The sequence below is a fragment of the Cygnus atratus genome, chromosome Z (assembly GCF_013377495.2).
Source record: "Cygnus atratus isolate AKBS03 ecotype Queensland, Australia chromosome Z, CAtr_DNAZoo_HiC_assembly, whole genome shotgun sequence".
Taxonomy (NCBI): Eukaryota; Metazoa; Chordata; class Aves; order Anseriformes; family Anatidae; genus Cygnus; species Cygnus atratus.
Genome location: NC_066396.1, coordinates 55,151,263 through 55,439,620, shown reverse-complemented (window position 1 = coordinate 55,439,620; position 288,358 = coordinate 55,151,263). Strand labels below are relative to the sequence as shown.

The window sequence follows — 288,358 nt, the reverse complement described above, 5'->3', positions numbered from 1 at the left end:
TAAATCCACCTGTTGTAGTTGTTAATACTATTATTGTTATTGCACCTTATGAATTTAAAGCCTTTTTCACCATTTGTGGTAGTACAAGACACATTGTTTCCTAAAAGCTTGGGTTTGGCCATATTGCAAAATGTATCTTTGGATTAGTCTTCTAACATTAATCTGAGGTTTGTACAGTTGCTTTTGGACACTGTGCCTAAAAATCTTGTATGATCAGGTGTTCCCAGAACTTCCAAAATTCATCATGTCTGAAATTCTACAAACAAATAATCTTAGCTTTTATCTTCCATATTCTTTGAGAGAAAGAGGTGATTTATATTGCTTAAAGATGGAAAATACCCCTTAAGCCTTTGATTATTTCCTATTCCCATCAAAGAGCTGTTCCTTCTTGTTCATATTCTCCTAGAATATTTATACCAGTTAAATGTCTTGTAATTAGAATTGGGGAAAAAAAAATGGAAAGCTTTTTGCAGTTCACAGAAAAGTATTCAGCTTAGAGTTTTCTCTCTTTTGAGATGAGCCAAGTTTTACCCAACCCTAATAATTAGTTTTTAAAATTGGGAAGGTACTATGAATAGAAAATATACATCTGAAAGTGCTAAGTAGGAGGAAAAAGAGGAGCAGCTTAAGGAAGGGTTGTTAAAAATTCTCCCGAATTGGCAGAGATCTTTGTAAACTTAAAAAGGATCCAGCATAACACTAGTTTTAAAAAAACAACCTCTAGAATATACCTGAAAACCTACAGTACAATTAGTGGGTCAGAAAACTATTAAAGATGCAAACAGGGAAAATGTGCAAAGACAGGATTTAATAAAAAATAAACCACATGGCTTCCTCAAAGGAGGTAGCGTAATGATGCGATAAAGAGATTCCATACAAACAATGAAGCTCCTAGGTTTTGTGAATGCTTCTCAAGATTAGGTGCTTGGAGGGAAATGTCAGAGTTGGAAAGCTACAGGACAAGGTTCAAAAAAGTTTGACTGTAAAAATGACATTAAAGGGGAAGACATGCAGCATAGCCAAAGGTAAGTCTTTCCAAGTTGTGCTGAGTTTTTCCTCATGGCAGCATGACCAGTACTCTACTTTGGAGGGAGTCCCAACCAATCAATTCCACCCTGAGAAAGGTACTGCCAAGGAACTTTTGGTGGCATCTTCCTTGTGAGTACGTGCATTCAGACATGAAAGAAACTCTGAAACTCTCTCATGAAAGAGAACCAAGAGATGTAAAATAATGATACAGTGAGAAAAGGTGAAGAGACACATCTAATAATGAAAGCACTGCTATGTTTTGGGCAAAGACAATTTCACCTGTTATGCTGTTAAAAATAAAGCAAGAAAAGAGGATGACAGGTTAAATATCTCGGAGCATGAATGTGGTATGAATCAGAGCAGCGGAGGTATTGCAGCAGTCTATAGAACTGTAAATACTTTCTCCTGGGAGCTCAGTTCTGCCCATTTTCATGGGTGTACAAGTCAGGAGATCTCATAAAATCAGCTGCTTCCCACACATGGGCATAGCTTGTTAAATTTACTCAGCATAGTTCCATCAAATCTCACAAATCTCACACAGATAGGCAGATGCTGGCAGAGCAGCTGAAGAAGCCAAAAAAAGTCCTCTAGCTGTTGACTTCAGCTATCCTTGCAGGCCTTTATGTGAGGAAGAAAGGATAAATGGATATGCCTACTTACTCTGCATGCTTTGGCAGGGGAAGCCCACTTCATCTGGGCTTTTCTGCAAGTGCCATGAATATTACCTAGCTGTTTTTGCCAGAAATCAGCTGCCCACACATAATTATCTTTTCAGAAATGAAGCACTTTCTCAATGTAGGGAACACTGCACAGTTTTTGATTATTTCTGTAATAAAAGCTACCGCTGATAGGAAAGTGCTCTCTTGCCACCATCAGCCAGGAGTAGTATTTCCTAAGTGCATCCATGTCCACAGCACAGTGCTATGTCTACATTCCTGGGGGCATTTTCATGTCAATAAATTCTAGTTATGTAAGCTTCTTGTATGTTTACTAAACTGTGGATTTTATCCAAGCTGTGCAGGACAGACACCATCTTCTGGACTGAACCAGACCAGCTGAAGACATTCTTGCTATAACTGGCTCATTAGAAAAGATTTCACAAGAGCTCGCTAATCAACTATGTGTTAAGCCATCTATTCAGCTCAAACCACCTCTTCCACCCAGAAGAGGTGTCCTGCAGGGTACAGAGAGCAGGGGACACACCAGTACAACCACAGGCATTCTTCTGGGAGAGCCATGGGAGGGGGGACAGTCTTCAAGGGTACAGGGACAGTGCAACCAGACTTGGGACAAAATCATGATCAGCTGATATTTCTGGGCAAACATCTGACCACAGACTCATTCCTGTTTTCCTTCCAATCAAAACAAATGAGTAAGAACAGTTTCAGCACTGCTCCCACATCTGTGCAAGGGACAGATGGTCTCTGATGGTCTCATCCACAAATCTCCTGCATGCCCACAGAAATGGCCAGTGTCCATGGCACAGGTCACACACACAAAATCTGTGACAGAGCCAAAAAATAAAACTGAGCCTTCTGCTTGCTGGGATACCCTCTGCTTCACCTAAAATGAAGGAGTAACAACAGTAATGGACCAAGCCTTTGCTTGGCTGGAAGCAATTGTCATGGAAACATTGAGAACCCTTAGGAATATGAACCAGAAAATTTCAGTTCCATTAGAGAATGAAGGGGAAAAAAAGCAGTTGGATGTGAAGCCCCAGAGGCAGCACACCATGTGAACAATAGGCCCAGTTCAGAAGCTGCAGCATGAGTGGGGAGGGGGACTGGTCCTGCCCCACATATCAGAGCAAACATCCCAGGGGAGAGTGCCACAGTCCTTGGCCATTGGGGAACCCATTCCCAGTCTAGGAGTATGGCCCAGGTAAGCTGCCCAGGGAGTGCCGAGGTGGTGGCATTTGGATAGAGGTACCTAAATGTTGTGGTTTGTAGGCAGAGCTGCTTCAATCACACATAAACAACTACACTAATATCACTAGGAACTAGATCCCATATAGAAGTTATCATAAGTTTTGTTTTTCTGCAGTCAGATTAAGCATATCCCACTTTGGTGTAAATTTTCTTGCATCTGATGATCTCAGAGGAGTTTTCCAGATTACCCCAGCAGCTCTAGGCTAGCAGTGAAAAGTGGTTCTGTTATTAGGCCAGATATCACCTTTACTCATTCAAGATTCTTTTCCTTCAACTGCACACAATACTCCTCCCCTTTATTTGTTGCTGGAATGCTGACCTTTTCTTTCTCCAACACGAGTTTCAGATTTCAGTGAGAATACAGCTGCAAGGGGCATAAAAGAAAACCCTCACCCAAGAACTTTAGAAATAAATTAAAGTATTTAATTAGAATATTGCCTTCAGCTGCCTGTGTACTAGACCTTAAATTTTTACAAGGATCTGTGTCCTGGAGGTATTAGTGCAAGGTAAAATTTATCTCCAAAAGGCCCGGAGGTCAGCTCCAGCTCATTAGTCTGTGGGTTGACTGACATTGGCACTGAAACCATATTCTTAGTAAGAGTGGGTCAGAAAAGGATCATGCAATTTTTAATGAATACAACAGGAGAAACCCTCTCAACAATTTCATCAGGAATTTGTGCCTCTCTTCTGTTATTTGTCTACTTTTTACCTTAGCAATAGCAAAATACAAAGAACAAGGAATGATGTATCATCAGAAAAAAATGAACCTCTTGGTAACTACTACAAAAGTAACACAAAACATGCAGCTTGCCCTCACAGCTCTGCAAAGGATGATAAAACTCAATAACCTTATCTAGCATTCAGGTGTCCCTACAAATAGAAACATATTCAGCTGTGTGAGAAAGTACCTGGATGTAGACGTGATCTAGTACTTTGCTACATCCACAACTGTGTTCGTTCACACAGTGGATTCCAATTCACTGCTTACCTTCTCCCAAGGCACTGTGCTATTGCTATAAACATTTTTCAATGAGTCATCAGTACTTGTCTCAACTGGGAATAGGGTATGCAGTAGTCATTTCGACTTGCATTAAGAATGGATAGACAGCCATACTTTTTTTTGTTTGTTTTTAATGACATAAAATTGCAATGAGATAAAGCCATAGATAGGGCAGTGAAAGCATGCAGCCACTTTTTCATTTCAGGACCATAGCTGAATCTAGCCCACTATGTCTTTCCAGTGAAAAGTAAGTGAGGCTCATGCTGAGTTTCAACATGAGATCTTTGTTTCAGATGATCTCATCTTCATTTGCTTTCTTATGTCATAATTACGCAGCCAGTCTAAGTGGCTGTAAAACAGGCCAGTGTAGGCACAAATACATACATGCACACTGTACCTTTACTAAGGAAAGAAAAGAAAAGATATGTCTTCATCTGGAAAAGATTCAGAACAATATTATGACATTGATAATAACATGTTTCCAAACCCACTGGAGATGAAATGTTAATGTTCTATAAAATGTATGAAAGCTAAGAAAGAAATGAACTTCCGGGTAAAATTCGACATATTATATATAGTTGACTCAATACTTCTGTCAAGTCTTTTCATTTACATGTTCCTCTGCTCCCAGGGAGACCAGCTATGACAAAAGGTGGCTTCAAAAAGTACAAGGTTGATTATTTGTATTAACAACATTCTCTCAAGTCTTCTAGCAATAGCAAGTGAATGCCTTGGCCACTCTTTTTTTTTTTTTTTTCCAAAAGATCAATCCTCTGATCTTCACAGGCCATGAACCACATGCAGCATTGTTAAGACCGTAACAAAGGTGGTCAGAACAAAGGGTGAAAATAGGTACACCACCACTGACTCAGCAGCTACTTCCACCCAGAACAGCTTCAGCATAGCTTTTGATCTGTGTCTCCCAGCACGGTTCAGAATTCAACCAGTACATTGACTGAAAGGGACCTATATGAACTTCAAAGTCCTCTGGACAGTTTTGATTGGTCATTTTAAATTATCTGTCATATTTCTTAACTAGGAATGCATGCTTTTAATCCAGAAATGACTCAGTGGATGCATTTATGTGTCGTTTTCTGAGTTTCCTGTTGAAATTGTTACATTCCTGGTTTATTTGCTTTCTTCAGATATTCATATTTCCTGTTTATTTCTAAGTACTTTTACAAGTCGGATTGCTCACTGGATTATTTTTTTTCAAAAGTTAATTCAGGAGGGCTGAGTATGCAGTTAAGTTATTTCAGCATATCTTGAATATTTCAGAAAATACTGTTTCTCAAATATCTATCTAGCTCTACTGAAAATGTTCATAGGATTTCCCCTCCAGCCTGGCCCTATGACATTTTGTCTTGCATCCCACTTAGAGTCAAGTGAACCTCATTCCCTGCATGTTTCTGGCTCAGTTTGCCTATTGAGGTTCACTGATTGACCAAGACTACATCTGCAGCATATACGTGACCTTTCTGTGGTGAAACAATTTCAGCGAGCCAGATGCAGGACTGGTGCAAACCAGGCATGTTGCCTTGTTCTTTAGAGGGAAGACCCATTGTTATAGCAAGGATGTTATTATAAGATAGTTGAAAACACATCTTTCATTGCAAGACCATTTTTTTACTCTGATTAATGAACCCGGGAGTGCATGCAGCTGCCCTGTTTTGTGAATCTCCAGATTCTTTTTCTTTAAATCTTTTTCTTTTTTTTAATATATAAGTTATCGTTTATTTATGGGAAATTCCTTGAGTATCTGCATGTTAATCTGCACAGCAGTGTGCAAATTCTATTATAGGTAAGTATTAGAGAATCATTTGCTGCTGTCACTCAGGAAAGTACAGCTTCATCCTGGCATAAAATACTCTCCTCAGTACTGTACCTCCTCATAGAGCTTCTGCTGCAATAACCAGAACATTGGTGTGCTTGAAGAACATTGAATTTCAGCCATTAGAGAGCTTGTCTAAAAATCAAGGAGATATTTTGTACCTTTGTTTTCCCCTCTTGATAAAGGAAATAACAATGTCACACCACTTGAAGACTAAGAATGCTTGGTACTTAGGACAATAATAAACTCCCCAGTTCGCTGAACCTCACTTTAGTGCAGAAATTTTAACATAGCATAGGAAAGTGGTATGCTATCTAAGCCATATGAGGCACGCTTTGTGTTATACATCAGCTGCCACTGCATTTTCACAGAGCATATTACAAGGTCTTGTGCATTTATTTTTAACAAAAACTTTGTTCACACACACACAAAGAAGCTGCCATTATGGCTGTCTGAAGCTAATTATTTTTTATGTCAAGACAAACAGAACACCTTAAAACAAAGACCTCAGCCCTAGAGTTTGCCCTCCACTATGAAACTTTTCAAGATGTGAAGGCCAAATTTGGGAATAGATCAGGTCTTCAGTGAGCTTTGAATTAAAAAATCAAAATATCCCTTCTGTTTACTCTCAATTTGTTTTCCGTAGATCACAGGATGCTGCTGGTCTTTCAGCTTGAAGGCCAGGTGAAAGACAACATTATTCGAGAGGACTGTCTGATCTAAAAGAAAGCCTTAGACATTCTGAGCAGAATGAAGGCATAGGAGTCCTCATGGTGTTATTCACACTTAAATGACAGATATCAAAATCTATGTTGTAACTAACGAAACCAACGCAGACCTTTGCTACCTGTGTATCTGTGTTCTTTCCTCTCTACAGCTTTCAATGTTATTTGCTGTGTTTACTTCTAAAATCTATTTGTGCAAATAGGAGTCTAGAGACTGTCAATTCACTTGTGGGTCTGTGTTGGTTTCACCCAGAAGAGTATAACGTGAAGCCCCATCACGAGTGAAGAAACATGTCCAGCTGGCAAAGTGACATATAATGAGTGCATTTGCTCCAAGATCTCTGCAATGAACGTGTTTGGGCAAGCCAAGACCTTTATCTTCCAGGGAAATGTGTGTATGATCAGTGGCCAAACTGCTCAACAGAAAATTAAAAGAGAAAGCTTGACTCCTGGGCCAAGAAGTTTGTAAAATACAATTTCCTTGAACATCTTTTCTATTATCCAAACAAGAAGGCACACAAACTGGTCACCTGTGATGGACGTTATCCTAAGCAAATTTTTCTCTAAGTAGTGTTTCCCCTACAGCTTGTCATCACTGAGGCAGATGACACAGTCCTTTTAACAGATATGCTGTAGTGATCCTGGTGATCCACACCAGGGTTAGCCTGACTGTGCCCAGGCTTGGCCTGTGCTGTGCTGCACAGACCCCTTGGCCTGGTGTGAGTCTCAACCCCCTCCTTGTAGTGGAGGAGCCTGCAGGCAGCCCACAGCTGGTATTGGTAATTACACCACCTGTGTGGGATTGTCTTCAACTAACCATGAAATATGAAGGTCTCAAGAGAATGTTGTTTCTGTTTTGACTGCAAAAATGGTACAACCATTTCCTTCTAAGAACATCCTCTAAGAGTTGAATGACCAAATGGAGAATCTCTATTATGGACCGTGTCTGCATGGTGTGCGTGGGTCAGACGTTGCATCCTGTTCAATGCAATGCCATGCAGGATTCCTGGTATCTAAAGGGATACAAGGGATACGTGCTATTCTCTTCTTACACGGTTAGCTCTAATAAACAGCACTTTAAATGAATCATTACAGAGTCTGAGTGCTTTTCTTGCAGGGGTCATAATGAACCAGCACCTGCCAGTGCAGAGCATATGCCTAGCCCTGCTTGTAATAAGGGTGCATTACAGAGTATGGATATATTTTAACCCCAAACAGCTTCCCATTACACAAATGAAACAAGAAAATTTCCAAACATGATCGGTGTATTGGAAAAGTCTCCCACCAATGCCACAGCTGTGGATTAGAAGGAACAATGGCCTAGAAGTCTCAGAAGTTGTACTGGACTCTCCAGTGGTACTGGAGATGGCCATCACATGCTCTGGTTACTAGTCTCCAGTTTCATCAGGACTCAGTGATTATCCCATACATACAGCCATAACTTAAGACTGCCCAGTCATAAGAGCAGACAATTTGCAAACTGAACAGTCACTAAACTGAAAATTTTAAACTAAATCTAAACTGCTAAACTATGTGACCAATGGTAAGGAATAATGATTAAGCTACTTGAAAATCAGAAGAATTTAGGTTTTATTGGAACAAAGATATCCATGAGTTTTGGAGCTCAGTGAAGACTATTTTACCATCTGGAATCCCCAGGCATGGACTTGTGCTCTGATACTCATTTTCATGCCTACAATTTGTTTTCACATCCACTTAGAAACTAGATATTTTGCTCATAGGCTTTTTCTTGGCCTAAGATGATCTAAGCATTTAATGATTGAAACATCAAGAGCACAAGAAGCTTCACTGACCTCCTCGGCCAGCCAAGAAATGTCATGGCCAGCATGGAACCTGAACAGTTCCAGAGAGGAAAGGAAAAGAAGTGAAAACTGGATTTTCTACCCACTGGCCATCAGACACAATTGAGTTCCTGAATTATTCTGTGCTTGTGATTGGAGTCAAGTTTTCAATAGATCACATCCTCTGTTTTCTGTACCTTAATTAAAAAAAACAGATTTTGAAAAAGACCTTAGCACTTGGGTTGTTGTAGACCTGGCCTCTCTCATAATTCTGGGGAAGAAAAGAACAAGGTAGAGAGCTAGTCTACAGTGATTAACACAAGGCAAAGTTCTGGTGGATTTTTTTATCCAAGTTAGCAAGAGAACTTCGTGAGTTGGGCTCTATCTTCACTTCATTCAGCCATGATCAGTGAAGATGTAACAGATGCAGAGGCCTGGGATAATAAGACAAATTGCTTCAGGAAAACCTTGAATAAGGAAACCATAACTAAGAACAACCTGATCTTTTCCATTTGAAGGCAAGAATTCACGTCTTAAAAGCAAATTGTGATGTTTTAATATTTCAGGCAAATTAGTTGCTTTGGGAAGGTCGACAGCCCACTGATGTTTTCCTGGGGGTCCTGGTGGACAACAGGTTGACCATGAGCCAGGAGTGTGCCCTGGTGGCCAAGAGGGCCAATGGGATCCTGGCGTGCATTAAAAGGAGCGTGGCCAGCAGATCAAGGGAGGTGATCCTCCCCCTCTACTCCGCCCTGGTCAGGCCTCACCTGGAGCACTGTGTCCAGTTCTGGGCTCCCCAGTACAAAAAAGACAGGGATCTCCTGGAAAGAGTCCAGCGGAGAGCCACAAAGATGATACGGGGCCTGGAGCATCTTTCCTATGAGGAAAGGCTGAGAGACCTGGCTCTGTTCAGCCTGGAGAAAAGAAGACTGAGAGGGGATCTTATCAATGTTTATAAATACCTGAAGTGTGGGAGACAGAGGAATTTGGCCAACCTCTTTTCAGTGGTTTGTGGGGACAGGACAAGGGGCAATGGCCACGAGATAGAGCACAGGAAGTTCTGCACCAACATGTGAAAGAACTTCTTCACGGTGAGGGTGACGGAGCACTGGAACAGGCTGCCCAGGGAGGTTGTGGAGTCTCCTTCTCTGGAGATATTCAAGGCCCGTCTGGACGCCTACCTGGGCAGCCTGCTGTAGGGAAGCTGTTCTGGCAGGGGGGTTGGACCTGATGATCTCTCGAGGTCCCTTCCAACCCCTACAATTCTGTGATTCTGTGATTCTGTAATGTTTTCCATAGACTGTAGACATACTAGGGAGAAAATATATTTAAGAGGCTCTTGTCATCTAAAAGGTTCATTGCCGTTGAGAAGCTGAATGAAGAAGGTGCTTAAACAGTCCCAGAGTGATTCCTTAACACCCCCACAGTCCTCTCATTGCTGGTGGATGAGTTTAATTTCTAATATGGCCAGATGAGGGAAGACTGCTTCAATCCTTTCTACTTGTATTAATAATGTTAATATACTGATTATAGAGCAGAGTGCACAGTGAATATATATATATATATAATTTTTTGTTTTTTCTGAAAGGGAGAATAGCTGATCACTTGTGGATTCTTTGGAAAACCAGGGCCATACAATCCAGGGTGGGAATGGAGTTTCCCTGTGTCTCTCTGTGCAAGTGTGCAAGAAGAGAGAGAGAGAGAGAGAGAGATCCCTGTGCTGACTTACCCAACTTGCACCATTATGCAGTGAGAGTGACCTTCATGCCTCCTTTCTCCTGAGAAGCTGCCTAAGGTCCCTGACATCATGACAACAGCAGCTGGCAATGTGCACACGAAGCAAGTGGTTATTGGACAGAGACAAGGTATCTGATTTTGAGCGCATAAAGACAGCATATAACTGAAATCATGGCTTATTTTATCTTGTTTTGCCATTGTCACACATTTAAACACAGTGTCCTTGTAACATTTTTGTAAAATACCTGCCAGGGATAAAAGTGACAAAAAATCAGTTGCAGATTGTATTTAAGAGTAGGTCACATTTCTTCTGTGCTGTTTGTGGTTCTCTGATGCATGAGAAAAGACACCACTGCTTAAACTTTCCAAGTCAGATGATGTACTTGAAGATATCAATCTAAGGAAACAAGTGGGGAAGAAAGAATAAAGCAAGTGTTTTCTGTCACCTTGGCAAAATAATAAAGCTTTTAAATAACAAGAAAAAAGCAACATTTTTCAGATGTTCTGAGGAAGAGATCTGTGCACATGAGCCTCTCCTGGGATTTCTCATGCTGTAACAACTGAAAAATTTAGTTATTTATGTACTGGTGTTCTGTCTTAAAGGTTCTGATTTAATCAGTTCTGAACAGAGCATAAACTCAACAAGTTGGGAGAGCACAGTTTTGAGAACAAACCTCTGCTATTACATTGGCCACATCAGTCTCTCCTGGCTTACTCATACTTCCATGTTCTGTGCACAGATTTAATAATAGACTTCTCTTGACACTTTGCCAAAATTCTGACACCTTTCAAAATACGTACGTATCCACATACATCTGTTAATTGTATTTGGAGTAGTTCTGCAAAGGGGAACACAAAGTAACTCAAGAAAAAGGCCAAATTACCAAAATGTTCAACACTTGATTCTAATTTTCTATTAACCTCATGTAAAAGTAGGATGGTCTGAATGGTATCCTGGCAATTATCTGTCTGGTTTAAATCTGATATATATATTATATGTATATACAGATGTATATATACAAATATCGCAAATATGCTACATTGAATGGACTGGCAGTAGATTTTTGATAACCAAATTTAGATGTATTTTTTTTAGTGTTGACCACTAAAAAATAATAACATTTTCTGTTTAAGATGATGTTTAAACGTCTCATCTCGTGTCTTTCTTGATCCTGGTGAGAATGAAATCAGAATCAGATCTCTCTAACTATGTGTACTCATGTTTTGATGTTACTTCAAAAACTGTAGGAAATTGATCTCCCTTAAGAATCTCAATCAGAAACTATTATTCAGAGTTATGTCTAGAGGCCTGGCAAAGAACAAAGTCAGAGAGTTGGCATTATACAGAGAATTGTCTGCGGGGAAAAAAAAAAAATCTATAAAAACGATGAATTGCCATCTCTTAAAGTATTTTTGATCTGAATAGTTATTATTTAAAATAAACATTTGAACATTTGAACAAAACCATTTTTCAGTATGTTTTGTTTTCTGCAGAAGAGGTGCTCTCTTTTCTGTTGTTTATATTTCACTTTCTCTGATTTATTTATGTTTGTTTATTCATTTGTTTTTGCATATAGCCACTGGAAAATGTAGGGGTAAAAGGAGGAAAAGAACAGGAGAGAGAAAAAGAAGAGAGAGAAAAGGAAGGAAAATTTCAGTGATTGTAAAGTTTCACATAAAAAGCATTAGACAAAGTATCTTGAAAGAAGGCATGAAGAGCACACGTCTTGGATGTTCCCACAGCATGTCCTGGCTGTGCCTTGCCACGCTCTGCAAGCAAGGGCCATGTGCACACTCTGTCTCCACCCAAGCCAGACAAAGACAGGCTTTGAAACTGATCTGGGTTCTGGACCTGACCATCAGGTTCTGGAGCAACCTAACATTCACAACGGCTAAAGCCAGTAGATGTCATCCTTCCGGGTTTGGGGAGCTCCGTTTTTACAGAGACCACAGCCAAACATTGCACCACCAATAAAAAGTTGCTGTGGAATGGAACAAAGCAAGGCCGTAGATTCAAGAGGTTAAACAGGACCCAGGGGGCACAGACTGACCAGAGGGAAAACAAAGCTTGACAATGGAATACCCACTGGGCAAAAGAGAAATAAGGAAAACTTAGGGAAGCGATAAATATAAATTACTCATTCGGTATATATTTAAACAATAAGTGCTAGGTTTTCACTCATTTTCTTACTGATACTTGTTGTAATATTCTCTCTCCTATTATGTTATGTTTTCATAATAGCACTTTTAAGTTGCCACCAACAAAAGATGCTGCAAAATCAAAATGTGTCTGAAAAGGCACATCATCACAGTGCAAGAACATATCTACCTGTGTAACAGACCCAGCCGATTTGGATTAGATTACATCCTTAAAAGATTATTTTATTTCAGTAAACTTATTTTTTTTAGACTTGAATCTATATTATTTTTCAAGTGCAAAGTCTGTATCCACATACAGCCTTTGTTTCTAGTTTGAATTGTCGTAGGCTACAGAATGGATTAGTGTTTAATTACTGTCAAAGGTAAACTAGGCAATATCTTTTATTTTTACACTTTAGGGATGAATTGTAAAGTGCATTTCTCCCAATGTCTGTGCATATGTGTACCAGAATAGTCATTCAGATACTCCTGTATCTGGAAAACATCCTGGAGTTTATATACAAGTTTATATGGAGAATGTATGCTCCACAGCTCACTCATTGACTCTCAGGTAGCTCTCAATAAAGTTCTTTTTTCTGATCTGCCAAGTGGAGATGACATTTTCTCATTAGCTAAAGCAAAATTTTTCTCTCATATACAACATCCAGAAGAACCTTGTGCTCCAGATTCTGCTCTCTCTTATGTGATCCAGAGTAACTATCACATTAGATGCTAGCAATGTGCATTGTTTTGTTTTGTTTTGTTGCTCTGGCAATCTCCAGCTTTTCATCCCATATTTATAAGTCTGTGCTGTTCTGTCTAGAGAGATTTAAGATGGGATCCCAGGAGTATGAGCCAGGTAAGGCAGGTGATACTCTTCTGAGTTTTCTGGAAAGGGGCTGTTCTCACTCAACACCAAAGTCTGTCTGCTCAGATCTGGCAGGGCCAAAGAGGAGTAAACAGCTGTTTTTGGAAGGAGAGGATTCCTTGATCAGACACTTTTAGTGACTCATATTTCTTCTGTCTGCAGGTTCTTGTACTTGACAGGACGAGGGAAATCATTGTGCCTTAAGGTAAGTGTGCCTAACTAGTGAGACCATCTGTTGACTGGGAAGCTGACATGGTGGAGATGCTTACCCCTTGCAGAACTTAAAGCTGAGTGACAGTAACTCCATCCCCAGTGCTTGTGCAGTCTGCACAGGGGGGAACATGACCAATACCCCACACTTACAAGAACAAATGGGTACTGTCGGGATCTCAATGTCAATGTCATTTATTGAAAGGATGCTGTCATATTATCCTGGAGTGCTCATCTGTTGATTTATATTCTCAGTACTGAAAAACTTGTTAACATTGGTTCATTGCCAGCATTCTGCCTGGCACAACTTTGACTGACATTGACTGCTGCACTGTTGGCAGTGCCTTCATAATCACATATCCACTGTATCCTTCATAGTGTAGGTGCAAATGAATATGTCAGGCCATTACATCCCAGGCAACTGAACGCTAGGAAAGAAGATACATAAACAGGCAGAGGGAGCAGATTCCCTTGAGAGACCAAATGCTGATTACTTGTGCCTTTTGGTCTTCTTCTCTCCCCTGCCCCCATGTTTTTTCTTTCTTTCTCCTTTTTCTTTAAGCTATGAAAAAGTGAACGATGCTAGCAAAAATTCAAGGTAGAGAAATGTCCTGACACAGGACAAGCAGACACTTCAAGCAGAAAGCTAGGATGAACTGAAACTTCTCAATGGCCTAGGACCATGTCTAGTACATGGGAACCCTCTCCACCCTCACAGAGAGGATCTCCACTGCAGGGCTGCCCTGTGGGACCCTCTCTTGGAAAGATCTCCACTGTCAAGTACCCACAGTTTCTCTGTTAGGTCTCACTAAACATCCCTTCTTCCCCATCCATCTGTACATTTTTTCTGAGCAGACTCAGTCACAGGATACAACACTTTCACTCCTCAGGGTGCATGCCAGTTATTTTAAATGGTAGTGGATTTTTTTTTTTCTAATTTTTAAGCTTTGTGGGGTTTTGTTTGTTTTTGGTGTGTGTGTGTGTGTAATGTTATAAATAACAGATGGGTCTGAGCTGCACAGTCTCTGTGTGGGAATCAGGAGGCTACTGTGAGTCCACGGTCAAATTCAGTGTTTGAAACATTTCTTGCTTCTGTGTCTTCTGCTGTCCAAAAAGACAGCAAGCAATTTCAGCTGGCATAAGCAAGTCTCCTCCCACTGAAGTTATCTGGTATGTATGGGCTAAGGTTTTATTCCGGCATGATCTCTTCTCCAAACTGTGGCAGGCAAGGTCCTCCTCAGAGAGGCCCTCTGTATCTTATGGTCTTCATTTCATTTTTTGCTGCCATCTGTTTTTCTCTGGCATAAGAACAATGCTTCTTGGAAAAAGAAAAAAAAGAAAAAAAGAAAAAAGAAACTTGGGAAGAAAAAATACAAAGGGGAAATCATACCAAGAGTCATCATATGAAAAGTGGAGCAGGTCAGTCTAACCTTGTTTTCTAGGACAACACCAGAAGAGCTTGTGGTTTTTACTTTTTATTATTTTGTTTTTGTAGTTGTTTTAATTTGAAAACCAGATGTTTAATGTTAACCTCTATATCTTCAAGCCATAGGAAAGGGAAGGAAGACATGGGGATATGGGACCACTTCCAAATTTAACATTGCAATGCCAGGCACTTTACTGAAGGAGTTATTTACAAGTTTACTTAAGGAGAAACAGTTTTTAAGAAAAGTGCATTCTCTTTCCTGAAAAAAAAAAAAAAAGAAAAAAAAAACTGTCATGGACACAGACTGACAGTCCTTGCTACAATAAACTTGTCTCAAATTGAATAGGGTTGGATAAAATTGTCTCCAACACAAAGATCTCAGTGTACAATCTCTATATGTAAGTCATATTGGCCTCTAATGTGAAGTCCCCGAGAGCTGTGGAAGAAATGTAATAGATAAGAGCAAGTCCTTTGCTATCTTCTCCTCATTTCCTAAACCTGTAGGACAAAACCCATTGATATCTGAAATTGCAAGGGACAGAATGTCCGCCATATTACTGACTGAATTGTGCATGTTTTGTCCACATTTAGGGATGTGCACCTTACACCTTCTCTGAACTAGTTATGCCATAATGTCTCCCCAAGCTCATGCATGGTCAATCCAAATGAGCAGCAATAAAATTTCCTAAGGCACTTTGAAAATATTGAACTAAAGTTTTAAACCACTTGAAATGGCAGCCCTGGTGCCTTTTCAGGCTAAAGGAAATGCTGTCACTTTACAGAGATGACAAATGGGCATTGGAGATGTCAAGGGGGTAACACAGAAGATGTCCTGGTGGAATGACAATTCAGTTGGAAAACCCACCCTTGCATAGAATCACCTCTGCAGCAGTCCAAATAGTTTTTTAAGACCCTTTTAAAAGACATATCAGATCAAAGGGAAATTTTGCGCTGAATTGCAGTTCTTCCAATTCCACACCCAAGAATATTTGTAAGTATGTTACTAGCAACAGTGTCACTAATTAAAATACTTGGCACAGAATGAAAAAATGATTGTTGTCTAACAGTTTTAGAAAAATGTAGTTGAGAAATAAGCAGCTTGTATTGCAAGCCTATAAAGATGCCTTTGAAAATTGGTATGATTGGCAACGTATGAGTTAAATCTGATTTACTGTTAGTAGGATCACCCTTGAAAGGTAAGATGTCAATCCAATTAAAAGGGAAGTGTCTAGATGATCCATCTAGATATTCCGTCTCCTAACCTGTGCAACATATTTCTCTGAAGTTAAACCAGCCTCCTGGAGAACAGCCATATGCTCTTAAATTAGGGACATATTATATATGAATGGCATTAAGATTAACTCCAGCAATAACACAGAACAGAAAACCAAGGACGAAAACCTGTCATATATGATATGAAGTATTCTGCCATTGGCACTAGTTGCAAGTTCAGCACTTCTAGCTATTCTGTGGAATGTTTTCACTGGTGTCTTAATAGCTAATTTTTTTTAAATATGGGGCTGTAGGGAAAACAGGATTCACAAAATGTCAGGGTTTTTTATTTGTTTGCTTGTTTTCTGGTAAATATCCTCTGAGAGAGTACTATGTCCTTTTTCTTCTGATCCTGTGTTCTGGCACGAACCTTCTGCAGAGAGCAGTTAATACTGATTTTGCTTTCAAACATACCTGCTTGTATTATATGCTAGTCTCCATACCTTGTCCTGCGGATGTGTGTGTTTGGTGTGTTTGTGAACATCAGTGTACACATACATATATAAATTTAAAAAAACACAGTTAAAGACATGGGAAGATGTTACAATAGGTGGGATGGTGAGAAGTCTCCACTGAAATGTAAAAACAAAATTGAACTAAAAGACTACATCTTGAAGAAAAAGTTTTGAATCTGGAAAAATCATACTTCATGGTTGAGGAAGCATCTCTCAAACATACGACCAGTCTCTCAGTTTCAGCAACCTTTCTGTCCCTCTTTATGCATTTTAGCCCTACTTCTCTCCATTGTTCGATTCTTCACTTGTCAAAGAGTTGTTGGCTAGGTATTGCTGGTTTATACGTGTCGCAGAACTTTCCAAGCTTTTGAGTGAGGTCATGAAGAAATACAAAAATCTGTTCATTTTCCATGGAGAGTTGTGTGTTAGTAAAGTACAAAGATACTTTTACAGGAGCAATGTGATGGCTGCTGTTGTAGAAAGGCATTATACTGTAATAAGGTCGTATAAATGTGTGCACAGCTTCTGTGTTTACCTTTTCAGCTCTGTAAACCATACTGTGCAGGAACTATCACAAGTGGAGTTTTTTTGTACTAAGTTATGCTATATATGTAACTTCAACAGTATGCTGGAAACAGATTGTTTCATTTGGGAACAGGGCTTTTTAATCCCTTAATAATATGTCGTTTTACACTTAGCAATTTTGGGATCAAGGCTTTGTTTGACAGAAGCCCTGCAAGAAGTTTCTCAAATTCCTCACAGAAATTGATTGCTTACTGGTTGTGAAATTAAATACCCATAGTCAATAAAATAGAAGGCCAGATTTGGCATCTACTGATGTGAGTGGAAATGTTCTCTGTTAATTCAGTGGCCTGTGAATTGGCCCCCAGGTCAACAAAGTGACTTAACATTAATAACCTAATTGGACTAATTAAGATAAATCCTGTTTCTATTCACTCTTTTAAAGGTGTGGACACTCACCTACAAATAATGGATATGACTAATTTGGTACAGGAAAATCAAGCTAGTTCTCATAACGAATTAAAAAAGAATCAAATCTTGACTACCATTTTAAGAAAGTGCATTAAGCTGTAAAAGATCTTACAGCTGTGGAGGTCCACAGAAATTACCCTACAATCTGTCAGAACATATGTATTTGCGTTTGATTTGATTCATCCTCGAGTATTTAAAGTAAAATATTGTGTATGTACTATAGAATTAATTTTATTCTAATAAAAGCTATGGGCATTCTGTATTCTGTACTTTTTCCTATGAAATTTTGTGGGAGTTTTCTGTGTGAGCAAAGCTGGAAACAGTGGAATTAGAAAATTATATTCTTAAGAAAATCTGCACACCAAATTCTCTTTGTTTATTTTAACTTTAACTCCCTTTAATTTGGATGGCAGCCATACACAGTCATGCAAGGACACACTTTGGTCTGTTATAACCTCAGAACAAATTTAACTTGCCCAGACACATTTAAGATGGAATAAGAAAACATAAATCCTACAAAATAAACTGATTATGTAAATTAGCAATATTTGGCTATTTTATGTACTCACTGTGTGGAAGCCAATGAACTGTACTGCAGAATTATATCGCTTCATATCTATCATCTTTGGTAACCAGATTGTGACTTCTTTCTCTTTCTCTTATGTTTTGGAGAGGCTTGCAAATAAATTCAGAAATGCGTGATGGCTTTGTGATTCACAATTGCTTCCAGTAACTGACCCTGTAAGGACAGTCTTAGAACTGCTGTAAAAAAGTAGAGACTCATGGAGAACATATGTCTACACACATTACAGATTGTCAGAATGGTTTACTTTGGGAAGGAACTCTGGAGGTCACCTGGTCCAAACACCTGCCCAGGCAGGTCCATCTACTGCAGGTTGCCCAGGACCATGTCCAGATGGCTTGTGAAAATCTCCAAGGACAGAAAACCCAGAACCTCTCTGGGCAACCCTGGGAAACCCTGGTTCCATCCTCTTTGCATCTCCTGTCACATATTTGTACACACTGGGGAGATTCCCCTTGAGCCTCCTCTTCTCCAGGCTGAGCAGTCCCAGCTCTCTCAGCCTTTCCTCACAGGAGTGGTTCTCCAGTCCCTTCACTATCTTTTTGACTTTTCACCAGGTTCTGTCCACTATCTCTCTCTCTTATGCAGCCCAGCACCGCACACAGTGCTCCAGGTGTGGCCCCACCAGGGATCATCTCCCCTCACCTGCTGGCAACACTCATCCCGATGCAGCCCAGGGCACCGTCTGCTGCCTTTGTGACAAGGGCACTTTGTGGGCTCAGCTAGGTGTCCACCGATCCTTTTGTGCAGAGCTGCTTTCCTGCAGGACAGCATTCAGCTTGTGCTGGTGCGTGGGGCTGTTTCTTGTGCCGGTGCAGGACGTTGCACTTCTCCTTGTTAAATGGCGTGAGGTTCCTGTCAGCTTCAGCCTGGCCAGGTCCCTCTTGATGGCAGCACAACCCGCTGACGTACCAGTCACTCCTCCCAGGTTTGTGTCATCTGCAGCCTCGTTGAGGGTACACTCTGTCCTGTCATCCAGATCATTAATAAAGGTGCTGGACAGGACTGGGTCCAGTATTGACCCTTGGGGTACAGCACCAGTGACTGTCCTCCTAGCAGACTTGGTGCCACTCACCACCGTCCTCTGGTCTGCCTGTCCAGGCAGTTTTCAATCCACCTCACTGTCTGCTCATCCAGCCTGTACTTGTCAGCTTCTCCATGAGGATATTATGGGAGGTGGTGTCCAACCAGTCATTTAATCACGGAAGCTTATCAAGATGGTCAAGCATGACTTCCCTTTGGTGAATCCATACTGATAACTCCTGGTGTCTTTCTATTGCTTCCTGTGCCTGGAAATGTTTTCTGGTTTCTACTTGCTCTCCCACCTTCCCAGAGATGAAGGTGAGGCTGACTGGCCTGTGGTTCCCTGTGTCCTCCCCTCTTGCCCTAAAGGAAGACAGGAGTAATATTTGCCTTCCTCCAGTCTTCAGGCACTTCTCCCAATCACCATAATTAATCAGAAATGATTACAAGTGGCCTCACAGTGACATTTGCCAGCTCTCATCTGCCTTGGCACTTGTGGGTGCATCTCATGAGTGTCCATTTACTTAAGCATATCCAACTTGCTTAAGTATTTCCTTATCACATTCCACCAAGGGTACGTCTTGCTCCAGCCTTTCACACCGGTCCCTGGGATTCCTGAGATTCCCAAAGGCCAGTCTTGCTAGTAAAGCCTGAGATGAAGAACGCATTCAATAGCTCAGTCTTCTCCATGTTCTGCGTCACCAGGTCACCTATCCTGTTCAGCAGCAGGCTGAAAATGAGTTGGCCTCTTCCCCAGTCTTCCTTTTGTCACCAATGAACTTATGGAAGCCCTTGTTTATGCCTTTGAAATACATTGCTGTATTCAATGTGGGTGATCTTTGGCTTTCATAGAATCATAGAATGGTTTGGATGGAAAGGGACCATAAATATAACCCAATTACACCCCCCCCTGCCACGGGCAGGAACACCTCCCACCAGACCAGGTTGCTCAAAGCCCCATCCAGCCTGGCCTTCAACACTTGCAGGGATGGGGCATCCAAAGCTTCACTGGGCAACCTCGTCCAGAGCCTCACCACCCTCACAGTAAGGAATTTCTTCTTAATATCTAATCTAAATCTTTCCTTTTTTAGTTTAAAATCATTACTCCTTTTCCTATCACTACATCTCCTGGCAAAGAGTCCCTCCCCAGCTTTCCCATAGGTCCCCTTTTGGCACTGGAAGGCTGCTGTAAGGTCTCCCCAGAGCCTTCTCTTCTCCAGGCAGAACAACCCCAACTCCCTCAGCCTGTCTTCATAGGAGATTGCCTGCTCATTGGGATGGTTCACATTGGGATAGAGCTTAAAGGAGGTGATTCTTGAATATTAACTGCTTTCCTTGGTTCTCTTCCCTGCAGTGCTTTATCCAATAGCACATCAGAAGAAATACCAGTATTTGTGTGAGCCTGCCTCTAAATTAACACCTGTCATTCATATTTGACCACAGGTCCATACCACATTTCTGTTTTGTAGCAGGAGATGCTGGTTCATGATAACCAAAGTAAGAAAGGCACTCAGAACATTTAAAGTGTCAGTTATAACGTTCCTTGTTAGAGCCAACCTTAAAAGAATGAGAGGGTAGTATAAATACTCTATCATCCCTTCAGAGGCTGGGAGCCCTAAGTTGTGCAGCATCGATGGGCCTTCAGCCAGCATGTAGCAAACCATGCTGATCCTGTCCATAGAAGGGTTATCCCATTTTCATCAACTGAGCTTCTTATAGTATTTTCTCAAAAGAAAATAACTTCTACATCCTTTCTACTGCCAGTCAAGATGATGTTTACATGAGAACTTCTACCTGACATTTAGATACAGATAAAAGCGTGCAGGTGGTGTAATTGCTGGTATCAAGTGGAAGCTGGTTACAGGCTCCTCCACTATAATCAATCAGATAAGTTTATCCTGCATCCAAGGAATATGTACAGAAGAAGACAGGCCTGAAGGTCAAGCCATACACTCTGCATACTATAGCGTGGCACAGCACAAGCTAGGGCCTACCCAGGACAGTTGTTTTGTGGGTCATTAACTCCTCGATGTACAATGATCTTCTGCTCAGGGTCACTACAGTGGTCTGTGTCATAACACTAAAATTGCCTTGACTCTGCATAAGCACATAATTGTAGAACAGGATCTATGTAATCAGGAATGCGAATATAACAAATGAGACAACAATAATGTTATCAAAGGCAGATATTTTAAATAAGAAGATTTTCCACTTTTTTTTTTTTAAACAAAATTTCCACCTGTTGGTGGAAATATCAATGCAAGGTAAGACTCCAGGATGATGTGGTACTTCATAAAAGGCATAAAGTTTTAAACCTATAGTATAATTTGGCAGGTTTTTAAACCTTTGCATTATTACATAATGGTCTGATAGTCTACATGTGGATAACAGAATGGGAAACCTATCTACTGAAGAAGAAAATATAGAAGGTGAAAGGTGGTATAGCAACAAAACTTTGTGAATATTTGACAGAAAGCCAAAGTAGCTACTGGTCTTCCTGAAACAATGCCAAAACAGGAAACAAGTCATATTATTTGACTCAATTTTGTTGCATTACAAGTGTTTACTCTTTATTTGCTGTATTACTCCCAAAGCTGCACTGTACTGTACTCCAACAATAAATTGAAGTATCTGATCTGCACCCACACAGAAAGGAGAGTGAGTTTCCCTGACAACAAAAACCATGGGAAAATTCTTAGTTCAGCTCCTGCATTCCCACTCTCAAGTTTCCATTCATTTCAGGTTTTTTTTTATGTGTGTGCTGGCTTGCCTGGGAAAGCCAGAAACCTGCCACAGCATTATCAGAAGCACTGGAGACAGTCAGCAGTTGTGTGAGCTTCTTACTGGCTGTGTGCCATGGAAAAGCATGAGAGCAGACTGGGCAGCCTGTGGTAGTGCTGGTCACATTCCCCCGGTATTGACCATTGCCTTTCCTGCAGACGTGAATTTTACCTATGACAATCAGAAGCTTGAATAGGAGCTGTTACAGAAAAGCACAAGTGGACGTCCACTCCAAGACAGTATCAAAAGAACACTTTTCTTCCCCAAGATTACTTTTCTGTAGAGAAGCTTTCTTTTCACTGCTTGTTTCTTTAGTATGGGCATGTATGTCCTCCCCTTCCTTCAGATGTGTGCCCAGTTGTTTGTATTGACACATGAGGAAATGAATTTGGGAACTTGTGTAGCTCAATGAAAGAAACAATGCATAAGAACAGCTTTTTTAAAATACCAGATTGGTCCAGTGGGGCAAAGGCAAAGCTAGTTGTACCAGCGCAGCCTAGGATAGGAGCACAGAGATCCCTGTGTGGCACAGGGGTAGGAGTGGGCAGCCAGAAAGGGAATGACAGTACCTCCATCCTGTATTCACTGCCCAGCCTCAGTCTGCATAAGGAACCTGGGCATTTTAACCCTTCTCAAGTTAAGATGTTGTTGCTTGCACAGTTATGCACTAGAGATCACTACTGCTTTGCTCAAGCATTTCCAAAGATGTGAGAAAGGCCTTAGTTGTTACAGCTCCAGAGCATGTCATCACACAGAGGTGATTAAGTCTGGGTGCTGAGAGGTATGGGCAAGCCTGCAGTCATTATAGGAGTAAGCCTGTCTGTGGTAGCTGCCCTGTTTTGCAAGGGAGAGGCTTTCTGTAAGAAATACAGTATGAGATGGAAAGAATCAGGGCAGACAAACCCCTGCAGGAAGAGCGTCAAGAGAGTCAGTGAGTGGCCTAACTCAGCTCCAGGCAATGGCCCTGCACACTGGCAAACGCATTGATCTAGGTTTAATAAGGTAAAATGTGTCTTCTTTCTCTCCTTCTGCTTCTTTTAATATGGTAAATGAACTCTTCTATTTGTACTTTACCTTAAGAAGGTTAAGTTAGTAGTGATTTGCAGGTAACAGGAAAACACCTATTTTTTTTATTTCTTTTTTTATTTTTCAGAACAGGGTGTGGTGAATCTAAATATCAAGATATTTTGACACATTCACCTGCACCCAGCCTCCCAAGGGTTTAGGGCTGATATGTGAAGGGTTACACAGACCGGGCTGGTTTTGCTGTTGGAGGAGAGGAAAAGTGTCTTCTATGGGTCAGATATAAGGAGGAACATCCTGGCTTACAACAATGTAGTAGAAACACAACAGAGCACCAAGGTCCTGGAAAAGACTGTGACACAAGACCACACAAACAGTCCTGCTGGTAGCACTAATGTGGCTGGGTATCTGTTAACATGGAAGCTGGCCTGGGGATTGTTTCTTCTGCTCTCCAAGCTAGGTAACTTGGGGAAAAGGGGGAAGTGGAGCAGGTAGGGAAACCAGGAGAGTAGGATATTTGTATTTATTCTCTCAGAAAGCAAAAAAAATAAAAATAGAAGTATAAATAAAAATAAAAATAAAAAATAAAAATAAAAAAAAATAATAATAATAAAAATAAATGTGCAGAGAGATTTTCTTAGATAGCCCCAAAAGCAGGAGCAAAATAACAGATCTCTGACAGACGAGCTGTGCAACACTTGCTACTATGGACCCAGACAATGCAGAGACTCAATACCTGCTCTGATAGCAAGCCACTCCAGCTATTCTGCAGAGGAAGCAAGCAACACAGCAATACCAACAAAAAGGGAGACAGGGAATCACAGAGTGAAATTAAAAACAGGAAAACAGCAGCTGCCTCAATGAAAGCAAACATGACAAAGGAGAAAGAACTGAAGGAAAACATGGACTGAGGGAAAGAAAGAATCTAAATACAAAAAAAAAAAAAATTGGGGGTAACTATAAATGGAGGTAGTTGAAATTAGGAAAATATCAGTGCAAGCAGACAGGTTATGTGAAAAGGAAAAAGTAAAATGTCACCCAGAGAGGATATGTGTGTGGGCATCGTGGCACAGCTTGATGAGGTCTTGCGAGTGAGAATGGGAGATGGGAGAAGTGGACAGGTTTCTCTGGGGTGCCCTCCACTGCAGCAGGCTGTTCACAGATTCTCACTGGAACCTTAGATTCAGCAGTGTGACTCCTGGGGAGTGGTACCATGAAGGCAGCCTACTTACCCATGAGAAGTCTTCTTTCCACTGTGTGACAGCAGTGTATTGCACTTAAAAATGATGTCTCTGTAAAGGCACTATCTTAAATAACCTAACCTGTCCTTGGACATGCCCTCTTGATGACTTTGAGACTGTTCTTTACTTGACAGCAGAAATAACATTAATTGTTTTATGTCTTTGTGTAACATCCATACCATGCTGTGAAATTTTGCCTGTATTCTTGCCTACAGACATGATTAGACCCACACATACGTTCATATGTCATTCCCTATCCCCTGGAGGGTACCTTGCTTGTATAGAGAGATCCAGTGTGTTCACAGGCACCTGAGATCTTTTTAGGAAGTGATGAGTCTCAGTCCATCAGGATCAGCCAAAAATAATCCTGTGAAATCAGGAAGACCACGAAGAGTCAGAAGAGAGTAGGGACAACAAATGTTTGGAGAAAGTCAGAAAGTGCAGGTCTGAAAAGTAGTGGGGAAATTCAGCTGCCCTAAATGTGTTTCTGGTTGCTTGGATTTGTTTTGTGTGTTGAAAAAGTGATTTACCTTTTTTTCTATCATTCGTGAAGAAGAAAAGAATGAATCACTCCAAATGGAAGTCTATTTTGTGCTCCAGAATAGTTTTCAAATATGTTGGATTTGTTTGGTTTTGTTTTTTTGTTTTGTTTTGTTTTCTCCTCTTCCTTCCCATTTCCTACTCACTATTACACAGGGAAAGGAGTGGGAAATAGGAGGTAAGTAGAGATCAGGCAGTCTGAGCAGACAGTACAAATATGCCAAGGTTCTGACTGGATATAAGGAAACACTTTTTCTCTGTGAGAACAATCAAGCACTGAAGCAGGTTGCCCAGAGAGGCTGTGTAGTAGGGAGTGAATACATAGCTCAGCCCAACATAGAGTATAGAAATTAAACAAGTAACAAAACAATTTCAAAGAGAAGTGTTGGGCTGGCTTCAGCCCACGTATTCCTTCCTGGTAATTGGGAACGACCAGTGTAATGATGGTGAACATGTTATAGGGACGAGGAGTGGGAATTGCACTGGTATTGTGATTGAACTTTGTATTGTAGTTGGTATCTTCTGTTAAGTGTAACTTACAATTGTATTGTTTTCAGTATATTTTGTATCACTCTGCTAGATCAGAAATCTGGTGTAACATCAACTATTTTGAAATAACTAAGTTTAATATTAGACCCCACATACCTGTAATATCTAAAAGAACCTGATGAGAGTGCATTGTACTCTGACAAGCTGATTCTTCTCGGGGCACAAGGCTGGGCTAGTGACCCGAGGTCCTTCACAGCCTCAGCTGTTATTTGAAAGAAGCAGTACTCTATGTAACCAATGAAAGCCATTATTGAGTAGATAGCTCCAAACTCTTGAATCGGGGTGTCATTTTGAGAAAGAGGATAGACAGCCGGGGGCTGCCAGTACAGTAAGGAAGGGAGAGCTGAAGGCCTGAAAATTTTGCATGGTGGTAGAAGGTGAAGTCAACCTGAGTGAGAGTGAGGTAGGGAAGAACAACCTGTCTTGTCAGGCAGGGATGGGCTATAAAGCAAGACTTAGATATGGGAGAGGACAGTTGTATCTCATTTCGAAATGATAAATATTCCTTTGGCATATTACTGCCTGGACCCAGTGTTCTGACAGATTTAAAATTAGTAATTGTCTCTTATAAAAGTAACAAAGAGACCTAGGATTCCTATCTGCATAATGGCTGACTTCAGCTTCAGCTCCAACACACAAGGTGACACCATAGACTGCACATTAATCCTCACTGTCAGACACACCCACTTCACAAAAGCAGATTTAATCATGAATATATCTCTGGACAAAAATTAAAAAAAAAAAGTAAATAACCCTACAGTTACAGTGAAACTTTGGGAATGCCATATTCAGGAAATTTCAGTTAGCATGTAAGGGGTATTTATAAACCTGTGCCTTCTAATCCATTTTCAGTACCAAAACCTAACCAAAATTTTTACAGTCATTATTAAAAATATAGGTAATTTAGGTAATTATTTGTTTTAGATTAATGTGGCTTTTTTTTGGTAAAATCCACCTTCAGAATGAAAGTGATTAGAAGTATCAGGTAACACTCTGTCCTTTTTTTTTCTTTGTTTTGGTGAAAGAGACGTCAAAGACATGGAATAATGCAGTAATAAATATGAAATGCAAAATGACTTATCCAGGCATGTATCATACCAGACCAGCTTCCCATGTTAATGTAACTGACTTTCTAGACAAAGATCATTAATGATCTCTAGATCATGATCTGGAAGATCTTTGGCAATGAAATGATATCTTACCCAGCTAGGTATCTGGACAGTAGTGAAACTTGTGATTCTGTATGGGAAATAGTCAATCACACTATGAAATCCAAAAATGCAGAACTGGAGAGAATGCAGAACTAATTGAAAAGGACATATCACCACATTGCATTGGAATCAACATTATCATGTTAAACAGGAGACGTTAGTGAGTTATAAAAGATCCAGTCATTGTATTCATGTCTGATAATTACATTAATGACCTTATTCCCAAGAGAAGTATACTTATGAAAATTGCTGATGAAAAATGTTAGAAGTTATTATCTGTATGTAGGTACACTGCACACATTAACAGGAGTACGATTCAACACAAGAAGATATTAGGACATTTTTTTGGGGGGGACAAATAAGTTTACAGGAGCTTCCAAGACTTGAACGACCTGAGGAAGAGAAGGAAATGAGTATACTTATCATTTTCAGGATTGTTATGATCCACCAAGCAGGTGCAGTTATAGAAAGGACAAAAGTATGCCTAGAATGTGTATGTTTAGGTATTTGGGAAAAGGGTTAATTGTGATTAAAGCCTCATCTTGCTTCCAGAACTGCATCAAGTTCTGTTCCTCTCACGCTAATGGAAGATGAATTCTTACTAGACCTGATGCAGACAAAGGCTGTGATGTTAACTGGGGAATGAGGAGCCTGTCTTATGAATGAAGGTCAAGAAACAAACTGACTCTAAGGAGTTATGGAGAGAGAAAATATCTTCATGCTGCTGTAAAAATGTTCCTTTAGAACACTTTGTATTCCAGTCTCTCCACCTCAGAAGGAATAACTTACCTCCATGAACAGGAGCAGACATCAGGGACAAAGGATGGATGGAGTCTGTACACAAGACCATCCTGCGGGAACGGAGAGCCTTCAGCCTAGAAGCAATGTGAGTAGTGTGACAGAAAGCTGTACAGGTGTGATCATCATGGTTACAAGGAAAGGGGAAAGTGTAAAATATGTCAGTGTATTTTTGAATGCTAATTCAGTGTATTTTCACATGCTAAAACTGAGGCCACTGAAAGCAACTAGCTTATTGCAAGTTGTAGTGATTTAACTGATCCTTCATAGCACATACATGTGGACTTTCCCCCAGAATATCATGGATGCTAAAGTATGGATTGAGACAAACTCAAGGAAGTAAAAAGCACTTAGATCTTTTGTATAAAAGGATAACATGAGTCTCAGGAAACTTCAGCTCACAGACTACTGGAAGCTGATTTGGTATTAAACAATTCCTAATGCATGTTGTGCTACCTAGTGCCAGAGTCAGGGCTCTGGGCTGAAAGGCAGCTCTCCAGAATGAAGACCAAAAGCCTGGTTGATTTTCTCAGTTAAAGGGAGGGTTGGAGGTATTTGATCACTCTGTAAATACATCAGAAAAGTAAATGCCACAGTGGGAGAGAAACATTTTGAGCTAAGACACAATGTTGGCATAAGATCAAATGAGTAGTCTTGCCATGAATAGGCTAGAAATTAGGGGAAGACATCTAACCACAGGAGCAAGGAGGTTCTAGCAGAGCCTGACCACAAGAGACACAGAGGCAGGGTGCTGGCCTGGCTTGGCATGGAGCATAGCTGAATTTTGCAGAGGGGAGTCATAGAGCCTAAAGTAAAAGGAAGTAGGACTCTGAAATCCAAAGCTCCTGCCAGGCTAGGGATCCTTACTTCAAAGCTTATAATCAAAGTCATTGCTTGTCTCAGAAATATTTGCCTGACCATTCAATATGTTGTAATTATAGACTCCTGTACTCAGAATACTTTAGTGGTGGTGGAGGGGAGGCACAATTTTCTTACTACAGTTTGATCCCTTGAAATAACATGTTCCCTTTCCAGGAGCTACTAACTGGAAATGATACATAAAAGAGATTTTCACAGTTTGTCCCAGGTCATGTTGTTGATAGCAGCCTGAAATGCAAACCTCAGGCCTCTTGTACTGCCAGATTTCAGCAGTCTGTCCAATCGCTGTGGTCAGTCAAGAGGCAATGCTGGCAGCTGCCACCTCCAGATCTTAAGCAATGAATGTGTTTCCTGCCACAGATTTTGTGAATCTGCTGTCACAGAAACTGTGGAGTTCACACTACCAAGCTGTAAGGCACAGCAAAGGGAAGAAATGTGACAGGGTTGCTCTGTCTGATATGAGTCTCTGTGAGCCACATCACTTGCAACCCCACTGCTTAAAATAACTACGTTTCTTTCAGTATTGTCTTATAACGTTTGTAATGCCCATAAGTCATAGATAGATTTTTCAGTATTAAGAAGAGAATGTGGTGCTTACCTTTTGCATGGCACATAACCTACCTCTCTTCTTTGTAACAACATGGGTCCAACAGGGTATAGCTCATCTCATACCTCCTTTAAAGATGAAAAAGATTCTGATCATGAGCTGAATGAAGTTTTCCACTTAATTCTTGCCTTTAAAATCTTTTCTTCGTAGTTTCTTTTTCCTCATGTTTCCCTTTTTTACAGTCACCAGGGACTTCAGATCACCTCCTTGTCCTGCATGTGCCTTGACATTGTTTCGAGGAGGATCTGTTCCATGATCTTCCCAGGCACAGAGGTGAGGCTCACCGGTCTGTAGTTCCCCAGGTCCTCCTTTCTACCCTTTCTAAAAATGGGAGTGGTGTTTCCCTTTTTCCAGTCACCAGGGACTTCACCTGACTGCCAGGACTTTTTTTCAGATATGGTGGAGGGAGGCTTGGCAGCTCCACCAGCCAGTTCCCTCAGGACCCTGGGATGCATGGCACCGGGCCCACAGACCTGTACCTGTCCAGTTTCATCAGGGGGTCTCCAACCTGCTCTTCACTTACAGTGGGAGGGACTTTGCTCTCCCAGCCCTCGCCTAGAGGGTCAGGGACTGGAGAGATGTGGGAACTGACTGTCAGTGAAGGCTGAGGCAAAGAAGTTGCAGAGTACATCAGCCTTCCTCCATGTCTGTTGTTACGAGTTCTCCCTCCTTATCCATCACAGGGGGCACACTCTCCTTGGCCTTTCTTTTCTGGCCAATGTACCCATGGAATCCCTCCTTGTTATTCTTTGCATCCCCTGCCTGGCTCAATTCCATCTGTGCTTTGGCTTTCCTGAATCCATCCCTGCACATCTGAACAGCACCCCTGTCCTCTTCCCAGGCCACATGTCCCTGCTGCCACTGCCTGTGTATTTCCTTCTTGTGCCTCAGTTTGACCAGCAGGTCCTTGCTCAGCCATCTTGGTTTCCTGCCCTCCTTGCTTGCTTTCTTACACAGGGGGAATGAAGAGCTCTTGTGCTCTAAGAAAAGCATCCTTAAAGAGCTGACACCTCTGTTCAGCTCCTTTCTCCCCAAGGACAGTGTTCCAGAGGATCTCATCCACTACGTCTTTAAACAGCTGGGAAAAAAAAAAAAAAAAAAAAACACTGGCATTTTAGTATTTTCATTCAGAAGATGAAATACAGAAACTCCGGCTTCTTGCTGTTGTGTGTTGTCTATAGAAGTGGTATTTGATTGATCATGAGGATCATAAAAATGGTTTTTGCAAAAGTAATGGCAAATAATGTATTGTAATAATAAAGAAAAAAATAGCTAAACTGAAATGTATATTAGATTTTATAGTCACTGCACTAGAAAGAGAAACAAAGAAGATTTGATTTGATTTTTTGAAGAGAATCTTCTTTCTGTTTTTCCAGAAGGAATGTGTTAAAAGACAGTATGTAAAGTGGCAGTCATTTGAGGAAAGCTGGAATATAGTTGTGTGATCCAGAGTGTTGTCACTACTGGATGTCAAAACATAGATGTTTTACACTTTGCATGGTTGTGTCAAAACATAGCAATATTGCAAAATTGGCTTATTCTTTTCAGTGCTAAAATAGGAGCTGCACTGCATGTTTTGTGCCAGAGTAGTGGTGTCTTAAACAATATGACTAGTGAGGGATTATAAATATGTCTCACTCCTAAGTCATTCATAGTATTTCCTGTTTGCTGTGAAAGACTGTACTGCTTGTAGGTCTGTCCTCAGTAACAATATGAACTATCATATTGTGGATATTGTGCCACATCCTATCCAGCTTTTTTCTTGTAACAAGGGAGAAACTCTATAAATATTTTTTCAGTGTAGGAACACGAACGTCTGAGCACAAGAGGAAATCTGTTACCACAATCAGGCAAACAACTACCAAAGCTCATTCATATTTTACATCCATTCTTTACTTCCTCTTCTGTCCATGTTCATTGCCAGAAGATGGTATCTGTATGCAAGCAGATTTTTCTAATCAGATTCACTCAGTCTGGTTTACCACTTGCAATCTAGAGTCTGTAACATCACACTCATTTCCATTCAAGTGCAACTAGCAAAATATGAATAACGAGTAAAGTCTTCCTGCCCTTGGCCCAGCAACAAGTAGTTAGTGCCATCAGCTGAGACATGCTGGATCACGAGCCCACGCTGCCAGTCTCAAAGCTGCACAACCTGGTGTTCGAGCTCTCTCTGAGGGAGGCCTCCCTCCACTGCCTTGCCCTAACAGAAAGGCTCAGCAATTACACAAAACTTCTAGCATGATCATCACAGTGAACTAGCTGTACTACAGGATGGAGAGTTTCTCTGCCATGGACAGGAGGTGTTCTTCTGTCCACCGTCAGTTGTGAAACGGCTACTTGAAGACGCAGCAAATCCCAGCACATGTTCGGTGTCATGTGTTGTTCTGGTTATGCTTCGTCCTTTTCTAGCAGAACAGCTACACATCGATCCAAATGTTTGGGAGTGAGACATCTTGTAAGACTCATTGTGGGAAGAACTTCCTCTTGACTTAAAGAGGTTAAAATGAAAATCAGGACTAATGTTTTTCATTTTGATTTTTGTCTGGGATGCTTGGTTTTTTGGTTGTGGGTTTTTTTCCTTTTTTATTTTTTTGTTTATTTGTTGGTTGGTTGGTTGGTTGGTTTTTTTTAGGGGCGTAGATAAAAAAGGCTTTTCATGTGAACTATACAAATTGTTCACGCAATAGGAGCTAGAGTATGGTTACCCATCAGTAGTACATCTGCTTCTCATAGTTGTTCCTTCTGTCTCAGATTAGAAATCTCCTCCCATTCTTCCATGTGGCCTTGTGATAAATCGGCACCTTACAAAGGGTGTGCTAGTTGTTCATGTCTTGACATCTGATGCTCTTGGTTTTTCTTGCACTAACCTTTTCCCAATCTGTAACTTGGAACACTGCAAGGCAACTAATCCATATTTAAGATTCATTTAAAGGTCAAGCCTTCAGTAAGTCTCCTGTAGAGAATTTAAGGACTATACATTATTAGCACACGGGAGAATATGGTATTTGGAAAAGTACCTTGACCTCTTTATTTCTTCTTTCGCTGATACCAGAGTCTAACAGTACGCCACAAAATAGGAATCCAGTTTATCCTGTCTGTACTGGAACTTGAGTAAAGTCCTTATCCAGGTCTTGTCCCACTGCTTTGACTTTCCACATGGGAAACATTGTTCAGAGACAGAGATTTCAGACCTCTCTAACCCAGTAAGGATCAGCTCTCATATACATCATAGAATATCTTTTCTCTCTGCCACTTGGGAAAGGCCAAAGGTGCACCACAGACCTCTTATCTCTGCCAGGAAACACATCTGAATATCCAGCACTTCAAAGCTGACAGCAGCCTTGTGATATCTTAGCGTCGTGAAGAAATCATCAGCAGAGTATTGCCATAAAGGCTTATGCATACTGGCAGAGCAAACCTGGGCTGGTGAAGTTAATGTGTATTAAGGAATGAGAGTTGTGTTCAGGACTCATGGTTACAGGAATCACTGAAATGCAAAGCAACACAAAGTGGATGTTAATTTAAAATCCATTGTTTCTATTGTATGGAAGCTACGTATGAAATATCACCCAGGAGAGAGAAAGAACAGATAATTCTGGAAACCACATCCAAACACATGAAAGAAAAGGTGGCTGCATGGAGTCATCATGGCTTCACAAAGAGAAAGTCATGCCTGACTAACTTGATAGCCCACAATGGAATGAATGTCTCAGCAGATGAAGGGTAGAGCAGTGGATATTGTCCTCCCTAACTTCAGTAAGGGACACTGTCTACCATGGAGAAGCTGACAAGTACAGTCTGGATGAGCAGACAGTGAGGTGGATTGAAAACTGCCTGGACAGGCAGACCAGAGGACGGTGGTGAGTGGCACCAAGTCTGCTAGGAGGACAGTCACTGGTGCTGTACCCCAAGGGTCAATACTGGACCCAGTCCTGTCCAGCACCTTTATTAATGATCTGGATGACAGGACAGAGTGTACCCTCAACGAGGCTGCAGATGACACAAACCTGGGAGGAGTGACTGGTACGTCAGCGGGTTGTGCTGCCATCGAGAGGGACCTGGCCAGGCTGAAGCTGACAGGAACCTCACGCCATTTAACAAGGAGAAGTGCAACATCCTGCACCGGCACAAGAAACAGCCCCACGCACCAGCACAAGCTGAATGCTGTCCTGCAGGAAAGCAGCTCTGCACAAAAGGATCGGTGGACACCTAGCTGAGCCCACAAAGTGCCCTTGTCACAAAGGCAGCAGGCGGTGCCCTGGGCTGCATCGGGATGAGTGTTGCCAGCAGGTGAGGGGAGATGATCCCTGGTGGGGCCACACCTGGAGCACTGTGTGCGGTGCTGGGCTGCATAAGAGAGAGAGATAGTGGACAGAACCTGGTGAAAAGTCAAAAAGATAGTGAAGGGACTGGAGAACCACTCCTGTGAGGAAAGGCTGAGAGAGCTGGGACTGCTCAGCCTGGAGAAGAGGAGGCTCAAGGGGAATCTCCCCAGTGTGTACAAATATGTGACAGGAGATGAAAAGAGGATGGAACCAGACTCTTGTGAGTGGTGCCCAGTGACAGAACGAGGGGCAGTGGGCACAGACCAAAGCACAGGAGTCTCCCTCTGAACACCAGGAAGCACTTCTTTGCTGTGTGGGTGACTGGGCACTGGCATGGTTTGCCCAGAGAGGTTCTGGGTTTTCTGTCCTTGGAGATTTTCACAAGCCATCCAGACATGGTCCTGAGCAACCTGCAGTAGATGGACCTGCCTGGGCAGGTGTTTGGACCAGGTGACCTCCAGACCTTTCTAACCTTATCTATTTCTATTCTGTGATTGCATGAGAGCCTTCACCCAAGGTTTGTGCTGAAATTTATACTCCACTGTTGCTGTCATTCATCTTTGTCTGGCAAGTCTTTCCTTCTCTGAAATGTGTTGCACAGCCAAAAACAATTTCAGCCGCCACTTTCCTCTGAATTTTTCCTTCACCACTAAGTGTAATTAGTTCAGCCTCAGATCATTATTCTTTTACACTAGAAACAGGGTCCATATTTCTCATATTGCATGCAGTTCAATAGAGTTCTCAGAAACAATAACTTCTCTTGTCATAAAGCCAACAAGTGATTGTCAGTTAATCCAAAAATGGTTAATACCTTTTAAATTCCATACTTAAATCCACATTACTTTGTTACTGTGCTCTTCCAACTACCTGTCTTGTTGTCTATCATCCTCTCTGACTTACAATTCTTTGAAGCCTTGTAACTTCATTTTTAGTATGAGGAGAAATTAACAGGTGGAACAGGTGTGTCCATTGCAGTTCTGCTGATTATGGACAATGAGAACAAAAGCACACTATCAATATGATGCCTTAGGGAGTTTTCTTGCTCAAGACTTTTGAGTCATTCACCGTCAACGAGTGTTATGCCTGAAAATCCACAGTGTCTTTGCTCAGCACTGTTTCTGTACCTGTTTCCTCTCTTCTTCCTTTCTCATCCATGCAGTTTACCAGGCAAGAAATTCACCGATCACTGCGTTAGAAATCAGGGAAACTCCTTGCTGTGCTACTATGTGTTCGAGCAAGCCTCACCAGGGACCCATTGTCTTTGATGTTGGTCTCTGCTGTCTTTGATTATCTCCTCAGGTAAAAAGTTTTATGTCTCCTATGTTGAAAGGCTCAGCTTTAAACATATCTGCATTTGTTGGCAATTTTGCCGATGAGTACTACACTGTCCCACCTGCAAGCTCTTTGAAGCATTCTCTCTACGTTTGTGCAGTACCTAACAGTAGATCTGTCAGTGGAGTCTATAGACACTACTGTAATAATAAAGTGAATCATTCAAATACATGATGAACACACAGCTTTTAACAAAAGCAGGGTTTTTCTCCCAGGGAGCCTGTCAGTGAATCTGATGAACAATACATGATACAACGGCATGGGACGGGATGGTGGGAAGAATTATCTGGAGAGGAAATCAGTATGGGGAAATAAAGTGTGAGTCAAGGATAGAGTGGGTTGGTTAAAGACAATATTATCCAAGATAAACAAGTAGTTCCCTTTAATAAGATAATACAGATGACATGAAGAGGAGAGATGGATCATTATGACAATTTCATATGTCCAAAATCCTGAGTCCTGGCCTTCTTCCACAAAGTCGCAAGGTTTTTAAAGCCAGTAGAAATGATGGATCTCTTACCATCCAGATGTTTTATATTGAACACCCAGCATATTTTTGAGTTCTTTCTTACATGAAAACATACATATTTCCTTCTGTTAACTCTGTGATTCATTGAAAATTGAGCTCTTAGGAAAAATCAACTGTTATAAAAGCCTAGGAATTCATGGATTTTAGAAGGTCTGTCAGAACTTAGCATTGTTATCTCATGAACTTGTCTTTTTTTTTTTTCTATGTATGTAGAGACATGACATTACCACACACACCTCTCTATATGTGGGGTGTGTCCTTGGCCATACAGGAAGATGGGGCCTAGGTCAGAGGTCTGCAGTTCAGAGGGCGTACACATAATGTGAAGTCAGGATTTAGTTCACCTCCTGTAGAGAGTTGAAAGGAAGGGTTGTTGGCCCAAGGTTTGTCTCCAAGAGTGAAAGCTGGGTGCTCTCCCCTGCATCTTCACCTAGCATGCTGTGCTGGGCAGTGGGACAACACCACTATACAGTCTTGTACAGGCCTTGAGAGGATGAGTGGTTGGAAGATGCACAGGTAGTGAAGGTCTGACTTAAAACTCCTGTTTCCAGAGCACTACATAGCTCCCAAATGAAGCCAATAGTATTTTAAGAGCTCCATTTTCAGATGCTCCTGATAATGTGACCTCGGGAATTTTATGAAGCACATAAATCCACCTCTGCTGGGCAGTCTCAATTCCATATTTTATACTGTTTCCACAGTAATCTGCAATGTCTAAATGCCCTACAATATGGAAAAAATACATAAAGACATGTCTGAAGAGGAACATGATTCAGCAAAAGGTATATGAATGTATTTGCAGCACAAGGAGTTACTGCTGCAGTTAGGGACAACAGCGAAAGATTTCATTACCACGTCTCCAGCTTTCAGCATGCTTCCCTTTCAGGGGGCAGTATGCAACCCTCAAGAGCTGCCATCTTCTTCATCATCATCAACAGCTGCAGCAGCTTCCTGATGGAAAGGAAAAAGATTCTTCACAGCCCTCTAGCTCATGTAGTCACTCAGCTCAATGCAAAGCAAAGACCAGCTCTACATGACATTGTACCCTGTCGTGTGGGGATTAGGGTGGCACCTTTTGTCTACAGTGAAGGCCAAGCATATGCTAAGTCAAAGATGTAGTCCTACCACTGGTGTGACACACTGGCAGTCCCATGAGAGCAGGTTAGATGTCACAACATTGCTAATATGCCACAGTAAGCAATTTGGGTTTAACCGTATACTGAATGAGAAGTTTTAGGAATGTGTAAATCACCACCCTCTCACAAGGATAGGATGTGTCCCAAGGAGAAGCTGAGTTATCATGAAGGCTGCTCTGCTCTGCTAGCAAATTGTATTTGCTGTTATAAACGGAAGGCCGATAAAGAGAGTTGCAACCATTCACATCTGATCAGACCAGGGTGCTAGAAGAGTTCCTGTTCAAAGTTGTGACTAGGTCTGCTGGTAGGATAGGCTTTACTTTGATGTCTCCTGTCGTGTGATACCATGGTTCCTCAGATTTTGAAGAGCAAGCATGGAGGGAAGCTGCTGCTAATTAAGAATGAAACTCTTTTTTATTTTCTAAATTGTAGGAACAAGAAGACTGGTTTAATGACCAACACTGGATGACTGTTCCCTCCCCAGTGAAGACATGTTATTCATATTTTCCTCAGTCAGAGGTGCAAAAGGGAGGACAAGCATAATACTGCTCATTTATGTGTACAAGGACAGAGTTACTCTGTAATCCAGGGCAGGAAAGATCTACATCAATTTGAACTGTTCATGCAGATTAAACACAAGCCATTTTGATCCCCATGTACGTTGTTGAAATTCCATTGCAGATCCATGCTGAGCCCACTGTGATGGTCATGGACTAGTCAGAGGAAAGCCATCACAACTTCCCTTGATATCAGAGTCCCATTCAACCACCAGCATGCACTTCTCCACAATGCAGTAACCAAGCTGAAGCCAGCTCAGCTCGGAACTGCTGAAAATCAAAGACCCACCTCTTCTTCCCAGCTGAACACATAATACTAACAGAACAATACCATCACCATCACCAGGTGAAGTACCTGGGATATTTTTACTGCTTAGATACCGGTGCTTCTGTGGTCTTTGCTTTGCCCAGCTTTTCTCCAACTACCTGGAGTCTCCTAAATTTCCAGCTTGAGATTTTTCATGGAATAGCAAATTAATTTGTTGTGGTTGTGCCTCCATTCCTTTTTGAAAGCATCCATGAGTGGGTGAGCATGCACCGCCTGCCATAGGATCTGAGTGTTTTTACCCAGTTTCTCAGATGGTCTGTTACAGTTCACAGAATCATAAAACCATAGAATCATTCAGGCTGAAAAAGACCCCTAAGGTCATGTACTCCAACCTTTAACCTAGTACTGACAAGTTCACTGCTAAATCATGTTACTAAGTTCTACATCTATACATGTCTGGAAGACGTCCAGGGATGGTGACTCAACCACTTCCCTGGGCAGCCTATCCCAATGCCTAACAACCCTTTCAGTAAAGAAATTTCTCCTAATATCCAACCTACACCTCCCCTGGTGCAACTTGATGCCATTTCCCTAATTTGGAAGCAAAACCACCAAAATATTACTAAGTCAAAGCAAGCACCAGTCATGGGAGAATGATGAAACTTCTACCCTCTAAGTTACTACAGATGGCAGATGTCTTAACCAAGCATGAACTGTCGGTGTGGAGACTTGTAGTACTCATACCGTTTTAAAAAGGGACCGGATTGTCAGCCATACCTGGCGAGTGCTGTGTGCACAGCAAGTGTTAAACAATGCAACGACAGTGGGAATACAACAGCACTGGAAATCGTTTCATAAAAGTAACTACCAATTTTCATTTCATTTTGCACCAATATGCTCAGAAGACAGAAAATTGTACTCTGCTTGACCTGTATTTGAAATGAGTTGGATGTTTTGCTGTATACCTAATTTGTGCATGCATTTGCCACAATTGTTCTCAAATGCTGAGACATTTTCTGTGAAAATACTGTCATACATCTATTGCCAGAGAAATACTTCACTATACTATGTGGGTCCCTTCCCACTTGGGATATTTTATGGTTCTAGAGTTTAAAATCTGAGCCACAATATTTCATTTCTTCAATAAAAGCTGTTAGAATAAATACAACTAGTAATGAAACATTCCAGGATGTTGTCTTGTGGCTGATGTTAGGCTGAGGTTGAATACTGCTCCAACCAGCAAGCTCCCTTCCTCTCTTTGCAGCCTGGCATGACATTCTGGCATACTGCACTTGCTGACATACTATACTTGTTAGCACCTCCAACATACAAACCAGTTTGGGTAACACATTTTCTAAAAACTGATCTCTTGTATAACACTAGCAAGCCAAAACTATCCGTGGCTTGAGGCAAACCTTCAGCTCACCAAACACACCTTATAGACAAGTTGGTGGTTTATCCCAGCCTTTGATTTGCTGATTGGTTACATTTATCACAAACCGCAAATGGTTGTGAGCTGCCATGAGCTGCTGATATTAATTTCTATTTCCATAGCACACAAACAAATATCAGTTTGGCTTCAAAAGTCTCCTGCAGGGCTCAATTCACAGGCTAAGTTATTTCTATTCTATGAATGAAGAAAATGTGGTCATAAAGTGTTAATGGATTTAGGCAAATCTGACCACAGTAGAGGAAAGCATAGCACTGCTTTACATACTCCAGTCTATAGGTATGTCCTACCATGTAGTTTGTGCTTGGTAATATTCTGATTCAGCTTCCCATTTAGCAACATTTCATTAACTGAGCTCTAGACTCCCATGCAAGTAGATGCACAGCTCCACCGAAGGCATACACAAGATTTTTTTACATGTTGTGGGGAGGGGGAAAGGAGCCAGCAAAACTTCCTTCCTTAATCACTACCAGGCGCACAAATCATGGCAGAAGCCAGGAGCAGAAATAAATAGGAAATGGGATGTACTCAGTGCCAAGGGGAATTCCATCAGCAGAATCAAAGCTTAGTAAGGAGTGTGCAGGTGATGGAGAGGTCATGAGGAATGCTTTGCACATCTTCCTGAGGCCACTGAGTACCTCCATAACAATTTACCATGCTTCTCTGCAACAGTGATGTCCTGTGTTTATGTAACAGTTATCATTGCTGATTTAGAAAATGCAAGTATTCATGTATTAACAGGAGAAGTGAGCTTTTATGGAACTGTGACCAAAACTGGCAATCGCCCTCCAAGTTAAGGCTTTTCCTTATTAAAATAAAAACAGAAATAGTTCATAGGAGTGGGAGAACCATTGCTCACACCCAGAGTAGGTCCATCCTGTAAGATCACTAAGGTAAATTGCCTATGGAGAAAAAAATATGCAGTGTAGCAAAATGAGAGGTGGTGCCACAACATACTTCTGTGGAGAGCCAAAGCAAAGGTCCAGCAGTGAACAGACAGCATTTCATGGCAAAGTCTGAGCCTTGGGCAGCAAAGGTTGCTGCCCAAATTTTAGCAGAGTTCATTTCACAGGTTTTTTGTTGTTAGTAATTTAATTATGCCTTGAATTTTCAATCTGTTTATAGACAGTATGTTAATTAAAATTATTAATGTCATTTGTTAGACCTCATTAAAGCGTGATTAGTAGGGAAGGTAAACTTTTAACTGACTTTTTGTTGAAATGGGTGTTCTATGAAAATCAAAAATACTGAAAACTAATATACAACCATGGAAAAGGGGAGTGGATGATTACATGTTAGTTTGACACTCCAATTTTCGAAAGTACTTTGGGATCCCCAAAGGCCAGAATTTTAATGCTGTGCTAAGTGCTTAAACATCTTTTGAAATCTTATCCAGTGTGCCTAACTCCTGCTCAGATCTGTGAGAATTTGGCATACCCGTATCTTTGAAGACCTTGGCCTTAATATTTCTAGAACAGGGCTGTAAGTCCCATGTCGAGCAGGCATCTAAACATTTCCCACTAAGTCTTTTAGGCAATGAATCCAAATGCCCTTCTTGGTCAGCCTTGGGCAGGCAGTCCCATTAGCTGTGCAGGGCTACCTGGGGAGTTATTTCTTTAACACTTACACTGAGTCTCAGAGTACCTTGCACTGGTGAAGGAGGAGGGCTAAATGAGAAATGGGTGAAGAAAATGTGGGCAGAGTGTCCACCAGGCAAAACACGAGAAGGTGCTGCTTAACTACAGCTCTGGTGTCCAGCCCTGTGTTTTTATCCCTCATAAAACACCTCTTAGGTTTGCTTGAAGGAGATCCAGGTATTGGTGTTTTGCTAGACTGTCACTGCAGCTCCACGTCTGGCTGCAGACACCAGTCACAGCATCAGCTCAGAAATCACGGGGCTCCCTTAAAATTAAAATTAGCAATATCTAAAATAAAGCATATATCAATGTCTCACGGCTTTTAACTGCTGTTGCACTTGAAAGCTCCCCTCCTCAGCGCAATGGCCAGGGTTTAGGTACGGTTTGCGGGGTGTTGTGGTTTAACCCCGGCAGGCAGCTGAGCCCCGCGCAGCTGCTCGCTCACTGCCCCCAAGTGGGATGGGGAGAGAACTGGATGGTAAAAGCTAGAAGACTCATGGGATGGGAAAAAGACAGTTTAAGAGGTAAAGCAAAAACTGCACATGCAAGTAAAGCAAAGCAAGAAATCCGTTCACTGCTTCCCACTGGCAGACAGATGTTTATCCACTTTCCTGGAAAACAAGAATCCATCACACATAAGAGTTACATGGGAAGACAAACACCATGCCCATGAATGTCCCCTCTTCCTCCTTCTCTTCCCACCTCCCCATTTTTTTTGCTGGGTATGATGTCATATTGTATGGGACATCCCTTGGGTCAGCAGGGGTCTGCTGTCCTGGCTGTGTCCCTTCCCCTCCTGTCCCATGTTGGTGGGGCAGCAGGAGAAACAGAGAAGATCGTTGTGGTGTGTAACCACTGCTCAGCAGCGGCTAAGACACTGGTGTGTTATCAGCACTGCTACCAAAACTCTCCTTCCTGCCAGCATATGAGTAAAGCACAATCTGCTGCAGGATTCATGCATTCATGCTTGTTGACCCAGGGGTCAATGCTCCACAGTGCTGAACATCCTTGCCTCGAAGTCAGGAGGCATTCAGCTTCTTCTGAGACCAAGAACCTGCAAAGGAAATCCAGCTAACAAGGTGTAGTTTCTACCAGCAAAGCATTTGGCATGTTGGATCTGTACCTGAATCTGCATTTCCCAGGTCACAGATGCCCAAGCTGGTGAGTTCATCCTAGCTGATTAGAGAAATAATGATAAGCTATAAAGTTTTGAATCAGAACAGATACTGATCCCTAAAATTGAGATCCCATGAAAACTTTCTTCCTCGTATACAAGGCAACTGTAGGTATGTATTCTGTGCTGCTGCGTACCTCAGACCTGGCATTACCCTTCTGGAGTCCGAGAATAGCTGGAAGAAAAGGATTAGATACCAGGAAACTCATGCAAATATTGAGAATCAGTGGCATCTGGCACCCCTCACTCTACCTGGTCCACTTGTACAGCATGGTCTTCCCCATCAAACCTTCTGTCTCAGCTTCAGTTTAGAGACTGGTCTTTCCTCTGCTTCCTGGACTTGATTGGCATCATCTCACAGACATGTCCTTCAGAAGCTGATTTATTCATGTTTTCACCCTTCTGTGCGAGATAACTTCTGTTTGTTTTGTCTTTGCCCCAAAGCAAACAGGTTATCATTGGATCATAGAATGGTTTGTGTTGGAAGGGACCTTAAAGATCACCTAATTCCACACCCTGCCATGAGTACAGACACCTCCCTCTAGGTCAGGTTGCTCAAAGCCCCGTCCAACCTGGTTTTGAACACTTCCAAGCATGGGGCATCCATAACTTCTCTGGGCAGCCTGGTCCAGTGCCTCACCACCAACACAGTAAAGAATTTCTTCCTAATATCTAGTCTAAATCTATCCTTTTGTTATTTAGAACCATTGCCCCTTGTCCTATCACTACACGCCCTGACAAAGAGTCCCTCCCCAGCTTTCCTGTAGACCCCCTTTAGGTACTGGAAGGCTGCTGTAAGGTCTGCCTGGAGCCTTCTCTTCTCCAGGCTGAACAACCCCAGCTCCCTCAGCCTGTCTTCATAGGACAGGTGCTCCAGCCCTCTGTTCATTTTCATGGCCCTCCTCTGGTCTCATCCTAATACATCCATGTCCTTCTTGTGCTGGGGGCCCCAGAGCAGAACGCAGTGCTCCAGGTGGGGTCTCACGAGAGCAGAGCAGAAGGGGACAGTCACCTCCCCAGCCCTGCTGGCCACGCTGCTTTTGATGCAGCCCAGAAATTTTCTGAGCTGCAAGTGCACGTTGCCAGCTCATGTTGAGGTTCTTGTCAATTAACACACCCGGGTCCTTCTCATCAGGGCTGCTTTCAATCTGAGAAAGATATCTGAAAAAGATAAAGTAACCCAAATCCAAGCCAGTCGTTGCTCCTTGAAGCTAAGTTTAGAGTTTGTGCAATGAAAAATCCAGATCTAACACTCAGAATACATGGTTTCTTCTTCCTTAGTTACTGTAATTTCTCATGTCTCATTTGTCTCACATCTTAATATCTTCCAGTTAAGTACTGATTTTACCTACATTACCAGAAGGCACAGACCCATTCCATGGCAGAGAAATCTGCTTTCTGTGCCGGGGAAGGGAGGGAGAGAGGGCCCTCTTGATGAACTTCAGCTAATGTTAGCTTTCCAGGGGTATAACTCAAACAGCTGTTCAACCGACATCAGCATGCAGCCATGAAAACAGAGCAGCTGTATGACATATCCTCATACTGCTTCCTGCACATGCAGCGGGGTTACCAGGTCTGTGTTTCTGACTATGGGGTTGATGGTATAATTAGAATAATTTTTTCTGCCCTTGTTGCCTAAGTGAGTTGGGAAATGTAGGTAAGAAATTTTCTTGTATTATTTCACTCTCGTGTTCTTTCTTGAAGTCATTCTGGTCTTGAGGAGACTGATTCCCCAGAATAATTTAAACTGACCAAACTGTAGCAGCTATACAAAAGTTATTCAGCTGTCAAATATCAAAATACTGTAGAGGCCTAACACTGAAAGCCATTAAGAAAATGATCTGGCTTGGCTGATCATTCTGTCTGTTTAACACCAGACAGAAATTAGAGCAACTAAATAAAAGGTATTACATCATTAATCTGGTCTCATCAAAAAATTAACATTGCAGTTTTGTGCTCTTCTCACGATGCCCAATCTGGATCAAAATGATTCAAATGTGAAGGTAAGGTCATAGCACTAGTTTTCCCTCCTACTCTACTTATCCTTTTTTTTTTTTTTTTGGACTGCAGTATATTTTCCCCATTACTTATTTTAAAATACTTGAGAAATCTGGTCTCCAGTCTGTGCTGGTTATGTGCCCTGAGACCCCAGCATGAGCCAGAAGGGTTCCAGCAGCAGGGCCAGAGGGATAGGGGTTGTCACCAGATAAAGTGTGTCCACAGAGTACCTTCCAGTCAGGCAAGGGCAGCTTGTTGGTGATTTAGGATTCATACCATCCTACTAACAACTGCAAAGCATACAAAGGGCTGAAAATCTACTTGACTAGTGCACTCACACTCAAATCATGAGAACATTCATAATGAGGTACATTCTGATGCTCATGTCCATGCTGGAGAGCATCTTATTCTGCCCTCCCCCAGAGGTCCTCCCAGGGTACATGCTGTGAGCAAGCACATCAGACTTGGGCTCATCAGTATTGACAGGAAACAGCAAGGTCCTTGCATAAAGCTCATTGCACTCTCCCTGACAGCATCTGAATTTACCTCATGTCTGTTTCTCTGCAGCATGATTTATTTTCTTCTTCATTGATTCTGGCGATGCAGGAAAGAACTAGCATGCAGCAGCCTTTTGGCCAGCTTCATTTTACTCATGCACTTCATTTTCTGTTGATGACTTCTACTTACTTGTAACTTGTATTCCTTTCAAAGTTGTTTGCTGCCAAATTTGAAGGTAAGCTGTGTTTAGATGATTATTCCATTGCAGGACAAATTTCAGCCAACCTGTTGACTTGTAATATTTTATCAAAATCTGATTTGTGTTCTTAGATGTAATTTAAGTCAAACTTATGCCCTAAAGAGCATACAAAATATTGACCTTGTTATTTGTATGTCAGTTATAACTGCTGCTTCTTCAGTTCTATAACATTTCTGTTTATCCATACTAAATTTTGCAGCATTTTCCTGGAATTAGTAAAAAATTTGATTACTGTCTGTCCTGTGGTGTGTAACTTTAGCTGTAACTATGATGTCTTTATAAATGACATGGCTGTTTGCTGAGTAGGGCTCAGGTCTTTTTGGACCTTTCTAGCAAGGAACAATTCAAAACAGAATAAACCATTTAGGGTCATTTTATGCTGTTTTAAATACATATCTACTATTTATTTTCTTCCTTTCATTTAGTTATTTGAGAAAGAAATTAAAATTCTTACGTTTTATATATAGCCCGTTAAGTATCCTTGGCTTTAATTTAACTTCTAGAAGGTGAGCGCTTCATACTTTATCCCTGAACCAAGATTCCACCCTAATATAAGATAGTCTGACTGTGCAATTTCTACCCCTCCATAAAAGGCAATAACCTTTCACATCCAATCCACAGCAAAATAATCTGAACTAGGTCCCATCAGTGTAAATCTTTGTGATACTGCTGGTGTCATTTCTATTGTTTGTTGCTGTGAGAATGTAATAAAGATTAATTCAACAGCAAGGATATACAGTGCACAATCCAATGCACAGAAACTCACAGAAATACTTTAAGAGATTAAATTATGGTAATTTAAAGGACTAATAATTTACTTGCTCTGGATCATGTTCTAAATACTGTCCCACTACTTTCTTGTGATTATTTGTGATTCTCAATTTTAATTCTAAATGTGCACACTCTTCTTTGTGGTCACAGACATGAGGTCCTTCTGATGTCAGTTAGGCCAGGAGAGGTTAGGATTTTAATCTTTTCTAGTCATGCTATCAGTATGTTTTATAAAACAAGCATTATGTATGCCAGATTTATTACAAGCTTTCTGCTAGGCTTTATGTGGTGATGATTTACCATTAAAAAAAAATAAATATATAATTACCTAATCTAAGCACAGAGCAATATATTTTTATTCTAAGTGGTATTTTTTCAACTATATTTTGTGAACTATGATCATCACAAATGGACGAAACTTCTTTACTTCCTTAATGTTCTGATGACTGAACTGCACTCTTGCTTTTGTCACTTGGAAGGCTCAGTAACGGGTCATATGAGGACAGTTGTTCGGTGACTTTAGATTTCTCATTAGTAAATCAGAATCAGATGTTACTCATCCCAAACAGAGAAAAAGAGAAGGAGGATGCATGTATCTCAGAATAAGCAACCTTCACTGCATAAATCAGCCCACGTCTCCAAAATGAAACCTGAAACAGCAGTCACTCACATGATTAGCATTCTTCTGTGTGCAGAATGGATGAGAAAAATATGGTCCTTATAATTAAGATAGCCAACAGCGCAGGTTTCAAATTTGCATTTTGCAGGGAGCGACAGCAGCTTGCTCAGGCCATCCTTAAGGAGAAGATGGGAAGGATAAACTAGGAGCAGCAGCAGGCAGAGTGGGATTTGTGTCCCAGTTAGCAGGGAACATGACTGCTCATAGGCAAAATCTGTTTTTTGGGGAGAAAAAAAAAAAAAAAAGACCGTTACCCTCTTTAGAGTTCTCAGAGTTTATGAAGCTTCTGCATATCCAGAATTTGTTTTGTCCAAACATACCTTCGTGTGTGTGTTTGTGAGTGGTGGTGAATGGAGTGAAATCCAGCTGGTCATCGGTCATCAGTGGTGTTCCACAGGGGTCAGTGTTGGGGCCCATCCTCTTTAATATCTTTATTGATGACTTGGATGAGGGAATTGAGTGCACCCTCAGTAAGTTTGCAAATGACACCAAGTTGAGGGGAAACATCAACCTGCCGGAGAATAGCAAGGCCCTGCAGAGGGACCTGGACAGGTTGGGTCAACGGGCAGAGGCCAACGGGATGAGGTTCAACATGGCTAAGTGCCAGGTCCTGCACTTTGACCACAACAACCCCATGCAGCGCTACAGGCTTGGGGCAGAGTGGCTGGAAAGATATGTGGAGGAAAAATGTCTGGGGGAGCTGACGAATGCTCACCTGAACATGAGCCAGCAGTGTGCCCAGGTGGCCAAGAAGGCCATCGGCATCCTGGCTTGTATATATACATAATATACATAATAGCATAGCCAGCAGGACTAGGGTGATCATCCCCCTGTACTCTGCTCTGGTGAGGCTGCACCTCGAGTACTGTGTTCAGCTTTGGGCACCTTGCTACAAGGAGGACATCGAGGTCCTGGAACATGTCCAGAGAAGGCCTACGAAGCTGGTGAAGGGCCTGGAGCACAAGTCCTGTGAGGAGCGGCTGAGGGCACTGGGGTTGTTTAGTCTGGAGAAGAGGAGGCTCAGGGGAGACCTCATTGCTCTCTACAGCTACCTGAAAGGAAGCTGTGGGGAGCTGGGGGTCAGCCTCTTCTCACAGATAACCAGTAATAGGACTAGAGAGAATGGCCTCAAGTTGTGCCAGGGGAGATTCAGGTTGGAAATTAGGAGACATTTCTTCTCAGAAAGAGCAGTCAGGCACTGGGACGGGTTGCCCAAGGAGCTGGTGGAGTGACTGTCCCTGGGGGTGTTCAAGGACAGGCTGGACGTGGTGCTTAGGGACATAGTTTAGTGGGTGACATTGGTGGTAGGTGGATGGTTGGACCACATGATCTTGGAGGGCTTTTCCAACTTTAATGATTCTACAATTCTATGATTCTCTATGTATATATACTTGGGTACACATGTATGTCTATAACAAGAGTGTATCCTATTACTGCTAGACTTGCAATGCAGTTCTTCCAGGAAAGGACCAGGACTGTATACGGTCATATATGTAACTCCAGGAAGTTTTGTAGGTTTGCTCAGACTTCAGTGAGGTCTTATTTCAAAAGCGGGTCCACCTTCAGGAATCTTTTGGCTATGCTGCAGAAATAAATAAAATCACCAGAATGGACATGTGGATGACCACATCACATCTCTCACATCACACCACTGCACACTGAGATGACCTGTCTCTCCCTCCTGCCTCTTGGCCCTGGTCATGTAGACAGCTGCTGTACTTTGGTCTCAAAGTGGGGTGATTCGTACAGATCCTTTGCAATGACTGGGACAGGCAGATGCTTCACAGGATGAGCACTTTTCTGAAGGAATTTTGACTGATCCAAGCTCTAACCCTTTCCCAGCCCAGCTAATTTAGGACCATGTCCCTTGCCTTTTCTTTTCTCTCTCCCATCCCCCATGCTGGGAGAGGCAATCCCTGTAGCAAGACAGTGTGAGTGAGTTTAACATCTTTCCTGGCATGACAAAAATGACACACCAACTGAGTTCTCCTCCCCAATCCCCACAGGTAACTATTAATTTCTCTTTGATTTCATCAAGGTTTTTCTCTTTTTGTGAAAAATCTTCTGACCTTTTCAGTACGTTCTGGACTCTCCTTTGACATCTTACACATCAATGGAACAGAAAATCTGCCCTCAGAGTACCTGAAGATGTGGGTCCTTATTGGTCTTCGGAGAAGGCTATTGCTTGGGAGAATTTTTTTCTTGCCATCTGGATGTAGCATGTGTTCAGCCAGAAAAACCCTCTCACAAACATACCTCCACACCATTCCCCATTCTGCTACTTGCTGACCTGTAGTCATAAAGCCATAACAGCCTGCCCTGCACTAGGCTGGTGCAAATCAAGACTTATAAGAATATCTGAGGGGTGGGGAAATGGACTGTTTAATCTCCTTCCCACCTGCCACTATCAAATTATGCTGCTCACAAGAAGTGGCAATAAAGTCAAAAATGACATTTTGGTTTAGTTCCTGACTGAGGAGTTGGAATCCTCCAATGCATCTCATTCATCAGAGCTAAGCTGAACAGTTTGGAAAAGGCTCAGTGGAAAAGCAGACCAATAACTTGATCAGCAAGTTGACAGTGATTCTGACTGCCTCAGGCAAAGAGTCATTGGCTTGACCTAATCCAGCCACAAAATCTACTATTCTGAGAAAAATTTGGCAGGGCAGTACTGGCCAGGAAGTAAGGCACCTCAGACAAACAGAAATTACAATATAAATAATACCTGCAGCACTGCAGCCAGTAAGGGAGTTTCTTTTTAGAGTCCAGTTCAGCCTTATTTTACTCAAGCTGTAAGAAGCATCTTGCTCTGGAAATGATTTTACAAAGGAGGTAGGGCTGGTCACAGAGGGAACTCTCAGAAAATCCACTAAGGCACAGTACAGCAATGCTAATTTGTGACCAAGGGAGGCTCTGGCACTGAGGGCAAGAAGGTCTGGCTGCAGGATGGGTTAAGCTGATGGGAAACAGAAACTCCAGGGACAGAACAACTCCACGTAGCGAGTGAAGTTCCCCTTGCTGATGAGATAAGAAATGCTGCAGTTTTCTCCCACAGTGATCGTGTGGTGCAGGTGCTGGAGGCCACCTTTGGGGATTGGAGGTAAGTGCTGGGGGACAAACCCAACATCAGGCAAAGGTGTCCTGTGCCAACACTCATGATTGATGCTGGGGCTAGTAACGTAAGGAATCGGCTCATGACACAGCTTGCAGACTCCTTGTAGAACTGCTTATTGTGCTAGGACTGTTCAATGCACTGTTCATTAAATCTCTTTATACTTAAGCATAAAGACATGTTTAATTTACCTCAAGGGATACAATAAAAATTCCCCAACAGTCATTGCCTGTTTACTCATGAGCAGTATAAATTCCTACTTGCCTGAACACAAAACAAGAATCAAGTATCAGTTACTTTGCAGTTACTTTTACCAAAAACCTTCTCTTAGCATCTTCCTCTGCATCCCTTGTCAAGCATGCTCTGGAATTGTCTGCAGTTTCTCTGAACATTCTCTTTTATCTTCTGTATCCACAGAGAGATTTTCATTCTTACACTCCTGTGTGGAAACTGGTTACACAACCTGCACACATGGACATGCACATGCACACACATGCATATACGCCATTATAGTCATTCACCAGCAGAAATCCAAACCTAATCAGCCCACTGAAATACCTTCCATTTGCTTGGAGGATCCCCCCATCAGTTCCGGAAGGAGGTGTGAGATCATCTTAGCTCCTCTGTCACGTCAAGATTTCAAAGGTTTCTTACAAATACAAATGCCTCTGACTCTGCCTCAGTCCTCATTCAGCTCCATGGTAAATGCATATATGTGCATCACATGACACTTGAATTCGGTCCACTTTTTCTAAGTGGCTATTTTTCAGTTTATACCTAACAAAGCCTTCAAAATCTAGTAAGTAAAACAAGCAAGGGGAGCACATCCTTAGCCACCTCATCCTAGGCTTTCTTCTCATATCAGGGCCTAACTCTGTTTAAGAAGAAAGATCACTGCTAGGTTTCTCCATTACCAGAGCAGGCTGCTCTCACCCTGTTTGGCAGAACTCTTTCTCAATGACTGTCTTCACCAAAGTAGCACAGCATGTGGAGGGAAGAAATGCACCTGCATCAATGAGATATTTAGATCAGTCAATCAAGGAGATAAATGTCACACTAATCAGTGCCACGCTCTGTACGAGTGTCTTCTGATTTTAGTGGATGAATGGGTAATTTCTTTACTACTTATTAGATATGCTTAATAGTGAAACTCAGCCTCCAGAGGCACTGAGTCAGTGCTTGTCAATCCTGAATGTTCTCACTTTGTAGACACCTCGTAAATTCTCTCTATTCCTCAGACCCACACAGTTAGCAATGATGGTTTCTGTCATTCCAAACTATATTTAAAATTCCTGAGTGTGATTGCTGTTATTTATGAAACAGCAATACCACTGTGTCAAAAAAAATAAAAATAAAAACATTAAATTTTGTCAAAAACATTAAATTAGCAACACTTGGCTTTAATTTTAATTTTGAAAAGTTAGGTTTTTAGGGATTTAATTTTAATCTGGACACATTCTATTTAATTCTACTCAGTTTAATACTGAAATATATACTTATATACATGATATATGCCTACCAGTCTGAAATGTGTCCTCCATGGAAAAACAATTGCTTCTTTATCAAAAGACAGACACAAACTTATCCGGTGAAAATATGTTTCTTTATTTACTTGTTTTATTTTGGTTTCATATATTTGTGAAAATATACAAATATTATATTAGTTTTCGTCAAGACTGTAATTTGGGCAGGAATCCAGTTTCCAACAAAGAGGGTGTGAGTGGGAGTGTTTTTGCTTTAGAAGAACAAGTTTGCCCAAAATTTCAGTTTAGGTGTTCTTAACGTATACAGCCCTTTGCCCACTAGGGTCATGAGACATTCCTAAGATGCCTACAAGAGAACACAAGAAAATATTTTTCCCTGTTTTGAAGAGCACTTCTTCTGATTTGGTTTAAAGTAAGATGCCCTGCAAATGTTTCACAAGAGCCTTGTGTTATCTTGTATTTCTTTGCTACTGTGCCTTGTCCGAGCACCTGGCATACACTAAAGTACAAAAACAGATGGAAAAAAAAAATCAATGGGTGCATATATTTCAAAAACTGATTGAAACAGGGTGACTCAACAAGGTTCTTCCAGCACAGGAAGCTGGGCTCTTCTCCCACCTACTGACTCTTCTTCAGCAACAAAGCTACAGATGAGCACGCAGGCTGAAGCTCTCATCTCCCTCTACAATGGAAAGAACTGCTGTGGTCCAGTCTGTTTCTGTCACTGGGAAGGGGGTGATGGTTTCTTCAGCACTCCTACATGTGTGTAGTGAGCTGGCTGGTCTGAGGTGGTGTTTCTCACTGGCTGTTGGAACAAAACTCGGAGTGTACTGGACACTTTCAAACAAACCGTAATACCTATCACTCCACTACCTTGCAGACACAATTGCTATCTTTGCTGTAAAGTAAATCAATTCTTGCAGCCAGAGTTAATTTTCACAGGCTATAGGTAGCGTTTCCTGTAATTAAATCAGTACTTTATAAACCCTTCCTTAACAAGCATTCATTAAAACATTTTGTGGAGAGAACTGCATCTTTCAGGAGAAGCTTTATACAGTGTCTGATTGCTAATGGTTTTGTGAGCTGTCCCAACAATTTCTGCTTCATCCTTGGACTCAGGAATGGCCACTGATGCGCTCCATGTGTCTTCTGGATCCAAGGTTGTTTTTTGAAAATAACGTTGAGTACGAGCACATGAAGACCTCAACAGTGCCCATCTTTCAAAAAAATGCCTAGGTGCTCTCCTTGAAAGTCAGACCTTTGAAATTATCTTGTTATATTATTATATTATATTTTATCTTGTTATTTTTATATTATTATCTTGATATTATTATGTTATTATCTTGTTATCTTTTTATACTGTTATTAAGAAGCAAATATTTTTAATGTTCCTCTTCTTATACAGGGTTGTTCTGCATCATCTGAAAAACTGTGATGCAGTGAATCCCTGATCAATATGTCTTCTATGTCCCACCTAGACAATGTTGCTCTTCAAAAATTCCCCTTATGTGCTTTGAGCTTCCAGTAATGCCGAGCCTTGCTTCTCTATAACTATCATATCCACATTTTCTCTTTTCTTCAGATAATTATTATTATTACATAGCATTCATAAAAGACAGCAGTAGCCTGGGGCTCCTGTCAGGATCAACACTTGCTGTGCTGGCAGTATAAAACAGACAAGTTTCTCTAGCCCAGCATTTTATTGGGCTGACAGTATAATACTTAATTATGTTGCTTTTCATGTCCATTTTTCTCTTCTTGAGACCTCCTCTACTTCCCTCTTTCCAATGTTATACTAAGATGAAATATTCCTTTGCAATTTCTGAATAGTGTATACACCTGGTCTCTTTGCAGTTTCTAAATAAAACATCACCCTGGTCTCTGGATTTCTTCTGTCACATCAACAGATATTCCTACCTTGTTCAGTCCCTAGAAGTGTCCTCTCAGAAGCTGTGGCATTTCCCTTCCACTCTACTACAGTATTTGTATGTGAGGTGTGGGGTTGCTTCACACTTGGGTGTGAACAATTTTTTGGATTATATCAGCTGTTTTTTTCCTCTCCCCATTCACAACCCCACAGGTGGGGTGGGGACTGGGGGCGTTTTCTCCAAAGGTTGAATATAATCTTACTGCATGAGATGAAGGGGTAACCTGCAAAAGGCAGGAAAATCTGGTCTCAAGTGAATTTATTTTCTGCAGTGTTTATACAGAATGACATATAGCTGGTTAAAAGAGGTGATTCTGCCACTATATTTAGCACTGAAGTGGCCTCACATTGAATGCTGCGTGCAGTTCTGAGCTCCACAGTGTGAAAAGGATGTTAATGTCCTTGAAAGCATCCAGAGCAGTGCAACAAAGCTCTTAAAAGGACTGGCAGACATGTCCTGTGAGGAGATGCTGAGGACACTCGGGCTGTCCAGTCCAGAGAAGAGGAGGCCAAGGGGCAACCTCATGGCTCTCTGCAACTCCATGAGGAGGAGACGCTCAGAGGGAGGTGCCGGTCTCTGCTCCCTGGTCACCCATGTCAGGATGTGCAGGACTGGCACAAAGCTGCACCGGGGAGGTTTAGATTGGCTGATGCCACTCATTAGGTTTGGCTGATGGTTGGACTTAGTGATCTCACAGGTCTTTTCCAGACCGGATGGTTCTGAGATTCTATCTGTGAAGTCACCACACACAGAAATGTGGCATTACTTTTTGACTGGAAATAGTTGCTTTATTTCCACACCCAAGAAAGTGGCTTAGCTGTCTTTTTTTTTTTTTTTCTTTTAGTGTTCAACATTGCAATGCCCTTCTGTATTGAAAAAATGTCTTGTTATAGCCTTCTCTCCCAGCCCTCAAACTGTACAAAGTATTTTGGATCCATTTGTGGAAGTGATACCTGATGTAATTCTCTCTTAAAGTCGAAGGGAATTTAATGGCAAAGCATTCAGCCTTTACAGATACACTGAAGAAGCCTCAATGCTTTTAGGATGCACTGAAATTGCAGAGCCAGATATAAAGTCTGCCTTCAGAAATGCCAGTGGTCTGAACCATTCATAAGTGCAGGTCTCCAAAGAAAAACTTGCCAGTGAGCCACTGAACTGCTAGGTCAAAAGCTGTGTCCATTACTGAGAATTTCCCGTATTATCACCATGGGAGGGACCAGTACTTGGCAGAGAGATCTGTAGAATAACAATGTGGAGAAGGAATTCTTGTGACATTCCTCCTGATATGTGAAACAGCTGCTAAGCCCCACTTTCTGGAAATAGTCCACCAGAAGATGGTGAAACTATATCACACCTTCCCTGTTAGTCGCCCATATGTCTCTGAGAACTTCTACAGTCTTAAAAGCAGCAGCTGAGTCACCTGGATGTGGACATCCTGCCTCATGCTTCAGCAAGATTATGTGGAGATAGTGGTTGGGCATTCCAAACGCTGTGCTGGTCAGAAGCCAGATGGGGCAGGGAGTGGGAAAGTATTCAGTGCAGTCCTAAGGAGCCAATTTACAATGAATTACAGAGAAACAGACACTGCTGCAAGTGTTACGCTCATCTTGCCTACCCCTTTTCCATTTGCATGTTCCTCCTTTTCATGCATGTTCATATTCTGAGAGTAATGGAAACAGCATTATAGGCTATTCGCATTTTGTTTTTAGTGTACCTACGGCCAGGAAAGTATCTGTTAACTTTGGTCCGTAAAACAGTTAATCATTATCTACAAAGAAAAACTCTTTCCCTGAACTACTGTGTCCTTCGTGTTTCACCTAAAAGAAAATTTACTCAAGAAAGCAGTGTGGTAAGCATGCAACAACAAATTCAATCCAGGACTGTTCTGCCTCTCTAGTGAGGGAGTTTGCAGCTTGCCATTAGTGGGTATAAGACTTTAAAAAGCAGTAATTTAGATTAAAAAAATAAATGTCAGGTTGCATCACCGTAGACACCTTCTGCTCTTCTCTGTTTTGCAGGGCTGGCTCCCATGCTCAATCCCCACCTCAAAAAAAAAAAATCAAAAAAAGATCCTATGTTTGCAAGCTCCAAACAGGGTACTTGTTGATACAAATAAATGTACCCACTTAAATCAGTGCTTCAGATAAAACAAGGAGGCTTTTCAGGAAAGTAGTTTTGTTCCAGCAAACCCTTATTCCAAATTTCCAAGGCCTCTGTGTAACTGAAGAAAGGCTGTTCAGGAAAAGCACAATACGTATGCTGATGACAAACAACCACTGGGTGGCAGCTGCAGCAGGGACGTACCACCTGTGGAGAAGTACAAGTGCCGTGCTTCTCCCCGTATGCACAGCTAAACGTACGTTCAGTTTCCTCGGTAGTGTAAGGAGTCATTGCTAGCAAGCCTCTACACCAGGGGCCTTCTTTAGCAGTTACTTGCCTATACTTACAAACATAAGTAGTACATTGCTAAAGTTAGTTATGAGTAAAAGCAGATCTCTAAAAAATTACAGGGAGCAAGTGGAAGGAGACTCAGCAAAAATTACAGTCAGAAAAAAGAAAAGTAGCAAGAGTCATAACAAAAAAGTAGGATTCGATTTTGGCCATTGTAATTTAAGGAAGATATTCAATCTTCACCCTACAGTATGGTTCTGCTGAATGGAGCACGGGATCTCTGCATTTAATCCAAATAAAGTGAACACTCACATTCGTTTGTCTTGAGAAGAGCAAACTAAAATGTGGCATCTCTTGCAGATTTCACTATTTGATAACTGCTATAACGTGGTAATTGCCCTGTATGAGCATGGGGGTAGAAGAGCAGGAAGGCCAAAAAGCATAATTAAAGGCAACGTGTTTGCCTTCACAGTGAGGAGCAGAAACACCCTGGAACTTGCTGTTTGGGTCAACCTTTGCAACTGCACAAGCTCCCTGGAAGGGTCTCAGGTCCCAAGGTGTGTGGTACTGCCTTCGGAAGATTTCTCCTCCCTATGCTACCCAAGCAGATTACCTCTCCTCCCATTGTCTTCACTCCATACTTCACACCCATTGTCCTCATATGTGTGCTTGGCATGTTGGGTTTCTCTTTCACTCTGTGACACTAACAGATTTCTTTTAAAAGAGGGTCTGCATGCCTGACTATTGGCATGGAACCGCATAAGAGTGGATCATGGGGTGGTTTGTCTCATATCTTTTTTACTGTACAAGGTCACAACGGGAGTTCAGGCATCTTGCCTCTTACAGACAAAGGGAAACACTTTCTTTCTGGGGAATTAAAAAGCAGTATTTTTTTTCCATGGCTTGCTGATGGACAGTTGATAAAGAACAGGGACAATGCATAGAGAAATCATTTAGTGCTTCAGCACAGTGATTGGGATAATCCACAGTTGGGACATGGCAGGATAATATAAGCAATGAAGATAAGAAAATGACAGATATGGGTCTGAAGTGATTTCTCTGCCCCCAAAACCTGTCCAGAGATTGAGGGCACCATAAGACACTGTATGATGATGGAGGGGAAAAATAGAGCCAAAGGGTGTCCCTGTCTAATCTCTTTGCACTGAATGCTCTGCAAACACTGCTGGGGAGGCATGCAAAACCCAGAATGAAAAATAACCTGACTGTTTTCATCAAATACGTCAAACACAGGGTGTGTCAGTCTGGCAGCTATGGTGCCTTCTGTGGATATATTACAACATGACATGTGCATCACTCCTGTTTCTGATAGTGTTGGGAGTAAAATTTCTCTGTAGAATTAAACTCTTGAGGTCTCCCCAGCCAAGCTTTAACCTAGCAAAGGGACTGGCTTGTGTTAGAAGTTGCCAATCCATATCCTTGAAGGTAAGTATTAGTTTCTTCTTAATGTAGATGCATCTCATGCTCCCAAGCTCTCATTACCTATCTTATTTTCTGCCAAGACAGAGATACATGCTGTTCAGAGCACGTGACCTCTACAGCCTCTGGTAGAGACAATACCTGTGTTCTTTCTTGGGTTCGTTTTGCACTTTTGATTTTTCCTAATCCAAAATAAAACTCACTCAGGCTGGACATACTCAAAATTTTGTCATTATTTCCTTAAATCTGTGTTGTTCTCTAGATAAAGGAATCTTACCAAGACCAAGAGGTGTTGCCAGACTTAAAAAATATGAAGTAAGTAATATGATCAGTTAGCCATAGATCAAACACCTTGCCAGCTGCTCAGGATGTAAGTGAACCCAAACCTCATCAAAGCAGGTTTAGCTGTGTTCAGCTCCCCTATGCTGAACCCTTTAACTCACCGTCTGCCTCACTCCAGAGTGCTGGGCTGTGTTCAGCTTTCCAGAATACTTTGCATCTAAGAAAGACAAGTTTCAGAGATTAGAAAGGTTCTTTTATTGTGCATTGAGAGGCAGAGCACACTTAAACAATGGAGCTGTTTCTAAATGTAAATTGAAAACTTATTTTGAAATGCTTCAGGCTACCTGTTTTGCACTTCTTTCAATGTAGCTGGTTAATATCTTACTTTGAAATTTATATATACATATACGTATACATATATATACACATATACATATACATATACATATATATTCTGGGGGGGAGGGTTAGTTTCCATAATAAAGCATTTTATTGACAACCTCTTGAAGGAAGAATTACAGAACCACAGAATGGTTTGGGCTGGAAAGAACCTTAAAGACCTGGTTCCATCCCCCCTGCCATGGGCAGGGACACCTCCCACCAGACCAGGTTGCCCAAAGCCCCATCCAGCCTGGCCTTGAACACCTCCAGGGATGGGGCATCCACAGCTTCTCTGGGCAGCCTGTGCCAGTGCCTCACCACCCTCTGAGTAAAGAATTTCTTCCATATATCTAATCTAAATCTACCCTCTTTTAGGCTAAAACCACTACTTCTTGTGTCTTATCTCAACAACCCCTGACAAAGAGTCCCTCCTCAGCTTTCCCGTAGGCCCCCTTTAGGTACTGGGAGGCCGCTGTAAGGTCTGCCTGGAGCCTTCTCTTCTCCAGGCTGAACAACCCCAGCTCCCTCAGCCTGTCTTCATAGGACAGGTGCTCCAGGCCTCTCTGATCATTTTTTCATGGCCCTCCTCTGGACTCATTCTAATACGTCCATGTCATGCTTGTGCTGGGGGCCCCGGAGCAGAACGCAGAGCTCCAGGTGGGGTCTCACAAGAGCAGAGCAGAGGGGGACAATCACCTCCCCAGCCCTGCTGGCCACGCTGCTTTTGATGCAGCCAGGGTACGGTTGGCTTTCTGGGCTGTAAGCGCACAGCGCTGGCTCATGTAGAGCTTCTCGTCAACCAACACCCCTAGGTCTTTCTCAAGAACAATATATTCTTGTTTCAGTTCCTTTCAAGTTAAATATTTGTTTGCTTTAAATCTATTAAATATGCTTTTATTCCAAAGTTGGAAATTTTTGAAATTCTGATGGTTTTCATCTTACTTTTTCTTTGGTTTCAAAAAGAACCCATGGAAAGGAAAAATTAAGATTAAGACTGAAAACTGTTCAAATTTTTTGCCATTGAAAACTGTTTACATTTTTTGTAATTAGAGGCTACAAAACTGCTTAAACTTTAGAAACTTGATGGGGGAAGAGAAGAAATTCAGTGCTTTAACTTGCCCTCTTTAAAACCTGCCCAGTGCTATTCCTACTACATCAAGTGACAGAAAAATAGAAAGGTAGGAAAATGCAGGACAAAGAACTAATAATTGAAAATGTAAAGAATATTTCAAAGTGTACTGAAAGGTTTGCACATGTGCCTTTATGTTCTGAAAACCAAACTAAAAAAAAAAAATCCAAAATAAAAATTAAAATTCATCCTATTACCGTTTGCCAGTGAAAGATTTTAAACAAAACCACCAACCAACCAACAAAACAAAACAAAAAGCTAAACAGAATGTATTGGGATTTTGTTTGTTTGTTTGTTTGTTTGTATTTAATCTGGTACATAGAGGCATGACAACATGAGAGGACATTCATTATCATCACTGTAGTCCTGCCTATAGCAAAATGGTCATGTAGTTTGCCTGCTCCTCATGTGGGATCTCTAAACGTTGTAGAGTCTGGCTTAGGTACTGAAATATTTCATGCATATTTCCTTTTCTAGTATTTCCTAATCAAACCACAGTGACATTTCACATAAGATCGTTCATGTAACCTACATCTGTTCTAATGTTGAGCTGGTCTGACACTCTATTCTACAGTTGGAAGCAAAACATGAATTTGTTGTACAACGCAGATGTTTGGCATTAAATATAGGTGGGCATTTGGTCTTGAGTTGGAGACACATGTGGCAGGTGAATCATGCCAAGCACCAACGCTGCAGAGAAGCCTAGTGTGCCAGCTCTGCCATTTTGCTGCCTTACTCTGCTCTGACTGAAGTAGTGCAAAAGTTGGTTTACATACCAGCAGTTTAGCTTGGGTTCTGCATCAGCTACAGGGGTACTTTACACAGCAATAAATACAGTATAGCTATACTAGGGCTATTTACGTATACAAAGTGAATCATAATTCTACTTATTTTAAGGAACCTTAACATTGTCAGACAATTTGCTAATGTCTCTGGCACAGGGTCCACCTTTCCTAGGAACCCTTCTCTGACTATAGCCAAAACCAGACGCTTCAGAAGAAGTTACAAAAGCCCGATGCTGGCAGCTGTAGTCTCATCTGTTCTTTGAACAGGATTTATCTTTAACCTTTTGGAGACTGGCTTAGGGCTGAAGTATGAGGTTTCCTACTTCCTCTAAAATTCACTTCATTTTTCAATATCAGCCATCAGCACAGACTTGCACCTGCTTGACTGGGCTAGTTTTCATTCATCTAGTGTAAACTTTGTGATGATGTGTGGAGGTTCCTCTTACCATCCAGGCTGCAGACATTAAAGCAGGGGACGAAGGCTTTTTTTTTTTTTTTCTTTTTTCTTTTCCCATTAGTGAGAGACCATAGCTTTAATTTTACAGATGCAATGAAAAAGGTACAAAGCCAGCTTAGCAACCAGTCCTTTCATTGTTTTTCCTTCAAAGCATACTGCAACCCAAGATTGCCCAGAAGCAGCTGCACTTAGGGGTCTGGAGCACAGCAGCCAGCAAACATGATGTGCAGCTACACAAGCAAAGGGTGAGAATGTTTTACATCCAGAATAAGTGTGCCACTGTCATCTACACAAAAAGAGCAGTGAGGATGCAACAGCTGTTCTTCAGCATGCACTAGTAAGCAGATCAATGCCCCACCAAGGGGTACAACCTTCCTGTTGGAAGTGTGTGCTAAAACCCATACTGTTGGGCTGTTCCAGGTGCTGCTCTGGGACTAGGTTAAGCCAGCACACTGGTAGCAGCACCTGACAATCCTGTCTAGCTGAGCCTTGTGTCTGGTCACCACAGCTTTGGTCATTTGAGAGGATGATACATCAACATACCTCTGCTAGAAAGGCAAAGTGCGGTTCACGCAGGGCGGGCAGCTTTGAGAAGGCAGGGAGAAGAGCGAGAGGGAAGTGCTGCTGTGACAGCATGCAGGATGTTGGTTTGCCTGTGTGCTGGTTTGACATATTTGAGGGATGAGACATACTTTGGGAAGGGTTCCCAAGAATGCCGGGACAGTTCTAGTTTGGTTGCCTTCCCAGCCTCCCTATTCTTTGGTTCTGCCTCCCAAACGCCGTGCTCCCCTTGTACTTGTGCATGAGCCTAAGGGTCAAGATGGCTTGTGTTTGACAGCCTCTACACTTGTTTGTTGATGTATAAAACACTGCTAACTGTTCTCTGTGGCCACTGACACAAAGAGCCTTGAACCCTGATGCCAGCATGGTCTTTCCACTGGTTTAAGTTGCCCTGTAGACAACTGACTCCTGTGCTCACCCCTGTAGGTCAATAAAGAGCAGCAGCCTCTCCTCTGCACCTGACACTGTGTGGATGTCTCTGCTACCCCAAGGAAGTGAACCCATGTCAACCCTCACCTTAGGTCACACTGCCCACCGCATTTATTCTTCTTATCAGCATAGATCCTCCAGGAAGGTGAACTCTTTAACAGAGAGGATGGCTCACCAGTCTGAAACCCTTTTATCTGAAGCAGAGACAGTGATGAATAAGACCTGTAAGATTTTCTCTAAAGGGTTTCGACTTTGAACACACATCAGGGAGTAGTGACAGCCACCTTAGCCATTTTGCATTTAGGAATGGTGATCACTTCATGCTTGTGGATGAAGGGTTACCAGTTCAGTGTGCCTGCTGGCCCAAGGCACTTCCAGGAAGGGCACCATCCCAAGCTCATTCTCCACCCTGAGGTGAAGCATAGCCAGAGGCAGATGGTGTGCTTTCAGGCAGTATCAAACCTGAGACATTGGATGTGAGTTCTGTCTGCCACTGAGATGCCCTGTTTCTAGAGGCAAATCAGTGCGCTTGTCCGTGCCTTAACTTCCCTTCTTCCCCGTTCTTCTGAACAGATTGCAAGCTCCTCAGGACTATGAACATGTTTGTACAGCACCTCACACAGCGGGGTGCTGCCGTTGGCTGAGCTCTCTCTAGCACGTCCCAACACAAATATAAAAGAAAGAGAACTTGCTACATTAGGCACTCCTTTATCTCCAAGGTCTACCACTTGGGATATTCCCCCTATTGCACCATTGCATCTACACTGTTGAAGTCGTTCAGAATGCTAGACTGTTTTTTTTCTGTGTCCATTCAGCATTCAGGTGGACATATTGGTAAAGTCCATTATGAGTGACACACTGGTAGTGAGAAGATAGGAAGTAACAAGTATGTCCTGGAAGAACTACAGACAGTACAGACAGTTCTTGTCATGCACAGGCAAAGCCCTTCTCTTTTCGCTTACATTCCTTGTTCCTGTCTGTGTACTGATAAGCAAGTAATTGTGCATGCTCTTCAGCTATCATGTATGCTCAGCTACATGATTTCTCGTCTCCTCACTAAGGTTTGCCTAGGGTGAGGTTTTTGCAACTCGGCTGGAACCTACAGCAGAGTTTAGAAATGACTGCGAATGGGGAGTCCAATAAAAGAGCAGCTTCAAAGCGAGTGAATGCTGGGATGGAACATGAGGAAGGAAATCAGAGGGCCCATCTGAAAGCTCCACACTGTCTGTGTGACTGCCTACTACAAAAATGTTATCTTGTTGGAGGAGTAGAAGACCTGAATATATTTCCATGTGTTACTAATGCTAAAATTTGTTTCCTGAGAGATGTGTTACATCTTCTGCCTTTTGCATACCTCACTTTTCACTGAGGTTAGCAATGTCTCAGTGACAACTTCAGTGAGTGACCTATTCTGTCCCCAGCAGGGCCAGCCCCACTGCCTGCTCTGCGTCCCCTGCTCTGTGTCCCATTTGCTCCCCAACAAAGAGGTGACCGAGTGCAAGAGTGCAACCCCCAGTGTCTCTTAGCCCCTGGCAGGACTGCAGCTGCCCCTGCAGTAAGCAAGGGATGGCTGCACATGTTGAACATGCAGTAGACACAGAGCTAGCACCACTGGAAATACCTCGCAGGGGAGACAACACCTGTATTGTTGCAGTCAACTATCAGAGCTGTTGTTTTAAGTCTTGTTGATTTCAATGTCTTTCTGAACTACTTAGAAGATAGCTTAATGTCAGCAGGAAGCTGGACATGGATTGTCTCTACAAGGAGTTTCCGAATGAACACGTTTATTTGCCCATGAAGAAAAGAAAACACTTTTAAAACATGCATATCAGCTTTCTGCTGAAAATGTTGTTTGTTTTTTAAATCTGACACAACTCTCTGATGTTTTCTGTTTGTTCTTTTTTTCAATTAACTGCCATTTTTGGCACACAAGCCATTGTGCCAGTCTTAGTTGGACTAAGACTTTTTTTCTATGTGTCCCCCTCATAATCAGGCACTTCAGCATCACTGAGAGAGACAAAACAAAGTGTTCAGGGTAAATATCATCCCATTGCAAAGCGTGGCTGACACAAAGCCTTAAACACCACTTCAACTGCTATCAGTCTTTAAGAGATGCCTTTGGCTACAGTGGAGGCTTAACTGGGTCAATTTTTAATGAAACAATTCAACTAATGTCACCTTTTTCAAGACTGCTTGGAACCCTGAGAACTGTATCGTATGCCTGATTCTGGCAGACCATTTGGCAGAAATCCACACTCAAATTTTGTGGGGTTTTGTTGTTGTTGTTTTAGACAGAGTTAGCTATGAGGTTGGAAGAAACAAGCACTCCTGATCTGCAAGGCGGCTTGCAGCAGCATGAGACGTTGTTGTACTGATTGCTCTGAGTCAAACCAGCGAACTCTTGAATTCACCTAAGTCTACAATACTGAGTGTGGTAGCTATTTGGTCATTGCAGTATTTCAAGTTTGTAAACTTTAAAACAAAATGAAAGCTGTAACATAAAAAAAAAAATAAAAAAATCATTCACCTTAACTTTTGCCTGGATCTGCTTGATGAGTTTAACCCACCAGTGAGTTTACCTCTAGACTTCTGTCAGTTTGTTTCTAATTAGAGAAATGAGATACTAGCTGTTTCAACAGTACAGAGAGAAAACTTTAAGTATCTGGAGACCTTAAACAGACCTGAAGAAGGCTCCTGTCAAAAGCTTGTCAGTTTTCCGAATACGTTAATCAGCCTAATAAGCTATTGGGCTAAAGGGATCACCATTTCTGTCCCCCCTGAGCTAAAAGACACTTGGAAAAAGGCTGGATCTGGCTCTTGTAATGATATGGTCTACATTTTACTTCAGAACCAGCATGACAGGAGGACAGGACAGCCCAGCCCCAGCAGCAAAGGCAGTGCCAGGCACCAGAACCCTCCAGCTACACATCCATGGGTCCACCGACCCATGTTCCTCGGAAGCAGCCTCCCTGACCTTCCAGAGAGCCCGTGGCCTGGGGTGCACATTAGATCAGTGGTTGAAGTGGACTCATCACGTGGAGACATCCTGCCTTTGCTTGTTTCTGGGAGACAAACCAGGCGCATCCAAGTTGGACTTGAACGACTGATGCTATTTTCAGGCCTTTTCCTGCAGCAGTTACCCTCTAGCATTTGACTCTACCCTGTTTCAGAGGGCTCATGAGGAAGGAAGTCTGTGCCACAGCGCTGCGTTGTGTAACAGCCTCAGCTCACGAGCCGTTCAACAGCAGCTTCCCCTCAGGAAGCCGGCGAGAAATGAATCACCAAGGAGCAGCGGTGGCTTCTGTGACCGTCACCACACAGCCCGGGGCTCCATGCAGGCAGTGCACATCTGCCCCATGGCCACCTGAAAGGGGCACGGGCACCTCACACGGGTGAAGCCGGTGACAGGACAGGGATCACCACGCTGTGGGCGAGCTCTGTGGAGCTCAGAACACAAACCTTGAGCAGCTTTGAGCGGCCCAACACGACTGCTGGCAAAGTGAGCCGTGTGGGCACCAGGCTGCAGGCCGCAGAGGTGCCAGCCCTCTGGGAGCGACGGGTCCCACCGTGTGAAGGGGTGAGGCAAAAGGCCACGGGGGGGATGCTGACCACCACCACTGCTGCGGAAACCTTCGCCACTCGCTGCACCGCATGGAAGGTGGCACTGCTGCGGCGCGTAAGCGCAACGAGTCCTGCCCGCACGCTCGCACAGTTGTTCTCCAGCTGGCGACATCACGTGTGTCCCTGCCAGCAGTAAATATTGCTAAGCAGCGGTTTTCCATTGGCCATGGGCGCATCCACGCTCCCATTCCTCCCCTTGCCCTGAAACCCAGCACCCGCCCGGGGCGGCGTGCCAAACGCAGGCACTTATTCCCCATCCGTGCGGTATATCGGCTCCCGTGCTTTTCCACGAACTCCTGACGCCGCCGCGTTGCCCTGTGCCAGCCGACAGCCGCCGTCCCGGGGACAGGGGCACGGTCAGGGGCACCCCGGCCCCACGCGTGTCCCTGCCCGTGTCCGGGCGCAGCCCCGCGGGCGTGGAGCCGCAGGCGCGGATGGGGCCGGGCCCGGCGCGACTGCGCGGGGCGGGCGGAGGCTCCCGGGCCCCGGGGGGCCGGGTCCGGCCGGGCCCCGCTCGCCTCCACCCCCGGCCGGGCGGAGCGGAGCCGAGGGGCGGCCGCCGGCAGCCAGCCCGCGGCACCGGGACCGGCGGGCGGCCAGCGGGGATCGGCCCCGGGAAGGCGCCGGGCCGGCGGAGCGCGCTGGGGACGGGGCGGAGGGAGGAAGCAGGCGGGGAGACTTCTTCTTCCTCCTCCTCCTCCTCCTCCTCCTCCTCCTCCTCGGCGCAGCGCCGGGCGGCGGCTCCCCAGCACCCCCGTCCTGTCCCGGGGCGATGCCGGTGCCCCGCCGGCCGCAGCCCGACTCCGGCCCCCGTCTCCCCGCCCGCCGCCGGGAGCGCGGCGCGGCTCCGCCTGGCTCGGATCGCGGCTGCTGGGCGGCCCCTGCCACCGCCCCCTTCCTGCCTCCCCCCGCCCCCGCGCCCGCCTCCTCCTCCTCCTCCTCCTCCTGCCCGTCCTCCCCCTCCCCCGCCGCCCAGGCCGCCGCCGCCACCTCCCCCCCGGCTCCCTGCCTCCTGCCGGCGCCCCCCCGGCCCCGCGCTCGCCCCCGCCCCGGCCGCCCCGCACCCGCCATGAGCGGCGGCGCCGCTCGCTTCCCCCCGCCGCCGCCGCCGCCGCCGCCGCCGCCCCCCGCCCGCTGCCCCCCTCCGCCGCCGCCGCCTCTCCACGGGCCGAGCCTGCCGGAGCCGGGAGCGCGCAGCCAGGGCCGGGGCAGCCCCGCCGCGCCCCGCAGCGCCCCGGGAGCCAGGGGCCCGCCGCCAGGTGAGCGGGGCGGGCACGGCCCCGAGCTGCCGCCCCCGGGCTGGGGGGCGCGGCGGGACGGGGCGGGGCGGGGCGGGGCGGAGCTGCCGGCGGGGACCGGGGGTGCGGGGACCCCCCCCCCCCCGCGCTGTGTCCGCCGGAGGGTCCCGGGGTGGGGCGGCCGGGGGCTGTCCGTGCGCCGAGCGGGGCTGTCCGAGGGCACGGCGGCCTGCTGCGGGCTGCCAGCCGGCTGTCCGCCCGGCCCGGCCCCGCTCGTGTGCCCGCGGGGGTCCTGCTGCACGGTGGGGCGGCTGCGGGAGGCAGTTCGCCCCGAAATTGGTGTTGGGCAGGGGTTGTCGTGCAGCCGCGAGAGGCAGGGCTGGAGTTTGTGGCGTTTTGGATTGCGCTCGGGTGCTTAAAAAAAATCGCGTCTCCGACGTGCCGAGGCCACACGGCATGTGCTGGAAGCTGGCCCCTCGCCGCCGGCTGCGTGGGCCTTGTGCGTGGGGTGTCCTGGAGGAAACGAGTCTGCAGGTACAGCTCATCTGCAGAAGGGTCTTCGCCTGCCTGAAACCGTATTTCAGCTTTTTGTTTCAAAACTGCCCCGACGGTGTTGGGGTATACGTCCCGCTGCCAGCCGTCCCGTGCACGAAGCGTCCTGGTGCGGGAGATACCCCTGTGTGCTGCGGGAACCCGTGGTGGAGGAAGGAAACGTAGCCCTCACCGTGCGGTGGGTGAGCTCAGCGCAGCCCTGGTGCACCCAGAGCTTGCTGTGGGATCAGGGAGCACCTTCCCTTTTCTTTCCCAAAAACGAAGGGGGTCCCGGGGGCTTGTCCCAAAGTTTGGGTGTTCGCCAGCAGAGCTCCCGTGCTCGAAGGCGGCTGGAAGAGTCAGAACCTCTGCTCAGAATAATTCCTGCCGGTCTCAGGGTGAAATGGTGGAGTTTTACAGTGCGCTTCGGTCACCGCTAGCGGATCAATGTTCGCTGTTAGTTGTGATCTCAAAAATATATAAAATGTTTTTATGTGGTGTGATCTCTGATTCATCTTCTGTTTTCGAGATAATTTCATAATTCACAGGCCGATCCAAGAGATTTCTAGCTTGCGGATGAGAAGTGTATATTTTTCTCCTCCGAAGGGAAAAGCTGTTGTACAGAATTTGTGGCAGACCCCCTGTCCCATTCAGATATTTGCCACCAGAGGAAAAAGCGATGTGTCAAACTGTGGCGTCAGGGCCAGGCTTGGATTGTTTTGCTAAGCATCCTCCTGGTCTTGCTGTTGAAAGCAGTAGTCTCCCATTGGTGGTCCCTGTATTTTAACTTTAGGGGAAAATAAAACAAACAAACAAAGCCTGTATTTTTACGATCCAGCCTTCAAGTACGAGAGGCTAGCAAACTTAGCATAATTTATGAGCAGGATTGAGAGAACGTGCTATTTCTTTAATTTCTTTTCCCCCAGCAGAAGTAGTTTTGGTGTTGTCTGGTTCTTTTTTTTGGCTGCTGTTGTTTCTTTGTGTGTGTCTGTTCTCCCCCTGTGTGTCAGCAGAAGGGAAAGTCTCTATTCATGACTGTCAAATTAGTGAAAGGATATTGGACCAGAAAACACTGCACAGAAGAGCTGATTCCTTGTTTCATTCAGGAAATTGATCCTGATCTTAAGAGGCACTTCACCTTCAGTAAAGTACTTTGCTTCCACTGGGGTACGTGCATCTTCTCAGGGCAAGAGAGAAAATGACCTAGAGGCGTGGTTGTCGGCTGGGAGGAGGAAAGTGTGGCTGCAGTGGAAATTTTTAGATTCACTTTTTTGTAAGGGGTCTATATTACTGTTCTGAGGTTTTGCAGCATTCGAAAGGCGACTTTGAAACTTGCAATGTACTTAGCACCAAAGGTATAAATGCTGCTGAAAGCAGCTGCCCTCTTAAATATCTTTGCTACGCAGGTCAGCCCTTTGGATGTCACCTGGTGAATTTTGCTAATATTAGTTAACATCCTCCTTATGTCGCAAAGTCTTGAGCTAGAATCATGTTAAAACTAAAAACAACATTTAAGATGCGCATGAGGCCAAGTCCTATCAGGAAACATTGTTAAAAGGAGTAACGGGTGATGCGTACTTAGGCAGATAACCCAGCATTTGCAAAGTCTTTCTGTTTGGAGAAGCTGGCAGTACCGATGGAAGGATGGGTGCCAGTTTTCCAGCATAACCCACCCTGCAGAGCCCCGGGGCGGCCCACTAAGTGCAGTAGGAGGCTGTCTGGGCTCGCGGTGCTTTTGCCGAATGCAGCACGTGCTGAGCACCAAGTGCCAGCACCCTGTGTCTTGGGATGGGCCCACGTGAGCTTGTGTGCCTCGAGCGATTACCTGCATGTGGTGTGTCTCGTTCAGTGCTCCAGCTGTGGGGCAGTTCCTCTGGCTGCGTGGTGGAGCCAGGGGAGGTTTAGGTTGGACATCAGGGCTAATTTCTTCGTGGAAGGGGTGGTTGGGCATTGGAATGGGCTGCCAGAGGAGGTGGTGGAGTCCCCGTCCCCGGGGGTGTTTAAGAGATGTGTGGATGTGGCACCAAGGGATGTGGTTTGGCGGTGGACTTGCAGAGTTAAGTGGTTGGTTGGACCTGATGATCTGGAGATGGGCACGGGTCTTCAGGTTTGTGTTACAGTGATGCCTGCACAGCTTTATAAATGTGTGAAATAGGGCAAGATGCAAATGCAGCTCCTTCCTAAGCAAAGTGCATCCAGTATGTGGATGGTTTACAAGTATCTTGGTTGATTTGGGTAGACTAAAACCAAAAACAACAACAAACTAAAACTTCACAGCACCTGTATTTGAACTTGTTTAAAGTGCAGTGTTCAGGATTACGTGGCTTGGTGTTACTTCTCTGTTAGGATTACCACACTATTGTAAACCCGCAGTGTCTTACTGTGCATATTTGATGGATAGAAATAGTTTATCTCAGACGCTAAATTGTAATTGCACTTATTATCTCAGAATTATTTATTATAATGCTGGTGCATTGTTTTTGCTAGTTTTGAATTAAAATTGAAGATAGAAGGCTTTGGTTTTTACATAAAGTAGTTGTATTCTGACCAGGTCCTTGTAATCGTGGAATTAAAGTTAGCAGACATATGTTGAGCACTTATTTCAAGACTTTAGTAGAAATAAGTTGCATATTTATGGGACCACTTTGGGAAATAAATGCAGATGTACTTTTTTGTAATTTGTTTTCAGGTTATGTGCACTTTCCTTTTAAGTCATTCTCTGTGTCCATCTTCTCTACCAGTTTCATTTCTTTTTGATTTGTTTTAGTAAGTTAATAAATATGCAGTGCTTATGTAAACCGGAAATTATAATTTTATGACATAAAATTGTTCTATGCTATAAATGTACTGTATAAAGTTGTTTTAGAAGTAGGCTTTTTAGGTGCTGTTAGCACCAATCAGTTCAAGCAAATGCTAGCAAGTATTTATTTATTTTTTCTATTTTCCCAGGCTTACGTATTTAAAGATAGTGTCAGACTAGGATGACTACATTTTCAAGAGAAAAAATCAAATAAAATGAATATGTGGGTCTTTAAATTGTAGTCCTTGCAGCACAAACTACTTTATCCTTGTTTATACTGGCATTTTTCAAATGTAGGATAGGCAGGAGCACAGGAATGAAAAATTCTGAACTGACTCTACAGTACAAAGATCTGTATAATATTAGGAAGAAGACCAAAGATAAATGTTTAATTTTGAAATGCGTGCTCTGCTTTGCAATGTCTGCTTATGAAATAACCTAAATTACCTTCTTGGTCTAATCCGTCAGGATACCAGTTTCTGTCAGTGTCTGTTGATTTGAACTGGATGGTCTCCTGGAATGGATCCTTCAGCTGTCAGAAGGATGAGAGTTCGGGGGCCCACACAGAAAAACTTGCTGCAGAGCTGTGGTGTGGCTGTCAATTGAGCTGGTTTGCAAACTCATCTGTCTTTTTTCAGCTAAAAGTTGTGAAGTGCCTCAAAAGCGGGCAAGTAATTATCTGCATCTCCTGCTATACTTCCTTAGGTTTTCCAGCTCCAAATTAAAGATAAATTCAGGTGCTTCCATCAAAACAAAAAAGTGTTAGACACGAGTGTGCATATATAACTGGAGACAAACACTTTTTCTCTCAGTTGCTTTTTCTGCTGGTGTCACGCCACAGGTATTAGTGAAGATGCCACGGATATGTACCTAAAAAGCAATTCAGGTCTGATATCTTGTACAGTTTGTATTGATTTGTCTCATTTTGCAACTGATACATCCATCTCAGTTCCTGATTTAGTAACAAATAGTTGATAATTCAATGTGCAGTACAGTCTCAGTTCAGAGAAATGAAATGTCACCCAAAATTACAAGTACACGTATATATGCGTGTGTACTATCCTGGTTCATGTCCTGTCAGTTCCCTCTTATGTCTGCATGATTCTTCTCTATTTTAATGACAAAACTACAACACTTGCCTTTTCATGTCCACTTGAAGTCAACATCCCAGGCACGCTGCGTGTACCATTTGATCCTTAAGCTACTTCTTTACAAAATGAAATATCTACAGGAAAAAGTAAGGCACCAAGGCAGATGTTGTACTCTTGCTGCATCACACAGGGATTATGCTTAAAGGCGGGTGTAGGGACTGGAGTTCTGTGACAGAAATTTCACAGGCGTAGTGTAGAGAAGAATGTTTGCCTTGTCACAGAAAAAGGTTAAAATGAGAAGTTGCTTAATAAGCATACTACTAAACGTAAGCGTGAACATTGCAAATCCTTGGAAAAACTGTGCTCAATTTAAAAAACAAAAACAAAACCCAGCAAAACAATTTCTTGCCTTTTCATACTCACTTTTGCTGCTCATCCAACCCTTTTTTTCCACCCGCAACATTAATTGGCAAAATTAAATCCACACATACACACAATCTTTTTGAGCCAGGGTTGTCAGTTTTGTGGGCTTTTTGTTTTGTTTTGTTTTTGTTTGTTTGTTTCTGAGAAAGACTTTAAATCCTTTTCTGCCAATAGTACTGCAGCTATTTTTGTCTTAGTTTTTTCACCCTGGGTATTTTAGATGGTCTCTCATGCCATCTGATTCATATCAGAAGTTCAGGTGAAGCTGTGTCATCTAAATGTAAGATTTGTCAGTGTGAATTTGAGGCAAGGTATGGGTGGGATGATGAGAAAGCAGACAGACTACCTGAGAGCATAGTAAAAATTTTGCGGTGAGAAACTGCATGAATATTCTGATATGAGGGTGCTGCTTTCTTCCATATTTGTTTTCCTGGATTGGTTTGTTTGTTTTTATTGTTGTTGTTGTGGTTTTTTTTTTTAACACCTTCTGATTTCGCTCATTTATGTTTGCTCTAAAATATTATTTTCTTCTTTGTGTATATGGAGAACCATAAGTACCCACTTGGATGTTACAGTTCCCTGAATGTGGAAAACATTTTCCATTCTTGAGGGGAAAAATATTGTTGTCCTTATGTTCTGATGACTAAAGATCAAGTTTTCTTTCAGAAGTCATTTGATGTGTAATGCACGGCAAAGAATGAATACTTCGCTCTATTTAAGGAAAGAAGCAGGAAGTGGTTGTAAGTCATACGTATTTTAAGTGTTATGAGCAAGCACAGTGTACAGCATTTCTGTTTCCCAGGCTTCTCAGAGACATGCATGCGCTCCAAATGTTAATTCTTAAAACTCCCTTTCTTAGATCCTGCCCCGTGGAGAGCCTGATATCCCAGCTCTGACCTCCCAGTGCCATGGCCACCGCATTTTGGCTGAGCCTCCACCTCCCTTCTCTCGCACAAGCTCTCAGCAGACAGGATGCGTGCAGAGGTGCCACCTGGGGTCGGTCTGTCAGTGGTCCAGCACACCAAGGCGTTTCTGGGATTTGTCTTGCCATGATACAGGTGTTTGTGGCTGTGTTGTCCAGCAGCTGGTGAGGTTTTCTTGGGGATCATCTCTATAGAGGGGATGCGAACATGCTATCATAGCCAGCCTTCAGTGTAACACCCCAGTATTTCTGAGCTCGTACATCTGAGCATTTGGGCTTGGTCACCAGCTGCTGGGAAATTGGGAAGCGATGAGCTTGAAAGAGGACATGCTCCATCTCCTTAATTGCATAAAAATCAAGAAGTTCACTTAAACCATTGAGTTTTTATTCTTTTATATAATGTGCACAACTGTAGCACAAGAGGCTTCTGCCATATACAGTCGTACTGTAAAGAACACTACTTACACTGTTAAAGGCGTACTTAAGATTGTTTGGCATTTCTCCTTATGAATAAGGAATTGCACTTTTCTCTTGTGCTGCTAATGTGTGCTCCAGGGCACCTTTTATCAAAAGGAGGGCAGGAGAAAGGTTGTCATTTATGTTAAATAATAAGCTTTCTGTCAATCTGTGTGTTGAGGAATAGAGCTAAATATGTATTCTGTGATTTTTTTTTTTTTTTTTTAAATACCTCCTAATCTGAGTACTTGGAAAATTACCCGTTACAAACACTTAAATAGCCTAAAAATTGCTAAAAGTCATGGAGAACATCTGTTTGCATGACTTTTGTTAGTAGGAGAGCCTGGGAAGGGATTTCTGACCCGCCGAGTACGGCCAGGAACATTAACCATGCAAGTGAAGCAGCCAGAGCTGCTGGGGGACGCGTGGAGCGACAGCGAGTGCCGGCTGGCTGGACCCACACCAAGGAGCTGCAGCACATGGGCTGGGAACATTTGCTGCCTGTTTGCACTGTAGCTGAAAACCATCCCCTCTCATCCTTTTTTGCAGCTGGGGTACGTTCTGATTCCATGGTGAAAATGCTAGAGGCTTATGTTTATAGTCTGCTTGGGTTTGTGCTCCACCAAGATTTGTCTCTTGGGCATGCGGATGCTTCTGCATTCATTAAGAGCACGTGCAACTCATTGCAGGATCTGAATTGTGGTTTTTTGTCCCTACGGCTCAGTATTTCTATGTGCTTTTTATGGCCCCTCTCATAACCTGTTTGCCTATTTTTGGTGCGTGCAGGCTTTCTATAGATCTTCTGAGTGGCATCGCTTTTTTCCTGTTTGTGAGCTGGTATGGCAGCAAGCCACACAAGAGTAAGAGGTATCTTGTGGAAGGAGTTTTGGTGCGGATTTACTAGTGGTAGCTCATTGAGCCTTCTGGCGCTGAAGCGCCTGGAGTCCATGATCCTTGTGGTTTGTGTGTGGTTTTGAGCAAGGTTACATAGAGTGGATATGATATGATATGATATGATATGATATGATATGATATGATATGAAAACTGCTTTTGCAGATTATTTTAGTTTGGATACAGGTTACACTTCTGAGCAGTTCCAGAAATTCCTGTTGATTTTTGGAGATACAGGAGTGGATGCTTCTAGTCATTGGTATGAAAAGCATGCTGAAAGTAAGAATTCTGTGACGGTGCTTATGAAGTAGCAAAGCAGCAAACCGTGGCACATGCTGCAGCAGCGTATTTCCAGAAAATTGTGAGTGAGGATACTCTTGATGTTGTTCTTGGTAGGTGCCTGCTGGAGTTGGACTGAAAAAGTGAAGGAGACACACCCAGAAAAATACTCCCTTCTTCATTAGAATGTAATTTTATTTTTAAAACAAGGGCAGTCTTTTGTGCCCGTAGGGTCTTTTGTTGTATAATATTTTGGGTGGTCATCCATGATGCTAAGCCATAGATGTGTATATACAAATCCTTGTTTAAACCAATAATCTGCAACGGTTCTGGATTAAGGAGATGTTAAATGGACCTTTTTTTTTTTTTTCTTTTTTTCTTCTGTTCTAATTTTAAATTAAGTCAAGCAGTGAGAGAAATTCAGCCATCCTGAATGACCCTGAATCTGACCGCTGAGTTGTTTACTTCTGAAACCTGCACGGGAGTTCTCAGGAGATGTTTAGCCAGCCTGTAAATTCATGGTATGCTGTTTATTTGCTGGTTTGGAAAAATGGATGTCCTTTTTGTTTGTATGGTGGGTTTTTTTTGACATAAATTTAATTGATAATGTTTTTATACAGTGTGATGCCAGAAGTAGTAATAACTAGGAATTTCAGCATTAAGGAAAAATTAATTAAAGGACTTGCTGCATTTTGGCTGTTTTTGTTTAAAAGGGGATAGTGAATATGAAAAAACAGGGAAAACCTGTGAGAATGGCGAATATGGTGAAAATGGTGTAACAACAGTGGCTAGGGTGGAGTCACCTTACAGACTTACGTAAAGTCTTCCATTACTCAGCAGCATGTCTCTGGCGGAGCAGTGGTCCTCCAGCTGGTTCACGGATGACACCAAGCTGTGGTGACCAGCCAGTATGCTGGATGGCAGCTGTGCTCTTTCGAGGGCAGCTGGAGGGGAAATGGCTCGAGGGTCGATCCCAGTGGTGTCTGCTCCCCCTCATGGGAAGACACAGAAAAGAGGGAGACAGATATTTGCATGCTGGTAGGACAGGAGGCTGCAGATAGGACTGAAGCTGGAATGCTTGAATTTCTGACTAGGTGTTAGGAACAAATACTTTTTTCTCTGGGGGTGTTCAGGCACTGGAGCAGAGACCTGGAGACACTGTGGGATTTCCGTCTTTGCGGATACTAAGAACTCAGCTCGGCATGGCGCTGAGCAGCTTGGTCTGAATGGTAGGGGGACTGGACTAAGCGAGCCTCAGCAGTCGGTCTCTTGCCACCTGAGCAGCTCTCTGACTGCACATGGAGAAGTAATGGTAATTCAGGACTGCTCTAGTTGCAGGTGGTCGGAAGCAATGGCGAAAACTCAGCTTTCTTGGACATACAAGTGCCGCCTCTGTCGTGTTAGGTGGTGTGGTTTTTTCTGAAGTTTGAATATTTCTCTGTGATCATCATAACACACTTCTTTCCCACACACCCAGGAAAACCTTTTGAGATGCATAATTTGTATATAAATGCTTCTGATTAAAACATAATTAGCTGTTTATATTTAAATGAGCACTGAAAGCAGAGCCGCATTCTTTCAGCACCTCTTCCTAACTTCTGTGCTTGCTAGTTTACCTACAAGCATGTTTTCTTCTCATAGACAAAAGCATGCACCTCAATTTTTATTTCTTTTCATTACAGGTGTAGGGGATGTTGAGTCTGGTCTTTGCTGTCATACTGGGTGCGCTGTCTCAGAAGGTGCCAGCTAAATGCATCAAGGGGTGTGTTGTTTGGTAATGGAAGGTGTTTTTATGAAGTTTGTAAGGCATGTGAGTAAAATAAGTAAAAAATAATCAAAATATGTAAAAGTTATGCAATGACAGTTTCATCTTTGTCTGTTAGCCTTTACTTTATCAGTATTTGTGGTGTGGTGAATCTACTGGAGCAGAAATCATCTGTAGCGGTACAAAGAGGAATTCTGTCAGTAGCACAGAATATGGGCATAGCAAAGAGCAAAAAACTCTGGTATGTGACCTCCTCGGGCTGCTTTCTCATGTAAATGTAAGGCCAGCATTCAATGTAAAGCTGCCTGCTTGCTCTTTTAGTCCTGTTTCTGTGTAAATAACTTCAGAGTTGTTCCGGGGAGGCTAGGAAATGCTCAGCTTGGGAGAAGTCAGCCATCGAGTGGCGTGCCCCCACAGCGTGACAGGCTCTGATGGCGCCCGGCCGGGCTGGCAGCCGCAGGCCTGCCAGGCCTCCAGGCAGGAGGAGTGGAGGGCGGCAGGGGCATGGGAGGCCCAGGGAATGGCAGGGGGTCGTGAGGACTCGGGGGACAGTGGGGTTATTGCAGGGGCGGGGCATGGAAGTACAGAGTGAAGGCCCATGGAAGCCGGGCTTCACCGACTGCTGCTCTTGTGACTACTGATTTGGTTTGAAGAATGCTCCTAAAACAACCATGTTATGAAAGAAAGTTTTAAAAGTTGACGAGTTGCCCGTATCATTGTGGATTGTTTAATGTGGGTCAACTGCAGTGTCACCTGCACCTCTTTTTCGCCAGCTGCACAGAGGCTGTGTGGCACAGGGGGAAGTGAGGCCAGAAGAGGAAAACAGGATTTGCCAGAATTCCCGAATCTACACCTAGGTTGGGTCAAAAGTGACCTTAAAGTACTTTAAAACAAAGACTTTTATATATTTTTCTTTTGTATAATTTTTTCATGTTAGGTCAAGTATTTGTTTCCTGTCTTTTTTTGTTGTTGCTGTTGTTTTGGTGCACATTTTGGATGTTGTGTTTCTGTCTGTGTTTCTGTCAGATAGATGTTTCTGGTATCTTAGTTCTTACTTAGGTTAGTGTTTCTCCCTCTTCTACTGTTTTACCCTTTTGTTTTTTTTCTCTCCAGTTTTGCAGTGACAAACAGAGCAGTGGTGGAGAAGTCTGATGGTCTGCATCAGCAGGCAGGACGTAGGAAATCAATCTATCGTTGTACAAAGCTGTAGGAGAGCTTCACTCTCAAGGCAGAATATCTACTTTTAAAGGCCTTTTATGTCTGAAGGGATACACAAATTCAGGTGAATTGTTCAGCAAAGAGATATCAAAATCATTTTCTATTTAGAGCCGGAATTTACAGTTTGGAGAAGAGATGCTGGCCCAGGACAACCAGTAAAGATTTTATGTACTCCACAGACAGCAGTAGGTGCAAATCCGTAAATGCTGTCTGCATTTACTACAGTGAGGATGACATTGTTGACTGTCAGTGTACTGAGAAGCTTTGACATTGTCCAGCGTTACTGTGTAGGTTTTGTCAGTGCTGGAAAGTTACACATTAATTTAATCAGTGTAACTAAAGTGACAACAGTGCTCTTCTCAAAGATGAAAATGGCTTTGAATTGCTGATTCTTGGAGAGTTTGTCCTGTTCTGAAAAACAGGATAAGCCATTGATAACATTTTGATCTGTTAACACAGAGTTACAGACACAGTGTACCTGGAACTTCACTGCTCACCAATATACTTGCCTGTTCTCGTGTGTAGAACAGCAGCTTAGAAGTCCTTGAAATCTGAAGTTGCTTAGTTACATTTTGTATTGAAAAGAAATTTCCAGCCTTGCTGGGAGCATGTGGTACCTTTTGGCTTAAGCCTCCTTTTCCCCATGTGATGAACTTATGAGATGGTTTCCTCCAAAACATTTGTTGTTTGTTTGTTTCCTTTTATCTTGCTTTGCCTAACTTCTTCTTTGCCTAAATTCTGCTGTTTTGGTTTTGTTGACCTTTGTGTTCAAAAATTTTGTGCTCTTCTCAACTCATTTGGCAAGTCATGCTGGAGCTACATGGATTGATACCCAGACTTCCCAGGCTTTTTCCTGGTTTTTGCTCCCTCCCAATTCAATTAAGCTTGTCATTTTCAAGGCAATTGCTAAAGGAACAAATTTCGAAGTGTAATAAAAATGCTTTGGTGGGCTGAGTCACATCTATTGCAGATTGCTGTGTCCATCATTCTTTGTGGTTAGTGGAGCTGTTCGTTATATCATAGGAGAAGCGGTGTTGATGTGGGAGACCTACCATGTAGGAGTGGGGACACCCATGCCTGTGGATATCTGTGTTCTCCAGGGCTGTACTGAGGTCTGCTTGGAAAGTATGGTTAGCAGGCTGAGGCTTAAAAAACATCTCTGCAAAACACATTTCTGGAATGTGAAAGTGATTCTGAGCTCTGGTAAACAAAAAGCTGTCTTGCTCCAAGTGCCTGGAGTCCCTCTGAGCATTTCATACTAAAACTCTGGCGAAACTAGGCTTAAAAGTTTGTATTTATGGTGTTAATAAGGAAGGTTTTTCTATGTGAAGAAAACTGCTATTGTTACAAATTATGACTTGCAAAAAGAAGAGGAAGTGGGTCTTGTTTGGTGTATGTACAAGAAAGAAATGTAGCAATTTGATCTCTGGATGTGTCTGAGCTCCTGGAGTTTTGCTCTGGAAGTAGCATATTTTGCGTTGCAAAAGCTTGGGTAGTGAGAACTTAAATTCTTAGTTCACTCACTCACCCTTGCAGTGCAGATATCACTTTCCAGACACCATTGTGAAACAGAGCAGATGCAGGCAGGTTTTTGGGATCAGATTTGGTCTGCTGTCCCCAGAAGTGTAGGCATAATTCTCCTTGTAACCAAGAACACTCATGCTTCAACTTTGCAAATCAAATGTCATGAAAACAATATTGATCTGTGATCTGTCAGTCTGTGTTGATTTCACTGTTTATGCCTATGTTAAAGGAGTCACATGTGCTCATGTACTGTGAGGGACTGTATTTGGAGAGGGGAAGGCAGGAGAGATTATTTCTGTAGACTTCCAGAATTCCAGTGGCTGAGCTTCATTACTGTGGAGAGGCAACTGGAAGGCCTCTTTTGGCTTTTGGAGATGACCCACAGGCAGTTGATGTAGAAAATATCCTGAATAAGTGGTAGTGTGCTGAAAGAAAGATGGATATCTTACAAGTCATTATCTGTTCAAAGTCTCCTTTAAATGGACATTTCTGTTTAAATATTCTGTTTTTTCTTGCTTGTTATTATTACTGTTATTAACATACTGTTGCTCTTAAAGAGGGGTTGAGAGTTCAAAACATGCGCAGCATCTTAGGTTTGAACTCTGTTTTGCCTTGCATCTTTTCAGTTGTTTGTTTGCTGCTCGAGACCCCGTGCATGGGGAATGCTCACAGGCACGCACATGGACTTACACATTGCTATATCTAAAACAGTCGCCTCTTAAACATCAGAGGGTTTAACAGTTGTGACTTCCTTGACTCCCAATTGCATCGGTGCATTATTTAGGATGTGAAAAGAGATACTGCTGGGGAGGAAACTGGCTCTCTAACATCCTAGATTTATGCGTGCTGAGTGCATTGTAAACGTTGCAGGGCTCTTTTGTGAAACTGTCTGCAATATCTATCTCTGCTGTGTGATGAGTTGCTGCTGGGGCTGGCTGACCTGGCTGCTGAGGTACTTCTCTTCAGTTCTGCACACTACTTCACAAGATCTTTGCTTCGTCTCACATGTATTTAAAACTGAACTAGAACGCGATATATATGTCTTAAAATCTGTGTATATGCATTGTGCCTGAGTCTGTGAGCCCTTTGTTCTGGATTGGATACAGCTATGCCCTCATTAAAAGCAAAAGAGGTAATGTGTTCAGTCATACGAACGTAATAGCGGTCCCATCAGAAGGAATTAGTCACTTAAAATGACCAAAATGTCGAGTAGCTATAATTGCTTGCCCTCATGATCAAATTTGGATTTCCTGTGTCTACGACACTGTGAACTACAATATGTATTTTTGTTGTTACGCTGCTAGATGAACAGTTGAAAACTACTGAGCTGTGTGGACCTGTCACAGGTACTGGCTGACGTGCATCTGTGTTGCTGCTTTTGCTTTCAGATGTTACCATCAGTATCAGTTGGAGCACAAGGAGCTATGGTAATGGGAGTGTTTGGGAGAGCTGGGTCTTGTATACTTGAGAAAGGTAAGAGTGTGATGGGGCTTGGGGACACCTGATGGAATAGAGTGAGAGTGGGTGATAACTAGCAAGGCTAGACCATGAGAAAATGAGAGACGTAGCTAAGGTCAGAGGTGAACATAGCAGCAGCTGAGAATCAGAAACTACAGAGAAAGAAATAGTAAGAAATTCACTAGAAAGAAAAGTGAGCTGAGTACTTCTGTAGCCCCATACTCAATCAAGAGACACGAAGAGTGCAGTTCTTTTATGCCGAACTTAAAAAATTAAAAACTGTGGAAACTAATGTGGAAATCTATGAAGAAAAAGGGTTATTGTGTGCAAGGCCTTATTGTGGCATGGAATAAAGAGACCTGGAATTAGTATGATAACTAATGCAGACAAACCTTGCCTGTCTGTGTGTGCTTATCTCTTCATTAACTGTGCAGGGAATTTAAGCTCATAATTTTAACACAACTCGAAGACAGGTGCTAGAAGAAGGAAATGCAGCTAATATCCATAGGGTGTCCTGGGGCAAGAGGAGGTGTAGGAAGAGCTGTGTTAAAAAAGCTAATGTAAGGCAGCAGAATGAACTCAGCACCCTGTATTGCTTTGTGTGTGATTATTGTATTATGATTTATGCCATTTGCTGCCTAGAGAAGCTCTACAGCTGAAAAGGGTAATGTAGTTGACCCCAAAGGCAGGTGTTTCTGGCCTCCTCATCCTATAGCCTGCATCTAAAATTGAAAGTGAGTTGCACAGCAGCCATAATTTTGAATAAAGTAATTTGTATATGCAGAAGATTGTAGAAAAGGGCTGTGAATCTTGCTAAGGCTCCGTAGATTACCCACTAGCCAGAAATCTTAGGATTTCTACATATAGTTTTGAGTTTGAGATTGGGGGGGAGGAGGGGTAAATCTGCTATTGTAAAGAAAAGAAAATAACCAAATTCAAAATGAAGTGCTGAACCAAAACCATTTGATGTTTTACAGATCCTTAAAGGCTGAATTATCATGACGTTTGCTTAGCATTTGGGGGGTGTTGAGATTTCTAACTTTCCCCAGGCTTCCAGAAATCTTTTTGTTGTTGTTTTGTTTGTCGCACAGCAGACGGAAGTCTCCTGCAAGACTAACAAAGATGCAGAAATAATCCAGCCATGTAAATGGAATGGAAACAGGAGTGTTCAGACTGATGTGTGATTTGCAACAAAATCTACTTAAGAGTGACCAGGTGCTCTGTCATTTGACAGAATTGCTGCACTTTGTGTATTCTTTTGTAAATGCTGTACTGAGATTTCTGCATGCGTTTTTGTGAGAACCTTTTAAGTGGATTACACGTGGCTAGCACCTATCTTGTGGTCAAATGCTGAGGGTTGTGATGTTCAGAGTAAATTTCAGACAGCAGTTGTGCCCATCGCAAGGACAGAAGGAGCTTTGTTACAGATTTTCATGTCAGGAAAGACGTCATCCAAGTTGTTGGCAATAATTGAGAGTAACAATCTTTCCTAATCATCCAGACCATGTCTCTAGAAGGGTGCATGGCATTTTTGAATGAGGAGGAGGGGGAAATGGCTTCTATCCTTGTGTTTGTAAGGAAGTGCTACTTTCCAAGGAGCATTTGGTTTGCTTACCAAGAAGGAATGGTTAAGGGCTTTTGTTTTTGTAAGGATCAGTTTGTGTTGCTTTAGGCGACCCCTCTGGTATTGTGTGCTATGGTAAAAAGCTACCTATTTCAAGCCATCTGAAGTAATGCAGGTGCTGTGGCTTATCCAAGATATTAGTATTGTTCAAAGAAAATTTTATGAAATACATTTGAAGGGATCAATTTTTCACTGGATTGAGTGGGTGTGAGGCCTTTTCATAAACTCTAAAGCAAGCGGTTCCTCCAGGAGGCTTTTACTGTGATGACAGACAGTCTTTGGGGTAAAGAACACTGTCTGCATCTTTGCTAGGAGTGTTTCAATATTAGGCAGTAGCTGTCTTCACATTGAGCGTGAGGCTATGTGGCCTTCACAGCAAAATGGGAGGCAGGTGAAATTAGGGCATGCTGCAAGACTTTTTTTTTTTTTTTCATAAACCCTTGGAGTGTTTGACTGAAATCAGTTGCATAAAAGGCAGACAAGACCAGCTTTGGTCTCTTCAGAGTTCAGAAAGCATTTGCCTTATCTCTCTCGTGTGTGTTTTCTCTAGTTGATGTCATGAAGCTCTGAATCAGGCATTCGCGCCTTTATTAACCATCTAGAAACAGTATAAGGATTGTCATGAAAATTAACCGTGTTTCTAAGGTCATAATGTCATGTACACTTAAGTTGCAGATGGAGGAGCGGAAAAGGCAGCCTGTTATCTATCACCCTGGCTTCTGACCGCCTCCATCCTAAGCTGGATGAATGCTGACATAAAGTGTTAAATGAGGTAAATCCCTTGTCTGGGTTCACAGGGCATCTGTGTGGATGATCCCATGATCCTTACCCATGCTATATGGGAGGGGTGGAAGTGTTTCCCCCAGTGATAGTGCTGCCCTAGAGTGTAATCAAGAAACAAAGCAAAAACCTTGCAATTACTTTTCAATCTGCCTGGTGACTTCTGAGTGATGCTTGTTTCTGTCTCTCTTCATCCATGGTACCTTCTAGTAAATTGCTAGGGGCACTGAGTAACAGGGAAGGGCTGATAGCTACTACATTGTTGAATATAGAGAATTTTTCTTTTTAATAAACTGAAATATAGTTTGCCATAACTGGTAATGTCTGTGGAGTCCTTAGAGGGCTTTTAGCATATACAGATTAAATTTCAAACAGACTCACACAGTAAATGGGTGTTTTGCAAAAGTAAACAAATATTGATGACATTTATGTTTTTGGCTGTTAATAAAATATGCATTTATTCCCCCTGTAGAGATTAGTAGTGATAGAGACAGCATCAATGCTGAAGGGACATATATTTGGTAGGGGGAGGGAGAGTGTTTTGGTACATCAGAAGTAAAGGTTTTGTTTTCTGTTGCTTGCAGCTCTACGGTAATGCAAAGTGACTGAAAAACAGTGTTTAAAATGACTGCGTAGATGGAATGTCCTCAGTGTGCAGATAACATTTCTCTGAACTGCACCTTCATTCATGTGATTCAGTTTCTGCATGAATCAGATAGAACAGCTTGGTTTCCACTCACTGTGTTGAGTAATCCTCGCTGTTCAGGAGTCTGAGGCTAGAGCCCTGCCATTGTGCGGGTAGTGATCGATCCTGCCTAGCCCCCTGCAGCTCAGCAAGCCACAGGCTTAGAGGCTGGTAGGCAGCAGCCTCGGCAGCTGAGTCGAATTTTTACAGGGCTTCATGTGGTTTGCTCGGATAGCCCCAGTGCCTTCCTCTTGTGCTTTCAGCAGGCATATTTTTGGGTGCTTTTTGCCTCATGTTTTGGTACGCACAGGTGTGAATATGATGTAAGCTGTGCTTAAGGCACAGACTGAAAAATTGTTGGCTTTTCTTTCTTAACAAGGAAAATGCAGAAGACCTGTCTTTAAACCCAAGTGCATGCTGTCTTTTCACAAAACTGTATTAAGCCTGTCCTATAAAACTAAATGAGTGACTTTTTTTTTTTCTCCTGGCAGAGCTGTTCATTAACATCATTCTGATATCGGTTATTTTCATCTTAGAGTACACCCTCTTAAACTTTGTAGTATGGTTGCCAGTATTGGAGGGAAACAATTTTGTGTTAAAGTTGGGAGTTTCCCACTGTAAGAGCTGCTTTTGTTATGAAAATAACACATAAAACATTGGCAATTAGACAAGTGAGGATTTGTGTCTAGAAATCCAGAGTATAAAGCTTTGTCATTTTACTTTAGGAGAACTAATGTTCAGTTGCTTATTAAAGCCAGCTACTGATAGTACTTGAGTTGTGAAAGGTGGAATTGTGGTTTACTCTCTCAAATTAGCTCTTGAAAGAAGAAGGTCTTGATGTAGGACTATTAGGAGAAGTAAGCAGGGTCTTCTAGTGCTTCTGAGAGACTTTGTGCATTTGGAAATACTTACTTTAGTTGCTGTCCCATGTTGGGTTCCCATTAACAGACACTTTGAACGTGTTGTAACATCCCACTGTTGGCAGAAAGGGGAATCTTTTCATCTTTTAATATGGGAGAGTCCTTGGGCTGAGCTTGTCTCTGGGAGGTGGTCTGGAACCCAGTAGTTCCTTTTTCACTCATGCATAGTCTTGGCCACACATAGCTGAGGCTATTTCCTTGGTACTGAAACCCTCTCTCCGAATAGTATTACTGTTCATTCCAACTTCTCTTACCATCCATCTCCTCTGGGTGATTTGGGGACAAAGGGAAACAGAGATACCATTTTCAGAAGGTCTTTCTCTCTCTTAATTTCTCCAGCCTCAACTTTATCTACCATTCTTTTAGTTTCATTTTCCAGGTACCTGATCAAAAAAGCGTCTGTCACGTACTAAGTGTTAGGCAATCAAAACAAACTTCAGGTTTTTCCTCAGTCTGTGTATCCTGCCAGAAACCAACACCTGGCACTTGGTCGCATTCCAGGAAAATCATGGGCTTGGTACCTGGCTCCTGAACCAGGAAATAATGTGTCATACTTTATTGCTTCCTGGGTCAGATTTTTTTTACTTAAACTGCTGTCATGCTTAGAGAAGCTTTATTTTGCAAAACGCAGCAAATGCACACAGCAGGGAGAAAAACTGGTAATCAAGCAGACCACTCTCCAACTGGGGAGAAAATGCCATATAGATTTTGTCTGATCTCATGCCAGGAGGTTTCTGCTGCCCTGTTAAGGCACCTGTCAGTCTGTGATAGGACTCCTCCAACAGGGGAAAACTGCTTATGCCCAGTAAGCCACAAAATGTCTGTAAATGAGTTTTCTACATTGAGAGGAGCTGCTGTTGGTTGCTCTGGTGGTGCTTGTTCCGTTCTGCTGTTTTACTGAGTCCGCACACAAGTACTGAAGTGCTTTGCAAAACCTGGAACTTACCTGTAATTGGACTTGAGTGTCTATAGGGATGTTTGTGGAAGGCGAGCAGTATTTTTGGAACAAATTGTTCTCATGTTGTCAGATACAGGTTAGTCCTAGATCAGTCTAGATTGTACCTTTTTGCTGCTGCTGGTCTACAGTAGGTGCTTGAGAACCTACTCAACCTATTGTGAGTGAAGCACAGACCAAATAATCCTTCTCATTGTATCACCCCAGCTTCAGGAAGTCCTGGTTGGGAACTTCTGAGCTGGAAGTTGTATTGAATCACAGAATCATTAAGGTTGGAAAAGACCTCCAAGATCATCTGGTCCAACCAACCCATTGCTACCAAAGTCACCCACTAAACCATTGGGCACATTGTATTCAGTAACTAGACCTTATTTTTGAGGCACAGTGAATAACTTGTCTACTTTCTCCGTGGTCTCATGAACTGGTGATCAGCCTTCTGTCTTCAAAGCTGAAAGGTCCAGGTCTATATGTTGTCTTCTTTCCCCTCTTGTTTATTTTACCACTGTTTTGTGATTTGAGTTATAGGCTCTCAAGAATGCAATTTTCAAGGTACTAGCTAACCTTGATTGTATGGCATCTTCAGTCTTGTTCCACGGCCCTTTCCTGCTGATTCTGAATGTTTGTCTGTTAATTCTACCAGAAGCAAAGTCTTTTTCATTTTAAGGAGAGGCAGGAGAAGAAAGATTTTGGTCCACAAGTGTAACTGGGTTTATTTTCCTCCTTGTTTGGGTTCCTTTGTATTTATTGGTACTGAATTTCATCTGTCACTTTATTTGCCCAATGTGTTAAATCCTTTCATAACTCTCTGTTGTCTGTCTTCTGTGTTGACCATAGGTTGTGTCTGACCTTAGTAGACTAGAAAGCAAGGATTGCATTGAAGCTTTTAAATCCTTGCCTAGTTTTGCAGAACCATGCTAGAAAGATGAGCATGAACACTCCTTAGAGGAACAGTTCTGCCCACTTCATCCAGCATGCTTGCATGTCTGCATGGGGCTGGCTCAATCACACTTGCCCCATTTCCATTACTGGCAACATGCTGCTCTGCCTGCTCCTGAGGATCTTTGGGAAATGTGGAGGCAGTGCCTGACATGGGTGACAGAGGTCTGTGGCAGAGGTGGCTCCCTCTCTTTTCATTCATGGTACTGTCTTGTTGCTCCCCTTTCCACCTCCTTGAAGATATTTGCTGTCCCTCTTCCCACTTTCACTTATTAAATGACTTAAACCACTTTTCCTTGTTTAAATGGTATGTAACCAGTTTTCTGGTCAACAGCATTTATTTTAATTGCTCTGAATAATTACAAAGCTTTTATATTACCCCCCTCACTTCTTCTTCATGGTGAGCTGTGAATCTACTGATCCCTCTTTCACCTGCTCTCTGGGAATGTGTCCCTTGCAGATCCAACTGCTGGCATCACCTCTTTTCCATAGAGAGATCCTACTGGGTGATCTTGCTGTCAAGCCACAGTGCTCAAAACTGTAGCTTCGCTGAATTCAGATGGAGACTGGAAGATCTTAAAATGTCTGCTCGAGTCCAGCGGGTTGCTGTGAGAGCTGCTTCAAGTTCTATGCTATATTTCCGCTTCAGATTGCGTTTTTCCACCTTGCTTAGGGAGTTTGGCTTCTGTCCCCTAGTTGTAACATCTTGTGGCTTCCTTGAAATTAGCAAGACCAAAAAGTATGTCTGCAGTCTGCTTTGTTTCTCTTTTCAAGAGAGAACAAAAGAATCATTCCAGTGCAGTAATTATCCTGAGAGCTGTAAGTTTCTTAAATAAGGTTTAAATAATGCTATTGTGGAAAAGTCTCCTGACTGTATGTGGTAGTGGCGCACTGTGCGCGGTCTTCTTGTTCTGAAAGCTTTGGTTTTCAGAGGCAAAGTAAACGCTGTACTGACAATGTGCTTGTGAATATATTGACTTCTATTTGGGGCAGCGTCACGAAAGAGGGATGAGCTGAGCCCTTAAGGGCTTCTGCAGTGATAGAAATACTGGAGGCAGAGTTCGTATCTTGCATCTGCAGTTGAGGCTGTGGAAGAGAAAAGGCAAAAGGATTCACTCCAGGTAGCTGCTGCAAATCATAAATGTTGCAACCACGTCCTTCTTGTTTCCCCAGTAAGCCTCTCCTGGAGTTCTGAGCTTCCTGATGCATGACACCTGCTTGCTGTCCTGCTTAAGAAATGAGTGAGTATTTGAGTCATTTGTCGGATGGGGAAGCCACAGTGTCCGTTATGGATAGCATTAATACCTTCTATTAAAAAGAAGCCTTCAGTGAAATGTAGGTTATCGTTAATGTGCTTGTCGACCTAGGTTACTGGCTAGATGTTTACCTTCATGTTGTTAATTTTGTATTATTTGACAGTGTGCCTCAGGTTATCATTAATGTCTGTGCTGAAAGAAGGACGAGCAAAATAAGTGAAAAAGTGCTACAGTGAGAGAAATGGGCATCTTGGTACTGGTGTTGGATGTGACAGCATACCTAGTCATAGTATCAAATAGCTCTGGCACATTTGGGATTAAGAAAGAAAGAAAATTGAACAGTTAAAGCAGTAAGTGTGGTACTGAACTACTGCTTAGTGCTTGTAGGTGAACTTCTCTGCTGTGGTTCAGCCTTTGCTATAGCGTACAAACAGGACAGGTGTCCTGTTTGTCAGCTCAGGGTAAGTTTTCCTCTGAAGAGCATCCCTTACTGACTTACCACAGCATGTCAGAGTGATGGAGCAAGCGAGATGCCAGCTGAAATGATTTACCAAGCTGGTGTAGGTTGAGCAAAACTGACTTTAGGGAATAAAAGACTGTTTAGTGAACACGGTTCAGCTTCTCAAGGGCTAGGCAGTTACTTCACCTTTTCATTTTGCTCCTCTGTTTCTTCTGTGAAATAGCATCATCAGCTTCTGGTCCCTGTAAATCTTATTTTTTTTTGAAGTATCTTATGTAACTTAAGGTTAGATCTTGTGATGTGTGATTGTCTCATAAATTGTTACAATTATTATCTCATGCTGGATGTACTTTCTGCTTTTACCTATTCCTACTTCCTGAAAGCTCTTTCTGGGTGATTTGGAACTTTTGCAAAATTGCCCCCCTTAATCTTCAGATGTGCCCCTGCTTCTTCTACTGATGTGTCCTTCCTGTAATTTTCAAAGACACCCTTCCCTGTCTAATCACTGACTTCCATACAGTTATCTGATATTATTACTTTGTGTGACATGTATGTTTCTATGCCTTTAATAGAGCTAAGCCCTGTGCCCCGACTGCTGAGTTTTTGTTTTTTGTCTCTGAAACTTGTCTTTGTTCCTCCTGTCCATAGACACAGAGGATGCCGTGTATGTTACAAATAAAGTCAGCGTTCTTAGTGTTTGCATACAGACTGCAAAGCCTTCTGTCCAGTGAGATTACAGATATATTATTACCCTTATGCAGAAACCTGGGAGGTGCTGGACGACAAACCTGCCCTCTCACAGGAGAAAAGCTGTCCTTCTGGTGCCTGTCAGAGGGCAGGCTGTGGCTGGCCGGCCACCGCCGCCATCCCGGGGCCTACTCAAGCGGGTGGTGGGGATGGTGGCGTGTGCTCCTCGCCTGTGGCGCTAAGCGATGTGGTACCACCGTGCTGCCGTCCTCAGTACGCAGACTGCATGTGCCCTTTTCTTTCAGCCTGTGTGACTGGGGTGCAGTTTTACGGATTTGGCCGCCTTTAAAGTGGGCAGCTTCAGTGACGGCGCTGAAAACACGTCCCCAGGAAGGCAGCGCTACTGCAGCCGGACTGCTGTGGTGGTGGTTTTGTGCCCCTTGCTTTGTTTTTTGTGGGACTGCAAGGATCTCCAGGCAATGGAGTTTCAGGCAAATGGCTCCGGAAGTGTTGTGTGTTGAAACGTGTTGTTCACGTCTTGGTAGCAGGGCCAGAAGTTGCCTTACAACGAGAGGCAGCTTTGCAGGGGGTGCAGTGGTGATAGAAGCGTTTGTCCTTGTTGGTGGCTACCGCTGCCGAAGACGCTGCCAGGAGTTCAGGAGCAGCGCTTTGGTGGGCTGTTCAGAAAGAGACTGCCAGAACAGGAGCAAGGAGCTTCTCAGACAACAAGCTGAAAGAGGAGTGGTGAAAGGGAAGGTGGTCTGTTTGAAATTCTCCCTTTCCAAACATGTTTCTCACCTCCCAGTTGATGCATCGTTAGTTTATTTCAGGGGTGTAGTTAAACTCCTGTCATAGATTTGTTGAAAATGTACTGGAGAAATCTGTTCTTCTTTCCCTAGCTTTCCTGGTGTAGCTGTATTTTGTTAGTTGTGCTTTTTCTATTATCCTTTTTTTTTTAAACTGTGCGTGCTAATGTGTCTTTCTTATACGCCTGTTTTTTCTGTCCTCTGTGAATGCTGCTTCAGAATGTTTCTAACTTTTAACAATTTAATTTATTATTAATTATAATCTATTTAACTTTTCAATTGGGTTACTGTCACCACTGAGTAAAAATGACATCAACTGTAACAGACTGTCTGGGTAGTCAGCATTTCTAGCACAGAATGCCTTGGACAGCTGTTCCTGTAACTTTTTCCCTTGAAGTCATAAAACAGTTGTCAAAGCACAGACTATAACGCATAATGATGCTTAATTACCTTTAAAGTGCTTTAAGACTTAAAGATGCAGAATGTCTGGGTTCTTCACATATTTAACATTGTAGTCATGTGCTTCATAGTGGATCTTCTGCATATAGTCTGTAGTTGCTGAGCGGAGACAAATCTTTTTTTATGATTCACAGAAGTTATACTTTATTTCTTTCAAGGCTTATGTCAAGTTTGATGGTGTTATTGCAGTTTTTTATTCCTTGCTTTCTCATTTTGTTGTATGTGCAGTTTTAGCCCAGAGAGGTTTTTTTTTTTTTTTTTTTTTGATTTGCCTTTGGCCAATTTCCTGCTTTGATTTGTATTTTTTTTTTTTTAAGCTAATATTTTCTGTGGACACCTTGGTGTTGTCAGCTGCTTGAGTAACCAGTTTGGTGGAGCTTGTGAAAAAATTCCAAGTACAAAGAAAGAATAATTCTAAAAACAAACAAAAAAATTTTAAACTAAAACACAAGATGTCTCTGATCATTTATACGGAAAATAAACCCATTTATTGCTGTGCAGTGTGCTTGTTCTCTCTTCTAATTTTATTAAAAAAAACAAACAAACAAACACCAAAAACATGATGAATGTCATCATAATTACAGGAGGTGTTAGGTAACAGCATCTTATGTGACTCAGCTCTTCGGGGTAATAAGACTCTGCAAGAACTGGGAGAATATTACTTTTTTGTTCTATTTTTCATGCTTTCTCTGCCTGAAACTGAATTGTTTTACAGGCTTGTCTGTGTCTGAGTGGAAGAGGATTAAGAAAAACATCCCACATTTCCTTTCCTTCCCCCTGTGCTGCATCTGTTCTTGCAACGATTTCATTAAGAAGCTGTGGCATCTCAGCTGTGGAAACCAGCAGTGGGTGGGAGTGCTGATGTGGGATGTTTTGCCCCCCATGTGAAAGAAAGCATGGTGAGGCTGCAAGTGTACCAACGTGTGCCTGGGTGGACTCCTGTCTGTCGGGTGGCTACAGGGCACACAGCCCTTACAGCTCCTGAGTTTGGCTGCATGAGAAGCAGTGGAACAGGGTGAAATTTGTAATTTCCTGGCTTAAAGGAGCTCTTTGTGTCATGCAATGTGGTTTACAGAAGGTTATGGTTAGAAAGATGCAGAGGTTTTGGCAGAAGGGCAAGACCTTCCTGTAGCAGTTGGGTGAATCTCTCTTTCCAGAGTCGGATTAGGGATCACAGTGAGCTGCATAGCAGGGACCCGTGGAGGTGGAAGTCTCTTCATCCTTCCAGTCTGTTAGCTGGTCCTTGCAGATTCCAGCTGGGTCTGGATGCTCACTTGCTGTGTCAATAGGAAACTCGGGAGGCTGAAATCCCCATTGCTTTGCTGAGGTTTCCTGTGTGGAGCAGAGTTTGTGTGTTGTCCTCATTCTGCAGAATTAAATTTCTGGTGAGCTCTTGTCTAAAATAGGAAGAAAATAAAGGTATTTTTAAAGTGCAGTATTTGGAGTTAATCTGGGATATTTTGAATTACTTGCTTTGTAACCTTTGAGTTGCATGGACAGCCTTAAGGTAACTTTCTGAGATGTATTTATGATGTTGCCTTACATAAGACTTTTTTTTTTTTTTTAATTGCACTTCAGCTTTGTGTCCAGAGCAGGCAGCGGATCCTGCTGCAGAACGAGTCGGGGTGCATCACGAGAGCATCTGGCCTGTAACATCCCCTCGTCGTGTCACGTGTGAAAATGAGCAGTGTCTGGGACAGAGCCTTCCAGCCCAGAAAGGCCGTGGTGGCTATGACTGTGGGAACTGCCATGGCAAACTGAGTTCTGTTCCTGCCTCCAATACCTCGTGTCAGGCAAATAAACTGTGCAGCCCATGCTTTTTGCAGGAGCTCTTTGTTTTTCCCTTCCTATAAACCCATTGTCTGGTTTTGCAGAGCTCTGGGCATGTGTAACTGCAGCTGAGATCAATGAAAGCAGTCCTGTCAAGGTTAGGAAACGAGCCTGTCATCAGCATGCACCGCGCGCCGGAGGATCAGACAGAAAAGGAGGCGAACATTTGCCAAGTCAACTCTTTGTAAAATGGCAGCAGGGGGTTGTTGTCTTGTAGACATGGTGGACTTGTTAATGACATCCAAAGTATGACCACAGGGGAATCGCGGGTATGATTTGTGCAGGTTCAGTGTGTGGTGGTGAACTTTGAAAGGTGAGGCGAAAGGGAAGCGGTGGATGACCCTTCTCTGTGCTGAGTATCCGGTCACTGAGGGAGGGGTGCAGGGGGAAACATGGTGTTTTCCCACTGTCACAATATCCAGAGAGGTTAAAATTAGCATTGTGCAAGTTATATTAATTCAGCCATTTCCTGAAGATCACTTCTCATTTGTAATGTGATTTTACTTTAAGGCCATTTGAAAAGTTCAGCTGGAATTTCAAAACAGGTACAGGGTTTTGAAAAATTTCTGTTTTCTTTCAGCTGTGATACCTTTTTCTCTGTAAAAGATGAAACCAAGGAGCTAATACAGAATTGTGTATTGCTTTGTGAGAATGTTAGTAACAAGTTGAATTGAATCCTTTCAGTTTTGTTTTACCAGTTTGCTGTCCCCCCTCACTGGCAGGCCTCTTGAGCTACTGTGTATTTGTGAGGATGATCTATGAATAGAGTTAAGCACTAGGTACTTTCGGTTGTGTTTCAAGAAGTCATGTATGTCATATTGCATCCTCTTGGGAACAGACAAACCAGAAAATCTGTTAGTAGCCTAGACAGAAAGTTGTTGTGTTAGTCTCCTGTGTACATCTGTATGCTTGTACATGTATGCAGTCACCTCTCTTTATTTTTTACTGCAGTATGGAGGAGTAAGTGGGTCACAGGTCTGTCATTCAGACTCGGCCTCCCTGGTGGGTGATCAGCTTTTAAACTAGCAGGTGTGAAAAACTGTGTATGTAGAAAACACAGAATTTCCCATGTGCCTTAAGAGTGCCTACTGAATGTGCAGAATGTAGAGGAATATGGCTGTCCAGTTGCAAATAATTCCTCAGAGCTACAAAGCAGAAATAACTATGCAAGCACCATACCTCACAGTCTGCTCTAATAACTGGAGTCCAGATCACCAAGCTTTGCCACTCATAGGAACATCTTTGGAATAGTTAAAAGAAGAAGAAATTCTTTGTTTCTTTGTGCTTCCAAAACAAGGCACTCTGAACACTTCAGACTATTACTTTAAGCTGATTTAATGGCTATGTATCTGAATACTTCTATAGCAAAATAGCAGGAACAGATAAATTGATTTCACTTGTTAGTCTTCATGCCGGCAAACAAAGGCAAATAAAAATGGAATATTACCGTGTGAATGGTGCAGGAGTCCAGCAATAACAGAGGTGTTCTGGGGTTCACTCTCTGTTCAGTTAACATATGGAGTAAACCAGATGCACCAGTGGTTGGAGGAAAATACAGTCTGCAATCCCTTCCTTCCTCTTACAGAAGTCGAGGACTTAAGCACAAAGAGACTTAATATGGTTTTCCACTGAAAGGCTGTCTCCAGGCCACAAAATGCGTCTCTTCTAACCTGATGTCCAGGTCTTTCCCCATGCTGTTTGAAAGTTATTTTACAGTCTTTTATGGTAGCCATAAAAGATAATGAAAAGAGAAATCCCCTTGAAGTGTCTGAGTGAGATGGTTAGGCAAGGGACTTTCTGCAGGCTTTTCTTACAAATAAAAAAGCTCTGTGTACATTCTCACTTTTTCTTAGTTTGATAAATAGGATGAAGGCTGTCTTGTTTGTCTGTGGCATTTAGCATCGAAGTATTAGAATGAGTCCAGAGGAGGACCACAAGGCTGATCAGAGGTCTGTAGTACCTCTGAGGGAGTTGGGGTTTTTCAGCCTGGAGAAGGCTCCGGGCAGACCTTATAAGCAGCCATCCAGTGCCTAAAGGGGGCCTAGGGTAAAGCTGGGGTCTTTGTTAGGGGGTGTAGTGATAGGGCAAGGGGCAGTGGTTTTAAACAAAAAAGGGTAGATCTAGACTAGATATTAGAAGAAACTCTTTACTGTGAGAGTGGTAAGGCACTGGAACAGGTTGCCCGGAGAAGCTGTGGATGCCCCATCCCTGGCAGTGTTCAAGGCCAGGTTGGATGGGGCTTTGGGCAACCTGGTTTGGTGGGAGGTGTTGGAACTGGGTGATCTTTAAGGTCCCTTCCAACCCAAACCATTCTGTGATTTGTAACTCCATCTCCTCTGCTAAAATAGTCATTTGTAATAGCAACGGATTTAGCGGATTGCAGAGTGGTTCAACTAACCTGCGACAACAGTTCGCAGTTCTTGTTCCTTCTTTCCTGGTAAGAAAGCTTGGCCTTCATGGATGTTCAAGTGACAAGTGCGCTGTAGACTCCTGTGGGTATTGTAAGCAGAAGCAGATCAGCCTGGCTATAGATGTCATGCCTTCGCTCAAGAGTGCTGAAGTTGCCAAACCATTTTAAGAGTATAAGTAGTTTGACCTCAGGATTGGCTTTGACTGAGTGGTGATTAGAGTAGAATTTGGGAAATCGTTGCTTTTGTTGTGGCATGTGTTGTCTGTGGCTGTAAAAGAGTGAGATTTTTATCTGTTATCTCTATTTGTTTAGGGGAAGAAAAGTCTGTCTGTCCTTGGGCCATGTCCCTCTTACTTAGTCTTTCATTTTGATGAGTAGCAACTAGTGGGTGCTTCGGGAGAATCTTAGGATCAAAAGCAGTGAGGGATCCTTTCGTGGTCTGTACTTCCAGTTTATTTGGCAGTTAGTAGTGGATGTTGATCTCATTGTCTATAATCACTTCTGATCCACAGCTGTCTGTGGCACCCTGAAGCAAAAGGTTCCAGAGCTGAGACAGGGACTGTGCAGAAAAACTGTCAGTTAACCATGCAACTTCACAATGCTGACAGGTGTCCTGAGAGAAGTAGTGAGTAATTGTTGTCTGCTTATTCATATCACGTGAACATTTTACTCTTCAGTGCAGTGTCCCTTAGTTATATCTTCTCTGAGCTGAAGATTGCTGGTAGTCTTGTGCTTTCTCCATGTCTTGATCATTCTTGCTGCATGTCTCTGCGCTGTCTTCCAGATGTGAGGTATAACATCACTTATGCCGTTGACTCCTGGTGCTCTGCATCTGCCTCCTTGACAAATTAAGCTTTCCTGTAATCTTCACACTATGTTGTTCCCTGAAGCCTGGCAAAGGAGAGAAGTATATCCATGTGTAACTGCAGTGTGTCTTGAATGGGTTCCTGCTACCAGCTTACCCTCTCCTGAACTTTGAAGCCTTGCTCTGGCATCTTCTTTATAGATGAGCTGTTAGAGCTGCCTATCAAATCCCCAGCTAGCCTAACCTCAGCTAGCAGATCATGGGAATGGTGTGCTGACAACCAGCGAAAGAGCCTGTCACATGTACAGGTCCTTATCCCTATGCCTTGATAATTTGCTTCATTAATTGCACGCTTTTTTTGTGATGCAGGGAGTGATTCAGAAAGCATACTAATTCTGGAAAGGTTGCACAACGGGGTTCTGTGTGTGTGTTCATTTCCTTATCAAATGGAGTCATTTGGGGTAGAAAAGATCTGTTTGACTGCAAGCAAAATTTTCCTGCAAATCAAAATGTCTAATAATAATAAAAAATAATATAATACTAAACAATGAGGGCCAGGTTAAGTTCTCTGTCACCCATGCATGATTTCACAAAAAAAGTTTTGTTGGTCTGAACTAAGGAACAATATCGACTCTTTTCTGAGTAGTGTTGGTACTTTGTCTTTTTACTCCTCTTAGAGCTTGCTATCTTCAGGTTTCCTGGTTGAAATTACCAGGACTTTTAAGTTCATGAGAAACAGAATCCTGGTGGAGAAAACCACTAGGACATATAATTATTTTTTTGAAAAGGACCATTTTAAAACCAGGAAATGTGAGGAGTCACTGCTTGTTTTTTTTCCAGTAGTTCTTAGCCTTTTTGTTGGATCACTGCATTGAATTTTACCTTTTGCAGATGACAACATAGCAGTGTTGTAATGAATCTCCTTAGCATGAATATGTTCTACCACAGATTTCATAACTCTGAAGGAAGAGCGTTTGTATATGTGAATTCTCTGTTTACATTGATTACATATTTGGCATTATACCTCAGTTTGTTTTGTAGTCACTTATATAGGGTATACTCTTCCTGGTAACTGTGGTGTTCTTACTTAGATGTCCATAGAAATCAGCAAAATGAACAACAGGGAGCATGTTGTGGAAGGCCTTCATGAGGCTTCCAAGTTCTAATGAACAATGGTTGTTCCAGCTCGTAGCCCCTCCTAGCGCTGTCTGCATACCGGCCAAAAATAATAGATTCTGCATGCTTAAAATTGTGGATTGAGAACTCTTACCACAACCCAGCTAGGTCAGCAAGTTTCTCCCAAATCATGCTTGCTTTTTTTTTTTTTGCCTTTTTTTTTTTTTTAAGAAAGAGAAAAAAACACTAAAGCATAGTTATTACTAGTTCTTGCATTGAACTTTGCTAAGGTTAAATTGAGCAGAAATTAGAAACATATTTTTCTGATTTCAGTAAAGCTTTTGATACTGTTTCTCACAGTATCCTTCTGGACAAAATGTCCAGCATACAGCTAGACAAATGCATAATGTGATGGGTGAAAACTGGCTGATGGATCAGGCTCAAAGGGTTATAGAGAATGGGGATACATCAGGCTGGCAGCCAGGCACTAGTGAGATCCCCAGGGCTCCGTTCTTGGGACAGTTCTCTTCAGTGTTTTCATAAATGACTTGGATGCAGGAGTTGAAGGTATACTTCAAATGATTTTGTGGATGGCTCTAAACTGGGAGGAGCTGTTGACTCCCTCGAGGGTGGCGAAGCCTTCCGGAAAGATCTTGACAAATCAGAGAGCTGGGCAGTCACCAACAATAAGAAGTTTAACAAGAGCAAGTGCTGGATGCTGCACCTGGAATGGGGCAACCGTGGTTGTACGTACAGGGTGGGGGACAAAAGGCTGGAGAACAGCCTCACAGAAAAGGATCTGGGACATCTGGTCGACAACAAGTCAAACACAAGTCAGCAGCATGCCTTGGTGGTCAGGAGGGCCGACTGTACCCAGCGGTGCATCAGGCACAGCACTGCTAGGCGGTTGAAGGAAGGGATTGTCCCACTCTGCTCTGCACTGGTGTGGCCTCACCTTCAGTACTGTGCAATTTTGGGTGCCACAACATAAGAAGGACATAAAACTATCAGAGAGGCTATCCAAAGGAGGGCTGCAAAGTTGGTGAAGGTTTTAGAGGGCAAGACGTATGAGGAGTGGTGTAATTCAATGACCCTAAATTCACTGCTTTTCATTGTCTAAATGTACGTAATTGGGAAACTGTTCTTTGATTATATGTTTTTGTTCTCTGATATACTTATCTTCCTCTGATACACTTAACCTCCTACTGAAAATGAAAATACTTTTTGTATTTTGGTGTGACTATACAAGACACACTGCAAATACACCTTGAGAGAAAGAACTGCTGGATTTTCTTCCTTATTCTCCAAACAGGCAAACAGTACTGTGATTTTAGAATATTGTCTGCTGCCTCAGTATATTCCCACCCTTAAACAAGTGGACAGAATAGTATGTTCTTGCATCCTCATTTTTTGGGCTATCTTGAGAAGTGGACAAAACATCGAAAATGTAATTGAAGCAAAATGTATTGCCATCAGTTGAGGTGATTCTGGTTGTAGAATTGAGAGCAAAAGGCAACGGGCACATACTGAAACACAGGAGATTCCCTCTGAACATCAGGAAGCACATCATTACTGGGTGACTGAGCACTGGCAAAGGTTGCTCAAAGAAATTGTGGAGCTTCCCTCCTTGAAATCTTAAAGAGCCACCTGGGTGGCTGGGTAACTTACTCTGGGTGACCCTGCTTGAGCAGAGCAGGGTGGACAGGAATTTCTTCAGCTGTTGTCCAATTGCAGCTGAAGACTATAGGTGATGATCAGTTTAAGTAGATCATCCAGACTTCTGCTTTGTAGTTGGAAGTCCTCTTGCAGGAGAGTATCTTTTGCAGCCTCTGCCCACAAGCCTGATTATAATACTAAAGATGGAAAGCAGCTTCCCATAATAAGCTCTTTAAAGGAGAGAGAAAACTGAAGCAAATACACATTTCTGTTAAAGAATTTGCACCTGGTAATATGTTTGGTTACAAGTTCAAAACATTTTGGTTTTCTTGGGAGGGGGCAGGAGGAAGAGAGATAAGGGATGGGGGTGGGAGAGAATATCAACTGCTGTTCTGATTTGGAATTGAAATAAAAATCGTCGTCAGCTTTTCGCAGACCAGAAATTCTGCTTACTGATAGTCTCTAGCAACATGCAAGCTGGAATTTTGTAACGGAAGGTGAGAGGTATGTTTTCATTTGAATGGCTGGGTTTGCCATCCTGTTTCTGTTGTTGAAAAGCCTAATTTCTGTAAAGCTTTGTCAGCTGGCAAGCATACTCTCATTTTTAACCTTCTGGAAAAACTTCTGCTCCATGGAGAGAAAGTGATGGATGAAAGATCTGTGACAATCAGAGAATGAGAACTACTCCTTTGGGGACAACGGAAACCTACTAAGCCTTTATTTAGCTGGCTCAAAAAGCAGCTGGCTTTATTGCAGAAGGGTCTTGTTTTCTTATGAAAGTCTCTTTGAAGGTAAGGTGATACATGTTCTTTCCTGTTCTGGGTTGTCACGAATTAGCTGGCACCTGGGTCTGATGTTTTTGCCAGGTTGAGATTACGAGCTTTTAAAGCTCTTCAGTTTTATGGGAAGAAAAAATACCTTTTAGGAAAGAATAAAAAAAAAAAAAAAGGAAAAAGTTATTTGAAAAATGAGCTATTTCTTACAAGTCTGTGAAGAGAACATGCATATTCTGCCTCTGGAGTGGCAAATAGATGAGGTGGTCTAACTAAGGCACGTATTCGGATGTGTCAGCAGTGTAAATTGCTGATCATTGAGGAAAATCTGCTCATTTGTTCTTTAATTCAGTGCTGAGATAGCACTTTACCTTGCAAAAACGTTCTCCCTTCAGTATGAAAGAAGAGCTGCTAGGAAAAGAAACCCATGCCATTGCAGAGGAATGTACAAGGCAAAAAGATCTGTTGGTCCCATTTTTAATGACTATCATTTCTCTGAGCATCTGTTGGGAAAGATCATACGTGAGATTTTTAGGTGTTTTAGCAGCAAAAGTGGTTCAAAAGAAAAGTGGTCTGCTCATTGGAGATGGCATGAGCTGCCTGTTCACCAGAGCTTTCACAAGGAAATGAAATCTGAATGTCTTTGCAGAGCTAGCCTGGGATGCTGGTAGAAGAGAGTACTTGCACAAGAGCAGAGCTCTTTAGAAAAATTAACCATATCAGACCCTGCACCAGCTACAACTTCTTCAGTCCCAGAGACTGATGAATTCACCTTGGTTAGTGAAGATGATGTTACTGAATGAACACCTTTCATGTGCCCCAAAAATCCACTGGTGACTTCAGGCCTGTGTGCTTTGTGTATTGCAGCTAACAGTAACATCTGATGGAGATCCTGTGTTTTTATAAATGGCTACTACAGCCCCTCTGGATCTGGGAGTTATACAGAAGACATCAGAAAAACACATTTTTTTGGGTGTGTCTGGTTGCTGGACTTTACTTTCTTTTATGATATACCTCTACCTTCTTGATACTGTTAAGTTTATGTAATCAGATGCTGGGAAAGTTGATGAGGGTGGAGTTTGTTTTAGAGGTAATCTAAAGTAGTTTCTTCTTTTAGAAACCAAATATTCATGTTTTGCAACAGCTTTGATGGCTCACATCAAACTGCACACGTCCTACATCAGGCTCTGTGCTCTGATTTTGAAATGAAGTGAAAAGGAATGGTTTGTAATTATGTTGCACCAGTATTTTCCTTGAGCTCTCCCTTTGACAACGTGCTACCAAAATTCTGCACCAACAAACAATTCAGCGGTATTTATTGCCTGTTGTGTAAGTCAGAGCTCCAGCTGACCAGGAGAGACAGGAGGCTTGGCTGAGCAAAAAGGCTGCTTCCCGAGGTGTGCCTTCCCACACCAGTATGTGTCGCGTACATGGTTATTTTATTTGCTGGTATCAGGTATCATTTCCAGTGGCCAGTACACCCCTTTGCATCCCAGATCTGGGGACAGGTTCATCAAGCCATGGAGTTCTCAGTAGCCTACTGCAGCTGCCGTGCAGCAGTTGGTTGATGCCCTAGTACAGCAGCTTTAAAAAGACACAGCACTGCAGGTGGAGTGCTCTGTGTGCGTCCTACTACACTTAAAAGGATCTAGGATTTTATTCATCATTACTGCTCCTTACCAGTACAGCCTCCACTTCTCATGGCGTAGGCTGTCTTGTGTTGGAAAATGTTTCTCTCCTGTCTGAAATGCTCAGAAAGCACATTTTAAAGGATGCAGTAAAGTAACTGGGCCATGTTACTTAAGCAAAGGTGTTTCTGATGCTGGTTTGTGTCAGGGAAGAGCCTTTGCTAATGCTCCAAACCTTTGCTGGAGTGGAAGGGTTCCTATTCAAGCAACCTTGGAGCTGCAGGTCTAGCTTTAGGGTAAGAGTGCAGAAGTTCTTAGTGCTTACCTTGAAGGTAAAATGTACTTCTGCTGTCAGAATGTTTTTGTAAATGTTGTTCTTTACACGGGGTATTTTCTTTTCTTAATGTGGAAGAGCAGCCAAGGGTGGGAATTTAAAGTGCATTACCCTCAGTGCCAGAGTTCCCCCTCACTTTAAAAAAAAATGACCTGTCTTTCTCCAAAATTATCTAGAAACTTTTCTTCTCCTTCAGCCTGCCCTCCTGTCCTCAGCCATCCTCCCACTCTAGTTAGTTGGATAGTGTTCCTGGCAGATCTCTCGTCAGTTTCTCTCTTTTACTTTATTACCTCTTTGGAATTTTATGCATGTGCTGGTTTTATTTGTTCGTTTGTTTTCTTCTTATCGCTTATTTTTGTTCTTAGTTCTGAGGCATGCGGAAGCAATGATGACAATGGGAGCATACACAGATGGTAGTTACTGTGTCCATTATGTGCCTAATTAGGGCTCTGGATGAGCAAGTTGGTGAAGTGTTGTATAGAGGGTTTGATTACTGCAGAGAGAGTGAATGGGTGGGAGCCTTAGGGCAGTCTTGCAGGTGGTCCCAGAGACCCAGCTGGGGTTCATGCTTTTTGAAGAACCTGTCAGGCAGCCTACCAAAGAGCAGGGGATTTCTGTGGTGGGAGACCAAAAGCATTCACCGGAGCACTGTCAAAAACAAAAGATTTTGATTGATTGGCAGATTCCAATTTAAATAATGCTGAGAGAGAATTTCTCCTAATCTGCTCTACTTCTGACCCTAAAATCATGTTTAGTATTTCATTGCTTTTAATGTACATCTGCTTTCTGTTGGCCCAAGTGGCTGTACTACAGTAACTGACTTGCAGTGTCCCTCTGCTCAGATAATGTGAGGACTTCTGTAGGATGTCAACTGCAGTGTTTTGCAGCTTAGTGTCTTCTATCTAGCAGAAAGCAGAAAAAAGACTTCTAGCTGCCTCTCAAATGTTAGACAATGGGTCTCTTCTGAGGCTGGTAACAATCCCATGTGTTAATACATTATTTTGAGTGTTAGGGTGGCTCAGGGTTGTCTGTTGTTCTTATTATCTAGAATCATAGAATGGCTTGGGTTGGAAGGGACCTTAAAGATGACCCAGTTCCTAACCCCCATCATGAGCAGGGACACCTCCCACCAGACCAGGTTGCCCCGTCCCACCTGGCCTTCAACACCTCCAGGGATGGGGCATCCACAATTTCTTTGGTCAACCTGTTCCAGTTTATCACCACCCTCAGAGTGAAGAATTTCCTCTTAACATCTAATCTAAATCTCCCCTCTTTTAGTTTAAAACCATTCCCCCTTGTCCTATCACTACATTCCCTACCAAAGAGTCTCTCAACATCTTTCCAGTTGGCCCCATTTAAGTACTGGAAGGCAGCAATGAGGTCTCCCTGGAGCCTTCTCTTCTCCAGGTTGAACATCCCCAGGTTTCTCATACAAGAGGTGCTCCAGTCCTCTCATCATCCTTGTGGTCCTCCTATGGACCTTCTCTAACAGGTCTGTGTCCTTCTTGTGCTGGGGGCCCCAGACCTGGACGCAACACTTCAGGTGAGGCCTCACAAGGGCAGAGCAGAGGGGGACAATCACCTCCCTCCACCTGCTGGCCACCCCTCTGTTGGTGCAGCTGAGGACGCAGTTGGCCTTCTGGGCTGCAAGCACACACTGCTGGCTCTTGTCGAGCTTCTCATCCACTGGAACCCCCAAGTCCTTCTCCTCAGGGCTGCTCTCAGTTGTCTTCTCCCAGTCTGTCCTCACAACTGGGATTACCCCAGCCCAGGTGCAGCACCCTGCACTTAGCCTTGTTGAACCTCCTGATGTTCACGTGGGCCCACTTCTCAAGCTTGTCCAGGTCCCTTTGGATGGCATCCCTTCCTTCTGCTGTATCAACTGCACCACTCAGCTGGGTGTCATCTGAAAACTTGCTGAGGGTGCACTCAATCCCACTGTTTCTGTCATTGATAAAGACATTAAACAGTACTGGTCCCATGACAGACCCCAGAGGGACACCACTCATCACCGGCCTCCAGGTGGACATAGAGCCATTGACCACCACTCTCTGGATACAGTCTTCCAACCAGTTCTTTATTCATTGAAGAGTCCACCGTTCAAATCCATATCTGTCCAATTTAGAGATCGGGATATTGTGTGGGACTGTGTCAAAGGCCTTACAGAAGTCCACGTAGATGACATTGGTCTGTCTTCGCTTGTTGACCGATGCAGTCACTCCATTAGAAGGCCACCAGACTGGTCAGGCACAATTTGCCTTTGGTGAAGCCATGCTGGCTGTCTTGGATCACCTCCATGCCCTGCATGGTCCTTAACATGGCTTCCAGGAGGATCTGTCCCATGATCTTCTCAGGCACAGAGGTGAGACCCACCAGTCTGCAGTTACCCAGGTCCTCCACCCTACCCGTTTTAAAAAAGGCAGTGATGATTACCTTTTTCCAGTCACCAGGGACTTCACCTGAATTCACCTGCCATGAATTTTAAATATATGGTGGAAAGATGCTTGGAAACTCCACCAGCCAGTTCCCTCAGGACCCTGGGATGCATGGCACCGGCCCCACAGACCTGCACCTGTCCAGTTTCATCAGGGGGTCTCCAACCTGCTCTTCACTTACAGTGGGAGGGACTCTGCTCGGCCAGCCCTCGCCTAGAGGGTCAGGGACTGGAGACGTGGGAAGCCTGACTATCAGTGAAGGCTGAGGCAGAGTGGTTGCTGAGTACCCCAGCCTTCCTCCATGTCTGTCACTACCAGTTCTCCCTTCTCATCCATCAGCGGGGGCACACTTTCCTTGGCCTTTCTTTTCTGACTGATGTACCTGTGAATCCCTCCTTGTTATTCCTTGCATCCCTTGTCAAGCTCAGTTCCATCTGTGCCTTGCCTTTCCTGATCCCATCCCTGCACATCCGAACAGCATCCCTGTCCTCTTCCCAGGCCACATGTCCCTGCTGCCACTGCCTGTGCATTTCCTTCTTGTGCCTCAGTTTGCCCATCAGGTCCTTGCTCAGCCATCTTGGTTTCCTGCCCTCCCTGCTCGTTTTCTTGCGCATGGGAATGAAGAGCTCTTGTGCTTTAAGAAAAGCAACCTTAGCATGTTGCTCTACAGTGAAAAACACGGTTCTATACCGGAGAAAATCCGTGGAGATTTGAATCTGCTGAGCTGCATCACACTTCTTTTTCAAAATTGTCAAAAAGTTCAATATGCTTGACAGTAATAGTTATGTAGTTCAAAATACTGTTGATTTTGATTGCTGTGTGAACTAAAAACTAGGATGTTTGTTGTAGCAGTCATTGCTCGTGCTGGGAGTTCTTGCTCATTGCAGAGCAGTTAAATGAGCAATCTGCCCCAGGGCTGCAACAGGGCGAGTTGTAGAGTTATAGCAGTAACCTGTGATACTTTTTTTATTGGAAGGTGTTAAATACTCCCAGAGTGTCAGTAAAGCAACTTGTTACTGTGGGCATATACCCCAGGTGTGTGCAGTGCAGATGACTGACTAGCTGCCCCCTGTTGTCCAGCGTTAGTGAAAGCTGTGAGTGACAGAAGCTAACAAAATGCAGGCGTTCAGTCCTTTAAATGCAGATTGCAAACTAATGCACAGCAAGGTCATGCTGAAGCTCTGCATAGTACATCAAGAAACGATGTAAGCCTTACAATGCCAACAAATGCAAGCTCTGTGAAACTGTAGGAGACTGACTTAGGAGATAGAATGCTGTGTTGGGGAGTTGCCTTAGCATCACTATTATTTTTTTAAAAAATCATTTATGCACGCCTTCTGTTATCATGTAACTCTCATAAAACATTTATAGCACCCCCCCCCAGCTTGGTGGAGAATTAATATCTTCTCTCCATGTGAGCTGGATCTTTAATGAGCTGTGAAAAGAAACAGAACAGCCCAGCATTCCTCATTTTTGAGAGAATTAGACAGCATTGGTCTGAGTGGAATAAATCCTCTTGGAAACCATTTCTTATGCATGAAGGAAGAGAGGAATAACTCAAGCTTTATGAACCTGAATTCTCTTCTGCGGTGAAACAACTAGATCTGTGGAAGATGGGAGAGCAGAGGCTGACATCACCCTTGATTTATAGTAAGGCTATTGATATGGGCTCCCATCGCATCCTTGCATCCAAGTCGGGATGATACGGTGGGCACAGGTGAAAAACTGTATGAGTGGAAATACTGGCTAGGTATTTGGGCTCAGAGAGTAGTGGTTTGTAGAAGCTAAGGGAATGAGTCCTGTTTGGCCTGGCGAAGAGACAGGAGCTGTGTTAGGTAGTAGTGCTCTGCCACTACCTGTGAAGAAGCTGGGCAAAGGACAAAGCCAGGCTCTTTACTCAGATGTAGAACGGGAGAATGAGAGACAGTGATCACAAATTGAATCAGATCATAAACTGAGTAGTTTAAACTATTCAGTTCAATAGCTTTTGTCTAGAATGTCTTTTCATATGGGCTTGTCTATAGAGGGATAAGGCAAGCTTTAAATTACCCCATGATATTTGTGTGGGATCATGTAAGTCATTATGGAGGAGGTGGCTTCTCCAATGAGAATCACAGAATGGTTTGGGTTGGAAGGGACCTTAAATATCACCTAATTTCAACCCCCTGCCATGGGCAGGGACACTTTCCAGTAGACTAGTTTGCCCAAAGCCCCATCCAGCCTGGCCTTGAACACTTCTAAGGATGCGGCATACACAGCTTCTGTGGGCAACCTGTGCCAGTGCCTCACCACCCACAGAGTGAAGACTTTCTTCCTAATATCTACTCTAATTCTACTCCTAATTAGCCCAGAGTAATCTCTGTCAGCAAGATGGAAAGCACCTGTTGAGATCTCCTAGTCTAACCTGACTGCTTGAGCAGGGTCATGCAGGCAGGCTGCCCAACACTGTCTAGTTGGTTTTGAATATCTCCCGATCCTGAAACCAGCTTCAGGGTACCTACTGCTGTGACTTTTGCTATGTAGGCAAGGCCCCTCTGTCACAGCATGGCTGTTGTGGAAAAGGGCTGAATTATGTGTTAGAGAGCCAAATAGAATAGGTCTTTCACAAACTAGGTTGGACCAATTTTGATTCTTCATTTGTGTTGATCTCTCAGTAACTAACAACTTGTTTTGCCCCAGCCTGTAATTCTGTCATGTTGTGTGCATTTGAGTGACACTAAGTTCTGTGGAGGCAGAAAGGGGAATTAATAGTTCTTTCTTCCCTCCATGTGAACAAAATGCATTTTCTGCAGAATGTTCCCTCTTGATCCTTGTGGAGGGATGTGGAGGAAGGGGTTTGCACTATCAGGCAGTCTTTCTCTTACTGAACTATTCTGTATTGATCAGGGAATTTTTTCTTAGCGTTCTTTTTCCTCCCAAGAGATGAAACACATGATCCCTAGCAGTTAAGTGTTGCCAATTTTCCATATTAAAAAAAAGCTGTGGAGTGCGCTGTGCATTCTAAATTCAGGTACTTTGAGAAAGATCCGTATTACTGTACACAGTAATTTTGAGGTGATTAGAGCTCTTTCTTGTAAGTCAGAATTAAGAAATAAGATGACAATGTTGGTATGTTATAGCACTAGAATTACTTAAGAGTCTAGTAGTCCAAAAGATGTCATTTGGGTCATTGTTATTCAAAATAAATGAAAATAAACAAACAAGAACATACAGCATATAACTTCTTCATAAAAAGAGCCTGAGAGGATAATTTTCCCCTCAAATCCTTATCCATTGTACTAACTGATAAGACTTTGTGGGCATAATGCATGTATGTGTTTCTTCTGTGACCTTTAAAATCACAGAATCATAGAATAGCTCGGGTTGGAAAGGACCCTAAATATCATCTAACTTCAACCCCCCTGCCATGGGCAGGGATGCCAAGCCACTAGATCAGATTGCATTTCTTCGCATAAAAGTTGCATTTCTTTGTGCTATACATGAACTGTTACGTGTAGCATTTGACATTATCAAGATCAGAAAACACTGGTGAGTTTGGAGCATTCTTCCTAATTGATTTACTTTTAGTATCTGATAGCAATTGATGTACAGGGTCCTAGTTTTCACCACTCCATCACCCTCAGCAGATGTTTCCTGCTGACTACCGTGTGTCTTTCTTTCATGTATCAGTAGAGTAAGGAGAAATGATGTTGTCTTGCTTGAATGAACAGTCATAGACCCTGCTCCACAGGTAATGGATGTGGAGGTGCCTGCGTAGTACCTAATACTGTTTTTTGGTCATTATTTTATAACTACTTAGGTAGAAAATTGGGTGTCATTTCTTAAAATTACTTGGTTTGTCTGAAGGTGTCATCAGTGAGTCAGGATAGCTGAAATGCGTTTAACTGCTGAAAACACAAGGAGTAAAAGCTTTCTTGCTGTTCCTTATTTACAGAGGTAATGAAATGGGCCGCCTTTGTGCTTAACTCAAGTAAGAGTCTGACCTTAGTGTACAGATCTGATTTACTGACATTTTATAGGCTTGAAACAGGAATTAAAACTAACTACAGGGAGCTTGCTGCCCGGGTCTTCTGTCATGTATGGGTGTGTGACTGCAGGACCATTTTACTGATTTTGTCAATGGGTTCAAGGTGCCTACTAACACAGAGACTGCTGCTCATCTGCACCACGTAGAGCAAGCGTTGTGACATTCGTGAGCTCTGAGCCCCTTCAGCTGCAAGTGCAAGAGGATTGTGCCCCCCCCCAAAGAAGATTAAGTAATGATGTGGTATAAAATTCTGAACAGAGGCTGTGTGCACACTTACTTAAGGCTGCTGGGCTGAACAGAGAGAGAGATCAGGTTGATTTAGGTTTGCTCCAAGGTAACATGAGAGAAGGAGACATGACTGTTGTGTTCTGGTTGCAGACAGCGGGTGGAATTGGGGTGCGATCTAGGAGGGATGCTGTATTCATTCGCTTTGTGCTATCTGTCTCATGTCTTGATATGGAAAGAATTTCCAGTTCTTCATCCTCTAGAGGATATTTTAGGAGTGAGATTTGATAATGAACTTATTGTTACGTAGAAACAGGTGTTCCTTCTGTCTCTTGTCAGGTACCAGATCCTTTTCAGACTAAGTCTTGGGAGACAGAAATCAGCTTCAGCATGCAGGCATAGCTTTTTCATTGGGATTCTGCATCGTGGCATGACCTCTTTGGCTGGCTTTTCTTTGTGTCTTTTCAGTTCTGTTTCTGTCCTTGTTTTGTATCTATGTCCCCGTGCATCCTGCTCTACCTGGCAGCTGGGCTGCATCTTGTGTATCCATTTCACTTTTCATTTTTGCTGTCCTCTTCCCCCTGACAGGGAAAAGGACTCATCAGCTGTACAGTGAATATGTATCAGCATGGCTTTGCATTGCTTTTGATTAAACAAATCTTTGGAGAAGTGAAACCCCTGAAAAACAAGCCTGCTTGTGGCATTGAGATTGTGAAATTTCTGGCTAAAGCTTTATACACTGAACAACCAAGGACAGTACCAGGTGTTATTTCTGAATGTTGAAGGTGTTGGTTTCAGTTATCATGTCAGCTGGTCCTCCTGAGTGATTCTCTGCCTTCCTAAATAAATCAATTTATTTTAGAAATGCAGTTGGGCTTCCTTCTAGGCTGGCTTTTTTATTAGCCTAAAGTTGGGTTAATTTGTACCCGTCCCTTCTTTATGAAGCCCAGCAAAATGCCCTGCAGCTCTCAGTTTGTGTTTCTATGGCTGTGCATCACACATTAGAATTAGAAATTAAATTGCTTGAGGGAGAGCATGTCCTGCATGTAGTAAATGGCTAAATTATCATTCTCCTCTTTTTTAGTGATTTATTTGACAAATTGTTACTCACTGAAGACATGATTTGTACACTGTAGTAGGTAGGGCTTAAGGTCTGTAACATTGCCTTTCTATTTTTACCTATATATAGTCCTTTCATTCCCTTTTCTGTTTGTTACAGCATTTGGGGTGTGTGGGAGTAGTGCAATCTCAATGTTTGAATGTTGACTATTTTCCTTCAGGTTTTCTGATTAATCTGGGAAGGTCAGAATGGTTCCCAGCACCTGGCCTACTGCAGCTGGAATACCAGAGATTTTATTTCATGTTTTGACATCCTGTTTCTGTTGCTTTTATTAGTACACCTGTGCCTGGCTCAACTGTGCTTCTAGGCTTTTTCTTAAGGGCTATGCATGATAACACAAAGGAGACATCTCCCAGCTCACACCTCCTTTCTTCCCTGTATCACGATGAAAGAATTATTTGCATAAGGTCAGAAAAGTTTTCTGGTCAAAGAGGATGAGATATAAAAACTTAACTAAATAAATCGGCCTGACTAAGATACCAACTTTGTATAATTTTGCTCTGAATAACAAGGGTTTCTTGCTGAAGATCTGAGTACATCAGTTCTGTTTACATGTGACAGGTACTAGGAAAAGCATCTCCATGAGCCTCACAGTCCCGGGTAGATGGAGAGAGATAGAATGCCAAGCTTTGTTTTTACTGCATGTCCTCTTCCTCACTTTTTCTGACTTTTCTTTCCCCACATTTACATTAAAAAAAAAAAAAGAAAGAAAGAAGCAAGCATGTATACACATGAATATTTCTGAGATGGCTGTTGTCCTTCATTCTCCATCTTTTACTTTCTCAAAGTCAAACCTCAAGAGGGGAGGCAGTCCAGCACCAGCTGACCTATATGCAGATGAGTCTCAAACTCTTTTTTTGCAGTTTTACTGTTTGGCAGGGGTTTTTGGGTGGGTGGGTTCCTTTTCCCCACCCCTCCTGCTGGTAGCGAAATGTTGAAAGTGCAATCCTTGGCTTTGCTTTTCCGTTCTCTTGCTCTGCCAGATCACGTGCTGCTTTTTATCAGATTTGCTTTCATGCTGTCCTTGCACACAGCAACCCTTTCCTCTCCATGGAAAGATAAGAGGGAGAAAGAAGAAGAGAAAAAAAAAAAAAGGATGGCATAGCACAGACAGTAAGTTCTGCTTCCACTCTGCCTGTTAGGTGAGTGTGCTTTGGTAGTGACACTGCCCCATGTAACAGCAACTTAACCTTGTGAGTTGGAACATGCCTCTGTGACCCAATGGACTCCTGAAGTTGTCAAGTTCTTCTGGCATGTAATATATGAAAGTCTTGTGCTCTGTTGTGCACCCTCTTACCACAGTCATGTTCAGATTCCTTCTTTTCTGTGAGTGGGGTAGTCTCAGCTGCTGATGACTTGGGGTGTTACGTAGGGCTCTGGCTGCTTGTGAATCTTCTGCACGTCTGTTTTAGCAGCTGAACTCTGATGTGGACGTTTTCTCTGGCTTATTCATGTGGGTGGCAGACAGTGGGACCCAGGAAGATACCCTGCACTCCGCACTGCTTTTCCTGGCGTGGTACTGGCGTCAGCCTTTGTCCCGTTCGTGTGTGCATCTACGGAGTCGTCTGGCACCGCGTCTCACTCCCTCAGAGTGCATGGCAGGTGTGACTGCTGTGCTGTGCTGAAATGGCAAAGTGCTGCTGGGATGAGCACGACAGTGACAACAAAGCTCATCTGTGTAAAAAAGTCAGACACCGGTCACAGTTTTGCTGTGTTGCTGCATGTGCTCTTTCTGTTGTTTTGGGCACAGTTGCTGCAGGTGAGGATCGTCACTCCTTCAAACTGATACATGTAGCCGTGCTGGTGAAAAGACACCACACAGACCTGATCTCCAGGCTCGGTTTTAACCCAGGCAGGATGCTTTCCAGTACACGTTGGCTGTAGCATCAGCTCTTCAGGCCTCTCAGACCTCTGTGGCTGGAAGCACATGCGTGAGATTCATGCAGTATGCTCACTGCTCTCCATGACAGAAAAACCTGATGGTGGATGCAAGCTGACTCATGCTTTGTGGCTGCTAACGTAGCTTCTCTTGCTGTCTGTTGTGAAACACATACACAGGTACAGTTTGTGGACCTCTCTATGGCAGCGCACTGAGAACATGAGGTGTTCAAAGCCTCGCTCAGAGATGCTTGAGTCATGCCAGGCCTCCAACAGCTCCACAGTGTATGCCAAGACAGCAGCCATCACTGGCTGAGCCTTGAGTACAGCAGTATTCAGAGGCTAAGGTAAGCTTTTACAGACAGGCAAATGTGTGCGTCACCCCTGGAACTGGTCTCCTGAAACTGCAGTAAAAGAGTGCTTCATGGCAGTGCTCCACTGGCAAATGTTGCTTTGCATCCAGGGAGGTACCTGGATATAACAGACCTAAGCAGAGGGGAGAAAGGGGGAGACTTCAGATGGGGTTCAGATTTCTGCACCACAGGTTCTCAGTGATCTGAGCATGGGTTTTCAGTGAGTGGTTTTAAACCAGTGTGATGCAACAAGTAGGGTAGAGATGGACCGAGAGAGGGCCTCTCTCATCGCAGAAGTTGCAGATTGCTCAGAAGCTTTCAGTGAATGTTTCTGGACAGTAATACTGTAACGAGGGAGAAGCTGACATTCAGAGTAAATCCCAGGAGAGTGCAAGCCTCTTCTCCCTGGGGACTGTCTGTGTCAGCACCCAAGGAGTGCTCTCGTATCATGCTCTGAGACTGGGGAGGATGCTGGTGCCAAGGGCCCTGGGTTCCAGCTGAGCTCTTCTGAGCTGCCTGCAGCTGCCAGGGGGCTTCCAGCAGGGATTTTTGGGAGCATCTGCAGAGATGTCCCCTGTTTAAAAAGGACAGCCTATTCTCTTTGTTTAGAAGATGTGTTTCAGTTCCAATGCTTGTCGTTGGTGAATTTCAGATATGGGGAGAGGGCAGATGGGAGCTGCAAAAAAAATTTTTTTTTTTTTTTGCAGATTAAGCTGGGCTGTCGACTAGAATACTGTTGTTTCAGGATTTGTCTTTGCAAGTCTGTCAGTGTGCATCTCACCTCACATTTGCAAACAGGAAGAGTGCAAAAAGTCGGAGTATTTTATTATATTCTTTTTGTTTGACTTTAATGACTGAGAGAGCTTTGGGGGAAGCATGATTGGGAGTCGAAGTTGTCTTGAAAAGTTAAATATATTTAAGCATAAACTAAGTTCAGTGATCTAGTCATAACGTGTACAAAGAGGCACACCTGCAAAGTTGTGAAGGGAAACTATGCAGTGACAAAAACAGCAGGTGCCAGAATCATGTGTGTAACAAGAGAAAATTTATAAAGAATATTGGAAATACAGTGAGCAGACGTTTTATTATTCCTGGTGCTTACAAAATAAATGTAAATTGATAAAGAGTTCCTGTACACGTCTTCTTTCTCTCAGACTTATTCTGTAGACTGGGAACTAAGCCAGAATTTGTGATGAACCACTGCTGCTTAAAGACATTTCCTGAAGGGAGACTTCTTCAGGCACGAGGGTTCTCCCCACATTACTTTAGATGCTTAATACTATGTTAGCTTACTTCCAGACTGCAACCAGGTATTATGTCTTGAAGGAGCTTGGCAGTAAAGGTCTGAGTTTTACACACCTGTTGGCACAAGGAGCAAGTGGCAGATTCTTAACTTTCAATACAGAAAAAAAAATACTGACCTTGGATGTTTGGGTACAAATATTTTCACATGAGAAATTCCCTCCCTCCACATCGAGTCACTAACCAGCAGAACTGATGGCAGAGAAAAAGGTCATTGTCTCACAGTGTTTGATCAGCCTTCATTTTTCATAATTAAAAGAACATTTTCTTTTCTAAAGAGTTCTGAGAGGCAGGTCTGGGCTTCCCTTGCAGATTTTTCTGTTATTCTTGCTTTAAACCTAAATGTGATGAGACTCTCTCTAAAAACTCTCATTCTTAGATATTTATCCCATTTATTTCATTGCTCTTTTATAGGTTTTCTTACACACACACACACAAACTCAAGGGGTTGCAAGTTTTAGGATTGGTTTGTGTTTGTTTTTCCTTAGCTAGCTGTTATGTAAGAGGTTTCCAGTTGGAGATGTGGAGATGTGTACTTTTGTATCCCATTCCTCCTCCTCCTCTCCCATCCCTCCATATGTTAGTTCATTGATTTCTTCCAAGCACAGGTATGGATATGCATGAGGTCCCATATTAGCCTGTTGCCTAGTGACTATCAACAGAGTGAGGATTCTTCAGGAGCAAATGCTGTTCGTCATCATCCTTCCCTTCATGTATCCAGAAATGTACTCAAGGATGACTCACTCCATGATTTTTCACCAAGGACCAGCATGAGGCTGACTGTCCTGCAGCTCCCCATGTTGTCTTTTTGCCCTTGTTTGAAGATGGGGGCAACATTTGCTGTTTTCTAGTCATCAGATATCTCCTCTGATCTCCATGATGTTCAGGTGTAAGAGAGAGCATCGTTACTGGCACTGCCTAGAACCCATGGATGCAACAGGTCTGATCCAATGGACATGTATGCATCAAGTCCTTTTCAGCAATCCCTGACTCAGTCCTCAGTCACTGATGGTCATTCTTCCCTCCTTGAACCCCATTTCTAGGTACAGTACACTGTAGGATCTTTCTGGTAAAGAAGGCATTGAGTACCTCTGCCTAATCTACATCTGTTGTCACTAAATCACATATTCAGTTCAGTAACTGTCCCACATTTTTCTTGTTCAGCCTCTTACTGTTAATGTGGCAGTGTAGCAGCAGAAGCTCTTAGAATCATAGAGTCATAGAGTGATTTGCGTTGAACAGGACCTTGAAAGATCATCTAGTCCAACCCCACTGCCATGGTCAGGGACATCTTTCCCTATATTGGGTTGTCCAAAGCCCTGTCAGCCTTGTCCTTATAGTACTTGCAGTTCTTACCTGCCTTCCTGATATCATTCTTGCATGCTCAGACAGTGTTTAATTCCTCTTTTGTAGCCTTACCTTGCTTTCACATCCTGTAGGCTGCCTTTTTGCTGTGGAGTTCCACCATTAGTTCCTTCCTTGGCTGTCTTGGGCTCATGATATGTCTGCTTGATTTCCTGAGTACTGGCATGGGGCTGTTCTTGTGCTTGGAAAATGTCCATAAAGACCTGCCAGCTTTCTTCTGATCCTTTACCCTTCACAGGTGCTTCCAGTGGGGTCACACTTACCAAAGCCTGCTCTCCTGAAGTCCATGGTTTGTAGCCTACAACTGTCCTCCCTCACTGCCGTCAGGACCATGAGTTCCCCTGCGTCGTAGTCACCACCACCAAGGCTGCCAGTGATTTTTATGTCCTTAATCAGTATTTCCCTGCTAGTGAATAGGGTGTCAGTTGTACACCACCTCTGGTTAGACTATATTCAGACACCACTTGCCGAGGCGACCGGCTCCGGGGCAGACGCGTGCTGCAGCGGAGCGCGGGATCGGGACAGGCAGGGCTATTTTTCGGGCATCGAGCCTACGTGAGGGAGCCGCCAGGCACCGGCAGCCCTCGTGAGGGAGGCTGACGAGGCGTAGGCGGAGCCAGCAGCGTCAGCGACAGCTCCTCCCCCCGGCCGTTCAAAGGCAGCCCTTAGGGAGCGCGAGCGACCAGGAGCGCGGCGAACAGGGCCGGCAAACAGGGAGTGACGCGGTGGGGGTGACGCGGCAGTTAGCGAGGCAGTTAGCGCGGGCAGGAAGGGCGGAGCGCTCACACCCGCCCATAGGGACACCTCCTCTAACGGCACTCTCCCGTCAGCTGGGCTGCAATGGTCTCCACCAGGCACGGTGCTTTCTCTAGGAAGTCAGTACACACCCAGACCGACTGCCCGTCCAAACATGCGGCGGTTCAGGTCTCCGGGTGCGGGGAGTGTCTGAGCCTCTTGCTGCCATCGGCGGGAGGCAGAGGGACTGCTTGCGTGAGGTGCGAGCAGGTGGACGACCTGGTCCGCATGGTGGCGGAACTCAAGGAGGAGGTGCAGAGGTTGAGGGATATCAGGGAGTGCGAGCGGGAGATAGACTGGTGGAGTGACTCCCTGCAGGACCGGAGGGAGAGGGACCGGGGTGAGACGCCCCAAAGGGGGGTGGACCCCCTGCCCTGTTGCCATCGGGCAGAGGGAGGGGACCTGCGAGTTGAGGAGGAATGGAGACGGGTCCCCTCTCGACCTCGCAGGAGATGCCCTCCCCTTCCGGCGCTGCCTTCCCAGGTGCCCTTGAACAATAGGTTTGAGGCCCTGGAGCTTGAGAGACCGGTGGGTGAGGACGAGGTAGGAAGCCTACCCAGGAGGATGCCTGAGGTGAGGAAGTTGACTCCATGCCTCAGGACTGCCTCCACCAAGAAAGAAAGAAGGGTGATTGTTGTGGGCGACTCCCTACTCAGGGGAACGGAGGGCCCTATTTGTCGGCCTGACCCCACGCATAGGGAAGTCTGCTGCCTCCCTGGGGCCAGGGTCAGAGACATTACCAGGAAGCTTCCAAACCTGGTTCGCCCCTCTGACTACTACCCTCTTTTGATAGTCCAGGCTGGCAGTGATGATCTTGAAAAGAGAAGCCTCAAGGCTATCAAACAGGACTATAGGGGGCTGGGACGATTGGTGGAGGGAGCGGGAGTGCAGGTGGTGTTTTCGTCTATCCCTACGGGGGGAGGGAGAGGCACGGAGAGGACATGGAAAGCTCACGTGGTTAATAGGTGGCTCAGAGACTGGTGCCGGCACAGAAATTTTGGGTTTTTTCACCATGGGGAGCTTTACTCGGCACCCGGCCTGATGGCCTCAGATGGGTCCCTATCTCCAAGAGGAAAACGGATCCTAGGCCAGGAGCTGGCGGGGCTCATAGAGAGAGCTTTAAACTAGGCGAGAAGGGGGACGGGGCTCAAACAAGGCTTGTTGGAGCCGTGCCGGGGGAAACAATGGCTAGGCTGGGGAAGAAGGCGATGGCCCAGCTGAAGTGCATCTACACTAATGCACGCAGCATGGGTAACAAACAGGAGGAGCTGGAAGCCATCGTGCAGCAGGAAGGCTACGACTTGGTTGCCATCACGGAGACGTGGTGGGACCGCTCCCATGACTGGAGTGCTGCAATGCCTGGCTATCGGCTCTTCAGGAGGGACAGGCAGCACAGAGGGGGTGGTGGCGTGGCTCTCTACATTAGAGAATCTTTTGATGTTGTGGAACTCCAGGCTGGGAATGATAAGGTTGAATCCCTGTGGGTTAGGATCCGTGGGAAGGCCGGCAAGGCTAGCGTCCTGGTCGGGGTCTGTTATAGACCGCCGAACCAGGATGAGGAGACGGATGAGGAGTTTTATAGGCAACTGACAGAAGTTGCAAAATCGTCGGCGCTTGTCCTCGTGGGGGACTTCAACTTCCCGGATATATCCTGGAAACACAACACGGCACGGAGAAAGCAGTCTAGGAGGTTTCTGGAGAGCGTGGGAGATAGCTTCCTGACGCAGCTGGTCAGTGAACCCACCAGGGGTGGTGCCCCGCTAGACCTTCTCTTCACAAACAGAGAAGGACTGGTGGGAGATGTGGTGGTCGGAAACTGTCTTGGACAGAGTGACCATGAAATGGTAAAGTTCTCTATTCTTGGCGAGGCCAGGAAGGGGACCAGTAAAACTGCTGTATTGGACTTCCGGAGGGCTGACTTTGAGCTGCTCAGGACGCTGGTTGGCCGAGTCCCTTGGGAGGCGGTTCTGAAGGGCAGAGGAGTCCAGGAAGGCTGGGCGCTCCTCAAGAAAGAAATCTTAACGGCACAGGAGCGGTCTGTCCCCACGTGCCCAAAGACGAGCCGGCGTGGAAGAAGACCGGCCTGGCTCAACAGAGAGTTGCGGCTTGTGCTTAGCAGAAAAAAGAGGGTTTATAATCTTTGGAAAAAAGGGCGGGCCGCTGAGGAGGACTACAAGGATGTAGCGAGGCTGTGCAGGGAGAAAATTAGAAAGGCCAAAGCTCATCTGGAGCTCAACCTGGCTACTGCCGTTAAAGACAACAAAAAATCCTTTTACAAATATATCAATGCGAAACGGAGGACTAAGGAGAATCTCCATCCTTTACTGGATGCGAGGGGAAACCTAGTTACTAAGGATGAAGAAAAGGCTGAGGTGCTTAATGCCGCCTTTGCCTCAGTCTTTAGCGGCAATACCAGTTGTTCTCTGGATACCCAGTGCCCTGAGCTGGCGGAAGGGGATGGGGAGCAGGATGTGGCCTTTGCTATTCATGAGGAAATGGTTGGCGACCTGCTAAGGAGCTTGGATGTGCGCAAGTCGATGGGGCCGGATGGGATGCACCCGAGGGTACTGAAAGAACTGGCGGAGGAGCTGGCCGAGCCGCTTTCCATCATTTATCGGCAGTCCTGGCTATCGGGGGAGGTCCCAGTTGACTGGCGGCTAGCCAATGTGACGCCCATCTATAAGAAGGGCCGGAGGGCAGACCCGGGTAACTATAGGCCTGTCAGTTTGACCTCAGTGCCAGGAAAGCTCATGGAGCAGATTATCTTGAGGGTCATCACGCGGCACTTGCAGGGCGAGCAGGCGATCAGGCCCAGTCAGCATGGGTTTATGAAAGGCAGGTCCTGCTTGACGAACCTGATCTCCTTCTATGACAAAGTGACGCGCTTGGTGGATGAGGGAAGGGCTGTGGATGTGGTTTACCTTGACCTCAGTAAGGCTTTTGACACCGTTCCCCACAACATTCTCCTCAAGAAACTGGCTGCTCGGGGCTTGGACTGGCGTACGCTTCGCTGGGTTAGAAACTGGCTGGATAGCCGGGCCCAGAGAGTTGTGGTGAATGGAGTCAAATCTGGTTGGAGGCTGGTCACAAGTGGTGTCCCCCAGGGCTCGGTACTGGGGCCGGTCCTCTTTAATATCTTTATCGATGATCTGGATGAGGGCGTCCAGTGCACCCTCAGTAAGTTTGCAGATGACACCAAGCTAAGTGCGTGTGTCGATCTGCTCGAGGGCAGGAAGGCTCTGCAGGAGGATCTGGATAGGCTGGAGCGATGGGCTGAGGTCAACTGTATGAAGTTCAACAAGGCCAAGTGCCGGGTCCTGCACCTGGGGCGCAACAACCCCAAGCAGCGCTACAGGCTGGGAGATGAGTGGCTGGAAAGCTGCCTGGCCGAGAAGGACCTGGGAGTATTGGTTGATAGTCGGCTGAATATGAGCCAGCAGGGTGCTCAGGTGGCCAAGAAGGCCAACAGCATCCTGGCCTGTATAAGAAGCAGTGTGGCCAGCAGGTCTGGGGAGGTGATTGTCCCCCTGTACTCGGCTCTGGTGAGGCCACACCTCGAGTACTGTGTTCAGTTTTGGGCCCCTCGCTACAGGAAGGACATGGACGTGCTCGAGCGAGTCCAGAGAAGGGCGACCAAGCTGGTGAGGGGTCTGGAGAACAAGTCTTACGAGGAGCGGCTGAGGGAGCTGGGCTTGTTCAGCCTGGAAAAGAGGAGGCTCAGGGGCGACCTTATCGCTCTCTACAGTTACCTTAAAGGAGGCTGTAGTGAGGTGGGGGTTGGTCTGTTCTCCCACGTGCCTGGTGACAGGACGAGGGGGAATGGGCGAAAGTTGCGACAGGGGAGTTTTAGGTTGGATGTTAGGAAGTACTTCTTTACCGAAAGGGTTATTAAGCATTGGAACGGGCTGCCCAGGGAGGTGGTGGAGTCGCCATCCCTGGAGGTCTTTAAAAGACGTTTAGATGTACAGCTTAGTGATATGGTTTAGTGGAGTACTTAGTGTTAGGTCGGAGGTTGGACTCGATGATCTTGAGGTCTCTTCCAACCTAGAAACCTGTGTCTGTGTCTGTGTCTATATAGTACCTGTATCGAGAAGGTATTCAGTTTAGAAATCTGCTTGCCAGTGCATGTCCCCCTTGCTCTGTTGTCTTCCCAGCAGATGTCAAAGAGATAAAAAATACTTTGTAAGAACCAGGGCCATGATCAAGAGCAGTTATCAAGCTGTTTGAGGAGAACTTCATTTATGTGGGAGATCTGTAAGATAGACATTCCTGCTACAATGCTGTGTTTATTGGCCTCTTCTCTGATCCAGACCTACAAGCTCCCACCCAGCTGTTGTCTCCTGGAAGAGCTCCCTATATCCAACTGCATTTTTGCATGAAGGAAGGCATCCCTTCCTCTTCATCTTCCCTGCCCGCATCTCCTGAAGAGCACCTGTCTGCCCATGATGACACTCACTGTCATTCAAGAGGTCTCAGTTACTCCGATCATTGTGTTGTGATCGGCTGCGGGGCTCTTGTTCCTCCTGACTGTTCCCAGCTGCAAGTGTTTGTGCAGACATATTTGAGGCAAGCATCCCTCAGCTTGTAGTGGTGCTCCCAAGGTGCCTTTTGTTCCTCTCATTCCAAGTCCTTCACTTGCTGCTGCTGCTGCTCCCCAGTTTTCTTAATTTTAGGTCAAGGTCAAAATCTCCTTTTACTGTGGAGATGCTGCAAGCTACAGAGTAATTAACTGGAAAAAAAAATGCATTGCATTCACTGTTGTTGCTGTGCAAAGAAATAAGTACAAAGCGTAATGTCCTGGGACCATTCACGCTGGCTACCTTCTGCCCATTGTATCTGATTCCTCCCTTGCCCAAATCTTCATGCTGCTGACCTACTTATTGCCTAAACTTAACACTGTCTTCAGTTTTCTGTAACTGTTAGCTGAATGTGATGCCATTAACTGTGTGTTCATGACATTTTTGTGTTCCTTTGGACAGCTGGTGATGCTCCTCGTGCATACCGAATGGCACCAGGTTAGTACAGCTTGCCGTAGCTGAAGAGCCCTTGGCTTCTGTTACGCTTCCACCAGCGACTTCGCTTCGCAGCGCTAAGAGTCCCTGGAGAGTTTCAGGTGGCTGGGCTCCCTCGGGGGATTTGCTCTCAGAGTTTGCTTGAGTTTTGCGACCAGTTCATGTAGCTCTGCTTCAGCCATAACTTTTTCATCCATGTCTGTTACTAATACTGTTAAGATGCTTTCTGCCACCTGTGCCTAAAGGTAGCACTCGGAGTGCCCTTGGTACGTCTGATGTGGTACCTCAATCATGGTGTTAGTGAGGTATCGTAGGGAGCACCAGCTTGCCCTAGGACGGGATCTTTGTGCAGTGCTGTATTGGTGTGGTTACGTATGCAATTTTGTTCTCTGTGTAAGGGAATTGTGCAGCAATCAAAGAATGATCAGAATGGTGTGGTGCTTATTTAATGGAAACAAAGGTTTTTCAAAATAAAGGATCCTCTTCAGCTTTTTGTACCAGCAAAAATTTTGATCTAAAAACTCTACAAGGCAGAAGGGCAACAACCAGGTCAGTCAGGAAAAAAAAAAAAAAAGGGAACCAAACTCCTGAGTAATGTTTTGATTCTCTTTAAAAGCTGCTGGAGAGCCTTCTTCTGACAGAGGACTTTGTGATGGTTCTTGCTGTCCTGCTGCTGTTGATGTTGCATTCCCAAAGCATGAAACAACTTATTTTCAGAGTACTGCCTGGAAGTTGGCAGAATCTTGTGTGGAAGAAGGCATCTTCTTGGAGGGGGAGAAGGGTGCCTGTGATGGTGTGTTTTTGTTTTGTTTTGTTTTGTTTTGTTGCTGGTTTGTTTGGTTTCTTATGTGTGTGGTTTTTTTTTCCTTTGAAAACTGTTCAAGAAAGGGAGGAGAGGGAAAATATTTGGTTATTAAACTCAAATCTTAAACGAAATTAATGGTTTCATGAAACCTGTTAAAAGCTGTTCTCATTACTAGTATGCAGTTAAAATAATTGCCGCACTCTTCCACTATAACCTCATCCATGGCAGCACTTACTACTTTGTGGTAAAAACCTACTGCAGGCAATGAAACTTGGCATTCCTGGCCAGAGCCCAAGGAAATGCTGCTGCTATTTGTTTTTTTCTTTTGTTTTCATTTGGGTTTTTATTTTAATTTAAAACCATCATTTTATTTTGATTTGTAAAAGCCCAAGTAGTAGAGGTTTAATGGTTTTGGCCGGTGTTTGTAGTTCCTACAGCTGTTTCGGTTATATAGTGATTGCTGGGTCATTAATTCAGTAATGTGATCTAATTTGTTTCCATTATATGTACGCAGTCTTAAACTTTTACTTGACTGTTTACCGTTAGTTACCTCTGTCGAGAGGGCATTTGCAGGATTTACTTTATACCCAACCGAATACGTTCTGATGCTCCCCTGTGCTCACACAACCGCACAGAGGCGTGCAGGTGCACGCAGTTCATTGAGGCTGGTGAGAAAGGAGCTGTGGCTTCGGCAGCTCGTGTTGTTGGCCTGTGCTTGTGAGCGAGTGATTTCGGTGAGGCTGATAACACAGCTCAGCACAGCTGTCCTGGGCTGGGCCCCCTGCCACGCGAGTGTGTGCACGTTTGTGGTCGTCCTTGTTCAGCTCTTGCTGCAGGCGTCTTGCAGCGATCTCAGTGATTCAGGCAGGTGATTAAAAGGAAATCTCCATTTGTGAATTACTTTCTAAGAGGATGTTTTGGAGAGGAGCCTCTTCAGCAGATATGTGCTATCCAGCTGTAGGTAGCTCTGCATCCAGTTCTGATTTGCTTACTAGCTTACACAGTTTTGTTATACTGCAGGTGTAACACTTGAACTCTAAGTGGGGTTTAGAGCTACGGTTATGGAAGAATAACAGGATTAGGACTATCGACAAAATTTTGATTTGTTGTGAGTTGCATGGGTGTCATGTGGTAGGGTTAGCTAGTTTCAGTTTAGTATGGTATAACTGAAGCCAAGTCCCCAGCACTGAGATAGTTTATGTTAGCAAAAACACATTTTACCAATGAAACCTGCTTCAGGCTTGTATCTAAGAACTCTCTTTAACCTAATTTTCCTTTTGAAACATATCATGTATGTGTTTTAAAATGTATGCATATGTTTGTGTGTATTGCCTTGTCCTTTTAACGTTGACGATAAAGTAATAATCTTAAAATTGTAATTAGTTTTATGCTATACATGGTGTTCAGATTGCTCCCCAAGTATTAAAAACTGTCAAGCAGGCAGGAGAGCAGTAGGCTGGTATAGTTATACAGGAGAAAAAATAAAAATAAAAGTTGAGCTCCCTGTGGTCCATTTAGGATTTTAGTTCACTTCTTTGGCAATTGAAGGTGCTTCACCTTCTGCCTAGCATCTGATAAATCCGTCCCACGTAAACCATAGTTTTAATCTGCATTTTGTTTTTGTTGTAGTGGAGCAGCACTAGGAAGTGTTTACAGGCAGACCTTGTGCTGTGGGTGTTTTTCAATGAAGAATTTCAGCTTTGCAGCTGCTTGATTGTGTTTTACTTTGTTTTCCAAGAAAACATGGTAATGCAGTGACAAAACTATATTAATTACATGAAGGGAAATCTCTGTTAGTAAATTAGTCTGGGTTATGAACTTGAAGTGGATGTAATTCTTAGGGCAGAGATCAAAATCTTCCCTATATCAAACATGCTTTTGATGCTTAAAGCATATATAATAGTTTGTTATTCTTATCATGATATAGCATAGTAAGTTAGGAAAGAGTTCAAAAAATAAAAAAGTTCTTTTGCCTGTACCAGAGAGTTGAACTGCAGCTGTAGTTTGGTCAATGTTGTACATGAGACACTCATTTACAGCCGAGGTTGGTGATGTTAGGCCAGCTTTTCAGGCAACATCCCTTTACGCTGGCTGGGGACTGCTGAGCCTAGAGGGGAGATGATGGGAGAGGGACATTTGTGCTGCAGCCTGGGGAGTCACCAGGCAGAGGCCGATGGAGGAAGGTAGTGGCAAGGTCCTAGGACTTCGTGTGCAAGCTGGTGGTCACGCATGGCTCTGGGCATTGCTCGCATCCCAGGCTGCTTGCACTGATGGCTGCAGGAGGAGGTGGGAGGCAGCAGAGCAAGGCCCAGCACGCGTACGGTGCCTGGGCTCGTGCAGCTGCGTAGGCATGGGCCTGTCTGTGAGGGAGGCTGGGAGCAGGAGCACTGCTTGGTGTCAGGCACCTCCAAACTCAACGTCTGAGCCACTGAATCATTTACATATATTCAGTTTTGGGCCCCTCACTACAAGAGGGACGCTGAGGCCCTGGAGCGTGCCCAGAGCAGGGCTACGAAGCTGGTGAAGGGCCTGGAGCACAAGTCCTGTGAGGAGCGGCTGAGGGAACTGGGGTTGTTTAGTCTGGAGAAGAGGAGGCTCAGGGGAGACCTCATTGCTCTCTACAACTACCTAAAAGGAAGGTGTGGGGAGCTGGGGGTCAGCCTCTTCTCACTAATGATAGGACTAGAGGGAACGGCCTCAAGTTGCGCCAGAGGAGGTTCAGGTTGGAAATTAGGAGACATTTCTTCTCAGAAAGAGCAGCCAGGCATTGGGACGGGTTGCCCAGGGAGGTGGTGGAGTCACCGTCCCTGGGGGTGTTTAGGGAAAGGTTGGACGTGGTGCTTAGGGACAGGGTTTAGTGGGTGACATTGGTGGTAGGGGGATGGTTGGACCAGATGGTGTTGGAGGGCTTTTCCAACCTGAGTGATTCTAACAGCTGTCTGGGTGCTTCCAATACCGATCTTACAGCCCCTCCCAGTGAAATTCCTCTTGTCCCCCTTGTGCCTGTGGGTCAGGATGGTCTCAAGTTGTGGGTAGCTCTCATTTTCAGATACGCCAGAGCATGCCTTGCAGGTATCTGGCACCCCAGGCGACAGCCTCTGGATGCCGCCCACGGGATGGCAGCCCTGGCAGCAATGAGGATTACTGGTGTCAGTGCTGAACAGAGCATGGACTGACAGGTCAGGATGCACCCGATAACGGAGAAGCATGTTGGCGTTGATTGGTAATGGAAGCTCGCAGGGTCAGGAATGAAATCAGAGGCTCCGTCTGTGTTCTGGCAGCTCAAAGGCAAGAGGCACTGTTGTGTGTGCTTTCTTTCCCCCCTTTCAAGAGAACAAAGCCTCAAACAAAGCCTTCAGCCCACCGCACAAAAAAGCAACCCTTCACCCAATAGCTAAGCTGCGTTGGTTTTAATTAATTTAGGATGCCTCTGTTTGAATGATGCTTTTTCAGTTTAATATTTTGGAGGTTTCTGTTGAATAAGATTTTATTATTATTTGTTAATAGCTGTGACACTTCCAACTGAACATAGCTTTTGGGTTTTTTTTGCTAAATTTTGCGAATAAATTTTATGAAAGCTTGCAGGCATACTTGAGCAATTCATGTAGCAATTTATTGTTTTCTTGTGTTCCATGGTTTATTCTGTTGGAAAATTGTGAAGTGTGTCCCCCCTTCCCCCTTGCTAGGATTAGTTTTTATTTCATAATTGATGCTGGACTGCTGTTGAATAATAATGTAATATAATTAATTTTAGTCAAAAAGCTTCTTAAAGCACTCTTAGAAGTAAGGCGTATGTTGATAAGTCAGTGTGCTGAGAATAAAACAGCTTAGCAAACTCAGGAAAATGAAAACAAAAATATTTGAGGAACTTGCAAATTTAAGGTTATTCTCAATACGTGGTATTTGTAGCTTTCATGATTTAGAATTCACTTGTTCTTTGCCTTCTTTTTCTAATCTATAAAAATTATCCTGTTTTCTCCTACAATTTGTAATACATTTCCTCACTTTGAACAAGTAAGCCATTATCCTGAAATGGAAAATGACTCTCTTTTCACCAGAAGGAGGAGAAAAGGCTACAGCTTTTGAAAGCATACCCTAAACAATTCTGACTTCATTTGCACAGCCAAGAATTTCCTCCAGAGGCTTGACTGATGCTAAAAGTTCAGGATTAATACATACCATTTCAGACTTTAAACTTAAAAAAACAAAACAACAACAACAAAAAACTAGGCTTTAATATAAATTCTTGCAATTTCAAGTACACTTAAAGTAGCATTTATTATGTTTAAAGTCAGTGTCTTTATTTAAATGTTTGCCTTTTTACCTCCTATCTTGTGATGTTCAAATAATCTTCCTTAGATCAGGGATTGGAATCAAGGTTGTACATACAGTCATTGTTCTGCTCTGTCTTGATTTTTCTTGAACAATGTATTATTATGGAATTCCATTGTTCTGCATTGTTTTTTCTTAATTATGAAAGGGTTTGGAATGGAGTTGCTTTCTTCAGAACTGAGTAATCTCATGCTTTAAAATATTGGAAAGTTGAATGTCTGGTCCAGACAGTGGTGCTGTGAGGCTGTTTCTGGGTCTCAGGAGTCCTCCAGGTGGGAGGAGTCTTTCTGCGTGCTGTGAATTAATGAGAACCTGCCTGTGTGCTGAATGTTTTTCAGAACCGAAAGGGACCTTACCTTTAGCCTTGTTATTATCTACCTCGTTGATTTTGATCATGGCAGTGCTCTATAATTTAAATGAATGGGTGCAGCACAGCCTGCCTGTGCTTTGCAGGAAGGTAAATGAAATTTCTGATGGATATTAACTCTGGTGATTCTGAAGAACTATAAAGTGAATAAATACTGAGACAGCTTCTTTGTAACACTGGTCTTTTATCACAGGTCAGGGTTTGAGTTCTGCATGACTTGAGCTGCTTACATAGAGAGCAAAGTTTATGATTGTAGAAAGGTATGTTGTAAGTTAGAACTTTTTTTTTTAATATAATCTTTTGGAAAAGATGTTCTTCTCTGCTGAGAACCTTAGGAACTCTTGTTAAGAACCTTAGGTGATTTTTGGAAGATGCAGAGATTATAAAAAAGGAAGATTTTAATCAAGTTCAAATTGGCTACAGTGGCCCAAAAAATGGTTGGACAAATTCATGAGGGATGGATCCATGATTGCTTATTAGACACCATTATTCACATGAAACTTGCAGCTAAGGGATCCGTGGACTATCAATTTTTGATAGGCTATGGGAGAAAAAAAAAAAAAATAAAGGAAGAGGAAAATTGCGCTGCTCTTCTGTGCTCACTCCTGACAGACCTGTTGTTGACCAGCAGTGAAACAAGACACGTGCTTAAACAAGCCATCCATCTGAGCTTGAGTATGTGTTCTTAGGTAACAGGTTTCTAGAGTGCCCTTACCAGAATTACCGATGTCTAACAATAGCAAAATAAATGGAGACAATATTTTTTTGTTTATTTTTTCTATGTGCTTCAGTGCATGAAACTAACCCACTCCTTGGCTGACAGGTTTCTAATGTTGAATATGTATAAAAAGGGTGCCTATGTTAGCATTTAATAAGCCTGCTAAGACTTGGTAACCTACAGAAGCAGGAAAGATAGGCCAAAGAATTTCTGTATTTTAAAATAGAAAAGGCAACAGCGTGCAAAAATAGTGAATGACTTAAGCATGCTAAAAAGTTGCCTTATTTGATAGGGTGATGCAGTGTGTTTTGCGATACTGAAAAAGAAACCTACTTAAACCCTGGAAGCTTTTCACCTCTCTCCTAGCCCATATGCGTGTTGTTATAGCACGTATTCAGAGGTTCTTTTTTGTCTGTTACTATTGCTGTAGTACATAAAATTATCTGCTTGCAAAACAAAGAAAGAAATGGCATGATGAGATGAATGGTCTGGAGGGGCAGGACGTGGTGTTCGGTGGCATGTGCATTAAATGTTGGCCAGCTGCTTTTTCAAACAGATACAGTGAGGTAGAATGGAAAAACAGCATAATCTGATTTTTGAATTTTGAAATTGAATTAGAAGTTGAAGCCCTCAGAATTAAGAGAGTTGCGTTACTTAAAAAAGGAGTTTTGCGTGTAGATAAAGTATGTGTATGAATCCCTGATAACAGGGCTGGTAAGAGTCAGTAGTTCCTGTAGCATTCAGTTATTCAGAGCTTTTTTCCAAATGGTGACATGATAGATGGAATTTTTCCAGCACAACATCTGAGAAGACCTCAGAAGGAATTTTCTGCTATCCTCAAGGTCCAGGACAGAAATGCATTTTGCCAGGTTAGGTAGGTTTCTCGGAGCATTCATTTATGAGAAATTTTTTAGTTGTGTACTCCTAGGATTTGAAACTCAGGAGAGGCTTGGGCTCTTGTGTCAGTGTTGTACCATCCCCGTGGAAATTCATTTCAGTTAGAGAAAAGAAGAGCATTTAACCATCAAAATGATTAAAAAACAAATCAGATTTCAGAAATGCTGGAAATTGAGACTCGTGAACATGGTACTTTCTGCTTATCTGTTTACTGGCTGATTTACTTGTTTTAACTACAGGTTATGACAATGTGTACTGTGTTTGCACCAGAACTGAAACTGTTTGTATACCCGTTTCTGTCCTTTCTTCTCGGACTAAACAGTGTGAGAGAAAAGTTTTTGCAGAAGAGTGTACTCTGGACAAGAGCAAGTGGGGGGGGGTATAGGTGGTGACAGGAGCTGGGAGCTGTAGAGATGCTTTGGGTAAAGGCATTAGGGGGAGCAGCTAGGAAAGGAGCACTGAGATGGGTTGAAGTATGTGGTAATGCACCTTGGTTTTAAAAAAAACAGAGCATGAAAAAAGTCAGAAGGAATTGCAGCATTCCTCCAAGAGAGGTGCAACAAATTAACACAGAATTGCTGTGCTGTAAAGCTTGATGTAATTTGCTTATTGAATGGTACTCCAAAAAAGCAGAAGCTGGTTTTCCAGAGAAACGTTCATCTGTGCTGATAACACATTGGCTTGTTATTTTCTCAGGATCTGTGCCTAGTTGTTTGCAATAATAGGCCCGCTTGTGATTTAGCAAACTGAGATTCCTTAGGAAAGTTTCTCTCCCTGGGGAAACCTAGTCATATTGAGACGTGGTGTATCCAGAATGGGGGGATAGTGTGATATATGTGATTTTTGTAATTTTTTGTAATCTTTGCCTCAGTCTTTAGTGGCAAAACCAGTACCCTGAGCTGGTGGAAGGGGACAGGGAGCAGAATGTGGCACTCACTATCCACGAGGAAATGGTTGGCGACCTGCTACAGCACTTGGATGTACGTGAGGCGATGGGGCCGGATGGGATCCACCCGAGGGTGCTGAGAGAACTGGCGGAGGAGCTGGCCAAGCCGCCTTCCGTCATTTATCAGCAGCCCTGGCTACAGGGGAGGTCCCAGTCGACTGGCAGCTAGCAAATGTGACGCCCATCTACAAGAAGGGCCGGAGGGTAGACCCGAGGAACTACAGGCCTGTTAGTTTGACCTCAGTGCCAGGGAAGCTCATGGAGCAGATTATCTTGAGGGTCATCACGCGGCACTTGCAGGGCAACCAGGCGATCAGGCCCAGTCAGCATGGGTTTATGAAAGGCAGGTCCTGCTTGACGAACCTGATCTCCTTCTATGACAAAGTGACACGCTTAGCGGATGAGGGAAGGGCTGTGGATGTGGTCTACCTTGACTTCAGTAAGGCTTTTGACACCGTTTCCCACAACATTCTCCTCAAGAAACTGGCTGCTCATGGCTTGGGCTGGCGTACGCTTCGTTGGGTTAGAAACTGGCTGGGTAGCTGGGCCCAAAGAGTTGTGGTGAATGGAGTCAAATCCAGTTGGAGGCAGGTCACTAGTGGAGTCCCCCAGGGCTCAGTACTAGGGCCAGTTCTCTGTAATATCTTTATCGATGATCTGGATGAGGGGGTTGATTGCAACCTCAGTAAGTTTGCAGACGACACCAAGTTAGGTGCGTGTGTCGATCTGCTTGAGAGTAGGAAGGCTCTGCAGGAGGATCTGGATAGGCTGGAGCGATGGGCTGAGGCCAACTGTGTGAAGTTCAGCAAGGCCACGTGCTGGGTCCTGCAGCTGGGGCGCAACAACCCCAAGCAGCGCTACAGGCTAGGAGATGAGTGGTTGGAAAGTTGCCTGGCCGAGAAGGACCTGGGAGTACTGGTTGATAGTCGGCTGAATATGAGCCAGCAGTGTGCTCAGGTGGCCAAGAAGGCCAACAACATCCTGGCTTGCATAAGAAACAGTGTGGCCAGCAGGGCTAGGGAAGTGATTGTCCCCCTGTACTCGGCTCTGGTGAGGCCGCACCTCGAGTACCGTGTTCAGTTTTGGGCCCCTCGCTACAAGAAGGACATGGAGGTGCTCGAGCGAGTCCAGAGAAGGGGAACGAAGCTGGTGAGGGGTCTGGAGAACAAGTCTTACGAGGAGCGGCTGAGGGAGCTGGGCTTGTTCAGCCTGGAGAAGAGGAGGCTCAGGGGCGACATTATCACACTCTACAGGTACCTTAAAGGAGGCTGTAGCGAGGTGGGGGTTGGTCTATTCTCCCACGTGCCTGGTGACAGGACGAGGGGGAATGGGCTAAAGTTGCGCCAGGGGAGGTTTAGGTTGGATATTAGGAGGAACTTCTTTACTGAAATGGTTGTTAGGCATTGGAATGGGCTGCCCAGGGAGGTGGTTGAGTCACCATCCCTGGAGGTCTTCAAAAGGCATTTAGATGTAGCCCTTAGTGATATGGTTTAGTGGAGGACTTGTTAGTGTTAGGTCAGAGGTAGGACTAGGTGATCTTGGAGGTCTCTTCCAACCTAGACGATTCTGTGATTCTGCGATTCTGTAATTGATGTCTCTGTTGCCATGTGTGGGACTGAGATAAAATAGGTGTGCTGCCAATCTTTTCTTCTTTTTCTTCTGAGTAACCCGTGTATTATCATTAGAACCTGACTTGCTCAGACAAAAAGATAACTAAACAGTACTAAATATTTTATTTATTTTTAGAAAGAATGGCATGGTATCTGTGACTGCTAATGTCCTTACTCTTCAGGTATAATAAGAAAAAGACAAGTAAAATTCTTAGTGTTCCTCCTTGGAAACAAGGCTGGGACAAACGCTCGCAAATTGAAGTGAGACAAAGAACGACAGGACGAGAGAAAGTTATTTCATGGCCCATCAAATATAAATTAATTTAATTTATAATCATTTTGTCCTGGCAAGTCGATCCTACTGATTAGTTGCACTAAGTAACTGGTAAGTTGCAATAGTAAGCACTTCATCAGCTGCCAGGAGATCAGGGTTGTAGAAAGCTCATACAGGGTAACGAAGTGCTACTTAATTCTGGCTTCTCTGAACTGAGACCAATTTAAATTATATTCAGGTTTTCCTGGTTTTGGAGATAATCTGTTGTGAGAGAGAATTTGGGCTTTCCCTTGAAATACTTTCCTAGAGATGGCTTGATCACACAGCTTCAAGTAAACAAGCTTTCAGCTTGGCACTGTTTCAAGCAGGTGTTTCCAAGGTCAATTCCTAAGTAGGCAGTGCCTCACTGGTAATCTTTGCTTTAAGGCTAGATTGAACAGGTAGTGAAAATACAAAACAAAATAAAAATGAGATATGTTTGAATTTTTTGTCCCAAGGTTTTACTGACATTTTTTTCTGTATAAAAGTAGGAAACTGGAAAACGTTGATCACAAACGCGTGCTCTAGATTACTGTTTCCTATCTGCGCTAAAGCCTGTACGAGTCAGACAGCACTAGGAACATTTTTACTGCTAAAGCTTTCTGTTCTCCAGAATAGGCTGGATTTTTGTGCAAATTAGCAATGGGTTTGCTGCTTTGTTGGGTGATGCCACAAAGAAATAGAAGGAAGGCAACAAGCCTCTGAAGTTTAGAGCTTAACGTTTAAACTTACGCCTCTTTGCTTTTGTTGTAGTTATTATAATGATGGATATGTGACAATAAGTTTAAACCAAAGAAAGGACTCTTAGTTGCTGCGTCCAAAAATATGTTTCTAGACAGTTTGCATAAGCAGTCTTTGATTCGTCAGAGTCTTAATGAGATTCTCAAGAGAAAGTGAATTTCAAGAAAATCAGTTTAATGGTCTGGTTACAAATAGAGAAAAACAAATGGCTTGAAATTTCAAGTACCTTTTGCTTCATAAAAATAACTTATATTCAGGTGTCTCAGGAACTCAGCTGAATCTTCAAAACCATTAGTATCAGTCCTGTAGGATGGGTAAGGATGTCCGTGTGCTCGTCTGCTCATCCCCAGCTTTTAACAGGGTGTTTTCTCCTGTTGCTTCATCTCCCAAACAGTTGATGATGAAAACTGAATTCCATGACAAGATTAAATGATTTTTCTTTTTACAAATGCTGTGTGGCTTGCCAGTCGTACTTCTTGCTCTGGTGTCTCAGCAAAGTCAGCCCTGAGTTATTGAAATACTTGTTTTCTTTACATTTTGTATCTATTTGCACATGCTTTTAAATAATTTTGTTTTCTTTTTGTCTTTTGGTGCTGCTGTTAGCCTCCTTTTGTAAGATGACAAGAACAGGAAGAATATTACCTTTGTTTTAGTAGATACTGAATTCCCTGGAGGGAGAGGCTTTATCTGAAAAGGCAGTACTAAACTTTGGTTCCTAGGAAGTGTTTTCTGTGGTGGGTTTCTCCCCACTATGTATCTGCATAAATGAATGCTATGCTTCACTCTGGAAGTGCATCAAAAGCACGTTTCCACATCCAGCTCTTGCAGGATGAGACGATCCAGAGCTTAATGGTCCTCAGCTAAAGTGTTACTTGTGCAGGATCACACCTGATGAAATAGCCACCCCCTTAGCAGCCAGGGGCTGGTGTAACTAGCCTCCAAAATAAGGTGTCACAGGGGCCAGATAGCGTATTCAGAGTGTGTTGACAGTAGTGTCAGCCTCTCACAGAGTTTTAATGAAGAAAATTAGGTTTATTTTAGTTTGTTAGCGATTAAAAAGTTCCTTCTGGTAAGTATCAGAGATAATTCCAGTGTAGGAGTTGTGGATCCTACTGTGCAGCAAAGGAGAGGAAGATAGAAAAATACAAGAGTACTTCTCTTTCAACTGTTTCTCATCCCTCCAAGCATCAATTTCTGTGTAGGTAAATCTTGTGTGATTCCTGTAATAACAGCAGCTAGGAGGAAGTATGTTTTCACGTTATAGTAGCAGTGTGTTTCAAGCTGCAGTTTACATTGATGTCAATTCTTTAGAAAGTATTCTCAGAACAGTTTTGTTGTGAGAGAAGATCTTGGCAGAATGATTACTCATACAGGAGGAGGTGGTCATTGTGTTGCTGGCTTAGTTCAAGTATCTGACTGCCAAGGCCAGCAGGGATAACCTCTTCTGAATCTGGAGGCATTGTCTCCAGCAGCATGTTAATAATCTCCAAAGGGGTATTCCAAAATGTATAGGTAGACTGCACCTTAACAAACATGAACTGGTTGTGGGAGTAAGCAGCTTTTTGGAAAATTGTCCAATTTCCCACACAAAGGTTGGTATGTGTGTTAGGTGGTGTTTCTGTATGTTCAGGGAGCAGTTGAGTTGGATCTGTCTTTTTTTCAGTAATCACACAGGCACATTTATTTGCTGGCATTCTTTTGTAAATGAGCTCGTGCCCTGTTGATTGATTATGTGCCCCACTGTGATTTTTCCCTTGGCACTACTTGGGCAGTCATCTGAGGTGGATCTTGCTGCTGAACATTTTTAAACGGTCTCCTAACCCCCATTTACAGGTAGTGTTTCACGTTTGAGGCTTGAATGAGATAGCACAGAAACCAGGTGATTTTAGTGAATCGAGTTCGTCAGAGACAGGAAGATACAAAAGTGACACAGCCAATTAATTTAAAATCCTGGTACAGTAAAGGGTGAATGGTCTAACTCTGTTCTATTCTGTAAAAAAAAAATAAAAAAAAACTTTGAACAGCTTGTATTTATAAACAGTGGATGTTAAATACATATCCTTGCAATACTTGATGGCAGTTCTACTCGAATGGCACAGCAAGTGGGAGTAAAGTTATGAACAATGTCATGTTATGTAAGAAAATCAAGAAGTGGCTTTTAAATTTCTATTTAAAAATGGATCTCGAATGAAATCTAAATTGCTGTTTGAGGAGAGTAGTATATACTGTTAAGACAAGCAAAATGAGGTGTTTTTTTAGAGTTTTTTTTTGTTTTTTTTTTTTTAAGAATATCCTTGCGATTACATCCCATATAAAGTTCTAATCTGGGACTTTAGCAACATCAGTTTTTAGTCTCAGATTGTAGAGGTTGTCCTCAGAACAGAAGGTGACTTCCTCTTTTTGGCCCTAAGATTAATTAGCTTATTTGACACAAGTAGTCCTTTGACCTTACTGCTTTAAGTATTTTTTTCTGAGGGTGCCTAACTGTTATAAGCCAGACTGACAATGTGCTAACAGATTTTGTTGACGCTTTGCTGTGTAATCTCATCAATTGCACTTCATCTCCTGAAATTCTAAGTACTGAGATTACCAGCAAAAGAGTGGTGGCACTGTGCTTATGGGTGTAAAAGTATTTCTGCATTAACCTAATTTCCTGAAGGTTTATGGCCGCTGTAAATTTTTTGCCCCAAATGACTTCTTCCTGAACTGCTCCTTGAACAAGCAGGAAAAGCTGATCCTCAGAGCAAAGCAACCACCTGTGAGTAACCTTAAGGAAAATGCTGCTGGCTTTTATATGTGCACTATATAGATAGGGAAATATTAAGTTTAAAACACTAATTTAGCACTTGCATGAAATTCTAAATAGAATTTTGAGTAATGTTTGAAATGACATCGGAGTAAGTTCCTAAAAGCCAGGGCACCTCCCTTAGATTCATTCCTCTGCTTTTCCCCTGGTGTATCTGAGAGGTGGCACTCAGAAGTGTGACTGGAAGGTACATTTAATGAGTGTGAAGTAGCATGGGCCCAGACTTCGCTGTGAGCTTGCAGTTGTCTCATTTTCATCAACTTTCTTGATCCTTATGAGGCAGACAGTCTGTTTCCCTGACAGCTACCAAGAGGGAGCTTTTCTTGGAGATTTCGCCATGCTTCCTGATGCCCACAGTGTATAAGCTTTCAGTGAGTATGGGGAATTGAGGGCAGTGTCCCCCACCTGGGTCTTACGGTGGGGAGAAGGGGCTGGCAGGCCTTGTGGTGGGGCTAGCTGGGGCCAGGGCGTTGAAGAGGAGACCTGAAGGCAGAAAACAGTTGGGCAGGAGCATGGATTTCTTGGCAGGTAGAGGAATGGGAGGAAGAGGTTTGGGAGGCATTTTACATATTTTGTTTTTCTGTAGTGGCTTCAGGCAGCTTCCTGAAGAAGAGTGTCACACAGAGTTTTATAACAGCCTCCTAAATATGTATACTCCGTGCTCAGGAGTTGCTTAAGTTACCAAGGACGTGCTACACCACCCAGCTCTTCCCAGCATGTAACGGCTTTCTTTCCACTGGCCTAATCAGCTACAGAAGTCAGAGTGGATGCAGATCTGTGGGATACCTGTGGGGCCTGTTTGCTGGAGTGTACAAAAAAGAAGAGCAGAGAAAAAGAGGGAACAGTCCTAAGATGTGTTATGTACAGCTAGGATAGCTACAACCTCCAGGCAAGATGTAGCATGTTTCTTCATCGTGGTGAGACTTCTATTCCTGGGGAGGAGAGAAGTTCTGTAGCACAGCTGATTTACAGACATCTCTTCCTTGCCCCAGCTAAGTAGAGGTTGTGATTGGCACTGCATCATTTCTCGAATTCATCTCTAACTTCTTTTCTTTGTTAATAGTGAAATATTCCGCTTGCCTTTTAAATAGCGTCTTCATTGTGGTTTGAAAGATTCTTGAATTAGCAGGAACATCTAAAACATAAACAGTGTGTTGCAAACAGGAATATTGTTGACTAGCAGATAATAGACATCTGCAGGAGTGTTTTGTAGGTTGTTTTTTGGTTTTGTGTGTGGTTTTTTGTGTGTTTTTCGTTTTGTGTTTGGAAGATAAAATTTTTGTATCACAGCAAACTTCTTGTTTTCTCTTCCTTGTACCTTCAGAGGTGGACGGGCCATCTGTGGCTGTATCTCATGAGAATACATCCTCCTCTCAACTCACAGGTTTTATCAAAGAAACTATTGATTAAGAGCCTAAACTTGTTCCAATCCAAACTTTGTTTCCATGCCTTTGCTACTTTGTGGACTCTAGCCTTCAAATCTGGTAACAGTCACCCTAGGACTCTTCTGACTTAGGCAAGTCCGTGGAGCTCAACAGCATTATCCTACCTAAAGTTTGGTGCAGTACTTTAGGTGACATATACAAATGGTTTCCTGTTCAGGCTGGTGCTCAGAAGGGGATGATTGTATCCATCGGTGTCATTCATTTAAGCAACGAGATGCTTACAGTAGCTCTGAAATGAGTGCATTTAAAGGATTGAACTCCTACCTCTTCCCCTTGCATTAGCATTTCATGAGCTTGAACACATATCAATAGGCATGAGGCAAGCCATTCAAAACTGATATTGATTCCCTTTTTATTACAATCCACGACTTAGGTAGAAACCATGAAATTCAGAAGATTCTCTCTGCTGTTCAGTTTAATGTGTGGGTTTAGAAGGAAAACAATCCCCTTCCTGTGGTAGGTGGGGAGCACAGCACTCTTTCTTGCTTATTACAATATAGCTGATGTTTTTTCCTGAATTCAGGACATATCAGACAGTGTATCTCACTTTGATTTGAAAAAGGGACTTAAAAAAGAATTTAACTGCGTTTGAAGAGGGAAAACGCAAGTTTGTCTTTAAATGTCTTTGAGGCTTTGCGTGCGTGTATTACATCTAGATATATGTACACACATACATATACAAGCGAAAGTTGTGTGTGCATCACTTGAAGGGCATTACTCTGTATCCTCTCGATACTGGTGATGCAGAAGGGGTGGCTGCTGTGATGTTTCACGGATGGCTGTTGTTTCTTGGAGGCCTCTCAACGTAACTTGAGGCTACAGTTTTGTCATTGAGGTATTAGAAGCTGTGAGTTTGAGCAAACTTGCTGACTGTCACAAACCACCCTGTTACTCACACAACAGAGAGACTGCTGTGGATTGTGGGGGAGGGAGTGCAGCCCAGGATGTTTCATAGGGAAAAGGTAGGCATTAGATCTCACAGTTGCATCTCCTGAACACTGCAGCAAGGAAATGCATTTGGCAAGGTGGTGGGGACAGTATCTTGCATGCCTTGCCCTGTCACCTACACAGGAGCCTTACTGGCGATTTTCCCCACTTTCAGTCTGTGCATCGGGCTTATGTGGCAGGGGAAGGAGAAGGGCTGCGGGGTGGCCTGTGTGAGCAGAGCCCAGCAGCTGCCCCATGTCAGAGCAGAGCCAGCTCCAGACAGCTCCAAAGGGACCTGCTGCTGGCCAGAGCTGAGCCAGGGAGTGACACTGGGTGGGTCTCTGGGAGAGCAGATTGAAGGAAGGGGGTAAAATACTGCTGCTCAACAGCAGCTGGGAGAGGGGCGGTGAGAAGCAGCCCTGCAGGCCCCCAGGTGAGTGCAGCAGGAGGGCAGGAGGTGCTCCAGGCAGGCAGCAGCAGTTCCCCTGCGGCCTGTGCAGGGAGAGGCCCCTGGTGGAGCAGGCTGTCCCCCTGCAGCCCCCGGGTCCCACACGGAGCAGATCTCCACGCTGCAGCCCCCCCGTGGAGGAGCCCCCGCTGGAGCAGGTGGATGTGGCCTGGAGGAGGCTGCGGCCCATGGAGAGGAGCCCATGCTGGAGCTCTGGCATTGTTTCCCAGTTGAACCACAGTTGAAAAGTGGTGATGCAGAGTAGAAAGCTGCTGAGGTTATCTTTGGGATTTGGGCTCAGCTGACCTTTCTTACAGAGGCATGAAATGCTGTTCACCTTTCTTCAGGGTTGCCTCAGTGCAAGGAGAAGCTATCTGTTTCTCAGAAGGAAGATACTTTAAAAGCATGATAACCCAATTACTAAACCTGTTTAAAACTAAAAACGTGTTTAAAAAAAAAAAAAAAAGAACCACAACTCCTACAACGTTATAGATTGCGTTGCTGTGAAGCACAGCCTCTAGCTGGTGGTAATCCTGTCCCAGCTCACTGGCTCTGCTGCCAGTGCTGGCCCTGTCTGGGGGACCACATTACTGGCGCAGTCTTTGAAGGAATCCCTTCTGCAAGGCTGCCTTTGGGGAGACTCTAGTTGAGCTCAGCCAGCTAATTAGTTCAAAGCAGTCAGGACATCTGTAAAGTCCTGACAGTTATGGGATCATGTTTTGTACCTTGCTCTTGTGCTTTAGTATACTTAATAAGCAGTTGACCAAAAATGAAACAAATATGATATGAAGACCATGGAAAACCTTGTTCAAAAAAAACAGGAAAGAAGGCATTTCTGTATCTGTGGCTGACTGCACTTGGTGGTAAGTGGTTCAGCTTATGGAGCAGTTGAGTATGAGTGAAGCACGTAGATTTATCCCAAGCTAGCTTTTTTTCTTAGTAATGTGGGCATTGTTAGAATTGTGGCTCTGGTAACCTGAAATGTAGCGGGCTGCCCAGATGCTTTATAGGTTTATATTTACTAAGTGAAAGCTGTTCAGCTGCGACTGTATTGCTGCTGCTGGTATCCATTACAGCTAGAGCGAAGCCAGCTTCTGATTGTCATTGTGTATGTGATCACTGTTCTTGAAAACCGCAACTGTAAATGAACAGCATGTGCTACTGCCTTTCTTTGTGTGATGCAAAGTCCATGTATGTGAATTTAATGTTAGAGAACAAGTTTTAGGTGATGTTGAGTCTAGACGTAAGCTACGGATGTCATAAATGCACCAGCTGTGGAAACATCCTTTGTTATCCAAATGCACAGATGCCCAAAACATGCTTATAAGTATTTGTCATGATTTGGCAGAACTGAACTTGCTCTACAGTTTTATCTTAGGCTAATTCAAGAGGTCATATTTTACTTTAATTCTGCATCTGAAGTAATGGACAGAAAGCTGTCAAGCCTTATTTTTAACACCATTTTCATGATTTTTTAGTTTGCCTTTGAGCTTGAATTGATTCCAGATTTCAGCAAAGCATGTGGAGTGTTTCTAGTGAAAATACATGTGTTTTGCACAGGTCTAAATCAAATGGGAATGAGCTTAGCATGTTTTGCAGTATAAAACTGGTCTTTTTCTAACTTCACACCCTGAAACTTCAACTTAATAATGATTTCTTCTTTGTTCTCACTTCCTACAGAAATACACAGGAAGTCTTCTGGAACTCTTATGACCTGTGTAAGCCAATGTCAGTGAATCCTATGGCAAAGTTACTTCTTTCCAAAGTGATGAGTCAGAAGTTATTTTTATGAAACTAATATTTGGAGGAAAATAATATGTTTTTCAAAAGGATGGCCTTCCAAAAAGCAGCTTTCCTTTTCTTTTTTTTTGGAAACTGTCAGCTCTGTCTGAAGAGGTCAGCCAGCCAGCTAACTCACTAGGAACTCACTACTTTAACGTATCTTCATCAGTCTTTGCATCTGCATTGTCAAAACTTTTATCAAGAAACCTAACTGGCAATCCTTGTGTACTTTGACAACAAAAGTCTTGATTGTATCTTGGACTATAGAGTGATAAGCTTGCAGAGTGCAATTACTGTTTTGTCCAAAATTATCAGTTTGAGGCTGATTTTTTTTCCTGCCCTGTGAAAAGAACTAAATGAATTTTCATGTTTGCCTTAATGTATCTTGCATTCAGTTGATCAGCATTACCATCAGAAAAGGCCCTCTGGGTGAATACTGTTGATTTTTCCTCTCCAGGGTTCAGTCTATTGCTTCTTTCTCTCCTCAGTGCATTTCCTAAACTTTCTTGGTGTCTTTCGGGTAACTGGATTTCCAGAAAGCGCGTTCTTGGTCTTGCCGCATTGTGATTTCCAGCAAAAACAAAAGGCATAATGGGTAACGAGTAGGTTTAACGGTGCTGCAGATGTCAGGTGTGGTCATTTGCGGTTTTACTAGACCAAGCTACTAGAGGAGTGAATGGAGGCGTGTGTTGCCGCCTTAACCTCTGCAGGACAGTACGTGGAGGAGTTCAGACTGTTCTATTACACCGCCTTTTTCTTTCCAAGTGCCTTTCTGGTATGTGTTTCCTGAACAACAGTGGTAAGTGAATGCAGGAGTTGAATGTGTCCTCAGCAAGTTCACTGATGACACTGAACAGGGAGGTGCTGCTGACTCGCTGGAGGGACGAGGGGCCTTCAGAGGGGTCTGGTTGGACTGGAGCATTGGGTGGCCAGCAAGGGCATGAAGCGCAACAAAGAAACAGATGGGAAGCTGCCTCTGGGACAGGGCAGTGCCAGGCACAGGCACAGACTGGGACGTGAGTGCCTGGAGAGCAGCTCAGCAGAAAGGGACCCGGGGGCGCTGGTGACAGCAGGCTCAGCGTGAGCCAGCAGACCGCCCTGTGGCAGACAAGAGGGCAAACTGCATTTCGGGGTGTGTTAAACACAGCATTGCCAGCCAGTGTCTGAAGAGGTGATGCTCCCACTGCATTTAGCGTTGGTGTGGCCTCAGCTTGAATATTGTCTACAGTATAAAAAGGGTGCTAAGGTCCTTGAATGTGTCCAGAGGAGGGCAACAAAGCTGGTAAAAGGGCTGGAAGACATGTCCTTCTGGGAGAGGCCAAGGACACCTGGGCTGTTCAGTCTGGACGAGAGGCCATGAGGCGACCCCATGGCTCTGCGACTCCATCAGGATGGGAAGGAAGCACAGAGGCAGGTGCGGGTCTCTGCTCCCTGGTCACCGACGGCAGAATGTGCAGGAATGGCACAAAGCTGTGCCAAAGAGGTTCAGATTGGGCAGTGGGAAGAAAATCTGTACTGTGAGGGTGGTCAAACACTGCAGCAGGCTTCCTGTTGAGGTGGTTGGTGCCCCATGCCTGTCGGTGTTCAAGAGTCAGTTGGGTAGTGCCCTCAATAGCATGTTTAAATTTTGGTTAGCCCTGAAGCGGCCAGGTTTGTTGGACAACATGACTTTTGGAAGCCCCTTCCAACTGAATTGTTCTAATTCTAAATCTAAATATGTTTGTTGTTGGTTTTTTTTTTTTTTAACCTTACAATGTTGTCCAGAGAAGCTGTGGATGCCCCATCCCTGGAGGTGTTCAAGGCCAGGCTGGATGGGGCTTTGGGCAGCCTGGTGTGGTGGGAGGTGTCCCTGCCCATGGCAGGGGGGTTGGAGGTAGGTGGTCTTTAAGGTCCCTTCCAGCCCAAACCATTCTGTGTTTCTATGATTATATAAACTCTGAATAAAAGATAAGTTTCGATCTCAGGGATATTGATAATCTCTGTCAACTTACAAATTCTGGAATGATTTGTAGAAATAGGGTAAACAAGGCACTTAAAGCTTGTGTTTTATTATTAAAGCAAAAGCTGGGTGTATCAGCTATAATTCTAGATAAAATATTTATGTAAAATTTTAATCTAGAATCCTACCTCTTTAGCAGTGTTGCTGAGCCTTCTTTTACAAACACTGCTTATTCGTGTTGCTAATTACTTATGCTTACCTAGTTAAATAATTTCAATCTCGTTGTAATTTATCTGTACTTACTGTCTTTTCCTTTTGCTATTTCCCTCCACTAGAGATTTTTCTTAACTTTCATATTTTAACACGGGCTATATTTTGTTTGGAGACTCTGTTCTGTCAAAGAACATGACGTATCTCTGCTGTTCTGTAAGAAATAAATAATGGAGCTTTGGAGACTGTTTTGCCCACAAATCACATTTTCTGTAGTTCGGGATTCTTGTGTAATTATGGACACTTACTTGAAAACAGACTCCTCAGTTTTTTTGTCTGTTCTGGCTGTCTGATCCTTACTGGAGTCGTTAATTACCCTCCTAGCAACTGGTTGCAGTGTTAAAACTGAAAGATGGATTGTAGAAATCCGTAATAAACAACATAATATATGTGTATATGTGTATGTAAAATATTTATACATATATGCATGTGTATGCACTCATGTATATGTATGAATGTACATACATATAAGCCTGTATGTGTGCATATATAGAATGTAGTTGACTGTGCATAGATAAATACAGAACATAGTGGTAAACAGTAGGTGCAGGTGAATTCCTGACACAAGATTTTACTTTGTTATAAACATTGCTGACTGTCCTTGGAAGTTTCTGATTAAAAGAAGAGAAAAAAAGAAAGACAGAAAGAACTCCACCACCACCACCTTCCACGAGGCATTAACATCTATTTAATTTCAGTAACACAGTATGTTTTGATGGATCCATTTGCTAGCAAATACACATCTGTAAACAAAACGGCAAAGACTCTTGCAGAGCAAGCAGGAAAAAAGAGATTTAGTTTTCCTTCTACCGAATTTTAAACTTTTTTCAGCAGGCAGAATTGTCAGTGCTAAATGTCAGGTTTCCCTTCGAGAACATGGAGTAACAGACTCTGAAAGCCAGTCTTGCTAAGGGAGGAGGGGGGTAGAAATCAATGGTAGTGACAGGCTGGCTGTGGGAACATCTCTGCACTGTCACTGCTAACGATGTTAGGGACCCAGAGGAATGTGCTGCTGCTGCTGCTGTCCGGAGTTTCCTGTCTGCTGTGCAGCAGTTTTTAGTACAGTGATGCAGAAACTTATGCAGGTGCCCTTTCCTCTGCGGCAACACCCATTCTCAAAACACGTATGTGAGAAAAAGGAAGTTTGTTGTAATTTTCCACAATTCGATGCACAGGCACACTGCATAATTTAGTTCTGCTGTAAAGACCTTCAGTCCTGTTTCAGTTCTAGTCTTTATCTTTGCTTGTAAAATGGCATTATTTAGAATTTCGTTAGAATTTATCTTTATTATTATTTAGATTTTCTCTATTATATATATATATTATTTTATATAATGTATTATATAATATTTATTATTTAGAATTTATCTTTGCTTGTAAAATGGCATTATCTCTATTATTTCTGAGTGGCATTAAGGCAAGGATCAGAACAGTTATGCTTAGTATTGAGGTGCACCACTGCAAAAAAAGGTACAGAGTATTGGTCCTAATGTTGAGAAAAGTAAATACAGGGAACTTTATACAAGTTTGCTGAGTTTTCACAAACTAGAGATAAATTTGTACAACATGGATCAAGCGAAGTAAGACCTTCCTACTCCTGAGTGCCCATTTTCAGTTTATGTGCCAAGCCTTTATTCCATACTTCTAGAAGTGTTGTATTCTAATGCCTGAGTTTAGGAGCTGCTTTTTCATATCCCGCTATCCTTTAAGCCCAGCATGCTTTGAATATTCTGACAGCATGAGTGAACGATTCGAAATAATGAATGTTTATAAATACTGGAAAGATTTATGGAAATAATAGAATTATAAACTATATTTTGCACATATGCCTATATAAACACTTGCATGTGTGTACATATACAGATATATGTGTACATGTACACACCTATGTACATATGTGTACATGCACACATATATATTTACTTTTGATTTCCACAATCTGTTCTTCATCTACCATACTTTACTAGAGATTTCTAAAACCTTTTTTTTTTTTAATACCTTTGCATTGAATTGATGTTACTGCAGTTCTTGATACGAGCAGATCAAAAAATTTGCAAGATGAAGTTGGGCACACAAAAAACCAGGATTTTCCCTTGAAAGGGGAGCTTAAGTAAATGTGCAAGTTTGTGTGTGTGTGTAAAATCTTTTTTTTTTTTCCCCCCTCTGGTGTGTTTCTCCCACAAAATTAACACATTCAATTTCTTTACGCTTTTCAAGTATATTGTCTGTAAATTTAAAACAGGAAGGTTCAGAGTTGTTTACAACATTAGTGCAGAAGAGAGATGTTTAAGGGAAACCCCAAATCTCATGAAATCTAACACAATACTCATGAGCTCGCAGTTCCAGGCTAATGTGAACTGGCACCTCGAGGTGCTGCAGAGCTACAGGTGCTTGCAGAGGAAGGAGCACATGGGGCTGCGTGGTGTTGGCGCCTGCTGTTCCCTGTCTGCATTACTGTCAGGAAGCGAGTTCACCCTTTTGACTGGAGACTTGAGTCATAATTGGTGCAAAGCAATTAAGAAGTTTATTAATTAGTTATGGGGAAACTGGTACAGCAGCAAAATCATCACTGGTAGGCCATCAAAGAAGTTTGCAATTATATTCCAATGCATATGATTATGCCCTTCTAGGTAGCTGCTAATTATAGGTTTGCAGTCTAATGACCACTGGATCGCAGCTGTGGGAGCACGGCGATGTGTCTCGCCACCACTAGCATGCCCCACAGCACGTCTTAGAGGAGCAGACCTGACCGAGAGCCGCACCTCACCGCTGGCTGGAGGTGTCAGTGCTCCTCCTCTTTCTTCTCCAGATGACTTTATTACTTATTCTCTGTTTTCCGGAGTTTGGGGCCAGCCATGTGCTTCCCAGACATCTCCTTCATTCCACCCACTCTCCAAATTCATTCCTGTGGTGTTAGTCCTGTGACCGCTTGCACCACCAGCCACATTCCCCAACACCAAAAGAGAGTCAGGCTTTTCAGCGTGAGGATTCCCAGCCCATTCATACACGTGGAAGTCACGCTGCTAAAGAGGATTTTCTGCTGCATGGCCACTCCAGAACAGGGCTGCAGGAATTTTGACGCTTTTATGTTTATTATTTAGTACATGCACATATTTACATGAAGTCCTCTTTCAACTTTTGTAAGTTCACATGGGACTGGCTTCTGGAAGCAAGCATGTGTGTATGCCACATTCAGAACAGCAAGGAATAACTGTGTTTGTGCAACCTATAAAATTAAGCTGTATCTAATATAATCCAGGTTTGACAAGGTGGGTGTCGACATGCACATTTTTCACCTGAATTTCAGGCAATACACTTTTCTGTGTGTGTTTAAACTTTTTGTGCATGCTGCAGCCATGTGAGAGCAGCATCTAAAAATTCTGATTGTGTAGATAGGCACCAGGGTGCTGTGTTTGTGATAACACTTAAGTTTTCAGCATTTGAAAGCACATTCATAGGAAAAAAAAAATCAATAATAGATTTTCGTAAATAGTTTTCTTGTCTTTTTCATCCTAACCTGCTAGACCAAAATAGCTATGAAAAGTGCAACTCTAGATTCAGTTCAAAGTCTGCTTGTGAGCCCAAATGCCTAGCAGTCTGCAGTAAGCTGTGACAGCTGAGTCAAGTATTTTAGTTTGGGTACTAGGAACAGATGCCAAAAAGAAAACTGTATGACATCTGAAGCTGTTTTTGTTATCTCAAGCCAAATAAATGTGTGGCCTTTTTATCTATATTTAATGATCTTTTATTATATTGATGCATTATTTATATAAACTGTAACTAATTAGTAATTTCTGTGGAAAATTTAGGTTTTAGTTTGTTTATTTGTTTGGGATTTTTTTCCAAAAGGATATGTAGATTCTGGCAGTGTGTTCTGGTTCCTTTTTTTTTATTTTTATTTTTATTTCCTGAGAGTGGAACCATGGGATTATTAAGAATTTAACTGACATCTGCTTTCTTAAAGAGTTATTCCATCCTGGAAATGCCAGGGGAACTTGGGGGCAGGGGGAGAGTCCCGTCCCATCCCGTCAATAACGTACAGTTCTGGTAACTTGTGAGAAGTTGAATGTGTAAGTCTTGAGGGGGAGGGAGGGGAATAACCAAACAACATGTTTAAAAGTGCTCTTTTCTTTAAAAGTTGCAGTGTTTAAAGGAATGTGGCTTTTTAGCTGACTTCAGAGGTAACATGTTTCTGCAAAACTACCGCACGGCAAAGCATTTATCGAGGAACCGAAGCTTCTATTTCTGATCTGTGAGGGTGTGAGGAAGCTCTAATCCTACCCAGCACACGAGCGTGGATTCCTGTGCTTTGCTATAAAAACGAAACCAAGTAAAATACCTTCTGCGTGTGAGAGCCAAACAGAGCTGTAGGTGGTGTAGCCTACAGTATCCTCTGCTACCACATTTTTTTGAGATTTGCTTCGTTTATGTATTAAAATATGCTAATGGTGAGCATTTGTAAAATACCATTGTGCATTCTTACACATTAAGAGCTTCTAAGAATTGTCAGCTCTAAAACAAACTCTGATTTGGAACAGAAGGAAATCGTACACATATCACGTGATGGGATGAAGTTTTTAGCAGTACCTGACAGGAAAAAGGAAGTCAAGTGCTTTATTCTTTTTAAGAAAGTCAGGGTATGTTGGAGTTTTCTTGTGGATTAAATTTGATGCTTTGATGGAGACTTTTTTTTCTTGGGAAAAGTAATGTTTAAGTGGATGAGTAAACTTACATTAAAGTTTTTCTGATTTAATCTTGTTCAGCTAGTATGTGCAACTTCAAACCTTTGGACAGAAAAACTGGAGGCTGTTAGATATTTTATGAAACTTGGAAACTTCAGGATAGTATCTACATGCAGCCGTGACATGAATTGTTTCCCAGTAGCTGTGGTAAAGCTGGCTAGTCTGCAAGCGTGTGATTCAAGACTAAAACGATGTGAATTGGCTGAAGATCACGATGAGTAACATCCAGAGGCTAAGTGCTGGATAGGGCTCAGTGTGCTGTCACAGGCTGTGCCTGTGGTGTCTGTGCTGCAGGGTTCAGCAGTGGCTCCTTCAAGAATGTCTACTCTGGCTACAGCACGCCTACAACTCAGTGGAGGGGAAGGAAACTCGTTTTCCCTCTCTCCCGTTCTTTACTTTCTATTTCAGAAGTCAGTGGGCAAATGCAATTTTAATGCTAAATACGTTGAGTCTTATCTGAGGCAGTGATGGCAATAAGGAGGGACAAACATTCCCTCACCCAGTTACAGGGCTTTAAGGGGCTTACATTAACTGACCGTCATTTCTGCCTATGGCAGAATAAAAACCTTTTTTTTTTTTTCTGCTTTTGGCAGTATAAAACCAACAATAGCTGTTACCCCACTCCTGTAGTTTCTAAGCAAGGAAAAAACACGTGAAATAAATCTCTACAATGTAGGGGTTCTGTAAGTCTATTTTGTAAATCTAAAAAGTTTGAGAATCTGTGTGGATACGATCAAACTTCAGTTCGGTTCTCTCCTTAGACAGGAGTCCCACGACTGGGTGAGTCTTTGCAGAGGTGTGCTGTACCCCATAAGAGAACGTGGCATAAAGAAACCTGTTGAAAAACCTTAAGGCAGAAACTCCGCTATAGACAAGACTGATAACAACAAAGCAAAGCTTTTCTGCTTTGACCTTGGATCTTTCCACTCACTCTTATTCCTAATATACCATTGGAGAGAGACTTGTTTTGTGGCTAACCAGGGTGCTGAAAATTTTCTGTAGTAAAAGATACGGGGCAGGACTGCACTACCTTAACGTGGAGTGTGTAGCTTCTCTCTGTGTCTGTGCATATGTACTTTGCTGCATATGTTTGCCTTGGATTGATGAAGTAGTTAGTTCTAATTTTGTTCTGTTTAAATATTTGGAAAAAATCCGTGTGGAGATATTGCTGGCACATTGTGCAAAATGCATCTCTGATGCTTGTTCCAGCATCAGATTTAAATGTATGACTTGTCAGACGTAACTCTTTGGCAACTAAATCTCTCTTCTGTGTGTGGAAAAAAAAATCTGGCTGGTACATTTGTCTTTACTTTTAGCATTCGCAGGAATTGGGTTATCACTTTAACAATTTTTCCCCAACTTCTTTTGTAGGTAGCATTGGTACTTCCTTTCAATGCCAGTCAATCCATCAAGATCACATTTGCAGCGATGACAGTGATAAGGTGAGGCATACATAAATTTTTCCTTCAAAAGATGCATATATATATATATATATATATTTATGTATTGCTTTTAGTATATAAAAACTGTTTGTTATGCAGGCGTAGCAGTCAATTTTAAAAATTAGTCTTTGAACTCTTTGGCATGTTAAGAAATATATTTTATTCAGGACAATCTCTTAGTCAATGAAGGAGAAATTTATGTTGTACAATATTTTTCTTTTTCCTTGCATTCCCTTGGTAAACACTGGTGGTTTGCCATTTTGATGCTCTCAGTTAATAAAGCAATGTTGCTGCTAATGGTTAGGTAAGGTAGGATGTCTTACTACTGTTGCTTCAGAAATTGTAGCCTAGCTAAGTGTTCAAGGTGTTCAAGTTTTTTTTGCTGGTGCTTTTTTTTTTTGGGGGGGGGTTGGTTCTTTTTTTTTCTTGTGTGTTTTGTTTGGTTTTGCAATGGCTGTATCTTCCTGTTCTGCTATTGGGAACTTCAGGTTTTACAGGTAGGAAACTGTCACTCAGTAGTGCAGTCTTAAAACACCAACCTGTCCAGTAACATATAAGTGTTTTCCTAGTCATTTTTGACAAGAAATCACATTCTCAGATTGGCTTGCAGTTGGTAGCACACTGGTTGTTAAATGTTCACTGTTATTTGGATCAGTAGTGTAAGTCTGGCATACAGAAGGGAAAGGTTTTCACACTGAAGTGCTTGTGAGACTTTCCTTCAAGTTACTGGTCTTGTTGATGGGTTTACCCTAGACTTCAACTGTCCTTAAGTAATTAAGAGATTTTAACTTCAACTGTCCCTAATTGATTTTAGAGTACGTAAGGTTTTAGAGTAATTAAGCAAATTGATAAACATTCATTCAACATATAACAGGTACTACATTGTTTGCAACTATGACACTTCATAGTAAGCTTACTTTTTGGCTTGACGTGGCTGGAAAAGGACATGTATTAGTCAAATTTTAAAGATCATTCTTAGAAATGAGATCTGCATCTTAGTGCCTTGATAAACACAAAACCCCTTGTATTTTAAAATCCTGGAACAGGTCAGTTTTATAGTTATTCCAGCTCATCCCAGCACTGGATTTGTTCTCACTGCAAGTTTCTTTTACTGCTACACTGCTTTTTTTTTTTTTTTTTTTTTCCCCTCTCCCTCTTTTTAAAAATGTTTGTTTTCAGGGAGCATGCTATATTTGGGGCTTGGTTTAACGTATAGATACTGGACAAACATGCTATCCACAATATGGGAAAATTACTTGGTTTCCTGTTGATTAGCTGGTCATGAATTGTGAAACTCTAACAAAGATATTTTCTCTACTTTGTTTCCAATGTCTGAAAATATTCTCTGTAGATTAAAAAAACAACCAAACAAAAACAGCTAAACTCCCTTTTTTATTATTGTTTTTTATTTCTTGTGGTGTTGGAGCTGTTTTTGAAGATGCTTAAAGACAGAGTTCCAACATCACTTTCTGCTGTGCTTGCTCACAGCAAGTAAAAGTCTTTGCTGTCCTTCCACTTTGGAGAGATAAAGCTGAAGGTCACTTTTACATGATAGATCAGAAGTGGGAAAAACGTGGAAGAGGAAGAAAATAGTATGAAGGGCAGAAGATTTTGTTTAATGTTTACTTGCGCAGTTAGCAGTTGTCCACACCTGGTGGTGCTACCTGGGGAAAATAGCACAAGAAAGCATTAGTTGCTTTTACCTGCATTGTATTTTCTTTTGGTGCTAGTGCTCTCCGTTCCTGGAATATTCTTGGGTGAGAAGCAGGTGGTGGAAATTTCCTTTCAGAGCAATCCTAGTGCACCAACTTCAGACTGGCACTCCCTTTTAGCATTCTTCCTTTTCTGTCATCATGCGGAGGAACACCTCTAGATGTTGGACTGGAAGAAAACTGAGGGAAGACAGTCATATCGGGGTAATTCGAGCTGTTTTAAGGCTTGTTGGAAATTCTGTTAGGTGCTTCACAGGTTTAGGGGGTGGGAATGGAAGGGGTGGCGGCTTACCTGGCTTGAAATTCAGAAGAGCGCACGTATGATCTTTTGAGTCGATTGGCATAGCATCTGCCTCCGTATTGATAGAGGAATTGGGGCAGATCATCTTTTTTTTATTATTAATATTACAACTTTAAGGATGGTGGGTGAAAAGCATGTTTCACATTGGTATTGATTCTACACCAGAAGAGAATTCCACGCTGTAAAGGCCCACTGAGGTGGAACAAGTATAAAAGCAGAAAGAATGAGTTTGGGGTGAATTCCAGGGAAATGTGTTCTCCCTCTGATGCCAGGTCTCTGTGGTAGGAGCTTTGGATTTTCTGTGAGAGTACACGAAGCTGTTTGTCTCGCATTTTATGGGAAGTTCTAGTTGATACCTTGATTACGATGGCCACGTGTTTGGAAAAACGGTGAAAAAAATCCTGAGCAGACACCTGTGCTTTTTATTCCTGTGACGTGCCAGTGAATGCTGTGCTTTTGTTTTAAAGGAGAAGATGGGGCACTAATGCTTAGTTAACAGCATGGGGGGGGGATATAGGCTAAACGAATGCCTCATGTTCTGCTTATTTGCTTTTTGAGGAGTTGTGTTATGTTTGGTTTTGTTTTTTTAAGTGTAAGTAGCTCTTTCTAAAGGCGGTTGGTTGCGGTACTGGAGTACCACAGCAGTTCCCTACCACTCCCTGCTTCTGTTCCGCATATGCATATATTTCTGTGTCGGTTTTGAACTGGCCGTTAGCTCCTAGTGGGAATTTCTCTGAAAACCAGTTTTGTTCTCTTTATTTCTTTATTTGTTTCGTGAAGCGCCGGTGCGGAGCGGGGCACCCTCTTTCCCTGTGCTGTACCCGATTTTCAGAGGGGGAGGGGGGAGGGAGCAGGGGAGGCGGGGCGGGGCCTCGCCCGGCGGAGGGGAGGGGGGCGGGGCCTCTCCGGGGGGGCGTGGCTCCAAACCGAACCCAAAGGGGGCGTGGCCCGCTGCCTGCCGGCGGGCGGGTGCCAAACAAAGGGCGCCGCGCGCGCGGGGGGGGGGCGTGGCCACCGCCCTCCGCCCCGCCCCCTCCCCGCCCGCGCGGGGCGTGACGTCACCGTGTCCCGGCGGCGTCCGGCGGGGGGCGGAAGATGGCGGCCGGCGGAGGCGGCGGCGGGGGGCCGCGGGGGGGGGCGGCCGCAGGTACCGGCGGGCGGGGGGGCGGGGCCGTGGCGTCGGCCGCGGTAAAGGGTCGGCGGCGCTGGGCCCGGCCGGCCTCCGCGGCACCTCCGCCAAGTGGACGGCAGCGCTGCCGGGCCCTCGCGGGGTTCGGCACGGCGGGCGGCTGGCCGGGAGGGAGCGGCGGTGCGGGCACCGGGGGACCGGGAGGCGGCAGGTGGCTGCGCTCCCCTGCCCGAGCCCCGGTGGGGGTTCGGGGCGCCTCCGGTGTCCGCGGTCCGGCGTCGCCTCGGAGGGGCTGGGGGAGGGAAGGGGGGCGGCGGGGGCAGGCAGCGCGTCGCTCGGGGCTGCGGCGAAGCGGCGTCGAGCCCGCCGCCCGGCTCTGGTGCCTGTATACCGTGAGGGGGGCTTCTTCACCCTTAGAGCAGAGAGGCCCGCGCCGCTTCCGTGAGAGGCACAGCCTGAAAACCGATCGCACGCTGAGGTGTTTCCTGCAGACGCTCGCTTTAGGTTGCGGTCCTTTAGCGTAAGTAACTCGTTTACCTCTTACGCGCAGCTTCATCCAACTGTACGTCGCTCGTGAGAAACTTAACGGCTGCGTAGCGTTTGCACGCTGAAAGGGGTTTTTGGGGGTGGTCTCTGGAACAAATGTACGTTTCGGTAAGTTCTGGGACCATGCGGTGATGGGAGTGGGAATGGTGAGGTGAGCACGTGCGCTAACAGTCTGCCTTATTCTGGTGTTTCTCCGTGATTAGATGTCTTTGCTTACATGCTTGTTCTTACATGCTGTCTGCTAAGAAAACAGCTCTGGGTGCAGCTGCCAAATATATGCTCTTTACCCACTCCTAGGGATTTTATTTGCTGGCCCAGGAGCTTCCATAATTGCTCTGCAGCACTAAAAGAATGAAAAATGCAAACCTTCTTTTTCAAGACAGGATTGCAGCTGAGGCAGTAGAGATTTGCTGTTCTGAGAAAGAGGAAAAAGATCCATTTGTGGGGCAGTTAGAGAGTGGAGGGGGGTGCGCAGTCATTCAGAGGATCAAGCATGAGACAGCAGAGCCAACGAGGTGGTGCCGTAGCAAGTTTAACGGCTGGTGGAAGTTAGTAATGTTTGTCTTCCTTAATCACCAAACCCTGGAAGAAAAAACGAACGCGTACATAGTATAACAATGTGATGAAGGTTTCCAAGGGCTTGTTACCAGCAAATAGTACGTGTTAATACAGGTACTTGCAAGAAGGAAAATGGCGGGGTTCGTAAGTTAGGGATCTCAAGATTTTCCTATGGGAAACTGACCTTGCCATCTCCCTGACTTTCAGCACACACTAAACTTTGTTTGATCTACATACGCATTTTTTCCGCAATTTGCTTTCTGGGTTGTTTTGGTTTGTGTTTTGTTTAAACAAAAGGTGTGATAAATTCAAAATTGAAGTTACAAGTTTAACCGGCCTTGCTTTGCACTTGAAGTGGCAGGGGAGTCATAGTGTGTAATTGTCTTTCCTTTTTCTGGAAGGTATGGATTTGTCTCAGAAACGGATATCAGGGCTGGTACAGGTGTGATTTGTGAAATTTATGCATAAGCTTATCCGCAGGGATTTTTTCAACATGGTTTATTCAAGTTATTATAGGAGATAATGGTTTAAATTGATTGCTATTGACAAAGTAAAGTTACTTGTTCAGCTCCAGTAAGAAAGTTTTTGAGAATTAAATGGTTTCTATATTCTAATTAAAGAACAGTACAAAACTTGTGCAGTTGTGAATACAAGAGAGTTCTTCAAGACTACTATTGAAAAGCAAATTGAAACTTAAGCGGTAGTCTTATTGCTTTTCAAAACCATCTTACATGTTTGTCCATGGAAACAACACGGGCTAAACTGCTAGTGCGTTTAATGGGAATTTGTACAGAGCGAGTCTTAGACTCCCTCCTAAAGGTCTTTAATTTAACCTTTGTCAGGAGCTCTTCCTCTGCACCCCAAAGAGGAACATGAAAGGTAGGAGTGAGGGCACAGATAGAATATGAAATTTCTTCCTATTTAGGAGAGTTGGAGAGTTGAGTTTGATTGTTGGGGCACTGATTCTTGAAACATCTGTGAAGAGACTTGACAACCAGTTCATGCTGAAATGTAGCTTTTGCTTTTCTTCTCTGTGTACGTTTGTGTAGCAAGTTGAATAATTCATTACAGCGTGTTTAAATTCTGTTGTGGACGAAACTTGCCTATGTCTTCTCTGATTTAAAAGGAAGACTTTCGTGGTTCTTGCTCTGGCTTCGCGTGGGTTTACTCCTCTTGAAAGCGCAGGTAACCTTTCTTTGCTCTTTGGTGCCCTCTACTGATTTCTGTTGGTCAGAACGCCTAAAGCTAGGGCTTTTTTTTTTGTCTTCAACTGCAACAAAACACTAACAGCAGCTACTAGTGAAAAGCAGTGGGAGGGAAAAGAAAGGAAGCTCTGTTGCACCTTAAGTGTTTTGCTGATTGCTGTCTGACCAGTTTGTCTGGATCGCTTTGGAACTGTTCCTCACTTGGTAGAAAAATAGTTAAGTAGCATAGAGCTGCCTCTCCAGGTACCTTCAACGGGCTTTCCACTGTATAAAGACTGGTGGCTTTGCTCTCCATCACCACTTGCTCTCCCCTTGCAGAAAAACAGGCTTTTCAAAGTTGCTGCCCTGGAGATTTTTGCCTCTTGGTTCACTTCTGATAACTTCGCCTTTTGTATTTATCACTACAATCACACAGTGTTTGTTTTTTTAAAAAAAAAAAAGAAAGGAAAGGAAAGGGGAAAAAAAAGTGCTGTGCTTCTTCATGTGAGCACTGCTACACATCCTAAATTTTATTTGCGTTCTGTTTAAGGAGCCCTTTTGTCTGGTGAGTCTTACAGTGTTTTCCTGTCACTGAGATCTCTTGATGCCTCTGTCCTAGGCAAACTCACCAGTGGCTTGAACTCACCTGTATCCTCTCCAGAGCCTCCTACTGATAGCCTTGTGTCTGTCTTTGCCAAATCTGTTCATTCTTTGATAGAATTAGCCATTTTTTTCTTTCACGTTGCAGCAAGGGTAGTACAACTTATGGTGCTGCTAAGCAGGGGATCTGTCTGGAAGTCTTCATCAAAGCTTTAGGAAATAGCCTTCTTTCTGAGAATTTTTCTTCCTTGCACAGGTGATTTCCTTTAAAAGAAGGTAGCGTGATGAATATTTTTGTTGAGTTGCACTTTTAAAATCTGATTCTTAGAAACCTGTTGTGAAGACACATTTAAAACTACTTTGACACTAAATGCTGAAGGGGGCGTTTTGTTTTGGTGTCCTGTGTGTGTGAATCTGTTGGCAAAACATCTGGACTGAATATAAAACAAGAGGGGTGATGTAGAGGTTGGAGTCAGTAAGAATAGCTATTCTTTTTAAGTAACGTGGGAGGAACTTGTGGAGACAAATGGCAAAGTACTAAGTGGATGAGTATGGATTTAAGAGAAGTGTTCGGATGTGAACACACAGTCTGGCAAGACCGGTTATGTATTCGGGCATTTTTCAGTATAGAGTAGGGCTTAGGACAGTATAAGAAAGAAGTACGGATCTCAGTGAGTTTCTTACACACTTTGTCCTCTTTTTCCTTAGGAAAATAGGGGTGGGGGTTAAGAAGCGATTCTGCAATCCGTGCTTATTTGAGTGCATTTGGTGGAGTGAGGCTTTCTTTCTTCAACACACCCTCTGATACATATCATCTGTTTCATTAGTTTGTTTTGACAAAACTTACTCTAACTTTGCCTGAAAATGATTCCTATTTTTTAAAGGAAATGAAGAGAAAATATGTAGACAATTATAAACTGTTTCCTGAAGCTGAGAACCTGCAATGTTTTCTTATATTTCTCTTTCAGGTTAACTCAGTGAGCAGAAAATATATATTATTTCCTGGTTTTGCTGTCCACCATAGTTTGTTGTGTAAATTAAGAAGACTAAGTGTTCTATCCGTTATATCCCTGTAAGGGTTATATATGTGTATAGATGACATATGCAAGATGATGGCCTCCTGCTGTGCATTTTTTGTATGGGTAGAGGAAACAGCTGTTTTTGCAGCAGTTAATATGTTCAGAGGACTTGTGGTGAGTCTGACACACGCAAAAATGAAGTTTTTGAAACTACAGAGGGTAAAAGTTGTGCTTAAAACTCAGCTTAATGGCAAAGGGAATATTTTTTTTCCAAAGCTATCTAAAACAATTATATTAACTTACATAAGCTGTAAGTAAAAATTGAATGGCTTATGTAGGCTTAAGGAGTGTCTAATATGGGCATAGCTTTAACAAGTTAGTTAACAGGATGCCATCTGTAATGTTACGTTCAGTGAGCCTGCCATTGTGTTCCAGCATTTGTAGATGATGCAGAGAGTTTGCTTGTCCTGGACTGTGTGAATGATGAAGTAACGCCTTTATATTTGTTTCAGCTGTGAATATGTCCTCATGTGAGAGAGAGAAGATTCCTCATGTGTTCCTAGAAGAAGGAAGGAACAAAGTGTCAGAACTGGGAGAAGTAGAGAGCCAAAATGCCATGTGAGAGGAGCCCTGATGCCTTGGTAGTGGAGAGCACGATGTAGTTAGCTCTGTATTCTACCGTGTTGCAGTTGTACTGCATGCTGTTTGGGACACGTATTCCCACTCGGTTCTGTGGGATCACCTCAGAGAGGAAAAAGGTTGGAGAAGGTAGAACCTAGAGTGCCTTTTCTTAGCACTAAGTATCTTGGCACTCCGTAAACTTGCAGGCCTGTGTTTAAATGCAACTCTTTTTTGGACTGATGACAGACATTTTTTATACTAATACCAGGGTGCGGAAAATGCAGTATACTGAAGAACATTCTCTGCGTCACAGTTTAGTCCTGCTACTTGGGTAGGTTGGTTGTTTTGTGGATTCCTTCCTTGGTTTCTGAAATGGGTTAGGAGTATTTGTTTAGCCTTCACATTTCCAGCAACATGCAATGAGTAGAAGAGTGTAAAGAGTAAACTTTGGTATGTTGCTGAAGAAATGAGACTCTCAATTTGCACAGGTTCTGAGAATGCGTAATAACACTTTAACACAACAAGAAATTTCTAGTTGTATGGAAAGCTGGACAGAGACATACATCTTTTGCTAACACAGCAAAACATTGTGACTACATGCGAAGCTGGTGAAGGCAACCAGGTGTGAAAATGCTCTACCACAATAGGCACTGAGGTATTTTGTAATATTTTTGATAGGAACACAATTCTGGTGCTGGATTTGCTGACTTGCCTTTGTGCCTGCTGTAGTAAGGACTAGTATACTAGTATAAAGTACATTTATATCGGTGTGAGTGTAATCTTCTGGGGGTTGACATTTGGTGAGGATTAATTTAAATCATGTATGTTAAGTGCCATTTAAAAAGTATTAATGTGTCAAAAATTGGCTCGTGCCTCTGTAAAAAATAATGTAGGTGCTTAGGTAGCAGTATGCTTGAGTTCAGTGTTTGGATTTTCTTTAACATAGAAAGAAAATATGGTCAGCTTCTAACATTTGTTCATCTGTGTAAGACATTTCAGTCTCTGTTTCCAGTGCTGAAATGCTAGCTTAGCCGCTTATACATACTGCATTTAATATCTCTGTACATGTGCTTTTGTACATATATGTATAAAGGTTAGTGTGGGGAAAAAAACTTTATGTACAAAGAGTGATTGTTTCCGAACAGTCTACTTCACTGTCTCTGGTGACATACCTGTATGGTAGTTTCACACATGTAAATGAAAATGTCAATAGTGAATACATGCAAAAAACTATATGTAGAGATGACTTTGATACGGAAATAACTCTCTCAGACTCAAAGAATATCTGAGTTGGAAGGGACGCACAAGGATCATCGTGTCCAACTCCTGGCTCCACACATGACCACCCCAAATCAGCCCATGTGTCTGAGAGCACTGTCCAAATTCTTCCTGAACTCCGGCAGGCTCAGTGCTGTGACCACTGCCTTGGGGAGCCTGTCCCGGTGCCCGACCACCTCTGGGTGCAGAACCTTTCCCTCACACCCAGCCTGACCCTCCCCTGTCCCAGCTCCATGCCGTTCCCGCGGGTCCTGTCGCTGTCCCCAGAGAGCAGAGCTCAGCGCCTGCCCCTCCGCTCCCCTTGTTTGCTCTGGGCTGAACAAACCCAGGGACCCCAGCTGCTCCTTATACGTCTTGCCCTTCAGACCCTTCACCATGATTGTAGCCCTCCTTTGGACACTCTCTGATAGGTTTATGTCCTTCTTATACTGTGGCACCCAAACCTGCACACAGCACTTGAGATAAGGCCGCACCAGCACAGAGCAGAACAGGATAATCCCTTCCCTCAGCCAGCCAGCAATGCTGTGCTTGATGCACCCCAGGGTACGGCTGGCTCTTTTGGCTGCCGGGGCACACTGCTGACACATGTTCAGCTTGCCATCAAGCAGAACCCCAGATCCCTTTCTGCAGGGCCGTGTTCTCCAGCCTCTCATCCCCTACTCTCTGCATATATCCAGGGTTGCCCCATTCCAGGTGCAGCATCCAGCACTTGCTCTTGTTAAACTTCTTATTGTTGGTGACTGCCCAGCTCTCTGTTTTGTCAAGATCTTTCCGCAAGGCTTCTCCACCCTCGAGGCAGTCAACAGCTCCTCCCAATGTAGTGTCGTCCACAAACTTATCTGAAGTATACCTTCAGGTCCTGCATCCAAGTCATTTATGAAAACACCGAAGAGAACTGTCATTTTTAGATTTCATGAGGTAGTGGTCCCTATTCAGAAAAAAAAAAAAAAAACACCTTGATGAAATACGATAAATAATATTTACCTTATTTGATTTATTTAGAATTACTAAATTTGCTTTAATTCATTTATTTGATAAATAATTGCAAAATATTTTCAATTTTGAATGTGAAAATAGGAATTTTGAATTAAAAAAAATATTTAGTTTTGTTTGCATGCAGCAAGTATTGCATGCAATATCAGCATTTGCAGTAGCAAATACTACTGAAATTCAGATTGAAGAACTTTGTAATGGCTGTGTGTTTCCTTAATTCTTAGAGCCTGCTTCAGCATTAGAAAAGGAGATGCTTCAGATGTGATTTATGTGTTGCATCTTAGCATAGCTGTCCTTTTTGTATAAGCAATAGAACAGGGAAATAATGGAATGTGTAGTCTTTCTAAACACAATTTGCTGCTTTTCTTCTTGATGCTGAGGATGATGCAGTGTGCTAAATATGATGCTAAGTTTTTTTTAAAACTTTTATTGTTCTTTTGTGTGCCTTTTAAATTCTTATGCAGCAAATAAACATTCCGGGGTTTGGTATAAGAAACTGGCAAATTCTTCAGGCTGTTTAAAATATTATTTCCTGTGTGAACCTTAGGCAGTTTAGGCTTAGCTGTCTGATAATTGTTTTTTTTTTATGTGTCTCCTAAAAACACAGATAAGTGAGAATTGCGTTTCAGAGGGGGAAGTACTACAAAGGAACCCCTGGAAATGTTTATGGAGCCTGTCAGCCTGCCATTGAATAAACTACATATTCAATATTCAGGTTAATAATGTGTTTTAATCATAAGTAAAATTAAGTGTTGCACTTCGTGGAATGTGTTTTACAGTATCCATATGTGGTTTGCATTCCTCCGATCTTTTGCAGATCTTATTTGCGTGCCCCCAATCTGTTGCAGGAACACTTTGCATGTAGGGGTTCATTGTCATTTCTGGTAGCTGAAGAACAACAGTAGCTATTGTGTTCATTGTCAGTACATACAAATTCATCCTATTAACCATGAACGAATTATGGATGGCCCAGAAAGATCACTGGGAAGTGTTCTTAGTACAGTTGTTAGATGCACAGTCTAGCTGATAAATACCATCATAGTTTTGAAACACTGAAAAAAAGTGGACTTGCATCCTCTTTGTACTGCATTTAATAATGTTAATCCCACTTTACAAATTGTATTATTTTTAGTAAATACTGTGTAATATTTCCTTATTTCATTATCAACAGGGCTAATTAAGTCACAGAAATCTGATGTGTGTAAACCTGCCACAGCAAATTTTATATTGGCAACCTAACATTGTAGATTGGTTTCCATTTTTAAGCTGTCATTACTAATTTTTTTTTCTTATCCAATGGTGATATTTCAAAAGCAAGTTCGGAGGAAGTGTAGGCTTCCTCTCAGAATGATGTGCCTGCTAGGGACTCTTCTGTCTCTAAGAATTAAAATATAGTGTTTCTTTCCTAATCCCCCAGAGAGGAGGCCGTAAGGGGTTTTCTTCTGAACTATTTTTTTTTCTTCTGTAACCATAGAAATGGGTATTTAGTGTTTCTTGATCACTCCTGAAATTTTCATCTCAAGTACTGGTTACATACCACCAATTTTCTTAAATCTCGACAGTCCCTTCTGAAGTGCAGTGGCAAAAAGTATCCCATTTTAAATACTCTGATACATACATGGTGTTCAGTGGTAAACTGTATATATTCACAGGAATACTTCTCCAGACCTCTACCCTAAGGTATTAGTTGAGTTGCTTTTTGCTGCATTCACAGGAAAACACTACTAAAAGCCTAGCGCACAGCATGCAGTGAAGATCAGTTACCGCTTTGATCTGTGTCGTCTCAGATTCACAGAATGGTTGTGGTTGGAAGGGACCTCCGGATACCGTCTGGTCCAGCCCCCTGCTCAAGCAGGGTCACACAGAGCAGGCTGTCCAGGACCATCTCCAGGTGGGTTTTGAAGATCTGCAAGGAAGGATACTTCACAAGCTCTCTGGGCAACCTGTGCCAGTGCTTGGTCACCCACACGGCACGGAAGTGCTTCCTGATGTTTGCACAGAACCTCCTGTGCTCCAGTCTGTGCCCACTGCCTTTGTCCCCTTACTGGGCACCACTGACAAGAGCCTGGCTCCATGTTCTGGACACCTTCCCTTCAGGTACTTGTACACACTGATGAGGTCCCTCATAAACCTCTTCTCCAGGCTGAGTGGTCCCATCTCTCTCAGCCTTTCCTAATAGGAGAGGTGCTCCAGCTCATTCTTCATCTGTGTGGCTTTTCACTGGACTCTCTCGGTACCTCCCTCCCTCTGTTTTGTACTGGGGAGCTCCATGCTACAGGTATTTTCTCTTAAGACTTCTGGACCTACCCCAACAACTGCTTAATTCTGGGCTTCTTTCCAGCTACCTGACTCACTTGAGCCAGCTCAGGTTTGGGAATGCCTGTATTTCTTCACCAAGTTTTCGTTAGACCATATTCATGTTATTGAAGGGTTCCTTCGTCAGGAAGTTGTCTTGAATATGCTCAGCCAGCCATGTTTCCAAGTTGTCTGTTGGTCACAAATCTAAAATTGAAGCTGGGATAGAAATAAATTGTGAATTTTAATAAAAAAAAAAATCATTGTCATGATTTTAAAGTCCGAATAGGACTTAGGTTCTTATGATGCAGTGTTTAAATTAGTTGTCTTGAATGTTTGGAATCTGGGGTTTGAATTTGGTACTTGGAGGATGCAAAGTGTGGACGCTACTGTTAAATTCTTATTTTTCATCTGATTGTGTTCATTGTCAGTGGTTATAAAATTTTCTAGGTCCTGTCTGGGGAGTTATGGTGTATGTTCCAGGTATTTTATTACTCATGTGAACAGGTGAAATGGTGGTATAAAATTGGTGGGTTGGAGCAGAAGATTTGAATTCAAAAGTTAACACTGCAAAACAGAGGAAGTTAACACTGCAAAAAGTGTTTTGTGATATAGCTGAACTAGCACACTAGTTAAAAGCAGTTTAAAAAAAAAATCTTAAAAGGCACAACTAAGCCAGCAAAATTCATTGGGCAAGCGCAATTACTCTGGAAAGAGATTCTCATTGCTGATGTTTGTTCTGTCAGCTAAAGTTTCTGTAAAGAGCTTTTGCCAATAAAAGCTGTGTGTCAACCCAATATGATTCTGCTGGCAAATTGCAGACAACTCCTTTGTGATGCAGCCCCGTGTCCAACTGGATAATCGTTGTTTATTTTGTCTTGGAAAAAGCATAGCAATTGGCCTTAGAAATAATCTGTTCATAATCCATAACCCTTTTGCCAGTTCTGGTACATTACTCTTAAATTTAAGTTTATCATATGTATTTGCTTCTTTTTAGTAGTTGCTTTCTAGATTTGTTTAGATCTAGAAATTGGAGGGAATATTTAAAGGGAATGTCAAGCTTTTTGTATAAAGCCTATGAGCTTTTCATTTGTCACCTTGAAAATTAATATGATCACTTTTTTTCTCCTGTTTATTTTTTCTTGCCCTTTGTATTTTGGTTTAGCATTCCCGTGTAGGACAAGGCACAGGGGGATGTTCATTTGTCCAGTTTTCATTGGTAGTCTATCTCATTCTTCCTGAACTGTAGTTTCTGACATTCTTATTTCTCTCTGTAAAATTAGTAGAAGTCGAATGTGATTTCTTTAGCTGTGTAGGAAAGGAGAGAGTGTCTGCCCCTACATATAAGTATGTCTGGTCAAGGACCATTTCAGTGCCAAGAGGGGAAGCCATAAAAAGGAACTCTCTTGGGAGACAAACTTGACCAAAAAATGATAAGGGAGGTGATTACAAGAACCAAATCTGGTCAGTCAGTAATTGGTAAGAGTATGTGGAATGTGGGAGTGCTTCCTGCAGTGAGAGATCTGATCAAGGACCTCGCCAAATGGGATGATAAGCAAGAGCGGGAAGCAATAAACAGAACTGAATGCAAAGACTCAGACCTGCCAGACAAACTTTACAGAGGCGAAGACTAAGAGCAAACCCAGTCAGCTGCACTAACTGATGTGTTATCAACAAACTGCAGGCAAACAAGGACTTTGCAACCGGTAAGGATGCAAACCTGAGGTCCAGGCTGCTGGAGGGGGCTGGTGGAGCGATGCCAGCGGACGAGGTGGTGAGCAGGGACGAGCAATGGGGACAGGCAGAAGAGGGCATGGAGGGGCTGCTGGCGTGTGACTGTGCCTGGTCACCGCGGCCTGTCCCCCTTCTCCTCACATCCTTGCTTAACGACCCCTCCGTGGGCTCCCATTCGAGTCCCGTGCGCGTGGCGGGGACCAAACGCCAGCTGCCAGCGAGGCCGCGGTGAGCAGCACGAGGCCGGCAGCTGGAGCCAGGCCTGGGCCTGCGGTGCCAGCGACCGGAGCCCGCGGGGTCTCGGTGCCAGCCCCAGGGACGGGGGCCCTGCACCCTCCGGCCCCGGTGTGGGAGCGCTGCCTGTCCCCAGAGCTCCGCCGGGCTCCGTTCCAACGGCTGGGACAGGGCCGGGGGCCACAGCAGCGGGTGAGAGGCCGGGGTGTGGGCAGGGGTCCCTGCTGGGGGAGGCCAGGGTGCGTGTGCTGGTGGCTTGGGGACGTCGCCTATGGGCCTGCACCAGGGCCTGCTGGCTCTGCCAGCCCCAGGGCAGGAGGCGTTGAGTCTGTGCCCCTCAGTGGTGGGGCCTTGTATATGGGCAGCCTCTCATCGGTGGCAGTTTGTGTAGCTGGCTGCTTCTGTCCCGTAGGTGTATGCCTCTAAGACGTGTGCTCAGTTTGAATCTGCCAACAGGACAGCAGTGGCCACGTCCCTCAGCCCCACAGCTCCCTAGACACACCAGACTGGGCTCCACTGGCCACACAGGAGGAATTCCCAGTCCTGGAGCTGCTGGTGGCAGTGGCCACTCCCAACATAACATCCCTTAACAGCTTCTTTTCCTTGGTCTGTGAGAGGGGACATTTGTTTCGTCAGCTGATGCTTACATTCTCAGTATGCAGGAAATCAAGAGTTTGTCAGCATGTTAAAAAAAATCATGAGACGTGTTAGCACAGTGATGGCTTGTCAAGCTGCTGGAACAGCAGGGAGTACAAATGACTAGACATGTTGCTCATATTTAAGTACAAGTATCTTTCACCAATGTTTTTTCTTGGACTAAAGATCAAGATCACATCAGACTAGACTAAAGATGTATAAAGATCAGATCAGACTTTTTGCACAGTTAACATGCATGTGGACCAAACATGGGAGGAAAATAGTGTTTTTGCAGTGGACAGAGGAAACCAAATGCTCGTTGAAAGTGTGTCTGAGGGGACCAATAACTCAGATTTTAATAAGGTCAATGATGGTTTAGTTCTGTAAATGACATAAAAGCTAGCATTTCTGTGAAGGCATTTTACCCAAAATTTGCTTGCAGATCTAGTTAGCTGGGTTTTATGGTCGGCAGCTGGCTGCTATGGACTGGGGAAAATAAGCCTGTATCTCTGAAGAAAATTACTTTGTCTTTGGTGTTTGGCAGCAGGTAGAGAAAGGTGGTGTAATTAAAGCTTCAGCCTTTGTGGCCTATGTTGTGCTTGACAGGGCATATCCTGTTTATTCTGTCCTTTGAGATTAAACCTAACTTCTCCATGCATTGCATGTGGACAAAATGTGATTGTAGGTATGTAAGAATAGCCTTTTAATAACTACCCCAGTCTCACACACAAGCTGACAGATAAAAAGCTATTGCCTTCTTCCTCGTAATATGTATTAGTTATATTTTATCATTAATGTAAAAGTTGAGAATGTTTTGGTACAGTGTGACTCAATTCTGTGTGTAGGAAAACTTTTTAGGTTTCTAAAGAAAAGCTCTGCTTTCTTGGAAAGTTACCATCCTTGTTTAACACTGCCTAAGGTGTAATACTAGTGTGTTAGCACTGATCTTTCAAAGATCTTTTTTCATGAGGTGGTGCATCTCTGTCTCAGAAAATTTTCATATATCTGTTTTAATGCATCTTCCAAATAAATAGTTTTATCTATGAAGCCTGCTTCCTTAAAAAAAATCCACCTTTGTTATTCATAACTTTTTTATGTAGAATCATCTGTGGGCATCATTGTACATCATTATTCATCTTACAGCTGATACAGATAATGGATAAAAACAATCCATTACATCACTCTCTGGTACTTCTTTGTGTACCTGCGTAGCCCATAACATGCTTCAAAGTCGAAGGTAATGAAAGCTAACTGAAGTTTGAGATAATCAGCTACTATAGTGTTTGGGGCTGTCAAAATATCTAACTAGGTAACAGTTGCTGCACTTTATTGCATTGGTTACAGCATATACTAAGGTTACAGTCCACAAAAACGTTGTCTGAATTGCTTTTGGTGATACTTTAGGGCAAGATTTTGAGAAGGATAGTGTTAAGTGTTTTGCTGAAACTCAAATATGGAGTATTTGTTGTATTCACTGTATCTGTTGATTTTATAATTGTATTTTAGGAGGTTAAAAATAAAATCAGCATGCTGTTGGGTTTTTTTTGATAGTTTGCCATAACTGAATTAAAATTATGTTTGGCTTTCTGAGTAAAACTGGTTCTTTAGGTGGCATGCAGTTCAGACTTGCCAAATCATTATTTTTGTGTTATCATAATGATAGCTTTTACAGGATCTTTTCTAAACATAAATACAGTTGTTTTTTTTTTATCAGAGACAATATTTTTACATTTACTCTTCTGATGAGCAGCAGTCGGATTGATGAAAGAATAGGTTGCACTCATTAGCTTAATTTCTGCTCTGGTTGCCTCTTCTGAAAGGGCTTTAGTGAAGGGGAGATATGAGAGAGAGGTGTGGGAGGCACATACCAGTGTAGTACCCAGCTTTTACGTAGAGTAAGGCGATACAGCCAACAAGTTACCTTCGCAAATGTGAAAAGGAATATTAGGGAATAGAGTAAGTCTGGTTTTTTTCCTTATGCTTTTTTTATGTGTTTACATCTATAAAGTTTTTAAGTAAATCCATTTTGATCAGTTGCTGTTCTGTTATCAGAAGACTTAATCTGCTTAGGCAGTAGGTCGCTCTACACCTGCAGTACTGTTTTGCCAGTTTTGTGCAAATAGGTGACTTTGGTGTAAATAGAAGACACTTGAGAGCAGTTGTTCTGGACTGGGCTGAGGGAGATGCTGTCATGTGAGCTTATTCTGAATACCAGAACAATATCTGTGAATCCAGTATCTTACCTGGCTACAGGCAGAGGATGTTGGAGTTTTTTTTGCATCAAAACAGAGATCTGTAACAAACCCCTCTTTAGTGCCAGTGTTCATGGAACTATTTGCATAATGAAAAATTTCTTCTAGATTTCTTCCTGTTGTCTCTATAAATACATGAGAAACTGCCAAAATGGTACAATAACTACTGTTCAGGCAAATTGGATTCAAAAGAATCCAAACAGTGAGGATGGTGTGGTTTGCTGGCATGTCAAAATGATTTCTTCTTCTTAAATTAAAAAAAAAAAGTTTTATTTTTTAATACTTAAAAGCAACAGGAAACACTGGAATACAAATACTGTGTAGATGGTATCCAGGAAACAGGACAAGTCTGGAGAACAGACCAGCATAAGATTGTCAATTTAAGAATTGATAATGAAAGTGACAGTCAGACGAGCTCTTTAGAGGAGGAAAGATAATGACATGCATTCATTGCTCCAAGTCTCTTGGGGAGGAAAATGAGAAACCTCGACACTGAGTTTAGTCAAGAAGTCCTGCTAGCATGGCTTCAGGCAGGGATTTGCGGAATGGAAAGGCAAGGCTAACTTTTGCGGTGAAGAGAGTTTCAGGGAGACACAGTGGCTTCATTTGGGTTCCTCCTTTAAAAACAGGGAAACTGCACATTTTGATCAGGATTCCAAACTGTAATACTGACTTAATTTCAGTCTCTGATGTACAAAACATTTAATTGACTGCCATCTTCTGCTTGAGATAAAAACATCATTAATTTGTTGCTTGTGTAAGCCATATTTGTATAGTCACTCAAGAGACGAGTGAGAATGACATTTTTTTGTGGAGAGGAGCTCTTCTACCTTCCAGTAAGAACGTTCTGGCCTTAAAATTCAGCAGTTGCCAAATGGTTGATTGTGTATCACCTTCCCTGTGTGTGCACAATATGCTTTTTTGCCTTGGTTACTACTTTACTTTAAATCATTTTGATTGTGCCACCGAGATACCTGATTTTAATGTGGAAAAAAGTGTAATTCCTGAGTTTCAGCTTTTTGAATGTATTGAATTTTAAGTATATGAAAGTATGAAAACAAAGTGGTGTTAAAAGGGTGTCTGTAGGCAAACATAATTTGCTAGATGTTGTCCAGATTAAAACTGGTGATTCAGAGATAAGATCTACAATATTTGCCAAGCGAGATTGATTATTTATTTATTTATTTATTTATTAAGTTCAAGAGTACTACTCCTTAGGCAGTGCAATTGTGGGGACATCTTAGAAGCATAAAGAGAAAATGATGAATGCTTATTCTTTGCTTGAACCATTAGTCTCATCTACCAGAGGCCTTTTAAACATTTAGAGAATGGGAAGTTTGATACATGTTTTGTGTTTGAAATTAAACGTTTAGTACAGATTTCTAGACAGGCTTGCAAATTGAAGATGTGAATATTAGAGGTTGCTATAAAATACTGTGCTTAGAAATGCAAATAAAAGAAACAATCAAACCTGTTCTCCCATCTAAGGACCTACATTACCACCTCTTTTTTTATTCACACCAAAGTAAATTGTTTAATTAGGATGCTTTGCTTCTTTGGGGAAGGAATTGCACTTCACTGGCCATAGGGTTCATCTCACACTAGTCCAGAAGTTCATATTGCTTGACTTATAATACACTTAAGGGTCCCGCATTGAAACGTGGTATTTCTGGTGTTCCTGGTAACCACAAAAAATTATTATTTTATAAGAGACTCCAGTATTTCAGTGACTGTTAGCATCAGCCACTATGAGACAGACATTCACCATCTTTTATATCCTATTGGTATTTTTACACAGGGCTAGGTCATGTTGTTAGCTTTGTACTGAAAAACAACAACAAAACACAGACATTTAGGATATGCACATTAGTATGTTCAAAGGATCTGGCTACCTTTAAGCCTTCCTTTCTTTTATAATACAGGTTTGCAGGCCTTCGTCCTCTCTTTTAGAAAAGTGTAAAGGTACTTGTAGCATTTTGTAATTAAACACCTGCTAGGTCATGTTCTATTCAACTATATCCTTAGTATAGCTGTGTTTTAATGCCCTTGGAAGTGTCAGCTATTCAAACTTAGTCTTGCTGTAGCTCTTGTTTTGAGAGGCTCTTATTGCAGTTGTAAAATGCCCTTCGTATTAATTATTCTTTGAAAACCTGCCTGTTGCGTAATTATTTCCTAATCAAGAATATGAATTTATTATAATATATTTTGGTTGATTTTTGTGATTCATAATAAAGTAATGTGAATAGACACTTGCCAGTTTTATAGTAATGCATTTGCAAGAGTAATTCTGCGTGTATTGATTTTCTGTTTTGCTTTTTTATGTAAGAAAATGAATAAAACAAGTCCTTGGAAAATATAAAAGTATGCATTAAAGTGAGGTTTCCCTAAATCTGTGAAAAAAAACCTGTCTTGCTAATAATTTACAGGGCCGTTGATAGTGTGTAGCTAGTTATGTCCTGTAGGTTGCTTCTTAACTTCTGCTGGTTTGTTCTACTCATGAACAAACTTATGAACAACAGACAATGAGTACTTATGAACAGTGGACAACTGTGAACACAGACAATCCACCTTTAAGGTTTTGCCATACTTTCTCTAGAGCTTCTGCAATGTTGTCAATTTGTTTTGATATTTTTCTAAACTAATCTTCAGACATTTGGCTTTAGGAAAATGCACCGTAGTTTCACCGCATCCTCCCATCGAAAGCTGAGGGCTTAGTTTTCTTTCTCATGTGCACTCACCTATTATTTGAAGCATGTTTTTAATCTTTCCCAAAATCGTTTATACTTGGTTTCATGGAGATTTCCCATCTCTATAGCATAGGGCAATAGAGTGGCAGAGAGATGTTCAGGTGAATGGCAAGCTGAGCAGAGTTACTCAGTGGTGTTGAATCTTGGCTGAAAGATGAATGGAAATCCTAGACAAATACAGACAATCCTCTTAGTCTGTGAGCTAAGTTTTATGTGGAGAACTTGATCAGGAGGATTAATTTACAATAATTCTGTGGAAATATACTATTTTCATTCTACTAGCAGCAGAAATTAAGTGCATTTGGAAACTACTTTGGTGTTCTTTGCTGCCTGATCTGTGCTTGCACTTCTCCGGTATGCAGACTTGAAATAAGACTGGGGCTCTGTCTGCAGTACCCATCCTGGGCTAGTTCGTAGTTGCACATGTTGGTCAGTGGTCTGCTAGCATGTATAACACTACAGTTTTGTCTGCCTTTTCTGCAATGGGAATAGCTACTTTGCTTTCCCCTTTACCAGTTACCTTTTTTTTTTTCCCAATAAAAGGTGTCAATGTAATTTTTTTGGACATTGACAGATTTCCATTAAAGCTAGTTGATGTGTTCAGACATTTTTGTGAGGGGTAGACTGGTAAACAGATGGTATATTTTGTATTTCTTCATTGTTGAGGGTAATGACAGATTAGGTGAAACATTTTCCAACCTATATTTGGGGGGGGTGTGGAAAGCAGGTAACCCAGGAGATGCTGTGTAGCAGAGGTAGATGATGACAAAGAATCTCAGGTACACTGTACAGTGCACTTCCAAGAGTGGCAGGTTAGTTGAATACAGCACTAAACTGGCTTGTAAGCTCTACCTTGTAATGCCACATGTAACTTAACCTTCAGCCTCTGCTGTTTTTGGGGGGTGAGATGCAGGATGGCATTAACGCTTATAAAATCAGCTGGGCCTGGTTGGCTCCATGCAGTCATGTAAGCGTCTGTAACCAACTTCCTTTGTCGTGGCTCTAGGACACAGAGCCATGGGGCACAGCTCTTCCAGAGCTTTCTAGACCTGAGCTGTATGGTACTTTAAGTGAGCTCCGTCCTGGACAGTGACTAAGCCAGTGTGTTTGGAGACAGCTGGTCTGTTCAGCCCAAGGATTTGACGTTACTGCAGGTACCTTCAGAGTACTAGAAACATTGCGATGTAAATTAGATCACTGTTGTTGAAGCATGTAGATTCTTTGCAGAGAGGATACGCAAAATGTGTAGTTAACTAGCCCATTAGATGCCCATAGTTAAATTTGAAGTTGGTTATACGCTTTCACATTTATCTTATTCTCAGTTCATTTCAAGGGAAAAATCACTGCCTTTTCAGTACTCACGCTCGAAAAGGAAAAATGCAGCTCAAGGTTTCTAACCAGCCTGGTAGGGTTGTAGAGGGTATGCTGATCAGATCATAATTCTTGTGTATGGCTAAGGAAAAGGCTGTGCTTGAAAGGACTCTTCAAGTATCTCCATGCTGTAAAGATACTAAGGTGAAGGTTACTTTTAAAATACAGGTCTTCATGGGCTACAGGAGAGTGATCTTCAGATATTGACAGCAGTTTTTTTGACATTTCCCTTATGTAATGGTTGGTCTACTTGGTTCATGTGTGTAATCTTCAGAATTTGACTGGAAAAGAAACACCCCAGAGGATTCTGTCTTCATGAAAGTTTCTCCTCTGTCCCCAGGTGAAAATGGAACAGCATTTAGATAAACTGTATAAAAATTACTATAGGCAACATACAATGAAGCATAACAATAGTTTTTTTTTCACTAGTGTGTTCCCATTAAAAGATATTTCATAAACTGGCATTCTCTTTAATCACCTTTGTCACTGTTACGCTGTGAGAGCTTGCACAGATGAGAATGGGACAACACTGGTGGGAATATCCGAATTGCTGGCTTCTAGGGATGAGATTGCACATCTAGTGTCCTGACATAAATTGCATCTGTTATTAGGTACAATCTGATACTTCTGTCCTAAAATTTTCTGATTCTGCTACCTTTAAATACAAAGTAGTTTGTGCTCATTAGGCTTTTTAGTTTAAGTAACATCTAAAATAGGGTTGAGTTTTCACCTTGCTTGTTAAAAGCTCTATGTATGGTGTTTTCGGTAGCTGCCAGGCGGCCTATTCTTGTTGCTTGTTGGGCTGGAGGAAAAACGTGTTGTGTAATGGCTGTTAAGAGCAGCAGTAGTCCCGGAGCATGTTTTGAATATTAGCAAGGTGCATCTGAAGTGGTTTTGGGACTTGGGCAGTTGCCATCATTGCTGAGAGCATCGTATTCCACAAATAAACTGTTGAACTTAATGAGTGATAACTATGTAGATTTGAAAATTATACTGAAAATAGCTAGTTATTCCACCTGCTTGTTGAAACTGACATGAAAATAAACCTTAATTTATACAGGACGTGTTCCTGTTATTAGCTCTGTGTTCTTTTTCTTTTTCATGTGCTGTTACAACCTTGCTGTAATCATAACATGAGATTTGGTTTCTTAATTAGAACTAAGATAAAACACCAGGTCTTCTTCAGGTTTAGGTTGTTTGTATTTTATTTTTTAAAGACATCTGTTTGCAAATCTGGCATAGCTTCAGGTTATTTCTTTCTCAGTATAGGAAAAAAAAAAAAAACATAATTACTTTTTAAAACTATAGTTATATGTAATTCCAAAAATGATTTTATCTTTATTTTCTTTCTAATGGGAAGCAAGTTGAAGTGAAAGTACGGTTGCTTAATGTAGAGAGCAATTAAGCACTTGCTGTGGAGTTTGAAATAGCAGTGTGAGGTAGTAATTTGGAGCGATGTTTGTAGAATGTTGTAGATAGATGTTGTAGAATTTGGAGTGATGCTAGCTAGTTGGCAGTTTGCATCTCCACAGTTTTTGAAGAGGTGCAATCCAGATACAAAATGAAAAATAATCAAAGAACTATTTTTATTTTTCCCAAACTACTTTCTACAGGGCAGGGTGTGTTAGTGTTAAATGCTTGGGAAAATGTGCCAGATGTAAATATGTCAGTAGCAATGGGAGGTTGCCAACCAAAGGCACATATGAGTTATAGCAGGGCAACAGTGGTTATTTTGTTACTTCACCATGTTTTATTCTCTGCCAGCTTAACTAAACCTTGTGTCTCCTTCTTCCATTTGACTTTTCTTTCTATGCTCCCAGGACCCCAGTGCGCCTGCTTTACCTGCTTTTTTGTTTCCTGTGTTTCAATTTGAATAGAGTCAGGCCACAAATCATCCTTCTCTTTGGCTCCTTCTGTTTTAAGAGTAGGATAGATTAAACAAGCAGCTCTGTGAGTGGCAGAACAACTGTAGCTTTGTTTATGATTTGTCCTTTGATAACACTCTCCGAAATCTGGTAAGATACATATTTTCACAGAAGCTTTGACTGCTCTGAGGGCAATTGCCGAGTGTCTCTTCCAGTTGTTTGCTTATAACACATTGAAATCCTGAGTGCCTGCGGCCTTCTGGAAGAGTCACCTTTTTACTGGGCATCTGCTTTTGTGAACCTTCAGGAATACATCTGTATTTTGACCTGTTTTTCTCTTGCTGCTTTACACTGAATATTGATACTGAATTTGATATTCAAGTGCAGTGAGTTAAGGAGTTGAAAAGCAGGTTGCATGCATTATCAGCCTGTTTCCCTATGGAAACCACACTAAAAGCAGATGTGGAATTAAAAATGGGCACCCTCCCATGTACTTTCTTTTTCCTCATAATTTTCTCTTCCATCATCATGGCGTGACTGCTTGAGTTAAAATACAGTAGGAAAAACCTCAATTTCTATTGAAGTATTTGGAAGCATGAGGCTGAAGAGAAGTGAAATTTAGTCAAAATGGCCAGAAGTCAAAAGAGGAAAAATACCTTTTTTGTCTTAAACACATCAACAAAACTTAGGAGTTACATAAAGGTATGCTTGCACTCGAAAGAACCGGAGGACAAACTAAATATCATTACTAACTTTCAAGAAGCAACTGGTAGTGTTCAGAAAATGATAGGTCCCTGTAAAGCTAAGAAGAGGTCCGTAATCTACAAATAAATCTGAAATGAGACCTCTGACAATCTCTGGATTGCCGGGTTTTCTCTGACTCGGTTATCTGCAGTAGTCTGCAAATTTGAGGCCGTTCCAGCTAATTGAAATAACGCTGCGAGGGACTGAAAAGGGTGAGGTGAGCTGCGTGAGTAAGCTGGAGAGCAGCAAACCAGCAGGGTCTGGCTTGCAGGGGGAGTGTCAGTGAAGTGTACGTGATGTTTGGACTCAAAGGTGGATGCAGCGTGGCCGTTCCTGTGTAGCTGTTAGCGTTCATGTGTTCGGTGATCTCCGTAGCAGAACATTTTCAGTTGTTAGGCTGGTTAACAGCATGACAGGTTACACTTCTGACAGAAGAGTAGGGTGGAGGGAAGGGACATGTATTGCCTTCCCTGCTGGATTTTTGGTCGCCTGTGAGATCTTCTGACAGGAATGGCAGCTGTCTCTAACGAATCAGCAGCATGGGCACACGATGAAAATGAGAGGCAGTTACTTGTATTCAGAACCCACTGGGAGTACGTTGCTTGGAGGCGAGCGGCGTTCATATCACTGACACCAAAACTCTAGGTGTTATGTAGTCCCAGCAGAGCTTTAGTGAAGTAAACGCACGTAAACAGAGAAGTGATTTCTTTTCAGATCATGTATGAGTACTTCTCTATGACCAGTATTGTACTAATAAGTAGAAAAATCAGCACTTGTGTGCTGATCTGGCAGAATTAAAATTGGCTGCAGAGCAACACTAATGTCTGATCAGCCACGTTAGTACAGTCCTCATAGAAGAGGGGTGCATCCCAGAGCACAAGTGGTAGCATGAGGGCTGTGCTTATACATCTTTTCAAGCTTCTGTAACCTATAAATGCAAGGGCAGGAGGGATGCAAAATAGGATATACCTTATTTTCCTCATATTATTCTCTTTCCTGGTACAATTTTGTTTGTGCGTGGATGTTAGGATTTTGATATGTTCGTGCTTCTAAATTATAACTTAGTTATTCGTCAGGGGTTAGAGAGCCATCACAGATCTGTATTACAAAGGTAGTAAGTACATAACTACTTGCAGTTGATTAATTTCATGGTGTTTTAGTGCAGTCTGCAGTAAATCCCTCCTTCTAATGCTAGCTGCAAAGCGATATTGAAGTGTGGATTGTAACTCACTCATCTGGAGGTGGGTTTTTTGTTTTGTTTCTTGCACTGGCATAGAGCGAAGACAGTCCTAGTCCCAAGCGACAACGCCTTTCCCATTCAGTCTTTGACTATACAGCAGCATCACCAGCCTCATCACCGCCAATGCGACCATGGGAGATGACATCAAATAGGCAGCCTCCTTTGGCTCGGCCCAACCAACACCACTTCTCAGGGGAACGATGCAACACACCTGCACGAAACAGAAGGAGGTAAGCAGTATGTACAGATGGGGAAACAGTTTTTTATTCTTCCTGATTTCGTCTCAAGAGAGGAGTATCTCAGAATAGATTCCTCTATTCAGATGAATCAGTATTTCAGACCAGATCACATGGTAAATATGTTAACATTTCCTTTGAGCTGTAAATTATTATATTTGTAACTGAGAAGTTAAAGTAATATAAATTGATTCATCGTCCTATAATTTATTGAAGACAACTCAAGGAGTGTTTATTAACATCTTTAATTATTAACCTGATTCTGTTCTACTATGCATTGGAGCAGTAATCTTTCAGAACAATGTGAGGAAAAATCCTATTTCTCATCAGGGTATTTTCAAAGATGATAATCATTATTTATGTAGTACCATGATTTTCCTTGCAGTCACACTTATTTTTGTGCATTAAAAGCCTAAATTGAGGGTTACTGGCTGGAGAGAGCGAGGAGGTTAGCATCGTGTCATATGGTTAATGTGGGTGGTTCACCTCTGATTAAAAATTACATTTCATATTGTTTTTAGCTTGTTGCTTGTTAGACTCTCAAAGAAGAGATTTTGGAATATATTGCAATGGTCGTGGCAGAGTACAGTTTTAGATGGCAAGGTTGAACTGGTTCCTTCACTTTACTATTATAGTTTAACTATCCAAAAGACAAGCTTTCGCTGCCTTGAAATTTGGCTCAAAATGCTGTGTCACCTAATGCAAATTATAAATCACTGTCCTTCTGTTTCTGAGAAATACTGTAGCTTATTTTCTACTAAAATTGAAGTACCCACTTTTTCATGAATGTAAAATATCAGACTTAATATGTATACATTATCATATATATACACATAGTATATGTGTATATAACTGTTTTTCTTCTGATTCCATCTATCAAGTTTGTCAACCATGATCAGGCAAGGGTTGTTTGAAGCAAGTTAGTTACCCTGTTCTGGGGTAACACCTGCTTTTCTTCTAATGAGAGGCATTTGAATGTTTCAGCGCTCTGCTCCCCTGCCTTTGAGCAGGGCATATTTTAGTTTGTGTGCACTGTTGAATTGCAGCTGGCTGTAGCTTATTTTCGTAATGGTACTGCACCCAACCTCCCCTCCTAGAACAGGATTGTTAGGGAGAATGGCACACACGTGCCTCTGTTTTGTAGGAGTCTTTCTGAGTCTTAGAATGCCCTGGAGCCATACTGGAGGTAATAAACACTCTCATGGGTCAAAGTTTGATTCCTTATGATCATTGTGAGTGCATCTGTTGTTAAAGCTTTAGTTGTGATTATGCATTTGCTTTTAAAGCAGATTGCCTGGTTTTCCTGCTTTCTTTCCTGTGTTCCCACTCTGAGTGGTCTCAGAGTTAATAAACTAGACTCTTTTCAGATGAAGATAAGCTGAAAGGTTGCATCACTGCAGTTGCAAACGGTCGTTCAGTTCAAGGGAACAGACTAACGCAAACTAAGCCTCTGAAGTGTGTGTTGGTGGACATCACTCTGACCCGATGTAACCAGTACTAACTCTTCTGCCCTATTGACTCACTCCTGTCAGTCAGCACAGGCTGAGTCTCTGCTGGTTTTTATTATCATACGGATTTTTTTCCTTAACCTGGATTGCTGTTTAGACCCTATCTCTTTGTATCAGCGATTTTGTACCATGTCTAGCACAACAGAACCCTAATTTAATTTTTTTGTTTGTTTTTTTTTTGGTTGTTTGTTTTTTTTTTTAGATTCATAGTAAGCAATTAAATATCACATTTAGAAAAGTGGCCTCCTGGTATGAATTTGCAGAAGGAAGGTGCTGTTTTTGTCCAGATACATATAGTACAGATAAACTGTGAATGTAGAAGTGTAGTGTGTGTCTATATGAAACAGAAGGCCATTTCAATTTGTCTTTGCCAGTCACTGCAAAATGGGGAGATCTGTACCATTGCTGTGCCTCTCCTTTCATCTATTTTTCCTTTCCTCCTCATCTTGAAGGTAGTACTGAACTGAGTAAAGGCATTTGAGAATGTGCTAGTGCAAAGAAATCTCCCTTGTTAGAGAATACTAACATCAAGACTTTGCAGTTATGGACACCTTTTGATGGTTCTTCCTACCTGGGAGTCTAACTCCTGCATTTTTTTTCACTGCTTCCATTCTGCCTTTTTGTTTCGGTTGGGCATTTATCACGTTTATACTTTGCATGTAGAAGCAGAGGTTTTTAAGTGGTTACTTTCAGAGGGCTTTAAAGCACAAGTTCATTACCAATGTTCAGTAATAGTTTAGATCCCTGTGTTGATTATTCATCTGAAGTGCTTGCCAGTAACTTAGGAAGCATGTAGAGCTGTGTATCTGGATGCACTGAATTTTGCTGAATGAAACCTGTAGTTTATTATTCTGTGTAGGAAAAATACTGTTTTTCTTTTTTTCCAGATAATGTTAATCCATTTGTTTAAAAAAAATAAAACATTACTCCAGAAGTCATGCAAGCTTTTCCTGGCTGTGCTTTCTCATAATTCTGAGTCCATAAAAAAGTAAACGTACACCATTTAGCATTTAACAAAGAGTAATTATGAGAAGCTACCTTGTCTAAGTCCTGGTGTCAGAGAATTTCTGTAATTGTTCTTCCAAAGCACTGGGGTTGCCATTGATAGCTTTTCTCTATTACTGGAGGTTTTCGAAGCACACATGTTGCACGCACATTTTATGTTAAAATATTTATTTAGAGCATTTATGTTTTGTAGCAGGAAATAACTATAAAGCAACTTCAGTTCACACAAAAAAAAAATCTTTTGCAGTAAGTGTTAATCAGTTATGTGGTTAGAAATCATATATACCTGTTTTATCTAATGAGAAAATTATATGTGTATTTTAATAGTAATACAGAGGTGGAAAGTGGAAAAAACTTTTCAGAAAAGAAACTGTGATTAAGACATACAAATATATTGAACTGTAAATTGACATCCTCAGTGCTCAGAATAAAACATGTTTTATGTGTTCTGACATGTTAATTTGTGAAGAGAATGAGGGCTATGCTTTTTTTTTTTCCACTGTTATAATTCAGCATCAGGCCTTCTGTCTGACCTGAAGTGAATGACCATTTATTTCAGTTTTAAGACAGTAATGGCATAACATCTGTATGAAGTAGGGCAGAAAAATAGCAGCTTAAGACATGGTATCATATACTTACAGTATCATCAGAATAACTGCTATTATGCTCCCCCTTTCCTGGAGTACATCAGTTTCACTCAGCAAAAAAGTTGGACTTGGCTTGAGCAGGCTTTGTTTTGCCAATTTGCCACTTTGTTTTAGTTTTCTTTGGTAATAGGAAACGAATAGTGAGAGTGAAGCACATTACGTTCTCTTTGACACTCTCTTGGAGAGGATGTGCTCTAGCGGTTGCAGCCCCTTCTGTTTCTTTGCTGCATTTTGGCTCCTTCAGCCTGTTCTGTAACTGGGAAACCATTTTGTGCCATGTAGCTTTACTTTGCTGTTGCCACTGGGGCATGCAATTTGTGTCGTGGAGATTGGAAGGTACATATTGGAAGTATTGGGGGATGGTGGGATGGTCTTGTACTTCCAGGGATGTACTAGTACTGGAGGTATTCAAAAGACGTGTTGATGCGGTGCTTAGGGACGTGGTTTAGCAGTAGTCTTGGCTGTGCTAGGTTAACAGTTGGGCTTGATGATCTTAGAGGTCTTTTCCAACCTACATAATTCTATGATTCAGTTCTTTCCCCTTCCAAGTAAACGAGAAGTCTCTCAGTCAAAACTTCTAATCGTGAATTTGTTACTTGTGTGTGCCTGATTTTCTGAGTGTTGAGCCTGAGCTGCTGGTTTCTGATTTACAGAAGTTTTGGCTCAAGATAGTAGCAGTTCTGCCCATAACATACGTGTAATTATATAAGATTATATTATCAAATCCCACACATGTAAATGAGTTACTCAAACGAAGTAGATGCTGTGGTCTGTTTACACCGCAGTTCTCTACACTGCAAAAGAACGACTACTGCAATCACAATTTCCTGGTGTCTGCCAAAGAGACGCCTCTGAGTCATTCAGTTATTTGGTGAACATATGAGAGCTAAAAAAAATCATGCTTCTCCAGAAGAGTCTACTGCTTTGTCTGTCTCACTAAGTGAGCAACCATTCTGTGGTGTGGCTGGAGCAAGGAACCTAGGGAAATCTGTAATCATACAGTTAGGGATTTTTGCCTAGAATAAATGCACAGAAATCTCCTGAAGTTTGTTGTCATTTGAGCACTTGTCCTGGCAATCCAACTGTCATCTTTCTAGCAGGTTAATATTTATATTGGAGTTCTCCAGGTTTCCTTTACAGCATTAAGCTGTGCTCTATTAAGCACTTCTACACTGAGATAAGTGTCAGCTCAAAAGTTCTTGGCAAGTTTGTTGGTAAGAAATTGCGTTCCGATTGTGTTCCAGTAAAATTTTCAAGTTTTTTTTCTTGATACTTGATTTTCATGTGGATTTAGTCAATAGGAAGGGCTTATGGCATTTATATGATCTCTAATCTTTTTAATGTGTTTCCAGTCCTCCTGTTCGACGTCAGAGAACAAGGAGAGATCGCCTGTCTCGACATAATTCCATTAGCCAAGATGAAAACTATCACCATCTCTCTTATGGACAACAGCAAGCAATAGAAGAGCCCCGAGCCTTTCACCCACCGAATGTATCTCCTCGTATGTTGCACCCAGCTGCTCACCCACCACAGCAAAATGCAGTGATGGTTGACATTCATGATCAGGTAAGAGTTTCAGGGTACAAACAAGCAAATGTCACAGATATCTTTTTTTCCCAAATCTTAAGATCCCTCTCCACCCCTAATTAGTTGGCTATGAAAGTCACGTTATCACTAAATTCTGTTTGCCCCCTTACAAGTTGTTTTTGTTGTGTACCATAATTGATGTTTAAAGTGCTGCGGTGGCAGTGGGGAAATAAAAGGTCCAGAGTGTTAGTAAAGAAGATTGAAAGTTAACAGTTTTCCAATGCACATATTGATGTAGTGCTATAGGCCTCCGGCACACCTTCGAAATGCAGTTCTCTTGCTTCTGAAGTTAATTTAACGTGATTAAGATGTAAGATGATAATCAAGAATGTGTTCTATTTCACATGAAGTGCCTCTCCTTAGCACAGGAGTCTATAAGTTTTTCAAATAAATTATTCAGAAGTAGAATTCACAATGCCAATAATGGGTTGTGAACATAACAGTATAAAACATGACAGTATTGTCACATAACCAAATTAGTTGTCCAAACCTAATCAACTCCTTAAATTACATGAAAAAATGAAATCTGTGGTTGGTCCAGAAAGCAAATAATTCCTGAGACAGGAATTGTTACAGAGTTCATAACTGAAGACCTATAGAAGAAGCTGACTTACTGACGTAACCTTTGTTGTTGTTCAAATCAGCAAGCTGCAGCACAAGTGCATTAGTTGCTACGCAGTCACGAACTAGTTATCTGGACATCCGCTTCTCAAACTGCACACGCATAGAATGCAACTCTTAACTGCCCTGCTTGAAAGCGTACCTGCATTCAGCGCAGCTGCATACAACTGCTGCGTTGTACTACATCTGCAGAGCAGTGCTCAGTGAGGAAGTATTTGAGTTTGGGACCAAGTGCAAGGGTGGAAGCTAACCGCCGTTCTAGCCATCTCACAACCTAGCGTTTTGGTGAACAACTGTACTGCTGCAGCATCTTAAAAATTCAAAACATGCTCTTGCTTTGTGTTGCAAGATTACATCATGACAAGCCTGGATAAGCAGTTGTTCCATCCCACTGCCTGTACCTTCCAAGCACCATCTATGATCAGATGTCAGTGTTTCCAGACTAACTGAGGTCTTCCATGGTGATGTTTTATACTTCAGAGACAGAACCATTTTAAGAGGTCATTTTTTATTCTTACTCTGAGCATTTCTGAATCACACCCAGCATTACACTGTATGCCTAATTTTTGTACCTGAGCCAGAACCAGGTCAAATTAAGTGTCTCTCCTGAGAGTGGTTTCTGTCATTAGTGATACACATGCTGAGGCTTTAAGTTCCATTCATTGATCCGTGTTCTTGTTTTGGCCTCTGTGTCTAACTGTACACTACCAGTTCAGTAAATTAGCTGTCTTTTAATTTAATCATTCTCACCTTCCTGATGAGCTGTTCTTGCTTGTTAATTTCCCATGAGTGAGTTCTGTTTTAGCAGAACGAGAAGGAAGAATGAGCTTCTCTGAAATAATTACTTTGTGAAGCCATGCTCCATGACACTAAGGCTTTTCGGTTTTATCAGAGCATCAGAGATTTCTTACGTGGTGTTAAACAAACAAACCAGAACAAAATAAGAGCCTTGGAAGTTTTAACATTTTAAACTGAGAGATCCCTCTTCACCCTGCCCAGAAACTGCTGATCAGTGAGTAGTATTCCAATGAGAAGAGTATTTGAAAGAACAGGAATTACAGGCATGTGCCTCCTTTTGTAGACCTTCATTGTGAGTATATATTTTCCTGATAAGTAGGTAAAAGCTTGTTAACTTACTCAGCATGCTGTACAGTACTGTTAAGAGTTTTCAGTAATTAAGTTATTTCACCTTTTTTTTTAATTTTATTTTTGCTGCAGATCCATCAGGGCACAGTTCCTGTCTCATACACAGTGACAACAGTGGCTCCACACGGGATACCACTTTGCACAGGCCAGCACATCCCAGCCTGCAGCGCACAGCAGGTTCCAGGGTGCTCGGTGGTTTTCAGTGGACAGCACCTTCCAGTTTGCAGTGTACCTCCCCCTGTAAGTGGGCTTCATTAGTTTACACCAGCTTCAATCTTAAACAGAAGAATTGCACCTTGGAGCCTCCACATCTGTGTGGCTTTGATTACACTGGAAAATGACATTATTTTTTTCCAAGTGCTAAATTGTAGTGGCATAGCAATGCAGGCCTTAAACTGGTAAGCGTATGTATGTTGCTTACCTACCAGCTTAGTAGTGCATGACTGTTTTTAGTGTAAAGTCCTGATGGCTTTTAGTTCTAGTGACATGCAGTTTCATGAGCTGATTTCATACCAACAGCTGTTCTGCGTACTTTCACATTTTAAGAGGAACACTTCTAAGACTTTTATTAGTTAACTAACCAAGAAAAAAATATTATTTTATAGAGACCTCTTTCGTGGATTGGTTCTACACAAAGAATGGCTGATATTCCAAACTTACTTTTCTTCTGAGAGGTAGTAAGATCCTGAATGATCAGTAAAAGCTGAGAAGGGCTCTTCTATCTGGAATGCTCTCACAAAAATCAAAATATTATTTAATAATGATGTCTCTCAGCCTTTTTGGGAGTGAAATAAAGTGCCTTGATTGACTTACCAACTTTGAACTTGAAAGTGTATGAACTATTTTCTCAGCAATATTCAGATATCAACTGATGGATACTACTTTCCAGTTCATAGCATTCCCATGCTATGCCATTCTGTAGAAATTTCACCTTTAAGTGCTAACAGATGCCAGGGCTGAACAAATGAAACAGGTACAACCAAGAAGTTTTAGCTGTGCAAGTGAAGGTTGTAGAACTTTGCTGGAAGAGTCACAACTATTTTTTAACCCTTTTCTAGTATAAATCTGCAATATCATACATAAAAGCTATATATTCAGTGTCCAGTAACTACTTATAAAGTTGATATATACATTGCCAACATCTGCCAGCTGTGCATTTCCTAGCAGTTTGTAACGTAGCTTTTCCTCTGTTGCATGTTCTGTGACCAGAGAACATGAACTAGTCTGTGGCACTGAAACAAAACCCGTGATGTGACCAGCTATTTCTTTGTTTAAGCTGCTTGTTGAAGAGTGAGGGTGATGTGCACTCAGGTTGTCCAGATGCCATTTATCCCCACGAGAGACAGTAAGCACTTAATCAGGTGTGTTGAGAGGGTGGATGAACATAAGGAATTAATCAAGGTTGAAATTATGTAATGTCAGCAGGCAGACTTTACACTTTCTTCTGTTAAGTCACAGAAGCGAGTAATAATATAAGTTACAACAGGGCTCTGGAGATGATCTGGTGGTCACCAGTTTCCAAGGATGGAGATTGCACAATTGTTCTGAGCATCTGCTCCAGTGTTAGTATGTCCTTACAGTAAAGAGCTGCTTCTGTGTATCTGATTGGAATTTTCTTGGCTGCAACTTGGTTCTATTGTTTCTCATCCATTTACTGTGCCCCTTGAGGAACAGTCAGGTACCCATTCTTATGAATTAGATGAAGGCAGTGTTAAGGTCATTACATAGTTTTCTCTTCCTAAGGCAGAACAAATCCAGTTCTGCAGCCTCTTCTTTTATACAGTGTGATCAAGGCTCCTTGTCATCATGTTGTCTTTCAGTGGACCCATTTCAGGATGTCAGTGTCTGGTTTTGGTAATGAGAAGGCCAAAACCAGACACAGAACCATCCACTAGAACTAATCTTTTTTTTTCTTGTACATCCACTCTGCAGCCAGTCTCAAAATGTCCTGCTCCGTGAGGTTATTCTGTCCCAGTACCAGACTTCATATCTTGCCTTCATTGAACTTCACATGGTTCCTGTCATCCAGTTTCCCCAGACTATAAAAGTACATTTGAGGGGCATTACTGCTCTCTAGCATATCACCTTGCTCCCCCTGACTTCACCTGTGAACTTTGCAGTATCATTTTGTTGCTTTCGCAAAATTAGCGCAATTCAGTATATATGTAACTATAAAATAAACAACTGTCATCTAAAATACCTTCATCAGTTCTAAAACTTAGTAGCATAAGTTCAAACAGCAGAAGTTTTCCAAAAGTCTGAATGAATAAACAAATAGTTTGCATGATCTTTCAACTGGAAAGACATGAAATCTTATTTGCTCTTACTTAAAAATTTCAGTGAGCATAGCACAGATCCTTCCCAACATATATTGCAGATACTGCAGTAACATATCCTGCAGCTAATCATTACTGTACAGAGTCTTGGGGTGAAACCTATTTTGCGGTATTCTCCAAAGTACTTCCTGTTTTAAAGAGTTGTCATGTTGTACCTGCAAATTTATCGTCAGCTATTTTGGAGAACAGTTTTCAATGTAGTAAACTGTAACAACAATTGTGTTGTAACAGTAGAAACATTTCTCAATGGTATTTACTGTTTATAAAAACAAAGTAGTAACTCAAAGAATAGTCAGCACTTAAGAAAAACAAAGTAGTCTGATACTGTTTGAGTGCATCTAAATGTGTGTTTGGCGATGACATTACATAGTAAATAAAGTGGTCATTCCACCTTTACTACTATAATCTCATCTTAAACTAGATCTCTCTACCATTTTGCCATTATAGTCAGCATGTTCAGTATATGTTGTGTGACACGAGACTCTAATGAAAAAGAGTGAGAGATCAGAACTGTCGTCTACATGACTTTGTATAATTCTATCGGCTTTGCAAGTAGGGTGGTAGAGTTTTAAATTTAAAACTGTCTTAATAACCATCTTTGTTTATACAAAACAAAGGTACCTGTTGTTTTACAGCTAGCAAATATATTATGAATTGCTGTTTTAATGGCTAAAAATGCAACAGGAATACCTAACATTCTGATAACAGTTCAAAGATCAGGAAAAAAGAGAATGAAGATTTTCTTGATCCTCTCCATGTTTAGAAATGGAAACAAAACTGAACTCTTCCGTGAAGCACATTCATGCTCCCCTGCAGCACCTTTATCATTTCTGTGTTCAAACTTCAGTGCCCAAAGTCACTTTCATATGAGTAATTGCAAAGACGAGAGAACAAGGGATACTTCCCACAGTAGGTGTATCTCACCTGCTTCACAGCACAAAGCCCCCCTCAAAGTGCAGAACTGAGCAGAGCTTATGCATTATTCTTAATATATAAGGCCACATATGTTTTAAGGCACAGTTTGATGTCTGGGAGTCCCTCAGCTGCATCTACAGCGTAAAATGTTTGTAACGCTCTTGCTTTCAGATGCCATTTTGAAGGTAAAACACGAGAAAAACTTAGCAGGGTAAATATATCCACTTTTTACTTAGGAGTTTGTCTAATACTGAGTATTGAAAATCCCACTGACCTCACAAGAAGTAAGAGCTACATTGCACCTAGCAGATGTCACACTATGTTATTTCTAGAGCTTGCAGAGTGCTAGTTACTGATCATTGTGTATTTGAATGAGTTACTATTTATGTGCGTTTTGGAGGTCCTTCCAAGGAGGCAAGAGAACTGCTTTCTTTTTATGACATCTTTCCATGATAAGCATGGATTGTTCTATAGGGATTGTTTGTGCTAGAGACAAAAATGTGTTGTTTTCATTTTATTTCAGATGCTTCAGGCATGTTCGGTCCAGCACCTACCAGTACCGTACGCAGCATTTCCACCCCTCATTTCTAGTGACCCATTCCTTTTGCATCCTCCTCATCTCTCTCCACACCACCCTCCTCACTTGCCTCCTCCAGGACAATTTGTTCCTTTCCAAGCACAGCAGTCACGGTCGGTAAGTAATGCTTCTTACCCTCTCTCCTTAGGATTGGTATGGCTGAATGGGCTAATAGTGCTGATACCTTATTCAGGAAACAGGTGGATTTTGTTTAAAGTAACAGGTTTTTGCCCTGATGCTTCCTTAGCAAGTCTATAACTACTTAGTGTGAAGGTGAAAAAATAATTTTAAAATTCACCCTGTTTATCTTCAGATTGCATCAGCTGTTGTCTGTGCTGTTTCTCCATGGGCCTTTACTGTTCATCAAAAAGATGTGTTTCTTCTTTACCGACAGTTCCTTCAGGTGTTTCTTTTCCAGGAAGCCAGAGAGAATCCACAGGGAGCCGTGTAGAGCAGTAGTGGTCTACATTACTTACAAGTAGAGAAAGGTTTAGCAGAGAGATAAGAAAGGATGGAATGTTACTCTTATTACATGCTTCCCCTGTATTACTTACCAGTTAATTTTTAAATGACCAGTGGTTTTGCTAGAACGTGATGACCTTAGGGCTTCCAGTTATATTCAGGAGCCTACAGTCTCTTTCTTTCTCTTTTTTTTTTTTTTTCTCACTTACAGAAGTTATTGGCACTTTTTGCTTATGCAGACTTGGCTTAGTGATAGAGACTATGCAAATATAGGAAAATGTGACCCTGTTCTGGGCGTGGGGAGAGAAGCTAGATTTTTACTGCTGGCGTACAGCTTGTACTGTGGGGCTATCAGTATACTCCCATCCATTTGTTTGCCCCTCTGACCAGAAAATGCCAATATTCCACTAATGCAGAAAGAGTTTCATTAATTACAAATGTTGCTGAGACCTATTCATGCCGTATCTCAGGTGTGGCTAACTGTTGTAACAGCTTTGTTACGATGATGGGTGAACAGCCGGAAAAATGCATTTTTCAGTGGCAATCTTTATAAGACTCCTTTAGAAAATGTATGAACTTTGGTTTTAGCTTGGATTTCTTACTTAGGTTATTGAGCAGGTCTGCCTGCCAATCTTCAGGTCTGGCAAAAAGCTTGTATCTTAGTGCTTTAAGAATACGTTGAGTTTAACGCTTGGTCTGCATAAGAAGGAAGCAGTTTTCCTTTGCTGCCACAAGATGGGATTCGTAAGCTGAATTTCTCAAGATGGTGGAATTTAGCATCAGGAACAGAAAGGTGTGTTAATGAAGCAGTGACAACTTCTGGGAATTTTTTCAGAACTGTTGGGCCTGGTGGATGTGCTGCAAATGACTAAATTACAATACTGAACTGGAATCTTAAGGTTCTGAACCACTGGATTGTGTTCTGGATAGGACTTCTTGCATAATCCTCCCAGGAAAGCACCTGCTTGATTACTGAATATCATTCATAGCTTAATATCATTAAAGTCACCATGTTCACTCTCCTCTTTTCAGATTGTCTTGACACAATTTCAGTTCTCGTCTTTGGTTGTTTATTTTTTTCTTTCGCATAGTTTTACAGTGAGAGCAGCCTGGCAAGAGGGAGAGCAAATATTTGTCCTGCAAAATGCAAGAGACAGGAAATTACAACCACTCCTATATTTGCTAGATCGCATAAATTCCTGGTCAATAAGCATGGCTATCTGGAAAAGGTGAATTTATATCAAATGTGTAGTGCTGTCTTTGCTTTTTGGTAGTGTTAATGACACAGGAATTGTTCATATTCTGTGAAAGTGAGTACTTGTAATTTTTTTATCCCATAAAATTGGCCGCAGCAGTGCAGAGTATGCATCTGGGATTTCAGTTCTTTAGTGGGGAAAAATTGCATCTATTACCACAGCAAAGATTTTTTTTTTTTTTTTTTAGCCACTTCAAAGGATAGAAAATGAAGTAGAACTGCTTGGTGAACATCTTCCTGTAGGAGGTTTTACGTATTCTCCCTCAGCCCATCCACCAACATTGCCTCCCTCAGCTCCTCTCCAATTCTTAACCCATGATCCTTTACACCAGGAGGTGTCATTTGGTGTTGTAAGTATTGTTTTCTGCATGACATACTCATTCATTCATGCTGCGCTGACTGTCTTGTTCTCAATTCTGTAGTACATTTTGTCAAAAAGTAGCACTTCTTGCTGTTGTCCATTAATGGCTAAAGCTGCAGCTGTGGTGTTTTCTTTAAGCTCATTTTAATCAAGTTAAGGATAACCTATGTGTTGATACCAGTAAATGATTTCTGACAACATTATCTGCAGAGAGAGAGTGATAGCAGTTACTTTGAAAACATATCATATTACCACACAGTCCAGGACTTCCATTGCAGAAACTAGTTCGTGTGATTTTGAAAAGCTCTTGTCACTTATCTTCCAGCTAATTCTTCATCCATAAGGTGAGTTTCTACAAGTCAGAAAAACTAGAATGCTTTAAAAATAGTTCTTCTCCAGAGTGTTTGTAATGTGCCTACAAACAATTGTATAGAGTGCTTCCATACTGCAGACTTCCATATTACAGAAACAGCCAAGGTTGCTTTAAGCCACCTGTCTAGAGGACTACAAGCAGTTCAGCTGCAGCAGCACGAAAAAATGAAACCTGGTCTGGGTTAAGATCTGCACTGAAATTTGTGCTTTGCGGTTAAGCTACATCCGGTGTGTGTGCTGCCTTTACGGTCTTTGTGGCGCACTTCAGTTCGCTACGTTGTTTTGTTTGAAAAAAGCCTTTCCCACCTGTGTAATGCTTGAAGAAATAACTGCGAGACAAGACTAGATGGATTTTTTTCGATTTTGACCTGTGCATCAAGTCATGGGAAGGTTTTAGAAGCACATTGTCACTTAAACCTTTACATAAGAATGAAATTTTAGGACCTGTACCTGCAGAACACACTGCTAACTTTGCTTTATTAGTCTTTTGAAATCAAGCAACGTAGTTTAAACTGAAGTTGAAAAGGTTTTCCATGAAATTTTCACTCACTATGAGACACTTTCAAAGACACTTTTAAAAACTTAGGTAAATTGCTTGGATTTTATTCACATCAAAAAAAATTTGATTGGAGTGAGTTTTTCTTGATTTCCATGTTCACTCATTAAAAGTAGATAGAAAACAGCATGTTTTTTGCAGAATATATATAATTTTTCCTCTCTGGTGTTTTCGTTCTGGGTCGCATACAGCTGAGGGGTGGAATAAAGGTTTATTATGAGTAATCGTACGATGTTTTATAAAGCAATCCTAAATATTTATAAAATTTCTCCAGTGATTCAAAATGATTTTCAGGAAAGCTTGATATTTTTCAAGTGGTCATTAATGTTCTCTTTTAAAAAGTTATGGTGGAATGGCTGCATCCCTGATTCTCTTTCAATCAATGAACTGAAAACTGAACACAGCACTTTATAATGATATTTCTGAGTTGCAGAATTCACCAAGCAGTAAAGCTAGTATTTACTCTGTCTAGTTTGGGATCTTACTTGCAAGAAAAAGACCCTGTTTTTTATATTGTGTTTATATGTAAGTCTGTGGCTATCTATTCGTTATGTCTCCATTGTAAATTTAAGAATTTTTAGCTAAATTGCTGGTGGTGTTGGGCTTCTGTATGTTCTTAAGTTTCAAACATGAAAGAAGAAATACTTTTTACTGAAGATTTTGAGTGCTCTTTGTTCCAAAAAACTAAATGCCTCAAGGCCTTCAAATTTGAATTCAATAATGGTATGTGAATTTCAATTTTAAAAATTACTATAATTTTTTAGTACTTTGAATATTTCTGGGAAAATATAATTTACTATTAAGTGGAAAATTTCTACCATGTATGTTCCCATTTTAGTAGGTAAAACAAGGAATTTTGAACAATGATGCCATAAACCTAAATATTTAAGTGAAGAGCTTGGCATTCAAATGAAAAAATATGATGTTGAAGCCCTATTTTATCCATGGAAATTGAAGCTGTAGGCTTGACCGTCTCTTTAGGCATGGTCCAGATGCAGAAATTGTACTAATTTAACTCCACAAGTACAGTTTAAAGCTTTTCAGCCCCTCTTCAAATGTAATTATATGCCACTGCTTTTTTAAATCCTGCTTAGAGATTTTGCTGTAGTGCATTGTGGCAGTGCCCCATAGCAGGCATTAAAGCATTATGCTGACCAAAGAATTAATGAAGATAGCAGCTACAGATCTTTAAAGGTTTTATTTTAAGATTTCTTAAGTCTTCTTCACTCAACCACTTGTGCACAAGCCTGCATAATAGCATGAGGCTTGAAGCAAGTCACTAGTTCAAGTCTTGACTGTTTCCCAAACCAGCCTACGTGTGGACTGAGCACAAAAGGTCTTGCCAGGATTCCTGTTGCGTGTTACTACTCCTTTAACATGGAATGGTATGAATTTGTTCCTGGTAGGAATTACTATTTCAAATTGTTGTAAGAGAGGCTTAGATTTTTGGACTTAAGCAATAGCTGGATTTTTTAAATAACGCCTTATTGAAAATTGATTTTGATATTCAGATATAATTTTATTTCATGATTAAGAAAACCACATGTTGAATCACGGGATAACAGAGTGGTTGGGGTTGGAAAAGGCCGCTCAGGTCCTGTGATCCAGCCCCCTGTCCTCAGTCGGGGACACCTAGCGTTGCCCAGCCCCATGTCCAGGCAGCTGTTGAATATTTCCTAGGAGTGAGACTCCATAACCTCAAAGTTCCAGTTCCACAAGTTTCAAATGACACTTACTTTCTTCTCTCTTGTAGCCGTACCCACCGTTTATGCCTCGAAGACTCACAGGGCGCAGCAGATACCGCTCGCAGCAGGCAATACCACCACACCCATACCATCCTAGCCTACTACCTTATGTGCTGTAAGTTCCAAGTACATTTTCTTCCATGTAGGTTTAATGAAGTGAGTTAACCAGCCCTCTCAACGGGAATCTGCAGTCTTCATGCTTGCACTCTACCAGAAAACAGGAATAGGCTGCACCAAAGAGGAGGAAAAGTTCTGTTCCTATGTAAAGTTTTCAGCCTGTTCAGAATAACATACACACTCGCAGAAGAGAAAATATAAGTGAAGGATTTCGTACAATATACTTTTGAGTCTGTACCTCTTGTTTCTGAACTCTCCTTAAAGATGACTTCAATATGGAAGTTCATCAGTAGCGTATCCTAATTATCTTCATTATGTATTGTAGACTTTAAAAAATATATATAAGCTTCAAGAATTTTGTGTTGGGGAGTTAGGAGAATTCAGGGTTCCTGATTATTTTTTATATTTTATACATTTGAAGAAATAAAATACTGTTTAAGTCCGGACTATGAATGCAATGTCAGTATTAGCTCTCCGTAATGTGTGATAATCAAGAGATTCATATTGGTGGCAATGCTAAGCATTATTGTAAGTATCAGTTAAGACATGCATGCAATTAAAAAGGCAGCACTGGCAATATTGAAAATTGGCAGAATTAGCTTTTCCCTTGATCCTTTCATTTTAAATGTATGTTCTTGATTTCACACTTAACATTTTTATCAGTTCTGAGAACTTGACATTTTGAGAGGGATAAATAAGATAACTTTACCTATGCCATATGTTTTTGTGCCTTCCTTCAGCAAGATGCTGAGCCTTATCATTGTTTGCTCTCATGGTAGATCAATGCTTCCAGTGCCACCTGCAGTTGGACCGGCTTTCAGCTTTGAGTTGGATGTGGAAGATGGAGAGGTAGAAAACTACGAGGTTGGTGCGCAAACTATGACTACGTTTAAAGAATAGATTTAGATCAAGCGACACATAAAATTGCATTATATTTTGCATTTTATCCTGGTTTTGCCTTTCAAATAAATATAATAACCGTGAAGACAGAATCCGGAAGCCATCCTTTCATATCTGTTTGCAGTACTGGATATCTGAAGTGCTTAGCTCTACCTTTTACCAGTTGCTCTTTCCCAGAAAACACCCTTCCAAACTAGTAATCATTAAATTGTTCAGCCTTTATGTTCTACATGCTACTCTTCTTCTTTTGAATGATAAATGATTTTAAATATCAAACAAGAAAGTACATTCAAAAGAAAAGTTAGTGTTCTTATGTACATAACCGCAGAATAGTGTTAATATCATAGGATTAATTGATCTAAGTGTAACATTTGTAAAACTGCATTAGTGGCTTTTCTTCTTGACGCTCAGGACAGTACAGGAATTCACATCTAGAGATGCATAACCCTCTGTAATATCCTAGGTAGTTGTGAGGCAATTCAACCTGCCTTTGCTGGTTCTGAAACTATCTGATTCCCTTTGGATTCTCTTTAAAAATTCCTCCTTCAAAAACCCTTACTTTTGCATCTCTTCTCCAGTGCTCCTCTGTGTAGTAGCAGTACACCATTGTCAGCTGAACAGCAAGCACTTCTGTCATAACTTCTGTGCTAGTTCAGAAGAAGCATCATCTTGTTTCTAAGAAATTGCCTGCTAGGTTTGGCAGTATTAGAAATCTGCTTGTGATCAGTACTGTTTTGCAGCTTTCACCAGCTCTTACCTTTTCTGGGCATCGGTTCTCTGTTAAGATTGTAGTGGTATTTTTCCCAGGTCCCTTGGAAGGGAGTGCAAGTTACATACATGACAGAGTGCAAAATTAATTACACGAGAGGCTCTTAGTTGCAAAGCTTGACTCGTAGAAAATGAACATAAAATTCAACAAAAAAGTATTTAAACTTTGATGGTATGCACTCATTTTCCAGATTTATTATAAAGTCTACATCTCCCAGTTCATCTAGCCCACGTTGTAGAGTGGGAGTCAGAAGCTGTTCCTTTACATTCATAGATCACGGAATCACAGAATGGTTTGGGTTGGAAGAGAGCTTAAAGATCACCTGGTTCCAACCCCCCTGCCATGGGCAGGGACACCTCCCACCAGACCAGGTTGCCCAAAGCCCCATCCAGCCTGGCCTTGAACACCTCCAGGGATGGGGCATCCACAGCTTCTCTGGGCAGCCTGTGCCAGTGCCTCACCACTCTCACAGTAAAAGGTTTCTTCCTAATATCTAGTCTAAATCTGTCCTTTTGTTATTTAGAACCATTGCCCCTTGTCCTGTCACTACACCCCCTGACAAAGAGTCCCTCCCCAGCTTTCCTGTAGGCCCCCTTTAGGTACTGGGAGGCTGCTGTAAGGTCTGCCCGGAGCCTTCTCTTCTCCAGGCTGAACAACCCCAACTCTCTCAGCTTCTTTTCATAAGAGAGCTGCTGCAGCCCCTTGATCATGTTTGTGGCCGCCCTCTGGACTCTGTAATACTTCCCTGTCCTTTTTGTGCTGGAGGCCCCAGGCTGGAACACAGTGCTCCAGGTGGGGGTCTCAAGAGAGCAGAGTAAGGGGGAAAATCACCTCCCTCACCCTGTTGGCCATGCTGCTCTTGGTGCAGCCTAGGATATGGTTGCAAGTGCACATTGCCAGTTCATGTGGAGTTCTTGGTTTCTTTCAGAGGACTAGAATTGTAGTATATTCTTAGGAAGCAAATTTGTTGACTTTTTTTTATTCTGTTTACCTACACTATTAATTTCATAACGGCATGAAGGGATCTTTCAGAAGCAAAATACACACCAAGCTGTGCAACCACATTTTGAAGTTTGGCCCTGGATTTTGAAATCCCAAAGAGAACATTTCACTTAGTTCAGAAAGATGGTTGAAAGATGTTGGTGGACAGGACTTCCCATGATGTTTGTTTTGTAGGGGAGAGCTAAGGGTTCTAAACATCTTTTAAGAGTGTGATTTGTGCTACCAGGTTGTATAGTGACATATAATGGCCCCTCCACCTGTAGCAGAACCAGAGCTTATTTAAACAGAATTTTTAAATACCTGATTTCCTTATTTTCCAGGCGCTGCTGAATCTGGCAGAACGTCTGGGAGAGGCCAAACCACGAGGACTGACAAAGGCAGACATTGAACAGCTCCCATCCTACAGGTTCAATCCAAACAACCATCAGTCAGAACAGACATTGTAAGTACATTTGTGTCTTTCAAGGTTATGCAGTTTATGTCTCTGTATTTGACTTTATTTAGATTGCAGCCTCAACTACACCAGAAGAGCTAAAAACAGTCGTATCAGTAACCACTTTTTTCTTAGATTGTTTTCCAAATCAAATACTCTGTAACTTCACTGTAAAATGTCTATGTAGCCTCACATTATTTAGAATTGTTTCAATTTAGTTCTTCACATTTAAAAAATTCTAAGTGAAGGAAGGGTGTTCTAGGATTCAGCATCCTAGAATCTAAAATAACATTGTCAGTTTGGATTTTGGCCTGTGTTAAAATAGCTTCATGTGTTGAAGTTTCAAGTGCTTCTGATAGAGTTTAGTCAGTGGTTTAGGAGTGCATTTTCTTATTTTTAAAATCCATTAACTTACTCCGTCTGCAAGATCTGCACAACTAAGTGGAAAAAGCACTATAGATAAAAAGGTATTTAAAGTGACTCAGTAACAAATTAATTGCAAGAAGTTTTTTCTTTGGTATTCTGGTGGCTGTGCCCCTCAGTTCAACTTCAGCATCAGTAGGGAGTGAACACAATCTATATGCTTGTATTTTCTTTATTTAGATTGAAGCCTCAGCTACATCAGAAGAGCTAAAAGCAGTCATATTCAAAACAGTAGAATTTTTTTTTGAGTGAACTTTCTAAATAATCGTCTCCACCATTTTAAATTTTGGTGAAACATCTGTTTTATGGATCGGGTTTGTTGACTCCTGTGAGAAGCAGCACTTGCTTTGTGATGTAAAAGCACAAAAAAAGAGAGTTCCCAGTTTACCTTAGTGCATTACACATCTTCAACCACAAATACAGATAACTGTAGAAGCTACTGTGTTGCAGTCATACCTGCAAGGTTGTGTGTGGAATGTATATTCGGTGTTCTCAAATAACAGATACATTTAAGCTTTGCTGTCTTTTTTTCAGGTGTGTGGTGTGCATGTGTGATTTTGAGTCAAGGCAGCTACTTAGAGTCTTACCCTGTAACCACGAGTTCCATGCCAAGTGTGTCGATAAATGGCTAAAGGTAAAATCATCTTATAGAGAATTCATTGTGTAGGGATTTTGAGGAGGGGTGGTTATTATTTTGGGATTTGTTTATTTCACTGTTCTGCTTCATTTCATCTCTTGCTTCATGTTTCTAATATTTATGGTAGAAATGTCAACAGACTTCAAAGTACAAATTAGAATTTCCCTAACTATGGTGAGATTAACTATTTTCAATAACCTTTATAGCAAAGAGTAAATATTAATACCCTCCCTCCCTGCTTTGCTATCAACGTTAGGTTTTAGAGGACATCGAGTGTGTTACGTGTGTACATATATGTGTATGCATGTATATATAGAAGTACAATATATGCGAATAAGACTTAACCATAGTTACAGTTTTACATAATTATCATATACACTTTCAAGACAATTTGAGGAAAAAATAAAAGGGTCTAGAATCAGGACAGCTCAATAAGATGACAGAAAATAACTATATAGAAGGTATGAAGAACAGGAGATATAAATAAGTAGACGGTACGCAGACATTTGTACAAGCTGCATTAGCCAGATATATTGCCAACAAAGTATCCTAATGTCTCACCTTTTTTCTGTATTTTCTTCTATTCAGCTTTATTTTAATCTTTGTGTAATCTTTGTAGAACATTTGAAACTGCAATGATTGCATATTAAAAAAGTATATTGGAAGCAGTCCCTAGAGGACTAAAATAAAAAAAAATAGAAAGTAAAAGCCCTTTCCTTTTTGTCTTCCTAAAGGCAATAAAATATATGTCTTTGGTATACACTAAAATACTTGCTGAGGAAAATGAATAATCAAGTTAATATTGACTGCCTTCTTTCAGCTAACTTTCAGAAGAACTGTTGTCCTTTGGTACCTGAATTCGTGTACATACCTGAGAATAAGCAAGAGGAATATAAACATCTGTTTGTTTTATCTTCAAATTAAAACACACACACACAGAGATGTATTGTATTTCATTCGGTAACTGCTAATTAAGTAGATAATTTATATGGAAGTGGTGTTCTCCAGTGTCCCCCTATTCCTCTTGGTGCTCAGGAAGTGTTCACACCACATTTTTAAAGTCTTTTCAGTGCATAAAACTTAAGTAATTTGTGGAGTTAACAAAGAAGCCGTGGATAGCAGTCAGTCTGTTTTATGAGGAACAGAACTAGGATCATTGGACAGCATGTGAGACAGAGGATGCTAAAAGCTTAAATAGGTTAAAATGACTATAAAGATTGTAAAAAGAAAGCTCTTCCCAGGCTATTAGTGCAAAAAATCACCCGTGATTCATGGAGATCCTGATCTGCAAATTGCTGGGAGTTAGGAAAATACGTCAGGGAAGTTGAATGCCAGCTTGTCCTGCTCTTGTGCTCCTTATTGCATGTTATTGGTCTCAAGATCCAGGAAATTAACTTAAATGAAGCTTTTTGGGGACTCTATGGCAGTTCTAGCATTATATGCATTACTTCTAACTGGTAATGAACTGGCAATTGAATTCAGACCAGCAAATGGGAAAAAGCAAGCTTACATTAGCCTTTATTTTCAAAATCTTAGATTTACTGTAGTAATGGTGAAATAGCTTTGTCTTGATGCTCCTGTCCTTGCTTAGGAACCGTGTATTTTCTAAGAGGTCTGAGTGTGGTATATTCTAAAGGTTGTTATATCATAGGAAAACTGTATAAGCATAAGAGTGTCACCTAGATGGGTGAATAAGGTGAAAGAAATACAATCTAAATGTAAACGAGGTGCAAGCATACCTACTAAAAATGGTTTGTATTTGCATAACATATCCCAAAGCTGGATGCAAAGTGACCTAGCAAGAATAAAGCACCCTGGTGGAAGGTTGCTGAAGCAATATGTGTAGGTTTAGTTTCATGAAGCATCCATGAAGATGCTGTGTCAGATAAAGGTGATTTTGCCTTGCAAACCAGAACAAATTACCTGTATAATGTCAGCTTATTTTAATATAAATAAATAAATAAATAGGTTACAGGTAAAGCAGCAACCATCTGGAAGTGAGGATAACAGAAAGGTATTTGGGGTTGTAATTTTTTGCTTATTTCCATTTTTTTTATACATTTGACAAATCACTGAATATGTTGATAGTATGATTATGTCCACATCTACATAATTCACAGCATCCAGCCAACATTGTGTTGATAAATTTTCCAAAGGAAGGTAAAAAGCTTAGCATTTAGTACTTTAAGTATTAAAAAAAAAAAAAAAAAGAAAAAAAAAGAAAAAAAAAAGGTCCTGAAGGGTAAATAAATAAGTAAAAACTAAAAAACTTCAATTTTTTAACCTTGTCTGTTTGGCCTTGACTGAAAAAAAAAAAAAAAAGGTATCCCTCTTTCTTACTAGGTTAATCTTTTTTCTTTGAAGAAAATATGTGCTGTCTAGGAATATTTCATATTGATCTGGAGCTCCAGAGTCAAGTTGATTCTTTTAAGCTTCATTTTGTTAGTGAAAGTTGTAAAGACATAGTTAGTGATCCAAAGTGGTAATTGAAAGAGAATAAATCCTTATTGCATTGCCTGATGATGGTGAAGCAAATAAAAAGTGTCTAGGCAAGTTTTGTGACTTGTCCATACATGAAAGGTTTGATCTGCCTTGTGGAAATAATGCTGTGTATAGTGCCACCTCTTTATATAGGGTGAGCAAGCAAGAGGAGATGTTCTTTTAAAGTGCATTATGTTGCCTGCTTCTGGTTATATTTCTCTGGTTAAGCAAGGCTAAATACTTGTGAATGAGCAGAGGAAATAGAATTAACAAGATAATGCTTTTTCTTTTCATAATATTGTCAACTCTCATATTTTGCAGTATTTGGTTATTTCTTAATATCCTAAATCCTTTGGTCAAATATGAATACATGAGAAATCTTTTCTTTTGTAAGGTAAAGTTTAATCATCATTCCAAAGGACAGCTTGAAAATATGATCCATCTTCACTTTTAGGATTTAGGTCCAGGTGGCAAGGAAAACTTGATTTTATGTTTAACAGTCTGATAGGAAACGCAGTATTATATATGAGAAAAGACAAACTAAATATTACATGTTTTCCCTTGGTTCTGATTGATTAACACTAAAGAAGTGCAGTGGTTGTCAGAGAATTCTAGTGACATTACAGATTCATTGCTCTAAATGCAGTTCACTTTAGCTACAAATTTCTATCAATCATAACTAAATTGGTTAATTCATGGTGCAACTCTCTTTTACAGTACAGAAAGTTGGCTTGGCTGAAGGAGTGACTACCATATGCCTCTTTTTGCGCTTAAAAGTCTCTTTAAATGTCAGGAAGGGGAGTGAATTTTAAGAAAGACAGAAGAATGCAATTAAATTTAAAATGGATCTTCTAGTAGAATCTTGAAAAGTTGCTTAAAAAGCAGTGCTTCAGTGTGCATGGCTATTTGTTTTGTCCTGACACAGTGGGTTTGTTTCTGCAGATTCTGTCAAGAAATTTTACTTAGTAATATTCCTGCCGAATGCTCTGTTTCAGGCTGCAAATGGTATATACTTCATTATTTATCTTCGTAATTACCCCTTGATTTATTAATCCATTGAATTTTAAAGAACACACCTTTTTTATTTTAGAAATTATATTAGCTGAAGTATATGTAGAGTAATGCAAAGTAGTGACCAGTTGATGGCATTGTCTTCAAGGAATTATAAAACTGCTAGAGAAAGAGCAAGGAATAACTTTTGAAATGATTCTTGAGTTCATGCTTTAACAAAACTATAAAGCAATATTAACTGTGGTATAAACTATACATCGATAACAACAGAAGTAATTGACAGAAAAAAATGTGATTCATTTTAACTGACATTAGTAAGAAATGTTTTACAGTAATAACATGCTACATTGGCATTTATAGCTTGGATTTCAAGTGCGTGGCAGTGATGTTGGAACTGTGACCTGAGGAGCCATGTTTCTTCACGCTATGAGTTTTGTTTTCACTAAAAAGTTTGTCTACCTTTGAAAAATTTGGAGTTGACAATGGCTGGTCCTGTTGTTTTAGGAATTAGGAAATACAGAATCTGGTAACTAGATTACCTTCCCTCTGCCCTTTGTAAAGTAAATGTTGGTCATAAATGTAACATTTTTGGGGGGATGTTTCCTCTTACTTTCTTTAAATGAAATTATACCTTTACTTAAAAAGAGGAAATAAAGACAGAAATACTCCCAGTAACCCAAAGAATGTTACATTTCATCTGTGTTAACGTTTTAAAGAAGTTGTGAAAGAGTTGCAGGATACGTATTTTCAGCGAGTGCTTTAGTTAAGGGATAAACTTACACCTGCTTTTCTATATGTTACTTGGGCTTTGAAGTTTAATACCTGTTTAGCCAGGTCATCTTCCTTCTTTTTATTATTATTATTTATTTATTTTCATACTAAAACCCTTTCTGTTTTTCCCTGCTTTGCTTTGACCAACTCTATATGATGGGTTTCTGTGAGAATAACTGGATAAGGAGAGTATAAAGAGTAGTGATCCCTGATCAGTAGAGCTTGTGACAGCATGACACCTTCATATAGGGCATTTATTTCTGGCCCACTGCGGCTTGTTTGGTTTTACTGGGTTCCTCTGCAACACACAGTACAACTTCTAAGTTGCACCCATCTGATTGCAATATACTATGACTGTAAGTCTACATTAATATAACCACCATCGCATAGGTAAAGCCAAGTTTGCTGTTTTCCTCTATCTCTTAAGATAAAAAGCCCTTTTTTTTTTTTAACTTTTGTAAACATGATTTTGAATTGACAAATGGACAACTCTGAAGTAACAAAGGAAACTGAAAAAGGGCATAAACACACTTTGTCGTCTCTTCTTCATTGCTTTTGAGTATTCTTCAGCACTGAAAGTAGCAACCTTGTCATCACGGATGTTCTGTGTCATGTACTCGCTAACAGTGTATTTGTCAGTAAAATAAACCCTTTCTTATTTCTGGTTTTACAGGCAAATCGTACCTGCCCAATTTGTCGAGCTGATGCTTCAGAAGTGCATCGTGATTCAGAATGACCAATCTAAGAGCACAAATCTGGTTTGGATGTTCCTGGTCACGTGTATATATGAACTATCTATTGAACTTACCCATGTGGCTTCCAGCCTTTCCCTTTCCACAAAAGGGTCAATGGACCTTACTTTGCACTGTGTGACTTAATCAATTAAAAAGCTTAAAACTAGTCTTCACAGTTACGGGATTGTTATACTAACAGTGTGATTGGAACTCCAAAGATTTTTTTCTTTAGCTTAATTTTGTGTGTGCACTAACATTCCCTGGTTTTTGTGTGATCATTCCGAGTGTTGCTGCGAGATTACTGTGGACGTGATCTTTTAGCATGTGCTTTTATATAAAATAAAAAGAAAAAAAAGTGGTAGCTCCAAACAATATAGCAATCTACCTTATATAGAGCCTTCAGATACTGTGAGTGGGAATGAGTGGTGTGAACGTGTGTTTGTCAGTGAGAGGATGTGTGAAGCGTGCTTGTGACTGAGCGTGCATGTGTGTTTGAGAACCTATATACCAGCATGTACTGAGAACGTATGTGTGTAGTATTAATTATGCTGCAATGTATAATCTTGTGTGTTATTTAAACAGTACTAGTACTGTACACTGGTTTCTTTCCTTGTGTTTGCAGTTGCACACTGAATGTGATGGGTGCAGCAATTACAGACATTTAGTATTTCCTCCCCAACGTACTTAGAGGTATAAAGACCTTTCTACCTACTATTCAAACAAGCGGTTATGCTTCCCCTTCATTGGAGGCTTTAAGTGTGTACCACAAAAGAGTGCATTGATTGTTCACACATGAGTAACCTTGTTTTACTAGCATATGTTACAAAGTCCAGATTTTTAAATTGCTGATTTACAAGTTATTTTATCACTGTAAAGTTGTAATATCGCACAAATCATTTAGCAATATTAACATTTTGAATTAGTAATTTGAATATCAATGTGTTTCTGTTCTCCCTTTCAATTTTTCTAGCTGGGTTATAATTGCATTCGGTTGATTTCAGATTAGAGTTAAGTTTTGAAGATGCTGCGGTTACGTGCTTCTTTCATGAAAGGAAGCAGAAAGGACACTGAGGGTCTTGTGCAACAGCTCTTCATTTTTCACCATTGTACTTGCTAAGTACGTAATCTTTTAGCTTTTAAACATTGGCTTTAATCATACACATTCTTTGTCATTTACTAGGGAGTTTGTATACAATTAAAGTAACTTGTAAGAGGTTACAATTTTATTCCTGCAACTTCATGAATAAAATAAAATTTTTAGCATTTTCACAGAGAAGTAGAACTTCTGATTTTTTTTCATTGCATCACAAAAGAGGGTGGTTTTTGGTCACTCATTGCAGAATTCAGTTGCCCTGATGCTGCTTCTTGTCCCTCCTTATTTACGTGATGAGTGTAATATGAAGAAGGAACTCCCTTGGTTTTTGCAATCGAGTTTCCAGAGTGCTCCACTGTAGGATAAAATGGGAACACCTTCCAGAAGAAAGTGCTGTTAAACAGGAGGTAACCTCTATTCAGCTGTTTTCTGAATAGTATTTTCTCTGTGCTTTCGAAGAAATTAGTTTCATTTATAACATTTCAGACTGTTAGCATCTTCAAGATGTTTCACCAAAATATTTAGGTCCACGTATACCATAGTTATTCAAAGGATGCACTTTTTACATCAAAATGCTTCTCCTAAGTTCAGTGTCATTACTTTGGTTGCAGCAGCACAAGTGGCACAGTTAGCAGTATTGCTGTTACTTGCTGCCAGTCTCAGCTTTAAGTTTATTCTTTATCACTTCTGATGTTTTTGTATGCTGCTGTGCTTTAGTGTCAGTTATAATTTCAGACAGTGTTACATGTTCTCCGTGCTGCTTGCCCTCTTTGAGTATTCCACAGACCAGTCACAACTCGTGGTGCAAATGAAATAAAAGCACAATTTTGCCCTTTTATTTCAGATGATCTTGCTTCCATTTAGTTATGCAGGTAGTTCTCAAAAACACTGAGTCTTTCCATTCCTATTCATACCTAAGAACACTAACTAAACAAAAATATGCTGTTACATCAAATTCAAAATGTTAGAATTTCTTCTCTCTTCCAGAGGAGTTAAAGAGTAGGTTTTTCACAATAACACCTAGCAGGTTAAATTACATATAGTAAAATTTATTTTTTTAACAAATGAAATCATGTTTAAAAAAAAAAAAGCGTATGCCACATGTCTTACAAAACTTAGGCTCTTTTATATAGCTGCAAAAGAAAAGTTTCTATGTGTACAGATTTAACCATAACTAACACTACTATGTTCAGTATTCAGTTTGAAGCATGGAAAGAGGGCACTTTTTCTAAGCTAGACAAAAATGCATAGTGAGCAAGAACCATTCTTCTGAGGCCAAGGGAAAGTCGTCCTCTTTCTGGAATTGAGAAACCTTGATGTGTAACATGCCTTTTTCCCCAGTGAAACTATGTGAGGCAGTGGGAGATCGAGATGGAGGGTCTAACTTGGTAAAATTCTGAAGTGAATTGTTGCACTCTTATGGCTCGTCTCTTGAATGGTTCTTTCGTTTGCATGGGACTCTTGCAGATGTGTGTGGACTTGCTTCCTGTGGTTAGTGTGTACAAACAGCACACATGCATATGTTCTGGATCAGCTCAGACGAGCTACAACCAAGTCCTCTATGTTGCAGCTGTCAAGGGAGGGGGATTCATGCTCAGCTGTTAACTGCCATGTGTTATGCACGTTTGTGTGTAATTTCACAGCCTGCCATGGTGCCTGGCAGCACCAGCATCCAGAAAGACATTTCTTATGCTCATTCCCTTCCTGCCATCACCTGTCTCCTTCTTCTCAAAAAAAAAAAAAAAAAAAAAGTTTGCTTTATCATAATGGCACTGCTGTGTTTTTGGCATAAACTGTCAATTAAATTTGACATTTTAGTGGATATCAAGGCCTATAGATAATTCCAATGTCTCATTTTGTGGCTTTCTTTTCAAAAAAAAAAAAGCCTTTTGTTGTATGCCGTTTTATACGGTCTCTTGAATGTGATTTCACAGATGTTAACACACGATGTAATACAGGGGATAACAGTTATCAATCTTTTTAATTTTACTTACAGAAAACACATTTTTGAGTTATCTTTGGGCCTTTATAAAAGCTGTGTTTTTTTTTCTTTGGTACATTGTTACCTCATTTTGCTACTTGTGTTTCAGATTTGCTAATGATTCTGAAAGCTTATGGGTTTTGTTGGAATCATATTTTGTCAAGTGTTTTCTTTAAATCATACTCTATTGTATCATTTAATGTGTAGTTTTAAATGTATTATAAATATCTGTAACCAAATCATTTGAAGGCTTGATAAATTTTTAACAAAATTTGTACATTTTTTATGAGAGTTACTAGTAATGCTTTACTAGGTAGTGCAATGAATTTTTATTTTTAATCCCTGTGCCCAATTTTGGAGTTGAGAGAGTTGTTCAGTAATAAATGTATGATGTACACTTACACACTTTTGTCCTGTTCTTTCTCCTAGAAAAAGGTGAATTGTTTCCTTCCAGTATTCTTTGTTTCTCTGCCTCATCATGCGACTCTAGATATTGGCAATGTAGAATCACAGAATGATGTGGGTTGGAAGAGACCTAGAAGATCACCCAGTTCCAACCCCCTGCCATGGGCAGGGACACCTCCCACCACACCAGGTTGCCCAAAGCCCCATCCAGCCTGGCCTTGAACACCTCCAGGGATGGGGCATCCACAGCTTCTCTGGGAAACCTGTGCCAGTGCCTCACCGCCCTCATAGGAAATAATTTCTTCCTTATGTCTGATCTAAATCTGCCCTCTTTTAGTTTGAAACCATTAATCCTTGCCCTGTCACTACACGCCCTGACAAAGAGTCCCTCCCCAGCTTTCCCGTAGGCCCCCTTTAGGTACTGGGAGGCCGCTGTAAGGTCTGCCCGGAGCCTTCTCTTCTCCTGCCTGAACAACCCCAGCTCTCTCAGCTTCTTTTCATAAGAGAGCTGCTGCAGCCCCTTGATCGTGTTTGTGTCCCTCCTCTGGACTTCTTCCAATACGTCCATGTCCTTCTTGTGCTGGGGGCCCCAGAGTAGAACGCAGAGCTCCAGGTGGGGTCTCACGAGAGCAGAGCAGAGGGGGACAACCACCTCCCTCACCCTGCTGGCCACGCTGCTTTTGGTGCAGCCAGGATACGGTTGGCTTTCTGGGCTGCAAGTGCACAGTGCTGGCTCATGTAGAGCTTCTCATCAACCACCACCCCCAGGTCCTTCTCCTCAGGGCTGCTCCTAATCCATTCTGCATCCCACCTGTATTTTAGCTTAGAGATGTGTTGTAGGTGGAAGGTTTATCTTCTGAATTGCAGTGCATAGAAGCATAGTATCATATAGATTGGAAAAGACCCGTAAGATCATAAAGTCCAGCCATCACTAACACTAACAAGTCCACCACTGAAGCAGATCCCTAATTGCCACATCCACATGTCTTTTAAATACCTCCAAGGATGATGTGATACGGACTTTTAAATAAGATCTACTTTGAAAGATCATAAGAAAATGACATAAAGTGTCATATTTTGGAAGTGTAAAATGGTTGTAGTTAATAGAACGCAGAGCCTTGCCTAAAAGATCAGCTTTCTGAAAATAACGACATAGTCAAAGGGAAATTTGAGGGGATGGAAGTGCTCCTTGGGCATACAGTTCACACGGTGTGTCATGGAGATGTGTTAATGTGTCACATTTTGCAGTGCCCTAAAGGTGGGGAAAAAATCATCTTGAGTTAAGGGTGAAACTGAATTGCAGGGATTTTGGGTCACACAAGGAAGTGGTGGTTACACAAACAAAAAGGAGCCCATCCTATAGGTGTTTTCTTGTTGCACTTTGGTTAGTTTACGTCACCTCATTAAAAACAAGAAATATATATATTTAAAAGGTTTTCATTTACACAGAGTATTGAATAGGTTTATCAACAGCAAATCTTAATACTCAAAGCATATCTAAAGATCCATTGTTGCTTTCAGAAAGGAAATCCTTATGGAGGAATTCATACGCATCTTTAGGATTTATAATCCTGGATACAACTAGTTTACCCTCCTTCATGCAGCAACGTTAATTATTAATTACACAGTTACAGTGCTGCCAGTGGTCCTCGTGAAGCTGAGGTACAGGGCTGCCGAGCTCCAGCGGTGGCTGGGGACCTCAGAAGGGCTGGCTTGGAGCCTGCACTGGCAAGGCTCTGAGAGCAGAGCAGGGCCTCCTGCTCAAGACAAACCAAAGCATAGCTGACATAAGCCTTAACCAATTTAGCTGCTGTCTCCACACCAGCATGTTGTCCACTACCCTCTGGCCACTGCTTCTTGCCTGTAGAGCGGCACCAGCAAACGTGTAGGAGCACTCTGCCAACAGCTCGTGAGGGGCAGCACAAACCTGCGCAAGGCTCCAAGCACCGGGTTAAACCCATGCTACAGCTGTATCCACCGTTCACGTGGGTTGTGCTGAGTTAGGCAGCACTCCCAGCCACAGAAAGCTAATCCTTTTTGCAATAGTTTTTCTACACTCACTGGGCGTTAAGTGCTGTATGGATGGTACTGTAATGGGAGCCTGTTTTGTAGTCTGTCATGGTGTGAGTGCAAGAGGCAGACCTTCGGCAGAAAGAGAAACCCTCAGCAGCTTTCTGCAGCTCCTTTCTGTGCAGAAGAAAAGAGGATGTTTGGCTGTTCAATGGGAAGCCTCTGAGTGGGGAAGCAAGGCTCAGGAAACAGACTTGTCAGCTGGTAGGCGAAGTGGAAGTCTGCCTTGCCAGACAGTCTTCTCACTGCCAAACCTGCAGATTTTCTGCTTTTGTTTCCTGTTAACTGAGTATATTATTTATTTGCTGTTCCCAGTACAACCACCTTCAAAATCTAAATCCCTTAATCCACAATATCAAGCTAAGCTCCAGCTGTTCTATAAATCCATGAACACATGTTACTTGTAACCCAGGAGTTGTCCTTAACTTCGGCCAGAAGTAAAGTTCTCCCCCATCTCTCTCCCCTTACATTGTTAGAATACATAGAGCCCTCTACTCCTTCCAAAAGAACAGAGTTTATGAAGCTGAGTCTTGTCTCCCTAGGATATCTTCATACAGTACATTTCTGCAAGGAAATCTGTCCAATTCTTCCTTCCTGGCTGATTTGTGGCCTCACCAACCACCATGAGCCCAGTCATGCAGTCTTTGCAGGTAGGAGTAAAATAACGAGGAAAACACTGATCAGAAGCTGCTGTGTCCGATCTCATCCAAGCAGATACTGAACACTTAGGAAAACAGGCTGAGCAATTATGCTTCTGTTTGAGAAGTCTTGCACATTCTGTGTCTTTGGTGTGTTTTTGCTGCCTTGGTCACCATTGTCAAAGCAGGACCATTTAGCAGCCTGTCTCAGGTGATATCAAAGCTGAACACTGGGGACCTTGCAAGCTTTTACCAAGAACTTTCTCATCAAACCACAGCACTGACTGCTTAGTAACACCTTTGATGTCAAGTACTGATTTTGGCAGAGGTTTCTTGCTTCTAGCACCAGCCCACTTGCTGGCTTTCCACCACTTTGTCTTAACTTTCAGCTGGGAGGCAGCACTCAAAAATGCTATAAACTCCTAAGCAAACAAGTTCAACCCTCCCTTCTGCAGTTTAAAGCAGCTTTCTGGTTTCTGCCAGCATCAAACGATGCAGCGGTACCATCAGAGGGCAAAGAGTAAATTGCTGGTGGGTAGGAGGAAAGTGGAGAAAGAATCAGAGGAAAGACTGCCCTTCTGGTCCCATAGGATGGAGTTTATGCTCTTCTTGCGCAAAGTTCCTACTGAATTACATCAGGAAACTGCTTAAATAAAGAGCCCAGTCATGTTTTTTGTGCATCTGCTCTGCAGAACACAGAGAACTTACCATGCCACGGAAGTGTGGTTGTGGGATGGGTATCAGCAAGTACATGAAGGTATTCCCTTCCTAGTAACTTGGAATGTACGGACTGGCTGAAACTCCTGAAAAAAAAAAAACAAACAATTTGCAAAGTCAGCAGAGTTATTTCAGCTCCATAGAGAAATATTACATATTAGAGATGCATCACAGATCATCACAGCAACACCTGCACCAGAAAACAGAAAGGCACCTGAGCTCAGATACCTGCAGAGCCACGAGTGCTGCCCCCAGACATTGGCTGTTCTGCCCATGTAAAGCAGGTTGCAGGAGCAGCAGGAGTTTGGCCACAACCAGTCGCAGCCTGAAGAGTGGAGTTGCCCCCAGATCTTCCTTTCCTGACCTCCGGCTTCCCACCTCCTTTGTGTCACAACATCTCACACTCTTCCTCAGCCTATAAAGCAGCTGTCTTTGCCGATCCTACGTTACCACTTCTTGTGAGTCTTCTGCCATCCTCAGTAGTTAGCTGGAAGGCCACGGTTTAAGTATCAGCGGAAATGCTGCCACACAGTCACTGTGCAAGGACCACAGAGCAAGTTTGCGTCTCCGGAGGAACGCACACTGAGGAGCGAGGTGCCTGAGGCACCCAGAGCAGTGGGCAGGTGTTCACAGAGGTGAAAAGTGTTTTCTAGCAGGAGAAATGCATGAAAGGTCCCGGGAAGAGTGGGGGAAGCAACCCATGTGTGCCCTACACTTAATGTGGAGGCAAGACAGCCTGGAGGAGGATCCCATTGCTGTCAGCTGTGCTAGTGGCTGCAGGAGCACAACACCCAGAGGGTGCTGGAGGTGGATGGGTTAGGCCTTCGTGGTTCTGAAACTGATGATGCCATCTACTGACGAGCACTTGATTTTACCACAAGACAGCCCGTTCAATACAGCAGCGACTGGCAGCAGAGCCGCAGCAGGCCGCGGAGCTTTGGGTCGGTTTGCTGCCGGCCTCAGCACTGGGCCTGACACAGCGGGGGTCCCGCTGGGCCTGCAGTCGTGTTAACGGGTGAGATGTGAGGTAAAAATGCTTCAGCTGTGCCAGGGCTGTCTCACGTGCTTTTCTTACACGGTATGAAGGAAAAAAAGGCATATATATACGGAGATCCTTTCAGGTATGGGAACAGGTTAAAGCCCTTTAGACAGGACAGAGTCTGTCTGGCCAGGAGAAACACGTATCACCAAACCATGTCTGATGGGGGATGGAAGATGTTTGTTGGAGAGGGAGGTGGAGAGAGGCAATGGGGAGAGAAGCTAAGAAGCGGTTCAGAGCTTGCATGAGTACCAGGAGCCTGGGCCACCTCGTAATCTTGTTCAATAAGTGAATGTAAGTCTCTTGGGTAGCAGTGCAAGCTGTGGTACTTCAGCCCCTGAAAGACACCTATCTGTTACTCGGGCAAGGAGCACCTGCTATGCAAGTGGCAGTGTTCAGCAAGTATGCAAAGAACGGACAAACAGCAGAATATCAAGGATAATCAAAGGGCAGAGGATGCAGAGATTGCTTATTTTTTAGAAAATTTTGGTTCCTGGTGAATGCACGTTGATTTCAATGCTACCTTTGCTGGGTTGTCCTGGGGCAGTGTTGTTCATGCAACAGTTGGCTGCATGGCGGACAAGCAAGGCAGAGAAACAGAAAGTGAAAATAGGATGCTGTCATAAATACGGGTAGGAGGGAGGAGATAGGAAGCAATATTTTTCTTTCCCTTTATTGCTAGTTAAAAACCTGTCTGTAGGAAACAAAGAATCTGTTGCTGAAACCCAATAAGTAAAAAGGAAAAGTAGAACAAAGCAAGGCCAGTAGAAGAAGGGGACAGCAGGCAAGTTAGTGCACAGATAAAAACACCAAACAGAAATTCTACATCTCCTCCCCCAGAAGGGGACAGGGCTTCTTCTTTCCAGCTTCTCTTCAGACCTGGAACAAGATGGCTTTGTCCCTGGGTTGGGCTTTTCTGTGTCCTGTGGTAGTTGTTAACAACAGCAAGTAACAAGGGTCGTGGCAAAGGAACAACAACAGGTTGTTGTTTGCTTGTTTGTTTGTGTGGTTTTTTGTTTGTTTGTTTGTTTTTTACTGGAAAGCATGGGAAATGGGGGCAGAAAGAGGACTTGACTTGGCCTTTTGCCCAAGTTCTCTTCAAAAACAAAAACAAAACAACCCAAATCTGTGCTCTGAGGCAGGCTGGGCACAGCTGTGGGTTATGTCTCACCAAGCAGGGGACACAGCAGCTGCCCAAACTGCTCTACCTGCCCAGCCACAGCAAGGCCTGTCCTCTGCATGCAGGAGGCTCCGGCTGCAATGTGGGGACCCTTCCCAACGGTGGCTGGTGTCCCCAGCCTCTGCCCCTTCCTGGGGGCAGCACGAACCACATACGTCTCTGCCTTTAGCTGAAAGCCATGCTTTTTGGCTGAACTGTCTAAAGGTTGTACCTGTAGTTGTGTCTGAAGCAAACTACTTGGGCAAAAGTGTAAGTGACACTTGACTTTTCTGCAGCAGGAATGGTTTCTCTTCTCCATCCAGGGGGAAGGGTGACTCTTACTGAAAGCACCACAGTCTGACACAGGATGTTTGGCTTCATCCTGTCGAACATTCGCTCTGTGCAGCAGGGGCTCCCTGTTGCTTGACGTCTACAGATGCTGTGTAGCTGCCACTTCTCACTCCCCAGTGTCTCTGCCAAGGTGCAAAAAGAGTCCAGATCCTCACCAGAACCTGTGAATTGTACACAAAGTCAGACTCCACTCCTCCCCTTTGCCCTGACACCCCAGAATGAAGAAGAAGCCGGATCTGTATGAGGAATTTTCTGCACAGAGGCACAGGAAGACCCCGGCTTCACCCCTGCCAGGTGTCTGTGTGCTGCGGCTGCCAGCCCCACGCAGAGGCTCACCAGACGTGCACCGAGCAGGACAGTCACTTGACAGGGGAAATGTAAGGCAGTGTCCAGGCTCAGTTTCCCCTTTGCCAGGCGTCATGGGTCTTCCTCACCCCTAGCGTGCAGAGGGTTTACAGCACCCGAAGCCAGGGAAAGGGAAGTTCAGCTGAGAACAAACAGGGGGAGTCTCAGCCCCCTTCAGCTCCCTTTGGCCCACCCCACCCAGCCGGCTGTCAGGGTGAGTGGCTCCAAAGCAGGAAAATGTCACGGCTCCCCGCTGTTCGTCTTCTTGATTTAACTAACCTCTCTTCACCGCTAGCACTGGAGGAGAGCTCCTGGCCGCAAACAGCCCACGGCACCCTCTGAGGCACCTGAGCCCCATTTTGAGTGCTTCGCCAGGCCCCTCTGCAGAGACAAACGTGGGAGCTGCGCAGAGGAGCAGGGTCCCTCCTGCTCGCCTGGCCCCTCACCACCACAGGGCAGCACTGGCTCACGGTGTCAGGCAGGAAAATACCAGGGTGAAAGTGTGTCTGACCTGAGTGCATGGTACCAGCACCTGACCACCCGCTGGTGCTCATGCAAACACTCCAGTTTTACTGCAGCTCTCTCCTGTAAAGCAAACAATTAAAAGTATTGGAAAGCTGAGAGAGATGAGCTCAACGGGTTCCTTTGCAAGGTCCTATACGAAATGGGAAATAGTGTCCCAGGCAGTCACAACCTGCAAGCTGCAAGGCACGCACCCATGTGTAATGTCCTCCCAGCCAAACTGATGAGCAGTTGTTTGGATAGATAGGCCAGCAGGTGGACAGAGAGCCTCCTGTGCTGCTTGGCACTAAGTGCTGCCATCAGATGCACAAAGTCCAGGCTGCAGCTGGGTGCTAGCACTGCTCCTCAGGAAATGTTTAATGTCCTTATCTACAGACAGGGCAATAGGGTGGAACGTGCCCTCCACAAGCCCACGGTGATTATGGATGGGAGGTGACAGCAGGCAGGGCAGCTCTGCAGAGTGCCTGTGACAGGCTGGGGAAAGGCACCAGCATGAATCCCACCAAGAACAAGGCAGGCGAATGCCACTTCTGGGATCATCCCGTGCATGAAGGAACCCCTCTGCAGTGGTTCAGGCTGGGCACCAGCAGGCTGGGGAGAGGCTGTGGCAGAAAAGGGCCCAGGTCTGTGGGCTGAACACCTTCCCACAGCACGTCCCTCTGGTGATGGAGACCAGCCTCAAGCTGCATGTTGGTCTCCTTGAGGGAACCCTCCTACAGAGGCCACTCAGAGAGCGATGGGGTTGAAGCACAGCATGTCAAAGGAGACATGGGAGGAACTGGGCTTGTTCAGCCTTCAGAAGAGATCTCAAGGCTGTCTGTAACTCCATTTTTGGAGGAAATAGGTGATGGGGTCACAACTGTCCTTGAAAGTGCATGGTGAAATGACATGGCAAAAGGTGCAACGAGGAAAATTTTGACTTGACGCTAGGAAGTTTTCCCCGTGGAGATGGTCAAACATTGCAACAAGGTCCCAAAGAGTCTGTGAAATCCTCATCCTTACTACCTCCACAGCACCAGGCTCTAGCCCTTTTCTGTGTGGGATGGTGAGACCAGATGGTCCCCAGATACTGCTATGAACCCTCACCATTCTGTGACTCTTGCATGGGCTCTGCGTAAGGCACCCTTGGAGAACATTTTTGTGAATCCCTGAGTATCCGTGCAGCTTTTTGGCAGGCCTGGCATTCCCGCTGCTGTCAGAGGGAGCACCCTCAGCCCTCAGCTCTCCACATCCTCTTGCATTCATGCATGCACTGGCTCCCAGGCTTCCCACTGAAAGAAAGGCTCATTGTCAAATCTCATCCTGTTTTTCACATCACTTTAACTCTGGGCCATTATTTTGGCCACTCGGTTGGCTTTTGCTGACAGAAACAATAGGAGGAAAACACAAAATGTAAATAAAACTTGGGTGGGGGGGGAAGGGGGGAGAGAGACTCGGCAGAACGTAGCAGCCACCTCGGTCTGGAGAAAGTTGAGCAACCCCTGGGGCCGCCCCCGGCCCGGCAGGGGGCAGGAGGCAGCGGCCCCGGGCCCGCCCCGCGGCCCGGCCCCGTCTCGGCGGCGGTGCCCGGCCCCGTGCCGCCATGGCGCAGGGGGAGCCGTGCGGGGCGGCGGCGGCGTGGCGGTGCTGCGGGGCCCACAGCGGGCGGCCGCTGGAGCTGCTCTGCGAGGAGTGCGGCCGCTGCGTGTGCGCCCTCTGCCCCGCGCTGGGCCCGCACCGCGGCCACCGAGCCTGCCTGCTGCCGCATGCTGCCCGGCACCGGCAGGTGGGGACGGGAGGGGAGGGGAGGGAGGGGAAGGGAAGGGAGGGGAGGGGAGGGGAAGGGAGGGGAAGGGAAGGGAAGGGAAGGGAAGGGAAGGGAAGGGAAGGGAAGGGAAGGGAAGGGAAGGGAAGGGAAGGGAAGGGAAGGGAAGGGAAGGGAAGGGAAGGGAAGGGAAGGGAAGGGAACGTGCACTTGTGGGCCTGACTGGAGCTGGGAGGCTCGTGGAAGTCCCTGCTTTTACCGTGTTTGCACACTAGTGAGCAAGTTACTGCATCCAGGCCGCCCCTAAGGGAACGCTGCTGGAGCTGGCTCCTCAGGACCAGTGTTGAGGGTGCCGCAGGAGCGCTCTTGGAAACAGCTTTCGTTTTCCTCTGTGCAGCCCTGAGTAATGCTCGGTCTGAAACGCCTGGGGCTGGCACCGTGTTTCCTTGTGGCCACCTGTGAGGGTGGGAGTGCCGGGTGATGTGCGTTGCTGGCGGAGAAGGAAGGGTGTGTTTTGCTCTGTTATCTTCACGGGTCTTTGAGGAAGGCAGTGGGGTGCAAATTGCAGAATAGATCAGGGAAGGTTAACACCTAGCAGAGCTCTTGAATCTTTTAAGTAGTGCCGAAACCTTTGGTCAGTCAGGGACAAGACTGGAAAATTGTGGCTGGAAGAGATGTCATGCCCTAAGTTTCTCGGGGTTTCTTTCTCCATGCAAGAGAAACATCTGTCTGCTTGCACATATGTGCCTGTGCCAAGGAGCTTCCAGACATGGACTCTCTGGCTTTTTCCTGCAGCCCATTTCATCTGTCTCTCTCGTAACTGGGTGAAAGATTGCGTGTGTCTCTAAAGGAGCCACATGTCAGCAACGCAAACCCAAGTTGCCCACACAGAACCTCGTGGGCTCTGTTTATCCCCCCTGCAGAGCTAAAACGCCACACAGAGCTGGGGATGTCGCGGTGAGTTCACCCGTGTGCCTGGGTCCCAGCTGCAGGACGGGCGCACTGATAGAGCTGTAGCGGCGGAGCTGGCCTGCCCGCTACAGCGGAGAGGCTCTGTGTACATCACCAGTGCACGGGGCTGCCTTGCCATCAGGTATCACTGATGCCAAGCTGTAAATATTTGTTGTTGCAGCCGTTGGCTACAGCATCGCTGTAGTGATAGTGGGTGTTTCTGATTTCTCTTTTGCACGCCAGGAAGCACCCTGAACATTCAGTGGGTTTTGACTCTAGACAGAGCCCCCTGCTGATGGTCTGGGTGAAAGTGCTTGGTTAGCAGCCCCTCAGCGCTAAATGCGTGAGCATGCAGTCCTGATCTGAAGTACGGTGGGTCGGCCTTATCTGGTCACCCACCCAGCGGCTCTCTCAGCCCCTCTCCTCAATAGGACCAGGGGAGAAAATAAGATGGATAAGCTCCTGGGCTGAAGTAAGGACAGGGACAGGGGATCACTCAGCAATTGCTGTTGATTTGGGGAAGGTTAACTTGATTTATTGCCAATTAAAAATAAAGTAGGATAGTGAAAAGCAAAAACAAAACTAGAAATACCTTTGACACCTTTTCTTGTCTCCCCTGCATTTTTCCCATGCTCAACTTCACTTCTTCACTCTGCGCTCCTTTACCTCCTCCCCCCCGAGCAGCGCAGGGGAACAGGGGAATGGGGGTTGTGGTCAGTCTACAGCGCTTCGTCTCCGCTGCTCCCTCTCGGTCCCTCCCTGCCCCTGCTCCAGGCGGGGTCCCTCCCACGGGATGCCGTCCTTCCCGAACTGAGCCTGCGGGGGCTGCCCACAAGCAGCAGCTCTTCAAGAACTGCTCCCACACGGCTCCGTACCGCGGGGTCCATCCATCCCCCAGGAGCAAACTGCTCCAGCACGGGTCCCCCACGGGTGGGCAGCAGCTCCCCTCAGACCTGCTGGGCTCTGCTCACAGAGGCCATTCCTGCAGATCCCCTGTTAACAAAACTTTCCCACATAGACCTAGTACACAATGCCATAGATTTCAAGATGAAAGTGTTTTTTTCACCATTGGTTTCCCTGCTGCTTATGAAGGTGGCATAATTTGTACATCTGTATGTATCTTACCCTTTTAACCACTGGGCAACAGATGAAATGGTGAAATATTTGTTTAATCTCCCTCCAGTGGCCTTGCTGGACAGCCTTATAAACTGTTCCCATAGTATACTCACTGATAAGGAAAGAAAGTTGGTTTTTACAGATGTTGTTATGAAGCAGTAATTTTATTTATTTATTTATTACTGTATAGGAACTCCTGACACTGTATTTGAAGGATCTAGAAGAGAGAAAAGAACAAGAGGCTGGTAACAGAAGGTGTATAGAGCAAGCTGCTAATGATCTGAAGGTAAAGCATAGCTTCCTTCTCCCCTGGATGGTTGTTTTCCAAGGAGAGACATTTTGCTCTGTGTAGCTCTCCATAACCAGACAGCTGTTGCTTCCCAGGAAAGGAATGTTTTTCGTGTGTACATTACAAGATACTACTATCAAAGGGAGAGAGGAAGGGAAAGAGTTTCTAAAGGCCTGGCCCTCACCCCCTGCTCAGGCAAACACCTTTGGGAGAACCATGTTGAAATGTCTGTGCAGAGGAATAGTAAATATTCCCACCAACTTATTTTATTCCGACTTTACTGATGGATGTTGCATTGCACAGAATTGCATTGTTCAGTCTGACTGAATTCAGAGTGTAGTAAACAAGAAAAGCTCTATTAACTTTCCCCTAAGAATGGGGATGCGTGCTAAGCTCCATCTCATTTATAGAGCATGAACTGTCCTTTGCTCCAAGGAGCATCTCTGAACTTCTCTGTTACAAAAATGTCAGGAAAAGTCGGAGGAATCTCTGAAGAGCTTTGGACACTGTGGTTTGCTGTCACTTCCTTTTGGATGCTTTCTTTTCCCAGCAGCTCCCTGACCCTAACTTGCTTTAAAAAGGGTACAAAGCGTTGCTACCAAAGGACCAGGTCTGCTGCTTGTAGGGGTTGGTACCGGGCCCAGTACCTGGCCTGGTTACATTACAGCTGAAAACTGTGTTTTTCACATACTAAGCATCACGGAATCTGCCCTCAAGCTTTTTCATCCAGGAGATAAGCAGGAAGATCCTGACTGTGCTTGCCCTTAACTGGGTAAACACTCATTTCTAAAGAGATGCAGCAAATTGGTAAAATTCAACAGAAACATGTCATTGACAGCTGAAATGTTTATGGATGTTGAATCTGGGGCGGTCACTCTTCTGCTTCACCTTTAGGCACACGCTGCTATGACCAAAAAGCTGCTGTCAGATAGAATGACTGAGCTCCAGTTACTGCTTCGCGAAGAGGAGAGCTTGGCGAGAAATTTAATTGATGAAAAGACTCAGCAAGCCCTGGAAGCACATGGTCAGCAGGTGGAGTCCTGTCGAGAAAAGCTTGCAGCCCTGGAGACCTTCTCATGTCGAATCAGAGAAACACAGCAGAACAATGACATCATTCAGTTTCTGGAGGTGGTATTGTGTGGTCTCGTTTTGCCTCTTATCCTCATAGTCCCTGGTAAACTGCTCTAGTGGTTAGCCTACCTAGCCTGTAGATCGTTCTGTATGTAAGCAGCATCCTTCTCACTGATTTTTTTTTCTTCTTTTTGTTGTTATTTTGGTGGACTGGTTTGTTTCCTGATTTATGAGCTGTTAGGTGTTCGTGCTGTGGCATTGACGTCAGGGCTGTATGAGAACCACGTTAATTTTAAGCATACGTGAAACGAGTTAGGCCTGTCTCCTCATCCTGAAGATTAATGCTGTATCGGGTCTTTCCTTACACAGTGTAACATGAATGTCTGAGGAAAGGCAGCCCTCTCTGGGAACCTGAGGAGGAAGGCTAAATTGGCTCATTCCTTTAATTGCAAAAGATGCCAGTCTCCCCGATCTCATTTTACTGGAGTGCTTTTCTTCTTGCCTACTGATAAATGTCAGCCTCTCTTTCCTAACGGGCTGCTAAACAGTCTGAGCACAGCAAGGGTTGCCTGTTACAGTCCTTATGTTCATTCACGTAGTGATGGAGCTGTCCTTGCCCTCTGGTGTGTGGGAGCTGGCGGGAAGAGTCCATTCGTGCCGCTGTCTGTACTAATCGGAGGATTTGCCTTTCCGCCCTCAGAAATCCATAGAAATCGAGAAGGAAATGCAGGAGCCGAAGAGCCAGCTAGAACAGTGGCATCCAATACCTCTCTCATTTGAGCATGTACTCAACTACTACAAGCATCTCATGACAGTGCTTCAGTCCGTTCTACAGAAACCACTAGAAGCCCGGCTTAAAGAAGGTACTCATGAGAGTGCTGCGAATTTTGCTTCCTCCTGGCCTCCTTCTAAATAAAGTGTGGTTTGTAAGATTCTTTTACTAAGTAAACTAAGCTGGAGAAAGCAAGCATTTCGGGTATGGGTGCTGTTCTCTGACAGCACTGGTGTAATGTTGCTATAGCTGTGGTGATGTAGGAACACGTGAGGTTTCTCTTTCATCCAGCCCTATCAGTTATTTCAATATAGATTACTTATCTCCACAGAACTTACGTTATTTTTATCCCTAGACCATCACGCCTACACAATGCAGCTGCTCTGTCCTTTCAGTTACTGTTTAGTGCTGTGACAGAACATCTGCAGACATGGGACATTGGCTACCTCTAGAAATTGAAAGCTTTTTGTAGTTGATACACCTAGTGATCCTTCTGTCTCAGGCACTCTGAAAAAACTCTCTGTTTTTTGGTACTTTAAAGGTGGGTTAACATGTTCTGCTTAGAGGGCCTTTTGTCTTCGAGCTCATATTTCATCCTTAAGGGACCTCTTGCATGATTGAGGCAAGGAGTTCCCTAACACAGAGCCACAAAGCCACGTAACCATGGGGAAATCCTGATGCTGGTTGAGTTTCAGGTCAGTAGGGCCACAGTGGCCATCAGATTACATCCAGCTACCTTTAATGATCCCATTTTTGAGAGCTGCCACCAAGAACAGTAGAGCAGGGTGCTGGGGGAAATGTTCTCACCACACCTGGAAGGTCACTGCAGGATGAGTGGGAAGTTGCTAGACAGTGCCACGGAGGTGCTCTGTGGCTGGTACCTGTAGTTGTCTTAACAGCCTGACTGTGTTCTCACCTGGTGTGTGGGGTGGTTTTGGAGGAATGGCAGGTGCTTGCCTAGGGTTGTGCTGGGTTGTGATGTCCTGTGGCATCTTTGGGATCTAGCATCTCTGTGCTATCCAAAGAACATAAAGTAGAAAGTGTGCAGAGTGAGCGTACCTTGTCCAAGAAAAGTAGTACAGATTGTCCCATGAAATTGGAATATGGGGTGTGACTATATAACCTTACTCAGGATGTGGGTGGAATTCACAGCAAAGAGGTAAAACCCAAATAACCTGTCTTGCAAAATCCCCCCTGGTGTTTATTTTTAAAATCTTGAGAGTAGAGCCATCTTCTTCCACTGATAGACTTACCTAAACTGTCCCTTTTCATTTCTGCCCAGACGTTTTCAGCAGCCTTAATGCCACCACAAAGAAGGAGCCTGGAACAATGCTGAAAACCATGTCTCCTGTTGATCGGTTGCTTTTCTTGAAACGTAAGTATGGTTGCACAAAAGCTAGAAGCACTCCAAACACTCATGGCTTAGTCATTGAAGCAGTCAATGAATGTGTGCTACCATTATCTTGAACAGGTCTCTTAAAAGGGCTCCTGCTGTTTGAGAGGAACAAGTTCTCAGCTCTGCTTGAGAGCCAGTACCCTTTTCTGTATCTCAGGTTGGGAAAGAAATTTTAGTTTCTGCCTGTGAAGTCTTGATCCTTTGTTTTTATTCAAAACTGCTAGCGTGTGAACCAGTTAATGGCTAATTTCGTTTTTTGAAGGCGTTGCTATTTTCCACGTCATTGTGGTCTGTCCTTTACTGTATCTGTCCACCATGTATGGTTGGACCAGATGATCTTGGAGGTCTTTTCCAACCTTAACGATTCTGTGATTCTATGTAGTGTGTCTAGGGACAATCCACAGGTCATCATTTCCTCTGGTGTTGGTAGAGAAGATGTATAGCAAATTGTTTCACCTCTCTGATGGAAAGCTAATTAACATTTCCAGCGGCCTGCAGCAGATATGCTGTGGCTGTTCTTAATCCAAAAGCTGTTTTGTTCCCTGTTAACATGGCATCTGGTGGCTGTGATGTCAGTGGGTCTTTCCATGTTTGCATCATCTCTGCGCTGCAGGATCCAGATTGAGTCATTCACTTTGTAACCGTAACTTGATCTTTTTAGGGTGCTAGGACAGGTAGTACGTGTCAATGAGCTCTAGCCAGAAAGAGAACACTGCAGAGGCTTTTGTCTGGCAGTGAAGTGGGCTCCCAGTCTTCATGAACATCAGTCTTTATCCATCTCCTTCAGGCTGTCTCCTGATGGATTCATAGAGAAAGTACTCCATTTGTTTCGTGTGTGAGCAGACATCTCTTTAAGGGCCAAAAAGACAATATCTCAACTCTATTAAACCTAAAAATAACAAACCTCACTAAGAAAGATGCTGGATGCAGCTGCTCATAGTCCAGCAAAATTGTCAAGCCCTAGTGATAAATGAGTATTTGGAGTTAAAGTCACTTAGAGATGTTACTACTTGGGAAAAATGGCAAGTCTTCCAGTAATCCAAACAACTCCAGCTGTTTTGCATTATTTTTCTAGTCAAATTCACATCCATGCTCTCATATACTGGCATCCAGATGCCGTTCAGTTCATGGTTTTTTTTGTTGTTGTTGTTGGTTTATTTTTAAGCAATGGAGGTATTTTCATTTTAGTAGCAATGTATCTATTAGGAACGGATTTTATGAAAATCTAGGTTTTCGGGCAAATTTGACAGACTTTACACCACTAATTTGCACAGCTTTTCAAGTGCTTTCTCGAAGAGAAGCAGATGCTGAAGCCAGGCCTTTAAAATCATCCCTACTTTCAAGTGACACTTTCAGTCTCTTTTGGTCCTAGAGTCTTCCATGTTCTGTACAAACAGCGTCTCCACCATTCACCTCTTGGAAGGTGACTTGAAGCCAAGAGTCAAAGACAGCCAGAGAGACATTGACAAGAGACAATCCTGCAGCACGCTGTTTTTACCTTCGTAATTCCTGTTTCCTGTCTTTTGTCACCAACTGTGCACGCAGGTGGGCGTTAGTGTTTGCAGTGTTCACCCACCTAAAATGCCTATGCAGACCGTATGAAAGCCAGCGCTAGCTTTTCTGACTGGTGCTTCACCCCTGAAGTGTAGTAGAGATCACAACAGTAAGATGTTGCATGTGCGAGACCTACCCCTGTAGTGGTATGCTTTTGGAAGTTTCAACTTGGTGTCTACAGTCATAAGACCAGAATTAAAATTATGAAAGCTTTTTTTTTTTGTTTAGAAAATGCCAATGCTTCTGTTAACACTTGTGCATGTACAGTGCTATTGGCCTCTCCCTTTTATTGTAGCAAACAGGTACAGTTTGAAGGGGGTAGAATTATCAGCAGTGGGCTCTCTAGCACCTTCACACGCATTTTACACATCAGCAACTCTTTCTGAACGTCTTTCACCCAGACTAAGCAACTGCTTCATTTCTGATAGCCAGGCGTGTGCAGCCCAGACCAAGATGATTTGTTAGCAAGGCTGTGTATAAAACAACAGCTACTGGTGCACCACTGTTTCCTATATGTTAAATATAGCTAATGGTAGGGGCCACGGCAGGGCAAGGGAGGCGTGGCGTGCAGCTGTATCTTTTAGTCACGACTCGTGTAGTACTTACTTGTCTTTCTGAAACACTACGGATGGGTATAGAGGTCTTTTTCTGGCTTTGTGATTTCCAGTCCTGTAGCAGCTGCTTCGTGGTGAAAATATTCTGAGCTGCTGCTGAGTAAGACAGTGAGTTCTAGGGTATAGTTCCAGACTGTGGTTCTTCTTTTGTAAATTACAGGCTAGGTGAAAACTTAGTGCTGTAAATCCTCTGGGAGCTGGTAGGTTGTTCCTTTGGGTACGTTGCTCCTTTGCTACATACATGCTGCTGCTCCTCTGAGCTGTGGTGCCCCTGTGTGAAACCAACACTTAGCCCATTTTTCAAATGCGATCTCACTGAAATGAGGTCTCACAACCAAAGAGTCTGCTCCAGTGCTCTCTAAAAACCTTAGGCTGTCATCACGCTACCAGTCTCCAAGTATTCCACTTAAAAGCAGAAGCTCTGTGTTCATTCCCTACCTAGTTGTATTCTTCTTACCATTTGTTAAACACACATATACTGTTTTACGTATTTGTCTTTTACTGACCTGCTTTAAGGCCTATGCAACTTTGAACCATCAGTGCATGTTGATAGTGCAGTGTTTTCCAATTAAAAAAATGTCTATTTCCTTACAAAACTGCCGTTTCCAAGCCACTGCCAGCTGTGGGCTCTTTTGCAGGCTTTTTGTAACTCAGGCTTCCTTCATGAGTCACGATAAATGTAGCAAGTACGTTTATGGTTTTGATTGCAGATGCAAGATCGCCAACCTGGGAGTACGACAGCCTTCATCCTAGGCTGAAGTTGTCTGATGACCGTCTAGTAGTGAGCTGCAACTGGAGGAGGATGTTTTACCCCTGTGGTCCCCAGAGATTCGATAAATTATGGCAAGTGCTAAGCAGAGATGCGTTCCTTTCTGGGAGCCATTACTGGGAAGTTGACCTCCTTCAGGCTGGAACTGGGTGGTGGATTGGCGCAGCCTACCCTTCCATTGGCAGGAAAGGAGACTCTGAAACCTGCCGCCTGGGCTGGAATAGAGCATCGTGGTGCATCAAAAGGTTTGATTTTGAATACTGGGCTTTCCACAAGGGGGAGAGGATCCCGCTCGCAATAGAAGATGATCCTGATCGCATTGGTGTTTTTCTGGATTACGAAGCAGGGATCCTTTCCTTCTACAATGTTACGGATGGCATGGCTCATCTGCACACCTTCCGCTGCAAATTCACAGAGCCAATTTACCCAGCCTTGAGGCTCTGGGAGGGGTCCATTGGGATATGCAAGCTAACATAAAGAATGAAGTAAAAAAAAGGGCTATGTTTCATGGTTTTGGTATGAAAGCCACTTTAGTAGTGATCTACATGAATTACTCTATGTCATATGGAAGATTCGACTGTGATGCTTTTAGAAGGTAATGGTGAAGTTGAAGAAAACCAATTGTTGTTTTTAATGTCTGTGTGTTTTAAACAGGGGAAGTTGACCTGCCATTTATAAACGATGTCAATATATCACCTAAAGTGCCATACATTATATTTTTTGTACTTGATTCAAATTTGCAAAATGGAAAAACCCTGGTTAGAATCTGCAAAAAAAGTTTATTACAACTCATATTTGAGCCTGCTGTAATTTTTTTTTTTCAGCGCCATCCCCCTATCTGCCTGGAGAGGTTGCAGTTGTGCATCATATTGGGTTTAGTCTGGCTCAAGCTTCAAGTGGACGTATTGCCCTAATTTTATAGTTGATGTCAGATTTGGATAATGTGGTTTAATTAAAATTAAGTGGTTTGTACTGAAGTATCATCTCATGGAAGAACTGAATAGAGGCAATGACTGATAGAGAGGTACCTTTAAGCAGAGCTGAAGTGGGAGCTTCTGTAGCCACACTCAGTAGCCATGAGCTGGTCTTGGGTGTCAGAGGCTCTGAAATGGGATTCTCAGTGGCCCTATTCTTCCAGCTTGCAAGGATTACTTTTCATCTGCTGTTTTGATACAGGGATAACGATTTATTCTTTTTCCCAGGCTCAAAGAGTCACAGGGAACAGAGTTCAATCCCATTGGCAGCTGGTCACCAGTGGCTTTCTCCAGGGCTCAATTCTGGGGACAGTTTTCTTTAACATTTTTGCCAGCGACCTGTGCAAATGACCAAGTGCAACCTCATTAGGTTTGCAGATGATCCCAAGTTAGGCGGGAATGTTGATCTGCTTGAGGGTAGGAAGGCTTTTCCCGGGAACAGCCTGCCCAGTGAAGTGGTGGAGTCCCCATCCCTGGAGGTATTTAACAGATGTGTGGACATGGCTCTAAGGGACATGGCTTAGTGATGGGACTCCATATGTGAAGTGGATGGTTGGACTTGATGATCTTGAAGGTCTTCTCCAACCTGGATGATTCTATGATTAATTAAAGTCCTGGAAATCTTTGGAGCCTATGTTGGCAGCATTCCCTAGAACCAGCTGTACCACCCCACTGAAGGAGCGCTGCCACTTGAAGCAAGCAAGGTAATCTTGGGTGGTTCAAATACTAACTGCCCTGAAATCCTCTCTGCTGCTAGCAAAGGCAAGCTCTGACCACACACTGAAACACAAAAACAATAGCGTGTTTTATAAGCTCAATTTATTTTTTAAATTTGTCATTTTAAAAAAATCTTTTAACAATTGACTTGTTTCTTAATGTAAGGCAAGCATATTGCATCAGTCAGAGCTCACAGACTGTCACAAGCACAAGATTCAAAGACCTCTTCTCCCCAGTTTAAATACAGGACTACAGTCTCCTCAGAACTGAAGAAGGGTAAACATTTTGAGAGTAAACTGCTCACAGGTACAGAAACACAACCATCAAATTCAAAATACTTCACCAATTCATAACCAAGAGGTAGCAAGTTCCAAATAACCGTAACTAGTAAAGGGTTCTGTCACAGACAAACGCAGAAAAATTAAAACAATGTGGTTTTGTGCTGACCCAAGCTAGCTGAGAGATGTGTTGTACCTGCTGCCATACATATCCTTCCTGGACAAAGGTAAGGGCAGCAGGCTAATGGGCAGAGGAACTGCGTTTCTTACTTGGAAAGTAAGAATTTGTTATGGAAGAGTGGCGTGCACAGAGGAGCACGGACCATCATGCTGTGATCTAGTCGGTGATGTGATCCAGTCGAGCAGCCAACCTCAGCTGTTTCAAAGAGCAATGAGCTGGAAAACAAAAATCCCAATGCAGTGCCTTTGCTTATTAGTCTAGAAAGGAGGCTGCTGAATCTTTACCAGCGTGAGAAGTTGCCCCCAAATACAAATTCAGATACCCCAATGCACTGCAGAAATCATGAGGATGCCAGGATTCAGTCAGCTGATGGTGGATGCTTTTGCCAATTTCTGGATGCATTGATTAAACTTAGTTCCACTGATCCATCTTGGACCAATTTTTCCCCTTAACCTGTCCAGCTTGCTCTCTTGCCTTTCAGTTCACAAAAAAGAACAAAAAGGCTTTCTCTGCTCGTTACATGGGGGCTTTCTACCCATCCAATTTACATTTCTTGGAACCGTCTCTTGAGAAGGTATGGCCATGCTGGAATCTAGTTTTCTCAAGGAGCTGGTTTTTTCCCATAGTGGCTTTACTGAATAGACAGTTATCTTCCTTCACTGTAATGCTTCATTTCAACTTTGTCCACCTTAGGCAGGTTCCTGCAAACCCTTTATCTTGAGATTTCTTTTTAAATCTTAAGACATACCTTGAGAAAAATCCATCGGGTTGTATGTGTAAAGTTTTCTGTTAAGTTTATGTAACCTTGCACTTGTCTGCATTTAACTCCAACTAGCATCCTATTTTTGCAGGGATGAGGAAAGTGATGGAAGAGAGAGGGAAACATTAAAAGATATAGCACTATGACAATTTAAAGTGTAGACAAATCATTAGGATTTAGTGTATTCTTACCAGAAAAGGCAAACTGGAAGGCAGCAGACCTTGGTCTCTGATTTGGCAGAACTCCGAAATAATCTAGGTTAAGTGGAATGGAAAAGGAGTATGGTATTTTCTAGACACACTGATACACAGTTTCTAAAAATTGCTCTTCATAATTTATATCCCCTTGCTGCAAAAACTTCCTGGTAACTGGATCTGGAAAATTCTAATCTGGTTAGATCCTTTCTTCTAATCTACCATGCTGCTATACTTAAATATGTTGTGCAGTAGGGCAGGCCTACATCATGAAATGTGTAACAGAGTACTTTGGTTTAGCACTTTACTTTCTTGACGTGATTTTCTACTGCCTGCTCAGTGATGGTTTCATCTTCTTCAATATGCTTTTTAACCTTCTGGCCCAGCAGATCGAAGATGGCTTCTGGGGGAAATCCCTTAGGCTCGCCCACCTTCACTGTCAGCATGTCAAGGGTCAGTATGGTACCTTCAGGAATTGTCACCTTCGCCACAACAGACTTCCCCAGCTACAGGGGAGAAAATAAAAAGAAAGTTTAAGTCAAACACATTCCTAGACACAGAATACCAAAAGAGGTTGAAAAAAAAAATCTGCAGTTACTTGGGAAGAGGTTGTGTGGACTGCTCTCCCCATTGGTTACTTCTTAGTCCAAATTAAGTTTGAGTTAGCATGAAAGCCTTCACTCTAACAAGGCTGTCAGGAAGATCTAAACCCATTCTGAAATCAGACAATGTCTCACTGGAATATCCCAGAAATAGAATAGAGAGAATCTCATTAGACTGACTAGTATCCTAGCTTAGTGCAAAAGCAGCTCACATAGAGTCATACACAACTATAACTCAACTTAGTTACTCACTGGATGATATGCATAGAACTATACTATGCTCAAAATTGCCAGCATTATGGTTTGGTAAAAATAGTTAAGAAATAGCACTCTACAGAAAACAGTAAGTCTGCAAAGAAGTTGTGTGGTAAGCATTATCGGTGTGCATGCTGTTACTTAGCAGCAGAATATTTAGAGTGCAGAGGCAGAAACACTGCTGCAATAATTGAGATATTGAGACTATAAACCTAAGTATGATGTGCATATTATCAAGCTGTTTTTTCTGAATTTTATTGGTTTCATGTGGCAAGAGATTGGTAGCATGGGGGCTGCAGGAGTGGCCTCTGTGAGCAGAGCCCAGCAGCTGCCCCATGTCAGTGCAGAGCCAGCTCCAGACAGCTCCAAAGGGACCTGCTGCTGGCCAGAGCTGAGCCAGGGAGCGACGCTGGGTGGGCCTCTGGGAGAGCAGTCAGAAGGAAGGGGGAAAACTGCTGCACAACAGCAGCTGGGAGAATGAGGATTGTGGAAGTGTGAGAGAAGCAGCCCTGCAGCCCCCAGGTGAGTGCAGCAGGAGGGCAGGAGGTGCTCCAGGCAGGCAGCAGCAGTTCCCCTGCGGCCTGTGCAGGGAGAGGCCCCTGGTGGAGCAGGCTGTCCCCCTGCAGCCCACGGGTCCCACACGGAGCAGATCTCCACGCTGCAGCCCCCCCGTGGAGGAGCCCCCGCTGGAGCAGGTGGATGTGGCCTGGAGGAGGCTGCGGCCCATGGAGAGCCCCCGCAGGAGCAGGCCCCGGGCCGGAGCTGCAGCCCGTGGACAGGAGCCCCCGCAGCAGAAGCAGGGGGTCTGGGGGGAGCTGCAGCCCACCCGTGGGGGACCCATGCTGGAGCACTTTTTAGTTTGCTTTTAGTTTCTCACTGTGCTAGTCTGCTAGTGATAGGCAAAAAATTACATTGATCTCCTTATGCTGAGTCTGTTTTGCCTGTGACAATAATTGGTGAGTGATCTCCCTGTTCTTATCTCAACCTTTGAGCCCTTTCCATCGTATTTTCTCCTCCTTTTCCTTTGAGGAGAGGGCGTGAGAGAGCAGTTGTGGTGGAGCTCAGGTGTCCAGCAGGGTAAAGCGACCCTATGAATATAGAGTTATTAGCTGTCAGTCTCAAAGACTTTCAGCTGCATGTGAAGCAAAAGCAAAAGTTACCTTTTCATTGCAAGCCATTTCACAAGGCAGGAGTTGTTTAATTGGAGAACCCATTGCTTTTTCCACAGTACGGATGGCTTTCACTAACTCTGCAAGTTCATTTGGCTCCAGGGATGCTTGGTGGTCACTTCCTTTCCACGTTTTGTCAAGAGTCACGTGGCGTTCCACTACTTTAGCACCCATAGCCACGGCTGCCACTGAAATGGCGATGCCAGTTTCATGCCCCGAATATCCAATGGGGATATCAGGAAAAGCTGATTGATATGCCTGGAATCATGACAGAGTTGGTCTAAATTATCAAGGTAGCAATTTCAGAGATGGAGCAAGTTTAACAACGGTAACTGCAATGAAAACATGGACAGTCACTGTGCCACTAAACAAGTGGTTGGTTATGCTTGAGATGATTTTTTTTATTGAACAAGTCATGCATTACCAACCATCTTGTTTTAGCAAGTTCATTGGGATTATCAATACTGACAATGAAAGACATACGTTCTATTCTTCAATTTCTCTTATACTTTTCTTTTTAATTTAGTTGTACTCTTCGAGGTCTTCAAAGCCTACATCACTGTAAATTACACTGATAAAGTAGTGCTTTATTTTCATCCAAGGACCCAATGGACTACTTAACTTGTATCCAAAGCAGGTTCTACACCTCCTCCTATTTCAAATCTGAGGCAATCCTTTCTGCAGCACATAGAGGAGTTATCCAGTCTTACAAGCAATTAAATACAGTCATGTTCTACTGAAACTAAAGCTAGGCAAATGTTTGAACACCAGCCAATTTCGGAACCTTTTCTTGCATTAGCATCAGGCATACCCAAGTAATATTTTCAGCAAAGGCAACTATAATCCATTTCCTTTGCAGTTCTCATATTCACACGAAGCCTTTTCAATGAAAGTTTCTGGTCGTCGCCTGTTTAGAGTCATGTTCTCAATTACATGCACCTTCTTGGAGGTAACTGTGTCACTTTCCTTTCCACTGCAAAGCACAGGGTGACACTTCAACCTCCTGTTTCACTCTGTTTAGTTGCACATGCCCCAACAGTAATATATCTTATCATATTCTTCAAAGCTGAGTTCTGCTAAAAGAGGATCTAATTAATAATTTCACTTCAATGTTTGCATGAATTAGAGGAACATGACACTCATCTGACTTCTCAGAAGTGAATTCCAGCTTGCCCAAGATCTGGAAATATAACGCAACAGAAATACATAGCTCTTCTCTGGTACCCTACCCATGGCACTCTCGGTTATTCACTGACCGATATAACACGGAGATTGACATCCTCTGGCTGAAGTGGGTAGGCGCTGGTGCATTGCAGGAAGCAGAAGTTTGGATTGATGGGCTTCACAATCTGATAAACCTGCTGCATTGTGTTCATCGACTGCATCCCACTGGAAATCACCATTGGGCGTCCTAGCCATTAAAAAAAAAATGGTTTGCCCCAGATCTCAAGTTTAGGTCCATAGGAAAGCTACAAAAGCTTATTTGAAATTCTTGCAGCGAATTAATTCAATTGAACTGGAAAAAGAAGGTGGGTGAATCTTTTTTTTTTTTTCTTTTTTAAGATGTTTTCCAAAATCAAGTGGAGGAAATATGTAATAATTGAGCTATTGAGACAAAGTGATGTTTACCAAGACTGCTTGAAAGAAAATGCTTACCTTTCTTTGCAGTCTTTTCCAAATACGGAAAATTGTTTGTATCTCCTGATCCTACTTTGAAAAATGGAACATCCAGTTCATGTAGAAATTCCACAGCCATCTGCAAGAAAAAGAAATCACTGCTTTTCACCACACCACTTCAGCTGGGTCAGGAACAGACAAGAACTACCATGCTGTATTAAAACAAACAAACAAATAAAAGCAACCCAACCCTGCAAAACAGTAAAAGCAAAGCTTAAGTAAATAGGGCACATATATACACAGCCCCCCAAACTGTACTTCTCACAAATCAATGGTATCAGGTACAAAAAAAAAACCCAAAAGGTCAAATAAATCAAAAGCAGATATACCATTTTGCTTCAGGAGGTTGGTGTGCAGGTTAACATTTCAGAAACTCTGAGCCCATCAAAGGACTAGATTTTAAGATACAGCATAGACAATGTGGCTGGATTTGTCAGATGCCTTGTGGCATGTCTATAAGCATTAAGCCTGACTTTCTGAGGCTGTTATCAAAAAACTCTTGATACAATCAGAAGGCAAATAGTAGGAATTTATTTTACACAGATTTTGCACAGGTTTTTTATTAGGTTCCCTGTCTCAGGGCAGTCTCTTTGGTCTCCTGGCCATAGCTGGTCAAGCCTGCTCTAGGTACAGCACCTTCATACAGCCGTGCTCCCCTGCTCCTCTAACTCCCAGGCAGGGCTCTGTGGGCCATGGCACTCTTGCTTGATTTTACTGGCACTACCAGGAAGAGCAACTACCTGCAGACGGGAATTAGCTCCCTGAAGAGGGAATGCACTGCAGGCACAGAGGCAGTCTTCCCGCCTCACATCTGCAGTTCAGAGGTATTAAACCACAAGCAACACTTAAAACTACAGGTAGCTTTCCTGAACAGCTCTGTCACTCTGAACAGTCATACAAGTATTCTGCTGCCTTTTGACTCTAAGAAGAAACCTCTCACCAGCTTCGGCAGTCTAGCTAATCTGTTTGCAATGGCTGATCCCCCTCAGTTCCCACCATATGTAAACTTCTGCACCTAGCTACTTGCCACGTCACTATTTGTGGAAAAAGTTAATGCTCCCTTTCAAAGAACAAGTAACCCACAGACATGGAAAAATCGTGTTTGCAAATCATCTATCCAAAAAGAAAGCCACAATGGATTGTCTTCTATGAGCAATATCCAAAAATAAATATGTGCCAAAGAAAAGACAGTTTATTCAGACCTTAATTACACTCTGCCTCCTTCTAAGAATGTGTGTGCTATATTTGAGATAATTCAGGAATTATTGGAGGTTCCATTAAAATTAGTATCGCATCAGTAAGTAACCTTTTGAAAATAAGTATATTTAATGAAAAAAAAATCCCAAACATATCACAAGCAACATTAAAATTCTTTATTCACATTTAGGCAAAACAATTAAATAGTTACCTAACTTTGTCTCCCTTTCAATCTCTCCCCACACATTTTTAATTTCTTTGCCTCGTTCCTTGTCACAGCCAAATTCACTTAGTGCCAGAGAAAGACACAGGTAATGTTCAAAACAGATTCACACCTTCTTCAGTCTAATTTTTCTATAATCATTATGATGCAGATTCAATTGCTTGTGTCTAGGATGCATAATGCCTCTTTAATATGGTTTATTCACTAAGATGCATTGTGCATGAAGACATTAAAAAGCCACCGATCTAATCAGAAGAGACTGCACAAAATGAAGTATGACATATGGACCCAATATCTAATGCCACTCTTCATAAGGTGACTGTCTCACGGAATTGGCAGCTTTCTTGTAGGAGATTCAAGGAACAGGACCAGCTTGAGCATCAGGGTTGGGCCAAATGACCCCCAGAGGTCCCTTCCAGCCTCAACCAGTCTGTGATCCTGTGTAACTTCAAATAGCAGGGACAACATTAAAGGGAGTGGTTCAACAGGATCCTGTTCCGTCTCCAGTACACACTGGAGCAGAGCAGATAAAGGAGTTACCCACAGTCTTTGTATTTACGTCACACATTGCTTCACAGAACTTCCTCATACAATTAAACACACAATTTAACCTCTTCAACTTACCTGGAGCTCCAGAGGTTATGCTCAATTCACAGAAGCTAATGTTCTCAAGGACTTACTACATCAATCTATGCAAAGTCTGCAGTAAGTCTGAAGATGGTGAGCAGAAATACTACCAGAAGTGTCAGCAGCTGTATAAAGTAACTGCTGTTCAAAAAAGGATGCCCAAGTATGTATCAGTGCTGTTAGCTATCTGATGAGGCCACAGGCTCAGAGAAGCACAGCACCTTGAGATAAAGAGAGATCTTAGAGGTGGAAAGCGATATTAGCTGCTGTATATGAAAGAAAGATGTTCTGCATGTCACTACAGCCTGTAGAAGGAGGAGGTTTTAACATCAGAAAAGAAAGGGTGTGATTTTTCATCCCAAAGGCATGCGGGTGTTTAAGATCTCAGGTACAGAAGTCTGAGACTACTGGATGTAATTGTTCTTTTACTGAAGGAAAAGATGGAGTAGGTGTTGTTATTCAGCTGGTCCCTTAGACATGAAGGCACCAATACAATAAATATCACAACGCTCTGTTTTCCCTGATCTATTTCTGAGCCCATGGCATTGGGCTATTCCGATACATGCAAAACACCTGCTTGTCTATCAGACGTCTGAAGTAGTTTTTGATGGTGTTATGGTGTTCGGCAGCTGCACTCTCAGCTGGGGCACAGCAATTTTGGTCCATAGGACAGTCTGTTAACAGAAACAGTGGGAATAGCCAGAGAACTAGAAAAGACAACGTAAGAAGCTTCAAGGGATTGGAACTGCTTAGTCCAGAAAAATATAAAAAAAAAAAAAGGGAGAGTGAGAAAAATGTAATAATAATGTAATAATGGTGTTTGAATAACAAGGAGATAGGAGAATAAAAGTATGAACTTTTATGTTAGATGAAGAATTATAAGAAAGGAGATTAAGCTGGTATCAGGAATTCTCTCTGATGGTAGGGAAAGAAAGGCATTGAACAGACCACCTGAGAATACTAGATAAATCCCATCCTGGATAAGGCTACATGCAAAATGACAGGGATGATCGTTTGCCTGCCTTATGCAAGAGTGGCTGGCTTGTTTCTGGAAGCTCTCCTTCAGTTTGTTTCTCTATTATTTTCTAGGCCACAAAGAAAACTAGAACAATACATAATCTTCAATCTGTGTTAAGGTTTAACTGTTACCTAAACTTTCCAGTTTACACATTTCAATTGTAGACTGCATTTATCAATACTGTAACTAACATCGTTTTGAGGTGGGCAACAAGCAAGAATTAAAGATTTCTACATCTTTCAAGGGGGAACAGCAACAGATGAGGTTCATGGAGTTTCCAGGCTGGTGGCTGACTGTCCAAAAACCCGCTGACAAAATAAGTAAATGTTTCAAGAATAACAGAGCAAGGTGAAGATCTTCTCTACTTTGATTAGTAAAAGAAAAAGAAATACATTTCTTCTGCTTAGAAACATGAACTTAGTAAACAGAAAGAAAGAAAGAAAAGACACAAACAATAGGCATTAAGAACGGAATCTAGTTCAAATACAGAGGAGAGTTTGAAGTTTTGGAGCTGATACAGCAGACAAAACTGGATAGCAGTCAGATTGCCCTTTTGATCTAAACTCTCAAAGTCTTGATTGTTTAAGGAGTTCAGCTGAGGCCTAGTCTCTAACATAATGTACTGTGCATACGTACTTCAGCATAAATGGCAGTTCTTCTGAAACACTCAGCTGTCTAATCAATCAGAATAGTGACACAAGTGAACTGACAGAAGTACCTTTACTCCAATTTCCTCATTTACAAACTCAACGTCCACACATACTTGGTATTCTTTTTATGTCAGAACTATAGTGCATAAGTAACAAGCAACAGACACAATAGCTGGATTCTCCCTGTCATTGCAGTATGGCTTACGTACCTCGTCCATGCCAGAAGCTGTGAAGAAAATCCCTATTTCCTCAGCATATTTCTTTAGCTCTCTGTATTGGTCATGGCTAAACTCCAAGTGGCGCTTGTGTTCCCCGTAGGTCTTTCCCCAGGAGTGTTTAGAGGTATAGGGTCTCTCTAAGGCTTTCTTGTTGAACTTGTACTCCAGTTCGCTCTTCTGAAACTTCGCACAGTCTGCTCCGCATTCCTGCAAAAGAAGGTGGTACACACTCAGTGGCAGTGCAACCAGAAATGCACTTGTCCTAGGACTGAACACACAAGGCCTGCGCAACTAATGCTGTCACCTGCATTTCAGTTTTCACATTTATCATTGTACCAATGGCATAATGGTGTGAGCACCGAGTGACAAAGGAGCCCCCCACGTGCACCCTTTTATTTCAAAATGCCTGCATGCTTGGTAGAAAAGCAGCCCAGAAATAAATCATACTGAAACTACAACACTGACCTTCCTCTTGCCATGCTTGCCAGTTCCCCAACTCAGCCGCCGCACGCTAATTTTACATGGGAGTGCCAGGCCTCTGCAGTGCAAGGACCGCGAACCTGAAAGCTGCCTGGGATGACGCCTGTCGCGGAGCCAACCTCTCACTACCCTGCTCCACGCCAGCACCAGCAGTCGCGGCTGTGAGCACAGCATGACTTCTCCTTCCGCGGCGACATGCCGGTTCGGAACACAGCCTAACGTGTATCATGCTACGGTATGTCTAATGCACGTCTGACACGCGTGGCACGTCCCCATGATGTCCACGGGAGGCACCTCGGCGGCTGCACACGCTCTCCGCTGGCTGAGGGCCCCCGTCCCGCCCCGCCCGGTCCCACCTTGGCCATGCGGATCATGCGCTTGGCGACGTCCAGGTCTCCCTGGTGGTTCTGCCCGATCTCGGCGATGATGAAGCACGGATGGTCGCCGCCGACGCGCCGCCCGGGGCACAGCTCGAACTCCCGCGACATGGCGGCGACAGCACCGCCGACCTACGGACGGACGGACGGACACACCGACGCACGCACCGACAGACCGACCGCGACCGCGACTGCGCGAGGGGACCCGCCCCGCCCCGCGCCGCTCCGCCCCGCCCCGCCCGGCCGCGCTGGTAATGGCGGCGGTGGCGGCAGGGGGCGCCGGCGGGGTGCTCGCAGCCATCGGGCCTCACGGGCGGACCTGGGTCAGGCACGGGGCTGGGGGGCGCCTGGGCCGGGTTGGAGCTGTTCGCCTCACCAACGCGGTCGTTCGTTTCGTTTTTAATTTCCTCGCGTGGGAGCGCACCTTGTGGAAACTAGAATTTCTGCTGTGGGGAAAAAAAAATGTAAAAAACTCTTAATTCCTTTTCTCTTGAAACAAAACTGACTCAAATGTCGATGCGTTGCGCTGTTTTTGACCGAACATCATTGCGCGACAGAATATTTTTACAGAAATGTTTATAAATGCTACACGCATATCCCCTCTTTCCACTCAAACTTCTGTTTTTCTCATCAGCTACCTGCAACCTAGCTGGGATACTTTGCTCAAGACAGCAGTTACCTTCCTCCAGAGCTTTAAGGATAAAAGGCATTCTAATGAACATTTGTAGGAGGAAAGAAAAGTTGATTGTTAAGCCTGAGGAACAAGTTTCTGTGTAAAAGGAAGCAGGTTATGCAGATCAGTTATACTAACGGAATATATTAATGAGCAGTTTATTTGCATTTATTTCATGTAGTGGTTTAAGGCTGTGTTGGGCAACTACATATTAACTCCAAGAAAAACAAAAGCAGAACTATCTGTTGTGAAGTAAAGTGTATGAGTCAGGAACTAAACCAAACCAAGCTGTGCTGCGTGGACAGAGACCGCCCAGAGATCGAAGTGATCTCAGGAGAAGGTGATGAATAGTTCCCGTTTCTTCCTTCCTCTGCTTTTCTCTTGACTGAACCTGATAAGGCTGGAAAACATTGAATTGCTTGTTTACTTACATTAGCCACAGATTATTTTTTTATATAAAAATGTGTATCTTTGGATAAAAATGATGAATTAACAGTTCTGAAAAAAAAAAAAGGAATACTTCCTGTGTTCAGAGATTTTCACATGGTTAGCTATTCCACATTCCTGTCATTCCTCCAGAGTATATGGCTTACTTTCTGTCTTCCCCCAGTATCTCCCTCACTCTTTGGAAAAAAAAAAAAAAAAGCCATGGGCCTGTAAAACAAACAAACAAACAAAAAAACCTCTTGGACATTCAGTCTCACTTGGCATTTTTAAACATTTAGGAATGGCAATACTGGCACCCATGAGAGATAATGAAAGAGCAGCCACATTTCATGGAGCCAGCTGCATAAAATCATTTATCCTGGAGCCCTCCTTCCAAGCAAACATTTGGAAGGTTGTTATTAATGATCCTGTCAAGATTATTGCTGTACTTCCCTAATTTAGTTACCCCCTCTGTGATAACTAAAAGACAATGTTGAGGTGGTGAATTAAGGATGGGTAAGGCAGTTTGTGGTTACCTGACACAAGCTGCTGGAGAACTGCAAAGCTTGGTGTTGATGGAATAGAGCAAACAAACAAAACTAAACCAAAAAAAAAAAAAGCCACAGAAGTTAAGATCTAATGTTCTGGATATAATGGAGATGCACAGATGATGAGGAATTATCACTGTTGGAAGCTGCTGTCTGTGTTACGTAAGGAGCTCAAATTACTGGTTATGCCAGTTCACTTAAACAACCAAAATCACTGCAAGATAGAAGAGTCCTTGCAGGTTGTTTCTGTTGACCCTAATCATTAACCCTCATACAACCAAAGAACACCTGCAGATTTTGCTGGAAGTATGAGGCTCCTAGCATGGAAAGGAGGCCACACCAAGTGAATTGCTGGCGGTCATGGTAGGGTTAAGCTTGGAAATGAGGCTGTCAGAATACCAGCAAGGTTTCTGTGTACTGGTGATGGAAAACACCGAACTGCAGCCGTCTCAACTGTTCTGCTGCTGCAAGTCCTGGTGTTGTAAAAAAAAAAAAAAAAAAAAAAAAAAAAAAGCATTCCTACTCTAAGAAACTAGGAAAGAAGTTCACAATTTTGGTGTGTGTCTGTGAATATTTTGGAAAGCTGAATGTTTTTGATTAGGGGATGTTGTTCTACATTTTTAAACTGAGGATGGTCTTGCTTTCGCCTTGTATTCCAAGTGATGGCAGTGTATTAATTTTGTAAGGGAACTTACTATGCCAGTGAAACTTAAACTGTGACACTTTGATAGGTCATACAGCTTGGTTTTTAATATCTAGATTTACCGTGGTAACACTAGAGAAGTATAGAATGTGTTTATTTGCATCCATCTAACACAAAAGAAAAAAAAAAAGCATATCAGAAATCTCAAGAGATTTAAGAAAAGAAAGGGCCATCACCACTATAGTAAGCGAATGGGTTAGAAAACTGATAGAGGCAGGGAAAAAGGAAACAATGAAACAATTTTCTCCTTAAAAGTACCTTCGTGGGCAAGAGAAGGAACATTAATTTAGCAGAGTTGTATGTATTGATCAAATAAACCAGGGCAAGGTTTGCTATCTCCAAGGTCCTGAGTATCTGTATGATAGTCTTGTGTTTTGGTAAACTCCAAAGAACAACTTTTTCAGGGATTTAGCCTACTTTCTCGGCACTCCTGAATCCGTGCCTCAACTAGGCCATACGGAGGCGCTGGAGAAATAATTTACACATACTACTGCATTCTGACAAAGGCTGCCTCTGAGACTCCAAAAACATCTTGTGGCAGATGTCAGACATATTTCTGCTGTTGTGGGCCTATCTGCAGAGTTTTAATGGAACTGAAAATCGGTAATTGCATTTATTATGATTTTGTGGTACGTGGTTTTTTGTTTGTTTTTTTTTTCAGGGTGAAGCTGAATTGTGTCTCCAAGGCTGTACCCACGCATACCAGATACTGCCCTTTGTACTGCTGTAGATAGAGAAGCGTAGCAGGTTGTTCTGCTGCTGTGTCTATTCCTGTGCAGAGGAGAACGGCGTCCTTCTGAGGACTGCAGTAACAGTGATTACTTGAACACAACAACCACATTGCTATGATATGATATGAAACCCAGCCTAAAAAGCGACCTCAGCTTCAAACCAGGGGTGCCTCTGAGCTAACAGTATACCATGATACAACACCTCAGTGCTGAAGTGACACACAGAATGGATGCAGCTTTTTACAATGCACTGAGACCTGTAAACGGCAGTGGGAAGAGGACACTGAATAAACACCATTTTTTGCTTTGTCTGCGTAGGCATTGTAGAGCAAATATATATTTTTTTAACTAACCTGTGAGTAAGAAAGAATGAGTTAAAAGACAGGTTTGTCACTATCTCTGCTACTCAGCAATATCACATCTTAAAGAAAACAGCAGATATATAAAGAGCAGGCACACGTATCCATTTCCTGGCTGTTTCATAGCCAGGAAAGTTTCCTGATAACTGAATCTGTACTAGTCATTTCTACCAGTCAGTTACATTGACCACTGTTACGTGTGGATACAAATGCAGGCACAGCTTCTTTAGGGGTGCTGAGCCACTAGAGATCTGAGTGCAATACAGTCCCATTTTATCCTACAGAAACATTTACATTTTGTGTAATGGGTAGTACATACTTTGTATGTTTCTGAACAGTTTCAAGAGACAGAATAAAAACTTAAAAGTATGTTGCAGGTATAACTAAAACACCCAATAATGGGCCACAATATCGTTTGAGGAATTAGAGGGGGTTGCAAACCACAGCATGGACAAACTGAATGTAAAGGCTGTAAAAATAACTAGCCATTTATTTATAACTAGTCACCTCACACTCATTGTTGGATGTACAAAACAACTTGGGAGTGTAACTTTAACACAGAATGCATATGAACGCTGAGAATGAGTTCCCCACAAAATCTGCTGATTGAAAGAACAGTTCATTAAGAAAGTATTTTTTTAATTGTAATATTTGGAGTGACTTCTGAAGCAAACCTCTAAAGTGCTAGGTCTCAGTGAATGTCAGTTTACACTCCAATATGCTGTGTGTGCTTATAAGACATTACTACAAGTAACTAACGTGTCTTGCAGCTCAGCCCAAAGCCCCGGATTTCTCATCAACATTCAGTAGGTTCTCCCTGTACTAATGCTCACCGGCAGCTCCACGGAACAGGCACACCCCTCCTCCTTGGGGCACGTTCCTTCTGCAACCACCTAGTAAAGAAGCAGGAAAAAGATGCCTCTGGAACACAAATAATTAACTTCTGAAGTAATTTTACTATGGCAGAATACAGCTTTGCCTGTCCAAGTCTAACAAGACAAAGGATTGAACACCTGTACTTTTTTTTTTTTTTTTTTTTAACCTTGCATTAAAGCAGTGGAGCAGGAGATAAAAGGAAATGCAGCTATAGATTTGTAATTCTAATGTAAAGCACAAAAGCAGGAAACAGATAATGAAAGTACAGAAACTGTGGAACAGCAAGTGAACTGGTCCAACTCGGGCAGTTTTATACTACCACCTCCCAGAAGCTGCCAGAAGCTTTGATGTTGTCGTTTTTGTGCAGGCAGTAAAACTCATACAACATGAGTAGGGCTAGGACCTACTTACTGATGTCAGATATCAGGCACTTTTCAATTTCTTTTACCTTTGATAAGGGTGTGGCAACACCACTTACAAAATTGTTTTTCATGAACGTCTGCATGATGTAAACCTAAACCCTGGTTCTGTTGGAGTTTTGTCTTTTACTTTGGTGGGAGAGCCATCTCACACTGAGTATTTTATGGATATGTTTCGGCACGATAATGAGAAGTAAACTTAAGGCCAATGAGAGTGTGTTTGTTCTCACACTGATAGATGGTAACTTGTAAAATTGATTTTTATGCCATAATGCTTTATTCAGGAATTAGAGAGCTTGAGACAACAAGTGCATGTAGTTTGAGCATTCTGACGTGAAATGGCTTCTACACAGCTCTGGAGATCAGCTGGCATGACAGAAGACCTCTGAAAATGGTTCTCGAAGCAGGCAGTGTGCTTGCAGCTTTGACAGTTTGTAGGAAGACTATTTCACGATGGTTCAGTGCTGATGATCATTTGCCCACAGCAATTTCTTTCCAATATCAGGATTCTAAACTGTTAAATTTTCTCGGTGGATTGTAAATTTTTGTTCTCAGCTCCTTGGACTATACACTGCACAATGCTGGCAGGTGTTAACTTCCTCAGGCCACATCAGCTGCCTTATCCTGTTGTGTGACTGCTTCTTTGTCCTCTTTGTTCTGTCTAAAGTGGTCTTCCCTGCTCTTAAGGCTGTACTTCTTCAGTAACCAGAAGCTGACCATCAGTGAGATGTTTACAGTTTTGTGGCCTGTTTTCAGCCTGTGCAGATATCTTCAAGGTCTTTGGAATTATCCCACACGTAAACTCCATATCATAACAAAAGACACCTGGCACTGACCTCCAGTCTGCACTGCAAATTTCCACTAGCTAATAACAAGCCTAAGGGTTCACCAGCTCTTGCAAAGCTAGCATTAGGTTTCTTACTAGCAACAGCAGTGTGGTTGTTGTTGGGCCACCAGACAACAGTCACAGGCTGCACACCTACTTGTGGTGATGGCAAGAATTCATTCTCTGTAGATTTTTTTTTTTTTGTAATTTCGGCACAGCATCTAAACTTCAGACTCCACCCAAGATTACAAGCATTTCCGTTTTGCTCTGGGCACTCTTCTCTTGCCAGTTTGAAAGCGAGCCTGTGTATTTTGAATGGTCTAGACATGCTAGCAGCTCAGTAAGCTACAGTAATGATGGATGTATAATGTCACAACATTTTGTAGATTTTAAATGACTGTAAGCCAGGGAAGGGCTGTTCAGACTGAAGAAGAGGAAGCTCCGGGGTGACCTTATTGCAGCTTGTCAATACTTAAAGGGGGCTTATAAAAAGAAGGAGAGTGACATTTTGCTCAGGCTGACAATGACAGGACAAGATGGGAACAGTTTTAAACTAAAAGAGGGGAGATTTAGATTAGATGTTAGGAGGAAATTATTCACTCAGAGGGCGGTGAGGCACTGGCACAGGCTGCCCAGAGAAGCTGTGGATGCCCCATCCCTGGAGGTGTTCAAGGCCAGGCTGGATGGGGCTTTGGGCAACCTGGTGTGATGGGAGGTGTCCCTGCCCATGGCAGGGGGTTGGAACTGGGTGATCTTTTAGGTCCCTTCCAACCCAAATCATTCTGTGGTTCTAGGATTCTATATGAAGAAGATGAAGTCTGAGACTGGATAAGGAATTTGGACGGATTGGCTGGGATAGCGTGCACAAGACAGCTGTGACTAGAAGCCAGTAAGGGTAACAGAAGTGGAACCTGCAAAGAAACAGATCAAAGGATAAACTAGGGAACAGTGAGAGAAGAGAGTAGGACTGCCTGATACTGGATCAGAAAGCTGGGAAGAATAAGGAAAATCCCAAGAGCTGAGGAAGCCAAAAAGTTGCTTTGAAGGGTGTGGGACAGAGTAACTAGTGCAGGAGCTGGAGGCTGAAAAGAAGGAGAGAGGTTCCATGAGAAATGCGGCTGGGAACGGCAGCTGAAGGGACTGAGTAATGAAACTAAAGAGCCTGTCCATAGTGGGATGACTAGATGACTAAGGTGAGACAAATGGGACTGGAAATAAGGAAAAAGGCAGGAGAGCCATACTGGAGGATATGGAACTGATAGTGTTAAGCATCCTTTTTTTTTTTTCTTTTTTTTTTTCCTCCTAAAAAGTCACAGGAGAAAGGCTGTGAGCCACTAGAGCACATCCCAATCTGGTGAAGATTTTGAATCTAACCGGAGATGTGCCATCAGCATATTTTCTCCCTCCTTCAGCACAACTGTCTGCTCCTCCTTCAGTTATTTCCTGTGCTGAACTAGCAGAGGTCTAAATGTTTCAGCCCTGTGCATGTCTCTGGGACGCACTGCTTTCTGATTCGACAGTGCACGTGCTTGGGGCTAATGACACAAAGCACATGATTAGGGCTATTAAAAACTCCAAAGATAAGGGCTGCTAGTTTTAAGATTGTTTTTCTCAGTTGTTGTTTTTGCCTCTTTTAGCATACTTACTATAGAGCAGTCAGCAAAATACCCTACCCCAAAAGGAATCTTTGCCCCAGGTTGTACCAGATGTAGTGGAGGTGACTGTCCTAAAGTCCGTATGTTACGTGTTTTAGAGGGTGGGAGGCTGAGTGATCAAAGCTTTATGGAAAAGAAAAGCTGGTCCCTACATTGAGACAGTGATGATTCCCCCAGCCTTTGCTGAAGATTCGCTGGGTGATGCTGTGCAAGTTACTAATTTAAGCTTTTGACAGAAGATTGCAAATTTGAATTCCTCGGTTTATGTCTGTGTGATTTGAGGCATTATGATTTAGTCTACCCAAGTGCTGAATTTGTCCAGCTACAAATCAATAAAAGTGTGCTGAACTACACAATGATCATAAAATACCAGTCTTTGACATCTCTAAATAGGCATTGGGAATAAATAGACACTTTCTACCCTCATCTCATTGTATTTTGGTTCTGCCCTGTGTGTGTGAATGTACTCTCTGGAAATTGAGGACAGAGAGGGGAGGAATAGTTCTCTCTCACCTTGCTGAGAGGTGTGTAAAAGTAAATTATTACTTTAAAAATCCTCCACACTCTTGTGAAAGGTGCAAGGGAGAGGTACAGGGGAGAAATGAAGAAATCTGTTGTCAGAGCAGTGTTTGAAAGGTATCTGGTGCAGAAAGCCTGCGTGACACACACACACACACACACACACACACACACAAAAAACAACGAGAATAAACTTAGAAATACTAATTAGTGTCAGAGCCCAGGAGCCCAGCAGCATCAGCTTAGCCTGGGGGCCTCAGTCCTGCCCCAGTGAGAGCTGGGACAGTTTAGCCTGGAGAAGTGATGGTTCAGGGAGATCTCACCAATGTGTATAACAGCCTGATGAGGCTTCATGGAGAAGGGACATCCAGGTTCTTCTCTGTAGAGCCTACTGACAGGACAGGAGCCAATAGGCACAAATAAAGATAAAAATATAAGAGCATTCAAGCTGAAGACAAGAAGAAACTTTCTTATTGTGAAGATGGTCAAACAATCAAAGAGGTTCCCAGAAGGGCTGCAGTCTCCATCTGTGGAACTACTCAAACCCCAACTGGACACAGTCCTGAACACGGGGTTCTTGGTGATGCTGCTTGAACAGGCATGTCAGAATAGACAACCTCAGGAGGTCCCTTCCAAACTAAACAATTCTGTGATTCATCTGCCACTACTTTTGATAAAAAAAAAAGCAACTCTTAATGTCTTGTTCCTTACCAAAACTTCTACATTGCATTCTTTTCTCTGTGTTGTTTTGCCTCAGTCATTCCATTAAAAATGGGGTCTCATAATCTCATGTTCCTCTGACTTCAATTTTATGGTTTTACATCTTCAGTCGTATCATTTCAAGCATCTTGTGCCCATCACTGCAAAGATGGCTTTTATACCACTCCTCCCCCACCTGTTGTCATATGACTTTTCTGCTCCAACAGTCTGTCCCTCTCTCTGTACAGTTCATCTTTGTACAGCTCTGAGCTTCCCTTAGGCATTGAACAACCTCTGTCCTCTACACTCTACTTACTCAGGTTCTTCTTGAATACCATGCACTGGTGTGAAGATTAGAGATGCAGCTGTAACAGCAACAAAAAGTAGCAGCACTGCAGCACGTGTACTAGTTATATGTACATTTCTGCTTTACTTTCTACTTATGGGTGTTCTTTGAAAAGCAGCTGCACCTCTTATCTTGAGACCTTTGTGTTTTACCACATTGCAGACACTACCAACAGCATCTCCTCATTATTCCATCCAGTTCAAATTCTTATGGCAACAAATCAGTGTGGTAAACTGGAGGCAGTGTTGGTTTGCTGTGGTTGTGGAGGCCGTGTAGAAGGTAACAACATGTCTGTCAATATGCATATGAAGTAAAGGCGAGACACTTCAAGCCCGCTCGCCTAGCTGGCGAGTCAGTGCTCCCCATGGAGTACGCGTCATGGAGCAGCTGCCTTCCCGCTGGAGAGGAGAACCACCTCTAGTTCAAGGCTAGCCTTTCCTGGGTGTCGTGGCAACCAAATTCTGTCTGCAGAGTGACTGTGTCTGAAGGTGTGAGCTGCTCCCTGCTCCTCCCAGGTCAGGCAGAGTGGGCAGCTGGCTGAGCCAAGCTGCTCCTGTCGGAAGGAGTTAGGGACCCTGGCTTAGCTCGAATTCCAGCTCAGCAGAAGAAGGCGAACAGCGGGGGCATCTTCAAGTGGTGTGGAGTGTCAGTGTATTTCCTTTGTGGGCTGTAGTCTTCCTAGACCTATTTAGCAGCGTTGTTACTTGCAGCTGACACTGCCCAAGTCAGCAAGTGCTCAGAGATCTCTACACGTCTGCAGTGAGGGAGCTTGCTGCTGGATGTTAAATGGTACGCAGGGCAGCTGCTGTGAGGCAGGCAGGTGCTGTAAGCTCCCCGTGCCACTCCAGCTCATTCTCCTTGGCTCCTGTGACTTGTGGAGGAGCAGCAAGCAAAGTAGCTATCACCTTTCAGACACAGGAGTCTAGTTGTAAAATATTAGGTTAATTTAACTGGAAAAAAATATTATTTTTTTTCAAACTCCTGTCTGTAGCTTGATGGTTGTGAGCCATCAGCAGGTTGAGGGGGTCTTTTCATTGATTTCAATGGACTTGGACCAGACCCCAGGCAGTGTGTGTGCCCTCCCTTTCTCATTGCTGGAGCTACCAGCTCCTGAGAAATAAAGCTCTAGTTGGAGAGATTCCCTGAGATGTGCTTCCTGCCCAGATGTCAGCTGGACACTGCCTGTCTCATTTGCATGCTGAATGGGTTAACAGGCAGCTGAAAGCACTTGCATTTACATTTTCTGCACTGGAGATGTCTATTCTACTAAATCTTTAATTTCATAAATCAAAACTGTTCTGGAGTAGTCAATAAAAATTCCATTAAAATCATTGAAACCATTTCCTTAAAGTGCTGGAAGTATGTAACTGCAGTCCCTTGTTTTGGTAAGTGCTCAAAAACATCTTGTGAAATAGAGCACGGTAGATTTGGAAATGAGAATTGTGTGTCATCCCAGTGCACAGAATGGGGAGAAACTGCACTGTACTGGAAGTATTTTGGAGTCTGGTTGTCGTTTGGTCTTTCCATTAAGTTGTTCCCCTACTAAGCTCTCCTCAGTGTGACACAGGAATTACAAAGGGCACTACTGTGGGCTATAAGCCCATGGTGGTCCCCAAGGTGTGGCATCTGCCTTTAGAAAGCAATGCATCCTGCCCTGCTTTGCAGGGTAAGGCAGCAGGAACAAAAATAACGGTTTTGACGGCGCAAAAACACTGCAAAATAGCGCAAAAGTCCGCAGCGATCACAACGGGACCCCGCCGCCCACTCTCCCTCCCCGCCGGGCAGCCCTGCGCCCACGGCCGCGCCCCCCAGCGCACAGCACCCGGTGGCGGCCGTTAACGCCCGTTAACGGCCGGGCCCGCCCCCTCCTCGCCGCCGATTGGCCCCTCCCCGGGGCGGCGCTGCCCTCCCATTGGTGGCGGCGGAGGCCCCGCCCCTTTCGCGCCGATTTGTGGCCGGGGCGCGGTGCCGGAAGCCCGTTGCCGCCGCTGCCGCCGCCATGTCGTCGGACGCGGAGGTGCTGGGCGCGCAGCCGGCCGGTAACGGCGCGCTGGACGGCGCCGAGGAGGACCCGGCCGCCGCCTTCCTGGCGCAGCAGGAGAACGAGATCGCGGGCATCGAGAGCGACGAGGGGTACGGCATCCTGGACAGCGGCGACGTGCCGCCCGCGCTGCAGGCCGCCGACGGATTCGCTCCCGGTACGGCTCGGGGCGGGCGGCACCTCAGGGCCTGCGGCAGGGCCCCGCCGCGACCTTCGTACCCGGCGGCACGGCCTGCCCCTGGGGTGGTGACACGGCCCTCAGGAGTCGGTCATCTCGTAGGGTTTGGGGCATGGGGGCTGGAGGCTGGGTGTTGAAGGGGTTGGTGGTGTTGGAGCGGCTTCCCTGAGCGCTGGGGTGCGAGGGGGGTTATCAGAAAACCATCCTGTGCTGGTAGATGCAGCCTGACTTCCTTTTATGTAGGGCAGAAATAGCGCACGACTCCCTCCTTTCATGCACCTTACACATCGCTTTTACTCCCCCTTTCATATACCTCACACACTGCTTTTTTCCCCCCGTAAAAGCCTTACATACCCTTTATATTCAAAAGAGATGCTAGAATATAAAAACAATCTCCTTGAGGACTGAGTTCTTTAAGGGAAGTTGTTGGATGCTAGCCTCTCCCAGCTGCCAGAGCCATCTAGTCACACCGCCTTCCCCAAATGCATGCAGTGTGGCTCTTGCAGTGTGATTTCTTCTCAGAAAGTCAGCTTGGTAAATGCTTCCAGATTGGGTTGAAATGTGAAAGTAGTTAAGCTGTGTTTGAAGAAGTGAAACTGTTATTGGAGAAATTGTAGAAAAAAAAATCATAATGGATATAATAATTTGATCTGTGAAGTCTAGGTGTGATCAGTATGTCATCTTGCTGTTTAACATGTTTTGGGATTGTGTTTATCCTCTGGCCTGTTACATAGGCATAGCAGATTCTGCTTGTGAACCTTTGGTGGTCTCCTTTTTAATACAACCTTCATTTGGTGGCTGTTGGAGCCTCTACTCTACCAGTTAAAAAAAAAATTAAAGTGCAAATTGCAGCAATGCAAAATGTGCTTGTTCAGCCATGGGGATGTATGAATTAATGACTTATGTTGGCATTTGTCTTTGAGATTTCTTGTGATCCAGTCAGCATCCTAACAAACATCAGACAGCTCTAGTCCATGCTAGTTTATTAAACAATTTTGTAATTAAGTAAGTGAATGCAAATTTCTCCTTGAATTTATATAAGTCCTTAGGTAAGTCCGTAAGCACTGTGGTCAGGGATTTGTGGATTTACTTTTTTTAACCTTCTTGAACTCCTGACTTATGGATCTGCTGCTGGATAAACTTTCTTCCTCGATACTGGGGGAAGAGCTGTAACTGAGGCAACTCTCAACTGGAGTTTGAAGACCTTAACTAGGTCTTAACTTCAACTACCGAGAAGCAGTCACAGCTTCATGTAATGTACTTCTGAGGGATGTGCTATCTCATACAACAATGTGTTTACATTGCAGCCTGTTAAAAAAAGAACAAAACAAAAACATTCTCATGGACAGTGGTGAACTCCAGGAGCTTATGCCCGTGCAAACAGGTATTAGTGTATAGTCCTGTTAATTGTAGTTATATTGAATACTGAGTGAGTATGGGGGAAGTGGCAGAAAGTTGCCAAGCTCACCTGGTCTCACAGAGCATCACTTCATAGTGTTGTGGTCAGGGCTGGACTGCTGGCCTGTCCCATTCGACCATTTATTATGTAAGTAGCCATTCTGTTCAAGTTTCCTGGGTGTATGAAAATTAATCTTGTTTTCCCTCGAAAGGGAAAGCATAATCACCGTTTCAGAAGACAAAAAATACTGTATAAATAAAGCAATATAAAGCTGTTGTCTAGTTATTAGTATCTTGGTCTCTTATGGGATCCCCTTGTCAGTGATAAATCAGTTACAACAGTTCACTTGCTGTGTCCTTTCATCAGGAGTGGATGTGTTTGGGTTGAAGTGTCTGCCTTTTGGAACCTGTGTATCAGTGTAAAGACCCTGTGACAGCTTGTCAGGTAGTTTCTTACTGAGAAGAACATTCAGAGGCAAGTGTTTTTGTGTGTTAATAATGAAAACATTACTCAAGTTTAATGTAGGCTGCCTAGTCTCAAACAGCTTTAGTTTTGAGCTCTGTCGTTTTTATGTGAACTTGAATGAATGATGCCTCTCTACCTCCTGGAGAGGCTCGTAAGCCTCTCTAGGAATTAAGGAACTTAATTGCATTTGGTGGTTTGTCCATAAACCATAACAGCTCATAACAATTAATATTCTCTCAGGGACTGAATATGGATTTGCTTGAAAATATCGTTAGGGAAAGAATTGTTTCGTCCTTTCTCTAGTTAGCACCACAGACCGAATGAGTTACTTGTTAGTGGCTGTTGATACTTCTTAACAGTTTGAACAGTCAGTGCGGTAGGTTTTGCTATGCAATCCCTGTCTTTAGGCTTCAAGGCACTGTAAGATAACATTGAGAAAGGTGTAATATATTTGGAGAGATCTATTTAACTTGTATTTGCAATTTTTTGGTTATAGTATTTGATTGTGAATTTCATGGTAGAAAAATCTATTTTGCCTTTTAAAAGGGAATGCTATGTGTGCTGTGAAGTTACAGAAGCACTTACAGCACAGTGTTATAGAGGTGTGCAGCATTACTGCCCGGAAGTGTGATCTAGGATCAGCCTAATGAATATATTGAAAACGACTCTAATTTTCGCTGGGACAGCAGGCCAGAACCAACAAGGAGATAAGCCCTCTTCCTGACCCATTTGTCTTTATATTACACACAGGCTTGAGAAATAGATAGAAAACATATTTATTCCTCAGTTTCTTGCATCACTAACTTAAAAAAAAACACACACAAGAAAAAAACAACAAAACACAAAACCTGAGCAAACAACAAAACCAAAACAACTACTTTTTAGAAGAATCTTTTTATCCTCTTATGGATGAGAGACAGGTGAAAGGGAAGCTGTGTTCTTCTGTTGTTTTAACTATGGCTTATGAGTCTCCTTGAAGTAGCAGTGAAGAAGTAGAATACTCAGTGTCTAAAAGGGATGCCAAAAGGAGCTCATAAGTACTACTTTTATATGTATGGTTGAAGTTCATTTCTCCTGCATGCAGGACATTGTCCAAAGTGTAGCCGAATACAAGGACTTCAGGAGGGGCTCATCCATGAGGTAGGAACTGCTTGGACTTGTTACAAGTGATAACTCTGGACAGTCCTGCCTCTGACACTTCTGGTAGCACTCATCTATTGCATCATCAATAAAAGTTGGGGACGCTAGTGAATAAGGCTAAGCAAACTGTTTTACACCAGACAGAGTGTAATATTACTTGAAAGCAATTCCTTGCAGTAGCTGATGGCCATTACAGTAAGCTTCTGGCAGCTTAGTTACTGTCCACATTCAGTATTAAAGTTGACATGAAAGGAGGAGCATGTCAACTAGTCCTTGGCTAAACCTGTGCTTTGGTCCTGGAACTGGTCTGTAGCTCTTGCATAGTGCTACCAGAAAGAGCTCAATGCCGAAGGAATAACTTATATCCAAATCCAGCGTCAACTGTTTGGTCTGCCCTGTTTTGAAGTTGCATTAACTTCCTTGGCTGTTCCTTTCAGCTAGAAGCTTAATTTGGCAAATTCACTGCTTGTTGACTTGTAGAACCAAAGGGACAAAACTGTTGTGTTTATCTTCAGGATACCCAGACCTTTCTTCAGTAAGCTGTAGGACATGTGGAGGGCACTGATTCTAGCTGTCTGTGTCTGGCAAGCTTGGCTGCTGTTTGTCTTCTGTCTATGCGGATTGGGCTGGTGGGGAGAGCTTCAGCTGTATCAGCAGACTCTGAAAACATCTGGGAAGTAGCTGTGTGGGAAGTTGGTTACCCTGTTGTCAGCACGTCGCAGAACCACAGATGCTTGGACATGTTCTGTGCTTATCTTAAGTCCAGAAGCAAACACCGAGGAATGTGGGATATTTATTCCTAACTTTTTGAAAAAGTGTGGTGTTAACTTATGAGCTTCAAGATGCAGTACTGTGTTGGGATTGGATGGACTCTGAAGCCAGTAGACAACTCATTGTTTGTGGTTGATGAAAGCATGATAGTAATAATGGTATTTAGGCTTCGTCTGGAGGAAGCCAGGTACAAAATAACATATTTCTATGAACAAAAATCTGGCATGTAGCTAGCTTTGCTTACTGAGACGAAGTAATTCATACCGAATTACACAAACACTGAGAGCTGAAAAGAGAATATCTGACCATTGGTTCTGTTCCAGTCAGTGTGCTTGTCTTGGCATGTGATAGGATGTTGATACAGAACCATTTCATCTTCAGCTGGCAGTATGCGCAGTCAGCATGCTGACTTGGCATCTTAATCACAAGTTCTAGGGAGCTTAAAACAGATAGAAAGTTTGTTTTAGTATTTTTAATGCTTCTGACTTGTGTGCTCTCTGAAAACACTCTCTGCAGCACCAATTAGCAGCTGTTTCCAAGCAGAAGAAAGCAGTCTTAAGACAAACATCTGTTCCTCAGCTGCAGCTCTCAGCAAGAATGTTTTTCCTTTCACCTCCATGGTCTACCAGCCTGAGTGCTAAAGACATTGATGAATGCTTTCTCTTTGTTAGGGTGGCAAACCTACTTGTATTATCACGGTTCTTGGAAAAATCTTCAAGACTGAACCCACTTGCCTAGCTGGCGAGTCAGTGCTCCCCATGGAGTACGCGTCATGGAGCAGCTGCCTTCCCGCTGGAGAGGAGAACCACCTCTAGTTCAAGGCTAGCCTTTCCTGGGTGTCGTGGCAACCAAATTCTGTCTGCAGAGTGACTGTGTCTGAAGGTGTGAGCTGCTCCCTGCTCCTCCCAGGTCAGGCAGAGTGGGCAGCTGGCTGAGCCAAGCTGCTCCTGTCGGAAGGAGTTAGGGACCCTGGCTTAGCTCGAATTCCAGCTCAGCAGAAGAAGGCGAACAGCGGGGGCATCTTCAAGTGGTGTGGAGTGTCAGTGTATTTCCTTTGTGGGCTGTAGTCTTCCTAGACCTATTTAGCAGCGTTGTTACTTGCAGCTGACACTGCCCAAGTCAGTGTGCGCTGGGTATTGTTATGTGTGAGGCAAAGCTGTTAGTAACATGACTTGTTACCTTACACAGACAGCTGTAACATACCACTATTCCAGAAAGGTGCCTTGCTGAGACTTAGCAGTTCCTGAAAATCTTAGTGCCTTTTGCATAGTCTGGTGATTTAAATGGTTTCATAAGCTCAAATGTTTGTCTCAAAATTGATATGTTCTCACATCTTTGTTCAAGATGAAATTCTAAGCTGTGGCAAAGGTTGCAGCTGGTCACATTCCTAAGGCTGTACTGCCAATGTCACTTTGGAAGGAATAACGCCGCAGCTGAAGTAGAAAGCTATCAAATATGATAGCAGAAGATAGCTGAGTTGTTTTTTTTGGTAGAAATGTTAGCTATAACTTTTGAATTAACTAGGAATCAGGAACTATCTAAACGATGCTAATATTTACAAAGTGTTGCCATACTGGATTGTTAGTCTTCCAGGTAGATGGAAGTGTAGGTCATGCTGCTTAACTTCTGAACAGTTGTTTATTACTCATTTTCGAAGACAGGAGAGAAAGTGGGAGTAACTTGTGGACATTCCCTGTAGCAGCTGCTACAGGGATATCAGTTCTGCTCTTTATGTAGCCTGTGGTGTGATCCTGTGGTGAAGAGCTGACTTTGTATTGTGGGTTTCAAAGAATGATGGCTCACTGTCCCTTGTGCCTGTCTGGAAGAGGAGTAAAAGTGCAGAGATAAGGAAATGATCCTGTGAGGTATTAAGTGACAAGCATTTACATAACTCCCACATTGGATACTGCAGTATAGCTTTCCCTACAAGTTACGGTAGTCAATAAATCCAGTGGTATTGTTTTTCTCAAGTGGCTAAACTGTAGTCATTTCTTTACAGGTGCTGTTGATGGAATGATTAATGGAGATGTCTATCAGGTAAGGTAGAATGAGTCTGTATCTAGAATGTGCTGTTCTGCTGTAAGGACTTTACCTCAGTCTAGGCTCATGCTTCCAATTGCCCTTATCTAATTTGCTTGTACCTCATGTCTCAAGAGGAATTTTTATTCTGATAGCTCATCTCATGTTATGCCCATATTGTGCTCTCCTCTGAATTTGCAGTCAACTTAAAGCAGCTGTCCATTTTGAATTATGTCTGAATGGGACATAACCACTCTGAGCAGGTTGACATATTGTAGGACGGCTTAACATTGACTTGCCACTGGCTAATAAACTGAACAAAGCATGTTCTGACTACATTAAAGCAGAGTTTTCTAAATTGCTTATTCTTTAAGGATAGCTCATATATCCTGGTTGTCTTACCAGCATTGGTCTTATAAGGAACTGACTGAAAACATTACACATTTCTTAGTGACATATAGTTGCATGAAATTGAACTGGTGGCTAGATAGCTCAGTCATATTATGAAAGCATGTTAGGCATGGTAATAACAAAAGGAGATGCTTGCTTTATCAGTGTCAGGGAGAAATAGGGCGTGTTAAGGCAGTTGCCGCATTGCAGCTGCATTTAAGACAAGTTTGGCTAAAGCATGGCTGCTTCCTGCTGTGAGAGTTGCTTGAATAGTGCTGCTTAAGTAAATGCTTGGAAAGGACACAGCGTATGAGCTACTTTTCCATATTCTTAAGTGAACACAGACTGCTGGAGACATAAGCTACTTTCACTGCTACTAATATTTTTGTCCTCACTGTTGCTGTGAGGTTGGTAGGAAAACTGCTTCTTACTGGTCCTCTGTGCCTCATTACATGGTAAAAGGTAGATGAAATATTTTGATTATTTGCAGTTCTAATTAATCAACTGTTTTGTTTGATGGAGCCTCCTCTTAATGTGGAAGAACAGACAGAATGGGCTATACATAACTTCTTTCAGCCACCTGTAACTCATTTATCCCTGCAACTGGCCAATTTATTTTGTTTTGAATTCAGTGTGATACCTGGTGCTGTTGTACCAACCTTCCTCATTATCTTTGCATTATTCCTTCATTTTGATGACTATAAGAGGCCCAGAGAATGGCAGGATGTAGCCACACCTGCCATGAACTGCAGTCTAGTACTATCAGCAGTGGTATTTCATCTGTTCAGGGTAGGGTGAACCTGTAAAAACTGTTGGAGTATGCTCTGCGGCAAAAAGCACTATATTAGTTTTGGAAGTCTGGTACATTAATTACACTATTCATTGCAAGTCTTTGAACTATTGTATGGTGAAAAGTATGCTAGTACTTGCACTGTTTTGTTGCTTAAATGTTAAACTGCATCCTGTTTAAATAGCTGCTTACAACAATACGAATTCTGTAATGCCTTTGACTGATATTAAAAGCCAACTTCCTGTAAGGTTTACACATTTTTCTGAAGTAGACAAATGCAAGTTACAGAGAACATTTTAAACTCCTGTGCACAAAACCAAAAAAAAAAATTGAAAAATTACTTTCATAGCAGATACTTAAGGTGAAATGAGCTGGAGGATCTGTAGGCCTGCAACTGCATGCTGAGGCACTAGGCACTGTCTTCTGCTTTCTTCAGGCACAGAGCTCTGGCATAGTTTGAATTCCTAGTCAGCTTGAATTTGTTTGATCTTAAATTCCCAGAGGCAGCCCTATATTAATTTGCAGCAATTCTGCTGTAATTTGTGGCAAGAAATTTTTCATTGTAATGGTGAAGATGTGGTATAGTTAATGTCATGTGCTCAGTTCAGATGGTGTCTACTTTTATGTAGCTTGCAGGCAATTACCTGAAATCTTCAGCTGTAATGAGTAAATGATGTGATTATTTCTTCCCTTTAAGGAGAGTAACGGTCCAACAGACTGCTATGCTGCCATATCACAAGTAGATCGACTGCAGTCAGAACCAGAGAGTATTCGTAAGTGGAGAGAGGAGCAAAAAGAGCGCCTGGAGCAGCTTGGTAAGGAGGGTGTTTGTTGCAGTAGTGTTCTTGCTGGTGACTCAGAAGCGGCAGCTTCTTAAGCAGGCAAACTTCTCAAACTGTGGTTGCTAGTTCCTTGGAGCATAACTTGCTGCTTGAGCAGGAAGCTTGGGGGATGAGTCTTCTGGTAAGCAGACTGTTAATATTAGTGTAGGTAGGATCCAGCAAGCAAGTGGATCGCTGAACCTTGATCCAGGAATGTTCAAGTGGCTTGCCCTTTACTTACCAATAAGCTGTTCCTCAGTCCTGTAACAGAAAACAAACAAGCTTTTATCAGCAGAAAAGGGTGAGTTAATGCAACAACCATCAGCACTTTTTTTTGCAAGGGAGAAGATTGCTCTTTGAGCAAGGGAAAAGAGTTTTGTGATGGAGGCCATCTGTTACGTAGATCTAACCTAATAGCTAACTTAAGTAATGGACTTGTAACTAAATCAAGCAATCAAATTAAGTGACACCTACCTGTGGACAGCTTCTAAGAGCCTACAAAATGGTGTGCTTTCCAGTTCCATTTGGGAGGAGACGCTGCCTTGAAACTGTTAGGAAAACTTTGTATACAATGTGATTCCAGATACAGCTGAGCCTGTTGTTTCTCTTCTGTACTGGTTACAGCAGATGAATTTGTCCTGAGCTGTGGGCTGGGTGTAAAAGCAAGCTGAGTGTCACGCTCCCTCATTTTGTCTAATGCAGAGGCCTTACTCTGAGCTTTGTTCTAGTACTACCATAGCAAGGTGACTGTTTCTGAAGAGTTTGCGGACTTACTGAATCAAAATTAGTCTACAGATTCTTAGCCTAGACTGAAGTAGACTGTCTGCAGCACAGGCATTCTGTTTAGTTAACCCTCTGAATTCTGAGGGCATTGGACTTCTCATGGCCTAAATCAGGAAACCTTCTAACCCGTATTTGAGTGGATCAAGCAACAATCTGCACTAGGGTGCACTGTGAACCATCAGCTGAAGTATTAGCAAGATCTAAGGAGAACAAATATGTCTGACAGATTAATTCTTAAATGTTTAGATGCTAACTCACGAAAGCAGGAAGCAGAATGGAAAGAGAAAGCAATAAAGGAGTTGGAGGAGTGGTATGCCAGGCAAGATGAAAAGCTCCAGAAAACAAAAGCCAGCAACAGGTAAGATTTCTCCAGCTATTTGAAGACCTATGCTACTGTCTGTGAAAGTGATTGGGTGGGGGGAAAGGTTAGAACGTCTAGCACTAATTCTTCATCCCACTTCAGTAACCTCTCTAAGAGATGGGTGTCCAGTGGTAAACTCTTCTCTAAGTTATCTTAAAGTCTAGATTCTGTGTCCAAGAATAGTAAGTGAAAGTGTTAAGATAATGAACCAGAATTATTTATGTCCTTAAGACAAAAAGTTTGACCTTGGCCAGAGTTTATCAGTCTGCCTACTTGTTTGTATGTACCTAGCTGCACAGGCCTTCAATGACCACCATGCAACTAGCAATCTGACTCACTACCTCTCAAAAACACAGAAGTGGCCTTCCAGTTAACTTTGCTGCCACTTGTTTCATTAGGTATCTTAAAACCTTGGACTGTTTCATGTGGAAGTGTTTGAGAAATACCCTGAGTACTGCTAGTGAAGAACTAAATGATGACTATTTAAATTATTACATTTAAGGCTTGAATAGTTTCAGTATGGGATGTGGAGCAGAAACTAATGGCTTAGCTGCAGTCTAGTAAATTCTTACAGTTCCTTAGAAGCTCCCTGCAGAATTTTGACTTCTGGCTACATAAAGGTAAATATGGTGGTCCTGACTTAGATCTTCACTTCTGACTTAGGGCTGCCAGTGTCATTTTGTCCAGGTAGTCATCAGGGCTACTTTATACTTTGGGAACCCACAGTCATCAAGCTGAACTGTTTTTTGAAATGCCATTTTTCCTATCTAAATAGCCAGCAGGCTTGTCAGAAGTAGTCCTAGCTTACCTAGGACTACTAGACTTACTAACGGAAGAAAGGAGGTCTATATATCCTACAAAATTATGGATTTGATGCTTTCATTCCCTGAGGTACAGTCTTTCTGATAGTTTGAAGAGAAAACAGGATTGCCATTCGTACAAGCAGTGGCAAGACCTCATGATATCCCCATAGCTTTATCTTGGACAGAGTTTGAGCTCAGGGTGTGCGTTCAGGAGAAGGGCCCATTTAACAAGAGCTGTGATCATGGAAGTAAAGCATTGCTCTGGGAGTGTTTGGTGTTCTCATCAGCCTGGTGAGATCTCTCTAATTAGTCTCTGTCCACTGGAAGTAGTTTAATGCTAACACTGGGGCTCGCCCTAAGGTAGCTGGTCCCAACTTCCTAGGACATAGGGGAGCTTTTATGCTGCCCCTGTGAGTCAGTGGCCCTACTGGTACATTCCATGTGGTAGCCGTGGCTTCCCTGTTAGAGTGAGGTCTAGGCAATATGAGATTAATGCACTTTTAAAAACTGCCTTCAGCTGTGTTCTGTACTTCTCATCCTTATCTCTTTTCTCCTGCCTGCTTGCCTGCCTGTTGGACTACTTGCTACCTAGGGTGGCAGATGAAGCTTTCTACAAACAACCCTTCGCTGATGTGATTGGTTATGTGTATGTTGCTTAACTACTAATTCTGTTTGCTAGTAACTAGGTAATGAGGAGGTTCAGACATAGTACTGAATGACCAAGTGTGACTTCTGCTGAGTATTTCAGGCCAGTAGAAGCTAGAATATGTAAACAGCCTTTACTTTTGCACAGCACTTAATGCTGCAGATCAGTCAGTTTTCCTGTGGGAATCTGTGCAACATCCAACACCTTTAAGTCATGTCGTACACATACCACTGGCATTTTGTTAGTGAGTTCAGTAGTCTGTAAGATACGGTACTTTACAGTTCACTGGCTTTATAGGCCAGTGAGCACTGCTTAGCAAGATACTTTGTATGTATGGGTTAACGTCACTTGTAGTCTCATGTGGGTGCTGTATTTAGTCCTGGTCGCTTCCACAGTGAAGTACAGTGTTCAACTCTGCATTCTGTGTAACAGGCATTGTGCTCCTGATCTGTGCCATTTGCCTATATAATCAAAAAAATAGTCAAGCAAGCCTTGCATGTAATGCTCTGCAAACCAAAGAAGGTGGGGAGGAATCAGCTGCCATAAATCAGGGTAGAAAAGGTGCCTATAGAACTTAGGGTACTGTTAGAACAGATAAAAAGGACAAGGAGGTGGTATTGGAAAATGAACATTAGCTGCTCGCAGAACTGAGCACTTATTTATAGACCTGTTGCCAGACTAATGGACCAGTTGAGAGTACAGCCACGACTTTCAAGCCCCAATGAGTATGCTAGTTTCTGTGGGGTGGAAGGATTGCAATGTTCATTGGCTTGTTCATGTCTTTTAATTTCTTCCCTTAATTTGTAGACTTGAATTGAAAGATGGCCATGTCACAGATTCTAAGGTGACACCTTTAGAAGGTGTACTGGTGAGCCGTGGTGTGGCCTTGAGTGCATTTATATTGAAGGTCCAGTGTGGAACTCATTACCTAATTGTAGATGGATGTAAAGCAAGACTTGTGAAATGATGGATTTACAGGTGGTGTTTGACTTTGTTCTGAAGTCTTCTGGAGTTGACTTAGACTTTCTAATAAAACACGTATTTTCCTGTAGCCATTGCAAATGTGCAGTGCAAGTGCTGCAGAATAAAATTGGCAGCATGTTTCCTGAATGTAGGCCGAGCTACTAGTGCATGTTGAGCCAGCTGACCATCTGCATTAAACTCATTCTCATTTTCTATATCTGACTTAAACTTTCTCTCCTTGTTTCTTTTCTTCTCTTCACCTTTAAGCACAAACATAAATCATCCTTGCTACAGCCTAGAACAGTTAAGTAAAAAATCTTCACTGCCCCTTAAAGTGTCATGTCACATAAAGTAGCAGTGTTGTAGTGACCCTTGTCTTCAGTGGTGTCTGTAACCTTACCATCCCTGTGAACAGTGCTGAACCCTCATGGGAGAGTCATCCTCACTGCTTTCTCTGTACTGCTTGTTGGAGTAGATGGATTTGGTTTGATCTCTCGATGCTTACTGCTCTTGCACTCAGGCAGCTACCAGGGCCCCACAGATCACCTAAACTGGATGCTGGAGTGTTATACGTGTGTTGAAGCAATGCTGTTGGCAGCATAGAAAAGCTATCCAAAAGGATACTGCTGGGAAGGCACTGTTGCTAACCTGTACATACTGTAAAAAGCCTCCTTAGAGTATCCTCCGGGTGAGAGAGCAGGAGAAATGTGTTTATCCTGCTAGCTGACTCCAGATGAGTCATCCTCTCTGCTGAGATGTGCTTTAGACTATAGCACCCACAGGCATGGGATTCGTGACCTAAATTCCTTTTGATTCATGCTGCTTCACTACAGCATTGGGAATCATCAGCAGATAGTTTTATGATGGCCTGGAGGCCTTGGGGCTGATTTAAATCCTCAAATGGAATCTGTTGTAAGACATGCTTGCAGGGAACTGTAAATTTCTAGTTGGCAAGTGTCCAAAGCAAGCCATCAAGTGGCAGAGGCTTAAATAGTTGAGACTTGGGCATTTCTTCATAAATAAAAAGCCTACATAGGAGTGCCTTACTTTCTGGCAGTTTGTGTGGTGACTCCTGTAGGCAAAGACTCAATAACTACTCTTAAAACCAAACACCTGTATTCCAACATTTTACACAGCAATCCTCTGCACTGCTTGTGCACAGCATACTATTGCAACCTACTTCCATCTCCAGGGTTGGGGCAGTGGGAGCTTAAATAGCCATAATGTTCACAAGCAGCTGTCAGGTCACATTCCTTACGAAACATACTGAAAGAAACTGCATCCTGTAAGAGGGAAGGAGTGCCTTATGTTGGGCATTAACACGAGGTGCATTGCATTGCTTTCAGGGCAGCGGAAGAAGCCTTTGTGAATGATGCAGAAGATGTTTTTCCGGGCACTGAGTGGGAACGTGTGGCTCAGCTCTGTGACTTTAATCCCAAGTCTAGTAAGCAGGCTAAAGATGTGTCCCGCATGCGTTCAGTCCTCATCTCACTCAAGCAGGCTCCGCTGGTTCGCTGAAGGAAAGCACAATGGAAACACTACAAATGCAATATCTTAACCTTACTCAGAGAAGCTGTGTTTGCAGTAATTGGATTAATTGTTTCAATGTTCTTTTGGACCAAACCTCATGATGTATCTAGAGCTGATCATTGTTTGATTGCATGTTCTTCCTCGTGTTTCCTTCGTGTCTGGGAGAACCTCCAGAACCGTAGTCTCTGTGCTGTTTGCACTGAGATGTCACTTCCAACATTACTGATATTAAAGATCTGTTAAACAGCAAAATGTGTTGACTTTGGATGAATTGAGAAGTTGTCCTGCACCTTTTTCATGGGGAGTCTTTAAATTGTGTGTGAGCAAACATTTATCTTAATTGATGGGGCAGCCAGCAGTACTCCTAGTTTCTTAGAGGATGTCCTGCATATCTCTAAGTGTTCTTAAAGCTCCTGAGAGCTGTAGTTAAAACTGCTTCCTTATCCAATTTATTACACAAGACGGGAGCTTTGGGAAACTGGAGCAGCAGGCTTGTTAAGGAGCTTATTTCTTTTCTAGTGGAACTGAGGATGCTACCTTCTGCAGGTAAGCAGTTCCGGGTAGTTTTCTAAGTGACTCACTCCAGCTGTAGATCTTCGGCTAGAAAAGTGGTACAGGGCACTGAACAGTTAAAGCTGACATTCTGCTTGTTGGACTGCCTGTTTCACTGAGTAACTATTCAACACTGGTCTCATATGCAAAGCTCTGCTGTGTGGGGGCTGTCTGCAGCTGAGCTGTCAAGGAAGAGGCAATGCTGTGCTCTGTGGTTGTACAGAAGTTTGTGTGTCTGGAACAGTGTCCTTGTCCATACTGACTTGCAGATGCTTTCGTCGTGGTGCTGGACTGGAGATTCAGAATGTGCTCCCGCTGCTGCTTCTGTACCAACTAGATTGGAGCTCTCTCCCGAAGTGGTTTGAAACAAACACATCCAAAGTTTGTCCTGTTCCTTCCTTGGCTCTCCAGTCTCAATCAGCATTCAGAAAGGCTGTATTCCTGTCCTGCTCTGGCAGGTACAGCACCTTAGCTGGTGTGTAGGAGAGCTACTTTAATATGTTCTGTGCCTGAGCTGGAAGCTTAGTACAAACAGTTTGAAGGGGGCTCCAGATGCTGACTAAAGCTTGCTGAGATTTGTGGAGCTGTTGCACAGCAACCCTGTTTTATTAGCAGCTTGTTGCCGTGGTGGATAATACATTGAAGAAATGGTTGCCAGTTGGGCCTCAGTAGTTGAAGTATGTTGTGTCCTAATGTTAACTACAGTAAATGGGACTATTCTCACGTTCATAAATGTACCCACAAGATACAGTTGAGTGCTGACGAAAATGATAGCAGACTACAGGTATGGAAGATTAATACCATTCAAGATTAAAGGAAGAAAATATTTTCTGAACTACATGGGAATGCCACAGGTGAGTTTAAAAGGACTAGCACACAGGAAGTCCATTGAACACTGATACTCAGTGTTAGCCTCAACCAATTATGCATTCAGCTTGACTAAAATCTTCATTCTTCCCATCACCCCAAGGTTTTGCAAATACAGGCTTCTAAAATAAAATGATAATTCAATAGTGAAAACCTAATTGCATAAAATTCACTTATCTGCTATGTGCTATGCTAAAATAGATGCTAATTGGAATTTACTGTCATTTGAAAGAATGAGCTGTGGAACTAGTTGATCACCGCATAGATCTCATCAGACATTTTAACAGTGGTAAGTGCATAGTTTTGTGCTGTAACTGAGAAAACTGCCAAAGGCTCCCAGATTTGAGGCCGAAGCAATATTACTAGAGTTAAAGCATTGTTTTATGAGCTGGGTGCTATCAAGGGGTCTGCAGTTCTTGTGTATACCATCCAACTGGGACACTCAATGAGCGTCTTTTTTTTGGGTTTGGTTAGCTTTTCTAGCTCTTACATTGAGTTTTTGTTGATTCCCTCATTTTCCTTGATTTTTTTATTCATTTATACTAGCTCACTGCCTCTCCCTGCCCCCATGCACACGTGGGGCCACCCAGAGCTGGCTGCCGAGGACTGTTTCCAGATGGCGTTTGAAGATCTCCAAGGAGGAGACTCCACAGGCATCCTGTGCCAGTGCTCAGCACCCACACAGCACAGAAGTGCTTTCTGTGTTCAGAGGGAACCTCCCGTGCGCCAGTGTGTGCCCACTGCCTCTTGTCCTAGCGCTGGGCACCGTGGAAGGTAGCCTGGCTCTGTACTCTTTGCACCCTCCCTTCAGGTGTGTGTACACATTGAGATGCCCATCAGCCTTCTCCAGGCTGAGCAGCCCCAGCTCTCTCAGCCTTTCCTCACAGGAGAGGTGCTGCAGTCCCTTAATCACCTGTGGTCCTTTGTTGGACTCTCTCCAGTACGTCCATGTTTCTCTTCTACTGGGATGCCAAGACCTGGAGTCGGTGCTCCAGGTGGGGCCTCGCCAGCGCCATGCTCAGGCTGTCTGCGAATTATTTTAGTTCCTACTCGTGACACTGAAGAGAAGAATAGTTAGCTTTACTTGGGTGAATCCAACCCCTTCTCTGTGTTTCCGAACATTGACTTTTTTATTCTGGAGCCAGCATCTGTCGCTATTCTGTGGCTTCATGTGACGATTCTGTGCTGCATCTGGCCTAGCTGAGCAGACTCAGTGCTGTTTACTGCCCTCCCCACTGCTGCTGCTTATTTCAGTGGCAGTAATGTGGCTGACAGAGAAAACCCAGTCAGTCAGTGGGATCTGGAGAAACGCACTGGATGCTTCCAACCTTTCAAACAAAGTCCCAGGTGTACGTGCACCGGGGTCTCATGCAGCATTGAGAGAAGCTGCTGATGCCTGCTCAATACACCCTGCAGTATAATTTGCTTTGTTCAGCCTGTGATCAGGTGCCAGATAGCACCCAGCTAGTCTGAAATGATGATGAGCATACATCGAGCAGAAGAGGGACAGACACAAGGCCATGGGTTCATTAAAAAGATGGGAGCCTGGAAAAGATTATGCTGCACTTTTTTGCATCTGAGAGGATGTTCTTAGCCAGAGGAGCGTGGGTAAAAGTTGTAAACAGCCACAAACTGACACTGTGGCTTGCCTGTTTCTTGCTGATTTTTTTTTTTTTTCCTGAGCAGCTGATAAAAAGGAAAATGTATAGTTTACTAGATAATGTCTGAGAATGGACAAGGCGGGTGCCTGTAGGGTTTGCCAGAAGAGGATTCATGTGGTGGCACCTGTCATGTGGGCACGTTTGTTACTCTGCAAAATGAGGATGCTGCAGCAGCACGCTGGCACTGGGTGGTGGTCTGCCTGGGGCCGTGCAGGATCTTCACTCATGTTGCAAGGTTAGTGATGATGGAGGCCTTTGGGGTATGGGATGGTCCATTTGAACCTGTGGTAGGTGCTAGCTGTGTGAAAGGAAGGGCTACTCAACGCTGCTGAAGTTTAATTCGGTGTTGCATCAGTTAAGCAAGTATCAGTGATGGTTGTGTGTGATGACAATGACTGCAATGCCTTTGGCCTATGGTTATTTGCTCTTGCCTCGTCTGGCAGCTTTTTACCAATTGCAGCTATGTCACCCAGCTCAGTCAGGTGAAATAAGGCATGAGGTATGGATGGGATAAAAATCTTACTAAGCTTTTCAAGCAGTACTGTAACTATACTGATATCACAGGTTTGTGAAATTGATATATAAAGGATGTAATTAGGATAAATTAGGAAAAAGGATATATAAAAGATATAATTGATATATAAAGGAACCTCTGGAAATTAAAAACGGTATTTCTTTAAAGTTTCATCTTACATATAGTCTTCATGCACTTCTTAGACACAGATTTAGCACTTCACACAGGAATTTTAAATGCTGATAATGTGCTTCATGCAAAGAAGAAGCTGGAAAATCTAGTTTGGAACACGTGCAGCTACAGAAATTTGTAGCAGTGGTGGTATCGTTACAAAAGCAAGGCAGAAATGGTATAGAGAAGTATTTCGCTCTTTTTAGACCTATGGAAAAAATGTGAGCTTTCAAACAAGGCCTTCCTCAACTGAAGTAAAAGCCTGGTAGTAGATTTGATAAGGACACTACTGACATCTGCATGAGATCAGCAGGAGGGTCGTGTACCCAAAAGCTTCCCTCAGTTATGATAGCAGCAGCAGCAAACTGTCCGCTTCCTATATTCTTGTTGCCTTGTTCATTCTGAAAAAGGTGTCATCTTACTCTGATTTTAACCCAGAGCACAGCGTACAAGCAGTGAGTGTTTTGGGCATTGCTGTGATTCCACACAGCAAAGTATACAATTTCACTGTTTCGTGTGATCTTGCCAGGTGAACCAATCCAGAAGTGCTACAATGGTGTGTGCAAATTTAATCCAAGGTCTGTGGCTTTCTGTGTGTTCTCAAGAACATCATGAGCATTTTAAAACACTTAATGGACCCACAGTGCAAAGAATCTGCTTTCAGATTATGAAGTAAACATAGCTTGGTGCTGACCTAAAACATAGCTGCACTAAACACATGGCATTAGCAAGTGTATTTCAGTTGCCAAAGCACTGGTTGTAGTGTGCCTTTTGATAAGCCATTTTCCAGACAATTATTTGGAATCTCCCAATGGGTGTCCGGTTCTGGCATTTCCCCCTTACTGAGAGCCTGTAGGCTCTCCACAGCATTTGAAAGAGTCACAATGGTCAGATTTCACTGATGCAGGTGAAATGGCAGAGCAGAAGGGGACAATCCCTTCCCTCCACCTGCTGGCCACCCCTCTGTTGATGCAGCCCAGGACGCAGTTGGCCTTCTGGGCTGCAAGCACACACTGCTGGCTCAGGTCGAGCTTCTCATCCACCAGCACCCCCCCCCCAGTCCTTCTCTGCAGGGCTGCTCTCGATGAGTTCTTCTCCCAGTCTGTCCTCATGTCTGGGATTGCCCTGACCCAGGTGCCGCACCTTGCACTTGGACTTGTTGAACCTCAACAGGTTCACGTGGGCCCACTTCTCAAGCTTGTCCAGGTCCCTTTGGATGGCATCCCTTCCTTCTGCTGTATCAACTGCACCACTCAGCTGGGTGTCATCTGAAAACTTGCTCAGGGTGCACTCAATCCCACTGTCTCTGTCATTGATAAAGACATTAAACAGTACTGGTCCCATGACAGACCCCAGAGGGACACCAGTCGTCACCGGCCTCCACCTGGACATAGAGCCATTGACCACCACCCTGACTGTGGCCTTCAAGCCAATGCCTTGCGTATCAGAATATAAAACCTGTCTGCACTTTACTGTCCAGTATCTGTGTTTCTGTGATACAAACTTGACAGTTTCTCTGTTGGTAATACATGCAACTTTCTGAGCATTTTGGTAAATTTAAATAGAGGAAGGACACTACCAGAAGACTGAGGAATTTGTTAATCTTCACTCCCTGGATAGCAGATCAGAGACAGAAAACAATGAATAACTAAATTTGCTGCTCAGGAGACCAAAAAAAAAAAAACAAACTTTGATGCTGTGCTGATTAGCACATCAGTACCAGCAAAGATGAGTAACATACAGCTGGCAAAACTCAGCTGGCCTGCTCACAGTCCCAAGTCCTGGCTCTCTGAGTTTCTGTGCTTTGGCAAAGCTTTGACAAAGCAGTCTTTTTCCACCAGATGCAAGGGTGAGGAGCAATGCAGTATATGGACTGTTAGAGGTCTTGGATTTACTAAACAAATTATAAACCATGACACTAAGTTCACTTCAGTTTAAACCACTTTCTGACCTTTTGGCACTGTGCGATTTTAAGTACTGATGGTGCAGGCTAATGTATTGCCGAGTATAAAAGTGCCTTGGGTCTCCTACCCACACTCTGGAGTGTAATATGCCTTTCTGCTTAGAGGGCTGGACAGTGGCATGCTTGGTGTTCTTGATGAGGCTTCAGCACTGCTGTGCTACCACTTGCGCTTACCAGGGACGCTGCAAATCCAAACCTCTGTCTCCTGCAACAGGTGGTTTTAGCAGACGATGCCCATAAAGTACTGAGAAGGCACTGCAGTATGTCTTACACTTCTTTAGTGTCTGAAACGCTGGTAACAGCTGGGGACAGAATGCCCAGCTGCTCTCTTATGCCTTCACTCCCCTTCTGCCCTCCCAGTAGTGGATACAAAGGCTGATTTGCTGTCTTTGACTTTCAAGGTATGGGGTGCCTTGAAGTGCACAGGGTCAGCAGCAATAAGCCAGACGCCACAACACTGCAGATGTTCTCCCCCCGGGACTGCGTACAACTGGGAGTCAATGCCCATAAAACCTTTGGTAGTCAATAAAGTGTCTGAAGTATGGGGGAATGTTTCTGAACATGGAATGAAGTAATAAAAAAGTGAAAAAAAAATAAATCACTACTACACTCTTAAATATGAACTTCTTTTTTTTTTAATTTTACAAACCCACAGATGTCTCAGGGAAAACCAAGGACTTCTACACCACTTGCCCCATGCAGCAAGTTCTTGTTCAGTTGCCAGAAAAAAAATAAAAAAAATTCAAAAGCATTTGAAGAACCATTTTCTTGAAGAGAATAGACTTTAAAGATGTTTAGGATTATTTTTTTCAAATATTTTAAAATGTTCAAATACCTGTCATATTTTCTCACTGCCTCAAACATCCCGTCGCCTGCTAGGGAAAAAACATGTCTGGAGTCTGAGCTATCAAAATGCTATTTGCATCAGGAGGTCTGAAAAGCAAAAGCCTGGTCCCACTTTTAAACAGACATTCCTTGTGATGGTAGGAGGATGGAAAGGTCAAACAACAGCGATCCTCTCTGTTAGAGCCTCAGTGCTGTTACCCCTGCCACGAGATGCTATCACTGTGCAGCAAAGCAGATTTTTTCCTCGACTTGCTCATGGAGCTACTGCTCTGGTATTGAAGTTACTGGGATTCAGCAAGTAAATAAAGGAAAAGGAACACTAAGAGACCTTGGTGACACAACCATTTGCTAACTTGTAGGAGGCTCTAAGAGCCAGTGTATCCATACTCGCTGGTTCTGTGAAAGACTGTGGTGCAGAGGGTTTAGGTCATTAAATGAAGGACCCAAGGCTGTTCCTCTGGCAGGTGTCTTCTTTCTGGGACAGCTGATCAGCTAGATTGTTCTGTTTCTCAGTTTCTCCTTCTGTGAAGTAATCGTCATTACTAGAATAAATTGAAAGTGCGCTAAAAAGCAGATAGATAAGGACAGAACACTGAATCAAGAAGAACTAGTTAAAGAAACCGCCCTCCTTAAATGTGGAACAGGACTATGCTGTGTGATCTTAAGCCTCTACCTAGGTCCCAGAAAAGCCCACTCTCTCTCTCGCTCAGAACTTTTCCTGTAGAAACTTTCACTACGTGATACAAACCACGAATCACCGCAGCAAGCCTTTACTGGTATTTATATACTCTGCTCCAAGGCCAGTGGATGCCTTGAACGTGAGAATGAGGCTCAGATTTGACTTTCCATCCTGTGAGATGATGGTGAATGCAGGACAGTAATATCGTACCTGCAGCCACCAGCACTGCTGAGGAGATGCACCATGTCACTCTGCAGTGGATGAGATTTCTCAAAAGGTAGTCTTTACGCTCAGCTGTACCACATTACTGGATTTTAGCTAACTGGCCACTACAAAATAAAGTCCCCTTTCTGCTAATTTGGGAGACAAAGTGGTAGACTAAGTCCCTTGAGAAAACCCAATAAAATAAAATTAACCCCAACAATAAAATTCAAATAATTTACTGCTGGCTAAAGCCAGAACACAAAGATGCTCATTGCTATGCTTGTCAGTTTGCTTGGACTGCTTTGGCAGTCTGTAAGCTCACTAGACCGTGGTCTTTTTCCTTCATATGCAAAGCTTCTAAAATGGGACTCTGCCCTCTAAAGATGATGTAATAAATAATTGTCTCCTCCAAGTCCTTCAAAAGCCACAATTTCTAAATGCAGCTTTTTTCGTTTGTGGAGGCACCCTCCCTTGTTTCCACCCACTGAAACTACCACCTGCTGTTGGTGATTATCTCGTATTTACTTTGTGGGTGGAAGCCTGGAAATAAAAAAGATGGTCACACTGTAGACTTCTCATTTCGCACAGGTGGGAAATGAGATGTGTATCCCCAAGTATTAGCTAAAATTTGACACAATACATATACTCCCTACCGTACATCAATATATGCTCATAAATAATTCAGGTACACTTAAAGCAACATCTGGGCTTGCCAAGAGAAGTGATTAAAAACTACAGAATTGCACATTGATTCCTCTGAAGTCAAATGAAATTTAGAAAAAATACAAAAAGATAATACCTAATTAGGAAATGTTGAAGTAGTCACTAACCATTCAGAACATTACTCTGATTCTGTAGCTGCTCTGGTCAAAGAAAAAAATTTGGGCAAAGTATTCCCTCCACCCGTTATTAATTTAAACAGTCCATTTCTGTAATTCCTCCAGGTACCTAGTATATTCTACGTGTAGTATAATCTAGTACCAGGCTAGCAGCTCCAAGAAGAGCAGGATCTGCTAGATTTGAGACCACCACATCCACAGTTTTAACAGAGGACAGAGCCTGTCTCTGTATCACATCTTTGACAGCATTAACATAGTGGCTGGCTAGGACTCCAGAAAGGATCACAAGAGAGGGGTTCACGGTGTGTAGAATGTTCACAACTCCAAGGCCTAATGCTGTACCAGCTGAAAAAATAAAATAAAAAGAAATTAAGTAGAACACTCAAAGCAGTCCAAACATCAATTTTTGAAATAGGTCTGTTAGCAGCTAATAACACAGTAGTCAGGAAAGAGTTTTGTTCCCTATGGCAGAAAGTTTTTAATTTTTTATCACAAATGTTTGCCATTACTCTTTCCTTCAAAGAAAAAAAAAGGCAATTTTATTGCACAATAATGCATTATTCAATGATATGGATGTGAAAGACCAGGCAATGTACTACCACACTTGTAATATAAGAGAAGATAGCAAAGCATTATTCTACTTTCTCCGTTCTATCAGCTATGTATGAGGAAGGGGACTATGTCTGAAGATAGTAAAATAGTAAATAATCCAATGTAAAGTAATATGCAGATTGCCTTTGCTTGCTCAGACAAGACATTCCCTTGCCTACACTGAAATGTCCCAAAAATTTCCAATATGAAAATCTTGAGACCTCACTTCTTTTTTTAATTTAAAGCCAAACCTGATCTTTGCAGGAACACAGAGAATCTTCAGTACATCTTTTGCTCACATTTCCTATAACACTGTATTTAACTTTTCATTAAAGTTAGTAATTACACACGGAGAGTTCCTTGACTCTAATGCAGGATTGCTGTTTGTCGTGGTACAGTGCATTACCATTTCTGTATCCTCCAACATCTAATCATGTAAGGGCTTTCCAGCCTGCGGCTGTCTTCTTACCTGTTCTGAGAATGCTTTCTGCTTTTGTGTTCCCAAGTTTAGCTGCCTGAATGAGATGTGCAGCACTAACAACTTCCTCCTTCTTCATTGACATTCCTTCCACTAAAAGCAGATCCGCTGTTTGAAGAGGAGAGAAAGTCAAGAGAAAAACACGGTGATGTGGTAAGTCAAGAAATGGAGAGTAAACAGGCAGTTAAGATTTTTACATCTCTTTTACTTGCATACTGAAGCCTGAAACCAGAGCAATCTGGCCAGCCCTGAGTTTAGCAGTCATATCCATATTCAGGGACCTCTTTGTAGATGCGGGACATCAAATTCAAACACTTGTAGCACGGTAATTCACCAGTCCTGTCATCTGCCCCAAAACTTCACAGAATGAAAACATAAATGTTCTCAACTTGAGTCAACAGACTGAGAAGCTGTTGCTGAAAGATGATGCCTGCCAAACTAAACCTCTCACAGACTGCCTGTCCAGTTGGCTACCTTACAGCACACTTAAAAAGGAGAAACTGAACTCTACTACATGATTATCGCACTTTTGAAGCCAGAGGTTCCAAGTATGGCTTGCCTGCATATTGCAATCACCGAAGAAGAATTGTATTGTACTGTACAGGCTGTGGCAGCTCATCCTGGCCATACACAACAAGTCCAAGCTGACTGCCTGTATACCTGTTTGTCTCCTCCTCAAAAAAAATGGCAGGTCTATTCTTTCTTTTTATGTCTTCTTTGCATTTTTTTTATATGCTGCAGCTTAAATAATTAAAAAAATGAGGTACATAGATACCATCATGCAGCTTCTTAGCTTCTCTCTGCAATGCTATGCCAGAGGCATATGCTTCTATACATCCTTGGCTACCACACAGGCACTCCGGTCCATCCAGAGATACAACAATATGCCCAAGCTCAGCGGCACAGAAAGAACTGCCGTGGATCAATTCGTGCTGGTGAACGATTCCACCTCCAATTCCTGCAAAGATACAAAACCAGCCATGAGTAAAAACGACCAAAATACAGTTTCCAAAGGCCCCAATTCTGTAGGACATTGAAATTTACATATTCTAATATAGACAATATAAAATATGTGCATCCGTGGTCCTCTATACAGAATCCTGAAAATGACTGGTTATTGAAGAGCTCTTCTCTGTTCAACACACCTACTAAGCGAGCTCAAAGCTCTCTCCTATTCGTATAAAACAAACCAGTAAGTAATGCTTATTCTTTCTTCCGAGCTTATGCTAAAGCCTACGGATAGTACCGAACTACTATGACAAATCTTTAAGAGCTTGTGGGTCATGCCCTTTATGCACAAAACTAACCTCCCAAGTGGCCTTAAAATTTTGCATTTCAGAGGATATGTTTTAACAGCACAGTTTGACAGCTGTAGAATGATTGTGAACTCTGTGCTGAAGACCCAGGGCATTTAAACCCAGTCCCCTCCTACTCCTTCACAAACCCCAGGTAGGGATTTATCAGCCAGTTACTATCGCCACCATTCTAAAGGACTTAAAAAAAAAAGGTGCACGTATTTGCTTTTGAGATATTGTATGTCTTATTCAGGTGCTTATCTAGCTGTTCTATATGTATATCCTGATCTGACTTCTATTTCTGCAGATGAAAGAGAGTTAACTGATCTATAAAGCTGAATAAAGCAAAAATATTCCAGCTAAAGTTTGTCAGATTTTGCTTATTTCAAAAAAACTGCTTGCCTGCATAACATATCAGCAGGAATTCTTTTATCAAGAAGCCTGTACCATGCAAAAGGTTTCATTTGCCTGAATAAAGGTAAAAGTACCCCAAAAGGAACAAATAGATACAGTGGCAAGAGGATTTTTGGTTTAAGAAATGAACATATAAAAGTTTTACAGGCACAATGGTGTTGTTTATGCTTTTAAGATCAGATGAGACTCTGAGTGATGGTACTGATATTTTGACTCTGGGTTTCACTGAACTGTAACATACCCACCTGTACCAGTGATGAGCGTTACAAAATTTTCTATTCCCTTTCCATGACCAAATTTCCTTTCTGCTAGAGCCGCACAGTTTCCATCATTGTCCACCCAGACTGGCAGGTGCAGAGCATCAGATATTGGGGTTCTGAGATCCACAGAGCTCCACTCCTGAATGAGTTTTGTGGAGTGAAGCACAATTCCTTCTCGAGGGTTTACCCGTCCACCGGTGGAAACACCTAAGTCCCAGAAATATAGGAGAGAAAAAACAAAACTAAGTCTACGTAAAACTTTGAGTAAAAATCAGGTTTTCCTCTGTGCATTGACAAGTATTTACATTTCTAATACAGGCTTTGAAACAGAGTGCTAAAATAAAAAATTCCATGTATTTCTGTCAGTGCCATTTCTGACATGTACAAAGAATTCGTAGAACTCCATTGCTCTAATCATGACACACCTAGCATCTTAGGACTAACTAAATGGACATTGGTCAGAGAGTTAGTGTTCCTACTTCAGGCAAGATTGCAAAGAATTTTAATATCTATGTTTCTTTTTAGCAATGTATGAGAGACAATACAATAGCAAACTGTAAAAGTGTTCAAATTCTCCCTAGAATTAAAAAAAAAAAAAGTTTATTGCAACGAAACCTTACTTAATACTTAGTTGCTAACTCAGCAAAAGCTCATTAAAACATACCTACTTTTTGTCATAACTGTGTAATCAATATAAACAAGCATGAAAATAGCAGAAGCTGTCTCTTCATCCTCTTTTCTCTACTATCAGTTCCAGAAAGGTAAGTTAAATACTGCTGCAGGCATCTCTTTGCTGTAGTCACATAAGTGATTCTCAGGCAGACTGGGATACTGGCAGCAATCTACTTCTGTATTACAGAGTGCTATCTAGGTAATGTATTTTTGGTAAATTTACTGTCTAATAGCAGTGAATAGATAGCTCTCACAAGTATCTCAAAGATAGATTTGTGCATACAACTACGTCTGCTTTGGCTTAAAATTTGTGTTTGGTAAAATAAAAAAATAAATAAATCAGTAATAGCTGCTGATGTTCTTTGGGAATGATCATCTTTACTTTTCCCTCATTTTCATAAAGCTGCTTCTAATACAAATTCTTTGAGTGAGAAAAACCACCACGACTAAAAAACATAGAAACTAACCGTACAGCTGTTACGATCTAGACTTACATGAAGATCAAGACACAAAGATGTTGAAAACTATTTTTTTTAGTGTTCTGCTTTTTAATCGCTCTTTAAACATGCTTTGAATAAATGGGAGTTCTTCAGAACAAGTTACAGTCATGTAGCTAGTTTTTTGAGTAAAAGGAATAAAATGCTTTCCTCGTAGAGCTACTAACAGAAAGCTTTCTCCTCATTTATTTCCAATGGTTATTACTTTTACGCTTGCCTATGACAGCTAGCCAGAGTTACTGATAATGTCTCCAGGATTAGGTCCAGACCTTCCTGTTCTGTCTTGCAAAAATTCCTCCAAACTTATAGGAACACTCCAACTTATGATCAGTAGCCTTAAGGAAATAACTATTATCTAGCAAATTAATTATTCTCACAGGAATTATATGTCTTCCTCTAAAGGGAAATCTTAATTTCAACTAGCATTCTGATTCAAACTGTGAGGCTGAATGAGGCAATGAGCAGCTAACAAAAATAAAATAATCAGGTAAGAAATTTATTGTATTCTGTAGTGCAATTCCACATTCATGAGGAATTGAACAGTAAACAGTCACAGAACTAAGTGGGCTGAAGAATAAATGGGGATGTTATTCTGGTAGAATGATAAACAAAAGGAAAGCTTTTTCCCCACATAAAAACTCTGTAAATTGGTTTCTGTAACACATAATACACCTAGCTGACTATAAACTGTTCTTTGATATTTGGAATACTGATTAATGCAGAGTTTGCCATCTTTCCTACGGGAAGTTTGAGACTTGCAAGATTCAGCATCTGGGCACAGTAAAATAGTCTGGCTGGTCAAGTCATGGGTATTACAAACAGGTAGCCTGAAAGATTTGATGTGAGTGTCTGGCATATATCTTATGGCTTTGTGTACTTAACACTAAAAAATATTTTTGAAAAATAAATACCTTTAAAAGTTCAAAATAACTTTTTTTTTGCCTATTGTGTGACTCAAGTAAGTTTTGGTCTGGAGAAAAACTGTCTTCCTTCAGACCATTTCTCAGCCAAAACGAGAATTTTATGTCCTCCTTAAAAATCCAGGACACGTTAATCAAACACCTTTATAAATAATTGCAATATGTAAGTCATTAAACTAAAGGAGTGCCTTGTGGTATAACCACTCCATTTAACATGGCTTTCTACAGAATGTGCAACCTCTGCAAATCTGTGGATTGCACCTAGCTCAGCGGTGCAGCTTATAAACTAGAGGGTAGAGGTGACACCCAGAGGAACCCTGACAGGCTTGAGGAGTTGGACCCTGTGAAGTTCAACAAGGCCAGGTGCTGCACCCAGGTCAGGGCAATCCCTCGTATCAGTACAGACTAGGGGATGAATACATTGAGAGCAGCCCTGCAGAGAAGGACTTGGGGGTGCCGATGGATGCAAATTTGGACATGAGCCAGCAGTGTGTGCTTGCAGCCCTGAAAGCCAACCGTATCCTGGCTGCATCAAAAGCAGTGTGGCCAGCAGGGCTGGGGAGGTGATTGTCCCCCTCTGCTCTGCTCTTGTGAGACTCCACCGGGAGCACTGCGTTCAGCTCTGGGGCCCCCAGCACAAGAAGGACATGGACCTGTTAGAGCAGATCCAGAGGAGGGCCGCAAAAACGATTGGAGAGGTCTGGAGCACCTCTCCTATGAAGACAGGCTGAGAGAGCTGGGATTGTTTTGCCTAGAGAAGAGAAGGCTTTGAAGGCCCCCTTACTGCGGCCTTTCAGTGCATATAGGGGGCTTATAAGACAATGAGACTTTTTACCAGGTCCTATAGTGACATGACATACAGTAATGGTTTAAAACTGAAAGAAGGTAGATTTAAACTGGATATAAGGAAGAATTTTTTCACAATTCAGGTGGTGAGGCCCTGAAACAGGCTGCCCAAAGAAGCTGTGGATGCCCCATCCCCGGGGGTGTTCAAGGCCAGGCTGGATGGGGCTTTGGGCAGCCTGGTGTGGTGGGAGGTGTCCCTGCCCATGGCAGGGGGTGGGAATTAGATGATCTGTAAGGTCCCTTCCAACCCAAACCATTCTATAATTCTACTACACAGTAAGTAAGATGGAAATGAATGAAAAGGTTGCCTTTGTCTCTGTTAGTTGCAAAACTGATCTAACATTTTAGCCTTTTTATTCTGCTATAGTGTAACTGAGGATTCCACTGCACAGTTGATCCTGGCCATAAAGAAAGGCTTACAGGCAACAGTGGAAACTGGACTCAGCTGCATTATGTTTCAAGAGCTGTTTCAATATACACACAGCATCTGGGTCACAATTCTGAGACTGCAGTTAACTTAAAAATCCGTTTCTGCTATATACCACAGACTTTACATATGCTTCATTTAGAGAACCTGTAGAATGCGTCATTCAAAACCACAGCCATGAAGCTTGGAGACAACACAAACAGCAATCTTTTAAGTAGAGTGGGAGCCTCTCCTGTAAGTTTAATCGTGTTGAAGGTTAGGACTTAGACACTGTTAAAGCTTAGCAGATTGCGTTCCTTGCTGTTACAGACTAGGGCAACTTCAGTTTTTATAGCCAGCTTCTCATTTTCATTGACACTGTTTTTTTTTGTGTTAGGAATGTAATTTAAGAGTTTAAAATACACAGGATCTGTTTTAGAGAAATGTTTTAAATTAAGCGATAGTGATTTCATTACATGTTAAAATTCTCACTTGAAAAGACAAAAAAGTTGGTATTTATTAACTTACCTACTCCCAAAATTCTGCAGTTCAGATTTACTGCCTCTGATGCAGCTTCTATACACATCTTTAGAATTAAATCTAGTCTGTCCTCATAAGTTTTAGGGTTGAGCTGGGTGTACTTCTTAACTATTTCACCCTAGAAAATAAAAACCACAAACATAACACATAAAAATGTACTTTATGGTGAAATTTCTCTTCAATTTCAACACAAGTCAACCTAAAAATGGAAAGTCACAACTTTTCTCTTTTCATAAAAAAAAAAAAAGTACATCTTAGGTCTTGGTCCTACAAACTGTTCTGTGTAGTAAGATTCCTGATGACTATGGGGGACAAGCTTGCAAGATTAGGCCTTACATTCTGCTTCAACCACCTGTCTGAAATAAAATACATAATGAACACGTGGGTTGCGTAAGGAAATACTACAGGGGTTGCTGGAACTGTTGTTAGGAGTAAACTGTGATACAGCAGTGCAGTTAAGCTCATTTTTGAAGTGTTACAAAGATCAAGAGAATAACAAATGGTAAAAGGACATAAAATCCACACCACTTTAAGAATAAAATGTTTCCAATTTGACTACCTGGAAGTTTGCATGGTTTCATAGATGCTGCTACTTTACCAGCTAGAGGAGAGTCAGCCAGAGAGAAATGCTTGAAATTTCAATGTACGTCTTACCATCCTTTCAGACTAAGCAGTTATGATTCTGAGTCACTTGAAATATTTCCAGAGTACTGTCTATTGTGACGTCTGACGTATGTGGGAAGGAGGACCCAAGAGAAAGGGATTGTTTTTAAAGCCTACCAGTCATGCAGTGGTAGTGAAAGAATTATGCACATCTGAATCTGTGGGTACTAAGGAACCTTAATGTAATGTTAATATTGCAAGATTAGGACAGGAAAACGCAGACGATGACATTTTGTTTAAAAAAGTTGTTCTCTCTGATATTCTGAGTACTTCACAACAAACCTAATTGAACAGCAGTGTATTAATACAACTAAAGACAAAAGAGTAACAAAGTCAGTCTATATGCAACATGGCTCACTTCCTGTTGTCAAAAGAATGTAGAAAATTCCAGGACACTGACGTTTTTGAGTATTAAATCCTGCCATACTGGCATTACATCAGCAATAGGGTTTGCTTTTCTTTAAAATTATGTTTAATCTTCGCTTTTGGTTTGGAAGGGAATTAGAAGAAGTTATTTTGGAAGACAAAGCTGCAGCAAACCTCAGAAGACACAACAGCTTTTAAAAGGAGCATTTCCTAAACTCTGAAAAACTCAGTTATTTTATTCACGAAAACCTCATCTTCAATTCTGCCATTTGCTGTTAAATGCTTACATCTATTGTGTAATTTCTGTTACAAAACTTTGATCTTTTTGCTCTGATTTACTAACATTTCAACTTTCACAAATGCCACCTCAAACTAGACTGTACAAAATAAACAGGATTTTTTTTTCAATTCAGTTACTTTCATGACTGTGATGGCAGAAATGTGCTGTTAGTTTTCCTACTTAAAAAAAATATACTTTTAACGGTTTTCTTCAAGGCCTTATCTGTCAGACATATCCTTTTAATTGAATGGAAAAAAAAATGAAACCATATCAGGTTAATGTAGCATATTTTGTCTTTCTTGGTAACTATGTCTAACTGATCTAATTATCTGGATGCACACACATTACAGTGTAACTGAAGGAGTAACTGTCCTACGCTGTTGAGAGTAACAGCCAAAAACTTCAACATGAATTTTAATAAAATCCTTACAGTGCTGCAAAAGTTCAGGATTTTTATTTTGTTTTTTTTTTCTCCCAAAGCAGGAAAATGGATGTTTAAGTGAGTTAAAATACTTCAGCCCTAACTGCCCTTTCATTTATCAACCCATATAAAATTATTTCATGTATTTTTACACCATACCAAAGTAATATTTATAGCATTATTGCCATAAGCTTGAAGCTTACAACTTTAAATAGAAATTCTGTGCATTTTTCTTTGATGTGGAAAATCAGCTGATGGTCATGGGTGTATTTACTTGTACCTGTATTTAATACAGAATGCTTTTGCAAGTGTTCTGTCTTAATGATTATTCTTCTGTGTAGGAATATACTAAGAATTTTTCATTACTAGCTTTTCTTCTCCTGGTAGAAGAGATGCAAAACTGTGTATCCTGAGACCACTCACCATGACCCCACCTCCATCCGCCTTTCCCAGTAAATTGCTTTTCCAGATGCTCGCTGTTGCTTAGAATGATTCTGTGCATCCATTACACAGCTGTGTAAGATAACGGGGAAGAAACGAGACTGGGCATGGAACCTTTCCTTTTTTGTTTGATAAATAAAAAGCTGCAGGGTGAACTGAGGCACCTTCTTTTGGGAGTCAACACATCAGAAAGTTGTCCTGTAGTTCTAGGACTTCCCATAGAAAGGAAGTAGCTAGGACCAGATGCTAGCGAACTGGGCTTTGCTAGTTTAACAGCAGGTTTAGAAAAGCAAATCAGCAAGGCAAGTTGCATCAAGGCTGGATGAGAAGTCCACCCAGCTGGGGAAAATCTACTTTATCCCTCAACAGCAAAAGCCAGTAGGACTGCTTGTTTTTGGAGGTCTTTTGCGTTACACACATATCCCCACCGTAGGAACAGAACCACAAAGCCCAATGTGGTTTGCAGAATAGCTAAAAGAATAACAGAGTATTTACCTTCATACTGACAATTGCTACTCGGAGATTTGTTCCACCTAGATCCACAGACAAAGCACTCTGTGTCTCTAGAATATGGTCTATATCTTGAGAGATATTATCTTTGACAGGAGGAAAACAGAATTTCTTTTGCAATGGTTCTTTGAGATTGATAGATTTGAGGAACTTCAAAATCCTTGGAACAGCATTTCCATCTCCATATATTTTTGAGCTACAATATGAAAAAAGAGATCAATTTAAATGGAAATAACACTGCAATCTATGAAGTTTTTTACATGACAGGAGGCTGTAATACTGTATCATTACAAAATTATGGTATGACTATTATGACAGTGCTGCACCTCAGACTACTCAAGTGAGTCACAGGATATGGTAGAGTACAATAGTTTGATTACCATGCACAACAGTACACAGATTATGTAAATTCGGCATTAGCTCCATTTAGGAATATGGAATGTAGAAAAATGGAAAGTTAATCATTCCAAAAAAAAAATTAATGAAAGGACACACACACATAATAAAGTTCTAAAATTACGTAAATTAAGAATTTAACTTCTGTATGTGCTATGTGCCCAGACAAGACGTATTTATCAGAAATATGACAACTAATTAACAATAAATGGTACATTCATGTCAATTTGCTACAGAGAAGTCTCCTTTTAAAACATTACCATACCTAGTATCACACATTTGGTATTCCAGAATTTATTTTTATTACTTTACTGAGGTTCTTAAAAAATATACTCTTGATTCTTTGTCCTTAATTAAACACATGTAATCTCTTGAAGTTTGTAAGAACTCAGTTATTTTAGAACTGTAAGTCACTACTGTATGGCTGAAGAGGAATGAATTCATCCAGCAGCTCCTCTGGAAGCTTGCACTCAGGGCTCTCTATGTATCATGTCTGAAGTCAATCCAGCTATGAAGTAACATGTCCTTCAGGCAGGAGTTAGAGGCAGACAGTCAGGACGTTCTCCCTCATGCTGCTACTATGGAGCAAGCTATCATGTTAATCTAAGCCTCACATATGAATTTCTTGACTTTCTGTTGAATGTTAAATTCCTAGTTACACCAAAATAATCCTAGCAACATTTTGCTTTCCAGACACAAATCTGCACACTAGACATTGCACTATGATTCTGAATGAGACGTGTAAAATGAAAAATAATTTGCAACCTCAGATTAGTGCACTAAGAAGAGTGATCAAATATGACCACCTCAGAACTAAATGCCTTTTTCTCTAACGTTTTAACATCTCAAAGGAAGACAAATGTACTTACCATGGGTACTGTTTACCAAACTGAAGCTGCAGAGCATGCAGAATCTTATCCTGTGTGTCAGCATCACGAACGTGAAGAACATTTTCACCTAGACAGTGAAAGTTAACATAACAGGACAGGTCAGCTACTTACAAGACGTTACAGCATAAGAAGAAATCAATTTAGAAATTGCTTTAGAAATGAGTACATATAATTATTTTTGTTTACTATGAGCAGGAAAGACTCCAGCCAAATTAACATTAGTCTTCAACCTTTCTGTGCCTGCCCTTACTCCCAGTGAAGCAACACTGACTCCTATAGGATGCTGTCATGCCTTACAAAACACTGGAGAGTAAAGTACCTTTCAACAGAATACTACCATTAAATTAAAAGAGCACTGATGAGAAGAGGGAGGCAAATGGCTATTTGTGTCATATCTGTGTCACTGAAATACCACAATACAGTTAATTCCTGAAGTGGTAATCAGTTCCTGTTTTAAAAGTGAAAATTGTATGCACACGAAACACTGAACTAAAGGAAAAAAAATAGTTGCCTATTCTGCTACGCTCCAAATGGAGATATATTTTAACTTGTCCACAGACAAAAGCCTCATTATCTTAAGCAAAACATACAAACATCACTAACATGATACAGGAATAGCAAGCAAAGTTTTAAAATAGGTCAAAAATTATTTTGCACCGATACTGCAGGATGGTCTCTGTAAAACATTTGTTTTACTTTATTCCATGGAACAAAAAAAAAATCAAAACAAGACAGAAATATAAAGAAATTAAAATAGTTATGTAGTTATAAAACACAAACCTATAGTTACAAAACACAAACCTGTTTCTCTTCCTGTCTGACGTGTCCCCAGGTTGATAACAGGTGTACCAAATGCTCCCACCTCTCTGACACCACAACTGCTGTTACCAATCATACAACCAGCATGAGCGACTAGCTGAATGAACTGGTCAAACGGGACATGCTTCACTGCCCGAAAATTGGGATGATGTTCAATGCCCTTCTTCCTCATCACCCGAACCATCTCTTTGCTTCCTACGGAAAAACAAAAGGTACAAATAAATGATTCAAGTTCTGTTGCTCTGCTGAAAGCCTCAACACACAGAGGAGCTAAAAGCAGTCAGTTGAATTGTCACCTCTGAGCTGTTTTTGTTCCCTTTCAGGCATATAAGCGTAAGTGTGATCCGAAAATCCACTGTAAAAAGCCTTCCTGTAATATTTTAATTAGTGCAGGAGGCATTGAAAGTTGCTTCTGCATGACACATGGTTTCCCTTCATCTTCTTCTCCACACTCAATGTGGAAAAGATGTCCTCCAGCCATGTGACATGGAGCTGCAGTGGATTCAAGCCTGATGCTGAAATCATCCAGCTCCATCTGGCTGGAGGTTCTGGGATAAAAACGCTCTGTAAGAACCAACGTATGCTTTACATACTATCTATTATCTGTCCTTCTGTCATGCAGGCGTTTTACTCACCTGCATCCACATTGGGGAACAGAACAAGCGTTCTCTTGTTGAAGGAGATGAGTGCATCTAGAGTCAGCTCAAACATCTTTATGGAATGTTTAATATCTGTGGTTACAGGATGTTGCAAAGCAACTATATAATCTCTGGGTTTGACATCTTCACCTGTTCAAAAGGAAAAAGAAGAAAAGGTTTTGTTTGTTCTTTTTTGTTGTAGTTTTGTTTTTTGATTTTTTTTTAATTGGTAAAGAATAGTATGAGGAAGAGATGACACAGTTCTGAAACTACTGACGTGAAAGCCTCAACAGTCAAGGCACTGAATGGGATATCTTACATGTAAATTTCAGTGCTACAATAAAACTCATCAGATTAACAGGAGGTTCTAGCTTGTTATTTGCTTCTCTAAGTAAGACTCATAATTTTCACCTTTCTCTAAAACCCAAAACACTTAACATGCAGGTCTAGATCTAAAGCTTTGCAAAAGACCACGACAGAGTGGAGAGCCTGTTCTGACATCACTCTAAATCTGGAATAACATGAAAGCCCTGAAGCAGCTCTTAACTTTCACTAATGGCTTTGAGAAAAGAATGTCCTGCAGTGCTGTTTCACAACAGCAGGTGGACAGGTATTATCATTCTTACTGCAGTACATAATTCTCATTATCACTCATTACTCACGTTTTCTGTCAGTTCTCCATCATCAGGCAAAGATTTTATTCACATTGCTTTAAAAACGTGAAAGCCATACTTGTTTTAGTACATTTGTTAAACAATTTATCTGCCAAATATTCGCCTACTGATCTAGTAAGATTCTACCTTCTAAGTACACAAGTTATTGTGCCAGATAGGACATTGCTTTGTCAAACATAAAAAGCAAACACAAAACTCCACTATTTACCAAAATTACTTTTAAGCAAATTAACATGAAACATGTATGGCCCTGTTACAGTGAATTCCTGAAAAGAATGTTCAAAATATAAATTCCCTTTGATTTTTTTTTCTGTAATTAGTCCTAAATAGCTCTGATTCTCTTTTGATATATCCTTTACACCATCATAACTGTTCATATAGGAAAAAGTCGATTTTTAAATTGTTCATATCAAAGAAGTTATCAATTTAAGGAAGGTTTTTTTTTGACCTTGTAAAAGGACCAGATATGTTTGCTAAGACAGATTTGTAGCAATACTGGGAGCAAATATACTGTTTTTTGTTGTTGTTGTTGTCTGTGTTTTGTTTTGTTTTGTTTTGTTTGGAAACAGGTTCATAATAATACCCAATTAAATAAACTAAAACCTGCTAGCAACAAGCCTGCCTGTCGTTTCCTGTACTCTACTCAAAGCCACTGGTCAACAGATCCCCAAGTCTCCATCGACCACAGATTAATAACCCAGTTAGAGTTTGTCTGAAGTCACTGGAATAACATTAAGAAGTGGACTGCTTACCTAGCCACACGCGTATAACACTCATGTAGTCTTTATTTTTGGCAGAGAGAAGCTTGTCATACGAGGGACAGCCCGCTAAAAGGATGCGATCGTGGTCTTCACACATGGCTATCAAATGCTGCTCTGCACTCCTCGTGCAGCACACATGGTAATGGGCCAGTTTGGTTATAGCGTGCCTAATAGAGTCGTCAATGGTCCCACTGACTTCCCCGCCTTCAATGTGAAGAATGCGAATATTCATCAGGGCTGCAGATGTGGCTAGTGCCAAAGCATCAAATCTGTCACCGTGAACTATCATTATGTCAGGTTTCAGGCGATTCAGGACATCTGGTAACTTCACTAATGCGAGGCCCACTGACTCCACCATGGCTGCTTCATCCTCCCCTCTCACAATAGTGTGCAGTCTTGTATGAATATCGAAGTCATCTTGTTCAATCATGCGATAGGTGTTACTGAAGATAAGAGAGAAAGGGTTAGAGGAAATAAAACTTGGTTTTACAGCAACACAGCTTGACAGAAAAATTGCATACTAGAAAACTGTAACAGTGCTATGCTTGAACAAAGGCCCGCATATCCTTCACTAAGGAAACTAACTTCTAAGTTTAACAGAACATTCTAATCCATATGGAGATCTTCCTTCATATTCCAAGTCCATTATGTTTTTCTAGACACCTTTAATGAGCAGTCTTGCTGAATGTGGTCTGGAAAACCCCAGATATAACTCTGCAGAGTCTTTTGGAGAACAGATATGAAGAACAGAATATAAGAAGATTTTCTTTTCAGAAAAGCTATGCTGATTCTTTACCAGTATATGGACTTTGCTGGACAAATGTATAAATACAACAGAGACAATGCAAAGCTGAGGACTCTATGTTCAAGTAAAATACCTTGCTGCTATCATCGAATAGAGAAAAAAGGTTTTTTAAATTATTTTTTTTAAATCAGGTTAGTTTTATGGTGTTGAATACACCTTGCCATGTTACTGCATGAAAACAATGGCCAGTATAAAGCAGAGAGCATAAGGCTGAGAATGTGCAGCAGTGGAACTTCATTTCTTAGTAGTTTCAGGTAACAGAACTTCCCACAACCTCACAGAAAATCACACCTTAATTTATAAAGTGCCAAAATGTATAGTTAGGTAGTCCAAAATGTGCCTTTACTTGAAGATAAGCATAGCATTTCTAAACGTTCAGCAATGCTGGTATGCTGAGAACCTTATGCTCACATCTTACTTTGACTTGTGAAAGTGTTTTCCTACCAATTTCACTTAACTGAGTTCAATCTGATAAATGCACCCAGAGAAAAACAAAAACAAAAACAAAAACCAACCTCAGCAATAAACATGCTTTTCTTTCTGCTTTTCTCCATTCCCTCAGCAAAGAGTATACTCACCTGGGATACAGGAAGTCCTTCCAAAGGAAGGGATCCAGAACAAGACATTCCATTTTCCCAGGCAGGTGATCTGACTGCTTACACAGAGGGTGTTACGGAGGGGACCCTAATCTCTCTTGCCAAGTCATACCTAATATACCTATTAGTTACTCATTTTGTCAGAGTAAAATGACCTCTCCCTTTCCTTCCCTGCAATCCTGGATGTGAAAACTTAACAGTATTCAACTGTGATACCAAATATATAAAGACTTTAATCAGTAAATATACAAATCGGAAGAGCTTCAGCTTAGAATGTCTGCAGACTATCTTTTTGTTGTGAAAGTTCAAAACTCTAACACACTTTTCTTTGATAATCATCAGATTCTGAGGGAAAGTTGAATGAATTGAATTTCTCACTTCATGAGAAATTCTACAATTTGGCTGAAAACCTCAGCTATAGCATTTACTAAAAACTTTCTAAAATTCCAAGATTGATTTGAAAAAAATATGCAATCTCAGAAGGAGCTGGGAAATGAAATAAAAAGTACTTGAAATGTCTGAGAATTTACATTTAAAATGTTGTTATGTGCATTCACGATGACAAGTAGTTTGTGACCCAGCATTTGCGATGTTATTGCCAACATAGCAGAAACAGAGTGGGAGAGGTACAAAAATCCACCTTACCCATAATCATCAATCAGGTGGGAACCAAGCACTACAACGTCAAGCTCAAAGAACTGTGGTTCTGCCTTAATGCCAAACATAATGGGAGCTAATTTTGAATAATCAGCACGGTTGCAAGTAGCAACACAAACACGTAGTTTGTGGTTGTTTCCATTCTTCTCCATGACTTCTTTTTGTTTCTGTTTTGAAAGATTCTTGAAATACAGTTCCTGGAAAAAAAAAAAGAAAAAAACACAACATATTAATAATAATCTTTATGGCAAGTATATGGTGTGCTTAGTGAACAGCATAAATAATTGCAGCCCAAAAAATGTGGGCACATGATCTCACCCATTGATAACAGACAACTGATAGCTTACAGTACCTATCATCAGAAGATTTTTAGAAGTACATTTTTTTAAAAAATCTAAATGCCACGATTTTAATACCTTATAAATAATTCACATATTCTATATAAGCAATATTTAAGTATTACTAATTTCAACTGTAATTAACCTTTGGAAGAAGGGGCAGGCAATGCAGGAAGACTACAGAGCTGTTGTCAAGTTGTGCAGGTAGAAAATTGGAAGTGCCAAAGCCCAACTGGAGCTCAGTTTGGCTAGTGCAGTAAAAGATAATAAAAAATGCTTTTTAAAATAGCTTCAGTTGCAAACGGAGGATTAAGGAGAATCTTACTGGGTGTGAGGGGAAACATAGTGATGAAAGGTGAGGATAAGGGTGACATACTTAATGCCTTTTTTGCCTCAGTCTTTATTAGCAACTGTTCCCAGGGTATCCAGCCCCCACACTTGGAAGACACCGATAGGGAGGGAGACGAAGCACCTGTAGTACAATGAACTGTGGGTGAACTATTACATCATTTGAGCATCCATAGAACTACGGGGCTGAACAGGATTCATCCAAGGGTAGTGAAGGAGCTGGTGGAAGTGCTCACAAAGCCACTCTCAGTAATTTACCAGCAGTGCTGGCTGACCGGGGAGGTCACAGTTCACTGGTGGCTAGCAGATGGGACTCCAATCCACAAGGGGAGGAAGGAGGATCCAGGGAACTACACGCATGTCAATCTGACCTCGGTACTGGGGAAGGTTATAGAACAGGTCATCTTCACTCCTCATGTGCCACTTGATAAGGCATGCAGCCTGCATGGGTTTACGAAAGACAGGTCCTGCCTGACTAACCTGATCTCCTCCTATGACAAGGTGACTCAGTTAGTAGATGAGGGAAAGGCTGTGGTTGTTATCTGCTTGGATTTTAGTAAAGCATTTGACACGGTTTCCCACAGAATTCTCCTGGAGAAACTGGCTGCTCGTGGCTTGAACAGGTCACATTTCACTGGCTGAAGAACTGGCTGGGTGGCTGGGATCAGAGAGTCACAGTGAATGGTGGCTGGTCACCAGCAGCATTCCCCAGGGTGTCTTGGGGATGGTTTTGTTTAACATTTTTATCAACCATCTGGGTGAGGGGATGGAGTGCGCCCTCAGCGAGTTTGTGGACAATACCAAGTCAGGTGGGACTGTCAATCTGCTTGAGCGTAGGAAGGTTTTGCAGAGGGATTTGGGTAGGCTGGATCGATGGGCTAAGTCCAATCACACAACATTCAAAAGCGCTCAGGCTCAAAGTGTTGTAGTAAATGGGGTTACATCTGGCTGATGGCCAGTCATGAGTGGTATCCCCAGGGCTCCATCTAGGGGCCAGTTCTCTTCATTGTTTTCATAAATGACTTGGATGCAGGACTGAAAGGTATACTAAGTAAGTTTGTGAATGGCTCTAAACTGGGAGGAGCTGTTGACTCCCTTTAGGGTGGAGAAGCCTTGCAGTGATCTTGACAAATCAGAGAGCTGGGCAGTCACCAACAATAAGAAGTTTAGCAAGAGCAAGTGCTGGATGCTGCACCCGGAATAGGGCAACCCCAGATATACGTACAGAGTGGGGGATGAGAGGCTGGAGAACAGCCCCGTGGAAAGGGATTTGGGGGTTCTGGTCAACAGCAAGTTGAACATGAGTCAACAGTGTGCCCTGGCAGCCAGAAGGGACAGCCATACCCTGGGGTGCATCAGGCACAGCATTGCTGGCTGGCTGAGGGAGGGGATTGTCCCGCTCTGCTCTGTGCTGGTGCGGCCTCACCTCAAGAGTTGTGTGCAGTCATAGCAGCAAGCCTACTGGAGTTCAAGAAGAATCTGCACAGCTCTCAGACACAGTGTGATTTTTGGGTGGTCCTCTGTGGAGCCAGGAGTTGGACTCGATAACCCTTGTGGGTGCCTTCCAACTCAGGATGTTCTATGATTCTGTGAACACTAAGCGTCTGGTCCTGCATTTGGCTCTTAACAGCCCCATGCAGCGATACAGGCCTGGAAAGGGTGGTTGGAAAGTTGCCCAGCAGAAAAGGACCTGGGGGTGCTGGCTGAACATGAGCCAGCAGTGTGCCCAGGTGGCCAAGAAGGCCAACAGCATCCTGGCTTGCAGCAGAAATAGTGTGGCCAGCAGGACCAGGGAAGTGCTTGTCCCTGCATACTCAGTCTGGTGAGACCACACCTCAAGTACTGTGTTCGGTTTTGGGCCCCTCATTACTAGATGGATACTGAGTTGTGGAAAAGTGTCTGGAGAAGGGCTACGAAGCCGGTGATGGGCCTGGAGCACAAGTCCTGTGAAGGGGCTGAGGGCACTGGGGTTGTTTAGTCTGGAGAAGAGGAGGCTCAGGGGAGACCTCATTGCTCTCTACAGCTACCTGAAAAGAGGACACAGTGAGGAGGGTGTTGGTCTCTTTTTGTCAGGTGAGAAGTTACAGTATGCAAGGAAACAGCCTTGAGTTACACCAGGGGAGGTTCAGATTAGACATTAGGAAGAATTTCTTCATGTAGAGTGTGGTCAAGAACTGGAAGAGGCTGCCCTGGGAAGTGGTGGAGTTCCCATCCTTGGAGGTATTTAACAGGTGCGTGGATGAAGCACGAAGGCACATGGCTTAGTGACAGGACTCAGTAGGTCAGGTTGATGGTTGGACTTGGTAGTCCATCAAGAAAAGACCTGGAGGTCTTTTCCAACCTAGATGACTCTATGATTCTAAGTAGTAGAATGGCTTTCCCTGTTCAAATGGAAACTTTTATGTAAGAAAATTATTGGTGCCTTAGTAGATCATGAAAAAAAAATCTATTGCAAAACCACAGACAGGAACAAACTAGTAAGAGATACATCCACTGACAGACTCCATTAATGAAAAAAAAAAAAAGTTTTTGGTCAAGTCAGTTTATGTACCTGTTAAACACACTTTAGTGAAGCAAAGTGAGTTAAATATTGACTCATAACCCCTTCCACTACTATTTTGCAGGCCAAAGTACAGCAAGATATTAAATAATACAACATTAGATTACAGTAAGATAGCTTTTAGAGATAGTAAGGATAAAAATAACCATAGGTTAACAATAATCAAAACTCCAGATCACCTATGATTATCATTGTCCTTATTAATATTATTTTTAAAGGGTTCCTGACAATTAAAATTCCCCAGGAAGTGACTATTTTTACAAGCAACATCAACAGTTACTGTAATAAAGACATTTCCTCTAATTGACTTTTCCAGCTTGTCAAGTAGCTGATTAAACTACATTACGATGTTTAATGTTTACCTGTCCCATCCTAATCATTGTACCCTGCTGTTTTCACAACCCCACCACCCCCGCCTAAAACGTAAGAACTGGGAAAAAAAAAAAAAAAAAACTTTAGAGAAAAATAGTTATGTCTTAAAAAAATGATACAGGAACTAAAATTGCACTGCCACCTCCCCTTCTTCCCCCAGCAGTAACCAAGTTGGTAGCACAGAATATCAGATCAGATATTGATAATTTTTCTGTACTTCTCCTTCTGAAAATAACTGGACTTCAAATGAGTACCATCCTTTGGGTATGAAATCTAATGTTATGTCAGATTTTTACTGCATTTTGGTAGCAAGTAAACTGAAGTTGACTTTTTCCAGCTTAATGGACAAGGATCACTCATCTCTGACTCAGATACAGCAGTATCAATCTTTCTACTCATTTTGATATCTAGGGAAGTTCTTACTACGCAGCTACTATGCAAGCATGACAACAACACTGACTGTCCAATTTCACGCCCTTTTACATTTAATTTTTTGCTTTTTACACTGCACTACAAGTTTGTGGTGGGGAAAACAGAGAATTACTTCCACAAGATATTAGCTATGATGGAAGGCCCAAATTTTATTCTTTTGGAGAAGACTCAAGGTTAGATGATAGTCTGGAGTAGCATACTGTACACCACACAAATAACTTAAAAGGAAAAAGTTTTCAGCTTTCTCACATTCTGACATCAAAAAAAATCTCCCTTAGTTGCTTTTCTGTTACTGACAGTTTTTTGTATGTACTCCTCTGTGTACATCTTATAAGCAGGAAAAAAAAATACATTTTCCAGTAAATTTTTAAAAGAAGATCTATTAGGCTATTATTATTAGGCATCCCACTCTCATGACATATATATAAAACTTCAGCAACTTTTTAAAGATCTCCCTATTTGTAATTCTTATTAGGTTTTATCACACATAATGAAAAAATATTTTGCGTAAGTCATGTCAGGACTATCAGGAATCTGTCCTGAGTTGACAATGGTAAAACATATTTCTAGTCTCCACTTGCAATCTGTAAGGGCTCTACAAAACTATAATTGGCATGGTGATTTTTTTTTTCCTTAGCACAACTCTAATAACAGTGATTCCTGAGTACTTTACCTTTCAAAATGAAACTAAAGTGGCAAAAAACAGTGACGGCTGGCATGACTCAGCTCACCAGAAATGGCATTTCTCATTCACCCTAGCACAGTAGCAATACCAACCAACTTCAGCAGAATAGACACAACCTGGAATTTCAGCAATTGATTATTATGACAAATAAAGCTGAGTTCTATGGGTTCAGCCACAAAGTAATAAATATTATTTGTTTCACAATGAGCAGAGGCTCATGGTATTTTCATTAGAACTTTGCTTCAAAAGTAGTATGTTAATTAACTACTGGTTTACACTTCCAAAGGGTCAAATAATAATCTTTCAGACAAATTACTTCCTCCTGCTGAAGACTTCTGCAGTTATGTGTGTATATGCTTGCTGTTTTAATTTTGTCTCTTTCGTCCAAGAGGCTTGAAATATTTTAAACGTATATAAGCAATTCAGTACCTAATGTCAAAAATGTAGAGAAAGGATATTTGTACAGTTCTAGATGACACTATAAAGTTAGATCAGAGAGGACATCACCCTGCATCGCTGAGTGAAACCTTAAACCACATCAGCTAGACAGAGATCTAGCAGCACCACTGCTTTCCCATTTCTAAACCAACCTCTTTTGGGAGATGCTTCTAACCAGGACATCCTGTCTTTGCACGTGTAAAAACAGCTACTAATTCAAATGAAGTCACACTGAAGATGTGAAGGAAACTTCTTACATCCCTGTAAGCTTGCCTTTGAACCATCATGAATAAGGTTCCTATAATTAGAAGCAAACCTCTCACAAGACCTCTCAAGCCATCCGCTGCAGCATACATATCCCAAACAATACAAACTGAGAAGCCAAGGCAGAAGGGCACAGAACAAAGACGTGACGAGGCCAGCCTACCCAAGGTCTGCTTAGTGCAAGTTATCTGTCTTATCTAGAGCCACCACTTTCCTCTGACAAAGCAGATATCTAATCATTTAGAAAAAGCAGGCTTTAGAGAAACAGAATAATTTTCTGTCCTCCTCGATCTTCAGGCAGCATCCAAAACCCTAGAACCATTTAATCCACAGCTATAAAATACCATCTAAAAGACTGAGTCTGTACATTGCCAAAAAAAATCACAGTTCACCGTAACTACAGGTCGAATCACTACAGCCCAAATCTTTATGGCCCCACGTTTAGTTACAGCTGCGGCAGCAGCCTCTGGAAACAACTTCCGAGGTAGACAGGGAGATGCACCAAAGGCGTACGAACCGCCAGGACAGGAACCAAAACAACCCGTGCCATTTGTGCATTTCCACTTCAGCTAGGGTTCGGGAAGCCCCACAGCAGGGTTATTTTCAGTGCTAAGCCTCTGTAGTGTGTAAGTTTTATAAGTAAGCCACACACAGGCCTTGGTGCAGACACAGCTTTTGTATCGCTGGCTGTCGCTTCTGTCCCCGCATAACCCACACACCTCCCCTACCAGAACGGCCAGCTAAAAACCAGACGAGTGTTAAATACATCCAAAGGGGACATTTGTCACGGGGGGGGGGGGGGGGGGGAGGCGAAGGGCTGCGTCCCTCCACGGGACCCACACCCCGCGCACGTACACATATATACGTATACATATGCATATATATGCATGTGTATGTGGGTATATGTGGGCATATGTGGGCATATCCACCTCCGCGCCCTGCTGGAGCCCCCCGCGGACACGCGCGGCCCCCCCCTCCTCGCGCGGCCCCCCCCTCCCCCGCCGTTCCTTTCGGGGGGTGCGCGCTCCCGCTCACCTCTGCGGCAGGACCGCACGCTCGCACCCACGCCGCATGCGCGCCCCCGCGCGGCCCCGCCCCGCCGTCGCCGTGGCGGCCGTTGGAGCCGCGCGCACCCGCGCCAAGCACACCCCCCCCCCCCCCCCCCGCCCCGTCCCAACGCAGGCGTGGCGGTGTCCGCCCCTGCCTCAGCCCGCCGGGCCGTGAGGAGGCGCCCAAACAAAAAGTGTCGGTGGCGAGTGACACGTCGTCCCAGTCAAACGAGAGGGTTTCGCTGTCTGTTTTTCTCCTTCCGATGGGGCTTGCGTTGTTGTGCTGTTGTATGATCATATTATCTGCTGAAATCTGAGAGCCCGGTGTGGGAGGGCTGTCCGTCCGACTCCTACAAAATAGCAAGCTCACCTCACGTTCATCCGCTTGGCGCCTGTACTCTGACAAGACTTTTTCAGTCCAAAGTGTATTTTTGTTCATCCATCCATACAATATATACGGTTCCTCAAAGCCCTTCTGCCTTTGCTCTCTGCCTCCCAAACAAAAACACACCTTAGCAGTGGCTCCCGTGTTCAGCACAGCCAAAAGAAAATAGATGCAAGGAATGGGGATAGCTGTTTTCCTGTCCTTTAGTAGGGGAGAAAAAGGCTTTTCTCACAAGGCTCTGAGGAACAAATACTGAGATCTTCAACTAAAAATACCTTAAGTGGCTATTACGGCAATATAGATTGTCAAACAAAAGAACAACAAAACAAGGCAAAACTTATCCTTGGGAATATTTCAAATTCTGTTTCATAGAATCATAGAATATCCCCAGTTGGAAGGGACCCATAAGGATCACCGAGTTCCAACTCCTAATGACTGTTTCCAAAGAAAGCGATAAAGAGCATCTTACGGTGAGGTTCGGAAAGTCCTCAGATGGCTGTGGTGCAGTGAGTCATAGCTCCTCAAAGCTTCAGTGTCTCGGGAATAGGAAGAGGGCAGCACACCCATGTCTCAGGTTTCTGGGGATCTTGACATGCTGACCAGAGGCAGCAGCAGCTGCTGGATTGCACCACAGGTTCAATTCATGTCACCCTTGGTTTCACTGTTCTACGCACAACTAGATTTTCTTTGTACACATTGCTCAAAAGCCCGTGTGCATTCTGGAAATGTCATTATACACAGGTTTGAATTGTCTCCTGCAAAGGCTTTTGGGTTATGATAAGTTCACCAGAGAGGCTCCAGCTGGTTTCACTGAAACAGAAGCAGAGGCTCACAGAATGCCTAAGGTTGGAATTGCCATCTGGAGGCCACATGTTCCAGTCTCCTGCTCAAACTGGGTCATCCAGAGCTCAAGACCATGTCCAGGCAGCTTTTGCAGATCTCCATGAAAGGAGAATCCACACCCAAAAGACTCCTGACTGAAAAAAACATTTAATTTTCACCTGGTAAAATGTGAATCTCCTTTTATTCTACATGTACTTGTGTCTTTGTAAAGTTTCCAGTTGTGCCAGCAAGAATTTTGATTTTTTTTCACTTCTTTTTTGCACTTTGCCAGCAACATGTTGTAAGTAAAATCTATATAGTCTTTAAGTTATGAAATCTAGGTAGAAAAGTTTCATTTTTGACCTTACATCTTGTTTAAAATTTCAGTGTATGCATATTTATATAAATTCTCCTCTGAAATTTAACAGTGCATGAAAGTTTTACCTTCTAGTCTTACACATTTTTATGAAAGTAAAGGTCTCTCAAAGTTTCTAGTTCTTCATTTAGAGTTTAGTTCTGATTTTCCAAGACCACAACTCAATCTTCCAGACAATTAACAAACTCTATTCTACGGCATTCTGGAGCAGCTTCTCTGTTCTTCTTCAGCTTTATTTCTCATTTCAGTTGTGGATTATCTGTCTTACTTGTCTGGGAATACTGAGGAAGAGCCTGAATCAAACAAATGAGTGTATGGTTGAGTGTAGATATTTATAAATTCTGAATTATGCAAGTACTTATGCAGCTAGAAGCAATCACATTGAGGGTTATTCTTAGCATGGCATCAGTGCATCTCCTGGTATGTTTTCTCCAGAAATGTTTCAGCATCTTGCAGCACAAACTGCAGCACAATGGGCAAAGTTTATGCTCCTTTCAGTTATTTCTCCCTCACAGACCTCACACTGCATAAATTGAACAAAATTTCTCTTGTGTTATGGAGTGAGCCCTGCCCCAGTCTCTCCAGCAGAGAGACAAAGACTTCCTAGAGAGATGAGATGGGAGGAGAAGATTCAGCCATAATCTGCCTGCTCCTGTCAGCCCCCTTTGCTACCTGCAATCTCTCAGGGCACAGAAGATGGCCTCTGCTCCCACCAAGTCCTGAGGGAGTACTGGGGCTCATTAGGGGAGCAGGGCCTTTGTGGTCACATTAATTCATTGCCCCCCTCCACACGAAAAAGCTATGCAGAAATTGGGGCAGCCATGCAGGGTCTAAATGGACATTGATACGCAAAGAGTTGGGAAATGCGGAAGATGGGCTTGCTTCTTTCCAGAGCTGGCATGCTGCTTAGGATTTGAACAGAAGGAGCAAGATCTTCTGTCTCGATCTGCAGCTGGTTTAATGATCACCCTGTTTGGGAAACCACCCCGAATGAGGTGACAGGTGCTAAAGCACAGTCTGGACTTGCACCAAGGGGCCTGTCAGTGCATAGCTGCACTGTCATGCAGTGTGGGCAGACTGAGTCAGTACCACTACGATCTTCTGCACTGAGGTTAAGCACAGTGTTACTTCCTCATGCCTGAAAGCAAAGGAATATGTATTTTTAAATCAGCATCTACATCAGGTGGGGCTCTAGTTAAGCCTTTCCTTAACTCTTCATTTACATCGATTCTATTTACATCAAAACCAGTTTGCTGAGTATCAGGAAGTGAAAACTCAGTATAAATTTTCAAAAAGTAACTAGAAGCAGCTGTCCATGTCCATTCTGCGCTATGCAGCCAAAACCACTTGAAAGCAGCTTGAATTTTAGAGGTAAGGACATAGGGGTTTCAGAAAAGCAGGTCCTTCTGACACAGTCATCATTTCCAAAGAAAGTGGCCACAGTGCTCTGCTGCTGTGAATGCGCTCTGTTACGAATATCCTATATAGGAAAAGACCAGGTAATGCCTACAACACAATATAAGGAGAATACAAGCTGATACACACAGTAGGGAAAGCGTAACAGGTTATTGCCTTCCTGTTTTTTCTGTTTGTTCTTCCCAGTTAAAACTGCCAGGTGAGCAGCGCACAGTCAACAGTAACTGTAGGTGACCACAGCGGTGCATTAGCTAGGTCAGTATCATCACATCAGGGGCTTGCAGCTTCTATCTGATGTTTCAGAAAAAATGGGAAGAGAGGGAGGATGAGAAAAAGCCATTTATGCTACGCAAAGGGAGATGTGGGGTTCCCTCCTCATCACAGCACAGATCTCTCACATCTTTGCTCAGTATCTTGCACCAAGACAGACAGATGACATGCAGGTACAGTGGTCAGGCAAAGAACTTTTTGCAAAGGGAGAGGAAATCCAAAACTGTGTGAAAATCTGTTCTGTCGTCGGAAGGTTACCTTAAAACCAGGTCCATCAAAACCCCAGGTAGGAAGGAGAGTTGTGATTCTCATTGCGGTTACTACAGGTTGGCTACAAAATACTACAAGACTTTCTATAGAGTTGCCAGTGTTTTGTAACAGATCAACAACCTCTTCTTCCTCATCAGAAAGATGGCATATGCTGATATCTGGTGCTTTATGGCGTAATTTATATTTACTGGTAATATATAAAATTTGACTCAAGTTTCCAGCCAAGTTTCCAGTAACTAAACGGAGCTGTAGGATGCAATAGATGTGTGGTATGAAAGGCAGCCTCTGTGCTGGGGGACTCCTTGCACAGGGGGAGGATACCATCTAAAACCAATGCAAAGCAGTGGAAAGAGTGCTGACAACCTCAAAGTGATTTTTATCATGCCATTCAATCTCTAACAACTCGAGCCATTCTCTTCATTTCAACTGAAAGAAATGCTAAACTTTTCTTTCTCTAAAATTAAGATAGCGGAACTGACCCACTTTCTGCTGCCATCATGTGATTGCGTGTGATCTCTGCTTGTGTGATCTGTCCAACTCTTCAACGGGGCCTGTTTGCTGTACTTGGGTTAAAAGCTCTTACGGATATGGTTTGTCTGTCTCAAGCTACGCTCCTGTTCGCTTCTGCTAGAATAAACTTGACTGCTGTTGCTGATTCATGCTTGTTGACACATGTCAAGCATCCACTAGGGAATATAGCACAGTTTAACATACCCAAGCTGGCTTCAAAGCAGTTGGTCTTGAACAATGCTGGCAGCCGAGCTGGGATGATGCTCGTAGGGGGATTTTCACTCAGGACAGCACTATGCACTCTGCTGAAGCCTGTGCTGTGTGTCTAAATCGACTGATTAATAGAGAAGATAGTCTGATTAACACTAGTTGGGGATATTCAAACAGGAATGAATACAGCCACTGCACACACTGAAGCGTACTTGGACAAAAGCTGGGGAGGAACTGGCTTGGTTGCAAGATGCCATCATTAGGGGAGGACAGCAGGTAAGTCTGTCAAGTACCAGATCCCACGTCACTTTCAGGCAGGAGACAAATTTGTCAGGCAGGCTGGCTTGAGGAAAACATGCTGCAGAAACAGCCATGTCAGCTGGATGCAAATGGCTCTCAAATGTGAAAGACCAGAGAGCGAAACCAAGTTCCTCCGATAAACTTTCTCAGTTTTGGTCACTTTTGGCTTTTATCACAATGGCAAGTTACTTATTTCTCTTTAAAGAGGGAAGTTTGCAAGACTAAGCTTAATTCTCTATCTGGCTTCCAGCGGAAGCTAAAGCTACGTCATTTCTCCTTCAGGCCTCCTGTATTATCACACTAAAGATGTGAGATACCGAAAGTTTCCGTGTTCCGGTAGTGCCATGGTGCTAATCCTGCCTTCACTCTCCACCAGCCCTCTGCCCTCACTCCAACCTTCCTTTCAGCGACGGAGCAGGGCTTTTTGTCCCAGTGATGTTTGTGCAGAGAGACACGGGGTGCACTGGGCCCACCATGCACGGGTCTGCGGAGGCTGCGAGGTCTGGCACGCGTGCAGAGCACTGTGCTGTCATGGAGCGGGAAGTGCGACAGGCCAGAAGCTAGGAGAAGGGGGCAGGAACCACAAATAATCATCTAGTGATAACACTGCCTATTTTTTTTTCCACTTAAAATTGACATATGGCATTGAAAAGCATGGTAAATGGCTGGCAGTAAGGACTACATCATCAAACTCTGGCCTCCTGTCAGTATGAATACTTCCTGCATTGTGAGCAGATCTAGAGGTTCCTACTTGTTCTTCTTGTCCAGCTAGTGTGTGTGTATATATATATATATATACATACACCTTCCTTATCCTTCCTAAGGTGCTACAGCATCTGTCTTGCTTGCAGCTGTGTTTTCAGTGTGGGAAAACTATCTGCTCACAAATATTAGTCAAAGTAAGCAGACTATCTGCTCACGAATATTTGGTAATTCCCAATTTCTAATTTTAAGGGGTATTAATGCTGCTATATGGTTACAATAAATAAATAAATAAATCTGTTAATCAAGCAGTGATCTAATGTCAAGAATAAAGAATGATATTAGTAAACATGTATTTCCTCCTGTTTTCCATAGAAAAAAAAATTGGTTTGTATGTACATTGTGAACTTCTACCTTGGCTATTAGCTTCACTAAGACCAAAAAACAAAAAAGTGATGGAAGAAGAATATTTGATTGTAAAGGTGGTTATGCTACACAATACAGTTTACAATTTAAAAGATGGCTGGGGAAATTTTGAAAGAGAATATAAAAAGGGCAAAGAAGTGACTTTTTTTTTCCCCCTGTAGCTGTTCACTAAGAAAAGGGCAAATCCTTCTGTCTTGGAAGCTTATAACATACCGGATTTCATTACCTTAGTTAGGCAAACATCACCTTTAATTGTGTGACTTTTAGAGCAATCTTAAATCCTACACTATGGCTGTGAATGGCTGTTACTAGTTCCTGAAACAATTTCATATTTTTCATTTGAAGATGCTTGTAGGGATGTAGTGGAAGGATCAAATGCCAGCTGAAAGCACAGTGTTTTCTGTATTAAGCATTGTATAAAAGTACGTTTGTTTTTAATTCTGGGTCAGGAATGAAGAGTCCTCATTTTTTTGTTTGGAATATCTGTAGCTCTTATTTTCATCGCTAGCAATCTCCAGAAATGGTTTTCTTTTCCAAGCAACAAGCAGAAGTCAAAGAAAATTACAAACAAGCACACAATTTTAAAGGAGGTACTATCTCTAAAGACTGTATAAAAAGCCTTCCACGAACCTTCTGTAAATGTGTTTTACTTGGACAGGAAGCCAGAACCTTGTAAATGACAAAGAGCAAAGCTTTAGAGCTCATGGATGACATTTAGAAAGAAAGAAAAAATAATGGTTTGAAAAAAAAACCCACAACAACAACCATGGTAAATGGTAATTTACTTCTTTCCTTCCTTCCTTTAGATAGTTATCTGAAACAGACACTCACATAAAAAGCATATGAGTGGTTATTCAGTGGTTATTCTTACTTAACCTACAGGATAGTCTCATTTCTCAGTTGGATTTGCTATCCGTGTTATTTTATTAGAGCTTTGATTTAATACGCAGTGTTTGAATGAAAGACAGTCCAGAATCACAAAGAAGTAAAACCAAATGCTGTAACACTCCCTGATTTTGCAGGAAAGGCAGCTCTCCCTACAGATGCTCTGACCTCAGCATGCACATCCACTGGCTGCGCTGAGTCCCTCTGGGAAAGACCATACAACTCAAAACACCACCGAGAGACAAGCAGCCTATTTTTCCCAGGACAGGGTGTGTGCCAGGATGTAGGAGACCACCCAAAATCGTGTGGTTAGAGACCACCTTACGACTGGCCTGGCCGCCCAGGCAGTATGTGTTAGAAACCAGCCCAAACGTCCCTGCCATTTGGCTACTGAGACTCCACGCTGCGAGAGGTGCTACCTCTTACTTTTCCTGCGCTTTCTAAAACGCCCTGTGCCTCTGGAAGGCAAGTATGAAGTATCGACACTGTGTAGATGGCCTCATGCCTGCACCTTCTCATGCTAAGTGCTGTGAGACATCCCATTCTTTTAGAATGAAATTTTAAGTGGGCAATTTGAACAGGATTATCCAAAGGACATTTAAGGCACTTAAAAGGATATTTAGAGGCACTTTGTGGGAAAATCCTTATGACTGGCTCCCACCACATGACATCATGCAGGTTTACAGAAAATGCTAGAGGGGTCCTTGACTCTACCCTCGTCTCAGTTTCACATTGCCTATAAAAATCCCCTTTCCTTGAGCAGCGCAGCACTGATGAGAATCCCACTTCCTTATTTATTTCCCACAGTGTGGGCTGCCAACCTGCTCGCTAGCTAAAACTCTCCAGGCTGCAGGCAGACCTGCTAACCGTGAAATGGTGAGGCAGCGACGGAACAGAGGTGAGGAATCTTCTGGTGGAAGAGTGCTGCCAGCTCAGAAAGTCCCCTTCGCTTTTGTGTAGTGACATCCTACTTTAAAGCCTGGGAGGAAATGCCATCCTTCTGTTTCCATCCATGCTGCCGACTCCCTTATTATGAATGTGGAGCTTTGTTAGTTCTCATTCCTGTCCCTAGGCTGGTTTACTCTTTAGCATCCGATGTACTGACACAGTGGTGTGGTGTTCAGACCCGGGGCCCCGTGGGGAAACAACAGCTACAAGAGGGCAAAAAAATGCTGTCAATGAATCCCTTAAAAATAAGGACATGTTTTCAGTGTTTGTTGGGAATCTGTTTCTTTAAAGCCTACAAAAGGGATGCCTTCAATGGGAGAGTATCCAAGGTGATGGTACTTCTCAATGCCTGCGGGTCTCAGGGAGACCAGGAGCCAAATTTGTGGCTGGGAGGCAGGAGTAAATCAGGGATGTGTAGAGAAACACGTGATGGAAAGAGCCGCTTCCAGCTGACATGGTCTGACATTCGGATTTGAACGGGACAAGGCTCCTTAGGTTTTGCGCTTGGGCAGGCATCCCCACCAGTGCCTTTTCCACACACCCTTCCTGCACGCCGACAGCCGTATCTTCTGGTCACGGGAAACAACCGACAGGCAGCCGGAAAACCTGCTCCACAGGTGGCAAAGCGAGCAGCCCGGGGTGACAGCGCCGGCAGAGCTACCTCCGGCTGGCCAAGGGGCAGGAGGGCTGCAGCCTGCCCCGGGGAGCCCTCTCCAGAGGCTGGCTCTTCGGCCCCGCTCCAGGGCCACCTCGCCGACCCCTGAGGACCTGTGTCCGCCTCCGCCCTGCCCTTCCCTCAGGGCTGCCTTCGCTTCGGTCCCGTTACCCGATGCCTTCGGAGACCCCCTGCCTGGAGACGCTGCCCCACGGGGCTGAGCCCGCTGGGGCTGAACCCCCCGGTCCCGCTGCCTGCCTTCACGGCCCCTCTCCCCCTCACCGCCCGTACATCCCGCTCGGGGTGCGAACCCTAAATCCTCCACACCCTCCCGTGACAGGAGACCCCCCCCCCCCGGGATCCCTCTCCGGACACTGACCCCACCTGGGCCAGGGGGGGCTCACCGGGGGGGCAGCGCTACCGACCCCGGCTCCCTCCGCCTCGCCTCGTCCCTCCCGCAGCCCCCCGAAGCCCCCCGGGACCCGGCCCCGACTTACGTGGGGGCCGCGGGCGGGCGGCTCCCGGCGCGGCGGCGCGTTGGTCCCCATGGCGGCCCCGCAGCGCGGCCGCTGACAGGCCCGGGGAGACGGGGCCGGGGGACCGGGCCGGGGACGGGGCCGCCGCCGCGGGAGCGGCTCCCGGGGACCGGGGGACGGCGACGGGGCCGCGCCGGGACCGCCCCGAGCCGCAAGCGCCGCCCTCGGCTCGGCGGGGGGCGAGGGGAGGTGGGGCGGGAGGAGACGGCGAGTACCGGGGGTGCACGGGCGGAGGGGGGCGGGCAGCGGGGTGAAGGCAGGCGGCGTG

General features: G+C 42.8%; 5 protein-coding genes across 11 annotated transcripts; 3 read left to right on the top strand and 2 right to left on the bottom strand.

Moving 5' to 3' along the window:
• Positions 1-64,454: 64,454 nt before the first annotated feature.
• RNF38 (ring finger protein 38) lies at positions 64,455-193,060 on the top strand. Of its 6 annotated transcripts, none has more exons than XM_050716501.1 (12): positions 64,455-64,522; positions 142,952-143,022; positions 168,118-168,311; positions 172,830-173,043; positions 174,904-175,071; positions 178,606-178,776; positions 180,565-180,726; positions 183,419-183,525; positions 184,307-184,391; positions 186,519-186,640; positions 187,589-187,688; positions 192,628-193,060. In XM_050716501.1, exons 3-12 carry the CDS (start codon positions 168,205-168,207, stop codon positions 192,688-192,690), a joined length of 1,299 nt encoding a protein of 432 aa, XP_050572458.1. In that variant the 5' UTR covers positions 64,455-64,522; positions 142,952-143,022; positions 168,118-168,204; the 3' UTR covers positions 192,691-193,060. The 6 variants fall into 6 exon arrangements, with proteins under 6 accessions (XP_050572458.1, XP_035420099.1, XP_035420100.1 ...); XM_035564206.2 differs by lacking the exon at positions 64,455-64,522 and adding an exon at positions 64,806-65,035; XM_035564207.2 differs by lacking the exon at positions 64,455-64,522 and adding an exon at positions 65,135-65,235.
• An 11,504-nt stretch (positions 193,061-204,564) lies between these two features.
• TRIM14 (tripartite motif containing 14) lies at positions 204,565-214,087 on the top strand. The gene is made up of 6 exons (XM_035564208.2): positions 204,565-204,773; positions 207,010-207,105; positions 208,003-208,236; positions 208,880-209,042; positions 210,234-210,326; positions 213,226-214,087. Exons 1-6 carry the CDS (start codon positions 204,591-204,593, stop codon positions 213,759-213,761), a joined length of 1,305 nt encoding a protein of 434 aa, XP_035420101.1. The 5' UTR covers positions 204,565-204,590; the 3' UTR covers positions 213,762-214,087.
• A 973-nt stretch (positions 214,088-215,060) lies between these two features.
• NANS (N-acetylneuraminate synthase) lies at positions 215,061-225,107 on the bottom strand. Its single transcript, XM_035564209.1, has 6 exons — positions 224,861-225,107; positions 224,016-224,231; positions 220,071-220,170; positions 219,671-219,825; positions 218,406-218,672; positions 215,061-216,894 (listed from the first exon to the last, which is right to left on the bottom strand). Exons 1-6 carry the CDS (start codon positions 224,990-224,992, stop codon positions 216,685-216,687), a joined length of 1,080 nt encoding a protein of 359 aa, XP_035420102.1. The 5' UTR covers positions 224,993-225,107; the 3' UTR covers positions 215,061-216,684.
• Positions 225,108-235,609: 10,502 nt separating this feature from the next.
• Positions 235,610-249,013, top strand: CLTA (clathrin light chain A). Its single transcript, XM_035564202.2, has 5 exons — positions 235,610-235,859; positions 241,655-241,692; positions 243,552-243,669; positions 244,705-244,816; positions 248,578-249,013. Exons 1-5 carry the CDS (start codon positions 235,661-235,663, stop codon positions 248,747-248,749), a joined length of 639 nt encoding a protein of 212 aa, XP_035420095.1. The 5' UTR covers positions 235,610-235,660; the 3' UTR covers positions 248,750-249,013.
• Positions 249,014-255,030: 6,017 nt separating this feature from the next.
• GNE (glucosamine (UDP-N-acetyl)-2-epimerase/N-acetylmannosamine kinase) lies at positions 255,031-288,150 on the bottom strand. 2 transcript variants are annotated; one of them, XM_035564201.2, is made up of 12 exons: positions 279,366-279,433; positions 272,882-273,090; positions 270,827-271,278; positions 269,398-269,550; positions 268,745-268,957; positions 267,923-268,010; positions 266,643-266,853; positions 263,965-264,094; positions 260,081-260,302; positions 258,902-259,084; positions 258,118-258,234; positions 255,031-257,402 (listed from the first exon to the last, which is right to left on the bottom strand). In XM_035564201.2, exons 2-12 carry the CDS (start codon positions 273,043-273,045, stop codon positions 257,167-257,169), a joined length of 2,169 nt encoding a protein of 722 aa, XP_035420094.1. In that variant the 5' UTR covers positions 273,046-273,090; positions 279,366-279,433; the 3' UTR covers positions 255,031-257,166. The 2 variants fall into 2 exon arrangements, with proteins under 2 accessions (XP_035420094.1, XP_035420092.1); XM_035564199.2 differs by lacking the exon at positions 279,366-279,433 and adding an exon at positions 288,052-288,150 and having other exon boundaries at positions 255,104-257,402.
• Between the last annotated feature and the right edge of the window lie 208 nt (positions 288,151-288,358).

Coding starts and splice junctions, on each gene's coding strand:
- RNF38 (XM_050716501.1), top strand. CDS start 168,205: ATGCGACCATGGGAGATGACATCAAATAGGCAGCCTCCTTTGGCTCGG. Junction 175,072..178,605: donor TTTGCAGTGTACCTCCCCCT/GTAAGTGGGCTT, acceptor ATTTTATTTCAG/ATGCTTCAGGCATGTTCGGT. Junction 184,392..186,518: donor GAGAGGTAGAAAACTACGAG/GTTGGTGCGCAA, acceptor CTTATTTTCCAG/GCGCTGCTGAATCTGGCAGA.
- TRIM14 (XM_035564208.2), top strand. CDS start 204,591: ATGGCGCAGGGGGAGCCGTGCGGGGCGGCGGCGGCGTGGCGGTGCTGC. Junction 207,106..208,002: donor AAGCTGCTAATGATCTGAAG/GTAAAGCATAGC, acceptor CTTCACCTTTAG/GCACACGCTGCTATGACCAA. Junction 209,043..210,233: donor AGAAGCCCGGCTTAAAGAAG/GTACTCATGAGA, acceptor ATTTCTGCCCAG/ACGTTTTCAGCAGCCTTAAT.
- NANS (XM_035564209.1), bottom strand. CDS start 224,992: ATGTCGCGGGAGTTCGAGCTGTGCCCCGGGCGGCGCGTCGGCGGCGAC. Junction 220,171..224,015: donor CAGCTTCTGGCATGGACGAG/GTACGTAAGCCA, acceptor TTTTTCTTGCAG/ATGGCTGTGGAATTTCTACA. Junction 216,895..218,405: donor AAATGGCTTGCAATGAAAAG/GTAACTTTTGCT, acceptor TCTCCCCTGTAG/CTGGGGAAGTCTGTTGTGGC.
- CLTA (XM_035564202.2), top strand. CDS start 235,661: ATGTCGTCGGACGCGGAGGTGCTGGGCGCGCAGCCGGCCGGTAACGGC. Junction 241,693..243,551: donor TTAATGGAGATGTCTATCAG/GTAAGGTAGAAT, acceptor CTTCCCTTTAAG/GAGAGTAACGGTCCAACAGA. Junction 244,817..248,577: donor AAAACAAAAGCCAGCAACAG/GTAAGATTTCTC, acceptor CATTGCTTTCAG/GGCAGCGGAAGAAGCCTTTG.
- GNE (XM_035564199.2), bottom strand. CDS start 288,102: ATGGGGACCAACGCGCCGCCGCGCCGGGAGCCGCCCGCCCGCGGCCCC. Junction 259,085..260,080: donor AACGCTCATCACTGGTACAG/GTGGGTATGTTA, acceptor GTATCTTTGCAG/GAATTGGAGGTGGAATCGTT. Junction 257,403..258,117: donor AGAAAGCATTCTCAGAACAG/GTAAGAAGACAG, acceptor TTATTTTTTCAG/CTGGTACAGCATTAGGCCTT.